Source organism: Cryptomeria japonica, chromosome 5 (genome assembly GCF_030272615.1).
Source record: "Cryptomeria japonica chromosome 5, Sugi_1.0, whole genome shotgun sequence".
Classification (NCBI taxonomy): Eukaryota; Viridiplantae; Streptophyta; class Pinopsida; order Cupressales; family Cupressaceae; genus Cryptomeria; species Cryptomeria japonica.
The window spans coordinates 798522140-798795168 of NC_081409.1; the positions used below are offsets into that span (position 1 = coordinate 798522140).

The 273029-nt window shown below is 37.9% G+C and overlaps 1 protein-coding gene across 5 annotated transcripts; it reads right to left on the bottom strand.

Annotated features, from left to right (window-relative positions):
* Positions 1-46579: 46579 nt before the first annotated feature.
* LOC131075585 (protein NUCLEOLAR COMPLEX ASSOCIATED 4) lies at positions 46580-237453 on the bottom strand. 5 transcript variants are annotated; one of them, XM_058012432.2, is made up of 16 exons: positions 236955-237452; positions 227353-227445; positions 226950-227023; positions 203457-203518; positions 203111-203159; positions 160029-160135; positions 148095-148186; positions 136026-136127; positions 113001-113059; positions 112663-112837; positions 79663-79836; positions 67449-67596; positions 54700-54757; positions 54476-54581; positions 47133-47309; positions 46580-46937 (listed from the first exon to the last, which is right to left on the bottom strand). In XM_058012432.2, the coding sequence occupies exons 1-15, from the start codon at positions 237321-237323 to the stop codon at positions 47157-47159; spliced, it is 1821 nt and encodes a 606-aa protein (XP_057868415.1). In that variant the 5' UTR covers positions 237324-237452; the 3' UTR covers positions 46580-46937; positions 47133-47156. The 5 variants fall into 5 exon arrangements, with proteins under 5 accessions (XP_057868415.1, XP_057868416.1, XP_057868414.1 ...); XM_058012433.2 differs by having other exon boundaries at positions 46580-47309; positions 67449-67593; XM_058012431.2 differs by having other exon boundaries at positions 46580-47309.
* Positions 237454-273029: the final 35576 nt, after the last annotated feature.

Here is a 273029-nt window from a genome sequence, read left to right on the forward strand (position 1 = left end):
ATTTTCTCTTCCCCTCTTTTCAATTCCATTATTGGATGGATTAAAACTCCTCCTAACACCTTCATACTCAGTATTTCAAATGATTCCTCTCTCTTCACAATACTCTCCACCTCTTGTAAACTTGTAAACTTGGACCAAACCAAGGTATATAGAATGATTCCCATTTCTCGTTTTCAATAATACCCTGTCAACATAAAAAACTCCATATTATAATATATTAATATTATATATAATTTCAAACATTTATTTACTTCAAAAATCTGAGGACCTAAATTTAAACTGAAACCCTAATCAGATAATCTCTTGAATTTGGGATTTCACCTCCTACAAAACAAATAACCATACTGAAAACTTCTCAACTAGAACTCATCCTAGGGTGTGAGAAAAACATGAATGTCAAAGAGGGAGGGGATGCATGATATAAACCTCGTTTACTAGTTCCTCAAATGCATATTCTATGTGGCCCGCAACATATCCCAATGCTCCTTGCTCCTCCATTAGTCGGGTGCCTGCGTTACGACCCGGCAGAGATATAAACAGGCATCCCCTATCAACCATCTCTCTTGCTCGGGCATTTAGAAACGCTTTTAAGTCTGTGTTAAACTGGTGTAGATACACAGCCCCCACTCCCTCCTCGCAATCACTTGAAACGTACACACGACGAGACTTTCTCTGTTGAACACTGTCTGGAACCTGCATTTACATCTTTATCATATCACTCCTTTACACCACAACATCATATTCATTTATGGAGAAATTATCAGTTTATGGCTCACCTGTGAAATCCAGTGGAGACTGTTAGAAGAATGACAGAAATGCAGGCTTTTTTGTGGAAAGAGACGTCTGAAATGTGATCCACACACAGCCCGTGCAAAATTAGATGTTGCAGCCACTGGATTGTTATCACAAACACCATTACCATCTCCATCGGTAAAGCTTTGTCGAGGCGGAGACAACGTCTGAAACAGCGAATTGAAATCATTTGACGGAAGGTCAGTGAAATAAACCTCAAATTCAGGCATCTCACGTTCCTCGAATGAGCATTGTAGAGCTCTGACAATGGTGTCTACTACCAGAAGTGTATTTCGCCCAGTCCCACACCCGAAATCTGCTATCCTAAATATGCTTCCCCCATTAAACTTGAATCTCATATTCTCGTAAATGCTGCGCTCCAGAATCGGTTTCAGTGCTTGAATTATATTTAACTGTACCAGCATTTTTTTCCAAATCCAGATTTAGTATAATAACGAGAGAATATAGTAGCAAGGCGCATATTTAAACCGCTCACTCACATTTTACGAGTTTAAAAGAGAAAAGACCGTTCAATCTTTAACCAGAAAAAGTTGCCACCAAAATTGAGACTCTTTTAAACTGAAAATTACTAATAAACAAAAGAAAAGTAAAAGAAATTGAAGGAGTGTTTTGTACCTGACATGAAGAATTGTTGGCATAACTGGAATCTCCATCTCCACCCTTAATGCCAATCAGATTTTCCAGATCCGGTTTAGAATGAGTTGGAGATTGAGATTTGGGCACCTCCATTAAAATGGCGTACTCAACTTCTGAGCTTTGTTCTATGCCCTATCAACTCTGAGACGTCCATATTTATGATCACCAGTTGGTGGTGTATAACAGCTATTTGCTAAGTTAGTACCGAATAATTCGGGTGACAATTATGTCCACAGAATTTTATTTTTTTTTTTTTTATTTTAATTTTTTTTTTCTTCTTCTTGGGGTGTCTCATTTTCATATTCTAACAATAAATGAATGATGTTTTTAATAGCATTCACAGGGCCAAACAGTTTATGGGACTTACTCATAACCAGTCAAAAAAAAAATTTCATTAGTCTTTTCTTCATATTCTAAAATATGAAGACTAGAGCATCAAATAATTCTTCTGGTTGCAACTATGTCCACACAAACGTCAATAGAATTCCACCCTTTTGTTTTTCTCTCTTCATATTCTAATCATGTAGTTGCTTTTTTATTGGTCTTCTCTTCATATTCTAAAATATGAAGTTGTCTTCACTTTATATTCTAATTAGTGAAGTTCAAATATTATCAAATATCATGCTGTTGCATTTGTAGTAAAATTAGATTAATTTCATATGAAATGTATCATAATTTCATATATTAGCGCTTGCACCAAAAGGAGGTGTAATGATTACATCAATAGTTTAATATACTTTGAATAGTATGTTGGAGGGTACAAAATACAAAATGTAAAATACAAATTCTATTGCTGATAATTATTTATAATGTAAATGAGTTGATTTTAAAATATAAAAAATCTACAAACTAATAATAAATATATTTGTTCTTAAAAATATAAAGGGCTTCTATCATTCAATGAACTTTTCCAATTCTATATTTTATATTTTGTTTTTGTTTTTTTGTTTTTCTCTAATTTTCTTGCAAGGACATTATTTTCCAAATTTGAGGTTGCATACTTGTACGGAAAATGTATCATGTATATTAAAACCATTGCATGTTCTCTCAAATTGTTTTGAATAGAATTTCAATTGCAAAAAGTCTACTAATTCTAAACATCAAAAAGATGTTTCGAGAGGAAGTAACCATACCAATTGCTAAAGCCCACAACACAAGGGATCTCTCATCTTAACATTGCAATGTTTCAACAGTTTTTTGGCCATAGATCTTGGCCTTGCTATAGCCTCAATTTATACATAAAAATTGAATATTCACATTGATATAACCTCATGGTGATTAGAACAAGGAAATGATAATTATTGTAGACTATACTTCCAAGTGTGGAAGGCATGCAACTACCAATTGTATGTGGGTCCTATTAATAGTATCATAGTTATGTCATTTAAGAAATAAATCTATCAAGTTAAGCTTATGCCACAACTAAAATTTACAACTATCATCATTTATATTATTTTTGTATTTTTTATGATTATAATTGATTAATTTATATTTATGCACTTCATTTGAGAATATGTTGAGCACATTAAGGCCTATATTTCCTATAATTAGAGGACACTAATATCTTGAATTTATTTAGATTTAAATTAATATTCCAGAGTAAAATTAAGGCATTCCCTTCTTTCCCATGTCAATTTTGCTTCTCCATTTTCAAGTTATCTCCTCTTCCAATATACAATCATTTGTATAGTGAGTGGTAAAAATATTATTTTCAATTCTAATCCAACCCTAGTATGTGCAGACAATTATGTTATATATAGTAGGTTATTTTTTCAATTGAATATATTTATTTTAAATTTCTAAAATTAGATTTGTTATTTTAAAAAAATTAATTACAAACACATAAAATTTAGGAAATTCATGGATTTTTATCTCAATTTGTAGTTTTCAAGGGAATATTCAAGAAATTCATATATTTTTATCTCAATTGCCCAACAATACCCTTCCATTTATATGTTTGTTGAAGAAAGATGTGCATTTCAACTAGGATGATAAGTGTCAAAAGGTTTTTTGATTCCATCAAAAGTTATTTGGCCAATGTGTTGCAAGGTGTGTGCCCTTTGTCTCCTTCTTTTGTGCGGTGCAATACTCAGGTTTGTGACATGGTTTAACCACCTCCTGTGGATTTTATAAGTCTAGTGGTTGTATCAAGCATTAGCAAGTCGATCTTTTGGTGCAACGACAACCGTACTTCTAACACAATCCCCATATCTTGATGTCAATTATGCAAGATAGACCATTTCTACTCTATATCTTAGCAACATCTAATGCGCCTTGTTGGCTCAATATGATGATGATGGAAAGGAAAGGGAAATCTATATTACATTAGTTGTCTTCTTTTGGATTGTGAAATGCAATACTCCATATTGAAAAATAGTGTCTTTATCTCATCTTTGCATTGCATAAGCTAAGAAATTTGCTCCATGAAGAAAATCGGGCGATTATTAAAATGGATCTCCTTAAACATCTATTTTCTAGAGCTGATATTTCTAGAAGGTTAGCAAAGTGGGTGTTGTTTTTTGATTTCAGTCTCAAATTTGTGACTTGGAAATCAATCAAGGGTCAAGTTGTCATCGATCTAGTGGTGGAAGCTCCTTCACCTAAATTGTTTCCTACTTTGTACTTATTTCTTGATGAGAATTTGTTTGTAATCAATCATGAACTTAAAAGGGAGATGTATTTTGATGGGTCAAAATGCCAAACTAGGTCTAGAGTAGGTGTAGTTCTAATCTTACCTAAAGGAAAACCATTTCCTCTCTCCTTTTGACTTGAATTTCATTATACAAATAAAATCACTGATTATGAAGCCCTCATTGTTGGCTTGTGTGTGTAATTGATTCTAATGTTGCACATATTTGTATTTATGGAAAATCTAAGATTATTATAAATCAAATCATAGAAGAATATCGAGCTAAGTTGTCTAAGTTGTCTCAGTATAGAGATTTAGCTTTTCATCTTCTTAATTATTTATATTCCTACAACATTGATATCATGTCTAGGAGATAAAATCACCATGCAAATGCAATGGCGAGTGCATACTCCCTTGTATGCCCTGGCTATAGTGCAAATGAATATCACTTTGTGGTACATGTTCTTTGCTCTCCTGTTTTTTATAATCAACTTGAACTCCATAGTCTTATGTGTGCTTGTATAGACTCGAGGGAATGGTTCTCTTATATCTATAACTATCTGACTTCTAGAAATCTTCCCACTAATGCTAGTAAGGATACTTGTGTTCAGAACCAATAAATTTCAGCAACATTCTTTACCATAGGTCCTACAATGGTCTTCTTCTTCAATGTTTGACTAAAACTAGGATACCCTTCACCCTTCAAGAAGCTCATTTAGGCTCTGGTTTAAAAATTCATTTATATAAGATATATACTATTGGAAAACAACGAAACAAGATTCCTTTTCATTTGTTAATAAATTTCCTCAATGATTTTTCAAACTAGAAATCACTAATAAACAAAAGAAAAGTAAAATAAATTAAAGGAGTGTTTTGTATATGACATGAACAATTGTTGGCATAACTGGAATCTCCATCGCCGCCCTTAATACCAAGTATATTTTCCAGATATAATTTAGGTTGAGTTGGAAATCGAGATTTGGGCACCTCCATTAAAATGCCATACTCCTCTTCTAAGCTTTGTTCTGTACAATTTCACCAGAATGAAAGGCTATTACAATCACTTTTTGGTGGTGACATCATCTCTTATGTCAGACAACCTCCATTAAGATGCCTTACTTGACATTTGTACAAGCTCACTGAAACGAAGGGTCATCTAGCTAGGCTACATATGCAATTTCAACTCATATAGGATTTCTTTTCTTTTCCTAAACAAAAAGTACATTGATTTCAATTCATACGGCTTACAATATATGTGTATTTGCTATGGGAGCACCGAACAATTTGAATTTCATTTTGAGCAATGGCTATTCTCAATATAAAACAACATCTAATCAAAAATCCAAATTTGCATAATACAATTATTTTTCAATGTACTTTTTGCCTTTTACAACATTAATAAGGCATATTAAGAGGATCAAACTAGTAGAAATCAAATAAAAATTTGTTGTGATTTGTAGATTTTGTGTTTCTGATAAGGTGTTGTATTGTATGGAGAATAGATTTTTATGTCTTCTCTTCATATTTTCATCATCAAATTGGTTTGTGTCTTCACTTAATACCCTAATCATAGAATTTCAAAATATTGCAAGTACATATGCATATTTCATTTGTAGTATAAGTAGATGTACCTTACAAGAAATGCATCATAATTTCATATATTATAAATGTATCTTGTATGGAATATGTCATAATTCCATATATTATAAATGTACTTTAATTTAATGTGGCATCGAGATTTCTTTAGTGTGCTATACATGTGATTCACTTAAGCCCAACACTATTATTTTTTATTTTTTATATATGCAAATTATTTTCTACTTAGTGTAGTATTCTTGATCCATCATCATCAATGATTATCCAAATTGTAGCTAACTACTTATTCCTTTAGACTCACGCAACTATAAATAAATAAGTTATAATTGTTGTAGATAATTTAAATAGATTGTTAGGATAACACAACTATAAATAGATAAGAAATGATGTTATAATTGTTGTAGATGTTCTAAATAGATTGCAAGGAATTAGGAAAATACAATTATAAAAAGATAAGAATTGATGTTATGATTGTTGTATATGTTTTAAATAGATTGCAAGGAATTGGGACAAAGTCTTATTAAGCTATAAAGAACTAGAAGAAAGATTTTGATACGGAATTAACGTCAGCTAAAATCTTATTATTGCAAATGAATCATCCTCACAAAATGCCTATTTTTTTATGCCTATTATTACTATGTTTTAATTTGGATTATAAAACATGATTCAACTAAGAGAATATAGACAACTGCCTTCTATATAAATAAATCATATATAAATGTTTATATCAATGTTTTGACAACAAATATAAGTTGTAGAGATTGTAAATAGCAATAATATGGCTATTCAGTAGTCTTTACTATATAAAAAATAAATTATAAAATAAAATTATTATCTAAGAAATAATCCCATTAAATAACTATAATATATATTGTAATCATCACTTAAAATTTAAGGATTGGTGGTGATATAGGTGAAATGGTTGAAGAAAGAAACACATTGTGACATAGATGATATGGAGAGGTTGATTGCATTTAGTTATGATACTATAAAAATGGATTGGTGATAAAGGTTTACAAATTTTATTAGTCTAATGGTTAGATCTAACACGTTTTATAAATGGGTATTGAACTAAGCAATTGCACTCAAGACATTGATCATTTATTCTTGAATATAAGAAACTAAGATGCTCTAATGCATGGATTTAACTAAACTCTAATGTTATTAAAGTGAATGAATTGCTTTTGAGTAGACTTTATTAATTTATTTTGTCAAAAAAAATATTTCAACCTATTGCATCAACATAGTAAATGTTGTGCTTTTTATTTCAAAAAGAAATAATTATGTAACAATATCTATTACTAAGATTTAAAGATTACTAGTTAGCTATACTACTAAAATTTAGTGTCATCATTTGTATATGAATATGTTATAGCTAATACAAAATATATATTCAAAAGCTTATTAATTGTTGTTTGCATCATTCCTTCCTTCTTACGCAATCAAGCCCAATCTTTATGGAAAATGAATATAGCTGGGTAATGATTTCCACTACCATAATTTGATTATTTTTACTATGAACTCTAGAATGAAAAAATCATTTCATTTTGTAAGAATGTAGGGAAGATAAAATATGGGACTCACCTTTTAATATGACTATTCAACATAGAATGCCTTTATTAAGTTTTTTATATGCAAGTTCATCTCATTTGTAGTTTCATGGTGATAAAATATGTGTAATATAATCTAGCACAATTTAGGTATTACATTGCTAGGAGATATATGATAATTTAATTTAGATCTAATTAAGTATGCATTTCTTGATTAGTAATTTTTTATAATTGTATTCAAACCAAAGTAATCCCTAATAGTACATTAAGCATCCCATGAGTACAAGTCTATATTTAAAAATTAGAACTTAAATTAATATAAATTAGACCTAAAAATATAGATACTTGAGTACGATCAATTCAAATTAAAGAGAGGGATAGGTGATTGCCTATTTATTTTATAGATGTTATGCTTAATTGATATTTTACGACTGGCATAAATTGGCTATCAAATATAGAAATATGAAGATGTATATACTATTGTGATAAATATATCTTTACCAATTTGTGATTATTGATACAACCATCCTTCATTTTAAGCCTCTATTCAAATCCTTTCATCGACACCCACAAATATGAGAAAATAACTTTTATTTACTTCAAATTTGAGTAAGCATGTTAAATGTTAAGCAACAACTTTAGGAGTGTCCTTAATAACCCATCAATATTTTTTTTAGTTGAATCTTCTCTATTTTATATTAAAACAATAAAATAATAGAACAGGAGCAAAGCATGGAGTTGTGTCACACTTTGGGCCAACTGAGGATAGTCTGATCGGACTACCCCCAGGCCGCGTGGTGCCTGTGTGGCACCGGAATGGTGTTGGGAGTCTGGTCAGACTCAGTCCGGCCGGACTCCCCTTCATTCAAATGCTTCTATTAAAATAAAAATAAATAAAAAATTTAATGTTATAACTAAGGTTAGTCTAGTCGGGCTAGCCTATATGTCATGTGATGTGGCACAAAAATGGTGAAAAACTCAGTATTTCTCAAACTTCTCACTTCAGCTCAATTTTTCTTCAAGCAGAATATTTTTTTACAAAAATCTAAAAATACCCTTTTGTAGAGCTCAAAGTCAAGAATCTAGACATATAATTTTTTTAGTATTTTGATTAATTTGAATATTTTTTATTAATTAAACCTTGTGAGTATCTTTTTAAATTTAAAAAAGAGGCTGATTAGAAATTAAAAAATATATTAAATGATATTAAAAAAAAAAATCGCTAGATGAGAGAATCTTCTCGAAAAGGGTTTTTTTTTTGGTTAATGATAAATTTAGTAGTCAAAAGGTGTCGCCAAATGAAAATTATTAAATTTAGCTATATTGGACTTCAAAAGATTAAAAAGAGAAAAATATACATCAAAATTTTAAAAAAAATTAACACTGCATATATGTGTTCTCTATTTGGAAAAAGAAAATTTAGAAAATAAAGTATGTTTTCATTTTTTTTTGAGACACCGACTAGAACCCCTAATTTTTCAGCATTTTTCAACAATGAAAAATCTATCTTTGAATTTATAAAAAAAAAATTATAATTTTTTTTTCGAAAAAATTTTAAAAATAACATACCTAAATTTAATTAATATTTCTACATTTGATCAGTTTACATCATTTCAAAATTCAATCTAGAAATGTCACTGTTATGTGGTCGAAGTTAAACAGTTTTAGTTGCATTGGTTGGTTCCTTTATAAAAGTGTTACACAGGTTTGTGCTTTTACCCAACAAAAATTATAGTTCATTAAAGATTAAAACCAATGAGAGATTCTAGGTCTTTTTTACTTATTCTACTTATAGAGGGTAACATGTTGATGCAAGAGCATCTAGGAGTATAAGAGCAGTCTTGCATCGACCAGAAATATGTATTTAATATGGTTAAGTTTGGTATTGGTTCAAATGCAATCTATCATATGTCTTCATGTACCTAGGAAAGTGTACCAGAGGACATAGGGGATTAAATTATTTAATATGTGTAGCCTATATTTAAAGTTCCAAATTGTAATTTTCAAGAAAGGACACATTTTCCTATTATTCTTAATGTAAAATCAAAGAAATCTCCATCTTGGAATGGAATTAGGAAAGGGGAAGTGTCATGCACTCATGTGTATGGAGTGGTTACATAGAAAATGGGAAAATATGCCTCTTTAGGCACCCACATTTTAAAATTGAAAATTCACCACCTTGGGCACCCTACTAGGGAAGTTGAAGTCATGTTTTGGCTATGTTGCATTTCTCATTTTCCACCTATTGGTCTCCATGAAGGGTGTGGGTTTCCAAGAGGTGTAAGAATGCAATAAAAGGGAGGATTAGGTTAGTCTTTAAGCATCTAGTGTTGAGTGGATCATCTAGAGTGGAGTTGATTATTCAAGAGTGAGTGACTTTTTGAAGTTCAAAAGAATTGTCCTTCATTCAGGAGTTGACTAGTACTTCTAGCTTGTCGGGTTGGTAAAGCCCATGAGGCAAAGCATAGTAATTCATGAATATTTGTGTTTCATTATATTGAAGTAAAAGAAAATCAATTATTTATAATCTTGCAATTTCTACACAATTTTATTTGTTATGCTATGCATGAAACTTGGGTGGAATAACCGTAATCTAGTATAAAAGAGAATATGTTTGGTGTGTGATAGGGGGTACCCTACATCATATGCATTGTTAATTGTGCATATTGACTATCAAATATGACAATGTTAAGATGTATATATTTTTGTGATAATTTATTTGAATCGGGTATGTGCAAGATCTTGGTGGGTCAAACAGACCCTTAAATGGCAATGAAAATCAGAAAAATAGAGTTAGGCAACTTAACGTAAAAAATTTGAATAAATTAGCAACATTATTTCAAAAATATGTAAGAATAGAATCTATAGAAAATTGAATGTAGTTTCTATGTTACTAGTTGTTTTTTGGAAAAAAAAAATCTATTTGGGTGTGCAGGATCACGGTGGGCCAAGTAGGCCCTTAAGTGGCAATGAAAATTAAAAAAATAGATTTACGCAACTTGAAGTAAAAATTTGAATAAGTTACCAACATTATTTCAAAAATATGTAAGATTAGAATCTATAGAAAATTGAATTTAGTTTCTAAACTACTAGTTTTTTTGTTTTTTTTTAAATGTATTTGACAAAAAATTGAAATTTCAATACAATAGTACTAAAATTTCAAGAAAAAGATAAGAAGGTTTATGTCTGACTGTGCCCTAACCACAATCAAATCATAATATTTTTTTTATAATATTTTAGATACAAGTAGAAGACTCATGTCCGGATGTGATACATTTTTTTGTATTTTTTTAAATAAATAATTAATTACGATTTTTTTACTACAACTTTTTAAAAATATAAAAAAAACTTGTATGTCTGACCACCATAACTTGGTCAAAAATTTATGAAATTCATTTTTTATTTTTTTAACCCTATAGTATACGAAATATAGAATGTGACACATGTTTTAGATTTGAAAAATGTGATACAATTTAAAAGTTATAGATATTTTTCAATCAACCTATCAATCAAGACTTTAGTTAGAATATCACCACTTTTTGGCCCCTCATGCTCCTACACATACCCATTTCAATGCAATGGTACTAAAATTTCAAGAAAAAGATAAGAAACAGGTGTCTATCTAACCACCTTAACCACAATCAAATCATAATATTTTAATAAGATTTTATATATAAGTAGAAGACTCATATCCGGATGTGACACATATTTTTTTGTATTTTTTAAATAAATAATTAATTGTGATTTTTTTACTACAGCTTTTTTTAAATATAAAAACTCATATGTCTGACCACCATAACTTGCTCAAAACTTTATGAAAATCATTTTTTTTAATCCTATAGTATACGAAGCATAGAATGTGATGCATGTTTTGAAGTCAAAAAAAGTGATACCATTTGAAAGTTATATATATATTTCAATCAACCTATTAATCAAGACTTTAGTTAGAATATCGTCATTTTTTGGCCCCTCATGATCCTGCATGTATACCCTTTCCTCACTTAGTGTTAGTAATGTACACATCAAAATTATTCCCTTTTATTTATTCTCCTAATTTATCCTAACATCATACATTAATCATTAATTTTACACCACTATAATTTGTTAATTTGTATTTATCAATTATTAACCCATGTTTTTTATATTAAAAGTAGCATAACAAGGGTGTTGTCCCTATAACATCCACAACTTGAAGGCATCCAAGAAAAATAGAAAAACTACAACAACCAATAATAGCTAGAGTCGGAATAGTTCAAAAGTAGTAAACATAACCAATTAGATAATAACGAAAGTCCAAAACATCAGCTAACTAAAATATAGTGTAATAACCTAATAAATTTATCTAAGGAGCCAAGCTCAAATAAACAAAAATAATAAAATAATAATTTTACTTCAAGTCTATAGCACTAATCATTTATAGACTTCGTAACACCCTATGTCGCTTGTAGTAGGACATTATTCCAACACTTTGTTAGGAACTTAAAAACATCCTTGTGAATGTTATCCTCACTCCCAGCATCACCAAGCACCTTGTCTTGTATTAAGAAAAGTGAAGTCATCAAACTATGCATAACCCTGAGGTTGAATTTGCATATGTTGCCCATCTTCATTTCCAACTCAAGGATTTTATCCTTCAGCCTACACAACTCCTCCCCGATTTCCTTTAGTTGTTTGTTTTCCCTCTAACATCACGTGCAACTCTCACCCGCGACATTCATATTCACATACTCCTCCATGGAAATCTCTTCCAATATTTCATCCCCAATTAGGTTCCCCTATTCAATCTAGCTATTATTAACTAACTTCTCTAGTTTCTCATCCAAATTCTCCCCACCACCACCAACATTTCCCTCATCCTCTTTTTCGTCATACTCTTCCTCATGTTCCCATTCCTCCTCTTTTGAGCCATAATCAACAAGCTTTAATCTTTACCCTTTCCAAAATCAAGAGAGTCTTATCTATTTGACATTCTTCTACCTTCATTCCTACTGCTCTCCCTTTCATCCTCTTCCTCCTTAACCGACTCTTCTAAAATAGTATTAATCTTCTTATGTCACATGTTCTTTCCTTTCTCCTTGCTTGTCGAGGGCTTTTGGGTTTTAGGCACATCAATTTCTTTAATTACCACTAAGGTGGAGGGAGTTCTAGGGGAAGCAATGAGAGAAGCCTCAAGTTATTGAATGTAGTGTTTGGTCCAAGTATGAGGTACACCAATTAACAAGGGGGAAGCACTAGAGGCAAGCGCTTCCATAACCACGATATTCCTAGGCAAACACAGAGCCAAATGGAATGAATAAAGTCTATAAATCAATCCCTAGTTCAAGGGCATAAGCTTTTTGTCTTAGATTTTAAGGTCTAGGACTTCTTTTCTCAAAGTGTTCCAAGGAGTGAAATAGATAGAAGGGGAAAGAGATGGTGTCATGGTCCCTAAATGATTCAGAAGCAATTGGGTTTGTCACCATCCTTCCAGATAGGTCAACCTACAACCCATGCATATGCACATACACACATAATTAGAAGGAGACAAATTATATACACACACATCAATATAGATGGATGTAGCAGTTTCAAGCCAGATACTGTATTTTTTTTGTCAATAACATTTGATTGTCCAGATGTGCATCTTGCATATGTATTTATTTCTGGTGACATATTGATGTATGTGTATGTATATATTTTGTATATGTATATGAGTGTGTATATATACATACATACATACATACATACATACATGCATACATACATACATGCATGCATACATGCATGCATGTATACATATGTATATATACATATAGTAACATCCTAAATTGTACTCCCTTACAATTTAGTCCACATTTTGGGCCCTCTCCTTAGTGTTCATCCCTAAATGCTTAATTAAGACCTGATCATGCTTGCATCATGCAAAAATAGCCTTATTTTCACTTCATACACCACATGACCCCTTAGTCCGGCCCTAAAATTTGACTATCTAGATGTGCATCTTACACATGTATCTATTTCTTGTGACATATAGATGTGTGTATATGTATATGTGTGTGTATATATGCACATGTATATATATGCATGCATACATACATACATTCATACATGCATGCATGCATGCATACATACATACATACATATTGTAGCATCCTAAATTGTACTCCCTTAACATTTAGTCGACATTTTGGGCCCCTTCCTTAGTGTCCATCCCTCAATTCTTAATTAACACCTGATTATGCATGCATCATGCAAAAATGGCCTTATTTTCACTTCATACACCAGATAACCCCTTAGTCTGGCCCTAAAATAGGGTAGGACCAGGGCATTGCCATTTCGTCCCCATTGGGACAAGGATGCCACACCTTGGTCCTCCTTGGTCCTCCTTATTTGGGCCCCATTTTGAGCCCCTCTTGCATTTTTAAATTTGAGCGGAAAATCCCTCTTTGTGTCCACCTATGTCAAAAAATTGGCATGTTTTTTGACGGGCAAGTATATAAGGAAACATCCCCCTCTCATTTAAGGATCAATAGAAAACAACAATGATAGAAGGGAGAGATTATAATCATCAAGCATTCAAGTGTTGAAGTATTCATCATCAAGCATTTCTACAAGTCTTCAAGATCGCATCCTTCATTCATCAATTTTTGAGCAATATTACATCAATCATATACAAGCATGTGTGTGTGATTAAGGATTTGTCACGTGCATGCCATTTCATACAACATATGTGATTGCATTCAAGAAGAAAAGCATCATCATCAATCATTGCAGATCTGAGCTATACCTTCCATTATTTATTTTAGTATTTGCAATATTTCAATCAAGGTTAATTCCTAAACCGGGGTTTGACTTAGGAAAGCCCCTATTCCCAACCTATTTCCCTTTCTTTATGTGTGCAGGAAACAAGTACTGACCTATGATATTCAAAATCAACATTATTTGTAGAGATGAATCAACCCCTTTTGGTGTTGAAAAGTTCAAAAGACTAGGGTGAATTTCACTCTAGTCTCGATATTTTTGGAGATTTTTTGGGGATCGGGTCCAAATCTGCATATATTTCTCAAATCTAGGTGCATGCCTCAATCCAATGGTTGTAGCTCACTGTTTTCATGTTTTTACCTTCATTTTCAGCACTTTACCCTAATTTTAGCAGTTCAACTCACAAAAGAGGGTAAAAAAATCCACCCCTTCCATCCAATTAATATTCAATACTTATCCTTGTTGGTTTGTCACAGAATTTATTGGATCTCACCTCTCTTTTGAATGTAATGGTCCTTACGCAAAAATATTAGCGGCTTTCATCCTTTTTGGGGTGGAAACCCTAATATTTTCACCATTACATTTTGGTGAACCCGGCTCCTTACACCTTTAATTTCCATTTATTTTCTCAAATTTCAGCATTTATGAAATTTAAAATTCAAATTTACATTCACAAGTTTAATTTCCAATTTAATTTTTAAAAATTTAGAGGTTAAATTCACAAAAACCCTAATGTTTAATGATAAAATTGAGCTTGTGATTTTCCTAATTTGGATTAATTGTTTCAAATCTGATTTAGAAACATTTCAAAATTCAAATTCAAATTCATAGATCTCATTTTAATCAAATTTTGTAAATATAGAGGTTTATATAATAAAAACGCTACTTTATTTTGATTAATTTGATTTGTGGAATGCTTCATTTCTCACATTAATTTTCAGATCTGATTTTAAAACTTAATAATGGCACTTAATAGATCTTATTTATTTGTTATTTTACATATGATTACCTTTCTTTTCACTTATATTTATCAAAATCATGTGTTGGATAATGGCTTCTTTCATTTCACATTACTTCTTTCCATTCATTGCACTTCGGCATATTGTATTTTTAGAGTTTCAAAATTCCTTCCTTTCAATCAATTTGATATCAAAGCTTTCATTTATAGTGCAAGTTGTTTTTGGTGATGTTTTTAGTAAATTGTGTTTCATTTAGAGATCACCTCAAACCTTTTGTAGATCCCAATTCTAGAGATGCTAATGGAAAACCTAATACTTGTAGCTCTCATAGGGTATCTAATGTGAATGAAGAAAGAGCTAATACTCCTACCAATGATATTTGATGTAGGAGCATCCACGGTCTATGAGAAATTTTGCATCAACCAAAAATATTTCCTTAGTTTTGTTCTTGTCCAGTTCTTGTAGTAGGTTTTTGTGTTTCTTTTAGTGCATTTTGACAACTAGTTCTTTTTCATAGCGAATCAGATTTTTGGTTTCCAGGCTTGTTCTTGTGCATTATTCCAGATTTATAGTTCATTTGGATTCTTTTCTGGTGAGTTATTCCTTCTGAAGTGTCTGTTTCTTGGTTTTGAAGCAATTTTGAGCTTATCATCTAAGTTGGAGATTTATTCTCGTGCAAAGAGATTTATTGGATTGTGGATCAATTTGGCACCACACATGATGTTCTTAGGTCCTTGGGTGACCTTCCTATGTGGTCTACACTTCTTGAATGTTCTTAGTGGATGAGATCTTTGCGTTTTGAGGCTAACCTATTTTACACGTTGCATTTTCCTTCCTTAGTAAATGTAATCTTTGTGGCTAACCCGGATGTGTTTCAGGTGGTATATATATATTGTTGTATGTGATCATTTGGGAAGTAGTGAAGGATATGGAAGTAATATGATGATCTGAGTCATAGATTGTAATCCGGTTAGCTCTTGGAGTTCTGGATGGATTGTAATCTGGCATATAGTCTGTAACTGGGCTTGATAGCCTACATGTAACCGGTTGATTATCGGATGTTCTGTGACGAATATACGATGATGCGGATATATGATTTTGAGATTATTCTATGTGTTGTTGCTTTTGTTGTGTTACTCTTGTTGCATGATCTAGTTTATTCTCTTTGAGGACCCACCAAACCATGGTTGTACCAAGTGGTATTAGAGTTGGTTGCGAACCTTGAGGCATTCCTTTGGGTGAACATATTGTCAAGTGGAGCCTGGTTGTGAGCATTTTTAATAGATTGCCGAGTGTGAGGTAATTGAAACTTGCAGTCAGATCACTGAGTTGAGGTAGTTGTACTAGAGCAAAGGAGGAGATGTTGCCAAGAAGGATGAATCCCTGGAGGGTAGAGCAGATGATGGAGGATTTCAAGAATGAGATGAGGAATGAGATCCAAAACTGGTTTGTGGAGGAATCTGGAATCTGAGGATGAGTATGAAGAGGCTAGAGAGGAACTGGAGGTTGAGGAAGCTGAAGGACCGGAAGATGAAAGAGAAAAAAGATTCCTTAGAGCAGTAGCACAAGTAAGGTTCATAAAGTTGAGGTTTCTAACTTTTTGGGATCCTTTAATCTCAAAGATCTGATTGATTGCATTAGAGAGTTGGAGGACTACTTCGAGTTTGAGGATGTTGAGGACCCACAAAGAGTCTGGTTGGCACAAATCAAGTTAAAAGGGAATGTTGCCTTATGGTGGAAAGAGTTGCAAAGAGATAGAGCGGAGAATGGTGAAATGAAGATCACCTAGTGGAGGCAGATGGTAGCAAGATTGAAGGCTAAGTTCATTCCGGGAGACTATGAGTTGGAGTTGTTCAAGAAGTTACAGAATCTGAAACAGAGGAACATGAGTGTGAAATAGTATACTGAGGAATTCTACAAAGTGATGATCAGGTATGGACATAGAGAGATGGATAGGGAGAAGGTGGCTAGGTACATAAATGGACTGGTATTTAATATTCAGGATGAGATTAGTATGCTAAATATTTCTACAGTTGAGGAGGCTTACCAATATGCTTTGAAGGTTGAGGTTAAAGTGAAAACAAAACAACAGAATAATCCGAGAGAAAAGGAGAGATATAAAGGGCAGATAACTGATAGTCTAGACAAGCAGAATGTTGAAGGAGAACCAAAATCTAAGTGGAGTAAAGAACCAAATCAAAAGACACAGAGGTGGTGGCAATAGCAGCAGAGAGTTCTTGGTCAAATGTTTCAAGTGTGGAGAAATCGGACATAGATCTTATGAGTGTAAACAAGGGATGGCAAGAAATTGTGTGGAAAATAAGGATGAGGAAGCTAGAGATACCGGTGAGAATATGTTAGAACAAGAGCAGCGAGAATCTCTTTTGTTCAGAAGAGTCTTGATGGAGCAGAGTAGTGAAGACATTGGATCTACTCAGAGGAAGAATCTTTTTCGAACTGCTTGTAAATTAGGTGGTAAGTGTTGTAATGTTATTGTGGATAGTGGAAGCACTGATAATTTGGTATCTGAGGAAATGGTATAAAATCTTGGCTTGAAGAGGCTTAAGCATCCTTGTCCTTACAAGGTGAGTTGGTTGCAGGATGACCAGAAGATAAAAGTAAAAGAGCAGTGTTTGGTGAGTTTTAATATTGGACCTTTTAGGGATGAAGTCTTGTGTGATATTTTGTCTATGAGTGCTTGTCATGTTTTGTTGGGTAGACCTTGGCAATTTGATAGAGGAGCTATCTATGATCATAGAAGAAACTTGATCACTATTGAGAAGGATGGGCAGAAGTTCACTTTGGCTTCTTTGAGGGAGAAAGAGAAGGAAGTGAGGAATCTGAGTCTTGAGAAGAGTTGCAGTGATGAGAAGAGGTTGCAGAGGCTACATCGGATGGTGACATGGATTTGCAGAGGGATCTAGTGGATAGATCTGATAGTAAGAAGGAACTAGATGGCAGTAAGGAAATAAAGAGAATCAGGAGTTAGAGAATCTGGCTGAGGGTCCAGAAGAGGTAAGGAAGAGATTTTCAAACAAAGAGGATGTTTGGATCAGAAATGAGCATGGGGTCTATATCTTGAATCCTTTTCGATGTTCATGAGCTACCTCTCATGGAACATCTCTTTCTACCTGGGGTGTTTGATGTAGGAGCATCCCTAGTCTATGAGCAATTTTTCATCAACCAAAAATATTTCCTTAGTTTTGTTCTTGTTTAATTCTTGTAGCAGTTTTATGTGTCTCTTTCAGTGTGTTCCAGTAGCTAGTTCTTTTTCATGGTGGATCAGATTTTTGGTTTCCAAGCTTGTTCTTGTGCATTATTCTAGTTTTCCAGTTCAATTGGATTCTTTTCTAGTGAGTTATTCCTTTCGGAGTGTCTATTTCTTGGTTTCGAAGCAGTTTTGAGCTTATCATCTAAGTTGGAGATTTTTTCTTGTGCAAAGTGATTTCTTGGATTGTAGATCAGTTTGGCACCACACATGATGTTCTTAGGTCCTTGGACGACCTTCCTATGTGGTCCGCACTTCTTGAATGTTCTTGGAAGATGAGATCTTCGCGTTTTGGGGCTGACATGTTTTACACATTTCATTTTCCTTATTTGGTAAATGTAATCTTTTGTGGCCGACCCAGATGTGTTCCGGGTGGTATATATATTGTTTTATGTGATCACTTGGGAAGTAGTGAAGGGTATGGAAGTAATATGAGGATCTGAGTCATAGATTGTAATCCGGTTAGCTCTTGGAGTTCTGGATGGATTGTAATCTAGCATATAGTCTGTAACTGGGCTTGATAGCATGCATTTATCTAGTTGATTACCGAATGTTCTATGATGAATATATGATGATGCGTGTAGACATAACAATATTTTCACATATTAAGTTTTATCAGCCCACTTTTCCCGCATACAATGCGGATATTTGATTTTGTGATTATTCTATGTGTTGTTGTTGCTTCAGTTGTGTTACTCTTGCTGAATGATCTAGTTTGTTCTCTTTGAGGACCCACTAGACCATGGTTGCACCAATCTCTCTAATGGAGAGAAAGCATTGAAGAGAAACATGGCCCCATCTTCTCATACACATACCCTAGTGCAAAGGGGGAAAGATAAAAATATTGGTGTTTCCATCTCTCTAGATCCTCCTTATTCTCCTAGAGCTTATCTTAATCATTGAAACATTGTAGAGAAGATGATGTCATGCATTTCATTCCTGATCTATCTACCCACATAACATTAAGTAAAGATGAGGCCTTAGATGATAAGGATCTTCCTTCCCAATCTACCAAAGATGATATGCATGATGAAAGAAAGGAAAATCCTCCTTCACAAGATATTCCTTCTTCATCTACTAATCCTTTCATTCCTTCTAAACATACTTACAATACAAACTTCAAAGAAATTTATTATATTTTTTCTCTACATTATCAATTAAAATATTCTTATAGGAGTGGCTTTAATATAATATCAAAACAAGGTTTTAGAGTACGAGGACTTGGAAAATTTGAATAAGGAATTAGAGTCCCTAGAAACCCTCCTACACAAATTAGTACAGAAGGCCTAGGAACTAATTTGCCTTCACCTTATACTACAGATTCATCTTGTCCTCCCATGGCCTCTTTGGTAAAGGCAATGGCTAATATAGCCTTGTATTTTGCCTTACTATTTTAGCCATCTGACATACTCTACAACTCTACACAATTTTCTTCACATCCTGTGATAACTGAGCCCAATAGTAATGCTCACTAATAATACCAATGGTCTTCTCTCGACCAAAATGTTTTGCCATCCCTCCATTGTGCTTCTCCTTGATCAATTTCTCTCACATGGAACTCTTGGGGATACACAATTGGCTTATCTTAAACAACATGTCATCCTGGATTATGAAATCCAACCATCTTGTCCTATCCAATGTAACAGGCTCCTTACAAGCTTTCCAAGACCTTGCAAAATCAGGATCCTTAGGATGCAATGTCTTGAGTTCATTGAAACCAACCACCTCAAGTTACATCTCGATTAGCAAAGTTTGCCTCCTACTTAAGGCACCCGCAACTCCATTAAACCTTCCACTCAATAAACCCTTAAGCACATTATCAGAGACAATGTCCTGAAACTCATTCAACAAGCTTGAAACTTTTACAAGCACTTCTTCACTATCTTCTCTATTCAATATAGGAATTAAAGTATAGCACTTACATTCATGTTTTGAAGCTTCCAGAAATTATTTTCTACCAACAAAACACATTCTAGCACTACTGCATACATTTTCTTCTACCTCCTTGAGGGGCTTCAACTTATGGAAAACTCCATCCTTCATTAGGGTAGAAGTATTAGCATGGCCATCATGCACAACACGCGTTATCAAACTGACATGGCCTTCCTAATAGCTTGTGACATGCATCCATGGGCATGATATCACAGAGTACCTCGTCACAGTAACTACCAATCAAAAATTTACAAAGACTGCTCATTGACCAGAATTTTGTGGTCATTTTGCAACCAGGCTATCTGATACGATTGTGGATGTCTTTCTCTCTTCAGCTTCAACTTTGTCACCATTTATTTGGACACCAGATTATCAGTGCTCCAACTGTCAATAATCATATCACAACACTTATTTTCACATTTGCATCTGGTGCAGAACAAACTCTTCCTGTGATCTGGTTCGTTTTCCTCATTCATCAGGGTTCTCTTGATAACTATGGCCTCTCCTCTTTCAGTATTATCAGAATGTTCAAACCAAGCTTCTTCATCTGCATTTGCCACCTGTGCATGGCCTTCATTTCTTCTTCTTGTCCTTCCTTTGCATTATGGACATTCAAAGGCTCTATGCCCTTCTTCCCCACACTGGAAACATGTTCCTCTAAAACCTCCTCTCCTGGAACCTTGTCCAGACCTTCCTCTTCCTCTTCCTCTCTATTCACCATTATTTTGATCATAGGAGCGATAAAAATTATCACCCTTTTGATTTTGGCTGGTACCTGCTTCATCATTTTTCTTTTGATCTTCAATTCGGCTTTCGAAAGATTTTCCACCACCTCTACTGCCTTGGGCTTTCCCTTTTTGCTTACCTTCAAATATTTTATTCAAATTTTCCTCTACCTTAAAAGCAAACTGATATGCTTCTTCAATATTGGTCATTGTGACCAGACTCAACTCCTCTTGAATACTCGGTCTTAACCCATTCAAATAACGGGCAACCTTCTCCTTGTTGGTCTCTGGATGGCCTATTATGATAATTATCTTGTAAACTTCTTCTGTATTCTCCTTCATAGACTTTCTACCTTGCTTCAACCCTTGCAATTTCTTCTGCATGTCCAACTTGTAGTCCATTGGAATGAATTGTTTCTTCAGTTTATCAACCATTTGGTCCCATCTGATGATCGTTCCCTTTCCTCTCTGATTTCTATCTAGTTGGACCTCTTTCCACCAAATATTTGCATGACTTTTCAACTTCGCTTTTGCAAAATTGACCTAATCTAGGTCCTCTATCTCCTCATACTCGAAACATTCCTCCAACTCATTAATCTAGTCAATCAGCTCTTTTGGGTTCAGATTTCCACAAAAATTAGAGACTTCAATTTTGAGTCTCTTCCCAATCTAGGAAATGGCCCTCAATAATCGAACATGATCTTGATCTATTTCTTCTTCGACTTCTTCTTCAGATGTATCTTCAACATCTTCTTCATCTTTACTTTCTCCTCTCCTTGAATTAAACCCTCATCTTGCAATGCATCAATCTGTCTTTGGAGGGCTCTCAAACCCTTGTTTACCAAAGCATTTCTAGCAGCACGCATCACTCTTGGAGGCATCTTGACCATGAACCCACAATCACAAGTCCTGGTGCGAACTACCTCACATTCGGTGATCTGTCCACACACTCAGGAACAACCAACTCTGATACCACTTGATGAGGGCAAAACCCGAGAAACATAAAAACATAGCAAATTGCAATTAAAAAACACAAAAGATTATATTATTATTTGCAAATCATGCAATAACATGTAAGAGGAAATAATCCTCACAGGGTGCAACACACAGCTTACAGAGTTTTCTGAAAACCCTTTACAATGCAAACTATCCAAACCAAAAACTAAACTCCCAAAAACTAAAACAAGTTTCCTCAAAAATGAGTCCTAAATAGCTTCTCTTTCATTTAGAGCCAAAATTATAATTTAGAATTATCATTTGGTGAACAAATGCCAAAACATGAAATTGGAAATTTGAAAATTCAGCCAAATTTGAAAACTAGAAACAACAGACATAACTTTTGATCTAAGAATCTAATTGACGCGTCGTTGAACCATCAAAAATCTCTTTGAACGAAGAATATGCTAAGAATCCACTCTAGCGATTCCTGCCATTTTCGGGCTCATTAGAAACCGTTTAATGCCTCAAATTTAACTTGGAAGAAATTCTTTCAATTTTTTGGGAAACTAAAACTTGAATAAATTTCAAACCGTTAATTCTTTTAACATGATTCTTTTGCCAATGTGCTTATTTTTCCATGCTCAAGCTTCCCGCAAAATTTGGGCTTCATCCACCTTTAAATAAAAACTTTCTATTTTGGGCAACCAGATAGAAAAAGTATTTTGTCAATTCTAAAAGTTGGAATCTCTTATTCGTCCAAATGGGTATCCATAAATGCAAAACCATTAAAAGAAAACTTAAACAAAAGGGAAATATATTTTGGGTGATGCAAGATTCCCCTTACACCACCAAATACTTCTGCATCAAGGATTATTGTTGATGTTACATACATGAGATGTAAGGAAGTATATCCACACTCTAATGGTGAAGATTGATCATACAAAGTTTGAAGAGCTAAAGGTAATTATATTACAACCTAGCACAAAACTTTACTTACCCGAGTATAGCCAAATAAGAGAGAAGTTGGATGTTTGGAAGTAATATATGGACTTCGCTACAAAAAATCAATAGGTCCATTTGATGTTTAGCCAATTGCATGACAAGTACGTCTACCTAGACAAACTATACAAGGTCACATAGGAGGCAATTCAAGTCATCACCAGACTATTGGCACAAGGGGATATTCCTTCAAACAAAGCTATCAAAAGAGGTCATGAAGCTCATCGAGGAAACATTTGATGGGAGAAGCCTAGACATGAATAAATCATCAACCCAACTATCAAACATGTCATAATGGTGATCACATAGAAAATTTACTTCACCAAATGAGAGGGCTCCACCACTACTACTATAATACACATGGCCTATCAAATGGTGGTCAAGGGAAAAGAATTCAACTTATGTGAAATTATATGAATGGTGCTACTAGAGATCGTAGCTTAAAAAAAGAGCACAGTTTTAACTTTTAGTATGATTACTTACTTGTCTAGCTTTATATTTTATGAACATGTTACCATCATATGCAAGAAAGGTATGGGACACTGGTAAACCGGTTGCAACCCAAGTGCAAGATCAATTAAGAATTTCCTAGATGCCAACTATTCCACACAGGTATTTTGGGGATTCTTTAATTCTTTTTCAATTATAAATACAAGACAAGTAGAAAATTTGAAATGTTATGATCCAAAAGTATCTCGATAGTATTGTGTTTCAAGAGGACAAAGACTACCCCATAATAGAGGCCAGAAAACCCTGAACCTCTTGGATACGTTCACTACCCTACGAGGTAAACAATGTAGAGGTAGAGTCCTATGTGACCAAATTCTTAAGTCTTCCTAAGGACCTTAAGGCAGAGAGACACCCTACAACCAAAGAATACAAGGACTTTGTTGACATAGAAAAGTTTGTAGATCATGTGGAAAAAAAAAGAGAAGCCACGTGAGAAATGGAGAATACCTCCTAAAGAAAAAAAAAGAACAAAGCAAAACCACAGCTAAATTTTTCGGAAAAATACACATTGAAGCTCCCTTTGTAGAAGACACCCAAGCAAGAAGTAGCCATCAAGAAAAAGGAGATTACCAACTACACCAATTAAGAAGGAATCATCCAAAGAAGCAAGTGAGGCCTTATTACGAATGAGTGTGGAGAAGAAAATGATAAGTAGGAAATAAAAAGCACAAAGAGAAGTAGAACCCCAAATAGATATTGAGGAAGAAGCATTATAGTAGACTCCCACACCAGAGGACATATCAGCCCCTGAAGTCACATCTTTTGTGAATGAAGACCATTTATATAGTGGCGTATTCTAGAAGGAGATTTTGGAGAACACACTACGGAAATATCTAGGTATGGCATTCACAAAAAAATAGGATACTGGAAGGGAACTAATAAGGCCTATGGTAGCCTTTATCATCACATTAGAGGATCTCATGAGCCAACTTCTTGACCCTTTGGCTTTTGTACTTAAGCTTTGAAGAGAGAAAACAATTAAAGAAGAGAAGTTGAAAGATTTGCCCATAACAAGAGCCCCTACCATCACACCTCTATAAAAGAAAAAGATAATGGAGATGTGGATAAAGGAACTCATGTTTAAAGAAAAAGTAGATAAAATAATGTTGGAGAAGCTGGAGATAACCCAAACAATAAAAGTGGGGATCATAGAAGCGATAATAAAAGCATACCAATAGTTGCATAAGGAAGAAGAAAAATATAAAACTTCTTAAGAGAAGTCCTCTCAACCTTCTCATTCTGATACACCTTCCTCCTCCGCGATATCTTCTATGTAGCCTATAAAGAACATTTTGGCTAGTCAAAAGAAAATTCAATTAGTGACTTCTTCACAACTATTCTAGCTAGTATTAGCGGGGACACAAGTGCATAGAATGAGAAAGTAATTCTATATGGATTAAAATATATTAGACATATAGTTTATTTTATGGATGTACAAATATTGCCACGCTTTATCTCTACTAAAATAATTACACTATTCTAGCATCATTTAGAGTACAATAGACATAATATATTCATCCAAATAATCATAATTCTTGAAGGAAAGGAATATGGAATTTAGTTGAATGGTTAGATAAACAAACAAAATCTCTCAAAAATGGGTGTGATAAAGTGCAAAAGAAAATTCAACTAGTGGCTTCTTCACAACTATTCTAGCTAGCATTAGCAGGGACACAAGTGCGTAGAAAGTGAAATTAATTCTAAATGGATTAAAATATATTAGACATGAAGCTTATTTTATGGATGTACAAACATTTCCACGCTTTATCTCTACTAAAATAGTTACACTATTCTAGCATCATTTAGAGTACTCTAGACATAATATATTCATCCAAATAATCATAATGCTTGAAGGCAAGGAATATAGAAGTTAGTTGAATGGTTAGATAAACAAACAAAATCTCTCGAGAATGGGTGTGATAAAGCGCACAAGGATGAGGAAGAACCAAACCCAAAATTAGAAATCGCCACGAGAGAAGGTGAGAAGTGTTGGAATTCAAGAACATTGAGAGGGGGGACGGGGGGGGGGGGGGGGGGGGCGGTGAATCAATGCTCTACTGGATTGATCAATTTTAACCTTATTAAAACATGCATACACCAACCGGTATACCAGTACATATAAAATTGAAAGAAGTAAAACAACCAATAAGCCAATCACATAAACGAGTACCATAACAAACAGAATTATATGTGGAAAACCTCAAAGAGGAAAAACCACGGTGGGATTTGTGACCCACAATATCAATCCACTGGACATATGAAGAGATATTACAAAATATAGGGGCCTGCACTTGCAAGAAGGCTTACAGTCTAGAGCACACTACTCATTCACAAAAGGAGCCTCACTAACTACATGCAAATCCAGACTATCCGGAGAAATGATTGAACTGCAAAGATAGAATCTTCTATGCTTGAATACAGTTCTGGTTAAGCTTTGTTCGTTCTGGTCTGAAACCCTAAACCCTTACCGGAATACCCCTTACATAAATATCCTGACACACATGATCTCTCTCATATATTTCGCATCTCCTTCATTATTTCCTTCCCAATTCACATTCACATGATATATCAAAATGATCTAATCAAATGACCTATATAACCTTTACAATTTATCATGCCTTATGTCGTCTTACAAAGATAATTACAATATCAATGTACATGTCGGCTAGATAACATAAATACATGAATATCAAAAACAATTGCCATTGTCGGATCCAAAAGATGTCGACCTCCAATACCGATAACCTAATTCTAAACCATGTCGGCCTGCATTGCCAGTAACCAAAGAAATCTATCCAACTTCTTGGTGTCGGTGAAGTGTCTGTGAAGTGTCTGTTGATACACAACTAACCCTAAATATGAAGCTGGAATAAATTACCATGTTGCCATCAATGACAACATAGTGAAACCAACCAATTGAGTGTCAATTGCCAACAATCTCCCCCTTTGGCATTGATGGCAACACTCATGTGAAAAATGGTCATGGTTTCAAACTGTCGGTTTCATCCTGAACCTGCTCTCCCTAAGCTGAATATCCATCAATACAAAATACTCCATACTTCCATAGTTTTCCATCTATACTCCCCCTAATGTATACAACTCCCTTCTTCTTTTTCACATCTATATCACTCCCCCTTTGACATCAATGCCATCAAAAATACCAAAAAGCCAAAAACCGGGATGAAGAATGAAAGAGTGTACAATGAATATGTCCCAAAATACTTTACCGGAGTTGAATGTATTTGAAAATATCTGGATAGGCCTTCTCCAATAGCTCAAGATAGGTATCCCAACCCGATTTGAAAGTGTCAGAAATAGATACAAGTCCATTTAACATATGGGCAAATGACTCTTTCCCATTAAGATTTGTCGATGTGGGCTTACCAACCAGATCTATACACTCCTTCTTATCTACACTAAGTGAATCCAACCGGGGGCTCACCAATCCTCTAAGACTTATGGCTCTTCTTATGACTTTGTCTTTTTCTTTCTCAATAGCAAAAACTTGGGCTTCCAAAACCAACATTTTACCTTCTATAGATATAGTTAATGAATTCAATCCATCAAAAGAATTTGCTATACCTGCAATCTCCTCCTAGATATCCTTAATCTTTTTATATGTCTCAGGTGTGAGTAAACCTGTGTTACAACATACTCTATAGATATTTGTACACTACCTCAATGTATTATCTGTCAATTTCAATTTTTCATTAATCTTCTTCCTTTCAAACTCAATCACTTGATCAAATGTAGCTCTTTTTGCCTGTGTGAACCTCTCCAACGCTTGTCGGCTTGATATCTGCTGCAAGGATTGGAAATCCTTTGAAATGTGCTATGTGATTGTCTTAATCTTGTCGGATGGGCTCGCATCTCTGTCAAACTTGCACTCCAGGACTAGTCTATGCAAAACAGTGATAGACTGATCAATAATCCTTTTATCCATAGATCCCTCCTTCAACATTTTTTGTGCAGCCATCATCATGAGTTCAGTAGAACTCATCTCGGTTATGCTTTTCTTTTCAACCTGTGAGATGTTAATTGACAACAATGATGGACTCACTACCAGTTCCCTGTCGGATTCCCCTTTCTTCTCTTCTGATGTTTTAACCTTTATAGCTTCCTCACTTGCAACGATGGCTTTGCCAATTGGTGCAGTTTCAATAACTGTCAGTTCCTCCCTAGGAACTGTAACCTCATCTTGTACATCTGTATCTGGAGGAATGTTGTCCTCGACATTAGTAACTTGTACATTATCAACCTTTACACTCTCTGTATTTGTTGGTATCTCAACATTTTTCTGTACATTTGTATCTACCGGAGGCTCAATTTCCACTATCTTAATGTTTTTCAAAATTGAGGGTGAAGTACCCATAATACCTTTACCCTTCCCTTCAACCGGGATGTTTGCAGTATTTGTCTTAGATTCCAGTGAAGTATAAAAAACCACCGTTCTCTTCAAAGAACTTAACCCATGCATTGTGGGTCTCCTTGATTATCGCATTTACCCTTCCTAACACGAGTGATTATTTGTTGAAATGTGGCGACTGATCAGCAAAGTACTGTACACTCAGCATGTATCCTTGTCGGGGTCTGGGGCCGGGCTGGGCCCCGGGTAGGGATTTGGGGGCGGCAGCCCTCGAGAAAAGCGGGGGTTCGAGGGCGGCAACCCCCGAGAAAAAAAATTTTGCCGTTTTTTTCGTGATGAAAACTAACATTGTAAGAAAACCCTAAAAAGGCCGACTTTGTTTGATGCCCTAAAAATGCATGTTATAAGCGGCTGGGATGCTTAAGGCATTGTAAGGTTGATGTACTATTTTTGCTGGATAATAAGAAAGATTGGACGGCTGTGTATGGTGGACGTAACCCATTCTGGGTGAACCACGTTAAATCTTTGTGTTATCTGTGTCCTGTTTTATTTCTTTATCTTTTGTATTTAAATCTGCATATAATTGTTAGTTTATATTTGCTTCGGATCTGCTTGAAACCCTAACAATTGGTATCAAAGTGAGGTTTTATGTAAATTGGCAAGACTTTCAGATTTGAGTGGGAGCAATGGAGGATTCCAAATTCAAGGTCGAAAAGTTTAACGCCAGAATTATCAGTTATGGAAAATGCAGATGGAGGATTACCTGTATCAAAAGGATTTGTGGCAGCCATTGGAAGGAAAGGCAAAGAAACCGACCACAATATCAGATGAAGAGTGGGACATTTTAGATAGAAAGGCACTGGGATCCATTCGATTGTGCCTTGCGTCATCTGTAGCATTCAATATAACAGAAGCAAAAATGACTATAGATTTGATGGCAACATTGGCTAAGTTGTATGAGAAACCCTCGGCTTCGAATGAGGTATTTCTTATGAAGCGTTTGTTTAATTTGAAAATGAGTGAGGGAGGATCTATAGCGGAGCACTTAAATGAATTTAATACAATTACCAGTCAATTATCTTCGGTAAAAATTACTTTTGCAGAAGAAGTTAGGGCTCTCTTGATTTTATGTTCTTTGCCAGAAAGCTAGAATAGCTTGGTTATGGCTGTAAGTAACTCTGTCTCTAGTAAAAATACTTTGGTATTTGATGATATTGTTGGTGTTATCCTAAGCGAGGAAATGCGAAGGAAAAGCACAGGTGAGACTTCAACATCATCGGGTAGTGTTTTGAATGTGGAGAACAGAGGAAGATCAAAGGAAAGAGGAAAAGGCCCTAGGAATGAGAAGTCACGAGGGAAGTCAAAGAAAGGACGCTCTCAATCTAGAAGAAAGAAAGATTGCTAGTACTGCGGAAAGCCTGGTCATCTAAAGAAAGACTATTGGTCTCGGAAAAACAAAGAAGGAGACAAAAATGAAAATGACAGTAAGGAAGCTAATATTGCAAGTAATACTTTACAAGATGCTTTAATCTTATGTTTGGATAATGTTAATGATTCCTAGGTAATAGATTCTGGGGCTTCATTTCATGCTATACCCCATAGAAAATATTTTCTAGATTATGTTCAAGGTGATTTTGGACAGGTATATTTGGGTGATGATGAGCCCTGTCAAATTGTTGGAAAAGGAAAGATAAAGATCAAGTTGCAGAATGGTAATGACTGGTTTCTACAGGAGGTAAGACATGTTCCTAATTTAAGAAGAAATTTAATTTTTGTAGGGCAACTAGGTAGTGAAGGTTGCATAGTTACCTTCTCAAACAGTATGTGGAAAGTCACTAAAGGATCATTAGTAGTAGCTAAAGGTGCGAAGGTAGGCACATTATATCTGTGTACTGGTAACACTTACTCTACCTTAGTTGCTACAGATAAAGTTACTGCAAGGACAACAACAATAAATGTTGCAAGAACAGATTCGATAATGTGGCACCATAGGCTTGGGCACATGAGTGAGAAAGGGATGAAAATCCTTCACTCCAAAAATCTATTGCCAGGACTAAAGAAGATTGATTTAGAGTTCTGTGAAAATTGTGTTTATGGTAAACAGAAAAGAGTCAGATTTCTCAAGGTTGGGAAAGAAAAGAAGAGTGAGAAGTTAGAGCTTGTACATTCAAATGTATGGGGACCGGCTCATGTATCATCTCTTGGTGGCTCTTGTTATTATGTTATTTTTATTGATGACTCAACTAGAAAAACATGGGTATATTTCCTAAAACAAAAATCAGATGTTTTTGAAACTTTTAAGAAATGGAAAGCTTTGGTTGAGAATGAGACAGGAAAAAAGTTGAAGTGTCTCAGATCGGATAATGGAGGTGAGTATTGCAACAAAGCATTTGAAGATTACTGTTCCTTAAATGGGATTCGAAAGTAGAAGACAGTTCCAGGAACTCCACAGGAAAATGGTGTGTCAGAGAGAATGAATAGGACCATCATGGAACGTGCGAGGAGCATGAGATTGCATGTTGGATTGCCCTTACATTTTTGGGCAGATGTTGTACATACTGTTGTCTATTTGATAAATAGAGGACCTTCAACCCCTTTGGATGGTGGTATTCCAAAGGAGGCATGGACTGGTAAAAAGGTAAATTATTCTTTTCTAAAAACTTTTGGTTGCGAAGCTTTTGTCCATGTTGATAAAGAAAATAGAACCAAGCTTGATGCTAAATCTCAGAAATGTACCTTCATTGGATATGGGATAGATGAATATGGCTATCAGTTATGGGATTTTGAAAATAAGAAAATAATTAGAAGTGGAGATGTTATATTCAATGAGAAGGTTATGTATAAAGAACAGATGCAGGAAAAGAAGCATGAACAAGACAAACAAGAATATGTGGTGTTGGATGAGATTCCTGAAAATGAAATGCCACAGGTACCTGATGCTCAGCAACAACAGATTGTCCCACAAACTCCTGCAAGTGTTAGAGGTTCTACGAGGACAAGTAGACCCCCTGAAAGATTTTCTCCTTCTTTGTATTCTATTTTATTAACGGATTCTGGTGAACCAGAAGATTATGAAGAAGCAATGCAGGTGGATGCCAAACAACAGTGGCAGCTAGGCATGAAAGAGGAGATGGACTCCTTGATGAAAAATAAGACTTGGGACTTAGTCCCTTTACCTGCAGAAAAAAGAGCCTTGCCTAACAAATGGGTTTATCGGCTGAAGGAGGAGGAAGGAGGTCAGAAAAGATATAAGGCCAGACTTGTGGTAAAAGGTTTTGCACAGAAAAAGGGTATAGATTATGATGAAATATTTTCTCCAGTTGTAAAAATGACTTCAATTAGAACTGTACTTAGTCTTGTGGCTGCAGATGATTTACATCTTGAACAATTAGATGTTAAAACAGCTTTTCTCCATGGAGATTTGGAGGAGGAAATTTACATGTTGCAACCACAGGGATATGAGGTCAAAGGTAAGGAGAACTTGGTGTGCAGGTTGAAGAAAAGTCTATATGGCCTAAAGCAAGCACCCCGACAATGGTATTTAAAATTTGATAGTTTCATGGTTGAACACGGTTATCATAAATATCATTCTGATCATTGTGTATATTTTAAGAGATTTGATAATAGCAGTTATATTATCCTGTTGCTTTATGTTGATGACATGTTTGTTGCTGGGTCTAACATGCAACATATAAATGATCTTAAATAGAAATTAGCCAGGTCATTTGCTATGAAGGATTTGGGTGCAGCTAAGCAAATTCTCGGTATGAGGATTACACGGGACAAGAAAAATAGAACCTTGAATTTGTCCCAAAGTGAGTATATAAAGAAGGTGTTGAAAAGATTTAACATGCAAGATGCAAAAGCAGTTAGTACACCTTTGGCTAGTCATTTCAAATTGACTAAGGAGATGTGCCCAAAGGCACAGGAAGAGGTTAATAAAATGTCTAACATCCCGTATTCATCAGCTATTGGCAGTCTAATGTACGCAATGGTATGCACAAGGCCAGATATTGCACATGTAGTGGGAGTTGTGAGCAGGTTTATGAGTAATCCGAGTATGGAACATTGGAATGCTGTGAAATGGATTCTTTGGTACTTGAAAGGAACTACTACGAATGCATTATGTTTCAAAGGATCTAATGCTGCTCTAAGTGGATTTGTTGACTCTGATTTGGCTGGTGATATTGATTCACGGAGGAGTACTACAGTGTATGTTTTTACTATAGGGGGAACTGCAGTCAGTTGGATTTCTAGGCTACAAAAGGTTGCTGCACTTTCAACCACTGAAGCTGAGTATGTTGCTGCTACAAAAGCCAACAAAGAGATGATTTGGTTGTAATATTTTCTGAAGGAATTGGATCAGACACAAGAGGATACCCCATTGTATACTGATAGTCAGAGTGCCATTCATCTTGTGAAGAACTCTACTTTTCATTCAAGGACAAAGCACATTCAGCTTAGGTACCACTTCATCCGGACTGTTTTGGAGGAGGGTCAGTTACGGCTTGAGAAGATTCACACAAGTGAGAATCCTACCGATATGTTCACAAAGGCAGTTCCACAGGAGAAGCTTATTTCTTCATCAGTTTTTGTTGGTCTTCTTGATTGATAATTGTGGAATTTATACCAGTCAAGTCCTAGTGTTTTATCCAGCGGATGTTGCATGTACAATGGTGTCGTGTAGTATCAGTCTCCAACTGGGAGATTGTTCGGTGTGGAGCCTGATCAGTCTCCAAGTGGGAGATTGTTGAAATGTGGCGACTGATCAACAAAGTACTATACACTCAACACGTATCCTCGCTGGGGTCCAGGGCCGGGCTGGGCCCCGGGTAGGGGTTCGGGGGCGGTAGCCCTTGAGAAAAAAAAATTTGTCATTTTTTTTCATGATGAAAACCAACATTGTAATAAAACCCTAAAAAGGCTGACTTTGTTTGTTGCCCTAAAAACGCATGTTATAAGTGGTTGGGATGCTTAAGGCATTGTAAGGTTGATGTACTATTTTTGCTGGATAATAAGAAAGATTGGACAGCTGTGTATGGTGGACGTAACCCATTCTGGGTGAACCACGTTAAATCTTTGTGTTATCTGTGTCCTTTTTTATTTCTTTATCTTTTGTATTTAAATCTGCATATAATTGTTAGTTCATATTTGCTTCAGATCTGCTTGAAACCCTAACAATTATTATATGCTTGTTGTTAAAGATTTTCCTATCTGCAACTTCAAGTTTCTTATCCATCTCCTTTGGAGCAATAGAAACACAAACATATAACAACTCTTGTATCTTTATATGCTTGTCCTCTTACATAACTGATAGTCTTCTAGCATCTAACATATCATACAACTATGCCAGTATTTGGTTTTCAATTTCTATCAAGGTTTTCTTATAAATATCCAAATATAACAAAACTACTTCCTCTACTTCTCTTTGTTCATCATCCTCTAAATGTCCATAATAAAACTACACATTCTTTAACATACCATCTTTAGTAATTTCAGCAACTAACTCTGCACAAGTCTTTGGTGGAATAATAGTTACATTACAAGATTCAAATGCTAGAACAATGTCATCCTTCTTCTAACTTCTTCCAATACCAAATGGGGTTGAAGGTGTTACTTTTGGTGCTTTCTTCTGTGCTGGTACCCTGATAGTAACTTTCCTAACTGGTTGCTTCTTAGCCTCTACCTTGGTTTCTTCAGTTCTCTTCCTTATTACCCTTTTGAATGCCAGGGATGTGTCATCTTCAGATGTAGACTCTGCTACAATAGGTTCAATGAATATTTCTGGTTCTTTTCTCTTCATGCCTTTCTCCGGGACAACATCAATCAATGCTTTGATGTTCGGTGAAACCTTTTCAACAAACTTACTTACCTTTCCTTCCTTCTTCTCTCTCTTCTTTCGGTTGAACTTAGTTTCAACCTCTTGTGACTTCTGCTTAGCAATGCCAAAGGTTTTTATAGTTTCATCTATCGGTGCATCATTTAACATTTGTGCATAAGCATCAAGAATCTATGCATCAACTTCATAACCCATTTCCCCAATCCAAATCTTTTGGGGCCTAACAAATTCCATCAAAGTTTCATCTTTCTTCACCATGAAGCATATGTCGGTTGAGTACTCCTCAACAATGTGCTTTGGAACCCTCATTCTAGAATTCATAGCTTTTTGAAATGCTTTAAAGTATTCCCACACTTTGTCATCTCTTTGACTACCCAATGTAGCAATAGACTATTTTAATTGCCTGCCTACCGGGATATTGAATGCCCATTTTTTCTTCCCAAAACTGGGAGTCTCATTGATGAAAAATAGCATTAAATAGACAATTAGGTTACCATACCATAAAGTTCCTTCCTTTTCTCCTTTAATCTTTCCTAGGTTAATTAATAATTCATCCAACATCCAACCACATAGATCCAACTTCTCATTCTCCCTCATCATTTTATGAGCTACATAAATGCAAGAGCTAGAAACAGAATTCAGCCGGTTTGATTGAGTTACCTTGTAATCGATGACCATGCTTCTGAATCTTATATCTGTGTCAGTGATAGTACAGATTCTCATTGATCGCCTGTCTGATGTTGTGCTTGTAATCTTATTGACTTAATCATTTGAAACTTTCTTCTCCAGACATTGTCCAACCTATGGTAAACTGATGATTGCCCTAATGGCCTCCTTCGTAATCATATATGGTCTATCCAACTAGATAAACTCTCCATGCACCCTGCTCAAAACATACCTTACAATTTCATCTTCGAATTCTGAAATATCCAAAATGTCAGTAAACCCTAAATCAACAATATGCTGGTATTCGGGCTTAATCTTTCCATAATATCCCATTAACTCATTCATGTACATGCTCTTGTTATTAGTTGTTCCCAAATCCTCAATATGACAGTGGATGTAAGCTCTTACATCTTCGACATACACAACTCCTTTCGGGACATGGGAAAAAGCTCCAAACGAATCGTCCAAGGTAGCAACATGCGGATATCACTTGAAAGCGGCCTGGGACGGTCCTTGACCTCAACAACAGTCGGATTTGCAACAAATATAGGTACAGATGATGATCTTGCTTCCATGATTGAAGATAAATACCTATGAATCGTTGTCGATGAGAAATCCAAAAGACCTCTTCCAATTGTTGGTTAAATTGTTCAAGATGATATCGATCGCACTAATTTGCCTTAGACTTCCTTTGAATCGCTCTAAATCATTCTGAATGCAAAGTGATCAGAAATGAAGTGAATTCAACCTTTTATCCTCCAAGAAACCCTAATCCGTCATTGATATAAATGACTTCCGGTGAAAGATACCGAATCTCGATCAAACATCTCCATGTTGGCTCCGATGTCTAGAACATCTTCTAGAACCTCTTCCCAAGGCATATATAGAATCTTCATGAATTTTGCCTACCCCTAAGGCATCTACCTTAGTTACTGGATGAGCTTCTTGTCGATGCAAGAGCAACCTCCTCTGTCGGATAAGTAACCACTACATTCATATCTGCAGATTGATCTTCTGACTTCCTGACCCATCTCTGGGTATGATCTTGCCGGATTTCATTAACCTTTTCTTTCCCTTTCTTATTCCATCCTTCATTACGAACCAGTGGATTTTTGCTTCAACAAAATTTAGCAATATGTCCAGCCTCATTACATGCATAACATATAACATTGTTCTTTTGAATTGCTTTGCTAAAACTAGTGTAATTGCTTGACCTACATTGATTAGCCATATGTTCAATTTTTTCACATGCATAACACTTAACATTCACTCTACAATATTTTGTCTTATGTCCATACTTATTACATTTAGAACATTGACCAGGAGCAGAACCAGGCTTCTGATTTTCTCTATTTCTACATTGCCTAGCCATGTGACCAAATTTATTACAAACAAAGCATCTACCATTAAATTTATAAGCATTAAACTGCCTTACTAGTGCCTTCTGGTTTTGATCTTCATTTGCAGTATCGAAACTTTGTCCTTGTTCAAGTCCAAGTCCACTAGAATCTCCATTCTGCCTTTGTCTCTTCAATAACTCATCTAGTTGTGCTTAACTAATCTTGAATTTTTCTTTATACTCACTTGCAATAGTCTAATCATCTCTCTGAATTATCATTTGTCTCTCAAACTCTTGTTCACTACTCTGGGATTGTACTAAATCGGTTCTCAACATATCATTCTCATAAACCAACCTACCACATTCTTCAAATTTGTTCTTCGAAGATACAGCAAGATTTTCTTCATTTTTGTTTCGGTCCTCAATCTCTTTAGACATCCTCATAGTTATAGCTTGCATTTCATTTCTGATGACCATGTTCTCCTGACTCGGCTTCTAACACTATTCCTTAAGTGCATCTTTCTCTTCATCATCCTTATTCTGCAAAAGTTCCTTCCTCCTAGCTTGAACAGATGACAACCTTTCCTGTAGGACAAGAATGAATTCTTGAGCAAAATTCAATTCAATTTGTAGCTGCAAATTCTTCATCCTTTCTGCATCATAATCTTCAAGTGCCACCTCAAGTTGCTTTTCCAAACTCATGTCCATGGATTCTAGATTCAGGATCTTCCTCAAGTTGTTAAACGTCCTTCGAGGCACAAGGCTCTGATACCAATTGTTGGAATCCAAGAACATTGAGAGGCAGGTGTGAATCAGTGTTCTACCGGATTGATCAATTTTAATTTTATTAAAGCATGCATACACCAACCGGTATACCAATACCTATAGAATTGAAAGAAGTAAAGCAACCAATAAGACAATCACGTAAATGAGTACCATAACACACAGAATTATACGTGGAAAACCTCAATGAGGAAAAACCACGGTGAGATTTGTGACCCACAATATCATTCCACTAGTCATATGAAGAGATATTACAAAATATATGGGCCTGCACTTGTAGGAAGGTTTACAGCCCAGAGCACAATGCTCATTCACAAAAGGAGCCTCACCGACTACATACAAATCCAGATTACAATCTGGAGAAATGATTGAACTACAAAGATAGCATCTTCTATGCCTAAATACAGTTTCGGTTAAGCTCTATCTGTTCCAGTCTGAAACCCTAAACCCTTACCGGAATACCCCTTACATAAATATCCTCACATACATGACCTCTCTCATATATTTCGCATCTCCTTCATTATTGCCTTCCCAATTCATATTCACATGATATATCAAAATGATCTAATCAACTGACCTATATACCCTTTACAATTTATCATGCCTTATGTCATCTTACAAAGATAATTACAATATCAAAATACATGTCGGCTAGATAACATAAATACATGAATATCAAAAACAATTGTTCATGCCGGATCCAAAAGATGTCGGCCTCCAATACCGATAACCTAATTCTAAACCATGTCGACATGCATCACTGGTAACCAAAGAAATCTATCCAACCTGTCGGTGTCGGTGAAGTCTCTGTGAAGTGCTTGCCGGTACACAACTAACCCAAAATATGAAGCTGGAATAAATTACCATGTTGCCATCAATGACAACATAGTGAAACCAACCAATTGAGTGTCAAATGCCAACAAGTAGGACTTAGAATTACATAAGGATTCTACAAAATATTAGTACAACAAACCTCTTAGGCTCCATGAAGAAAATATACCTATTGCAGATAGTCTGGAAATGACAAAAATTGGAGAGTACTAGGAGGAAATGGTTGTTGCATTCGTTATTGAATTACTCACGAAATATGAAGATCTATTTCCCCATAAATTCACTAAAATGAAAGGCATTAAGGAGGAATTAGGAGTAATGAAGATACAACTAAAAGAAGGCACATAACAACACTAGAAGACACCATATTGCCTCAACCCCAATATGAAGAAGATAGTTAAAATGGAATTAGCTAAAAATTTGGTAGTAGGGATCAAACCAGTTGAAGACTCAGAATGGATCAATACAATGGTAATGCAAAACAAAAAGATAAGGGAGATATGGATGTGAGGAATTCCAAGAATTAAACAAAGCTTGTATCCATAACCCAATCCCCACCCTATTCACAAAAGAAAATTTGGAATAAGTTGTCGAGAGGGAAATATATTCCTTCACTGATGGATTTTTCAGGTACCACAAAGAAGATCAACCAAAGACAAAATTTACAATAGAATGGGGCTCAAACATATACATTGGTATGCCCTTTAAACTTGAAAATGCATTTGCAAACTTTAATAGGATTATGGTAATAGCATTCAAAGAATTCATCCGTGATTTCTTAGAAGACTACTTAGATGAATGGGCAGTATATGGCCTCATCAAGAATCACATAAAAGCACTCTACACTATGCTAGAAAGAAGTAGAAGTATGTAAATATCACTCAACCTTAAGAAACGAATCTTTGTGATACCTTTCAAGATAGTGTTGGGGCACATCATCTGCAAAGAAGGGTTAATGGTGGATCCAATGAAATTTGCATTGATTATACACCTACCAACTAAAACTACACAAAAGTGGAAAAATTACAATAGGAGATTCATTAAAGCCTATGCCACTGTAGTAGCACCTTTAGAAGACCTACTTAGAAATAAAACCAACTAAGCAATCACTTGGACCGACCAATGTCAACAGTCTTTTAATGCACTATAAACAAAAAATAGCAAAAGCCCCTATACTCATCTTTCTGGATTGGTCAATATCATTTCATGCTAATGTAGATGCCTCAGGAATAGCAAGAGGTGCAATTCTCGTTCAACCTAGGAGAAATAAAAATCATACACTAGCATTTGCCAATGTGTTGGCAGTACATATAAATTTCCATTTTTATATCGCCTTATTGAGTTGTGTCCCTAACTGGTCCTTTGGTCGGGTTGTGTTTCTCGAATTTTCTGTGCAATTCAGTCTTCGCAGTCTTCTTTATTTATGTTCCATTGTGTTGAACTTGAACCTTTTTGGGTTCAAGGTTCAAAGTTCAACGGGTGTCATGTTAAAGTTTATTTCCCCGCGTGGCTTTATAAGTCTTTTTCAGTGTTTGTCGTTGTTTAGCATTGGTTGAACCTTGAACTTGAACCTTTTGGGTTCAAGGTTCAAAGTTCAATATTTGTCATGTATATGTTTTTGTGTTGTTGTTGTTCTTCAAGGTTCAAAGTTCAATGTTTGATTTCTTGGAAATCATATGACTTTTCATAAGGTGGCGGCACGGATTTTAAGGAATGGCTAACAGCGGCAGGAAAAGGGAATATTCTTTCTTAATGATTTAAAAGTTGTCATTTATAGAAAGTATGGCATGGGAATCCGTGTTTTCGGATATGAAGTGACTTGTTATTAAATGCATGATCATTTGCGAGCATTTCAGAGTAATGTTGCATGAGTGAAGAGTAATGATGATAGCTTATGGAAATCATGAATAAGATTTTCTTGGTTGTTTTAAATTGAGCGGTTGTCTTGTCGAGATTGTCATTTGTGAAACATAAGTTTTAAGGAAATTTTTTGGAGCGAAAGAAAAATAGACTGCAACAGGGGTTTTGCAGATGACAGAGGAAGGAAAGAAGCAAGCTAAGATTAAAGAGGAAAAACTTGACTTTGAAGTTGCACATTCCATTGGTGGCCAAGTTACTAGATCAAGATACAAGAAGAATTTTCAGCCACCTGTCGCTCATCTCATTCTTGATTTGGACGCTAAGGAAGTACAAGGCAATATGACAACCCCTATTTCTGATGCTAACAAGGTTGTAACCGATGTTGATGCTAATGTCCAGGATTCACAGGTGCTTGATGTTCTGTCCAATACATATAATGCTATGCTGCTAACTTCAGGAGGGCCTCCGCCCATGCAATCCAAAGATCTAACTGTGGCTCCTAAATGGTTGAGTGATTCAATTACCAAGACGAGTAATGTTGTGCCTATTTCTGTGTCAATGGAAGATGGCGTGAGTAAATGTCTAGGAAGAGCCACGAAGCCTAAGCGGCTAAAAGTGGAAACCATGATCGATTTTGATGAGGGCACAAAACATTGGACTACAGATATTGCTAGGCCTACATCCGATAAGGATGCTGCCACTGCCTCAGAGGCCGATTATACTATTGAGCAAGTTGATCTGGGGGTAGGAACTAGAGCGGTTGATGTGAAACATTTAGAAACCTCAACCAAGAGGATTATCTCTCGCAATTGGAAGGATGAAAAGGATAAAGCAGAGTTTAAATAGAGTTTAATGCAAATGGCTCAATACATCCATATTCTGCAGAATAGTCCGTTGCCATTGTCTCAAAATTTTGTTCCCTTTAATCTAAAATCCCCTGATAATCAGAAGTTCTTGGATGAAGTTCAAAGGAACAAGATGATCGCAGAGATTTTCTCTGAGTGGCTTACATCAATTGTGCATCAAGGAACTAATTATATATTGGATTTAGTTCAAATTTTCAAAGATGCCAATGATGTTACCAAGGAATTGGACGCTGACTTAATCGCATGGCAGAATGAAAAGACTAATGGGCAGTGATTTCAAGGCAAATGCACGATATTCAGCACTATGGCTTGATGAATTTTCTTGCCGAAAGACAAGCGCCAGGATTAGATGAAGATATAATGTTCATATGCAAAGAAATTATAGAGTGGTGTAACCAAATCATTGAGCAAGGTCATAGTGAGTCTGTCAGTCTGCGAGGTGAACTAACAACCCTGAGAACAACGATGCAAAAGGATTTGCGCTGTGTAGATGTTCAGTTGCTTAAAGAGGATGGCTAGACTCTGGAAGATACAGCAGAAATGGTTAATCTATTCAATGGTCGCATTAAACAGATTAAGGTGGAAATTTACAAAGATTGCTAAAGTGGAGTTGATGCTTACAGTATGTCTAGATCACTTGGACTCTAACAAAGATAAAGTGCGGCTGGTGAAAAGAAAGAAGGAACTCTAGAAGCAAAGGGTAATTCATATCAGCCTGCCACATGTAGCGGTAATCTAGGAATTCTCGAGGGTTCATCAAGAGTGGAGTGCAGTGAAAGTGGTTATGGTGTCCACCCAGAATAGCAATCTGGGCAATCCAACTAGAACATAATCGACCGCATGACTAGCATTGTTGGCAGTTGTATGCCAGCGTGTCTAACTTTCTTTTTATTTTTTCAGTTATGCAGTTAGGACAGTTTCTGATTAACTCATTTCAAGTTAGTTTTACCTTTGATTAAACTATTGGTCTGGGGGCCTATTTATAAGCTTTGTAATGACTTTATGCGGGTCCACTAAGTTTTTGAAAAACTGTCTCTTTAATTTTGGCCGAATACTTTATGTATGTGTTGGAAGTTGATGATCATTTATGAATGAAAACCAAATGACAGTTTATCTTTGGCTTCAAATCTGTGTGTTTGTTGTTTAAATTTTGGTTTCTGTGAGAATCTATTTCAAGAAAGAATTTGTCATAGCTTTCTATATGTGCAGAAAATATCAGTGAGATTCATCTTTTAAGGTTTTCATTTTGTTTTAGCGTACATGTGAAGTCTGCAGGCTTTACAAAAAGAATTATATATGAATCAATTCTTGTGTTCATTTGGTATTGGCTGGTGAATACAATTACCTTTTTGTACTTTCTGGTGAAAAGTATAATATTGGTTGTATGAAATTTGGAGTTGATTGAATATATATTAAAGGGAGTTGTACCTTAATTCAGAGGTTAATCAATACGATGATTTTCCCAACTGTATGGTGAAATTTGTCTTTCATTTCTTGGGCTAAAGAGTATAAAAGTTAAATAAATTGTGAGAGACAAATCTGTTTACCAACACAATAAAAAGCTATCCTAAGCAGAAAAGAATTATACGGTCACCAAAAGAGAAGCCCTTACCAATTCTATCATTACCTGTTGTCTACACCGTTCACATTTTATACTAATCATGAGCACTTAAAATATATACTAAATAAACTGGTGGTACAAGGAAGAATATGTAAATGGTTATTACTTTTTTCAAAGATTCAATTTCACCATAATGGTCAACCCAACAAGAAAAATCAAGGTTTGGACTACTTGTCATTATTCGAATGTTGGCAGAGTATAAGATTGTGAGGCACCATAGATGTCATTTGGATCATTTCTAGACCCATATATCCATTATATACCCCTTAAATAGCCTTAAAACACCCCTAATATGCCTAAATAAGTTATAAAAGTGTAAGATATTATATAATAAAAGGCAACTTCGAGGGAATAAGACAATCGAGTGTTATTATAAAAGGAAGTGATGGAAAGGCGTTATAAAAAGGCATAAAGAGGTTATTTAAAAGAGGGATATGTGGAAGATGAGAGTGTAGAATCATGTGCAGAATAATATGTATTAAATATATGAGAGAATATGTGTGTGAAAGTTATATGTGATATATGTATATATAGATGAAACATGATGAATGAATTATAAAATGTCTAAGCTATAAAAGTATATAAATATATAATGTTATAGATGGATATATATGAATGAATATAATTTATTATAAATTGGTTTATACCTATTACATATATAAATTCTCCATTTTTATTGCATCACACCAAAGTTTACTACCTATAATAGAATATTCAACCTTACAATTTGGTCAAGGTTCTTCTATTAACACATTTTAATAATTTGGTATCATGGTGTAATGGTTCAAAATTAGGGTTAGGGTTAAATTAAGATAGTAAAACCACTAAACGGCCTAATTAACCACTATTTGGAAGGAGAAGGAATCTAATAGATCTAGCCTTAGAAGATTGAGATTTTTGATCAAATTCCTCATCTCTTAAGTAAGGCCTTTCTCCTTCCTAAAATTGAATTGGTTTAATTGTTGAAGATCAGGGCAAAATAGGTGATATTTGAAGTATTGTGGCAGAAACAGTAAGCTACAAATGTCACATGGAGCCACTAACCTAAATCTAGGCAAAATAAGCTATCTAGAATCTTCTCTCAAAAGTTCGGCTTGATTTGTCAAGATCAAGTAGCATCAATTCGCCACAATCCTCTGTATTTTTTGTCGTCAAAAGTTAAACCTATTTATCATTGTGAACTTTGTCGATCCTCCTAAGCGTAGCTCTATACCTATCCTTGCATACAGAGAAAAAGGGGAAAATGTTGTGAATAAGGGTTTGCCTAAGGTCAGGCCCTGGTCTTGGAATTAACATGAATTTGAATTGATAAATGTAAATGAATTACTGTAGTAAAATGCTTTTCTTTTGAGGGAAAGGTTAAAAATAATTCAAAACCTAATTATATACCTCAATGAAGTTTTGTTTGACCTTCACAAAGAAATTAGGGTTTCATGTATGTTGTCTTCATAAAACATAGATCATGGATATCATTATCAATGCTCAAAACTTGACTTCACTTCTATTCCAATGCTTGATGAAAGACTGATTGCCTGCTCACTTGAATTTGCTAGTGTAGATCTTGATTTCAATTTGTTAGGTGGTCGATGAGGTTTAAAATGAGAGGGGTAGACCTCCTTTTATACTTGCTTGTCGAAAAACAAATTGAATTCTCGACACAAGTCGACACGAGATCTAGGTCCTTGCTAAAATTATGTGACCATTATGAGGCCCCAAATTGGGATCTTTTTGAGAGGCCTGTGGCATTGGGCACCATGGTCCTAATTTAGGACCAGGGTGCCCAGCACCATGGTCCAGAAATCAGGGCTCTAAGTTGGGAAGGAGATTATGAAGATGGTGAAAAAGCATGTTTGATAGGTTGTGTGAGCAGAATCAACACTTCAATCAGGCCTCAAAAGTCGAAGCACCAAAGTGAGGTCCAAGTGACGACAAAATTGTAAACAAGTACAATTTAGGACGCAACAAATTGTTCAATTTCAAATTGTGTTCCTAATTTATCCATCAGTTCATTTTTTACTAGTTTTAAAAATATAATAGTGATGTTCTAATTCATCATCTTTCACCAATGCTTTTATAATGGGTAGATACACAAAGATGAAGGTGGAAATGAAGAAAGTACATAAGTGCAAAACAATTTGATAGAAACAAATATCTTGTTAAGGTTGAACACCCAGATCTTATCAAATATTTTATCAATTTTCGAATATCTTATCTTGATAGACCAAATATCTAGTTTTCAATGGACAAAATATATAGTCCTCGAACATTTTTCAAATTTGAATTCCCCCCTTGTTGGCTTTGAAGTTGTGTTTAGGTTCCAAATCCAAGGCATGGACGTAAAACTACAAATGTGATGGAACCCATTATCAACTCCACTTTGATCAATACAGTTGAGAGCTTTATATTGCTAATTTTTTAATGAAACAAACAAGTATCATAGAAGGTATACTTCTCAAAAAAAACCGTTTAATATAGTTTATAATTTTACATGAATTTTGGTCAAGCTAAGGCTGATCATACACAAGGGGTGCCAATTTTATTCAATAATCATATAAAATAATTAATCAAGAAATTAAAAATAATCCAAAAATATCTATAATATCATATTTCCTTATGAAATATATATTTTGCATTTGTCAAATTGGAAGAAAAGTTATCTTTGATGTACTTGAACAAATTTCTTATTTAAATGTTAAAATAAATTACATATCTAAAAACTAGAAACACAATGCTACGTTTAATAAGTACAATCCAAGAGCAAGTAACTTCATCTTTCAAGCTAAGAGTTGTTATATAAATGTCATGTCCAATTATCATCAACGTACACTCACCTAATTAAACCTTGTATGCATTTCACATAATAGAAGTTTCTAAATAATTTGGTATAACTCTTATGTATACTCAATGCTTTAGTCAAATGAAAATATTTGTAAGGATATGGTGCAAAAGTATTCAAGGTATTAATCCAAATGAATTGAGAGAGCCTTATTCCATGACCATTCTTAAATTTCAATTTTTTTAGGTTTCTTTTCTCAACAAATATTGATCGCATTTCTTTATGTTGTTTGTGCAAGGTCTAACTAGAGTACCTACTAAAATTCTTAACATACATTGTATGACTTTGTTTTCTTTAAAATACAAGCAACACAAGATCCTAACATTGACATTTTATTCACAAAAAATATTTCATTACGAATAGGTCCACTCTTGGATGAAAATGTATGATCAGCCTCATGACAACCTTATATTCCCTATGTAGGTTCTACCTTGTGGAAACACATTTTAATGAAACTCAAGATGAAAGTAGTTGTTCTAAGGAAAAATTTAGTATAGCGAGAAAGTTTATAATTCTCGAGAATCAATTTGTCAAGCCAATTATGTAGGGATAACATGACTATACTAGGTTAATTGTATCTTGTCTTTAGATTAAGAGACTATTTTTAATGGTTTATTTTAAATTGCAAAATCTAATAAATGAACAAGGATGGATTTTAATTCCCCATCAACAAATGAACTAGTGTTGAGGTGTCAATCAATTACAAACAATTTTCTTTCATTTTGTACTTCAAATATTACTTTATTTTGTTCTTTTAGGTTTGAGGGATATTTATTGTATACAAATCAAACCCAAAAATATATAAGAAACCTTCATTTTCAATATTTATGAAAAGACAAGACTAATATTCTCAAAATTTTAGATATCCATTTAATCTTTAATCTTCCTAGGTGCTTGGTGTTTTTCTCAGTTTTCAAACCCTTTTGTTTAATTATCACATATGATACATGCAACCTAACAATGATGTAGGTGTTTGGTGTTTATCTCATACTGCTAAAGCCTTTTTGTTTAATTATCACATATGATACATGCAACCTAACGACGATGTAAGAAAAAACAATTCTGCACTAAGGTAGCAAATTTTGGTCTTTAGCTTCAATTCCCTTTTAAAGGAATGGATTAATAATGCATAAGTTATTTACCCAAAGAATGCCTCTTGGGACAACTCCACACTAATTACAAGACGCTGATATGTTACTAGAAAATAATAAAGGAATGGATTAATAATGCATAAGTTATTTACCCAAAGAATGCCTCTTGGGACAACTCCACACTAATTACAAGACGCTGATATGTTACTAGAAAATAATAAAGGAATGGATTAATAATGCATAAGTTATTTACCCAAAGAATGCCTCTTGGGACAACTCCACACTAATTACAAGACGCTGATATGTTACTAGAAAATAATAAAGGAATGCTTGCAAGGCATTCCATTATATCTATAGGGCCATAGGATTCACTAGGACAATCTGTACTATCAAAACAAACAAAGCAACCACCAATAAAAGCAAAGCCAGTTAGAGTTAACATATACTATATCGGAATCTCTCTAGAACACACAAATGCAAGACAAGGCTGTGCAAAAGGTTTGATTAAGACATTCTGTATGCCACCAAAAATATAAATATATTCTATCAGAATATATTACTCGTGCTTTTGTAGGTTATTTTAAATCTTGTAGATGTTGTAGCTAGGGATATTATTTTAGTGAATTATATCTCAATTTGAAGTAGCTTATCCACCTCACATTTTTCTAAGATTTTTCTTCCTTTAGGTCATTTACAAATGTAATAGAATTTGAGAAATGTATTAATCGTGTGCTGTCTAGTATCCCTCTTTACTTAAATGAAATAGTTAAAGTTACAATTCATACAATTAACTCCCCTTCTTCATTTTGCCAAACCATTTTTCTTCCCACTAAAACCGTGGGGGTTGTGTGTGTGAGAGACATTTCTTTTTACCATTAAAAGAGATCACAATGTACCTTCCCTCCGCACATTATTATATCGACCTTATAGCTAGTCTAAAAATTGAAGGATTTACTCTTGAAAGCAAGTATAGTTTCAATATTGTTCTCCCCCATTATTTCTGAACGACAGAACTTATTAGTAATGCTCATACAAGAGTTGTTAGCATGCTCAAGAAAGAATTGCCTTTAATAAATTAGCTCTCCAAATAGGGCATAACGATCAGATCACTAACTACAAATGATACGGCAAGCAAATATGGATTTATAAAATTCCATGCAAACAGAAATTAATTACACCTAATATATTTGTACCGAGATAATAGGAATTCTATTAGACTCCAAAAATATATATATAGTTTAAGCTTTATCTTAAGGAAAAAATGTTCATTTGATTCTAAAAAATTACTCCTTTGCATGAGTTTTCTTTCCATGTTAATTCATGGAGTGTTACATTAGATCTCTAGCACAAAACCTATGAAATTTTAAATTTTAAATAGCTTACTTCATACCAAAGAAAACTCATTTATGAGGATCGAGTGGGTAACAGCCACATGGATATGGCTTCCTTTTGTCAATCTAACTCCTTGTAGCTTATAACAGATACATGAAATTTGGAAGTACGACTTCCTTCGATAGATAAACTGCCTAGCTGATTCTCTTCCTTCAACACGTACAAGAAATTTTGTTGTCAATTATCATTGTCATTGGAGTTGATATGCTTTTGTCATTAAAGGACATTTGAAAATTTCTACCATAAAGCTCCGTTGGAGGATGTGTGCATCATTTCCATAGTAAAGATTTAATACAAGTAGAACTTGCAAGGACCATGAAATTGAGTATTAGGGTTACAACATACTTGAAACATTGTCATCAACCTTGATTATGAAGTTGACTTGTTTCTGTCACATGGGGTAAAGCTCCAGCCTGCAAAATCTAAATTTGGAGAACTGTCCTTTGTTGTTTTCTCAGGAAACAGAGTAGAAGGCATAGTCTTGTAAAATGCAAGCGGAACTTGTTTTATTCTTCTACCAACCTACAAGCAAAAAATAACTTTCTTGATGATTTTAAAAAAATAAGCTCCATCTCATTAAAGTTCACAAAAAACAGAGAATACCAATGGCACATTGTAGAACAAAATAAAACATTTCATGGAAAAGCTTGTGCCGAATAAAGAGTAAACCCTAAAACCATCAGATTAAAACTAAATATAAAACCCAAAAGGATATATACATAAAATTAGATCAAAATGGATTTCAAAACATAATTCTATCTGAATTGAAATGTATCTTCAAGTCCACATTGGAAGTGAGCAGATTAGTACAGTATTTGCACGAGAGGTCCCTTTAATTCAATTTATGTTATTCTAAAAGGAAGACTTAGACTGGGCCAAGACTTCACAAGGCATCAAGGAATCAAACTCAGGCTCAGCAAAAGTACTTGCTTAAGACTTGGCACTATAACTAAGCATGAAATATTCAAATAATTGTATTCTAAAAAACCCAGATTTTTCATTTTATGAGAAATTTATTAAAATAATATTAGCATATTTGCTTAATTATTGGTCAATAATGTAATCCTAGTTCAGTTTACTTAGTTTCTAATTTCGTCTTCGATTAACGATTGTTTCCTTAATAAACATCGTCTTTGTAATCTCTTTAAATAGAGCTTTCATTTCTAATGTGTTAATCATCCAATTACCATAATATGGTATCAGAGCGGTATTGATTTTTTGCAAATTTTTCAATTAAAAAAATATTTATTCAACATTTTTAGTGCTAAAATTGCAACCTTCACAATGCAATCTGTTTTCAAGAAAGGTTTTTTTGCTGCATCCCGTTTTCAAAATTCGTGGGTTTATTTTCGTGAAGGTTTTGCATTTTCGTAAGCTTATTTCAATAAGAATCATGGGTTTGTTTGCCAATCCTGTTTTTTCTCAAATCATACAACCTTTTTTCTCCCACGGCTCCATTTTTGGGCTTGTGCGATGGCTCGTCAAGCGCAACAACCTGTTTCTTTTTGCAACGCGATTCGTCTCCAATGCGCTACGATTCCTTTCCTGCCCGCGATGGATTTGTCCTGAGCCGCATCAGATTTCTTCTGTGTTTTTGGCATTGAGTTTCATTCAAATTTTCCTGTCACGGGTGTTTGCCACACGATTTCTCTGAGTTTTTTGGCCCTCCAAGGGCAAGCAACTAAGATTTCACGTGGTTTGCAAACAAGATTTTTTTTCAAAACTCAGTGTTGTTATTTTCTGTGTTCAGAATAACAACAAATCGCGTCTTGTCTGCCTGCATTTTGACTACCCGCATTGTCAAATCTCAGTCACAGGCTCGAGGGTTTTTGTTATCTCTGCAAACTGCCATTTTTTTCCTAGATTTTTGGTGCATTCCTAGTTCAATTGGAGTATCCTAATTTCTGTGTTCGGGTACATTATGTTCTCCTCGTGATTCATGATTACAAGGCTTTATTGTCTGATTTGTGCATCAAAATCCGTGCTAGGGTTTTGAGCCTGTCGATGCCTTGGGTTTTGTGCTAACTGTTTTGTAATCGGATTTAAAATCTAAAACTTTTGCCTCGTTTTTTGTGCCTTTGCAAAAGTTAACTTGCTTCAACCTCAATATTTGTGATGGTCGCTTTGACCAACATTATGTTGGAAAGCAGTCAAAAGTTCAACGGTTGCAACTACAACATGTGGCAATAGGAAAAGATCAAGACAAGTATGATGAGCGCAACTGTGAAGTTGTCATGCTCATCAAACTATCTGTCACTGACGATCAGCTGCCACAAGTTCTTTCCAAGAAGACAGCTGCAAAGATCTAGACCCACTTGAAGGATCTCCATGAAACGTCAAACAAGAGCAGAGTGTTCTTTCTCAAGAACATGCTCTTTTCAATCACAATAGACGAGAAGATGTCTCTCTAGGAGCATTTGAAAAAAATCAAGGACATTTGCAACCAGTTGGAGGCTATCGGTCAAAAAATGGAGGAAGAAGAACTAGTGGTAATCACTTTGAAAAGTCTACCTTGGTCCTATGAGCATTTCATTGAGACGCGCAATATCACATCCACCGTGTAATCTCAAGTTTCCTAACCTCTGCAACAAGCTTCTACAGCAAGATAGATGTAAGCAACATTTCAAGACCAGCACCAATACTTCCTCTTCTGAGCAATCTTTCACGGGAAAAGGCAAGTCTTTTCAACAAAAAGGTCAAGGCAAGCCTCTTGAGAATCCTAAGAAGAACATTCAATGTAGCTATTGTCAAAAGTATGGCCACATGAAGAAAGATTGCAAGAAACGATTGGCATCTAAGCAATCCAAATAGGGAGTGTCTTAGGAGAAGGCCCACGCTGCAACGCATTCTGAACAAAAGGAGTCTATCTTCTATGTGTTCATGGCCAAACGCCCATCTGATCATGTGAAATCATTTGCCTAGTACATCGACTATGGTGCCTCTCGGCATTTCATACATCGTCGGGATTGGTTTACAGAGTACACGCCTTTCATTGATTTAGTAATCTTTAGAGGAGGCAAAGAGTATATTGTTGTTGGAAAGGGCAACGTATAGATTCAATCTGGAGGGAGAAATTTAATATTTCTCAATGTATACATTGTACTTGGCATGGAGCTATATTTTTGTCAGTTAGTCAAATTATGCAACATTCTCCTACACTGGATATTGTATTCAATTCGCACAAATGTGGTATTCTTGATAGAGACTCGTACTACAATTGTTGTGGGTCTTGAGGATCATGGTCTTTATAAACTTGTTGACACTAGTGATTCTCAGGAGCATGCCATGGCAGCCAAAAGTTCTTCCATCAGCAATCTCTAGCATCCACGGTATAGGCACCTAAATGTGCACTATCTCTCTCAGCTAGTTCGGGAGGGTTTGGTAGTTGGCTAACCTAAGATTCATTATCAAAATCATGGAGTTTGTGAAGCTTGTCAAGCTGGAAAGTAGCATCGAACTTTGTTTTCAAATGGTGATTCTTAGAGAGCCTCCAAGGTATTGCAATTGGTTCATGCAAATGTCTGTGGACCAATGAACACTCCCTTTGTCACTGAATCCAAGCATATTCTATTATTTATCGATGATTTTATTAGAAGAATGTGGGTGTAATTTCTTACAAAACAAATCAGAGGTGTTAGTCTGTTTCAGAAGTTTAAGACCTTAGTGGAAAGAGTTTGATTGTCAAATAGTCACTCTTAGGTCGGACAATTGGGGGGGGGGAGGGGGGGATTTTGTTTTTCTAATTTCTCCTACTTTTGAGCAACTCGTGGCATTAAGCATCAGCTTACCACACCTTACACCCCTCAGCAAAAGAGTGTTGTTGAGCGGCGAAACCGCACAATCACCGAAATGGCCCGGTCTATGTTGGAGCATAGACATGTTCCACAGAAATTTTGGACTGAAGCAGTTTACAATACAATCTACCTTCTGAACCGGTCTCCTACACAGGTTGTTAAGAAGATGACTCCAGAAGAAGCATGGTCTCGACGAAAGCCTAAAATCAGCCACCTGAAAGTCTTTGACTCCACTGCTTATGTTTGGATTCCAGATGCCAAGCACACAAAACTGGATTCCAAGAGCTAGAAACTTGTGTTCACAGGCTACAATGATAACCACAAAGCTTATCGACTGATTGATGCAGACACTGATCATCTCATATTCAGTCGTGATGTTTTTATGAAGAATGAAGGCCTTTTCACCTCTCTTCTCTTGTTTTGAGTCCTGAGGATCAACCTCTGAAGGCTAAGGATTTAGGTGTTCATCTTCCCTTAGGTCCACCTGATGGGAGGGCTTCTGATGACTCTAAATCTAAAGTTGCAGAGTTCCTCAGGCATGATATTGGACCACCCAACTTTCCTAATGAGAATCTGGATCAGCATCCAGATGAATTTGTTCCAAGAACCCCAAGTGATGTTGATTCCCCTGAATTGGATGTTGGTACTTATACTCTCTGACCTAAGTGGTGGGCCAAGACCATTGGCGATCTTCATGATGATGAGCTTATTGAGGGTAGATCAACTAAAAGCAAATGCAAGTAGAAGAATACAGTTAACTTTGTGCTCATGGCTAACATTCACAGTGTTTATGAGCCTCGGACATATTCAAAGGCTAAAGGAATACTGGAGTGGGAACAAGCTATGGAAGTTGAACACCATAGTCTTTTGAAGAACAACACTCGGGTCCTGTCTGATCTTCCACCTGGGAAGAAACCCATTGGTTGCAAATGGGTGTAAAAAATCAAGTATAAGGCTGATGGAACCCTTGATAAGTAGAAGGCTCATTTGGTAGTCAAAGGGTTCTCACAGAAAGAGGGCATTGACTATGAGGAAACATTTGCTCCCACAAACAAAATGAGCACCATTTGGCTTGTCCTCGCTATTTCAGCCCAATTTCGATGAAAAGTCCATCAAATGGACATCAAGAGTGGATTCCTCAATGGCGATTTGGAGGAAGAGGTATAAATGATGCAACCTCCTCGTTTCAAGGTTGTTGGTAAAGAACACTAAGTATGTTGTCTAGTGAAAGCACTCTATGGTCTCAAAGAGGCTCCTCGGGCATGGTACGTGAAAATTGATAAGTACCTAGTTGATGATGATAGTCTGCTTTTAGTTAATCATGGTTTTCAAAGTAGTCCTAATTCCAATCTATATGTCAAATAGTGTGGTGATGATATTCTTTTTCTTGTTGTCTATGTTAATGACCTGATCATTACTAGGAGCTCGACACATTTGACTGAAGAAATCAAACGAAATTTGTGTCACTCCTTTTGACATATGACAGGTTTGGGACTTCTACATTATTGTCTCAGTGTAGAGGTTTGGTAGACAAATGGTAGCTTCTTTTCATCTCACTCAAAGTATGTCAGAAGTCTGCTAGATAAGTTCCAAATGAATGACTACAAACTTCAATCTACACCTATGGAGAAAAGGCTGAAACTATCAGCCAAATCGGATTCACCTATGGTGAATGAATCAACATTCAGGCAACTAGTGGGCAACCTCATCTATCTCACTGCCACTAGACTTGACCTCAGTTATGCTGTGAGCTACATCTACCGCTTCATGACAGCCCCTAAAGCTAAATATTGGGTTGCAGCGAAGCATGTGCTAAGATATGTGAAGGGCACTCCTAACTTTGGTATTTTGTACAACAGAAGCAAAGATCCCAAACTCATTGGTTTTACAAACTCAAATTGGACAAATTCTATTGATGACAAGAAGTCCACCTCTGGGTATGTTTTCAATTTTGGCACAAGTGCAGTCACATGGACCAGCAAGAAACAGCAAGCAATAGCTCTTTCCTCGACCAAAGAAGAATATCGGGGAACTATCAAGGCAGTTTGGCTTTGAAGGATGCTTTTTTACATGCAAATGTCTCAAGCAGGACCTTCTCCCTTGTTCTGTGACAATCAAGAGGTGTTGAAACTTACCAAAAATCCAGTCTTCCATGAACAAACCAAGCATGTTGAACTTCATTGTCACTTCATCTGCAAGCTTGTAGAAGATGGATGAGTTCAATTACAGTATGTTCCAACTGAGGATCAAACTGCAAACATCCTCACCAAGTCTCTGAGCTTAGACAAATTTGTAAAAATTAGGGGGCAATTTGGTGTAGTTGATAGATTGACCATTAAGGGAGAGTATTAGAATAATGTTAGCATATTTGCTTATTAATGGTCAATAATGTAATCTTAGTTTAGTTTAGTTTAGTTAGTTTATAATTTCACCTTCAGTTAACGATTGTTTCCTTAAGAAACATCGTCTTTGTAATCTCTTTAAATAGAACTTTCAATTCTAATGTTAATCATCCAATTGCCATAATAAATTTGTATGATTCAAGTTTGGTGTCACTGATGCATAGGAAATTGATCCAAAAATTACTTGAAAATGTGACAACAATAATATTCTTGCATGGCGAGAAATTTGAAAGTATCTTGCAAACTCCACAGTTTGAGAAGATGAAAAACGAGAAATTTGAAAGTATCTTGCAAACTCCACAGTTTGAGAAGATGAAAAACATTTGTTACAATAAATAAACTCAAAAAGTAAAGAGTTATAGGCATTTTTGTGTGTTTCAAATTATCCATGGCTATGGAACTCTCCATGTATCCACCAGCTCATAAACTTAGGAATCTTGTAAATAATTGACCAGTTCTTAAAAACACGTCAATCCAACTATTTTTTGAACACAAAAAATGTGGGCTCAAACTCAAACTATAGTCCAGTAACAATGTAGTCAAATCGTATTTACATACCTAAATATAGATGCATCTACAAATTTCTCTGAGAAGATTGGTATCACTAATAACAAAATCCCAATGTGAAAGGCTTCTACATATCAAAATTGAGGTGTTGAAGTAAGAAAGAAGCCTTAACATTAACAAATCTATGCTCCTGACTGGCAATCTACATTAAGGAGAAAGGAAAGGATATATGTAGCAACCTAAATGAGAGTTAGCCGTGTGATGGACTCAGTTGAACACAATTATTAATAACTCTAAAATATACATTATGTAGATACTTGAAATAACCACAGCAGGAGAGTAATGTATATTTCTCAAGTTGGTAACTGTTTAATATCTCACTAATACCATGGCATGAATATAATTATGAATTCAAATCTCAGATTGGATACCCACATTTCATGGTCACATAGTAAACATTGTGTAATAGGTGCATAAAAGAGATTAACTATCGTCAGGGAACAAACTCCTAACTTGCATCAAAAGTCAGGGAAGCATATTGTAAGAAGTGAGAATAACCATCTGAGGAAGCATACTGTATACTCAACCTTGCATCAAAAGCTGGGAGCAAACTGAAGGACCAGATATGATAAATCCTTGGTTGATATAGGATTCTACCTCTACATACTGACAACGGTAGATAAGGCTAAATGACATTTTTTTACATAATGGAGGGAATGTAGTGATGATCAGGAGGCTGAGCAGTAAAGGATGCTCGCTTTAAGAGATGGCATGCACTAGCCTGCCACATGATACAACTACGGCAGACCTTAATAATCAAACATTATGCCTAGCCACATGGTGTCTGAAAATATGAGTTTCAGAATTGATAGCATGTATATCGTTTAAAACTTTAAACATAATTATAGCATGTTTTAACATTAGCTACTGTTTTGTGCCAAATAGTTACAGCATGATAAGCAAAGGAAATTTAAATGTCACTGACCTCTTCTGAAAATATGGTACCATAAGAACCAGAGCTGAAGTCTTTGACAACAACTTCAGTAGTCTTGGCTCTAACTGTCAAATCATTTTCAAGCGATGTAACAAATCTGCAAAAGTCAAGAATATATCAAATGCAATGAAATTTGTCATCACAAAATATATCTCAGGTATGATCAAGCGTGATTTTCAGAATAAGTATATTAAATATGAGAACACAGTATTTACCTGGAGACAGCTGGGCAATAGTGGCGACGCAGTGTTTCTATCTCCCACAATGAGCTCACTGTAAAGAAACATGGATGCCAATTTGGACCATTAATTTTGATCTGAGAAAACACCTTTAGATATTACAAATTTATAATATCAAACAACAAATAGGAAAAACCATATTCTCGTCTTCACTCTATTTTTCATTTGATTATATATTACTCAAAAAGAGCAGGTTACAACATATAATATATGCCCAGGATGGGCAGCAAGATATTATCAACACTACAGTCCAACTCCATACAACATAAACAAAACAACAGGATCACAGCATCTGATCACATCAAATTACATTAGTGTATCCAAAAGGAACTTATCCAAACTAAACTAATTGTTGCAGCTTTCACTGTATCTACCCATCTCATACATTCCAATTGGAGTGATCTCTGATATATTGTCATTCGATCTTACAGCTTCCAGGCCAGCATCAGCTTCAAAGTTATTCTCTCTTTCTTTGAGTCCCATGTCTTCTGAGAGCATGTCAAACGTAAGTTTTTCTTATATCTTTATGGAATTCCATATTTGACCTCTGATATATTGTCAATCGATCTTACAACTTCCAGGCCAGCATCAGCTTCAAGGTTATTTTTTCTGAGTCCCATATCTTCTAAGAACATGTCAAACATGAAATTTTTATTATAACTTTATAGAATTTTATATAATATTTCACAAATTTGTCATCTTTCTCTCAGCATATGGCCAGAATTTCTGTTTAAATCTTGGACTTCTCTTGTCTTCACTTTCTGTTTAATCGACAGCGAAATTGTATTGATATAAAAATAAAATTTATAATATCAGCTCATGCCAGGCTCACTATAGACGCTTAGAGTAGAGAGAAAGATGAAGTCTTCACTTTTTGTTTAATAGAAAGCAAAATTATATTGATAGAGAAGAAGTTTTATAATATCAGCTCAGAACCAGGCTCATTATTGGTGCTTAGAGTGGAGAGAAATACAACATCTACGTTTTTTGTTTAATAGACAGCAAATTTATATTGATAGAAAAAAGGTTTTTATGATATCAGCTCACCACCAGGCCCATTATAGGTGCTTAGTGTGGAGACAAAGACAAGAAGACATACAACTTGAGCTGCTAGAGGAAAATACTTTTGGCGAACTCTTCTTCCAAGAAAACTTGCAAATATAGCCTCTAACTATCACCCCAATGTGTGGATTGCTTATGTTAGCTCTCTTTACAATGTAACCAACCAACCTGATGTCACAGTTCCCACTTTAGCACCAACTTCTACCATTTTCTCCACGGGTAATGTTAGGAGGGCTATTCTAAAGTTATGTACCAGCAAGGTAGCACATCATGAAAGTTTCCACACTGAATTTATTAAAAATAATATGGATCCCCTGGCCTTCCCTTTCACAAAGCTTTTCAATGAGGATGTTTGTTCAAGCTTTCCTCAGCCTTCATCCCAACATATGATTCACCCTATTCATAAATCTAGGGTCTCTCCAATCTTGACAAATAAAAGGCTTTCATGATTGGGCATGCATGTGCCAAACTTTATGCAAAATGTTAGACATGGAGTTTTCTAAATACCCGGAGAACAATAATCTTATGGGCAGGCTGGCTTCAAGGGTGATTATCAACCCATTAACCATATCTTTACACACTGGGCTATTATTGATGATGCTTGTCAAAGCACTTCCACAACCTTTTGTTGTCTCATTGACTTCGAGAAGCCTTTTGATTCAATTCTGAGACACCTACTTTTCCAAAGGATACATGATTTCAACAGTCCAAATTCCCTCCCTACTGCTGCTTGGAAGCTTTATGAGATAGTTATTGGGCACTTTTGTACATCTCACGGTTCTTCCAACCATAATTTTAAAACTCGTGGGACTCGCCAAGACTCGCGAGTCCATTGGCAGGTCGAGGTGACTCGCCAAGGACTCGTGAGCCGAGTCCTAGCGACTCCTTCCCAAGGACTCGCGAGTTTATTGAGTGGACTCACGCGAGTCTTTCACTCTGACTCGCGCCATTCACTGAACACGACCAACCACGATTTTATGTGTATTTTTTTTTACTTTTTTCACTCATTTTGGCATTGTTGCTTGCTGAAAATAGGTTTGTAGGGTTTGAAGGAGGAGAGGAAACAAGATTAAAAAAGCCTCATTCTCTTCATCAAAATATATACATGAAATATAACATTTAAGTTATATTTCATGTATATATTGGCAGGATGTTTGAGAGTGGTTTCAGATCTCTAGGAGTTATAATGCAAATTCTAGGTTTTAGAAGATTTTTAAATTTTCAGACAAGTGTCAAATTTCAGTAATCAATAGGCTCCTATTAGCATTCTCTCACACTCTCTATCTCACTCACTTTATTGCCCCGAATTTTAGACCTATCTATCTCCCTATCACTCTTCATCTATCCCCTCTCTCCCTCACCCTCAGACCCTAGTAAGTGGTGCTACCCTCAACCTAATTTTGGCGAGTTGGAGAACCCACATCAGACTCATAGAGCTAGACCCTCTAGCTCTATCTCTCCCTTGGTTTTCACTAGAGCTAGAAAGAGGAAGATGTAGTCTTCTCTTTAGTTTGTTCATTGTTGTTTTTCACATTTGGACATATCATTATATGTAATTTTGTAAACATTTATAAACTTATGCTGCTATTATACATTTTAAAGTTTGAAACTAGGAGTATGAATGATGAAATTTCAAATATTGAGTGTTTGTAGATCATATGACATGTGTAATGTTTCAATTATGGTTCTTATGTTCTCTAAATGCATTAATTTCTTTACGGGTTTTTTTTTTGCCAAGTCTTTCACGAGTCCGAGTCCAATTTTTTGGTTTGCTGAGTCCGTGGCGAGTGCAAGTTTGAAAACTTTGCTTCCAACTTTGTGATGAGTACCATTAGGGGTAAACAAGGATATCTCCTCTCTCTGACCATTTTTATCATTTACATTGATGTGTTGGAGGGGTTCCTTCAACAGCATACTCCCATGGATAATGTTTGCACTAAACATAAGTTGGTTATCACCATTCTAACTTTTACTAATGATGTTGCTCTCCTCTCTCATTTTGTTGAAGGGTAAGCACAACAACTTGATGTCGTTGCTCACTTTTCTTGACTTCACAAGCTTGTAGTCAGCCTTACTAAAACAAAGTTCATGATTTTCAACATCTCCAAATGTCTTATTTCCAAATTCAAATCCTTTCACATGGGGGCATCTTTGGAGATTGCATCTACTAATACTTAGGGGTCCAACTATTTGGTACCTTTGTTAGCATGAGGTCTAACTCACATTCACATTTTTACATGAGGTGTGCCTCTCCATGTCTTCAAGCATCAATGCTTCCAAACCCACCTCCAAGATATCCCTTCAAAAATGTATTTTTGATTCCATTATTACGCCTATAGCTTTGTATGGCTCTAAGGTTTAGGGACCTAGCTTGTGATCCATTGATTGTGCCTGTATTGAGAGGGTCCAAACTCTCATGCTACAACATTAATAAGTGGTAAATTGTTCCTCAAAGCATTGTCCAAGTTGAGTTTTCTATCCAATCGCTATATCTCAAGACTATCATTCGGCTTACTTTCTACATGCACAAAGTCAAATCCACAAGGGATTCCACTTCTAATCATTAAAGATGTCTCCACAAGGGATTGCCTCATTGGGCCCTATGCAATGACATTATTTTGCTACTCTATGACTAGCTTGCTCCTTTCTATTGGCATCTATATTCATAGCTTTTATGGATTCTTTCGGAGGCTCCTTATCAACTCCTTCCCTTGAAGCAAACCATCACTAGAGCTACTAGATGGGACATTCAAGTCACTTAGACCTCACCTCTTGTGCCACTCAATCCAAGGCTTGCTATTACAATGAGCATTTCTTATAGGTGAAAGACGGTGTATTATGTTGTCCTCACCATCTCTAACATCATCACTCATACGACTTGATGTTTCGCATTAGCCAACTGTGAGTGTGTTCCCACTAGCTACATGTTGAAACAAACCCCTCACCCTAACTAGATAACCCTCCAAGAGGTGGAGACCGACAAGCATTTCATCTTCAAATACCCAATTTACTATCAAATATGGTAAAGACATTACTAGCTCTATAGGGATTGAGGCACCAATATATCTACTTTCTTTAGATATCCAAACTAGTTATATTTATGCATTTACCTTCAAGAGGCCATCACCCTTCACCACAAATCCTTACATGCAGTCTCTACGGATCCTAAGGGGAATACATTACTCAACCTTCCTAGCATTGGACTCTCCCTGTTTTGTTTTGTTTTTTCTTCCACTTTGTGAGGCCTTCTATAGGTTTCTCTTCCAAGAATTTTCCTTTTATAGGTTACTGGTTTGGACCCAACATCTCTGGAAAAAACAAAACAAAGTTTGAAAAATTCTAAATCGGAAGCAAAGGACAGGGCAGAACAAACAGGTAATAGGAAAAGTTCAGATAGCAATGGTAATAGTAAAATACAAGCGATGGAAATGAAAATGTCATGCATATTAAATGTGAAAAAGCCTACCTACAAATGTGAAAGAGCTGATATACACAAGTCAAGACTAATATAGGGAAAACAAAGAGCCTACCTTCTCATGCTTTTCTACTTGTGTTACTCAATCTATTCACTTCTTCACAACGTTATCCTCTACTAGCCTGCTCCAGACTGATTTATGCAAAAAAAATTAAGGTTTTTTTTTGACATTTTGGGATCTTTTCCTATAATTCAACTAGATACAGCACAATTTTTTTAGGATGTCAAATCCAAATGTATTCAATGCAGCTCCATATTTTCCCTAATTTCAGTAAAGACAGGCACAGCATTTAAGCCATATTATACAGGCCATGCCGTACCCATATCTTTAAGGTATGTTGGTACACGTACCAAGGAAGAGGGTGGCATATCCTACAATTTTGTTGAGCAATGAAATTAGGCACCTTCAATGTTCAACAACTTCTGCCACTAGTGTCAACGGCAAGCTGCACCTACATGAATGTGATAAAGGTTGGATCCATTTACATGACTCAAATCTAATTTTAGAGAGCGTAAATTGATTAATTATGCTTAATTTTGATTTTCAACATGCCAGTTCAATAAACTACACAAATCAACCTTCCTGTCCATATTGAGACTATGCATGAAATGTGGAATCATCCTTTAACATCTTTACTTGATTTTAATTTGTTCTACCGGTATATATTCAGATTCAACATTTAGTAAATAATTACTGTTGTGACCATTTCACACATCACCCCATTAAAAATGGGGACCCCCTCTTTTTTGTTCGTTTTTGCTCGTCCTTCTCTCTGCTTTTTAGGGTTTTGGTTTAGTATGTCAGTTGTCTGGATTAGGGTCAAGCCTTAGGGTTCCCGTTTTAGTGTTTTCAGGCCAGAGTCCAGTCAATCTTGAGAGCTATTGAGCTTCCTCCCATAGGATGCAATTTGGAATTCGTCAGGTGGTCAAGAGGGTTGGTCTAGTTTCAGTCGGAATTTTGAATGCAAAGTCCAATTTTTGCCTAAGTGTTAAATGATGGATTATGGAATTTTGTCTGATTGAATGATTTTGACCAAATTTTGAAAATTTTAATAATTGATCCCGAGTATTGGAAAGGTCTTATTTTTGCTTTGTCAAGTGATTAAACCCTTGAAATCATGATATTTTGGCCTGTGGAAGCAAAATCGCTCCTGTCCCTCAGCCAGGGACCAGAGCGAAAATGATGTTTTATGCATCTTGATTGTTAATTTGTTTCATTTGTCTTGTGCAGGGTCGCGAGGAGATGCGTTTGAACGCAAATTGAAAGATTTGGAAGATTTTTGAAGCTTAAAATGGCGAATTTTTGGAGTTTGAGGACAAATCGCTCCTGTCCCTCACTAAAGGACCGGAGCTTAAAATCCAACATTGACTTGTCCTTGCAAGATTTCAACAATTTCGCGATATGAGGAGAACCAAGGAAGTACATCCTGTCAGTTGAATATAACTTGGAAATGTCATCATGAGGAAAATTAGACTTAGAAGTAAAATAGCTCCTGTCCCTCAACCAGGGACCAGGGCGAAATTTGATGATAGCTCCCGTCCCTCTCCCAGGGACCAGAGCGAATTTCCTTATAGGGCAAAATGTGGGCGAAGATCAAGTAAGTTTTAAGTTTGAGGCAGGTAAAGAAGGTGTAACGGACCCATTGAAGACAAATTGAAGATTGCAAGACACCGAAGCGAGGCCCATATTTGCCTAGGCGCTCCTGTCCCTCAGTCAGGGACCAGAGCGATTTCTTCCTTAGATCAAATTCTCACCAAGTTGAAACAAATTCCATGCCAAGGATGAATGAGAGGATGCATGACGAGTCTGTTGAAGATAATTTTAAGCAGTGGCAAAGTGTGATTGAGCCTAGAAAATGAAGTTCGCTCCTGTCCCTCAGTAAGGGACTAGGGCGAAATATTGGTTATGTTGTCTTCCTTCCAAATTTAAAATCATTCCAAGTCAAGGTGTGAGATGGCAATGATGTTTGAAACGCCTCGAAGAGAAAGTAAAGTATCAAAGACTGCAAAGGTGATGGAAATGCCCAAGTTCGCTCCTGTCCCTCTCCTAGGGACCAGAGTGAAATCTCTATAAAGGCTTAAGTTTTGAATGTTAATCACGTTTCAAATGTTCAAGAAGGACCAAAGGACATTGTTTTACACTGTGAAGGCAATTGCGAGTTGATAGAAACAAGGATGAGCCCAAGACACCAAGGATCGCTCCTGTCCTTCAGGCAAGGACCAGGGCGATATTCATTACATTGGCCATCTCTTTCAAAAACTACATCAAGCCAGGGTCGTTTAAGGTTGTACAAGGTCAAGGTGTTCTTAAGAAGATGAATTGCGAGGAAGTTAAACGTCAAAAAGTGATCAACTTGAGCAAGGAGACAAAATCGCTCCTGTCCTTCAGTCAAGGACCAGGGCGATATTCATAAAATCTATCATTCGTTCCAAAAGATCACGTCAAGCAAGGGTACACAAGATCGAATATGTCATTTAGAAGGTGATGAACGAGAAGTTAAGGTTAAGAGATGAAGAATTTTGGCTAGAACACAAAGTTCGCTCCTATCCCTCACCAAGGGACCAGGGCGATGTTGACCTTAAGATGCATTTATCCACAAAGTTGAATCGATCAAGCTCGAGGTACCCAACAAAGATGCCAGTTTCAACGTGGAGATGGTGGTTTTGAACGTAAAAGGCAAGAGAATCAAGGCTAAAATGCTAATTCGCTCCTGTCCCTCAGTCAGGGACCAGAGCGATATGGTTTGTATTTTTTACATCTCCCAAATTTTGGCGCTAATAACATTTTTAAATTTTATTAAATGCTAAAATCGATGAAATTTGAATATTCAATTAAAGTTAGCATTTAAAATTTGCGCATAGACATTTAATTAATTATTTTTTGCCTTTAAAAAATCGAATTAATTAAAAACGAAGGCATTTAATTAATTAATTATTATTTTAAATAAAAATTGGGGCGCTTGAATTTTAAATCTTATATTTTTTTACAAAGTCGGCCCTTGATTTTTATTTGAAATTTGTTTTAATTGCTATATTTTACAAAGTCGGCCTAGAGGTAAATGAGAGGGTGAGCGCCTATAAAGGGGAGGTAAATTATTTCATTTTCAAATCATCATTCAAACATCCTTTGCATGCGAAATATCAAGAAGACAAGGAAGTGCGAAATTATCATTAGAGAAGAGTGCGAATTTTATCAAGGATACAAGGTACTAACATCATCAAAAGGAGTGCGAGTTTGGTTCAAGTAGAGCGAACTTGCCATCAAGACATTGAAGACCCCCCCCCAAAGGTGGCGAAGTTGCTAAGGAGGACGTTCGCTTGAAGGGAATCACATTGAAATCTTCCAAACTCCGATTTTTGCCTAGACGAATTTCTTAATTTTGCATTTTAGAGTTAGCTCTCAAGTAAGGTATGGCGATGTAATCTCTTCTCTTGTTTTGAATTTTGATCGTCATAGCCTTAAATTTTGAATTTTGAAATTTTGAATTTCAGTAGCTCAATCGTTTTTAGGAAATGATAACTCAAAGACTTATCATGAAGTTTCCTAAATTTAATCTCTAATCTATAGTTATGCATTGCAAAATCTATTACTTATTATGAAATGTTGTGTAGGTGTTACAATGGCGACCCCGAAGGCGGGAGCATCCACCAGTCGTCTAGCTCTCATGAAGGAAGATCAAAAGAACGAAGAACTGGAGACCAAGATCGTGTCTAAGTGGAGCAGCATTGGAGATACCAACTTGGGCAACTTCAGCACGAAGAAGTTTCGGGAGGTCCCTTACATTGGCAAGCCATCACCTGTCACCAAGAGGATAATTGAAAGTGGCATCATTAAGGCGGCCGACTTCCCTCCAGCAGTCCAGTGCCATGAGTTGATGATCGAGTGTGCTCGCCATTATGATCCTCAGTCCAGAACGATCGTGTCCAAGGAGGGAAACACTTTAGCTTATCTTTCAGAGGAAGCTATAAGTGAGGCTTTCCATCTTCTAGAGCACAGAGATATGGTCTACAAAAGAATAGAAGGAGCCAGGTCCATGTACGAAGATGATCCAGATGCTTGCCTAAGCATCATCAACAAGAATTGGCTACTTAAGAGTCGTCCTCGCCTGAGCAAGATCCCGAACACACCACATAGGATCGATTTCCAGGAGGAGTACAGAGATTTGATAACGATGCTCAACCGAGTCACGGGAGCTCCTCAAGCCTTCTACTTTGAGAAGTGGATGTTCTACTTCATCCAGGTGATAGTTCAGGGAAAAGGAACAATTCATTGGGCTAGGATGATTAGCCATTGCTTGGACATACAGTTAAGGAGATTGAAGGCTACCAAGTCCTTCCACATGAGTTCATATGTCATATATGCCTTGATCAGGAGCTTTGAGTACGCAGGACTACCTCACAGAGGAGTGATTGGAAGAGGACCCGGCGAGGTCAGAGTTTGTGATTCCTACGCTCACTTGCATCATCCGCCAGGAAGCAACTACTAGTTAGTTAATGATACCTTCACGATGAACATCACAAGGACGTTGCAAGGCGGGATTCACAATAGATTATCTCAGGATGCACAAGAACTAGTAAAGAGGTACGGTGCTTGGTTTATCCAATTTCCGAAATTTACTTATATCAGAGTCCATGGATGTCCTTCACCTCCATACATGTTGCCGAGATATCCGACAGACAGAATAGTGTTACTTGAGGTAACAAGACAGTTGGCAGCTTATGCGAAGGCATTCAGACACAGACATGGAAATGGAGTTCCTGTACCTATCATATTGGGCAATTCAGTTGAAGTATGTCCTAATGCTTTAGCCATGGATGACGCAGAGAAGGAGTTAGCTTTGTATTCTTTTTCATTCTTTGCTTTGAGAGAAAGCTTTGATCCACATGGATATATAGAGGAGACAATCGGTAGGAAATTTAAGCATGAGTTTCAGATAGAAGATTTTATGATGAATCTCTTAGACGATCTTGAAGTGAAAAGAAAGATGCATTCTAGATTGCCTTTGGATTTCATCAGGAAATGCAAGATTTACAGAGTGGCCGACCAAGCTCAGGACAGTGGCAGACATCTCCAATCATCCTATGATCGAGAAAGCAAAACAGTGAGGTTAGATTGGAATGAGCCCGAGGTTGTGGATCTAGATGCTTTGATGGCTCCAGTCTTGTCTTGTACTCGCAGATGGGTTGATGTGCAGCATCAGAAGTTGAGAGAGCAAGGCATAGCTATGACTTTTACCTTGGAGGAAAGACTAGCTGAGGGTGGAGCCAGTGTAAGCGAAGGCAATCCTAATCCCAGAAATACAAGTGAAGGCAACCTTCGAAGTGCAAGTGAAGGCAATCTCCATCCAAGAGGCTCGAAGAGGAAAGAGAGACCTGAGAAGAGAGAATCTTCCAAGAAGAAGCAAGAGGCCAACCGAGATCGTTCATCCGGTACGTCTTCTCGACAAGAGAAGAGGACATTTGAGATAGAGGAGTCTATGGAGTCAATGGTACAGAATGATAAAGAAGGACAGGCACCAGGTGGATCTCTCCAGGACAATGAGTTGCATGAAGATAGGGAAGATAATGAAGTAACATCTCCTCCCAGAGAAGAAGAATTGCTTAAGGAAATACAGGTTAAAGAAACAAGATCTGCCATCCCAGATTGGTTGAAGGAAAGATTAACGAAGGTGATTGTGATCGAGGACGAGGACAATGTGATTGATTTGGAGAGCCTTGTTGGACATTCCCAGGAAGTGACAGAGAAGAGAAAAGCTACCAAGATGTCCAAGATGATTAGAGATGAGACTGGATCCAGAAAATTGCAGATAGCTACACCGGAAGTGGATAAGTATGAAGGTGAGATCCTTGCAAAAGAATATAATGTAGAGACATTTGAGCTAGGTCCATCCACAGCTGAACAGACAATGGATGATGCCACCGATTCATTCGAGGCATTGAAGGACAAGCTTAGGGAAGAAATGGAGAAAAATAGAAAGCTTGAGAGAGAGAGAGGTGCATGGAGAACATATTTCAGCCATCTCAATCAACCTTTGGGACGTCGGGATCCAGCAACATCACCCATACAGGCACTTCCCCTTCAATCAATTGGTGAGGCAGAGAGATTCAGGAGTTTGGTCCAGCTTATGAACACTTGGATTGACAAATCTCATACAGTTGTTGTAGAATTTGCAACAAGGATGATGAAGACCATTCATAGGGCTATTCAGGTTCTTGAGATCATCCACAACTTGATGATAACGGTAGCCGCTTTTGCTCATACCAAAGAGGTTATCATTCCTGTCTTGCAAGTAATCAGACAAACATCAAGAAAGGTCTTAGCGCAGGAAAAGATCATGGATGGAGGACCTCACAGTTTACTTCAGTGGTCAACCTTACTCCAGATGAAGGAAGTTCTCTTTGAGGACATCAGTACTAGATGTAGCCATGTTGAGGAGGTTATCCACCCGATCCAGGACAGAGTATTTGAGGTACTACGTACCATTCTTGGCAGGAGGATCGAAGTTGAGACAGATGTGGATTTGCAAGAATTGGAGGATAGAATTAAGGTCATCTTTTGCAAAGATGCTAATGTTATCACAGATGAGCAACAGGACCAGATGTTTGCTACCATGCTCCTGATTGAAAAGACTAAGGAACTTGAACCTGAATGGGACGCTGCTCTTCTCAAGGCATTTGATCAGGTCATCCACTTAGAAGAAAGAATGAGGAATCTTCCCGAGATTCCAATTGCTGAGATCGAAGGAATCATATCAAGATTCATTGCATATGCTAAAAAGGAGCATTGGAAAGGGAATAAGATTCTAGATGAGAGGTTATTATAGATGACATGGCACCTTAATTGTCATTGGTCTATGTCTCCTAGGTTTTTGTGCCAAATTTAATATTTGGCTATGCATTTAATATTGTTCAGTAAAAAGGAGGCTATTTGTAATAAACCCTAATTAGGGTTTAGGTGTCATAATCTTGGCCATTGATCTTCTTTCGATCTGGACCGTTCATTGTAATTGAGGATGCTATTTATACCCTCATTTCTTTTCATTTTAGAAGGAATCAGAGAGTTAGAAATTATTGATGTATTAGAGAATTAGAGAGATTAGAGTTTAGAAGCAATTTACTTTTGTAGCAAGATTGAGCTTTGAGAAAGGAATTCAAACAATTGTTGTACATGATGGCTTTGAGATCAATAAAATATTGAAGTTATGGTGTTTTGTTGCAATTCTCTTGGTTATCTTCATGGTTGTTCATTTTCTTGAATCATTCTCAATCAAAGTAGTGTGTTAATTCGAAGGACAAAGTGTTGGACTTGATCTTTGGTAGGATTCGCTTTCCAAACCACTAGCTTCTTGCTGATTGTAGGAACGCCTTGCGTGGTCGACTGGAGATATTTGAATCGCTTAAACCTTCAATCGTTGTTGTATCTTGGATATGTACCTTCTTGGTAGTGTCCTTGATCTTTGATGTATTGAAAAATCATTTGTTACCTTAGAAGATCGCATCAATTTCAATTGAGTTGTTAATTTATGGCAATATTGAAGTTGGTAGAATCTCACCAAGCCTTGTCCACATTAAGTCATTCTTAGGGTTAGATTAGATTAAACCTCTCGCAAACCCTACTCTTTTGGCATTTTTTGAAAGCTTGTTTAGTTTAGGAAAAATCTTCGGCGACGTAAGGCCCCTTGATGACACAGCAATCACAACGACCACTGGTGCTTATCCACACGTAGAGACCCTACTAAAAAGAACATTGGAGTCATCCTAACTGATCCTTCTTGCGATATCTTCAGCAGTTAGCGACTTTATTCAAGAGAGGATAAGATGCCTTTGGGTATTTTATTCTGTGTATGATTGTGTACAAAATACACGTCAACAATTACCTAGCAGCATATTTCTGTTACTTAGTTGAAGTTGGTTTACCAAAGATGGTCATGAAGTTGGATATTCGTGTTACACTAACCCAGTATAACAATTAAATGCAGTGAATTTTAACATTTCTTTTTGAAAAATACTAACATCATATACCATTAAAATGCATAGTTATTTATACCAGATTTGATCAATTTTTCATGATTCTTATATTCCTCTATCGACCAACATTATTTCTATATTATTAAAGATCTTTTAAGAACTGTATTTATTTACTATAATCATCAAGAACATCACAGTTCCCTGGAAATTGAGTCCTTACACAAGGCTTTAGACTTTGCTGTATCCTTCTCCTCAATCACAAACATATCTCTGCCAGGTTTATCTGTAGATTCACAAAAGTTGTCAATCTTTTCTTCTGGTCGCTTTGTGTCAATTCCTTCCACTTCACCCATTTCTCTGTGGTCCTGCTGGTGAAGAAATTGAAAAATTTACAATCAATTTAAAAGAGCAAATCAGCCATGATAATATAACGTTACATACATGAAAGATTATAACAAATAAATCAAATGGAAATATTAACATAGCACAGAGCTTTGACTAAGGCCATAGAATAGAGACATATATATAAGTGCCAAGTACCATGGCAAATCAACAGAGACAGGTAAAAATACAAAAAGCAGAAATAAAGATTATCCAGAAAGCATGCCTGCAACACTACAATTACACTATGTAAAGACATACTAGCTGATAGGTTGAAACAAAGGAGTCCATCACATGAGCTCATACTGGAGTATCCCCATTTCAAAAGCAGGCTTCCAAATAGATAGTGCTACACAGTGCCCCAGACCCTAAAACACAAATCATATGCTCCTAAGAAGTTATTAGTGCGAGAAGCAGCTCAGCAGCCTTGAAGATCACAGAATGCTTTGGTGGTAGTGTAAGGGTGCTCACAGCATACCCTTCTTCCATTTGACATTGGAAAAAGTGGCAACAGTAATGTGAATTATGTTATATTTTGAGAAAGAGGGGTACACGGTAGATAAAAACAAAACTAAGCTCTGATATGAAGGGGCAGCACTTCCATTTTATTTAAGCTACTAAAAAATTCAAAATATTGTTAATAAATATCTTGGGAAAGATGGTCCATCAAGGGTGTCAAAGTCATTGAAGCATGTTATAGATATCTTGACAGCATACATTATACAATAACAATGCATGTACTGAAAACCTCAACAAACCATTTAAGGAAATGCAATTGTCTAGAGCTTGTGAGTTTCCTTGAAAAGAACTCACCACTTGAATCATTGATTTTTCATAGGAGTGTATGTTGGACTCATTAATGATATAAATAAACTTGAACATAGAAATCACAATTACCTCACTTTACTATGTTGAATTTGTATGCATTATTCATTTTTCAGTTTCTCTAGAACATATTCTGCAGTATTATCATAAAAGTAAATTTGGGATTCCTTGTTTCTGAAAAGGGTTACCTCTCACCAATAAAGCAAAATACACTCACCATGATCAACAATAAAACTTCCTCTATATCCATTGTTGGATAACTGATGCATTTTCTGTAGTTTGCAAGGTCAAATTTTTTAAAATTAAAATTCTGGACTCACTGTACACATGCATTAGAAACAAAGAAACGGGACTCGGACTCGGCTCAGACTCGGCTCAGACTCGACAAGGCCGACTCGGACTTGGACTCGGGACTCGGCATCAGACTCGGCTGGACTCGGGAAAGTGAAAAACTCAAGAAATTTAGAGATTTTTAAAGATTTAAAACTTGTTTCAGACACCCTTTATTGAATACACCTTAAAGACACAATAACATCATCAAACTCGGCTCATTTGATTACATACACAAGTATACATCAATCACATAAGCATAAACGCAAATTGTAGCTGAAGAAAATAACAAACATAGATATATAAATATTGTCAAATGTATACAATATTACAAAACTCATGGAATAAAATACATGTCATCATATGATCATCATCAAATGTTTCATACAAATACCAAAGGTAAATACAACTGCAAGCCTATGGCTTAGAGAAGCCTGCACGGCAGCACCCTCCGGCCCTGGCCCCCTATGAAGGCATCTAAGGTAGGTCCTGGATGATTGGACAGCCATGGCCGCTCCCCGTGACACCATGCCATGCTCACCAACATCAGGAACATCCGTGTCACTATCTGCCTCTGAATCTCCTGTCTGTGCTCGTGCTCTCTGCTCCTCCTCTGCCATGGCTACAGTCTCAGCCTCTATATCTACCTGGTCGATCCAATCAATGTCAGACTCGGAGGTTAAATTTTCCCTACTTCTATTGACGCAATTTCCCCCCATATTTTTTGACGGGGGTTTGGGGGCAGCGCCCCCAAGGTGGGGTCAAGGGGCATCACCAAAAAAACTTATTATTTAATAAAGGCGTCGGGTGTTATTTTTCTATTGGCTGACATGTTGTAACCCTAATTTTTCTCATTCTCAGGTGGGGTCAAGGGTCAAAGGTCAAAAAAAATTATTATTTAATAAAGGCGTCGGGTGTTATTTTTCTATTGGCTGACATGTTGTAACCCTAATTTTTCTCATTCTTAGGCGGAGGTTGTAGTGAACAAAGACGAGACCATTCATTTTAAAAAAACTTTTTAAAATGTTTTTTTTTTGTCATTTTACTTAAGCTAGGCAGTAGCCGAGTTTGGGGCTCAGGACTCGCCGAGTTTGGCGAGTTTGAGCCAAACTCGCCAACTCGGCGAGTCTGGGCGAGTCCCGTTTCTATCAGGGAATAGGGGGGGCCTAGGCCCAGGGAAGGTGGGGTCCCTCGTCCCAGCCAAGAATAAGACAACTTGTCCCTCCCCCCCATGGCTCCCCATAGAATAGTAGGGGCAATCTACTCCCCCTACTATTTTAAGGGCTCTATGGGCAATGATTGCGAAGGCACCACAAACCCGGGCACCCCCACAATAGCTGCCGGGGCGAACGGTAACAGGATGCAAGCTCTTCACAAGCTAGATTGCCTAATGGCTCGCGCCATTGAGCTGAATGCTTAGAAAACTCAAGGTTTCAAGTCCAACTACAGTACCCACCATCAGGACAGAAAGCATACAAAGAATAGTCTAGTATTTAATGATCTTGAAATTGATGCATGACTTTCCTAATGCCTTATTTTTATTTATTAATTTTTCACTAATTGTAATGGGGGTTGTTTACTTCTTTATCTGGTAAGACTAATACATGCATAAATGAACATGGAACACAATGCATACCAGATTGAATAATAAAGGTATAGCTTTATTCATAGGAATTTGAGCACATAGAAGTAGATCAAGCAAAAGGATTAGACTGCCTTCCCAAAATATGAGAAGCTTATTTAAAATGCCTGACAGTTACCAAATAGAATATGATAACCACTTACAGCCAACTCCTAACAACTACCCGCAATCCAAAACGTAATTAATACACAATTATTAGGAGCATTAGGGCAGAAGAAATCCCTAAAGATGTTGATGGAGCTGTTTGTTCCCTTTTCCTTCTCTGTCTAGTACTAGGAATACGCTTCAAACCTAGAAATACTCTGTCCTTCTAACTCATGCCATATTGTTTAAATTTAGTTGTCCAGATTTGTGGCCTTGCAGCGGCCATTGAAGTTCCAACTAATGAATTCTATCCTTTAGCTGCCATGCTATAGTGGCAAATCCTGAATTTTCCACAACAAATTCCCTATGTTACCATGAGTTTCCAGGATGGGGGCAGCAGGGGATGGGGATACGCATTTCCAGGAGGGCGATTTTTTTGCCAATTTTGGGGATGGCTATATAAAATATAGGAAGAATTTAAAACATATAGGAATTTTTAAATATTAATATGAAAACATGGATAAAACTACCATTTGCTGGAATTGATACTGCTCTATAACAATCCTTGTATTCTGGATGGTTTGCCGAACCTTTAAAGCAGTTGCTCAACCCATTTCTCCTCCTATGGAATTACATAAGAATACTTGTAGCTTTCTGGTTTTTGAATGGTGCAGCTCATATATAGAAAACATACACCAATGTTTGCAACACCAGAGAAATTTGCATGGATCATACAAGCAGTTAAAATTCCCTTTTAAACATTCTACTTTTGGAACCATCTACTCTACTCTCTGAACAACATGCTATAAAATGATTCAAAGGTCGTATATCACTGTTGTACAAGTGTACACAACTGACTGCAAATGTGCAGTATCAACAAAGTCATCAGATCATGTGGTACTAGCAGAATTACCAAACCGCACTCAGAACATAAGGGTGTTTGGACTCTTCAAGTCGTACTTAAGCAGGCCTATGAATCAACAGATTGCAGCTGTCATGTGTTCATAACTTGTGTCTATTTAAGCAATAATACCTACTCTTGTAATTCAGACTGCTGTCTCACAATACTGCCATAATGTAGATAGCACCTGTCTGCATTACTCTCCAAGTCTCCTCCAACATACTCACTCTAACTTTCATTACCATACTATCCCCTTTCAGAACACAAACACTCAACAGCCTTTGCATCATACCCACCATCATATTGATCAACTTTTCAACCGTATCCATGTAGCAATAAGGAGTCATAGTCACTAGCTTTAACACTCCCATAAACTGCAACAGACCCACTAGATATATACTTTGAAGAGTCTAATCCATGGATTGCAGAAGCATTTATGGCTAAGGAAACTCCAGCAAATGAATCAGCAACCCCACTGTGCGTAACACCATATTCTGGAAATGTATGAAAAGCAAAAAACGAGGTAATGCTGATCATACAATAGGAGGAGAAAACATTGTATGTCATAGAAAAGGATCTACAACCCAAACAGGTAAATGCAGTAATGTAATCGGATATGGAGCATAAGTGGGTCATATGGCGGATGGCATACAACAAAGAGGCCTGAAACTGTGTGGTAAAATGCATGTACAGAAAAAATCACAGTAATGCCAGACCATACAATAACAGAAAGCATTGTATAGTTATATAGTTGGATCAGCTACAACCCAAACAGGTGGATGCAGTTATATAGTTGGATATGGAGCATGAGTGGGTCATATGGTGGATAGCTTATGACAAAGGGGCCTGAAACTGTGCGGTAATCTTTCCTTTGATTTCATTGTTCTGTGAAGCTGGAATTTGAAGCAATGAGGGGCTTGGCACTGAAAAATAAATGAATGATCTTGAATCAATTAATTACGAATATACAACATATGTAAAGGAATTACAAGACGGTGTTCTAAAAAGAACGAACCATTAAACTAAAGCTTCAACGTGAAGCTAAAACGCTAGAAGGAAAAATCAGCAAACCCTCAAAAGAGCAACAAACACGATTTTAGAAAAAAAAATTGCAGAAGAGTACTGAGCACTGTTTGCTCCAACTCCAAAACAAACTACAAGATACCATAGTTGCAAATGTTCACCCCAGCAACTCCAGGTGCGACCCAAAACAGACTGCAACAAAGCACGATTTTTGAGGAAAAAACCATCCAACTTTGAAAACTTCGCGAATCTCAAAATCACATGGAAACTTCAGGAATTATAGATGATTTTTGAGGAAAAAATCGAAAAAACCAACAAACAATTTTTGAGGAAAAAATCAAAAAAACCAACAAACAATTTTTCAAGAAAAAAATCGTCAAAACCGTCAAACAATTTTCAGGTAAAAATTATGAAAACCTATGTACAATTTTTCAGGAAAAAATCATGAAAACCTAGCAAAAAGGAAATTTGCTTATCACAAAGCATAGAAGGCCGACTCCTTCTCTTCAGAACGCTCTGCAACATGAGCCTGCTCCTGTTCCTGAGACCCTCCCAGTTTAGATTGCACAAATGCCAACAATTTCCTGCAATCTTTCTTCATATGGCCAAACTGATGACAACAGTTACACTGTACACTTTTCTTCTACGAAGACTGTTGAGATTGACCTTGTCCCTTTTGCTGGAAGGACTGAGCTTTACCCTTGTTCTTATCTGAAACTTCAGTCGTGAATTCCCTTTATTTGATTTTTTATTTTCACATTTCAAGGTCTGATTCTGATTTTGCATGTCTGATTTTCAATGCTGGACACCTGATTCTATTTTTGTGACTTCATTCCTATCTAAATACATGCATGGTCGGGCTTTTCAGAGGTCACTGGAAGTGATTTAGAACAGGTCGGACTTTTGTCCTTGCATTGATAGTTCAGGCTTTTGACCTTGCATTCACAGTGATACTTAAGAAGGTCAGGGTTTAAGGATGCACTTGCTATGATTAAAAGTGATCAGGGATTTTGGTAGGCATTGACAATGCTTGCAAGTGGCTTCAACTAGCTAGGCATAAGGTAGGTGGGATTTTGACCTTATACTGGAAGTGCGTGGTTTTGCTTGCTAAGCAGAAGTAATAACTCCCTTGTTGATCACCTTCATTCTTCACTACTTCATCAACTTTAGTCATTTGTTGGATCAGTCATTCAAATCATTCTCACCCTCTTTTATGAAAACAATCCTATCTTTATTGCTTCAAGCATTGATACAGCAGCACAATCATTTATCTTTGATCTTCACCTCATGGACGGACTTTCAAGGTCCAAGTGGAAGTAACAAGGGCAGGTCGGAGATCTTGGGTATCACTGACTGGAAGTGGTCGAGATCCTTATAGGGCACTGGCTGAGAGAGGTCGAGGTTTTCATAGGGCATTGACTGAGAAATGTCGGGCTTTTGGGAAGGCATTGACAATGACTTAGTCATGTTTTAAGCCTTCAAGTGGAAACAAAAACTTCCAAATGCCATCAAAATTCATTGACCATTGTTTGATCTCCCCTTTCTATCTTGTTTAACTCGTTGAATTCATGTTTTGCCAATCATCATAGACTTCATTAACTCACCTATCTTTGGGCAGTGATTTGAGCATGCACTAGCAGTCATCCAAGGAATTTCAAACTTTTGAGGTGTCACTAACTAGAAGTTGTTAGGGTTTTCACCCCTCACTGATAGTGTTTGTGGATCCTAGGGTGCACTGATAGGGGCTCAAAGACGTCAACTTCTCTTACTCAATCATCCCTATCTCTCAAAACATCAAGCATCAACTTCAACTAATCTTCATCTTGCCGAGTATAAGACTTCCTCACCTAGGTCGAACTTTTGGAGGGTCATTGACAGTAGGGTGAGGCGGGTTGGGGTTTTGGGGGCTCACTGACAGTGACTCAACTTGCTCAATTTAGTGAGTTGTGGCAATTGCCTCACTGACTATAAGGGTCCATCATCATCATCAAATCTTTTCCATGTTGTTTATGCCTTCATCTTGATTGACTTGCATCTAACATCCCAATTCTTGCGACTCAACACTTAGACCCATCACCGTGAAGGCGTAAGATGATGATGATCAAATGGAAAGATTATCACAAAATCGTTCATTTCCTAAGCCTTGTGAGTTAACTGGCCTCTATTCACCCTAAAGAGGGAGACATGACCTAATAACTTCCTAGCAACCTAAGATACTACACCTCCTCAAGTATAAGGTTAATAGCTAAAACTACTACTAGACAGCTAAACTAAGACAACAATCCTAGAAAGCGGAAAAAAGTGGGGGTCTCCATTTGCAATGGGGCGATGTGTGAAACGGTCACAACACTATTTATATTTGTTCTCCTTTTATTTTGCTTTAGCTATTGGCCTGCCTTTTAGCATTCTTGGCTTTCTTTGCTTGTCTTATTTGGGTGTGGTTGTCATCAAGCTTGCAAATTGAGTCATTGTGCATTTACCACTCCATAGTAATAATGTCAAGGTTCTTTTTTTCTAATTTATTTAAGAAACAAAAGTTTGTCCATGTTTTTTATTATAAAAAACTTCATTTATTACAAAAACTTCATGCATATCTTAAAAACTATCTATCTAAATGGTTAGCATCACTTATCAATACACAACATTAAAATGTTGAAAGACTGAATTGAAGTGCTTTTGCAAGATTCTTGATCACAACGCCACGTCTAAAAGACTTTGCATGGACACATTGCACACCAATTGCTGGCAGCATGAAGGTTAAATGCAATTGGTGTCTAAATGATATCAATGGTGTAATTTATCATTTCAAATGGCATTTGACAAAAGAACCAAGCAATAACACCAACCAATTTGCCCAAAGTGCCCTATAGATGTCACGTATCAGGCAAAAAAAACTCTTCATGAGATTGTTGAGAGTAAGGCCAAAAAGACAAGAATCAAGCTTGAAATAGGTTCTAGTTCTACAAAGGTTAGGACGAATCATTTGGGTGAGGAGGATGGTGAACAAGGGGGTTTCACGAAATCTGAGTTAGTACCTTCTTCTACAGCACGTGGACCAAACACAAGTGGAGGAAACATTAATGATTTCTTCCAACCTCATGCTACACCTAGACCATAGACGACTTTGGAGAATACAAGATGGAGGAAAAAGTCCATGAACAAGCAAAGAAGCCAATTGCAAATTTTTGGAACTCCTCTAGCTTCCCATTCCATGCTACCAAATCTCAATATTGGGAAGGTATGGTGGAAGTTACTGCAGCTGAAATTCCTAGGTTTCAAGCCCCATATTACGAGACATTGAGGGTTGGTATGCTTAAAGAAGCAATATAAGATGTTCAAGATGTTGTTAAAGAGCATCGATTAGAGTGAGCTACTAGTGGTTGTGCCATCATGTCAGAGGGATGGACAGATAGAAGGAACTGAACCCTCATTACCTTCCTTGTCTCTTGTGATATTGGCACTATATTTTTGAAATATGTGGATGCATCATATACAATCAAATCTACAACTGCATTGTTCGAGATGTATGACTTGGAAGTCATGGATGTATGGCCACAAAATGTGGTTCAATTTATCACTGACAATGTTGTTGCTTGTGTTGTTGTTGGGAGACTCCTGACAGACATATACCCCTTTATGTTTTTTACCCCATGTGCAGCACATTGTCTTCCTCTAACCCTTGAGGACAATGAAAAAATTGAGTGGGTTAAGGAGGTATAGTAGAAAGCATGCAAGGTTACCAAATTCATCGATAATCGCATGAGGATTTTGTCTATGATGCATTCTTTCATATGGGGCAAGGAGCTAGTTTGACCAAGAGTGACAAGATCTGAAACACAATTCCTTGCACTATAGACTCTATGTTAACAAAAAATGAATTTGGGAGAATTGTTTGTTTCAAGCAAGTGGATGGATTATGGCTTCACAAAACAAACAGAAGGCATAGAAGTGGCAGAGTACATGTATTCTACCAGTTTTTTGGATGCGGTTGAGCAAATTGTGGAATTTCCAAAGCCTCTAGTTAAAGTCCTAAGACTAATGCATGAAGGAAAATCCCCCATGGAATATTTGTATGAGGCCATGGATAGGACCAAGGAGGTCATGAGGAGTAGGATGGAAAATAACAGGGATATGTATATGTCGTTGTGGGCCATAATTGATGGGAGATGGGATGAACAAATGCACCCTCCTCTTCATGTTGTAGGATACTTTTTGTATCCATCGTTGTTCTACAAGACTCCATATAGAGATATTGATGTTGAGATTGCGCAAGGCTTCTTCAAGTGCATGGACAAAATGTTTCCAAGCCGAGATCAATTTAATGAAGCCATGACAGAGTTGCAAATGTACAAGCAAGGAAGGGGGTTTCTCTCTTCTAAGGGTGCCTTGGAAGGCAAAAAGACCTTCCAACCAAGTAGACTCTATAATCTTTTGATACTCTTTATTTTGTCAACATGGTCATTAAATTTGTTAAGATTTTAAGATATTCTTATGCTATTGTATCCATATAACGTGTTTTTCAACTCAATGGTGGGATTTTTTTGGTCACGAACGCAAAAATCTTAGGCGGATGGCGATACGCATTTTGACCCAACAATGCAAAAAAATTGATCTTTGCTTCTGTCAAACTACCTAATATTAAGAGTGCCTTACATTTGTAAGATCCACTATTGTTTGTGAAAAATAATTGAATCAATAATCGAATGATATTAAATTAATTAATAACGAATATACAAGCATATGTAAAGGAATTACAAGACGGTGTTCTACAAAGAACGAACCGTTAATCTGAAGCTAAAACACTTAAGGTGCTAAATAAAGCTAAAAGCTAAAATCTAAAAAGCAAACTATGTGTTCTTATAAAAGAAGCTAAAGTTTCACATAACGAACTAAAAAGCAAAAAGCTAAATAAGTCGACAGCTAAGATGACCAACTAAAAAGATAAATGATTAACCAAATGACCATTAATAGAACCACTAAAAAGGTAACTAAGTAAAAGAATTAATTATTATAATACCCTCCCTTAATGGTCATTGTATCAACAAAGTACCCAACAGAAGACATTGAAGGTCTTTTGATCACAAACACAAGAACACTTTGTTGTTGTGGTGACCCTCCCAAGATTTGCAAAGTGTTAATGACCAACATTAGTTGATTCTATCCGACTGATGTAACCCTCACACGCGAATTACTAAGCCTGAACCACGTTTTTGAGGAAAAATCAGCAAACCCTTTTGCAGAAGAGTACTGAGCACTGCTTGCTCCAGGAACTCCAAAAGAGGTTGCAAGATACCACTGTTGCAGATGTTCACCCCGGCAACTCCAAGTGCGACCCAAAATTGACTGCAACAAAGCACGATTTTTGAGGAAAAAACCGTCAAACTCTGAAAACAGGAATCCTCCAAGAAAAATCGTGAAAACCCTGGGTCCTATAGGACAAGAGGCCCTGCCCAAATCAATATGATCAAGGCAACGATATTCAAGTATCGTCAACATGCGTTGTTTCCACATGTTGTAGTTGCGGCCATTGAACTTCTGACTGTGTTCCAACATGATGATGGTCAAAGATGCCATCACAGAAACCAAAGTTGAACGAGGTCAACCTAGTGAAGGCACAAAATAGAAGAATCTAATTAAAAATCAAAATAGAAACAGCTACACAGGATCTGAAACCTTGGAGCGAAATTTGAGGCACAAATCCCATGCACAATTTTTGAGGTTTGTTGAAAAACCCAAAAAATAATATAAACCAGTAAAAAAAGAACAATTTTTTGTTAAAAAACATTAAAAAAAGGGAAAAAACCCTATCCGTTCCGCATGTTTGGAAATAAACCAGAAAATAGAAACCCTAGCCGTTGCGGAAAAATAGAACCCAGGTCGTGGGGAACAAAACCCACAAATTGCACAGCACAAAAACCCTTTAAAATTGCAAAATACAAAAAAATGCGTCATGTTTTTGTCATGAAAAGTGCAAAAAAAAAAAAAAAACCGTCGAAAATCAGTCATCGTGTATAGGAATAGGCGTCCAAAGAAGGCGTGAAAAAAATCTATGGAAACTGCCATTAAAACCTGCAGAGAAAGCATCACGCGCAAGAAAACGCGCCAAAAAAAGATGTGGAGGATGCAGTCAGTCCCCAAAAATCAGTGATGTGAAAAACAAAAAATCGCAAGAGCAAAAAAATCTCAGAACGTTCAGGTCGCAAGCAACAAAAAAAAACTAGAGCCATCGAACGAAAATATAGTTGCAACGCATGTAGACAATGCAGGAATCACAAGCACGCACTGCACAAAAACTCTAACATGGAGCCCGAAAAATCGCATTGCAGCCATAGAATGCACGAACAAAAAGAATCCCGCGCAAAACACACCTTCGCGCGTGAAAGGTTTGCAGGTTGGGTCTGCAAGACACCAAAATCATCACACGGATCAAAAAAAGCAAAATCCTAGCTCGCAACTCAGGAAAAACAAGCATTGTTTGCCCAAATCCATGCACACAAATTGCAAAAATACCAAAACCCTAGCTCACAAATTTCTCTCCAATTCAGATTATTTTCATAAAAAAAATCTTTTAAAAAATTTCTGGAAATAATATGCAGGTAAAGAGGCTACGAATTTTTTATTAAAAAATTCCCAAAACTTTGAAAAAGTCCATCAACCCGCTCTGATACCATGAAAAATAATTGAATCAATAATCGAATGATATTGAATTAATTAATAACGAATATACAAGCATATATAAAGGAATTACAAGATGGTGTTCTAAAAAGAATGAACCATTAATCTAAAGCTTCAACATGAAGCTAAAACACTTGAAGCGCTAAATAAAGATAAAAGCTAAAATCTAAAAAGAAAACTATGCATTCTTATAAAAGAAGCAATAGTTTCACTTAACGAACTAAAAAGCAAAGAGCTCAATAAGTTGACAACTAAGATGATGAACAAAAAGCTAAATGACTACTTAAATAGAACTAAAAGGTAACTAAGTAAAAGAAATAATTATTCTAATAGTTTGCACTAGAGGAAAAAATTTAAAACGATGAAACATCGACAAAATAATTTGTAACAGTCCCACTGGTTGACTGTCTTATTCTACTTACAACAAAATCACCATTGTGTACTCAATCAAGTCGAATAGAATTGCCTTTCTTTAGTGTTTACAGACAACAACAGAATTTAATATAGTTCTCATCTCACAGACACAATGGCACTAACATAGAAAACTTATAATAAAGTTACTAGAGAACATACCCAATGCACCAAACGATTAATTGAAGGATGCCTCCGAAGAAGATTATGAATCAATGCAATCACAAGAAGTGAACCTGATGGAGGTGTGTAAAGCGCTAATCTACTCAGCTTCTTTGCAAATGCTGCGGCTAAATATGCCGGTAGCAGTGGTGATTTTAAACATCTATCCAAAAGCTGTGAATATGTCAAGCCAAGCAACTGATAAGGTCACACAAATTAAAAATATTTAAATCTTTTACGAGTAAACAACATCTGCTGAATTGAAGCCAAGCAACTAATCAAGTCATACAAGTTAAAAATATTTAAATCTTTTACAAGTAAACAACACCTGCTGAATTGAAGCCAAGTACAAATTTTATTGAATATGAGAAATCATTTGAAAAAGAGCAATATCTCTGAAGATGAACCAAAAATCTGCATAGCATTTCTTTTGTAATAAGTTTCCTGAATCAACATATGATAAATGTTTTTAATTACCATTAATGCAGGTTAATTCAGAAAACCTATTACAAAATTCAGGTATATTCATTTATCTAGCATTGTGACATATCGCAAAGTGAGTGAATAAGCATAGTAGCCCGATTCTACTTGTTAGCTTTAATTTTCTTTAGCATAAAACCAAATTTAATTTCTACATGAAGCCAAATTTTATAAAAAATAAAAAAATCTCTTCATGAAGCCAAATTTTACCCTTATTTTTCAGATCTAGTTTTTTCAATGCCCTTCAAGTTAATAAAAACGTCGAGTTCAAAAGTGGATGTTGATACTTTTTTAAATATCTAAAACGAAAAAATGGAGCGACAAAGCAAGTTTCAAGATTATAACAATTTTAAAAGAATTCAAGTCATGTCCCACATGATCAACCCAACCAACATTAAGATAGTGGTGCTATAATGCATCACAAGCCATACATCAAGACATACATCAATCGATGAGATTCTAAAAACTCGGGAAAGTTGGTCAAAGTCGCACTTTGTATGATTTAAACACATTTTAACTGCGATTTGATAGAAAAAGGGGGTAAAAACACATTGATTATGATGTTTTCCAAAAACTACAATTTATTCAAAGGAAAAATCAATCTACTAACATTTCATGATTAATCCAATTTATTCAAAGGAAAAATCAATCTACTAACTAATAGAATATTGTAATGTTTCTTCAATGGTCATCTTAGTCGTCTTTAGTTTATTTATTTAGTTTCTATTTTCAGCTTTAGTTTATGATTGTTTCTTTTAGAAACATTGTCTCTTGTAAATTCTTTATATAGAGCTCTCACTCTATTGTTTCATAACATCGAATATTTTAACATGGTATTAGAGCCAATCTGAGCCTATCTCCCTCGTGGGAGGGCTCAGGATTATGGGAAGGCTTTTCCGGTTCTCTATTTTGGTACGGATTTGCAAAGGCGGGTTTTTGTGTTCAAACCCATGAAGGGTTTTGACCTGTCTTCTAGGCAAAGATCGAGTAGGATTTTTGCATGCAGAATTTTGTTGGCTCTTTTGGAGCTATAATTCAATTTTTTTGTGAGTTCATAGATCTGTGTTCGTGGGCAATTTGGGTGCTGCATTTGAAGATCATGGAGGTTTTCTTATGTTTTTTAGTGCACACATATTTTTGGTTTCTGTTCGCAACTATGGTGTTTCCGATCTGCAACCCACATTTGTATTTTGCATTCTGTGACCTAGGGTTTCAGATCCTATGTACCTGCAGTCTAGGGCTTCGTGGAGTCAGGCCTTGTTCGATGTCTTCATCTCCCTGCAAAAATGCGACTAGGGCATGCAATCTGCCACTTTGTTTGGTCGCCTGGAGATGTTTTAATGGGTTTTCACACTTATTTCCTTAAAAATATTCTGATGGGTTTATAATTTTTTTTCCCTTCAAAGAAAATTGGTGGGTTTTAATTTAAAAAAAATTAAAAACGATGCTTTGTAATCTTCAATTTCTAGGATTGGCAATTTTATCCTCAAAAACCGTGGCTTCTTGCAGCTGTTTAGGGTGTCATGCTCATCTGCAAAAGTTTGTGGACGATTTATCTCCAGGTTTTGACAAGGTCAGTGGCAGGCTCATGTCGCAAAACGTTCTAAGAAGAAGGTGGCAGCCTTCTCTATTTTTCTCTGGGTAGTTAGAACGATGACATGACCATTAAGGGAGGGTAATAGAATATTGTAATGTTTCTTCAATGGTCATCTTAGTCGTCTTTAGTTTATTTAGTTAGTTTCTATTTTCAGCTTTAGTTTACGATTGTTTCTTTTAGAAAGATCGTCTCTTGTAAATTCTTTATATAGAGCTCTCACTCTATTGTTTCATAACATCGAATATTTTAACACTAACATTTCATGATTAATCACTATTTTTTGTTGTTTTTTACTTCTTTGCAATCAGCAATAAGTCTGCGGGCATGGACTCTGGAGTATTTGACCATAAAGAAAGAAAGAAAGATTCTTTGAGCTATCTGAACAATTTCCAGCAAAAAACCTTTCTTTCTTTTTCTAAAATAAATTTTTCTTTGAAAACTGTATTATACCTGCAAAAAAAATTCTTCTCTCTTTGCTAGTGTCAAGGTTTAGTATCTTATTATTATATTTAATCCCTTATTCTTTCCGAATTCCTTATATTGAAGAAACAAGATCACCATAAACCAGAATAAAAGAAGACCATGCAGATTTTGAGCATGGTGGGGTTGAGAAATTGGCATCTGCAGAGCATGAAAGAACAACTGACGATGCTATGGGTAGAGAAAATGCAAAAGAAATTATATTTGGAAAGCCCTTTGGTCAATAGAAAGATTACAGAACCCACAAAAACAAGTAAACACCCTAGGTACCTTAATAGTAATGATGAATGGAAATTAAGTTTATCTTCAAAAGGCATCCTTCATAAACTTAGCCAAACTAGAGGTTCACCAAATCAAAAAGATTTATCTTTAGACCTATCTTCCTTCTACTTGCTTTCTTGTTTTTAGTCTTAGGTTGCCCTCACTTTTCTGTTTGATTTTTCCTTATTGACCCCATTATCCACCTTTTTACCATAGTTACCAAGAGACGTGGATTTACTGGTGCACGGGTACTAATAGGGGAATGGGAACATGGATGCCAATCAAATCTGACTGTGTGAGTAAATGAATAAGGACATTGCTATATCATATATAAATGAGATAACCAAAAATTGTCGGAATGGGGATGAGCACATGGTCCAATTTCCTATGATGGAATTTGCTAGCAAGCATGTAGATTTTTGTACTTATTAATTTTGTATATTTTATTATAAATTTTCAAAGAATCCTCGTTACTTGTAATCTTTTTAAACTGCTTGATATGTTTGCCCATTTTTTACTGACAATCACCTATTCTTGACCACTTTTGTCTTCTATGTTTTATGTGTTTGATTTTTCACTATCTAATGGTATATCTTAAAGAAAAGCTCTCTCTATTTTCCCTCTTAAGCAATGGCTTCTACCAGTTTGATGGCCTTATTAGTAAGGCTCAAAATGTTGTAAAAGAATATTTCTACATATTGGCTCCAAAATTACATCTTACACTTTAATATCTGGCCGAAAATTTAATCTAATCATTGAGCCTTTTACAAAAACAAACTTCTCCAAGTTCATCTCAAAAATCCACTGTGAACACCCCATGTGAATTAAATAAAACTTACGACTTCAGAGAATAATGGAACCTGTATGACTGTTTCTTATTATTGTCAAATCTATGTGAATGTTCTTTTTATTTTTAGGTTTTCTTATTTCAACTTCCAGTTAGAACTATTTTTTTATTATTTAAACTTTAATTTAATAATTTTTAGTTTTTAATTACACGATATGTTATTATTATTTAATATCTATTATAACTTTTTAATTTAAAATACAAAAAGATATCCTCAAAAATTAGCACTGTATTATTATAGTGTTAAAATCTTAGATATGGTTCTAATTTTTTATTTTTTTCCTTTTAATATTACAAATCAATATCAATATATTATTTAATACTTATTATTACTTTTAATTTAAAAAGTAATAATAAATCTCAAACTAAGACGTTTAAAAACTGAATATTCCAAAAGGAGCTAATAAAGATTTTAAATATTTTTAACATTCGGTAATTTTTCTTTACCATGTAAAAAATGAAAGGGGGCATCTAAACCCACAAATAAATACAGACAAGAGAGCCTTAACCCCAAAGGAAATCATAAGGTGAATAATTAACCAAACAACAGTTTATTTGTTCAAGTTGACAAAGTAGGTACTTTAACTATAATAACATATATCCATTGCAAGGGACAACGTATGGGTGCTAACTTGCCATCCCCTTCCATTCGATATACAAAAACTGATAATTATGTAACTGCTGTCATATATATATATATACATATATATATACATGGGTGCTAACTTGCAAGGGACAATATATGGATGCTAACTTGCCATCTCCTATCTATCTATCTATATATATATATATATATTTCTGAGTCTGCAATTATTATTAGATCAAATGCTTATTCTTCTCTTCGATGCTGTTTACTGATTGCTTCTTTCATATCCTCAGAATATATATATATATATATATTCAGATATTGTGGTATGAAGTAGAATGCATAGCAATATGATTTGGCTAATTTGTTATTGGACTGTCATTTGATAGGAAGTAGGAATGTATGCAGATATTCTATTCCATCTAATGTATAGTTAATAATGAAGTAGGACTGTATGCATAATTAATGATGATGAAGATTATTTGTAAGCTTATCGTTAATTTTAATTTCAGATTAACAATAAACTCAGAAAATAGATGTTTGTTGTTAGGGTTTTCAACTTAGTAAATGATAGAGAGCAACCAACCAACCATATGAAATGAGACAAGACAACATCACCCTGGGAAAACCTCCTAGGAGGAAAAACCCAGCAAGAAGAGATCCTCAGATCTGATTATGAATTATACAATATTCTGATTACAACACTTATCTCTGATTGCTGTCCAAACAGCAAGTTGCCAAGGTGATGGAGCATGATGCCCTAGCTGTAGATGACCAAGGAACAAATCAGCAGAAGATGACTTCAACAGGCTGAAGCAGAATTATAACCAAATGTCCTTGGAGTTTGCCAAAGAGCAGATTCGCCAAGTGTAGGAGAGTAGATCGCTAAAGTAGAAGAGCATATCGCATTTGCTGGTAATGTGTAAAATGAATGTCTTACTTCATCTTGAAGTTGTTATATATATATATATATATATATATATATGTCTTCCCCTTTTGGCGGTAGACATCTAGGTCGGCTTGCAACAAAATAATTTAATATTATTTTCTTAATTGCTTTTCCCACATTTGGTATTTGGGTCCAGCCCTATGCCTTAGGACGTTTCATTTTGGTTGTTGAGACACACAATGTGGTGTGAGAGAAGGCCCAGCCCTAAAGGGTACATGTTACCCTTTGAAGAGATAAAAGGGCCCAGCCCTTAAGGGCGGATTCCAATGTTGCCTTAGGTAATTGGAATCCGCTCTTCACCCTAATTAAAACCAACACTTATAGCCAATCCACCATCCCACTATAGAAGGGAGGAAGGACATATGAGAAGGGCAAGTAGCAAAAAGGTCCATTCAAGTAGTGGTAACCCCAAGTGCCGAATGGCAGGTGCCATTAACGAGCTCCTGGGCTTGATTCTTGTATGATCTCCCAAGTGCTTCATAGTGTGGATGGAATGTTGAAAAAAGCCTTAAGGGAATCCCACATGCACATTATGTAAACTACAATGATGATTAAGGTAATGTTAACCCTAGGAGGAAAGATTGATCTTAAATCTAACATGATTGAGGAGTCTAAATCAAGATCTAATTGGTAAAGTTATACCTCTAACCATCTTACATCTCGTATTTGAATGGAGTTTGTGATTCTAAGGCAAAAACTAGGGCATTTACAAAAAGGAGACATTCAACATAAATCAAGACTACACTCAGCATCATTCTCAAATTTGCATGATATGAACTCGTAACCTCAAAAATACATATAGAAATGAATCTAACACCTGTATATATGTGTTACTCACAATCACATGTCGGCCCAATACATAATTAACCATTTTCAGGTTGGTCACACAAAACCTTCTTCACCAAATGTGTAATAGCCCAAGTCCAATTAGCCCACATGCTGCACAAAACAAAGGAACACGCCACTTACTTCACAAGGTAGCTTAAACTGGTACCAAATGTTGTCCACGTGCAATCACCGGTGGACACACACTACAACTCCTCTACAAGTCAGCCACATCAAACATTTAATAGGTTTGGCCCAAAAATCTCATACACGGTTCCACACAAAGGAACACATCTTGCAAATCCTAAATGATTATCTATCTAGTCCCAAAGACATCTAGCCTTAATCTTTGGCAACACATGCATCAAACTGCTGCCGCATCACTCCAGAACATGAATAAGGTCGGCCAACCACGAAGTAGCCAAACTGACAAAACAAACATCATGTTCCGCTGCACCACAACTTCGAAAATTCTGGATATTGATAAAACATGTGTAGACATACTCTCCTCTCAAACTGCAGGACATAACTCCTAAGCATGAAGAAATGCGGATCACAACAAACCAAGCTCACTGTCTAGATAACTACTCAATCACCACTCTGGATCAGACTTCCGGAACACTTCCATCAGCATGAATAGATGCACCATGATAATATAGACATATCCCAACTGATTCCACAATCATATCAATCCATAGTACTGCCACAACTCAAAATGCTCTATCATGACAAGACAGTAACTGTAATATAATATCTTCAACATTCCAGATGCCGCAAAAGCAAGCAGCATGTCTGAAACTTAACTGATAACATGTCCAACAAACTCCATCAGTGCCCACTCCTTTGACATCAATGACAACATATGTCCAACACAAGACAGACGGAAAAAAACAATTTGGTAGCAGCAATGCTCGACACAAAGTGTTGTATAGACATTTGCAACCAAAGATAAGAGCAAAGGCAAATGCTCATAGAATAAAGGACAAGGTAATAATGAGGATATTTTAAAATATCAAAAAAAAAAAATAACATGATATTATTGTGGCAAAATGGGTCATATGAAGCAGCACTAAAAAAGAGGTTAGCTAAACAAAAATACATCCAAAGAGGGCCTATGCAAAAGGATCATGTTGCAAAGCATTCTAAGGAGAAAAAATTAGCCTTATATGTATTCACAGCCAAACGACTAGCAGATCAGTCTCATCATTTGCATGGTATGTAGACTCAAGAGCATTACATCTTTTCTCCCACTGAAAAAATTGGCTCACAGAACACACAACTTGCTCCGATTTAGTATCTTTGGTGGTGGTGAAGAGTACACAATTGTTGGTAGGCATTGGTAGCCAAGAATGCATCTAATATCAATACACTTTGGTATCAATGATATGGGCACCTTAACTTATCCTATCTCTCTCAATTGGCTCAGGAGAATTCAATAGATGGATTACCTGACATCCAATAGCAAATAGAAGGTGTTTGTGGAGCTTGCCAAGTAGGGAAGCAACACACAACTCCATTTGAGAATGTACAGGCTTGGAGAGCCAAGAGAATCCTATAGCTTGTTCAAACAAAACAATGAACACAACATCAGTCACTGGTGCCAATACTCGCATTTGTTTTTAGATGATTTTAGTAGGAAAATGTGGGTGTATTTTCTAAAATTAAAATCAGATGTACTTAATGAATTTCAAAAGTTTGAAGCATTAGTAGGAAAAGAGTTTGGATGTGACATAATCAGTCTGATCTAATAAGGGAAGCCAATTCTATCCAAAGAATTCAATAACATTTGTACTTGACATGTCATAAAACAACAATAAACAACACCCTACACTTCACGGGTGAATGGAGTAGTTAAGAGGCAAAACCATACATAATAGAAATGGCCCATTGCATGATGGAGAACTGCAATTTATTTACTAAACAGATCTATAACATAGGTGGTTGAGCAAAAGACCCCAAAGGAAGCATAATCTGGAAGGAAACTTGAAGTTAGTAATCTTAAGGTCTTTGCTTATATTGCATACACTTGGATAATAGATACAAAAAAGATCCGAGTCAGCTCCTAAGAATAAGAAATTAATTCTTACAAGGTACAATGAAAATCATAAGGTATACAAGATGATTGATGTTGGCATTGTCGCTTGACTTTCAATGGAGATGTGATTAATGAAGAAATTGAGCCTTCTCAACCTTTTTCAGAGATCAAGATTACTGAAGACCAGCCTATTATGGCTAAGGAATTAAGTGTCCAACTTTAGCTGGCTCCACCTAAAGGGGGAGGATTCTAAGCACAATTCTCCTAGGAAAGTAATAGCACTAGAACTTACTAGAACTTATGATGATAACCTAGATCAACATCCAAATAACATAGGACCATGTAGCCCAAGTCATGTTAACAACAATGATTTGGACAGAGACGCTCCTAAGAAGAGACCAAAGTGGTGGGAAAGCACCATTGGAGACGTTTGAGATAATGAAATGGTCAAGAGTAGATCATCAAGAGGAAAGAGCAAGCAACTCACAATAAACTTTGCTCTAATGGCTAATATTTAGGGAGTTTATGAGTCACACATGTTTGAGGCAAAAGGAAAACCTAGATGGAAAAGGCCATGGCCACAAAACATGAAAGTCTTTTGAAAAAATAATATTTGGGATCTCTTAGATCTTCCACCATAGAAAAAAACCCATTGGTTTAGTACAAGGAAGATGGTACTTTCAACAAGTACAAAGCTTAGTTGGTTGCAAAAGGATTCTCACAAAAAGAAGGCATTGATTACGAGAACTTTGCTACAACAACAAATTTGAGCACCGTCCAATTACTCCCAGCCATAGTAACTCGATGTGGTTGGCCAATCCATCAAATGGACGTAAAGAGTTCCTCCACAGAGATTTGGAGGAACGGGTGTATATTTCTCAGCCACAAAGTTTTCAAGTTGCAAGGAAGAAACATGTTATATGCAAACTAAAGAAATATTTTTATGGCCCAATGTAGGCACCCAAGGCATGGTACATCAAAATTAACAAGTATTTGGTTGAACAGATTCCAGCAAAGTCCTTTGAACCGAAATCTGAACGTCAAAAGCACTGGTAATGATATCATTTTGCTAGTCATTTATGTATATGACATTATTATAGGTAGTTAGGCACACAAAATTGAAAAAATCAATTTAGATATGAGAACAGTTTTTGACATGATTGATCTAGGGCTCTTAAATTACTACCTAGGCATATAAGTTTGGCAAATAGGTGGCAGCATTTTTGTTTCACAATCCAAATATGCAAAGAGTTGGCTCGACAAATTCAGAAGGTTAGATTGCAAAATCTCATCAACACCTATGGAAAAAAGGCTAAAACTTTCAGCCATAACTGACTCTCAGATAGTCAATGAGTTAGCTTACAAGCAACTAGTGGGAAGCTTGATTTATCTTACAACCACTAAACTTGACTTGAGCTATGTTGTGAGTTTGATTTTTAGATTCATGACAGCACCCACAATAGAACATTGGACTGCAAGGAAGAGGGTGTTGACATATGTGAAAGGCACACTTGACTTGGCCATTTTATACAACAGAAGAAAAATCCTAGCTTAGTTGAACTTACAGATTCAAACTGATAGGTTCATTAGATGATAAAAAAATCCACTTCTAGTTATGGTTTCAGCCTTGGCACAGGTCCAATCACATGGAGTAGCAAGAAACAGCATGCAGTAGCTCTAACCTAAACAAGAGCAAAATATTGAGGAGCAATCAAAGTAGCATTGAGGTAGTATGGCTTAGAAGAGTGTTTTCAAACATGAAGATGCCTTAAGAAAAGTCTTAACCCTGGTTCTGTGGCAATCAAGGTGTGCTAAAACTTGCCAAGAATCTAGTCTTCCATGAGCATACCAAAAATGTCGAACTTTATAGTCATTGCATTTGAGAACTCATACAAGATGGGTCATTTATGTTGCAGTATTGTCCTTCCAAAGATCAAATTACAGACATTCCTTCCAAGTCTTTGAGTCTTAATAAATTTGTAAAATTTGGGGACAAGCTTGGTGTAGTCAATAGATTGACCCTTAAGGGAGGGTACTAAAGTAATTTTTTATTTATAATGATCAATTAGACAGAGATTTGGGAGAATAACGAAACTTAACACACATCAAATATTTTGCTTCTATTCATTGATTGCTTCAATGAGATATTACAAATATATAGGAGTTACATCTCCTACTTTACAAGAGGAACTCGTATAACAAATTATCTATTTTAAATGATGAGTTGTTTTAACAACTCAACAAACAAACCTCAACAAATAATTAGTGTCACTATAAATAGCTACATGAGTTGTGTTAACAACTCACATTATGTGAACACTAACAATACATTTCCCACATTTTCCCCCTTAGTGTGAACATGGTAAGAACTCACACCCTACATCTGCAGTAAGCGCAACTCTTGTGGCTCATGATTTTGATACAAAACAAAAGGCACCTCCCATTAACCTTTCATGGTTTTCACACAAGGTTTACCACAAACCTCGACATGAACAGGAAACCCACTCATCTATTCACCTCATATGGTTTTTTGGATTACAACTAACCTTTTCAAGATCCATGAATTGTATTACACTAGTGCTTTTGTTCATTACAACATTTTACACTAGGGTGTTACATAAGGTAATAACCCACACATAGCAATAGTTGATGATTGTGCCACTCCATATCCAACAAAGGAAATTCTCACTATAACTAGAGATGGAATATTGATGTTATATCCCTCCCCCCCCCCCCCCCCATTATGTGAAATTTCCAATAATTAGAAACAAAGAAAATAGAAGCTCACATTACAATAGAATCTAAAATGCCACCAGAGCTGATAAGCAGCCCCGTCCTTGGTGACTGACCAGAGGATGCTTAGTGTCCTCCTTCCTCCATTGCTTCCTACCTCCAAGATTGAATTATTTAAAGCACATATTGTAATGTTCCTTGCTAATTCTGATATAGACTTCTAATTCTTTTCACTTAGATATTTCGACAAACACTTGGCTAACATTGTTTCAGTCTACTGATCTTAGTTTCAGATTGATATCAGGGACATCTAACGCTAATTCTCATGTAAGAACATTCACAATGTAATGGGCACCCCTTGTTCGGCACTAAATTTATGTCCTTTTTACTTAGTGTAATTTTGTCAAACAGTTGGCTTGCAAGCTGACTACTGGATTTTTTTGGTTCTTGATTTGCAATAGGATAAATTGGATAAATTGATATTTATTGTAAAGCTTTCAAAGTTTATTCAATATAAAAACAACCAGACATATCAAATACCAAAAACAAGAAGATTAATGCTGATGGTATTTATTTAATTCCAACCCCAAGCATACAAATCAGATCTGAAGAATATTACAGACCATATGATAATAAACAAATTCAAACCCGAACTCCACAAGTATAGAACCTGCTGAGAACACTGTTCACACACTATAGCTGCACTATTCACGGCACTGTTCATGTTACTGTTCATGGCACTGTTCACCGCACTGTTCACATTACTGTTCATGGCACTGTTCACGGCACTGTTCACACACTGCTCACAGCAACTCAAATATCTTCACTATCACCTTCAAACTGCTCCAAAATCTTCTTAAATCTGCCCTATGAAAATCTAATGAACCCAGTGTGTTTCCTAAATGAAAACACCATAAATTCCCCTGACTGTATCTCACAACAGCGAGAAGAATGTTGACCAAGAGGGATTTCGTCCTCCAAGCCCAACGAATCAGATTTCTCAAGAAATCCAACAACAAGATATTAAATCTTCTCCAAGCATACCCCAAAGAGAGCTCTCAACCTCAATTTATATCTTCTTCCTGGATGCAAACACTTCATTTCCTAAATGTGGGATAATACATTTTAGAATAAAATATTATTTCCCACAATGTACACATTAAAGGGAACTTTTAATATTTTAAACATTACTTTATATTCCCAACCTTATAATATAACGATAAAGTTAAATATTTAATTTAACTTTACACTTTATCGTTAAATATTAAAACATTGTTGATAATCCCTTTAAATCATTGTCGCCTTCAAATATTTTTTACTGATAATTATGCCAACCAGGGAAACACTAGAAATTTCAAGTCACTGCTTGGAGACTAACTTACTATAAATAGTAAGTGTCTAGAAACCCTGTCAAAGCAGCACCGATTGGCCTGAAACTGAAAACACCTAAGCCAAAACACCTCAGGATCCCACCAATGTCCTTGTTAGCCTTCAGGACCGTGTCAGAATAGGCTAACGACACCCCATATCATGTTGTGCTAAAAAAGGGGACATTACACACAAAATGGAAGTATAACAATATAGAAATGTTGAACAGCAACCCCAAATGTATTATGAAACAAATGAAGCTTATAATCAGACATATCTACTTGCTGACATTTTGTCAAATGAGTGACATACAACCTCAGAATTCAATTACATAAAGTGCGGCCCTATATGCTTTGATCCTTATTCATATAATAGCTCAATGAATCATTACAAAACTCAAAACATATGGTCTGATAATGATTACTAATTCTCAGATTTTCTGAAGACAGGTGGCACTCATATGACTCATGCAAACAACTGAGATTACAATGAAATAAAGATGCCTTAGGAACCTGATATGAATTCGCCCAAGTGAAGTGATGATGAAGCAAACAATATCCAAGATCAGGGATCCTCCAACATGCAATATCAAACCATGCCTAGTGCCATCCTTGCTGCTGCCAGTGGTAGGTCTGAGAACCCAATGTAATCTGCATACAAATGTCCAATTTCCACTCCAAACCGATCGGTCTCACTACTAGAAGAGGGTGCTGCAACAACAATATATCTCAAGGCAAAATCATAAAGTATTAGCCAAAATCGAGGCTTCCAAGTGGCACGGGTCTGTTCTGAACAGACTCTCAAATGCAGCCCAAACTATCACCAAAAGCTCTTCCAAAATACCACAAGAGGAATCGCCTTACCATCCCAATGAAATCACTGTCTTTCAATATGAGATTCGATACACATAGGGTGACGAATGAATCAAAAACAAGGGATGGGGAAAGTCTGCTACAGACTGATAGCCAGCTGCTACTCAATACGATTCATCTCCAAATTGCTCCAAACAGCATCACCCTCTTCCCTTAAGAAGATCAGTGACCTCAAACATGTGTAAACTTGCTTCCATTAAGACCTAAGGACAAAATCGTGGTAGCATGAATGTCTGAAGCAAACTCCTTGACTTAGATGTAAAAACTCCATAAGCTCTATGTGAAAAGCTGAGTGCTCCTCACTCACAAACAACCCTTTAGAGGATCTTTCACCTCCTCAGTTATGCGGATCGAAGGAAGGTATCGTTCCCTAAGACCAATTCTGCAGACAACCCCTGGTTTCCACAACTCAACTCAAGAGGAATTAACAATCAACTGATGCCCAACCGTCCATTTCCCTCTTCTATTTATTCTTTTCATAACCCATCATAAGATTCCTTCTAGAAGGGGGTAGGTACACTTTATTATTTCTCAAGTGACTTTTTAATTATTTTTATTTTATACTTTAGTCACACTATTAATTTAATAAAATATAAAGTCATCTCAGGTATGATTTTAAATAAATATAATGAGACAACTTATATAATATTAAATTAAATAATTTTCCCCTTATTTCTCCACAAATCTAACACAAACAATTCTAGGCTAAAATCAAGTGTTTACCCTCTAGGTGAACAGTTTAGAACATACAGATAGAATGCTTAACGAGAAACAATAATGCCATAGATACCAGATGATAAGATCAAGCAATTATAAGAGATACTATTTCCATTCATAATCATGTGTGTTTACAAGTTACCTTCCATGGTATATAAAGGTACCACCGGGATGCGAGGGACAACCGTCGCACCCATAACTACCATCCCTCGGTTACATTACTATAAAAGTAAAGTACTACTTATGTAACTATTGTTTTATTCCCATACAATATTACCGTCAACATCATCCCCCCCAAAAAACAAGGTCGTCTCCTAACAACTGAAAATAAAATGGGATGATTAACAACATAGAATTCAGGACTGAGAATGGGGTGGAGGAAGCGTCCCTAGTGAGGAGGGTCCCGATGCGCAGGGTGCGGCTGTCAAGCGAGCCCATAACTCATAGACCTCCTCAGTCCGCAGCTTGAGGTCCCGCTCTGCAACCATCTGGCACTCCATCACTGTTTTCACCATGATCGCTGCCTCCAAGACCTCCTTATCTTTCTCCTCTACCATCTCCAAGGCACTACCCAGGTGACTCTCCAACATAGCCCTGTCCTCGCGGGCTTCCTCCAATTGTGCCTCCAAGGCACCCTTCGTGGACCTCTCCTTGGCTAACACTGTGTCCAAGGTAGCGCATTCTGCATCCCATGAGGCCTTCTCCCAGGCCAATTGCTCTTTGTGCAACTCCTCCATCTGCTGAAGTCGAGCAGCCAACTCGTCTCATGCCAACAGTCTCCTAGCATCGGGTCTCGGTACTCTCAGCAATATATTGCGTCCTCCGCAACTCATAGTAGGTCTCTCGGAAAACCTGCTCTATCCTTCACAACAATGACTGTCTACTGGTCTCGCCAACCTGCTCGCGAGGCCCCAATTCTCCAACATTTGTAAGGTTTCCGTAGCCGGCCATCCACCAGACTCAAAACATTACGCAAAGTGTGTTGTGCACCTTCCCCTCATAACCCCGAGGAGCTGATCCAACTCTTCATCTGTCTGAGCATCTCCCTGAGACCTCGCAGAGGCTACCATCCGTTGGGCTTCCATAGCTATATCCGCAAGGAACTGCTCCAATTCCCTATCACCCTCCACTCCCAGAGATGCTAGGACACCGTACTCCTAGGCATCTCCGTGAGGACTCTACAGTGACTCGTCATGTGGGGGGCTCGGAATCAATTCCTCCTCCTGTCTGGGACTTAGCACCAACTCACGAATGGGTCAGTGGTCTCTCTGTACAATTCGTGTTGTCTCTGGTGAACTGTCTCCGACCAAGTCCACAATCTCGTGAGGGCTCGATTCACGCCATGGGGAGAGGACCACTACTCCAACTGGTGCTACTGGCGTCATTTTGTACCAACTCAGCCACGCACTCATATCCATCTGGGAAGGCGTACCACTCCCTCCAGGATGCTCTGCTCATATAGCCTCCCGACCAACCTTCCCGCCACTGCCTCCAGCCTCTACTATTGCCGTGGGACTCCTGTCGTCGACCACGTGAGGCTCTAGTAAGGCTATCAATGTCGCGACAGCCTGTGGGGGAACCATAATCACTGGTGTCTGGCCCTGCCCAAAACCAAGAACCGGCACTGCCAATACTACCGCTTTAGAAAGAGGCCAAGTGGTACTTGGTGAGACCGTCTGCTTGGGTAACTCACCCAAGGGTTGTGTGGTTGTGTTGACGTGTATTTTGTACACTGCCTAACACAGAATAAAATACCCAAGGGTACCTTATCCTCTCTTGAATAAAGCCTCTGATTGTTGAAGATGTCGCGAAAAAGGATCAACTAGGATGACTCCAAGGTTCTTTGATGTAGGGTCTCTACGTGTGGATAAGCACCAGTGGTCGTTGTGAATGTTGTTTCATCAAGGGGCCTTACGTATCCGAATTTGCAAGAACAGAATTTCCTAAAACTAACAAGTTCTCAAAAAGGTCAAAAGGTAGGGTTTGCAAGAGATAGATTCTAATCTAATCCTAAGAATGACTTCAATGTAGGCTAGACTTGGTAGGATTCGACCAATTTCAGTATTGCCAAGGAATTACAACTCTACTGAGATTGACGCGATCTTCTAAGGTGATAATTGATTTTCAAATCATCAAGAATCATAGACACTACCACGAAGGTACATATCAATGGTTCAATAATGATTGAAGGTTTAAGCAATCCAAATATTTCTAGTTGACCACACAAGGCGTCTTACAATCAACAAGAAGCTAGTGGTTTGGAACGTAAATCTCACCAAATATCAAGCTCAACACTTAGTCCTTCAAATTTAAATACTACTTCGACTGAGAATGATTCAAGAAAGTAAACAACCATGAAGATAGCCACAAGAATTGCAATAAAACACCATAACTTCAATATTTTATTGATCTCAAAGCCAAAATAGACAACAATTGCTTGGAATTCTTTCTTCAATGCTCAATCTTGCTACAAAATAACTTTCTTCTCTCTAATATCTAATATCTCCTCTAATCTCCTATTTTCTAATGACAAAATGAAAATGAATGAGGGTATATATAGCATCCTCTATTACAATGAACGGCCCAGATCAAAAGACGATCAATGGCTAAGATTATGACACCTAAACCCTAATTAGGGTTTATTACAAATAGTCCCCTTTTTATTGAACAATATTAAATGCATAGCCAAATATTTAATTGGCACAAAAATCTAGGAAACATAGACCAATGATAATTAAGGTGCCACATCATCTATAACAACCTTTCTTCTAGAACCTTATTTCCTTTCCAATGCTCTTTCTTAGCATATGCAATGAATCTAGACACAATTCCTTCAATCTCAGCAATAGGAATCTCGGGAAGATTCCTCATTCGTTCTTCCAAGTGGATGACCTGATCGAAGGCCTTGAGAAGTGTCGCATCCCATCCAGGTTCAAGTTCTTTGATTTTTTCAATCAAGAGCATGGTAGCAAACATTTGATCCCGTTGCTCATCTGTGATAACATTCTCATCTTTGCAAAAGATGACCTTGACTCTTTTTTCTAACTCTTGAAGGTCCACATCTGTCTCGACTTCGATCCTCCTGCCAAGAATAGTACATAACACTTCGAACACCTTGTCTTGAATCGGATGGATGACCTCTTCAACTTGATTGCATTTGGTGCTGATGTCTTCAAAAAGAACTTCCTTCATCTAGAGTAGAGTTGACCATTGGAGTAAATTAGGAACTCCTCCATCCATTGCCCTTTCTTGTGCTAGGATCTTCCTTGGTGTTTGCCTGATTACTTGTAGAACAGGAATGATAACATCTCTAGTATGGGCAAAGGCAGCTACTGTTATCATTAGATTGTGGATGAACTCAAGAACCTGTATAGCTCGGTGGATTGTCTGCATCATTCTTGTTGCAAATTCAATGGCAACTATGTGGGATTTGTCAATCCAAGAGCTCAAAAGCTGGACCAAGCTCTTGACTCTCTCTGCCTCACCAACTGATTCAAGGGGAAGTGCTTGCACAGGAGATATTGTTGGATCTTGTCCTCCCAAAGGCTGATTGAGATGGCTAAAGTAGCCTCTCCAAGCACCGACCTCTCTCTCAAGCTTTCTATTTTTTTCCATTTCTTCTTTAAGCTTATCTTTAAGTGCCTCAAATGAATCAGTTGCCTCCTCCAGTGTCTACTCGGCGGTGAGTGAACCAAGCTCAATTGTTTCTACATCATACTCTTCTGCAAGGATCTCACCTTCATACTTGTCCACTACCGGTGTAGCTATCTGCAACTTCCTGGACCCTGTCTCATCTCTGATCATTTTGGACATCTTAGTGGCCTTCCTTTTCTCTGTTACTTCCTGAGAATTTCCAACAAGGCTCTCTAAATCAATCACATTATCTTCATCCTCAATCACAGTCACCCTTGTCAGTCTCTCCTTCAACCAATCTGGAATGGCTGATCTCGTCTCCCTAACTTGTATCTCTTTAGGTAATGATTCTTCTTCTCGGAGAGGAGATGTCACTTCATCATTATTCTTGTCTTCCTGTAGCTCATTGACTTGGAGAGATTGACTTGATGAACGTTGAGGTGCCTGTCCTTCTTCGTGTTTATCGTTCTGTACCATTGATTCCATAGATTCCTCCATTTCAAGTGTCCTTTTCTCTTGTCTTACAACTTGACTTGTCCTTTTTTCACGTCGAGAAGATGTGCCGGATGAGCAATCTCGATTGGCCTCTTGCTTCTTCTTGGAGGATTCCCTTTTCTCAGGTCTTTCTTTCCTCTTCGCACCTCTAGGATGAGGATTGCCCTCACTTACGCTTCGAAGATTGCCTTCGCTTGTGCTTCTGGGATGAGGATTGCCTTCACTTACACTTGCTCCTCCTTCCCCTGGTCTTTCTTCCAAAGTAAAAGTCATAGATATGTTCTGTTCTCTCAATTTTTGATGTTGCACATCAACCCATCTGCGAGTACAAGACAAAACTGGAGCCATCAAAGCATCTAGATCCAAAACCTCAGGCTCGTTCCAATCTACCCTCACTGTCTTGTTTTCTCGATCATAATACGATTGGAGATGTCTGCCACTGTCCTGAGCTTGATCGGCCACTCTGTAGATTTTGCATCTCCTGATGAAATCTAAAGGCAATCTGGAATGTATCTTTCTTTTTACTTCAAAATCATCTGAGAGATTCATCCAAAAGTCCTCTACCTGAAATTCATGCTTGTACTTTCTACCAACTGTCTCTTCTATATATCCATAAGGATCAAAACTCTCTCTCAAGGCAAAGAATGAAAATGAATATAAGGCCAACTCCTTCTCTGCGTCATCCATGGCTAGAGCATTAGGACATACCTCAACTGAATTTCCTAGTATGATAGGCACAGGAATTCCATTTCCATGTCTGTGTCTGAATGCCTTCGCATAAGCCACCAACTGCCTAGTCACCTCAAGTAACACTATCCTGTCTGTCGGATATCTCGGCAACATATAGGGAGGTGAAGGACACCCATGAACTCTAATATATGTAAACTTCTGGAATTGGATGAACCAAGCACCATACCTCTTTACAAGCTCTTGTGCATCTTGAGATAGCCGATTGTGAATCTCGCCTTGCAATGTCCTGGTGATGTTCATCGTGAAGGTATCATTGACTAACTTGTAGTCACTTCCAGGTGGATGATGCAGATGGACGTAAGAGTCACAAACTCTGACTTCCCCAGGTCCTCTTTCGATCACTCCTCTGTGAGGTAGTCCTGCATATTCAAAACTCCTGATCAAGGCATATATGATGTATGAGCTCATGTGGAAAGACTTGGTAGCCTTCAATCTTCTTAACTGCACGTCCAAGCAATGGCTAATCATTCTAGCCCAATGAATTGTTCCTTTTCCTTGAACTATCACTTGGATGAAGTAGAACATCCACTTCTCAAAATAGAAGGCTTGAGGAGCCCCTATAACTCGGTTGAGTAAAGTTATCAAATCTCTGTACTCCTCCTGGAAGTCGATCCTATGTGGTGTGTTTGGAATCTTGCTCAGGCGAGGACGACTTTTGAGTAACCAATTCTTATTGATGATGCTTAGGCAAGTGTCTAGATCATCTTCGTACATGGATTTGGCTCCTTCTAGGCTTTTATAAATCATATCTCTGTGCTCCGGAAGATGGAGAGCCTCACTTATAGCCTCCTCTGAAAGGTAAGCTAAAGTGTTCCCTTCCTTGGACACGATTGATCTTGATTGTGGGTCATAATGGCGGGCACACTCGATCATCAACTCATGGCACTGGACTGCTGGAGGGAAGCCGGCCGCCTTGATGATGCCACTTTCAATTATTCTCTTTGCGACAGGTGATGGCTTTCCAATGTAAGGGACGTCTCGAAACTTCTTCACATTGAAGTTTCCCAAGTTGGTATCTCCAATGTTGCTCCACTTTGACACGATCTTGGTCTCCAACTCTTCATTCTTTTGATCTTCCTTCATGAGGGTTGGACGACTAGTGGATGCTCCTGCCTTTGGGGTCGCCATCATGACACCTACACAACATTTCATAATGAGCAATATACTTTGCAACGTAGAAATATAGACTAGATTTTAAGTTTTAAATTTGGAAACTTCATGATAAATCTTTGAATTATCATTTCCTAAATTTAACTAAGCCACTTGAAATTCAAAATTCAAAATTCAAAATTGAGACTAGGATAATCTCGCCATACCTCCACTTGAGAACTAAATCTAAGAAATAATGCAAAATTAGGCGAGTTCGCTAGGCAAAATGTGGATCGAAGTCTTCAAAATGCGCTTCCTCTAGCAACTTCACCACCTCTAGCCTTCAATAAAATTCGCTCCTCCTTAGACCAGATTTCGCACCTTGTTGTTCTTCTCCAAATCGCACTTGAGTGAATGGATGAATGATGGATTAAAATGCTTCAAAACACCACTACTATATAGGCGCTCATTACCTCATTCCTCATAGGCCGACTTGGTGAAAATAGGCCAATAATAAACAAAATTAAAGAAGAGGCCGACTTGATGAAAAACATTAAAATAATACCCCAAGCGCTCTATTTTTATTTTAAAATAATAATAATTAATTTCAAAAAGGCCTTAATAATAATAAAAAACGATTTTTTAAGGCTTAAATTAATTATTAAATATTAGCGCACCCTTATTAAATGCCAAATTAATAAAAAAATATATATATTTCAAATTTTAGCGAATTTTGCATTTAATTCGATTTGCTTAAAGTACGTGCTCAAGTATGGGAAAATAGTAGACATGAATAACATCGCTCTGGTCCCTTGGAGAGGGACAGGAGCGCCCTTGCATTTTAGACCTCACATTTCTAGTTTTTTACGTTCAAAATCCCATCCTTGACATTCAAAATGGCACTTTTGCTTGGAATTTTGAGCTCGATTCATGTGATCTCTGGAAGGAACTTGTTTTAAAACATTTTCGCCCTAGTCCCTTGGTGAGGGACAGGAGCAATCCCACCTTTTGTCCTTGGTCTTCGTTTTCCAAATTGCCAATTCATGATGTGAGGCAATCAATGATCTTCATTGTTCGTTCTATGCATGTTCAATTCACCTTCTCAAGACAAAATGAGCCCTTCTAAGGATTTTCGCCCTGGTCCTCCAGTGAAGGACAGGAGCGATTTTTGTATTTGAGCCTAAGATTATTGATTCTTGGGGTCAATTCTTTGTTCACCATCTTCTTAAAGACATTTCTGACTTTGCACAACCTTGACTTGACGTGGTCTTGGAAGGAAATGATTGCTTTTATGAATATCGCCTTGGTCCTTGAGTGAAGGACAGGAGCGCCTTTTAGTTTATTGCACAAATTCTTAATCGTATCAACCTTGAATCACCTTCTAGACGTAGAATATCACTCCCCACTTCATCTTGAGTCCTGGAAGCAAGAAATAGTATTTCACAATGCTAGGTAATTAAGTATTTTGAAAATTTCGCTCAAGTCCCTTGGTGAGGGACAGGAGCGCCCTAGCCATTTTTCATCAATTTGGTGGTCTTTATTACTTCATTCTTCCATGAAACCCTTTAAATAACATTCCAATCTTGCCTTGGTCTGGATTCGTCCAAATTTGGAGGGGGAGGCTAGATAATGTGCTTTTCGCCCTGGTCCCTTGGTGAGGGACAGGAGCGCTTTGGCAATTATGAGATTACTTATGCCTTGCTAACATTCAAAATCATCTTCAACGGATTGATTACGCCCTCCTTCACTCATTTCAAATGTGAAACTTGCCTTTCCTTTGCCAGGAACTTGTCTTGAGGGAAAATCGCTCTGGTCCCTTGGAGAGGGACAGGAATGCCCCTTTGAAAATCGCCATGGTCCCTTAGAGAGGGACAGGAGCGATTTTGGTCACTTAAGTTGATTTTCTTCATTGTGGCCCACTCAAGTTATATTCAACGGACAGAGCACACTCCCCTTGACCTCTTCAAATCGTAAAATCACTTAAATCTTGCAAGGGTAATGCAAATTTGGAATTCAAGCTCCGATCCTTCAGTGGAGGATAGGAGTGCTTTTTGCCCTTTAGGTCAAATTGTTACAATTTTTATTTCAAATTTCCTTTGCCGGGGAAGATATCATCTCTTACAAGCCACGAACAAGAGCTCATATCCTGAAAAGGTCCAAAAGGGTGTGTATAAGGAAAAATCACCCTGGTCCCTTGGTGAGGGACAGGAGCGAATTCACCTCACTAGACAAAAAGTTCAACTTTTTATTGCCTTTGATCAAGTCTGGACATTCCATTATGCTCATTTCATCCTTCATTGTATCATTAACGCTTCAATTTGGTCAACCAAAGCCAAAAATGACCAAAACAAATCATTTCGCCCTGGTCCTTCAGTGGAGGACAGGAGCGATTTTGTCACTTAATCCTTTAATTTCATCATTTTCGAGTCTTCAAAATCTTCAAAATCTTCAAGTCACGCACAATTATATCCCCTGGCGACCCTGCACAAAACAATAAAAGGAAGTTAGAGACAATTATGCACTTAAACAACATTTTCGCCTTGGTCCCTGGGAGAGGGACAAGGGCGATTTCACCTTTCCAAGCTAAAATATCCACAATTTAAATCTTCAGATTACTTCATCATGCAGGGTTAGGTCATCGCCAAGGCCCGGATCAGTTAACAAGCATCCAAAAAACTTGGTCAAATTCACCTAGACAAACTGTACAATTCCATCATCAAAATGCTAACACTTAGGCATAAGTTGAATTTGCCCTCAAAATCCTGACTGGACCTAAGCTGAGATCCAACTGACCTTCTTGACAAACTCATCCTATTTCAAAATTTGCAATCTTCGGGAGGATGCTTAATAATCTTTCAAAATTCGACTGGACTCGGCTTGAAAATACCCAAAAGAAACCTCTAAGACTTAACCCTAGTCCAGACAACTCACTCACCTCAAAACCCTAAAAAAAAAAGAGAGGACCAGGCAAAACCAAGCGAAAAAGAGGGGGTCCCCATTCTAATGGGGCGATGTGTGAAATGGTCACAACAGGTTGCTGCTGGCACAACTGAAAGAGGTGGAGGTGTGGTTGTCTGTGCTACCGCAGAAGATTTTGCCCCCGTCTCCTCCTCCGCCTGCTTTTCGCCTCTACCCACCATTCTGAAACTACCCCCGGTGGCCTGTGATGTATCACTGGAGTCTTCTTCCTCCTCACTCGGGTCACTAGACGTGGACTCCAACTCTGTCTCCGCCTCAGACACCACCACCTATCCCTTCCATTTCTTGCCTGATTGTGTATCTCCGCTCAATACCATCATATCCAAGTGAACCCAATAAAATATAGACGATTGCCCCGAGTGTACACGGCCTTGGGGTGCCAAGTGTTGTGCGTCCAGTGAGCCTCGAAGGCGTACCGCATCGAGGAAGAGTCCAATCGCATGGTAAATCATGTAGGTGGTCTTGTGTTGGAGGGTCATGAATTCCTCCATCCTATTTGCGTGTATTGATGCCCAGTCATATACCACGCCATTACGGATGCCATTCACCAGCACCACCTGCGCCATGGCAATATCTGAAGCCCTACTTGCTCCCATTAGGCGGCTCTTCAATACATCGACAAGGCACTGCCATATCCCCTCTCTCAGGAACGACTTCTTCAGACCTCTTCCTTTGCTTGCATGCTGGAGACTATCAAGTTCGGCTTGTGTGAGGTCGTCGCGACACATCAGCTTGAGAAGTTTATCTTTTAAATCTGGGGATATTTTTTGCCCCTTGTCCACTTTCTTTCCTTGCACCCCCAGAATACCAAAAACTCTTGTAAATTCTGTGGAAGCAAACGACACTATAAGTTGTTGGTGCTCGTAATCAAATACAGACTGTCGCCTGTGTGGGTCATAGGCACCAATCATGGCCCGCAACACCACCTCAAAGTCCTTAATGCAAAAAATGGGCATCTAGATGGCCCACTGTACCTGTGCAAGTCATAGTTGTGTTTTCATAGGGTCATCATGCGGGGTCTCGTTCCACCATTTCCTACAATTTGTTCCAGTCAAACCCTCGAAGGTAATGGTGTCCATCGTCACATCATTCTTTGCTGCCATCTACTGTTGCACTTTGGGTTGCACCTTCTTCCCTTTACTTTTGCTGTTGTCAGCCATGTCGCCCCTGACCTTCACACCCGAAGGCAAAATCTGAACAGCTTTCTTGTTCCCAGAAGTTGACGGCACTATAGCAAGTAACTGCCGCAACTGCTTTTGCCAATTCTTTCCACCGCTGGCGTCCATTAAATAATTATGCCTTTGTCTTTTGTGCCCCTTTTAATATTAAAAAATAGGGTTAGGGTAACCACTTTGCACGTGCCTATTTTCCCCCAACGTGGGACCCTTCAATAGCGATACGGACCGTACAGCTACCGCCTTTTAGATGTCGTCACCCCCGGTAACGTTATTATTTATGCTCTCCTTGCTAGCACTCGAGTGGAAGAGGATGGCATCCACATCTGACATAGAAGTGGTAGTGTCGTCTCGGGTGGGCTCGAGTTCCAATCCCAGTGCCTCCGAGAAACCAAAGTCGTATGTCTCCTTTTAATGAAACAACGTTGCCTTTTGAATTTAGGATTGCCGTGGATTACTGTGTTGCTTGCGATTGGGGGTTTCCAAAGTTGCGATGAGCGTAGATGTAATGTGCCTTCACTGCACGGGAGACACCGTGTTCCACCATTCTGGAGCATGTGTCCCACCACACGATGAACACGCAGGCTCTACCGAAGGGTGAGCACGCAACGTCACCGAACAGTGAGCACGCGGGCTCCACCGAGCGATGAGCACGTGGCGCCACCGAACAATGAGCACGCGGCGCCACCGAACGGTGAGCACGCGGCTTGCTCCACTGTACGGTGCACTTTTTCGGTTTTTTTCGTACGGTGTCGTACGACCGTACAATTACCTACTGTACAGTTTTGTTTTGTTTTTTAATATTTCTTCGAGAGGATTCAAGGTCAGACGATCGCCTCTATTCGTGATACAGTTTTAATTTCGACCCATTGATGCTACCTGCAACCTCCCGTCCATCCAATGTCCACAACTTCACTGCCCCATTCTCTGCCACCTCACGAACTTTATATGGTCCTAACCATCGTACCTTGAATTTCCCTGGTTTAATCTCATTATGCCCATTATATTTCAGTACCAGTTGTCCTGGAGCAAACCCCATTCGTTTCAAGTGCTTGTCATGCCACAGCTTCCTCCTTTGTTGGGCTGCCTCCGTAGCCCGCTCGGCCATCATTCTTTTCTCATCCAGCTTGTTTAAGACATACAGCCTCTCCCTCAAGCTCTCTCCCCCAATCTGTTCTCGATTGCAATGCGAAGGCTTGGCACCATGAATTACGCTGGCACAACAGCTTCCTACCTGTACATGAGTTGGAACAAAGTCTGACCGATGGTCACCTTGTAGGTTGTGCGGTAGGCCCACAAGACCGAAGGTAATTTTTCTTCCCAGTCTTCTCCCTCGACGCTGCAAGACTTGTAAATCACTCCCACAAGAATCTTATTGGTAGCCTCCGCCTGCCCATTGGCTCGCGAGTAATAGGGGTTGGCCAATGAATGAAAAATTTTAAATTCAATAGTGAGGAGTTTGCTAACGTGGTTCACAAAATGTCCACCCCTGTCGCTGGTCAACTGCATAGGGATACCATACCATGTAATGATTTGCTCATAAATGAATCTTGTTGTACTTATGACCGAGTTGTCAGGAAGGGCCCGCGCTTCAACCCACTTGATTAAATATTTGGTGGCTACCACAATATAGCGACATGTCCTGGCGCGGCTGGCCTTGAGAGGCTCAATAAAATCCAACCCCTAGCGCTCGAATAGTTCCTGAGCATGCTAAGGGTTGAGGGGCATGAAATCCCTCTTCAACAGCTTCCCCGCTCTCTAACACGTATCACAACCTACTACCCATTCTCTAGTATCATTATACAATGTGTGCCACCGCAGGCCCGCTAGCAGCACCTTTCTTGCCGTAGTGTCTAGCCCCATATGGCCTCCCGTGGGCCCCTCGTGTGCCTCCCCCAGAACGCTTGGCACCTCTTCCTCCATCACACACCGATGTAACACCTAGTCGAGTCCCATTTTATACAGCAATCCATTAATCAACTGAAACATGGGTTTACAACTAGGTACATTAACGCCTGGTGATCCACATAGAAAGTGAAGGGTGTCGCCAGCAAGTAGTATCAAGATTTCTGTACGGCATAGACCATTCCGAGGGCTTCCCTCTCGGTGGTACTGTAGTTCTTCTCGACTTTCGACATCAACCGACTAGCAAAATAGATGGGATGATCCAACCCATGTCCCCCTTCTTGCGCCAGTGTAGCCCCAATGGCATAGTTCGAGGCATCCATGTGTACGTGGAATTCTCAGTCCTAGTTTGGATAGGCCAGAATGGGTGTTGCCACCAGTCTCCTCTTGAGTTCATCGAATGCTTCCCCTTGTGCCAATTCCCATATGTACGATTCGCCCTTCCTTGTCAGTTTGTCCAGTGGGAATGAAAGTTGGGTAAAGTTCTTGATGAACTTCCGATAGTATCCAATGTGTCCCAAGAAGGACTTGACTCCTGTCACATCAATGGGCGACTCCATTTCTACAATTACCCATACCTTATCCGGGTCAGTTTTCAGTCTAGCTTTACAAACGATATGGCCCAGCAACTTTCCTTGTGGTACCATAAATCTACATTTTCATGGATTCAAGGCGAGCTTGGCCCTTCAGCATCTCTCCATGCACTCTCTTAGCGCCACCAAGTAAGCGTCTTCGCTACTAAAAAATCGACCAGTCATCCAAAAAGGCTTTAAAATTTCCCACAAACATCATATCGAAGATGTGGAGGACTATCCTCTCGAAGGTCGCGGGAGCATTGCACAACCCGAACGGCATCCGATTGTACGCATAGACTCCGTCGACCACAAAGGTGGTCTTCAACTTGTCCTCCTCAGCTATCGAAATCTAGTTGTATCCTGAAAAGCCATCCAGAAATGAGTACATTTCATGGCCAACCACCTCCTCCAGGATGCTACCTGTGAAAGGTATAGGAAACGGATCCTTGATGGTGACTGCGTTGAGGCACCGAAAATCCACGCAGATGCGGATCTGGTTGGCCTCCTCCAATGAGATCACAATCGGCGAGACCCACTCACTTGTCTCCACCCGAAATATGATGTCGGCCTCCAGCATCCGTTCAATCTCTTCATTCACTTTGGCAGCATAGTTCTTATTCATTTGGTACGGCCTCTTCCGTACCGGTTGGGCTCCCGAGACTAATGGTATTCGATGGATGCACATTTCTGGCGAGACCCCCTTCAAATCCTTGTAGGACCAAGCAAATACGTCCTTGTATTCCATGAAGATTTTGAATGTTGTTGCCTTTAGCACTGAGCTCCAGTCATCGCCTACCAGATATTTCTAGGGGTGGCAAAGTCTCCTAGGTTTGTCTCCTTCACGATGGGGTCTTCGTACCGCATTGGTCTATCCTTTGAAAATCCGTACGTCGGAACATCATTTACTTTGGCGTCTCCTTCCTTATACTCCGTGTATTCTGGCGGAAACTCCTCCTTCTCGCCTAGCTCGTCCTCAATTTGCAACATGTGAAAAGCAGGGTGAAACACTTCATAATCTTCCATTTGCCAATGGAAGAGTCCACTCAATGAGGAAATGTCATCTTCTGAGCATCCATCAAGTTCAAGCACTCCTTCATTGTTGGGTTCCCTCTCGTCTTTACCTTCATAGGAATCCCAGTCCCATCTGTTTGAGTCCTTTGAATCCGAGTCAGATGATGTGAGCTCCTCACCGACAACCTGGGTCCTTAGGTCAATGATGTACTTCTGCCCCCCTTTCTCCATGGAAAGAGTGTTCTTCTTCCAGTTGTGGTTCACCTTTGCTGTAACCAGCCACCCTCTCCCTAAGATGGCGTCATACCCCTTCTTCTTCAGTGGGATTACCACAAAATCCAATAGGAAGGCTTGTGTGCCGATGGTCAGCGGCTGGGCCATCAGGGTGTCGAGTGGCTTCATGCCGTGTTGGTTTGCTCCCACCAAGTTGAATGTGGGTGGCCATAGTGTTGGCTTCCCGAGCTTCTTCCACGTATCCTCTGGTAGCACATTCACCCCCGAACCTCCGTCCACGATGGTGTCTTTGAGGATAGCCCCGAGAATTCCCATATCTACTATCACAGGATGTCGACCACAATTTAAGGCCAACAACATTGGGTCAGCCGAGTGGCTGACCGGAACTTCCGCCTGTGTCGCACCCAAAGGTGCCTGTGTAGTGGTTTGTACGGAACTAAAAATGGCGGTTCTCAGCTGTGGCATTGTGTCTAGAAGGTCCTTCACTCTTATTGGCACCTCCATTTGAAGTACTTGCCCAATTATGTTATTTTCGGCTTCAGTACGAGATTATGTACTCACCACCTCTGCATTGTTCTATCATTTTGTCATCATCTCACGCTCAATGTTGGTTTTTGCCTCCCTCAATCTCTCCTCTGTACAGGGGTCGGGATAAGTGGCCTTTTTGGTCTGGGCACGGGTGATTGCCAGTACTTCTTTATCACCAGTCTTCTGAATGTTGAGGAGATTAACCCCTGGTTTGGGGCAATTTGTCTCATCGTGGTCTCTAGGACCACACCATCTTCACAAGTGTTGCGGTGCCTCCTCTTTCTGGCAATCCCGCGCAAAGTGTCCCCACTGGTTGCATGCCCACACTAAATCATCGGTTGTCCCTTGGCATCATACTGCATTCAACTCCAATTATTGCTATTATTATTGTTGCCTCTTCCTCCCCTTCGATTACCTCTATAATCGCCAGATGATGTCGTAGTGTTGGCTTGAGGCTGCAATGTGCCTGCTATCGCTGACGGCTGCTCTTGGGTGAAGAGCACTTGGTTCCCCCGTGTCTTCATGTTGTAGGGACATTCTTTGGTAGAGTGTCCCAACACTTGGCAAATATCGCAGAAGGCCTTTTTTGGACAGGAGCCTTTTGTGTGACCTTCCTCCTTACATTCTGCGAACCATACTTCCTCATTTTCGCTCGTGCTTCCCTTCATGCGATGCATATCCTTCTGAAGGGCTTGCACCTTTTTACTCAACCCCTTGTCGTTGCTACTTCCGTCAGAGGAGTCCTCATCTTTAGAGGATCTGTCTTTCTTTATCCTGGATGTCTTCCCTTCACTCTCCAGGTCCATTGCCCGGTTATAAGCATCGTCGTAGGATGTGGGGGGTACAATTTTCACTTTCCTTCTGAGTGACGATTTTAAGCCCTCCAAAAACCACCTTTTCTTCAACCCATCGTCAAGCTAGTTATCCATTCTTCCCAACAATTCCTTGAGACGTCGGCTATATGCTCGGATGGTCTCACTTTTCCCTTGCTTGGTGCTCAGGATTTTTGCTACGATTTCATTATCATCTCTGAGGAGTCGAAACTCCTTTTCGAAGGCTTTGTGCAATTCATCCCAAGTTGTCAGTTTGGTTTTATCGGCATCCAAGTACCAATCGATGGCTACTCCTTGTAGGGTGGCAAGGAATTGCACCACCCATTCCGCCCTATTGGCCACGCCATTGGCCGACCAAATTGTTTCACATGTACGGCAATGTCGTACGGGGTCTTCTTTCCCATCTCTGGTTAACTTCGGCATTTTTTGTCGATTCGCCATTACGTTCCTTGGCAGCGGCCCGATCTGCCCTCTGGAACTCAAATTTGACCCTCTAGGAACTCCTCCTCCAGACACTGGTCATCCCAAAGGTACTCCGCCGAGATTTGGTCCGTTGGTCCCCCCACCAAGTTGCTCTAACTACCAGGGTGTGATGAGCCTGCACCGAACAGATTGCTTCTACTACCGTGACCTTGTGTCCTCCTGACACCTTCAGTCGCACCGGTATCCTCCACCTCTCTGTTCTCTGTCTGTCTCGTCTACCCTCCTAGTCTCAGCACCTTTGTATGGCGTGCACGGCTCTACCGTACTCCCATCACCGATCTCCTCCAATGTTAGGGAAAGGTCCCCCAACCGTATCCTGGTGGTTTCTATTAGTACTGAAACTTGGCCCTTGCCAAAGCCATTGCTGCCATTTCCGCCGCTTCCTTCCTCGGCAATCCTCTTGAATCTTCTTCTTCGTTCTACTTGTTGCTCGAGAATTAATGCTTGTTAAGCGGATTCAGAGTCCCCTATGTATTCCTTCGTGTTTTTGTCCTTATTTAGCAGATTGGGCATTAATAAGAGATACTATTTCCATTCATAATCATGTGCCTTTACAAGTTACCTTCCATGGTATATAAAGGTACCGAGGGGTTGCGAGGGACAACTGTCGCACGCGTAACTACCACCCCTCGGTTACATTACTAACAAAGTAAAGTACTACCTAATTAACTATTGTTTTATTCCTGTACAATATTACCACCAACATCAAGGACATTACACATATTCCTCATCACGAGGACATGACAACTCTTCATCACTGACATATTCTTTCCAATTTGTTTCTTCAGCCAAGGAAGCACAATGATCTAGTTTATCATCTAGTGGATCTTGTCCCCTCTTCTTGCAATTCAAAATTACAAGTCCTATTTCATTACAATAGAAACATTTGATTTTTCCTTTTGAAGGAATATTCTTAGATTTGTACTTTCCTTTTCTTGCTTTGTTATGTACAAATAAGACCTCTTTAGATTCTGAGTCTTCATTATGATCAAGTAGAGTAGATATTACTCCTTCAAGACTAATGATTACCATGCTTAATGTGAACACCATTCTAGACATATTTTTAGGCAAACTATTCAGAAGTATTGCTTTGGCATCATCATCTTTTACTTTCTCATTAATCCCAGCTAGCTGATTTAGGAGACAGTGAAACTTACTTATATGATTTGCCAAGTTTTTTGCCAAGTTTTGGCAAGTTTTGAATCGCAGTCAAGATTTTAGGCTGCCAAGGCAAGTCTGAGTCCAAGTTTTCGAACTATGCATTAATCATTATTCTAACAGTTACATGAACAAAAACCACTTAAGCAGTAGATCTAGAGATGGGGAGAACCTTGCTAAAACAATAATAGATTTAGCCAGGAAAAAAAAAAAAAAAAAAGGAAAACCATATAGAGAAATTACAAGACTTATGACCTATGTCACCGCATTCGCCGAATTCCATGTATCAAATTCGAAATTTGGCGAATTTCAATAAAATATTAAAAATTTGTTCCAATGTTCATACAAAACAAAACTCGGGTTTTTTAAATTGAAATACATTCAGCCATTTAACAGATATTCTGTAGGAAAAGGTGCAAATCTCGGGTGTAGATAAAAGTGAGTCCCTTAACGTCATGCTGGAACCAAGGTATGCGTAAACCGTGAGAAGATACCATCAATTTGATGAACACCGACACAAAAAATGCCTTGGGTGAGAAGATGCCATCAATTTGATGAACACCACCACAAAAAATGCCTTCGGTGAGAAGATGCCATCAATTTGATGAATGCCGCTGCAAAAAATGCCTTTGGAGGGGAGCTTTCTGAAAACACAATGTATAGTTGAATACATATTAAATAATAGATATATTGTAAGCTCACCATGGATGCAATGCGAAACTCCATTGCAAGCTTTAAATATATTTATTATTTTATGTATAATATTTACCATATTTATTATTTATATATTAATAAATTAAAAAATTAAAATTTTGAACATATTTATATTGTAATATTTTTTTAAATTTATTATAATGCATTAAAAAAATCATATATTGTTTTATTTTTAATAATTTTAACAACATATAAAGAATAATTTTTAAATATAATATAATATTATTTTATTTTAAAAAATAATAAATTTGATCATTCTATTTCAAATATATTTAAAAAAAATAAATTATTTTGACAATTTAATGAATTTATTATTTATATATTTATAAAATTCAAATATATATAGGCGAATTTAATGTCGATTTTTTTTTCGAATTTTTTACCCTTGCCGAACTTTATCCAAATTTTATTGTTGCTGAATTCGAATTTGAATTAGAACCTAGTGACTTTAGCTTATGACAATAAAATGTTGCATAAGCCCTGCATTTTCAAACATTCAATCAATGTATATACATAGTAGGAGGATGCAGCATCAGCTTTCACTCTCAGTTTTTGTTCAGAACTCAAAATGAAAAAAAAAAATCTATTATTGTTGGCTTCAATTTGGGTTAGGTACTAATCTTTCATGATTAAGAGCTGAAACTATTGTTGGTTGTTGAAAAATTGGCACTCTCAATTTTATTTGCTCTATATATATCTATGCTATTAAAATGCCTTTAAATTTAAAAACAGCAGGTTTTTCTCCTTTTTATTTGCATTTGTTTACAATTTTTGAAAATCTAAATTTTTCCCTATTTAATCCCAATTTTTTGAAAAAAGCTTAATCTTTTTGTTTTCTATTTATTTCCCCAAAAGATTTTTGCTAGTATTGGTTTATTGAATGTTATCTTTATGTTAATTCTAATACCAAGATTGCTGATTATAGAATGTTTTACGTTTTGGTCATATTGTCTCAATCATAAGCAGTAATCAGAGATCTGTAATGCATCTCCTGACAGCTTATCTGAATTTATGGTATCACTTCAAAACATATTCAAACATTTGGGGAGAATAAAACACAATATCTTGAACTGTGAATCAAGAGAGAAGAACAATATCCACCATTATATCCGAAAACCCAAAGAAGTGAAATATCATCTTTGTTAACTAACTTACAAAAAAATATATAACTTGACAATCACTTCCATTTTCAAAGTTTTTAATTAACTAAGACAATTAAATATAAAGCAAATCATATACCTGAAAGGATTCTTACATATTATCAGGTAGATCCACCCCAAAGATGATATAAGGTGAGGCAAAGTATTTTGGATTAATGCAGTTTATCTTTTTGGATGATATGTGAAAACAAATTTGCATTGTCCCAATCATCACATAGATGAAAGTAAAATTGCAACTTAGAAAACAAACATTACCTCAAAAAAATGGGATCGATATTTTGCCAGTATTTTGGATAAATGCAGTTTATCTTTTTGGATGATTAGTAAAAACAAATTTGCATTGTCCCAATCATCACATAGATGAAAGTAAAATTGCAACTTAGCAAACAAACATTACCTCAAAAAAATGGGATCGATATTTTGGATTAATGCGGTTTACCTTTTTGGATGATTTGTGACAGCAAATTTGCATTGTCCCAACCATCACATAGATGAAAGTAAAATTGCAACTTAGCAAACAAACATTACCTCAAAAAAATGGGATCGATATTTTGCCATAAATATTGATGGTTCTAAGAGTGCATAAAGCTTGTTGTAAAAGTCAGGATACTCTAAGCCATGCTGTGTAATTAGTATGAAAAGACTATTTAGTGCCATCACACTGGTTACGCCCCCAATATCATATGACCGTGTAAGAAAGTCACTGCAGATGTTATTAAAAAAAACTGTTAGCAATGATAAAAGCTCTCTAAAATTACTTAATGAGACCATGACAATTTGAGACACAATAATCAATTATCAACCATTTAATATAAGGAACAGTATGCTTTCTAGGAGCACTAACATGCGCATTAAACATCTTTTACCTGAGCAGAATTGGAGTTGACAAGTATGGAACCACAGTTTTATGCAAGTTAGCCAGAACCTGCAAACATTTAACATGACAATAAGTTTTTTTAAGATAGATTTACAAATCAAAAGCATTATAAGTTTTCTAACATTCTTTTAAATCCAAGTAAAGCTTTCATTCACATATTCATAAAATGTATGATGTCAAATGGATAAGAGCTACTATTCAAGTGACAGCAAAAATTTTTTGGGACCAGTTATCCTACTAAGCATAGTTTGTATAAATAAAGCAAGGTTGGTAATTTACATACAAGGATAAGGAACCAAGAGAAATTTTACAATCATAGGATTATAACTGATAACGTGCAAGGTGTTCTAAGTTTTCTAACATTCTTCCAAATCAAAAATAATGTTACTCACATTAATATTACATGAGATATTTCATTGGAGAGGATCTACCACACAGGTGACAGCATAAAGTTGTGGGGACCAATTATCTTATTAGGCAGAAATTGTAAAAATAGTGTTAGGTTGGGTCATTTACATACAAATATAACGAACAAGGACAAATTTAACAATATTATAGATTTAGTAAGCTAACAGAAATGAACCCCTATTTTGTGTTTAAATAATCATAAATTTCATATTTTAAATCTGTCAATGGGGTAGTGCTCAAATGGCAAGGCCATAAGGTTCTCATGTTGGAGATCCATGTTCAAATCCCCAAAAGTGACATCTATGTGGCCTCTATGTTGACTTGAGTTGATTAAGTGGCTTATGTTGCTTCTACATTGAATATGTTGAATGAGAAGGAGGCCCCCTTGTAACTTCCAACATCTTACGGAAGAAAAAAATTATTAGCACCTTGAATAAAGGTAGTTTTTTTAGTTAAACATCAATTTGGTGTATGTTTTATAGTCTAAATTGACAAAATAATCTGCAATCTGAAAGGTAAAGGTTGTATGGTCACTTGATGAACACTTTGAAAAATCTTATATATATTTTCAAATAAATTTTCACTAGATTATTGTCAGTATCATATCATCATCCTATCCATGTACATTGCATTTGGTTCCATATTTTCTTTTGGTGGCAAATTATTTTTCATTATGAAGACATGATATTTAAATTTTTGAGGATGACAATCTATAAGGAAGGATCTGATTTGTTAGTATGAATAAGAAAAAGAAACGAGAGGAAAGGCTTACTCAATGGAAATTTAACAACCTCATTAATGATCTACAAGAGACTTCTAAATCCTTACTTATTTCATAAAAGTGTAAACATATATTATCATATCATCATTCTATTATATTCTATTACTCCACAATGACAAAACTAGAAACATCACCAAAGCTTGTTCCAAAGTTTGAGAAAGTAAACAAAACCAAGAGGATTAGTCATTAAATCAGCAGGCTGCCCCCAAGTAATGCAGAATGGAGAGAAATGTCTTCACAATCCACCAATTACTTAATATTGTAACAATGAATCTCAATTTGTTTAGTGTGAGGATGATACACTAGATTCGTTATCAACTTCAGAGCTCCCTAATTATCACAAAAAGGCAAAGTAGGAGTTTGACCAGAAAGTTGAAAATCTGCCAAAATTCCACATATCCAAATTGCTTCACGACTCGCACCCATAGCTGCTTCACATTCAGCTTTAGTGGAAATAAAGTTGGTTTGTTGAAGCTAACTTTGCCACAAAACCACTACTGAACTGATGTTTTAACAAGGACCCATCGTCATTCAATTTAGTAGACAATAACAATTTTTTCAAAAACAAGACCCTACTTTTCTTGAGATTTCATATTTATTTTTCAAATTATCCAAAATGTAAAAGTGCAATGAAAAAAAGATCACCATCTCTGATATTCAACTGAGAAACAAAGGAAGTAAGAGATCTCAGGAGCCCTAATGGTACATGATTGCTGATCTAGATATTATGCCTCCTCTAGGCACCTATGACTGTGACCAGACTGAATGCAGTAACAATGTGATTGGGTTTTGAACTTTTAGGATTAGGACAGTTATAGAATTACTTTTATTTGTTACATTTTCTCCGACCTCATGTCATATTTTTTGGTATTTTGTACTCTTGGTGATTAGTCCTGAACTTGGTTGGAGCAAGGGCTCTTCATAATGTAATCTGTTTTGTGCACTATCATTAATATAAAAAAATGTAAATGTGTGATGTCCCCATTTTACGCAAATTGTTTTGTGAGCTTTTGGCCAGTTTTCAAGTTGTCCCGTCAGCTTTTTGGTGTGCTGGGGTGACTGCAAACTTCTTGGAGTGTGCACATTCGGCATTTCTAGGTTACTGTGTGTGGCATTGAGCTCAATTGGCTTTATGGACCACTATGACTCTTTCAGAAGTGATCCCAAACTCCAAGGGTGTTCTCCAAACTTCTTGCAGAGCACGTCTATTTATAGCAAGTCACCCAATTGACTACATCCATAATCCCATGCAATTTAGTAGGCAATATTTTTAAAGAGCAAGACCCAACATTTCTTCATATTTCAAATTTGTTCTCGAAATTATCCCAAAATGTAAATGTGTAATGTCCCCATTTTATGCAGTATTGTTTTGTGAGCTTTTGGCCAGTTCCCAAGTTGTCTGGTAAGCTTCTTGGTGTGCTGGGGTGAACTCCAAACTTCTTGGAGGGTGCATGTTTGACATTTCTAGGTTTTTGTGTGGCATTGAGCTCAATTGCCTTTAATGGATCACTATGACAGTTTCAAAAGTGTTCCCAGACTCCAAGTGTGTTCTCCAAAATTCTTGGAGAGCACATCTATTTTTAGCAAGTCACCCAATTGGCTACAATCATCTTTCATCGTCTTCAATATCATCCTAGTGAGATCAGATTTTGATTCTGATTCAATTTCAATGCTTTCTACAACTTGGATGAGCTATTGAATAATTAATTGATATTTCATTAATGTTGTCTAATGTTGAGAAATAATAAAAGGACAACTTAATGTGATAGCTCATTGGAAAAGTAATGAAGTGTTTTAAAAGTTGGATGCCTAGTGAAGGGAGGTCTTTGCACATGAAATGTTACTATTATTTCAAAAAGGTTTTTTTGAGGGAAAAGGAATTGTTATAATTTAAAATTACAAATTCCCTCCCAAAAGCTACAAAAAGAGGTTAGAGCTCTCATTTTGCATATGCTGAAGAATTTTTATGTTGTTATGTTGTTGAATTGAACTTGTGCATTTTACCATGGTTCTTTGAGTATGAAAATCCTCATTGGATTAGTAGTTTCCGATTTGAAAGACAATCCCTAGCTTGTCATGTGCCAGCAATAACCCTTCATTATTATAACTTTATAATTATCACTTCATCATGTAATTATATATATTGACAGTTGCATGAATATATGTATCTTATTGATTTATTCAATTCCACATTTACACATTTAATTGATGAATAAATGTATTATATCAATATATTTAATTAATTATAGCTCTGTATAATTAACATTGTATCAGTATATTAAATTAATTATAGTCTGTGTGATGAATGTTTATATATTAATTAATTTAATTATAGTCTGTGTGATGACTGTTTATATATTAATTGGCATATCAATAAACAGTAAATTAATTGTTAATTATTATGAAAGTAAACTAATCCTGTCAGGTAATAAGAAAATACGACTTCAGAAAAGAAGTCATGACTTTTGGAGAAGTCACAACTCCCCTCCCTTACATCGCGTTGTTTCCCCACGTATACATAGGGTCACGGGCGGGTTAAGCCAATAACATGGAGAAGGGAAGAAGGAAAGTATCGCCCAGAAACCAGCCTCGGGCTATATCACATTTACGTCAGCACGTACTGTCAAAGGAAACCGGGAATATTAACGGGCAGCTTGAGTTTGATTACACCACGCACAAGTAAGACAGTGTTCTCTAACCAATGTACGGTCACATAAGACCACTGGCAGATATTAATATATAATACAGGCACAGCAACTATTGCCAACAATACTAGGTAGAGACGTAGAAGTTTATATCAGTAATGGCATGGTTCTGTAAGATATTTATATAATCTATTTGTAATCAATTTAATTCTGTCTGAATACACTGTTAATTGCGCTATACTGAAAATAATTAGACAATTTGATTACGAGAATTATACATGTAAATTAAGTCTGAATATCTTATAGAGTTGTTAGAATATTAAGTTTATCTCTATCTTGGGGAGAGCACTGGAGATAGTAACCAGTGGCCACGAGGGGCTGTCATGTGGTCAGAGACCCATGGAGTCAAGAGGCCTGTTACAATTTCCCTGCCAGTCTGCCCAAGGCAGAGGTGAAGTCTGAGTGTTTGAAGGTATTAAGGATTAAGGAGGGAGCATAGGGGAACTATCCAGCTAGCAAGGGGGTTAGGAGTAACCAACCCTTGGATTTGGTAGGCAAGCAGCCCTTTGCTTTCCCATTTAGTCCATGATAACTTCTCCTGTCTGCATGTTAGTGTTATTACATTAGACTGACTCATATTATGTATATGCTGTAGGTATTGTGTGTGCACATTCTTATGATTGCAGGGTTATCCACAATCAGGCTTTCAGCTACAGGTTAAGGTACGATCTAACTTATGTTAAGAGTTTCCTTTTATTGTAAATCATGCATGATAAATAAATAATGTTAGCTATTAATTAATATGAAGTTCGATTCTTAGATGTAATTAGGAATGTTCCCTTAAAATTAGGATTGGTTGGTACTATAACCATATTGAATAAAATTATTACTGATAATCAGGTACTGTACTCGTAAAGGGACATTACATAGCTAGTTGGAGTGCTTCAATTTAAGAATCACCACTCTTCTTCATCAGAGTTTCTGTATGAAGGTATTTTACATGTTCTAAGTTTGCAAATATTTCGGGGTTTGATTGTTTGTCATTTTGCAGAGATTGTTGTTTAGTTTGAGGTATTTTGGAGTTACCTATTTGCTGGTCACACAATACTGAGGGTTTAGTGTTTTCCCTAGCTGGTCGTACTTCTCTTGTTCACTAGGAAAAGGTGTTGAAAGGATCTGAAAATCACTTGAAACTGAGTATGCAGAGTTTTTATTAGTTGGGCGACCCCCTTTGAGGCATTTGAAAGCTCTTTGCAAGTTGCTTGAATTTTCTAAGGGGCTGTACCACTTGTATATCATGCTTGGAACATGACATAAGGATTTATTGGGCTGGAGCACCTAACTTAGTGGAGCTTTTTATCATTTCTGGTGGCAACTTGATCTTGACTAATATAGTGAGGCATCTTTCCATTGGATGACTGGAGTTTTGAGAGGTGCATTACTGAAAACACATTATCGGACTACTGGGTGGCCATTTTCCTGATATTTGGAGGTTGCTGGGAGAGGCTAGGTGTGCAAGGGGCAGATTTACACTCTTAGTTTCAGAGGTATTTTTATGAAGGACTCCACTGCTATTGATCTGCAACAGGGGTCATTTCAGACATGCAGCCTCTGTAGCAGTCACTTTCAGACCTGTAGCTGCCATCTCCTTGCCAATCGAGGGTGTTGAAATGTTGCTAGGTCAGTTTGATGTTATCTAGAAACCTAGGGAGGTGCTCTTGGTGAGTTTGGAAGGTGTCTGAAGGATATTTTCATTGCTGATTTGACCTGCAACATTGGACAGCAGACCTTTAACCTCATGTACAGTCGTTTCAGCCCTGTAGAAGTCTATTTCCAGTGTGTGCAGACCTGAACTAGTCTACCTCCATCCTTCATCTGAGACATTACCTAGTGGGTATCTCACTATCATGTTTATTTCTTGTATTGGCACCTCTGTGTTAATGATTTCCCATCAAAGCAATTGTAATAGCAATTATATGAAGGCTGATTTCTTATATCAGAACTTTATAACAGCTGTGTATCTCTGTTTGGCAAGTTAAAGTTGTTGATTCTCATTGTCAAAATTATAAAAAAAATCTAGGATGGTTATTACAAAAAGCAAACATAGCATTACAGACATTGAGAATTAAATCATCACACATAGATAACTTCAACAATAATAGAGCTTCACTATGACACTACTCAAAATCATCTAGGTTGTTGGCAAGCCTAGTTTTAATGCCTACGATAATCCGATCACAAATCCAATACTCAATAAACATCAATATCTTGTGACTCCATATATTATTTTTTTTCCCAATGAGTTTCCGTGCCCCTTACAGTAATATACTAGCCTGACAATTTTCAAATTTGATACCAAAAGTTACCCCATTTAAACTTTCAAACTTTTAAAAACAATTAATGCAGATTTGAAAGGTACAAGATTTTGCATGGAACTAAGAATAATTAGAATAGAAATAGCTATGCCTAAAACTTTGATTGGCAGGTCTCATAAATAGGGTTTTGAAATAACATAGTGCCATTTTTTCTTCTATGCAACCTGTGCAAACGAGCACAAAATGTCCAGTGATTTCCAAAATGTATTATCAGATGGACAACTACCAAACATGAGACTGCTAAAAAAAGGGACCGCAACTACAAATAATTCCCCTGTGCTCTTAAAAAGCAATTTTTCTGCCCACTATTGTATTTCCACCTGCCACGAATTTCAACTTTATGCAGTTGTACTTTCCCTCCCCTCCCTTTTTGCTGACTGGTTCTTTCACTGATCTTCAAAAAAATTAGAAACTGACCTGCATCTATATTTCTACCTACAATTATGTCTGCATTTTCCCAAATTATTTGTACATAAAAGGGGGACAACTTAAGACTTTTCGCTAGGAGTCACTTAAGTTGCCTAAAAAGACATGCCAACTTAAAATAACTTAAGTTCACTTAAGTTGCATAAAAAGACGTGCACACAACTTAAGATTAGAATTGTGAACAAGCCGAAAACTCCAATATTTACCCAACAATGCTCTAAGTCCTCTTCCTCTTGGGTAATCCAAGGAAAGGACAGCCAATGTGCTGCTAATCCTCATGATTTGAGTTGGGGATTATAGGCCTCCACACCTGAAGAATGCTTGCCCACCTCAAGCATTTTTAGTCTACGACACTTAAGGATCTCCTCTCCTTCCCATGTTGCATCCTCCAAAGGTAAGTTTTTCCACTTGATGACATATTTAGAAATTACTTTATTTCTCAACCTTTTCTCCCTCACTTGAAAAACTGTTTTTGAAATAAATATCAATTTGCCTTCTTCATCCATGGGAGGCAATTCCATTGATGGAGTCACATGTTGTCCAAGAGCCTATTTGAGGCATGACACATGGAATACATTGTGAATCTTGCTTGTAGGTGGTAACTCCAAGTCATATGCTACTTCACCGACTCTTTTGATCACCTTGACAAGCCCATAAAACCTCGGTTTAGGCTTTTCCGACCACTTACTTTCAATGAAGATCTATAAGGTTGAAGACACACAAATACAATGTCTCCCACCTCAGAAGACCTCACAACTCGATGGCGATCAGCATACTTCTTCTATTGTTCTTGTGCGATCTGAAAATTATCCATAAGTGCCTTAAGGATATCTTTGTTCTCTTTAGCCCACTCAAGAGCTTTTATCCCTCTAGATACAGTAAAAAAACAAATCCACAAATGTAGAAGCTTCATAACCATACAAAACTTGGAAAGGTGTCATACCTATCCTCATATGATATGTAGTGTTGTAACAAAATTCTGCCAAATATAACCACATTGCCCAGGCTTTTTCCTGCCCCAAGACATAGTTTCTCAAGTAACCTTCAAGCCATTAATTTACAATTTCAGTTTGACCATCCATTTGAGGGTGATAACTAGTGCTATGATAAAGTTTTTTCCCATCCAGCTTCATCAACACTTGCCAAAAGGTGCTGATAAATATGTGATCTCTACAAAGAAACAGAACTCGAACTCGACGAGGGACTCGGACTCGGGAGTCAAAACTCAGCTCAAACTTGGTTGGACTCTGCAAAATGAAAAACTCGAGAAATTTAGAGATTTTTAAAGATTTAAAACTTGTTTCATACACCCTTTATTAAATACACCTTAAAGGCACAATAACATAATCAAATAGAAGCTCATTTGATTACATACACAAGAATACATCAATCACATAAGCATAAACACAAATTGTAGCTGAAGGAAATAACAAACATAGATATATAAATATTGTCAAATGTATACAATATTACAAAACTCATGGAATAAAAAATCCATGTCATCATATGATCAAATGTTCCATACAAATATCAAAAGTAAAAACAACTACAAGCCTATGGCTCAAAGGAGCCTACATCCCCCGGCCCCCTATGAAGGCATCTAAGGTAGGTCCTCGATGATTCGGCAACCATAGCCTCTCCCCGTGACACCATGCCACCCTCACCAACATCAGGTATATGAATATCCGTGTCACTGTCTGCCTCTGAATTTGTTGTCTCTACTTGTGCTCTCTGCTCCTTCTCTGCCATGTCTACAACCTCAGCCTCTGTATCTACCTGGTCAACCCAATCAATGTCGTCGTCACTAAAGACAGGTTCTGTCTCAATGGTCCACTCGGCTTTAGGATCAACCTCCTCTAGAATGATAGGGGAGATGTCAATCTGTGCAATCCTTTTTTGTCTGAGGCGAAGGTTGTAGTGAACAAAGACAAGATCATTCATCTTCTCCACAGGTAATCTATTGCGCCTCTTGGAGTGTATGTGCTCAAACATACTCTAATTGCGCTCACAACCAAATGTGCTACATGGTTGGCTCAAAATACAAATGGCCAACTTCTAAATATTTGGTGTTTTTGGGCCAAAAAAGCTCCACCAATTATCTGAATTTGAAATGACAAAAATAAAAAAAATCAGTCTTACTCTCGACTTTCATTTAACAATATATAATATAATTAAAATTATGCCTTTGAATGTATTTTTGCCTGGCATCATAGTTGTCCTACTTTCTTTGCAGATAGGATGAGAGAAGTTTTCCCCTTGAGCATTAGAAAACAATTGTATCTCTCGCATAAGTTCGGTCTGAGTACAACTAGCAGGTGCCAGTATGTGAAGGATGGTTTCTTTGTAGAAGATGGAAGGCATGGGAAAGCATGAATGTTTAGCACAATCTTGGCAGCTAATATATTAAAACTAAATTGCAAGGTTCGCCCCCCTAGGCCCCTGGTCCTAGTGTAGTCCGATAATAGTCCAGGTCCTAGTCTGGTCCGACTGTGGGTCCGAGCGGGGTACGTGATTGGGGGAGCTGGTCTGGACCAGGTCGAACTCGAGCAGACCTAGTTTGAACCCGGGCGGACCCACGTCGAACTCAGGCATTCAGTGGCCCAAAAAACTTTTTTTTTTTGCAAAATTTAATATTTTTTTCAAATCCACCACTTAAAAAATTAAAATAAAACCCTAAAAGAGTTTAAAACATAAACTTGGCTTATATTTTAGTCACCTATATTTAGTTCCTTGTTTAATGGTCATTTAGTTTTTTAGTTAATTAGTTTTTAAGCTTTCTTTAGCATTTAGCTTTTTCTTTTTAGTTAATTAGCTTTTAAGATTTATTTAGCATTTAGCTTTTTGGTAGTTCACTTTAAACGACTTGTTCTTAATTTAGAACGTTGTCTTGTAATCTCTATATATACGCTTGTATATTGTTGAATACATTATCCGATTATTGAATCATTCATTCAATTTATTTTTCAGAAATCCCTCCATTTGCTGAAGGTGGGATGATACCCCACATTCCCAGCATCACCACGGCAGCATCAGATGTCAAAATTCGACCAATAAGGGTTGTAGACAGCAGAAATTCCACCTCTGAGAGCATTGGCAGGTCTGATTCATCAGTTCTGGGCTGTTGCAGCTAACTCCCAGCAGACACAGTGATAATTATTGCAGGCCGTACCACTTCCAGCTTAGCCGTACCATTATCCATGCTTGGAGGTCACAAAAATTATTACTAAGGGTTTTGATCCATACTTTTGGCTCAGAATTCATTGTCAGTAAAAGATAGAAGACTTCCAATTGTCTCTCCAGCCAAACAATCAATTGTGTGGACAGTATGAACATTTATTTGGGAAAAGTGTAGTAGTTTTAGGGCTTTGTACCTGGCACCTGACAAGAAATCCTATTTTGGGTGTGCAGAATCTTCATATAATTTGTTTTGATAGTTCTTTGCTAGCATAATTAAGCATATTGGAGCAGTTAGTACGTTGTGGAGATCCTCCTGGCAGCATTAATCTCACCCCAGTCAAATAAGGAGCTCATTCAGACAAGCTTTGGAGCCTTGGTAGGCCGACTTGGCTCCTGATGTTTCTAAATCTGATTTTTTAATGTTTGAACATTTGCTGTTAATAAGTCACACATTATTGAGTTTCAATTTTAGATGCTATTCTTTCTTGTTTTGCATCTATCTACCATCCTTGTATTCGAACTTCAAGCAAAAACTCTTAAAAAACAAAAAAACAAAAAACCATCAAAAAAACTCAAAATACAGACTGCTGGACAGAGAAGTCAGAAGCAGAAAAAACAAATCAGTTTCTGTGAAATTAGAGTTGGCATCTTTCACAAAACCCTTGTTCTGACACCTGACATAAAGAGTTTATAACAGTCAATTAATAGTACATACTACAAAAGTAGACATGTCGGCAGATTTCTATATATGTATGCAAAACTGCTCTTCATGGATGTTTGCAAAGATATTGGCAGGATTGCCTTATTTTCCCCTAGGGTTATTCAATCAGTCCCTCTTAATTAAACTTCCTCCCTACGGAAACTGTTAGGTTTGTATCTACCCTTTTATGGTGTTTGATGAGGACAAAGTCATTTGTTTTAGTCCCATCTATAATAGAAACTAGAGCCTTCGTTTCAATCGGTCCCTTTCTCTTTGTGCTATCAGCAGTTTTCTTAATAGCTTTGAACCTTCGACTATAAGGATTTTCTCATATTCCAGGCTTGTATATGGTCATTCATCAAGAATATTTCCCATTTGGTCTTATATCCATCTCAAGCTCTACTAGTTAAACACAACTAGGATAAGCATATACAGACCACTAATAATGTAATTAAGTAAAGAAATATTAAGAAAAAGCATGGTGCCCTTTAAAAGAAACAGAGGTCAAGTGGATAGGTTTACAGTTAAAAACAACTGTTACTGAAGGGCTATGGTATAAAGCCAAGGGTACCTAATGAAGGACTATATTAGGGTAATTACAAAGAGGAATATAGAAAAGACTTTACATATTTTTTTCAGAATTATGGTGTAGCTGGTCTCATTGAGATTGTGTAAAAAAAGGGATACCCTATCAGATATGTCTCTGTCAAAGTACTGGTTGTTCTGCTAGAGAGAGTTTAAGTAGAGGCTATATGATATCTATTTATGGTTCCTTGATGCACATTTTGCAGCAGAGCTTCAGCAAGCCTTCTCTTGTTCCTTTCTTCCATTAAAAATTAAAATATCTCCGAGGACCTCCTGTCTGTTCAACAGCTATTGTTAATTGTTTTTTAACAAACCGAGACACACCAAATGTTGTCTCGTGCAGTTCTACAGAATGACTTGATTTCCTTTCGCCACTAGATGTGATTGATCAGAAGGGAAACGCATTGGTAAAGACCAATGTCTGCATCTTATTCTTCCACATTTTGAGCCAGACCAGCAAGGGCATCATTAATATTAGCCATAGAAGCAAAGATCTTTCTCAGTGATCTCTCAGCATATGAAAAGATAAAATGTATTTTCAATTTCTCACAAAAAACAGGAAACCAAAGAATGTAGTCATTTTTCTTTTTTAAGAAGAAATGACAAGCATTTTTAATTTAAAGCTATGTTACCCCAAGTTTCCACGAAGGGGATGGCAGGAGATGTGGGGACGAGTTTTGGAGATGGCTTTTTTGGGGGCCATTTTTGGAAACAGCAAGGGGTGGCAAAGGGGACAGCTATATAAAAAACAAGGAAATTTTCAAATATATAGAGAAATTTCAAATATTCATATGATAACATTGATAAAGCACTCATCATATACATTATGGATCCTTAATACATAACATTTGTGTTAAATTGAGAGTTCACATGAGAGTCAAACAAATCAGTAAATGTCAACACTTAATTGCTTCCATAGTTCCTTGTCAATATGCATGTGAATTTGAAAAATAAAATACAAATTACAATAACATGCCCAAAGGCTGCAAGTTTCACTTTCAACTACAATAGAAAATACAAAAACAAAGGAAGCTTCACTTTATTTCCTCCATATTTAGGGCGAGTTGGGGTCTGGGGGCTGTTGGCATGTGAAGTCATTTTTCTTTATCCAACACTGATTAAACAGCTGATGACAAGTATCAGTTCATGTACCAAATAAAATAAAAACAATTGTTTTAAGGCTTTATCAAATTAAAGAGAGAACTTTCAGCTTCTTTAGTCTAAAAGATAGTAGTAAATAAATATTTAGTTTTTTATGCTTCTTTTTTATTTTCGCTATAATTCCAGAGTTCTATTATGGTGTTTCAGCTCAGCAACTTCAAGCAAATAAATACACACTAAATACCTGCACAAACTGCTCCCCAAGGAGTGCAACAGACACCAACATAAGAAAACACATTAACAACTACATACAGCCATTACTAAAAAGAAAAGAAAAATTAGAATATTAAATATCAGGTAACATAACTGCAGGGCCACTTCCATGATCAACTAGCTCTACTAATAAAAATCCCATCCAATCCACCGTACACATCAACACTATTTATATGTCTTTTCCTTTTTGATAAAGCCAAAACACCTACTGTTGGGTGTTGCTTGATTAAGGACTGCCTGGACTGGTATTAGCAGTTAGTAATAGGACAAACACAAGGAAGGTTGGGTCACGTCAATCTTAGATCTAACCAAGATCTAGTACCTACATTTGCTGCTCTTCTCTGAACACAGGCCATTTCAAAATATTAAAGCAAAGGTCAAGAAAATAACTTTTTATCTTAAAAAGAAAAGCAAACAATTTATTGGTGGGAGTCAACACCACCACCTGCTTAGCAGATTGCATGCATACACATTATTTTTTAATGGGGTTGGCCAGCCATCCTCAAGGCGGATGGGGAACATCACAAACATTCCCACTCATCCTGAGGATGGTTGACCATCCCCTTTTGTTTTTTGGGATGTCCCCAAGTTTTTGGGACATCCCTTGCATATTTTTAAATGTTGGGGATGGCTCGGAGATGTCCCCTAGGTATCCCCCCATCCCCGGAACATCAGGAAAATGGAGATGCTCCAAAAAATGTTAGGAATGCATCCCTGGGTTTCCCTGATTTAAAGCCATTCAAATTTCAGAGAGAGAGAGAGAGAGAGAGTCAACAAGAGTGAACACAATAAATTTTGAAATATGAATTACTCATTATTTTTGAGAATACTGATTATAGATAACTGTAATATAAATTTCTTCAATGATGTTAATAAAATAACTCTGCCAGAATGATAATGATCCCTGCATGCAATAAAACACAACTAAGTTAAATACATATTGTTAACACTTCCTTTCTTCTTAATTATCAAGTTCACAAGATTAATCTAGACACCAAGTGGTAACTACAGTTGACATCAACAATCTCCTTAACCTCTTCAAATACCTCTTTAGTTTGCAACGCTGTCAACAATCATGCTTGGCATTTCAGGACAGCAATCTCCTGTTTTTTGTTTTTGTTTTTTGTTTTTGTTTTTTGTTTTTGTTTTTTGTTGTGCGAAGCAAGATTAATTAGGCTGGCCCTGCATTGGTGAAGGTCATAAAGGGACCTTCTCCCCACTAACACATTCATTTATACAACATATTCAACTTTTAATCAACTTAGAAGCCACATATTCAACTCGAATCCACTTTGAAGCCACTATGGAAGTCCAAGAGTCACCACTTGGAATCACCCCTTTATATGTCACTATGGGGATTCAAAATTTGATTACCATTTGGAGAACCCTATCACCTTGCCATTTGAGCACAAGCCCATTGACAAACAATGTCCTACCTTAACAGCATTTCAATTAATCATTATGATTAGCAATATTTACTATAACCTTGACAGTCGTATTTATGCCATTATTAAAATTGATCACAGTAAAATAATGATGCTGTTGAACACCATACCAATCAAGAAAGATACATACCAGTTATCACAATTATCATAGTGTTGAGCGTTGATTTTAAATCAATAGAATTCCGTGGTTTCAATTGAAGCTACAGAAGTTTTCTTAAAAAAAATAAAGTCAACCATGCCCTTAAGAATTTCGATAGAACCCTTGGCATTTTCATCGACATCAGAATCCAAAAAATTATCGCTCAAACCAAAGCCATCAGGTATACATACTAATCCGAAATATCTAGTTTGACCGAAGTGGTACGTTTGTTGTATCGAAGAAACCCATCAGTGTTTCATTGACAAGTGACTTATCGAACAGACTTGGGCCTCGATGAGTTCCAAAAGTGGCTCATCGAAAGTTTTATTTTCATCGACAGATGGTATGTCGAGGAAACCGCAGGAAGATCTCATCGATAAGATTTTTCGAGGAAACGAGCGTATCGAAGAAACACAAAAGATGTCGACCAAAGATAGCTTTCTCACCGAAGAATAAGGAATCGATGAAACACGAGAGATTACCATCAATGACTTGTTATCGGCCGAACATAAAGATTCGAAGGATGTTATCGGAAAATATGTATAGTTTAGTAATGTTAATTGTTGATAGTTAGTTAGCCGACGGGTAGGTAGTTGGAGTCGCGACGGTTGTGTCGCACCCCTTCGGCTGTCATATATTGTACCACCTCCGGGTGTTGGAGGACATGTAATGTTGACGACAGATTATAATATGAACATCTTTTGACATTAATGGAAAGCTTATTCTGGTACTTCCTTTGTATTTGCATTGTGCATTGCTGTTCAATTTCTGTATTCTTCCTGTTTACCCAGTGAGGTAAACATTTGGCGCCGCTGCCGAAATTATTTCGGGAGGGATGGGAATATACTACATGGCACAGGGATAATGGGACAACCATTGCCCGAGGGGACGAGCAATAACCGTGACAAAGATCACCAAGAACTGTTCGAAGGAGAACGAGCACTCACAAAAGATTTCGCTTGCATCCTTCAGGCAGCCATCGAAACACACGTACGGAGGGAAGCCACCATTGAGGCTGTTCCAGAGGATGCTGTGTGGAGCGCGCTTGGTGTAAGCCCGGCGGTGAATCAGTTGATGAGCAATTTGCCTAACCTTCTGGCTCAAGCATTTTTGGCTCTTCAAAACCGCAGAGAAGACACCTACCGTGAGAACCGACGACAGCAAATCTTACGAGAATTTCATGAGTGCCAGGATGACGGACGTAGAGAAGACCGACGAAGGACAAATAATCCTTAAATTGTGAAGGGAGACAAATAAAGAACACTGTTAGAAGCAGAAGAATTATGTTGATTGTATACAAAAGAATGAATTAATAAAGACGTGTTGTGTTTTGGTTTATGTGAAATATGAGATTGTACGACAATTAATGCCCAATTTATTGAATAAAGATAGAAATAAGAAATTAGAAACCGACGAGTGGGAGGCTGCACAGAAGGCTTTGATTCTGGAACAACGTGTAGAACGTAGACGGAGGCTGAGGCAACTTGCCGAAGGACGACCTGCCGAAGGGTTGCCCGAAGGGAACCAAGGAGGTGTCACGGAAGGTGCAAAAGCTGAGGGGAATTTCTACGCGTCGCCAGACTACGGTAGAGCGAGAAGCCTCGAAGAGTTTCTGGAAGAAACTAGGTTACGGAGAGAACTAGTTGAAGAGACTCGAGATCGGTTCATAGACTTATCTCTCACGCCACAAAGGGAGGATCACCGAAGGGAGCCGGGCACGGGTGACAACGAAGGGGAAGCTAACCGCACGGTAGGTACAAGGCAGAACACCGTACCTTCGGTCACCACCACAAGAGACATCAGTGGCATCGGAGGGAGCAGCGCCGGAGGGCAGACATAGCCACAACCACCTCCAAGTGGACGACTTCCATCAATGGCGAGCAAACAGAAGTTGCCCAAATTCAACGGGGATAGCAAAGATGATCCCGCACGGCATTGCCGTACATGCGAAACCATTTGGACAGCCAACGGGGTGGCTGACCAGGATGAATGGATGAAGCAGTTCCCCGCCACACTAAGAGGAGTGGCTATTGACTGGTATTCAGACTTGGATAAAACCAAGGTAACTACGTGGGATGAATTGAAGAAAGCATTCGAGAAGGAATTTCGGCTTCTCCAAGATGATAATGAGATAGTCTCCGAAATCTATGGAACAAAGCAAGGAAAGGAGGAGACCGTACGGGTGTATGGCCGCCAGCTAAAGGAATTAGTCGGAAAGATGGAAAGCCAACCGGCTGATGGCTTAAAGAAGCGGTGGTTTGTCGAGGGTCTGAACCCTAAGCTACGACGAAAGATGAAAATTGTGCCTCCGACATCCTACGATGATGCATACAACCGGGCCATGGACTTGGAAAGTGAAAATAAGACAGCCAAAAAGAAGAAGAATAGATCTTCGTCATCCTCTGAAGATGATACGTCGGAAGAAGAGAGTAGCAGTGATGAGAAGCCGAAGAAGAAAGTCACGGCCCTTCAGAAGGATATGGAACGGATGTTAAAAGAGTTTAAGACAATGAAGGGGACCACAAGCAAGGATGATGAACTGTGCTGCACGGATTGTAAGGAGAGCGGCCACACAAAGGGTGCCTGTCCCAAGAAGGCATTCTGTGACATCTGCCAGATCATGGGACATTCTACGAAGGAATGCCCATACAATCTGAAGGCACGTAACCAGCAAGTGCTCTTTGCACATGAGCAGCCCTCCACATCGGATTCAAACAATAATGCATCTTCCAAAGGCTACCGAGGAAACCGACGAGGCGGACGGGGGAATAATAATAATTCCACCAGAAACAGGGTCCAATACGATGCGAAGGGACGCCCGACGATTCAATGTAGGGCTTGCAATCAATGGGGTCATTACGCACGAGAGTGTAATAACAATGACACCGCTCAAAAGCTATGTCGGTGGTGTGGCCCCGGTGACCATGAAGATGCCGATTGTCCGAAGTCTGGCGTAGGGGCCAATCTGATTGATATCGAAGGCAACACACGGGGTAAAGAAGCCATCCTTGCTCTTACCCGAGGGCAGGCAAAGGAAGCCCGATACCCCCATCCCCGCACGGAGAAGCAGAGAATGACGGAGGCAAGGGAGGAAATAGAAAGGGCCATGAAAGCCCAACGGGGAGAGACACACGAGTCATCTGGACCCTACTGCACAGACGCGGAGAGGAACATTGTACGGCAGATGCTCCAAATGGAGGTACCTGTGAAACTGGAAGACCTCCTACACACCATACCGCAATTGGGGACAGTGTTGTTGGGCACAAAGGTTGATAAACCCAAACCGAGAGACATGGACGCTCCCATACTAGGAAGCTCGGCAACAAATCCAGTTGTACTTACCGTCAACAATGGCCGACACCCAGCCGTGGTGGAGATGGGCATCCTGGGCACCATCCTGACGGATACTATAGCAGACGACGGTTTCGGAGTAAATGTCCTTCCGGAGGACACATGGAAAAAGCTAGGAAAGCCCACTCTGTGGCCACCTACGTTTAATCTGCTAGGTGCAGACCAGCACGGGATTAAACCCCTCGGCATGTTGATGGCAAGTCACCGTGGGTGCACAACCTTTTGTACTCGACTTCGTGGTCATTCCATTGAAACAGAAAGGGTATGACGCCATACTTGGAAGAGGATGGTTGGTGGCAGCGAAAGCAAACCACAACTGGAAACGAAATACACTCTCGATGGAGAGCGGAGGCAAGAAATTCACTATTGATCTCCGGACGCAGTTGGTGAGCGAGGAACTTGCCTCTTCCTCAGGATCTGAATCCGAGAGGGAAAATGACCCACGAGACGAAGGGAGAGAGGGGATGGACCCAGATGCCTAAGGCATATTAAAAATCGGAGGTTGCTGTTCGGAGGATGACACAGATTCACTAAATGGATTGTTCCATTGGCAGCAGCAGGAGTATGAGATGTTCTCACCCTCCTGTAACGTATTAAGCGTCGAAGGAGAGGAGCCAGATCAATATCCTCCAAAATATGGGGAGTGTAAGGAAGGAGAAGCTACAATGGACACCGTACCCGCACATCAATTTAGAAACAAGGAGGCCATGAAGTATCAAGAACCGACGGTGAAACCTTTGAATCTAGGTACGGAGACGGATAAGAAAATCATTCTGGTAGGAGATGACTGGAACCCAGTGCTGAAAAAGGCCGCATTCAAGATTTTCACCTAGTACAAAGATGTATTCGCATGGACTTATAAGGATTTGAAGGGAGTCCCACCGGAGTTATGTGTTCACCGTATTCTGTTGGTACTAGGCGCAGTACCAGTACGGCAGCGACCATACAGGATGAATAAAAACTATGCTGCAAAAGTACAAAAAGAGATTGAACGAATGCTGGAGGCCAAGATTATCTTTAGGGTGCAAAATAGCGAATGGGTATCCCCCATCGTAATATCTCTCAAAAAGGATGGTAACGAGATCCGGATTTGTGTCGACTTCCGGCGACTCAATGCAGTTACCATCAAAGATCCATTTCCCATACCGTTCACGGACTCTATTCTTGAAGAGGTGGCCGGCCATGAAATCTATTCATTTATGGATGGATTTTCTGGCTATAATCAGATATCAATAGCGGAGGAAGATACGCTGAAGACGACATTTGTGGTGGAGGACGGAGTATATGCTTACAACCGGATGCCCTTCGGTCTCTGCAATGCTCCGGCAACGTTCCAACAAATAATTCTCCACATTTTTGATAAGATGTCCGTGGGTAACTTCAAGGTGTTCCTGGATGATTGGTCCATCTACAGCGGGGAGGAGACGCATCTGAAGGCACTCGGAGAATGTATGGACAGGTGTCGGAGGGCACGACTCGCACTGAACCCTAAGAAATGCAGATTCATGGTACCTCAGGGTAGACTACTCGGACACATAGTGTGTAAAGCAGGACTTAAAACAGACCCGGATAAAGTTCGGGTGATTGTGGAGATGGAACCCCCACAGGATGTCTCAGGGGTAAAATCTTTTTTGGGACACATTGGATATTACCGAAGGTTTATAAAAAATTTCTCCCAGATATCTTACCCCCTGGATAACCTCACAAGAAAAGGGGAACCGTACGTATGGGGAATGGCGCAGTCGGAATCTTTCGAGGAATTGAAATCACGACTGTTGGCGGCACCAATATTGGCCTACCCAAACTGGGACAGAGAATTTCATGTGCACGTCGACGCCTCCAACTATGCAATAGGTGCAACCTTAGCACAAGTTGGGGATCATGGGTTGGATCACCCGGTCTACTTCGCCAGTAGACTACTCTCGAAAGCTGAGAGAAATTACAGTACAACTGAACGGGAAGCGCTCGGCATGGTTTACACAGTACAGAAGTTCCGACATTATTTGTTGGCGACACCCTTCACCTTCTATGTAGACCATCAAGCTTTGATGTACTTGGTGAATAAACCTATTATTCAAGGACGGGTGAGTCGGTAGCTGTTACTACTGCAAGAATTCACATTCAACATTATAGTACGGCCAAGGAAGAGCCATGTGATCGTTGACCAACTATCACGAATCAAGTCGGGAGAACGAGCGGAGAGTAATTTTCTTTTACCAAAAGGAGAGATTTCATTGACGCCAGTGCAGATGTAACACGTGAGGTAAAGCCTTTTGATGAAAGTGAAGAGGTCGATGAAGTCACAAATCTCCTTGACAATGATGGCAGTTTTATATGGAAGCATTTATATGAATGTATTTCATATCCTCCTAGATTATCCATATATTTCTGGTGTGGAAGCACTTCCTTTCACAACCTGTGTAATAAGATTACACACTTAAAAAAGGACATGGTGTTTGCAAATAAAACTCATATTGCTTGAGATTTCTATCAGGATTTATGAAATGAGTCTTGGAAATAAAGCATGAGAAATTGGTAGAACCTTGAGAGTTCAATGTTGTTTTGAGGAAAATACGGAAACAACTATGGCAGAGTGATGCCAGTTAAAAGAGCAATTAACATAGATCAATCAAGCCTAAAAGAAAAAGGGCTGCATGAAGAGGGCTCTAGGGGTATGAAGATAAATTTAAGGGGATAAAACACGGGGCATGCATACATGGAAAATAAATGGGATCTGCGACAGAGATCACATTCACGGAGACAAAGATAACAAGAAATTTACTCGGGTTAAGATGAGAGAATAAGGCAAATCAAAGGTTTGAAACAATATTATTAATTTATTTAGGATAAAGTTATAATTATTTTGAAAATAAAAATTTATTAATTTACAATTATAGGGTTATGAGTTGTGGATGCTCCAAGCATGATAGAATTCTTTGCTACTATGTAATGGATTTTCCTTGATTGATTAATAATGGATCAATTGTGTTAGTTTGGAGTACTTACAAGCTCATAAGCTATGTTACCAGGTTCGGCCCTCTTATACCCCGTGCCCAGACAAGGTCTGCCTAGGTTCGGGTTCGCACATTCATTCGGTGAAAGTTTTCATTAATAAAACATTAAAAAAATAGAAAGTTTATTATTCGATTAAATTTTTTTAATTAATTCATTGATTATTATAGATATTATATTATATTATACAACAATATTGTATATTAATATACATAATATTATTAATTTATTACTAAGTTACCGGGTTCGGTCCCCTAGACCCCTGGTACTGGTCCAATATGGTCCTGGTTCGGGGTTTGGATCCAGTTCGCCTGTGGTTCAGATAGGGTTCATGTTTCACAGGCCTGGTTCGAACCAGGGTGAACCCAAGAGGACCCAAGTCGAACCCAGGGGTGTGACAGCCCAAAAATGGATTTTTTTTTTGCAAAATTTATTTATTTTTGAATTCCACCATATAAAAAATTAAAATGACCCTATGTCTTAAGCCACACACCTATGCATCGTACAACTAAGAGAGAAGCACAAGTCTGTACGAAAGAACAAGTCAGAAAACACAATTCCCGTACAGGAGAATGCAACTTGATCAGAATTTTGACTTCTTTGGCCTTGTTCCTGACATCTTAAAAAAGCAAAAAATTGATGCGCTGCCCCGAGACCCTGCGAGGGGCGCGACCCCGCAAGGGGCTCTGCCCCTTGACCCCACTGGGGGCGCTGCCCCAAACCCCCGCAAGGGGCGCTGCCCCTTGACCCCGTTGGGGGCGTTGCCCCAAACCCCCATTAGAGAATCCATTTGATGATCAAACTTTAAATTGTTGAATGTTGAAACAATGATACTTGAATATTTTATCATTTTGATATTAAACTTGATGTATATGATGCTGTTATGGTATGATCATGATGCTATGATTACAAGTTTATGTTGGTTTTGTTGTTTATATGATGCTATGTGACATGCTAATCTTAATTCATGCTTATAGGCTGCATATATATATAATTTACATGTTTTTGTACTAACGAACCCAAACCCCTTTTCAAATTTTTGCCGTACCGGCGTACCGGGTTCTTCGAAACCCGAACCGGTAACTTAGATTTATTATATAGTATAATATAATATTAATATACAATATTATTGTATTATATATATAACCCAACCCACAAACCCAAAGGGCAAAAAAAAATTTGGCCAAACCCACGAACCGGGTTCCCGTGCCCAAACCTGAACCGGTAACTTAGCTCATAAGTCAATTCTTAGATGAATGCTAATGCATTACAAATGAAGACATGAAAAACACAAACATTGAACAATTGAAGGGGAGCCATCTGGGTGATCCAAACACCCATGGGGGTTCCAAACAGCTTAAAGAGTTGCCAAAGCTGACAGGATCAACCAGAATCAAATTTGTCGATATCAAACATCCCACAAGATAAATGTTTGGTTGCATACAACTAGATAAGCGCAAGCAGCATCAAGAACAAAGAGTTGGCATTTCTTTCAAACTCCGGAGCTTTGGGTACATCAAAACTTATTTGTTATTCTGTTGTAACTGAAAAACAAGTCATAACAATCCCTTTGGAATCTGTCAAAGAGGAGTTATGTATGAATGTTAGTGAAGTTGATAGATCTGAAAGTGGAAGATTTTTCTGTTTTGGGTGTTTGGATATCAATTCCATCTGTCAGATGTCAATGTTAGTGACTTAAGGAGATTTGATCACACTCTTCTGTAGTTTTCACCTGAACTAAGTTTCTTCAAGTCAAATCTTGAGTTATGTTTCATGCCATGTTTACTCTCTTTCACTACTAATAATCTAATGATGTTTTGTTCAACAAAACTTAGTGTTGACACTGTCATAAGCACATTTTACGTCTAAAACAGCAAGTGTGTCAGTCCAATGATTGGAGCCCTTTATCTTTATGTTGGTAAAGCAAGGAGTGGAATATCCACCCTGCTTAGGGATCATCAACAGAGAAATCCAGGTGTTGCATGTTACAGGTTTAATGCTGGCATCAAGGTTCATCGCACTTTCTGTAAGGTCATCTGCAACATGATTGAAATGATTTTCCATTCTTAATTCTATGATATAATATGTGAATTGAAATGGAAATAGGTATTAAATTTATCATTAATAACACTCAAGACATTTACCATGTTTCAATCATTTCCTGATGTCAGCATCCCCAGTCCCACTTTCTACTAATGAATCCCAGAAGTTTTCAAATACCCTCTTCCAATTCTTAGTACAACATTGCTTCTTCCTGCAACAATTCATTTCTCCTCTCTAACCAAACAAGAAATAGAGAAGTAGATGACATGACTTTTATCACAACTAAATAAATTTGTAAAGGCCATCCTTTGGAGTATTGAGATTGTTAAGTTTCCCAATATTAATTACAACTCATAGATACGTACATATTAAGAGGGCCTCCATTAATATTCACCCAGTTATTATGGGTTAAAAAGAAACAATACATTAAAATAATGTTCAAATTGAGATTTTGGGCTAGCCCCACAATTCTTGAGCATATTTCAGTGTCACTTTCAAATGCACAAAGTCACCTGTGATCATTCAAAATTAATAAACATCACCACTTCATTACCTTCTTGTACACCTCAACAGGGAGTGGAAGCTTAAGAAATGACATCCATGCTTTACTCATTTTTGACCTCATCCTTTTGGCAGATATTCTACTAGAAGATGCCTGTTCAACATACCCACATGATTAAGAAAATGAATCAGAAATGCAAACAAAGCAAGTGAGCAGGAACTAAAATTCATATGGCACTTCATCAAATATGAATCACTTTGCAGAAATGGTTATTCGTTCCTATAAGAACATGTTCCTTATATTAAACAATTCAATGCACACTGTCAATGCATTGATGATTACATTTCTTTGATGTTGGCTTCAAATTAGAAAAAAAAAATTGTAATTACAAGAGCCCAAAGCTATGTAACTTGGGGACATGTCCCCTAAAAAAATGAACCCATCCCCTATAGGCGACATTTCAGGGACACTAAGACAGGAAATTTCTAGCCCCATCCCGAAATTTTCAGAATTTCAGGAAACATTTTGGTGGCTTTGAAAAACTAACAGGTGACAGCTAGCAGTCCCCAAGACTGCCAATAGGCATCTGGATATCCCAAGGATTGCTAGCCATCCTCTAAAGCCCCAGCACTCAAACGTCTTCAGTTTTTTTCTAAGTTACCGGTTCGGGTTCGGATTCAGGTTCGGATTCGCGGATTCGGCAAAAAAAAAAAAAAAAATCTTGGGTACGGTTACGGGTTCACCCGTACATATATATATATATATATTTTAATTATACATATATACCCATATACTATATATATGGTCAATATATACACTTCATACAAAAATAAAATATACAATGTGACTTTCCATACATAAATCATAAATCATAAATCATAAATCCATGATTATTAATTGCCAATGCCAATAAATATTCATATATCACAAATGTAATCAGTAAACTAATAACTAAAGTCTAATATCATATTCATAATTTGCAAAAAAGATAATATTCAAGTTTCAAGTCTTTTTTAAAAAGTCATAAAGGGGCGAATTAGAGTTTTATTACAAAAAAACTATTTTAAAAAGTCATTTTTTATTGTTTTTTTGACCCGTGGGCCCCGTTTTTGGGAAACCACGGGCCTGGGTTCATCCGGGTCCTCTTGGGTTCACCCGGGTCCTCCTGAGTTCGACCTGGGTTCCACCTGGGAAGGACCCGGGAGGAACCCAAGGAGAAACCGGGGAGAACCAGGACATGGCAAGAACCAGAACCGGAACCCAAGCCAAAAGGGGAAGAACCGGTAACTTAGGAACTTTTTTTAATAAAATACACAAAACTAATTAAAAATAAAGGGATATGGGGTCTCACAAGGACTCACATCCCTTTACACAAGACCTAAACCTAAATATAGACAACATCTAAAATCAAAGAAAGGAACTCATTTTTTCCATTTCACAAATTGCGAGGAGGAAAAGAAAGAAAGAGCACATTTGTGAGGTGAGAACTGAAAGAAGCAAACAACAATGAGAAGAGGGCAAGGGAGCACCAAATTTACATCCTTTGAGGTAAGTTCACTATCTATCATTCATTTTAATGTATTCTTGTTATTGTTTTTGTCAAGTTTCAAACACTTAAAGAAGGTTTTTTTTGTTTGTTTTGTTTTATATTTGCCCTTGCAGCTGCCAATTGCATTTTCAACCAAAAAGAGAAAAACAATGAGCAGCAATGAGGGTAGTGAGGGTGACAAAATTCAGACTCAATGAAGCATTCATCATAGTAGAAATTATCTTTAAGGTTCTAGGAGTGAGTTTGTTGCAGGGGCAATTAGTTCAAATAACCCATATGAATGTCCTCCTTAACTCTTGAAAACGAATGCAAAGGGCCCATTTAATCCCAAAAAACTTCCTTTACAATTTAACCACCATAGACAATGAAAATAAAAAAAAGGGAGTAGAGTATGGTTGTGTCATTTGTGCAAAACGGACTCAGAAGCAGCTACACAAAGGTTTGTTCTCATCATTTGGGCATAACCAGGTGATACAAGAAATAAAGGAATGCCAATAGAATCTAAGAAAACTGGTGTGGCATTGCCTACCCAAACTATATCTGTTGAGAGTCAAATCGGAAAGAAAACAGACATTAGTGTTGCAAGGATGTTTAATATGTTATCACAAGAAGAGGCCGAGTTTGCTTTTGCCAAATTTATCTAAGCCAATACCATACCATTTCATATGGCACATTCTTCATACTTTACACAAATGTTCAAAGATGCATTGTTAGTCCATGATTTACCCCCTATCTAAAACATAAGCTACACACCTCTCTCCTTGACAAAGAGTATTCCAAGGTGAGCATAGTGATGGAGGAGACGAGAAAAGTCTGGATGAAGGTTAGTTGCTCTTATTATGGACAGGTGGATTGTTATTAGACATCAACCACTCATCAATGTCATTGTCACATGTTCACTTGGCTCTTATTTTCTTAAGAGCTATTGGCTGTTCAAGGAGGAAGGATGCAAACATCCAATTTCTGATTTTGAGGGATGAGATTGAAGAGGTTGGACCCTCTAATGTTGTACAATAAGTGACCAACTGCAATGTTCCCTTCTTGGACCTAGTTAGTAAGTGAGGCCGTTAGCCTATTTAAGTTCTCGTAAGCTATTTTGGTGCTGCTAAGAGGACTCCAATGTTCTTGGAGTGCTCAGTTTCGGGTTTTATTGGCATCCAGTCGTGGTTTTCAGCTCAGTTAGTATCCAAGATTGCAGCTAAGTGTTTTTGCCTTCTTGGGCTGCTGTTGGACTCTCTAATGTTGTACAATAAGTGACCAACTCTAATATTCCTTTCTTGGACCTCGTTAGTAAGTGAGGTCGTGTTGATGTGTGTTTTATGCACATAACATTTCAGAATAAAGTACCAAGGTAATTTACCCTCTCTTGAACAAAATCACCTCAGATGCTAAGAATGAGATCAACTAAAATGATTCCAAGGTTTCTACACGTCAGGTCTTGACGAGTGGGTAACTCAATGGTCGATGTGAATTGTTGTGTTCACTTGGGGACTTACGCAAATGTTTGGATTATCTTCTTCGACTATGAAGATGCGAAATAGGTGTACTGACAACTTAGGATTTATCAATGAAGCTCCAGACTTAATTCTTACTAAAAAAATGGGCAAAAGGAATAGGGTTCAAGAAATCTATTCTAAGCCTAAGAATGTAGGAAATGATGAACAAATTTAGTGGAATCAAACTAGGCAATGTCTCACAAACAGGTATTGACACAAGCTTAGTGCAATCGTCTAAGGTATACTTATGGATTTTCAAACTATTACCATCAAACGTTGACACCATCCAAGTTGATGCTTGTCAAGGGACACGTAATAGTTGAAGTTAAGCTTACTCAAATTTTCAGTTGACCACACAAGGCGCACTTACCAGCGGCAAGAAGCTAGTAGTATGGATTAAGCATTCCACACAAATATATTCAACAAATCTTTCACTCAATCTAACATACATGAAAATAAATTCTAATCTAACTTGGAGGAATTGAGAACCATAAATGTAAAGACAACACTTGAAGAGAAAAATCACCAACAATTGAACAATGATTATGATTCAAATAGTACAACATATACCAACAATTCTACAAAAACTCTCCCTTACAAATGAGAGACAAGGAGGCATATATAGAGTCTCTTACAAAATGGATGGCCAAGATTGATACAAGATCAACGGCCAAGATCATGCCAACAAAAGCCTAGAATTGCCCTAATTAGGGTTTACATCAAAAATGGTGCCACCTACATATGGCCCAATAAAAAGATACCTAGTCATCAAATAGAGAATCTTCTAGAAGATTCCTCCCTGCATCTCTCTCACTCCTAACATACTCCAAGAATCTAGCCAATACTGAATCTAACTCCTCCATGGAAATGCTAGGCAAGGTATCCTGTTGTAAATCAATCATGTCCAGTGAATCCGAACAAGCATCCAAAGTGTTCTCCCAATCTGGCATGAGCTTCTACGAACTATGAACATGAATCAACAAAGAGACCAAGTCGTCTATCTGACTCTTCTTCAAAGAGTCCAACTAGCAAAAATACATAAATTTCATCTTGTCTCTTAATTCAGCTAGTGTAAACCACTAGCATCACTAACATCAACACCCAATAACTCCTCAATTGAGGAAGGGATCTTCATCTGAATGTCCTGAATCAATCCTTCCATCTCCATACAACTCGACTGGGCATTCTCATAAGTTGATCTCTTCCCGGCCAATGAACAATACCAGCCATGGAAATCGTATCTGTCTCCACTGTGCACAATGTTCACGCTAACCAAGGTAAAATTAGGAATCTTCTTCAAAGCCTGGAGGCGTGGAATAGTCTTCTCCTGAATAGGCTGGAATTCTTCCCAAACTCCCTCCAAATACTGGATTCCAAATACAAGCCCTGTTGTCCTATCATATGCCTAGACAAACTGAGTAAGGAAATCATCTGCCTACTATCCTGTACTCTCAATCCACTTTTCCACCTCCGAGAGTGTATCTCTCCCTGCCTCATAGTGTGAATGTATTCCATGGTCAACCACAATAGGGGAAATAAGGGTGGGATTTTCACGCCTTATCCCTGCAATATACTCTCTGAGTCTAATATTCTCTTCTTTGTACCTTTCTTTCTCTGCAATCTCTCTGTCTAACCTTGCATCGATTGCCTTGAGGTTTTCACCAACCTCTTGAAGCTCTTGCTCTCTAGATGTATGACCAAGAGCAATTGAAGTGATTTGGAAATTCATAGGAGTAGCAATGTCTGTTGTCACACCTACAATAGGAACAACAACCTGCGCAATCCGCATTCCTGTCTCATCTCTAGCTATGTGCGACAAAATTTCCGCTCTCTTGGGTTCCTTCTCTTTAGCACTCCTAGCTAGGTAGTCATCAATATCATCAATAGGTTGTACCTCTATCATTTTGTTACTTTTCTCCATACTTCTCATCAGCCAATCAGGAATAGCGGCCATCTCCATACCATCATCGAGACACATTTCTTGATCAAGTCCTCTCAATGCCGAGATAACATCATCTTAATCAGAATTATTCCTAGTCAAATCATATATCTCATTTCCCAAACTAACTTCCAAAAGGACAGTAAGGGATCCAGGCTGATCATCATTCTCATTTGGAGGTGCAGATGTCGCTGTGGCATGTAACTCCTGAATATTCTATGGTAGTATCACTGTGTTGGAACATTGTTGGGTTTCCTTGTTCTACTTTGTTATTTCAATCACCTTAATTGATGAGACACTGAGAGGTGGTGAAGGAGTGATAGGTGGAGGAATGATAGTCCTCTGATCATCCTCGGAAGTAGACTCTTTCAACTTCATCCTTTCATAAGTGAAGGGAACACCCATATCAACTAACTTATTCATCTGTATATCTACCCATGCATGGGAGAAACTCAAGACCTCTCCTATCAATATATTCAGGTCAATCTCTTCTGACTCTAACCAATTAGGCAATAGGATTGCCTTCTTCATTTCACTCTCATACTGTGGATGCGTATGATCTCTGTTATCTAACACTTGATCAGGAATGAGGAAAAGTCTGCACTTCCTCATGAAATCCACTAACATTCTGGACCACATTCGTCTCTTCACTGCTTGCTCGTCCATCAAGTTGGCCCAATAATCTTCTATGTCTACTTTGTAGATGAACTTCTCTCCCCTGATCCTTCCAACTTTCTTATCTGGATAAAATCTTTCTCTTTTCTTGAAGGTTGCAAATCGATAGAATGCAAGCTCCTCACTCGCAGTGTTGGCGGCTAAGGCAAACTGGCAAAGCTCTGATGTCTTCCCAACTGAAATACGGAATGTCATGCCTGTCCTATGCTTCTCTCTCTAAATGGCATCAAACTCTAGAAGTTGTCTCACCACTTCCAGCAAGATTATTATGTCGGTTGGATACCTAGGAAGTCTATAGGGTTCGGATTAAAACCCATGAATCCTAAGATAAGTGAAAGTGGGAAACTGAATATACCATGATCCATACTTCTCTATTAGCTTTGTTGCCTCCTTGGGCAATCTTCTATGGATTCCGCCTTGCAACATACGCGTGATGTACATAGTGAATGCATCATTCACTCTCTTATAGTCTTCAATTTTGTACATGCTTAGCTAGGGATAGCACTCGTGACTCTTGAATTGTCCTTGCCCATTCCCAACTTCACCTTTGCATATCAATCCTCTGTATAAAACGAACCATGCAAGGAGGTATACCAGGTAGGCAGTCATGGCGAATGACTTGGACCGCTCTACATTCCTCAGCTGAAAGTCTAGATTATCACTTATAATCCTAGAACAATTTACCAATGTCCCTCTAAGACAATCCTGGATGAAATAAAACATTCACCCATCGAATATTGCACCCTGTAGCATCCCCATCACTCTGTTGAGCAGGAATATTAAGTCGCTATACTCCTCTTTGAAGTCTATGCACATGAGTGTCTTGGGAGCCTTGGAATGATGAGACCTAAGCTCAATCATCCACTCTTTGTTTATCATATTCTTGCAAGCACCCATCTTCTTCGTGTATCTTTCTGTATATTCATCCTTGGTCGCATCCTTCATATCTGTTCCACGTGGAATTCCAAACACCTCAGCAATAGCATCCTCAGGAAGGTAGGCAATAACAACGCCCTTAAGAGTCCTACGGCATCCCCATCACTCTGCTCAGCAGGAATATTAAGTCGCTATACTCCTCTTTGAAGTCTATGCACATGAGTGTCTTGGGAGCCTTGGAATGATGAGACCTAGGCTCAATCATCCACTCTTTGTTTATCATATTCTTGCAAGCACCCATCTTCTTTGTGTATCCTTTTGTATATTCATCCTTGGTCGCATCCTTCATATCTGTTCTGCGTGGAATTCTGAACACCTCAGCAATAGCATCCTCAGCAAGGTAGGCAATAACAACGCCCTTAGGAGTCTTGATCATTCACATGAGCGGATCATAACATCGTGCACACTCCAAGATAAGCTCACTGCATTGTATGGACTGTGGAAATCCAACGGCATGAAAAATACCACTCTTTATAATGTTCGCATTTGCTGGGGAAGGAACCTGATTTCCGACTCCGAACATCCGCTGTCGCATCTGGTTCATGTCCAAGAAATGCATGCTTGTATCTATGATCCCCTTCCATCTGGATGAAATCTTGAGTTCTGGATAGAATCCAATCTCCGGCACCTTCAGTAGTTCTTTCCTTTCCTTAAATCCGGATTTCGACATCGCACCTGTACGAAGCTTGAAGTTAGACTTAGGAAAATAAATAATATTCTTGATAAAATTCCTAACTTTCTAAAGATTTTAGCTAATTAGAGCATGAAGTAAGGAAAATAGTCCACACTCTTGGTAGATTTTGACAATTAGATTCAAAGTGTGACAATGTTAGGGCATGAAAACCCTCTAAATTCATTAATACCTCCTTATACTTAGAAATTGTGCAAACTAAAGTGCAAAGGAGTATACTGGATCAACAATGACTAAGGAAAGGTGTGAAAGGTTGTGTTTTCACACAAGGTATGTCTGAGGACACCTTCCACAGTCAACAATGGAGGTCACAAATCTGAAGACAACCTACAACTAAGAAATTAACTTCTCAAAAACATGTTGCAATCCTTCAAAAGTATGCACAAACTCGATAAAAATAAGTCTTGATGATGAAAATAATCAATCTTGGAAACATGAGTGTGGCTGGTAAAATATAAATTTCTAAGGACAAGCAGCCAATAACACAGTTGCAGACATTGAGACAGCCCTCTAATGGTCTGAAAATGATCTCGAAATGCTTCCAAAATGTCTCCAAATGCAAATCACTAAAGTTGCAGCTGGCTGGGCAATAAAAATTAAGTCTGAAAAAATGAATGTGTAGCCAACAATGGAGGTCAAAACCTGAAGCAAACTCAGATCTGAAGCAAATGACAGCAAGTAGGGGGGCAAAGGTGGCATCAAACATGCATGGAATCCACCAAAGCATGCTCCAAACAAAAATTGAACTTTTCCAGCCATGGCGCCATTTCCAAATCTGAAAAAAAATGTCTTCAATTCATACTTCAATCTCCCAACAATGGTCTGAAAATGGTCTGAGAACAGCAAGCAATAATGGTAGACAAAATTGCCAAAGCCTCAAACACCAAAAATCGCTAATTTCCACCAAAAATCACCAAACTTGGAAAATAGCCAAACCTGGGAAAAATCTGGAAATGATCTTCAATGGCAGCAATGGAAAGGATTGCCAAGCTGGAAAACAAACGGAGGAAAGAATCCTCAATCCAACACTTCGCCAAAATTCGCCAATAAGAGAGAAAAATCACCAAACTTGGAGACACCTGGCAAATTTAATAATAAAATATTGTTGGAGACTCCTCTCTTATACTTACTTTTGCCTCTCACTTTCACCACACAAGCAATGTGGGATAAAACACTTGCTTATATACTTGTTTAGTAAAAACCAACTTGCTTCTAGAAGGGTAAAAACATCAAATGCTTATTGCAAGTTATTTAATTTTGCTTTTAAAATTTAAATAATCGTCAATCATCATTTTAAAAACAATTAAATGGGGTTCACTTATTAAATATTTCAATTTTAAGTCAAAATTGAGCCTCTGGGGAAAATCGATATGGGTAGGGATTAAAACATCCCATTAAAAATCATTTAAAACATCAAAAATTCCCCACAAGGGAAAATCAATCGCAGTATGGATAAAAAATCCATGCAAAAAACTCATCAAAATGCATATAAAATAGGCCAAGGGAAAATCGATGGGGTATGGACAAGGAATCCACACTCCCAATTCACTTTATTTGCAAAAAAATACTCCGTGGTGGAATTTCGACCTCAGTCTGGATGAAAATCCGGACTTCAAACTCATCAAATTGCTCTCAGTGGAAAATCGACTTGGGTATGGATTGAGAGTCTGCACAAAAAAACGCATTAACTTGTCACAAAACAGCCTGGTGGAAAATCAATCAAGGCATGGAATCATCCTCAACTTCATCCGTAGTATAGTCCGCACTCCTGGTAGAAAAACGAAGGCAGTCTGGAAAAATCCTGACACTTAGCGAAATTTTAATGCTTCCAGGGGAAAAACGATCCAGGCATGGATAAACAGTGGTGGAAAATCATAGCCAGTATGGATTTTGGGGGAAACCCATGTGTAGTGTGGATTTTGTGTGGGGGAAAAGGGTGGGTAGTTTGGAATATGAGGGGAAAAGCACCTCTAGCATGGAATTTGACATTTTAACCCTTGGAATATGGATTTCCCTTAGGAATTTGACATTTTAACCACTCGAAATTGCTTAGAAACTTCAAAATTAGACTGGACTTAGGGTAATTTTCCCAAAAATTGAGTGAAACAATAGGAAATTTGTCAGGAAAAAGCGCGAAATCAACCTGAATAATACCTTAGGAACAAGAAAACAACTCCAAAAGGTCTGAAAACACCTTGGCACTTTAAAATCACTTGACACGTGTTTAAAAACATGTTAACGCTCAAAAGGTCAACACTTGAAACAAAATTTAGGATCATTAAAATATCAACGTTTGCAACTTGATCCTATAACCTCAAAAACCCTAAACGGCACTAGGCATGATCAAAACATCGAGACTCGAGCATGGGAAACACAAAATTGCCCACTAAGCAGCCAAAACCCTAACCTAACAACGCAAAAAGCAAGAAAAGAGGGGGTCCACGTTAGCAATGGGGCGATGTGTGAAAAGGTCACAACAGGCCGTTAGCCTATTCCTAAATTCACGTAAGCTATTTTGGTGCTGCTAAGGGGACTCCAATGTTCTTGGAGAGCTCAGTTTCGGGTTTTATTGGCATCCAGTGGTGGTTTTGAGCTCAGTTAGTATCCAAGATTGCAGCAACACTTTCTGAAGTGTTTTTGCCTTCTTGGGCTGCTCTTCGCACTTCTCGATTTAGCATCCAACTTCATCCATCAATTTCAGTCACTACATGGCATGATCAGGTTTGGTTTCCAGTGCCTTGGCGATGCTTTCTGCAATTTAGTCAGGAATATTTAAAATTTGCACTAGAAGTTCTAATGCTAACGTAATATTATTTACTTTAGTATATTATTTTTATAAAGTAACGTTATGTCCCTCGAGTAAATTTAAAATTGTCAAAAAAGACATTTGAGGAAAACGAGTTATTTTGGATTTAAAATTGTTCTTTTTCCCTCCAGCTCTATAACAGGAGATCTCGGGCTCTCATTTGGTTTAATGCAGAAGGGTATACATTACAGGATGCTATCAAATTGAATGCAGAGTTCTTCCAAGGATTGATCGAGGACAAAAACCCTCATTGAATCACTAGTTTTGGATCTAAGAGATGGTCACTAGCTGGTTGGAGTGATTTCACACAAGAATCACCTTTGTTTTCAGTTTTTGTAGTTTGGAGTTTCAAAAAAATTATGATTTTCAAGGTCTTTTGATTGCAGGTCTCTGGGATTTGTTTCTTCGTAAATGTGCAAAGATTTTGTTTCATTTTTTGAAGGTGTTTTCAGATATTCTTGCTGAGCCATATAGTGATGCTTGCAGTCAATAGCCTAGTTGGATGCACATCATTTTGGTAACTGATTCTATCGTTCGCTAAGACAGTGCGATCTAATTGGTAAAGGATTTCAAAGTTTTTATGGGCTTGAAACAGATTTCTAGGCAGGTCATACAAACTTACCTGGCTGTTGTAAATGTTATTGCAATTTCCAATTTAATAAACAAGTTATATGTTTGACGGTGTATTTCAAGTTTTGATATTATGACTATGACAATAATATTTTTCTTTCGTTTGCTGCAGGTATGAAGGATGAACATGTATCGATTTCAATGTCATCTCCTTTATTTTGAATGATGTATAAATAGTAAGATAGCCACGATCAAGTGGCACCTTGATCGGACATGTCTTTTAGACATGTCCGACCAAGATGTCACTTGGTCGTGACTCTTACAACCATCAACCGATCCATAATGATAACTAATCGGTGCTAGTGTAAATGATAACAGATCTATAAACATACCCGATAATGAATCGGTATCATTGTTAATGGTAACAGATCTATAAACATACCCGATAATAAATCGGTATCATTGTTAATGGTAACAGATCTATAAACATACCCGATAATGAATAGGTGTCAAAGCAAATGATAATGGATCAATATAAACACACCGATAATGAATCGGTTTAAAGTAAACAATAACAATAACTGTTAGCATTATATGCTATCGGGTTAATACCCCGATAGTATATTAATGCCGATTCATATATGAATCAACATTAATATACATTAATATGCTATTGGGTTACTAGCCTGATAGCATTTAGATTGACGCTTAACATAGTTAAGTAGGTCGTCAATCTAATCCATCATTATCCAATATCAATATCATAATTATGATCAATGTTATAGTCTGATAAACATAAAGCATGAATGAGTAAGCTAATAACAGAATAGAGGAGATTAATGATTTAGGAGTCTTATCTTGCAGAAGCTACTAATGCATTAACAGCTGTACCATTGCACACATGCTGGAAAAGATCTTTCTTTCAGTAGTCACTGCTTTTTATGGACTGATATACTACTGGTTGAGGGTGAATTAGAGTTTAATGCCCTTGGTTGGCTGTTGGACATTGAAATCTGGGAAAATTGGGTGCTCCAATGGGCCATACAGTCATGGGTATGGCAGATTATGAATAACAGGCAGCCAAATGCTCTTCCTAGACAAAGCTGATTGCTATTATTGATTTCTGAGCATGTTTAGTGTTACATATTTTCAAACTGTTGGCTCCAAAGGCTAAAGAATAAGTGAGTTGGGTGATGCTCAGGTTTCAGAGAATTTCTAATAAATAATATTGAATAATAATTCCTGCACTGAATTTTATCATTTGGTGTGGTACTGATAAATTGCTGATAGTAAATAATTGTTGAAATTTCAACCAAAAATTGTACTAGAAGGTTCTTGGGCAGTAAATGAAAGAATTGAAAATAGGAATTTGACTGAAAGCTCTACCCTACAGATCTTGAAAAGATAAAGAGTGCAAAATAACTGTAAATAACCATACTATCAGGTATAAGCACTCACTTTCTTAGAAGTATTCTGTGTTTGGTATGTGTTTGTTTGTTGTGTCTTCTGCTTTCCAAAGCCCCCACAGTTATCATTGTTACTTGGCAAACCTATAATGAAAAAATATAAACATAAGTAAGAAATACATTTAAAATCTCCCTGAACTAAATATAACTTTAAAAAAGAGGAAGCCATGACATGCCTATCTGATCCACATTGGATCATGTTGTAATGTATTTCTCTTCATTTGTGTTCTATAGCCATTGTAAAAGACACTAAGAAATAAAAATAATCCCATAATTTTGATTGATTTTCAAGTAATCCAGACTAAAGAATAAATTGTACAAGTGTACTAGACATGTGGTAAGCTAGCAAAAGTATCTTTCAAGAAGTAGGAAAGCCGGTTAAGCAATTCAAATATTTGTTTTATAATACAATGACTAGGAGACAACATCATTTTGAATTTTATTAAGCACGTGTGCACAGCATATTATTAGCACTATGTTATATTTCTTCGTCTTATCATTTAAGTTGTGTCCCGTCTACCTATGATAAATGAAGTATTAAGACATGGATTGTTAGGTTTATTGTATAATATCATTGCTCTTTTGTACATACTTATGTGGCATCAATATGTATCCATTCTATACAGTATGTTGCATTTTCAAATGTTCAGGATAAGGATTTCCTCAATCTTCTAGATTCACATGTGCGATTCACTTTCTGGGTGTGTGCGTGTGTGTGTGTGTCACTGTGTGACTGTATGTGTCTGTGTACCCCCATTAATCTTGTTCTTAAGTAGTTTTGCATGCAAAAGTTGCAGCTATGTTAGGGTGGTATTACAGCTGGTTTCATAACTATAGACAGAAAAAAGTAATTTATATTGCAAAGGCCATAATTTTCACCTGGAGTTTTAAATTGAAATAAAACATTTTTTTACTTAATGATAGACTCAAAGCCAATTCTAATAAGCCATTACTCATATATTTAATGCAACATCAGGGATATAGCAACTGCAAGTTTCTGTTATGGAAACATATGGAAAACATTGCAATTTTTGGCACCCTGTTTCCCACAAAAACTAATTGCAGTTCTAACATTCAACAGAGTTGTTTTTTGTTTTTTATATGAATTAATTAAGCTTGCAAATTGATTATAGTTTTCAGAAAACCTAATTTATCATATACAAAGGTCTCTAACATGTGCAGGATTAGGTGCCAACCTTAGTATGTGTCAAGGGAGGAAGTACTGGAAGCCCTTAAAAAGCTCAAAAGAGAGCTTAAAGAAGAAATGATGAAAACTTTCGAAAAAATATAGATGGATTCATCTCAAGCCTCTTAATCTCTACATTTTACTGATAAACACCAAAGGTTGCATTGAATGAATCTCCCTGTGGTGATGAGACCAAACCACAAGTAACAGTGAACAAACATCCATACACATATCAAGGACCACCAAAAGTCACATTGGATGGGGATCTTCATGATGATGAGGAAAAAATAATTATATCGGGCAAGGATGCACATAACGGAAAGGAATATGTGTCTGAAGTATCTATCAAGCCATAAGAACTTACAATTTTCATCTCACAATGACGTATTTAAAGGGATATTTAGGCTTGAAACTTATATATTGCTTATTCATGTAAATGGTGTTTTAGGTCATATGTTGAGGGCACTTCAAATATTATGATTGAGTGGGAGCCCTATTTGTACCCATGTGACAAAATCAAGATTCATCATCAAAATACAATCAATGGCTTTATTAGTTCAATAACGAATACCATTCTCAAATTTTCTATGCATTCTAGCAGATACAAATTTATCCTATCTCAAACAAAAAAAATAACCAAAGAAAAAAATTTGAGAGAGAGCTTCAAATTGATCCTCTAACTTTAAGGAAGAAGCTTCTCATGTGTGATAGCATGTTTCTAAACCTGAATCGAATATTTAAAGATATCTATGTACATAAGACAGTTTTGTTAAATGGTAGTGCTCGATTAACCACAGGCAAACCATTAGATCTGTTGCCTTCCCAACCATAGACGATAAACTCCTATCATAACCCCCAAGCACACTACATATGTTTCTACTAACTGATTGACTGTACAAGGAATTAGATTGCTCCTCATATATATATGACGGAGAGGCACCCTTTCACAAAGGATCGACCCTCAAAGCTATCTAATATGATTTTATATTTTATTTTCATCCAATACAATCGCCCTTCTTTATTAGTCGCCCAACCCCCAAATGTGCAAAGCCGAAGGCTAATTGCACATTTGGTGAAGTCGGCCCCTCAAGGATTCTCCCGCAACTATACATATGCCAACACTCCCTCTTAGCTAGGGAGAAATCCTTCTCGATATCAGAGTCACATAGTGACAACCACCATGGCTACTCCCAGAAAGTGGGAGCATCCATGTATGGAAATACAAATGAACACAACCACCATGGCTACTCCCAGAGGGTGGGTCCATCATGGCTACTCCCATGAGTGGAAATGCAAATGAACACAAGTGTCCATCACGGAATCCTCAACGTGATGTCGTCATCTCATCATGACATTCACCATGGCTACTCCCAGAGAGTGAATAAACACAAGTGTTAATTCATGGAGTCTCTCACATGACATCCACCATGGCTACTCCCAGAGGGTGGAACAAGGGCTTTCACCTCAAACTTCTTTCGCAAAGAAGAATGTACTAACAAGGGCTTTCACCTCAAACTTCTCTCGTAGAGAATAATGCACTAACAAGGGCTTTCACATCAAACTTCTCTCGCAGAGAAGAATGCATTAGCAAGGGCTTTCACCTCAAACTTCTCTCACAAAGAAGAATGCATTAAGCAAATCTTCATGATGATGTAGCTTCCTCTGAGAGAGATATCAACCTTCTGACCTCCTCGTCCAAGATTGCTTCTGATGAAGTGTCAGACTCCCTCTGAATTTGATATCAACCTTCTGACCTCCTCGTCCAAGGTTGCCTCTAATGGATTGTCAAACTTCCTCTGAATGTTGATTCCTCCTCTTCGAAGAAACATTTTCAGCCACCAACTCGGTCTCATGGCAGCAAGCGTCAACTCTTCTTTCTACCTTCACAGGCTTCACAGAATGATATATCTCTTAATGGCACACCAGCAATATGTCTATCTGATCAATATAGTCTCACGCCAAAGAAGAGAATTGCTGCTACAAGCTATTGTCCTTTAATGCGATAGGAAACAGGGCCACAAAGCATTCAGAAATCACTTTCCTCCAAGAGCCCATAACACACACAAGGAAACATGTGGATACCAGGAACCACTACTATGTTTCCAAATGTATTCCATGCTAAAGTGATATTAAGCTCCATTGATAATCGTATTTCTGCATACTAATCCTAATGAAAACTAAGACACAAATAAAATAATCGACTCAAAACATAAGACCCCCTTTAATAACGATACAAAAGATATTCTTAATTCATTTCTTCTGTAGATGCCTTATATGCTTGCACTTGTTAGGGGTGTTCTAAGATTGGTACGAGTCCCTTAGGCTCCCGATAGTGTGTGCCTACGGTATTTTCCCACTCGGAGGAACCCGACTGGATAAGAAATCGAGATATTCACTTTCACGATATTCTTCGTTGCTAATCCATGCCCGAACATGAATCTGATCTTTTCAATCAATATGCAATGGCTCCGTATAACACAATGCCCACAATACTGAGTGATGGCCATTGCTCTCTATCCTCTTCAATTGGGGCTCTATATACTCGTCCATGATGAACATGAATGATTTTGATTAGTTCAATGAGATCTCCACGTGAATAATAGTGATTTGCTTTCAGAATGGATGCTTGTCGGGCTTATCTGGTGTATTATGATAATTCCATGCTCTCGTCAAAGATCCAATACTGAAAAAGCATCTATCATATAAGGCCAATATTGCTCTCACTTCTGCGATTTAATCTTCTAATGGTATTTGGCGATACATAGCTGAATATAAGCCAAGATCGGAACCTTCGCTCCGATACCATGTTAAATGGCAATGCTCGATTAACCACAAGCAAACCATCAAATATGTTGCCTTCCCAACCATAGACGATAAACTCCTATCGTCACCCCCGAGCACACTCCATATGTTTCTAATCACTATTTGATTGTACAAGGATTTAGATTGCTCCTCATATATATATGAGGGAGAGGCACCCTTTCACAAAGGGTCGGCCCTCAAAGCTATCTAATATGATTTTATATTTTATTTTAATCAAATACAATCGCCCTTCTTTATTAGTCGGCCAACCCCCAAATGTGCAAAGTCAAAGGCTAATTGCACATTTGGTAAAGTCAGCCCCTCAAGGATTCTCCCGCAACCATACATACACCAACAAATTATAAGCTCATATGTTCTATAATGTGTTAAATCTAAGATTGTAAATGGTATGCCATCATGTTGTGGAGAACCTCAAATAAATGCATCATGCTCGAAGACTTGAGTAGTTAGATTCTTTGTATATAGCCAATCTTGCTTCGCAGGCATCTTGTGTGGGAAGCTACTCAATTTTTCATTTATATCACCCCTCTATATGTCCATCTATTTTTCCTCAATACATTTGAATGTGATGTTTTCACATATTTCAGATTTGCAGGTTTAAACAATTTTTTGTATGTGCATGAGCCCCCATTTATATCATTCTTGTGTGGCTGCACTTACTAAGGTTCCAAGTAAACTACAGATTGAATCATTCAGATGAATGCAATTCTTCTTCTCATGATCAAACTCATCCCAATGAATGTATGACACCTTTATTCATGACTGAACACATCCTTAGAGCAGACATAAGGAAATGAGTTCAGCCATGAACGAAACTATGAACAAAGCACTAACAACAGCCCACCCCAAATAAGATAATCTATGAACACCATTCACCCAGACTGGAAAATATAGTAATTGGTATGCTGTCTATTCCGTTGGTTACCGATTTTGAACTTTTTGTGCCCGGATTTCAGCTGACTTTAGTTAAAAGAGAGTCTGAGAGAAGAGTTGAAAGAAGATATAGAATTGCAATTCCATTGGCATATTAGAGGAGAAAACATCAGAGAATAGGGATACCCAAATGCAAGACAAGGGAGATATGTTTTCAGCTGTATGTACTATGTTATATCCTTGTGAACTTGTAACCTTGTATTTCTAGATGAATGTGAATTGAAGACAAAGCCCCATTTGCTGGAGTTTCCACAAAATGGATTTTCATTTCATTAAGCAAAACTTGTAATATTTACTCTTTTGTGTGTAGAATTTGTGTTTCTATTTATGGCTACATCAATTCTCATTTCTTCATGTAATTCACATTATATGTGTTGATTTGGGGAACCCCTTAGTTAGCTAAAACAAATTAGTGGTGTAAAAAAGGGATGCACACTACAGCATTAAACATGAAAAATAACATAGAAATAAATTGCTGAACCTAAAATTGTGCACATACAGCTCTGATCAGTTCAATAATTTTCTTCAATTCTGATATGTAATTCCAAAAATGAAATTGCATTGATAGCCATTTTGTTGAATCTTAGTCTTGAAACTATCAATTTCTGAAGTGCAGAAATACTCCAACCAATCTCAGATGTTCTATACTTGACAGCAAAATGTGACATTACTAAGAACAAGTTATACTGACTTAACTAAGTTGATATCTAAGCGCTGACTACTATTAGTTACACTTTTATTTCAAAAGTATAATGCATGGTGTCAATTTAAGAACATAATAAACTAACCAACTAGTCACCTGATTTATCAACACAGTTGTTTGTACCATAGTTTGAAATCTCGGGCTCAGCGAAAAATTCACACAACTTGGCAAAGTCAAAAAAAAACTTAAGTCATTAAATTGGCAAAAAAATCAGGACTACTTGCCAAAACTTGCAAAAAAATTTGATAGGCAAGTAAATAGCTTAATTACAAAGCTGCAAAAAAAAATGGCAACTACTCCATGAGTTTTTGATCTGTGATTTAACAACCTCATTTAGTTGACTAAACAAATCAAACTCCTAACACAACAACTTCTTAACTATTAACTCAACGGTTGGGGAATAATATAAATGTTTTGACAGTTTGAATTTTAATAGCTGTCAACAACTATTGGAAAAAAAAAAGCATAATCACAAACGAGCAGTATTTATTTAATTTTTGTTTCCATTCTCCCCTTTGATGCTCGTTATGGAAAGTCCCATCAATTCTCTTAATCTCTGAAATTTTTTTAGCTTATGGCTTAATGAAAATGTCTACCGTTTGATTGCTGCTGCAGTAAAACCTCAACTCAATGTCAACACTAGCAACTAAATCTCTAATAAAATGATGACAAATGTCTGCACATCTGGTTCGATATTCTTGGTCAATGAACTTGCAAGTGATTCTGCAGCTGAACTTGCACTGGATGGAGATTGCATCAGCAAGATTGAGCCAGCACCAAAAATAGAACAACTACTAGGACCAGTGGGGTGAGAATTATCTTCTTCAGAATATTCAAACTCTACTACTGCTGGTTGATTTTTCTTGCTGTCCACTTTCATAACAGACTCCCTCTTCATCAAAAACAACATTGCCACTCACCACCAATGTCTCATTCACAGAATTATTAAACTTGAAGCCTTTCATTGCTTCACTATAGCCCACAAATACACACTTCTAAATTTCAAGTATTCATTCTCCACCAATCTTACTAAGCTCGCACTCGCTAGGGCTATTCTCCCCTCAAATTAGTTCATTGAGGCTTACTTCACTTTATACCTCATGGACTTCGTCACTTTATTATGAAACAGAATTGAACAAAAGACATTTTATCAAGGACTTAAAATTTGACCCTCTTGAGAACTTAATACCCATGAGAAAACATTGAATAGACCAGCAGAAGTATAGATTGAGAAAACACTCCAAAGCAAAATGAATGTTGTTGTGTAAGAGGTACAGTTACTATGAAGCTGAATAAAGACTAAAGAAATTTGATTTAAATAACTAATAAGCAAAGAGCAAATTTCATTGAAGAAAGTGATCAACAAAAAGGAATGTTTTATACATCTGATGTTGCACAAGATTTCTTGAAAGATACAAGGATTTTAGATAGTGGCTGCAGTAACCTCATGACAGAAAATCAAAAGATGTTTTTCATAGTTTAATGGATCAGTTGAACGCAGCGTAAAGTTTGGAGAAAATAAAGAAATCCAAGAATGAACAACTGAATTGAGCATGGCAAAGCCATCTGCCTATGGGTCAGAACCTTCCCCCAGCGATGTAGTCTGACATCACCCTTACGCTCTTGGACATTTGGAAAGTGAGAAATACCAGAATTTTGCAGCAGTATAGCAGGGATATCAGTTAAGTTTGGGAGAAAATCAATATGAATGTAACTAAGTCTATCATGCATAAGATTTGTTTACCTCAAATTTTCACACCAGAATGGGAGCATTTATGTAAACAGCTCCCTTTGCAACCCAGGACTTCAACAATGCATGCCTTTAAACCTAAAAAGCAAAGTTGACTAGACCTTGGACAGCTGCTCCCTTTGGATGTGGTAGGTTGAACGCCAATGGTGCCTCAAGGGAAAATCTGGACCAGGCTAGTATGGAAGCATTGATAGATATTCAAATAAATCTATAGCCGCCTTCTCTGCTGAAAAATTGGGACATATAACTAATATAGTGGAGATCAAAGCTCTTTATAAAGGGATGCAAAAGGCAAAACTCTAAATTGAATCAGATTCAAAGCTAATCATTAGCTTGTTATTTGATCCTAAGGGATTCCATAGCAAAAAATTGGCGAATAGCAAGAGAGTTGGAGAAGATCCAATGCTTGCAAAACAAGTTCCAGGAGGTTCTATTCAGCCATTTTCCCAGAAAACGCAATAAAGTAGTGGATGTGCTAACCAATTGGGCTGTTGACAACTTGACAATTTCAACCTTACTTGTTATGGTTTGCTCCCTCAGTGGTGATAAACCAAGCTTCAAAATTCTAGAATCTGATTTGTCCCAATATATTATAATATGTATCCCTTTCTCTATATTGCCCAGGCTTGAACTAATAGCTTTTGGGCCAGTCATAGTTGAATATGTAAACTTTGATTTCTATCTAATTTGATGTTCTTTTTAAAAAAGAAAAATTCAAGAAATCCAAGTAGAATGCAAAGCTACAATTCTCTTAGAACTAAGCTAGGTGAAGTCAAGCTGTTCCATGATGTGTTATATGATTTTGTCTTATTTCATTTTCTTTAAAATGCTAGCCAGTTTTCAGAAAGTTAAAAAGTATACATTAAGTAGTTTCAATAAAAATAAATGTATAACCTCTGATTAGAATGGCAACAATATAGGAACCGTGTATGTGACTAAAAGCCACATGTTTCATTTGAAACTTGTTAGTGGTTTTCCACACGTGTTAAATCAAGGATACTTCATCAATTTGGCATTTCAGGTATAGTCATCTGCGTTTTCATGGACTGAAGGTGTTACACAAGAAACAAATGGCTACTGTGCTTCCATTCATTAAAACAAAGATGAAATGAAGAATGTATCCATGGCAAGCAACATGCAGAAGTTTTCAAAGCAGGAAATTGGAGAGCAAGAGAGTAGTTGAAATTAGTGCATGCAGATATTTGCAGTCCCATGCAGATATCGACAGTCCCTTGCAAATATCTTCTCCTGGTAAAAATCAGTATTTTCTAATTTTAATAGACAATTTCAATAGGATAACATGGATCTATCTACTGAAAATATAAAAGCTGATGCCCTTTTTTTTAATTTCAAGCAATTCAAATATCATGCTAAAAAGGAAAGTGAGTGTTAGCTGAAAGTGTTAAACACTGAGAAGGCGAGTTTATGTGTCATGAATTTCTCCAATCTTAAAGAAGTGGAGCAAGGAGGGAGATTACAATCAGCTACACACCTCAACAAAATGCTGTGCCTGAAAGAAAAAATAGAGCACATGTGTAGATGGTTCATGGTATGTTGAAAGCAAAGTTTCTTCCGAATTACTATTGGGATGTTGCACTATTTTGTGCTGTATATTTGTTATACAGATGTACAACAAAAGCGTAAAGGATAGCACCCCAAATCAAGCATAAGTGGTAGGAAGCCTACTGTGGTCATCCAAAAGCAATTGGTTGTGCTGCATATGCCCTTGTGCCCAGAGACAAGCACAAAATATGGATGAAAATATAGTTGCTCAATCTACCTACAGATATAGTTAAAGTCTTTAAATTCTTCTATTGCTACAAGTTACAACTACTGAGTCAAATTTTGTTTAAATGCTTAGTACCTTCTCAGCCATGTTTTGATCACTCAAATCTCCACCGTGAGACTACATTTAGTTTACAATAGCTGAACCCTTGTGCAGAAAAATTGCATATTTTTGGCATCTTTCATCATCAATGTTTCAAACCCTCTCCTTAACAACTGTAGCTTCACCACTTTAAGCTTGTTTTTACCTTGATAGGCCTTCAGACAGATATCCCAAGCTTTCTTTGACTTTGTTGCAGCAAGAATCCTTGGGAAAATTTAATCATGCAAAGCTGGCTGGACCAGAAAAAGTGCCTCTGATTCCCTCTGCTCGTTGTTCTTTAACTGCTTCTTCTCATCATGTAAGAGCATGTAACCCTTTTCATTGCCACCATTGTTCATAGCCATGTTGTGAATGGCTTCTACTATGACTAAAAGTATACCGTCTAATAGAAATGCTGCCAACACAAAAACATCTACAAAAACTATCAAACCTTCACTCTGATACCACTTGTTGGTTTAGGCAAACCCCTAAGCAACTAATTAGTAAATATCAAAAAGACCATACACACTACAACATCAAACATGAAAAACAACATAAGACATTAATTGCTTAACCTAAAATTCATGCACGTACATGTCTGCTAAACTCAATAGTTTTCTTCAATCCAGTTTTGTCGCTTTTGAAAATGAAATTACATTTATAGCCATTCTCTTGGCTTCTATTCTTGAAATTATCAATTTGTGAAGTGCATAATTACTCAAACAAACCTCAGATAGACTATACTAGATAGTGAAATGTGGCATTAGTAAGAATCAGTTTTATTGACTTAACTAATTCAATAACTCAGTGTTAACTGCTGTTAGTTACACTTAATAATTTTCTTGTCAAAATATCATGCATGCTGTCAACAACTAAAACTAACTCAGTTCAACTGACTATTCAACACAACTGTTAATAAACCTCATTTACTTAACTAAAGCAAACCGAACTGCTAACTCAACAACTGTTCTTCTATTAATTAAACAGCTAGACAATAGCACAACTCTTCTGATAGCTGGAATATTCATAGCTGTCCACAAATATTGCAATAATTCCTAATAACAAATCAGTATTATTTATTTAATTTGTCTTCAATAATTTTCTTGTCAAAATATCATGCATGCTGTCAACAACTAAAACTAACTTAATTCAACTGACTATTCAACACAACTGTTCATAAACCTCATTTAGTTAACTAAAGCAAACCAAACTGCTAACTCAACAACTGTTCTTCTATTAATTAAACAGCTAGACAATAGCACAACTCTTCTGATAGCTGGAATATTCATAACTGTCCACAAATATTGCAATAACAAATCAGCATTATTTATTTAATTTGTCTTCAATATGGCAACTCTATGGGGGGATGGGCACAGGCATTATGTTAAATCTGCAACTATTCAAATCAGTGACAAACAAAGATTATAACTATTTAGTTCAATAATTGTATAATTGGGCAATATACAAAGCACTGTTGAGAAATTAAACTTGAAATACTACTCAATTTCATCCAGAGAGAAATTTTTCAAAACTGATAACCTATTCAATGCCATCCATAAAACCCACATTAACAAATCTAACAATAATAAAGCCAATGAATTGGTATCAAACTCTTGCTTTTGTTGTTACATCTCTAAGAAGTTAGATTAATCAGATGCCTTCAATAAAAATAAGTACAATACTTTTGATTTATCATCATTCCCATTTCAAAAACTAGTGAGAGTATGTTCCAAACCTACTAGACCAGACTAACCAGATGACTTTAGAAAAACTAAGAATGGTTCTTTCGATTTTGTTACCATGTCTGTTTCAAACCTTGTGAAAGCATGTTTCAATCCTACTAGAGTATTAGTACAGATTCTAGAGTCTAGGCAAGAAATACAGACAATAAGAAAATTTGAAGACAGAAGCACACAGTATTCACTAGTTTTTCCTTATATATAAACAAATTTGAATAAACAGATATTAGTTTTTCCTTATTTAGTAAGGCTTGCATTTCTCCACATTACTGGAAGCTGTGGAAAGTATACCACTTTCTGGCATCAAATCCAATCATTCTTGTTTAGTTTCTGTTAACTCTAAAAAATAACAATTCAAACCACTCACTAAATCAGCTACGAATTGGCTGTTTACAGATAATTCACAAGACTTGGTCCTCAGCTTAGACATAAAAATCAACCCAAGCAATTTCAATAACAAATCAATCAGGCAATATACATATGCTTTAGCAGCTTTTCATAATAAAGTTTCCATTTTAACTGATCAAGAATAAATTAAGGAAAAATAAAGAATTCAAGTATCATGATAAAAACTGAAAAAGAACCCCCAGTAATTCTAGTGGTGGGGAGGAATTATAGGTGGCTAGATCGATTTTTTGAAAACTCTTGATAGTTCACTACTAACCATTACAACTGCTCCACATCTCGTCAAGTAATATCAATAATAAATCAATCCAGAAATTTAAATATGCTTCAGCAGATTTCCATAATGAAGTATCAATTTTAACTAATATATACTTCCTGCATGCCTTTCACTGATCAAAAATAAATGAAGGAAAAAAACAAGATTCTAGGTATCACTATGTAAAATTGTAAAAGAAATATAGTTAAGTAAGAAATGAATCTTAATGATCAAACATACAGAACCAAAGAAAAGAGCACCAACCATTAACACTACTCCACATCTCTTCCTCTGATTCTTCAATATCGTCTTCAGATGGAGGAGGAATACATGACAAGAATTTATACACATTCTGTATTACCATGGGAGAACTGCAGAATACGAATGAATGGTCACTTAAAAGGTTTATTATTTCATAATAAATCAACTGTCCATGAAGTAAGAGAAGAAAAGAGTATTTAAAAAAAGATCTTTAGAGAGAAATGGTTGTTTGCTAAAACAGAACTGAAAGAATGTTTCCTGCTTCTTTTAACATTCAGTTTATTCTTAAGGTGTGGAGAAGAAAATTGTAAGATAAATATTAAATACCATGCCATTCAGTAAATCCACAAAAAAAAAGACCAGAACTTTAACCCCACATGATCATGCCAAACCATGGAATTCTATTCCCATGTAATAGAAAATAGTCACCTTAACAAGGAAAGAAAAATACCAGACACATTAATTAGTAAGTGTGATATCTAAGGACACAACAGAAAGTAGAATTATGGAAGCTCCTATTTATGTTTTTGCAAGTTGCATATTGTTCAAAAAGTAAGTCAAAATAAATTACATTAATATATATGACCAAACTAAGTCAAGCAGAGTGGTTGGTGGATAGCTAAAATTAGTAAGTCTGTGTCCTAATGGGAGGACACTTGTCTAGTCAAAAGGACCAGCTCATTCGCAATCCAAATTAATAAACCTAAGCCCTAATGAGACAAAGGCTGTCTAATCAAAAGGACTACTTGGTTGGCAGCCCAAATAAATAGCATTATGGATCTAATGGGAGGAAAGGTGTCTAGATCAAGGAACACCAACCTACACACTTCTGGCTTTGGTGATCCAAAAGTTTACCTTTTAGCATTTGATTAATGTTTTAATTGGCGAGACTGGTTCAGCCATGCAAAACATTGCAAAATAACCATAATTTGCAAAAAGATATATACAGAAATAAACACAGCTGATAGTGATAAAGATATTTGATGATTCAATCTCAATTGTCATATCAATTCAAAATTACAGTCAATAATCTTCATATTGCTCTTCATCAAACAACAATGTTATCACTTAAGCCATTTACCACGAACAGCTACAGCACCACTCCCACTACTTGTGTCCTATGTAAGAACCTCCTCATCCTCTAAACAAACTGTAGCAAGCCATGCAATAAAAGAATTCAAGTTGGCACACTCAGGGGCTACATCCCATTTCCTCATTGATCCTCCTTGTACTCAACTTGCCTACCTGACAAGAGGCACAAGTCGGAATGCAGTTGCCTTTAACTGAGATAGAAAAAAAACATCTACTCAAGTTTCGCTCAGCTAAGGAACTCAATACCTATTGATATTGGAAACAAAGTCAAAACAACACTTGAATTATAAAATTAAAATACCATATATAGCTGCCATAGAAAAGTAAGAAAGATGTTTTCTAACTAAAATGAATATGTGCGTTAGAACTTTGATTGCAAGAGGTTATAGTTGAAGAATGTTTTGGACATGCAGGTACCACTATGTGTGAGCATCTTGCTTGCACTTGTCTCAAATGGCACAAAGACTGATTTTTTTAAGTTGTAAACTGCCAAATCCAGCCACAATAATGTTCTAAAATCTAGGTCTACAAAGAATCTAGAGATTGCAGCCTTGTACTTGTCTCAAATGGCAGAAAGACTATGACTTATTTAAGTTGTAAAACAGCCAGGCTCAGCCACAACAATGTCCTCTAATTGTAGGTCTGGAAATAATCTAGTGATTGCAGCCTTGTGCCCTTCTAAAAAATGTTTTGTGGGGTAATTCTCCTCAGCTACTTTTATAACCTTTATTTTTTCTATCATAGAGTCCATGACATCATGTTGCCTAAACACGGTTGATCCATATCTGGAAAAAAGATGATAAGCATGATAGGCTCAATGAAACTCTAAAGATAATTGACACAAGCCCGGCAATCATCATCCATGGCCAATGCTTTTGGGCCTATTGCTGAGTCAAAGAGCACATCAAAAATGAGCAATAGTGGTTTACTCACTTGAAAGGAAAAATGTAGTAGGTTACTAATCAGTTTGGTTTCATGAAATGACTATCCTTACAAGGGCTCCAAGTAACAATATAATCAAGATCATAGCACTCAATGGAAAGTGTGAAATTACAATGTTTTCTAAAAACCTGATTACCAAGCTAACGCTACTTAAATCAATTAAGACAAAACATTTAACATTTGTACAAAAAATCACAAAAAGCGGAATACGAGAGGGGAATATGGAAGCTGGGAATAATTTTGTATCTTCAAACTGTCGAATCTAATAAGATACACACATCAACCAATCTACCAGGTGATTAGGTGCGACCTCCATGTTGCATAGTGCAAACTTCAAAAGGCAGAGCCCATAGTATAGCACATCCAACAATAATTCCAAGTCTTCCAAACTACCACAAATGTGCACAAGTCTTTCCTCTCAGAAAGTAGGATACACACTTAAAGATTTTCAATATAGCAACTTGTTTGCAACCTATTGATTCAATCATTCAAGTAATCAAAACTTAGTATGTAAATTTTGGTAAGGAAACAAGAAAAAAAAAAAAAAAAAATCTAAAACTAAACTCAAAATATCCAATCCAAACGTCTCCAACCCTAACAAATTCTTGGCAAAACACATTTAAAGAGTTTCTAGGCAGTTGAGAAGCAGACCTGCAATTATACAAACTACCAGGTTTTACAATTAAATCAGTGAATTAAAAAACCTATGAATTAACTAATTATCTATTCATTATATTTATTAGCAATTCTGGCTTAAAAATCTACATCATGCACAATAATCTTAAGTCACTAACTGTAATTGGTTGCTGATTACCATGGCACTCAATGCATCTCACACCTTCCGGTCATCTCAAGATGATTGTGTGTGATGTGAAGTAAGTCTTAACAGCATAATATGGTGCAAATAAAAATCAACAAATTACTAAATAGATAATATAATGAAAATTTTATAGCAAACTTAAAGAAAAATCAGAAAAGTAAATATTTAAATTTCATATACTTCAACTCCAAATTCAAGGACCTAAAAATGGCTTGTGGCATATAATGATTTGTCATAAACATCTAAATCTTTTTATCCTTAGTGTAGATGTCTTTGATTCACCCAATTTGCATGCTAATTTTTTGCATCACCAAATTGAGTGAGTGGACAGCACACGATATCCAAAAAAACGTGTCCATATCTTGCCTGCACCAATAAACCTACATGCCTATAATTTTTAGTGTGATCTATTAAGACTTGAACAAAAAAATTTGCACCCACCATCTCTATGGACTCTATGACGATGTTGACGATTAATTTTGCATCCTTCACTTGCCCCTCACAATCAACTACCTTCAAAAACATTGCCCTTTAGTAATGTCCCCATCATTGTGACAGGCTATTGGAAGTCAAATTCTAGCCGCACTCATCCCCTAGGCTAGAATTAATACATTAATAAAGGGGATAAATAAATAATTACTTAGATACCCCAAAAAAAAAACTAAAGATAAAGTTCTGATTACTCATTAAGAATAAAGAGGGGACATTTAAGTTGTAACTTTATTATGTTTAGCCGGCAACTTCATGGGGTGATATTTAATAATCAATTAAATGTGAATGCCTAGCCTAAGTCACCCAAGGGGAGCCTTCTAGACACATCCGATGGCTTTTTGGGTAAAACGAAATGAACTTATAGGAGGTTCGATGCCAAGGAAAAATCATTCAGCATTCATCATATTTTATTTCTCTCTCAGTGAGCTTGGTATTGCTCCCAGGACGAAACCCCTGGCTGTGCGTGTTGGGACGGAAACCTCAACACAAGTGATGATTCAATTTTCAGTTTTTTCACAGAAGATCAATCAATGACAGAACCTTGATTGCCCAGTGAAATCGCAGCAGGTTAAGGCCCTGTTGATGGCAGGTTATGGTAAAAAGCTGGCAGTTTTTTTGTTAAGGATGCAAGGTCGATACTGCAGAAATCACACGTCTTATGTCTCTGAAACCCGATCTCCAAAGGGCGGATTAAATACAGAAGGGTCAGCAATAGAAATCACAGCAAGCAGGGAATAAGAACAGTGCCGATAATTTAAGCAGAAATCGAATCTGAGTGAAGATGGACAGCAAGAAAGGCATCTCTCGATTTGGCACTGTATGTGAGTTAATTCGGGTATGATAATAAAACCCCTTGTTCAATGAATGTGCCTCAATAATATGAGTGATTGTATTGAATTGGAGATGAATAGTTTCAATAAATGCTATTGAATTTATTTCTGTCTGCTCTAAGATTATTAGATATCTGAGTAAAAATTAAATGCATGTTTGAGCACATAAATTAAATTTTACAAGATCAACCTGTCTATAAGAGAAAACGAGAAAGAATATTTCAGTGGTATCAGAGCCAGGTTTCCTGCCAGCCTGTGTGGGAAAATTATTTGCCTGTCAGTTTCCTGGTGAATTTGGTGGTTGCATGTCAGAATAAAGAAATTCTATGCACAGATATAACACCAGAAGTAGGTCCGGGCATCAGGAGGAATCTGAAATCAGAACGGCTGAAGGTGAAATGGGTGAGAGAAGAGATGGATCACCACCTCGAGATTTAAACAATCAAATGAATGATTTTCTGACAAAATTTGTACAGCAGCAACAGCAGATGATGCAACAATTCCAGGATAGAATGATCACTGCTATGGGTCAGTTGAGGATGGATCGTTCAAGGTCCAGAAGATCAAGTAGTGTACATGGCCGATCCAATAGTAGACATGAAAACCAGGACAGAGCAGGGTTTAATGCTATTAGCACAGCAACTACACGATCAGATAGACCTCTACGTCCTACTTTCTTGCCTAGACAAAATGAAGAAGAGATAATCCCAGAGCAACCAGAGGAAGAAACTCATATAACAGTTGATGTGATGGCTGCATATGCTGATTACATGACACTTCCGGAATAGGTTAGAGCATTAATGAGCTTGAATCAGTTCATGGATCAGCAGAAAGAAAAGGCTAGATTTCGTATGAACAGGCAAGATGGAAGGCCTAGAGGACAGGGAAGACTGGGTGCTCAGCCCGCTGAATATAAGGATGCATTAATTAAAATTCCTTTACCAACTTTTAATGGCAGTGGACAGGTGAATGCCAGATCATGGGTACATAAACTTGACACCTTCCTGTCTCCCAAACCGATGGAAGAAGACAAGGCCATTCAATTTGCCACATTGCATTTAGAGGGAGTAGCGTATGACTAGTGGCATCATGGGCTAGTCTCTCAAGATCATGCACTGATTCATTCTTACGAAGAATTTGTTAACAAATTGATTGCCCGGTTTGACAGAAAAGATGTGGAGGTCTATTATAGGGAGCTTAAGCAGATTGGTCATGTAGAGGCACATATATCAATGAGTTTCAGAAATTTGCAGTCATGGTTCCTGATATGTCAGAGAGGCATGTTTCAATGTTATTTGTTGAAGGCCTGAGTGATAGATTGCGAGGGTTGGTGAAGGCGCATAAACCCAGCCTTTACACGATGCCATTGGCCTAGCACTAGATTTGGAGACCACACCTCCCTTCCAACTGCAGAAGTTCTTTAGTGATTCCTAGTCAAAGAAAAAAGATTTCAAACAACAAAAGAACTTTCCGCCAAAATCAGATCAGGAGTCTAGGAATGAACTTCGCAGGAAGAATTATGCTTTAACTGCAAGGAACCATGGGAGCCTGGCCATCGTTGCCTCGGTAAAGGCAAGGTGCATCTGATTGAGGTGATTTCTGAGGATGAAGAACAAGAAGAATAGGATCATAGCACTGATGAGAGTTCTAATTAGGGAAACCCGCCACAGATAGAGTGTTGTCGGGTAATTAAGCAATAAGACATTTAATGTAATTAGAGTTAATGACGGCAGTTAACCCATCGGTTGTCGACAGTTGACACCCGGTTGTCGACAGTTGACACCGGGTAACTAACCGGTCACCTTTATATATTAGCGAGTCCTTGGTCATGGGGACGGAGTTAGTATGGTCATTGTCATTGTACTGACATTATTATGAATCAATGAAGATCTGCGTTCCTTTATATTCTGTCATAATGTATTATGTCATGTCTATTATTTCTGCAATGCATTGAATTACACTTTATTGCCAAAACATTTGGCGCCATTGCCTAGACAGACTCGGGAAAAGGAGCGGATGGCATACGGACGCGATGGGCCTACCCACGAGCGAGATTAACGCTGAGGTGGACGACGCACGAACAGAGCTCTACAACGGAGAAGATACTACAACGAGGGAATTTTCAATCCTGCTTCAGGTGGCCATCGAAACCTACGTCCGAAGAGAGGCCACGGAGGCGGAAGTTCCAACAAGTGCCGTGTGGACCGCACTGGAAGTTAGCCCTACGGTGAATCAGTTGATGAACCACCTCCCCCAATTGCTCGCACAGGCTTCACTCGCACAGTGGGCTCGCCTTGAGGAAATTGCTTGCGAAGAACGACACCAACAGATCCTCCCACAGTATGAAGAAAACAACCGTCGTTGGGAAGCGCAACAGGATGGCATGCGACGGGACACTTGAACCTTGAGCCGTACAGGGCGGAATAAAGAACACTCATTGTAATAATTATGTCATATTGTTGACATAGACTTGTATCCCACAAGATGAATGAATAAAAGTGTTCTACTTTTTATATGTCGTTGTTATATATAAAGCCGTACGGGAATTAATGCCAATACATTGAATAAAGACAAAAATAAGCAAGAGTATATAGATGAACGTGCAGTAGCCCGACGTGCCTTGATCCTGGAACAGCAAGCGGAAAGGCGACGGAGGTATAAGCGAATGGAGGAGGAACGCTCCGAAGGGGACGGTGAGGCCGACAGCCACCCACGGAGTCGGGAGGAGTTACTTGCGGAAACCCGCCGCAAGATAGAGTGTACTAAAACTCAATTGAGGGACTTGAGGGACTTGTCACGCACACCAGAGGCTAGGAAAACTCCACGGAGTGGGGAGGAGGCAAGGGAGGGAGAAGACACCGGGGCTGCCAGGAGTGTCGGAGGGACACCAAGGCACGGCAGTCAAGCAACTCTTACAGGATCTAACCCATCCGGAGTAGGATAGCAGCCACCAGTAGTAAAAAGACAAGGCATGGCGCAAAAACAAAAGCTTCCAAAGTTCCATGGGGACGGGAAAGAAGACCCTGTCCGCCACTGTCGCACTTGTGAAACAATTTGGGGAGCGAATGGTGTTACCGATCCGAACGAGTGGGTAACACAGTTTCCGGCAACCCTAAGGGGCGTGGCCATCGACTGGTTCTCCGATACGGAGAAGGCTAAAATTAGCACATTGCATGACTTGAAGAAGGAATTTCAAGCGGAGTTTCGTCTCCTAAGAGACGATAATGAGATCGTAGCCGAAATTTACGGCACGAAACAGAGGAAGAACGAGACGGTTCGAACCTACAGTCGACGGCTCAAAGAGCTGCTAGGAAAAATGGAGAACCAGCCCGTAGACGGACTGAAAAAACGGTGGTTCGTGGAAGGTCTGAAGATGTCTCTTAGACGGAAAATGAAGATCGTACCTCCCTCTTCATATATCGACGCCTATAATAGGGTAATGGATTTAGAAAGTGAGCAGAAGACGTCCAAGAAAAAGAAAAATAAATCCTCGTCAGACGACGATTCCTCTTCTGACAAAAGCAGTAGCAGTGATGACGAGTCTAATCGCAAGGTACGGGCTCTCCAGAAAGATATGGAGCGAATGATGAGAGAGATGAAGGCGACCAAAGGAAGCACAAGCAGAGCCGATGAAGGGGATTTATGGTGCACGGACTGCCGCAGCGACGAACACACCAAGGGGTCTTGTCCGAAGAAAGCATTTTGTGATATTTGTCAGATTGTCGGACACCTTACCAAGGAGTGTCCGTACAATATGAGGACCCATAACCAACAAGTTCTCTTTACGGAACCGTCTGCGCCAGCCGGCACGTCCCAGCCTGCGATCAACAACGCGTCGTCTGGCAGCTATCCGAACAACAGGCGAGGAGGAAGAGGTAATAATAATAATACTAATAATAGAAGCCGAATCCAATACGACGCTAAAGGGCGGCCGATGATACAATGTCGGGCTTGCAACCAATGGGGACATTTTGCCAGGGACTGTATGGCGGAGGAAGTGCCACAAAAACTTTGCAAGTGGTGCGGTCTGGGGGACCATGACGATGGCAACTGTCCGAAATCTAGAGTGAATTTGTTGAATGTAGAAACAGAGGATGTGCTCGCCATAACAAGATCCAAGACGAAAGCGGCCACTTACCCAGATCCTCGTACGGAAAAACGAAAGGCACTAGAGGCACGAGCGGAACTGGTGAAGGAGATGTCGACGAACAAGGATGCACACGGGCTTGCAGGTACTTCTCGCTCTGAAGCAGAAACAAATATTATAAACCAACTGCTACATGTCAAGATACCCGTCAAAATGAAGGATCTCCTGGAAAGTATGCCACACTTGCGGACGGCACTTCTGCAATCCGTACTGATAACCCCAGTCGGCCGACCAACACATGGAAGGGACAACCTTGGTGAGACGGCGGCAGACCCATTAGCCCTGACGATCAACAATGGTAGACACCCAGCAATGGTGGAAATGGGTATACTGGGCACCATCTTGACTGACACCATTGTCGACGGCGGGTCGGGAGTAAATGTCTTACCAAAGGAAACATGGAAAAAATTGGGCAAACCTACTCTCTAGCCGTCCACCTTTAATTTATTGGGAGCAGACCAACACGGCATCAAGCCGCTTGGCACACTCATGGCGCAGCCAGTAACAATCGAAACACAGCCGTTCGTCTTGAACTTTGTGGTCATCCCATTGAAGAAGAAGGGATATGATGCCATCCTTGGCAGAGGCTGGCTGGTGGCGGCAAAAGCAAACCACAATTGGAAAAAGAACACCTTGTCCATGGAAAAGGCCGGCAAAAGATATATCATTGACCTCAAAACCCAACTGGTCAGTGAAGAGTTGGCATCAGAGTCAGAGTCCGACGGGGACGACGGTACGGACGAAGGGAAGGATGGCAGGGAACCAAATGACGAAGGCATCTTAGGAATTCAAGCCTGTTCTGAGGACGAGACAGATTCTTTGAGAGGGCTCTTCCATTGGCAAATGGAAGACTATGAATTATTGTATGGGTGCAATGTGCTGGAGATCGAAGAAGAACCTGACGAGAACGAGTTCCCGCCAGAATACGGACAATACAAGGAAGGGGATGCCCCTGTGGATGACGCACCAGCACACCAGTTCAACAAGAGTAAGCCCATAAGGTACGAGGAATCCGCACTTAAAATTACAAATCTTGGAGAAACTTCAGAACAGAAAAATATTCTGGTCGGCGACGACTGGAATCCGGTCTTGAAGACGGCGGCGTTCAAAATTTTCACAGAGTACAAGGATGTGTTCGCCTGGACGTATAAAGACCTCAAAGGGGTACCACAAGAACTTTGTGTACACCGGATCCCTCTGGTTCCCGGAGCCGTCCCTGTACGGAAGCGGCCATACAGGATGAACAAAAATTATGCCGCTAGGGTAAATGACGAAATTGATCGCATGCTCAAAGCAAGAATCATCTTCAAGGTCCAGACCAGTGAATGGGTATCACCCATTGTGATATCCTTGAAAAAGGAGGCCGATCAGATAAGAATCTGTGTAGACTTCAGGTGTTTGAATGCTGTCACAATTAAAGATCCATTTCCCATACCATTCACAGACACCATCCTCGAGGAAGTAGTGGGCCATGAAATTTATTCATTTATGGATGGATTCTCTTGATATAATCAAATTTCCATTGCAGAGGAGGACAAATTGAAGACCACCTTTGTCATAGAAGATGGTGTCTATGCATACAACCGGATGCCATTCGGGTTGTGCAACGCACCAGCTACCTTCCAACAGATAATCCTCCATATTTTCGACAAAATGTCCGTAGGAAACTTCAAAGCATTCTTGGACGACTGGTCCATTTACAGCATGGAAGAGGCACATCTCGCTGCACTTGGCAAATGCATGGAAAGATGCCGACGAGCCTGCCTCGCCCTAAATCCCAAGAAATGCAGATTTATGGTGCCTCAAGGCAAGTTACTAGGGCACATCGTCTGCAAGGCCGGATTGAAGACTGACCCTGACAAGGTACGGGTCATTGTGGAGATGGAGGCACCCGACGATGTCACTGGCGTCAAGTCATTTCTTGGACACATTGGGTATTATAGGCGGTTTATTAAGAACTTTGCCCAAGTATCATACCCACTTGATATGTAACACGAAGGGGGGTGCCGTACATCTGGGGGACAGCCCAAGAAGAGGCTTTCCAGGAGTTAAAGTCACGATTGGTAGGTGCGCCAATCCTGACATATCCAGACTGGGACAAAGAGTTCCATGTACATGTCGACGCATCCAACTTTTCCATAGGGGCCACACTGGCACAGGTTGGCAGCCACGGGCTAGACCACCCAGTGTATTTTGCAAGCCGACTCTTGTCAAAAGCAGAGAAGAATTACAGCACGACGGAGAGAGAAGCCCTCGGGATGGTATACTCTGTCCAGAAATTCCGACATTACCTATTGGCGACACCATTCACATTTTATGTGGATCACCAGGCATTGATGTACCTGGTGAACAAGCCAATCATCCAGGGGCAGATTAGCCGATGGCTGTTGCTGTTACAAGAATTTACATTCAACATCATTGTCAGACCTGGCAAGAGCCATGTCATCGCCGATCAGCTATCACGGATCAAGTCTGGAGAGTCGGCCGAAGGTGTTAACGAGGATTTTCCAGACACCCATCTCTTTCGCATTGCTGTCCTTCCTGCCTGGTACACAAGTGTGGGCGAATACCTGTCAACTTCAAAATTTCCTAAGGAAATGTTGTCAGGCAAAAGACGAAAACTTGTACTAAGAAGCAAAATGTTCCAACTTATAAATGGCCTTCTCTACAAGATGGGACCTGACCAGATCCTACGACGATGCATCTTGGAAGAGGAAATACCAGGAGTCCTGAGAGAAGCACATGAAGGGGTCATAGGAGGACACATGGGACCGGACACAATGGCAAGGAAAGTCTTACTAGCAAGCTTATGGTGGCCGATAGTGCATAATGACGCCAGAGAATGGGTGACAAGTTGTGATACATGTCAACGCGCTGGACGACCGTTAAAGAGGGATTTTATGCCACTCAACCCGTCGAATGCTCAAGAGTTGTTCGAAAGATGGGGGTTAGACTTCATTGGTCCGTTGAAACCAAGTCGGGCCCGACGATGTAGATACATTGTCGTGGCGACCGAATACTTGACCAAATGGGTCGAAGCGAGGGCCTTGGCAGACAACTCCGCCGTTAGTACGGCGAGATTCATTTATGAACAGATTATCACCCAGTACGGAATACCTATACAGTTGACAAGTGATAGAGGAGGGCACTTTGTAAACCACATTATCCGGCTGTTAACCGAATTCAAAATTTTCCATTCTCTATCAAGTCCATACTATCCTCGGGCAAACGGCCAGGCTAAGGCGACCAACAAAATCATGGTGTCAGTAATTTATAAGTCCTGCGGGGTTGAGAAGGAAGACTAGGAGGAGCGTCTACCGTCGATACTTTGGGCATACCGAACAACTTACAAGGTAACCACTGGGCAAACACCATTCCAATTAATGTACGGCCAAGAGGTTGTGGTGCCAGTGGAATTCATGGTGCCAAGTCTCAGAATTGCCATTGACAACAGGTTAGGCGACATGGAAAGCCTCCGGGAGAGACTATACGCCCTGAATAAGTTGGATGAAAGACGAACGATGGCACAGTGGGCGACGGAGACAGCTCAGCAACGACGGAAAGCCTGGCACGACAAACATTTAAGAAGGATGCAGTTCACCCCGAGGCAATTGGTATTGAAGTTTAATGGTCGAAATGAAATTAAGCCAGGCAAGTTCAGGGTAAAATGGCTAGGTCCCTTTAAGATTCGCGAAGTTGGCGCGAACGGAGCCATCAAGCTGTGGACGATGGACGGGATGGAGGTGCCTGATGCTGTAAATGGCTCCAAGTTGAAAATCTATCACCAATGGAGGCAAGAGACGAGGTCAGCCCAGGCGGACAAGTAAGTGCGGTCGTATGGAAATGATCGTACGGTAGGTCCGTACGACCCCATATGGTCCCATAGGAAAAAAAAGGGAAAATTAAAAAATTAAAAAATATAAAAATGTTGTCGTACGGAAATAACAGTACAGTAGGTTCGTACAGCCATACGGTACAGAAATTTTTTAAAATTTAAAAATCCGTATGGTCGTACGGAATTGAGTTTTAAAAAAAACTGTACGGTTGTACGGAAAAGGCCCTGCGGACGTACGGAATTGAGTATAAAGACAAAAGAAAAAAGGGACATACAGAAAAAAAATTAAAGTGTTTTTTTTTTTTTTTTTTGTCATTAAGTGTTTTATATGGCATGAATACTCAGGAAATTGCCAAGTTAGAAAATTGTCAGGTTATAAAGACGTCCATACGGACAAATCAGCTACTTGCCAGTTAGAAAATTGTCGGGTGATAGCTGTACAATCAAATCAGCCGTACCACATCAGCAAGGCAAATCCATACAAAATGAAAGACAATTAAGGCTCGAAACAGTTACAAATCGAACCCCAGACAAGGAATTTTTATTTTATTTTGATTAATGGCGATTGAACCTAGGGGATTGAAAAAGCTAGACTAGAGGAAGAAATTGCAAGAAAAAGAAGAACAAACCAAGAAGGATGCCAGAAAGAAACCTGTTGTAGCAATGGGCGACCAAGACAAGGGCAAAGCAATTGCACAGGATGCAAGAAAGGGAAGAGTTACGCAGGTCACCGCAGATACAATTCTATTCAAGGGTTTGGCTGGAACGGTGTGCAAGCAATGGTGGGAAAATGCCACGAGCCCGTCAGATATTGAGGTGAAAATTGAATTAGCAAGAGCTAGGGTCCATGATGCTATTCAAATGCCCATTTTTAATATTAAGGAATTCGAACCCTGCCTACGACAAATGATTAAAACATATGATCCTGAACTTCGCACATCGTCATTCAATTTCCAACACACTGACATCATTGTTTCATTTAACTCTGATGATTTTGAGAGAGTATTTGGCATTCCTGACAAGGGTAAAAACATTGACAAAAAGGTAACAAAGTTGTCCGAGGAAAGAAGAACCCAGCTATTAAAAGAAATGTGTAGGGACAACTTGACTACAGAAGAATGGAGTTGCATCCTAGATCTGAAGGAAAGAGGTCTAAAGAAGACATTTTTAAAATCTGGCATCTGGCAATGTTTACTTGACGTAGTACAGAGCAAGTTGATTGGCACCAGCAGAGCGTCGGACACGGCAGTACCTATGATCGCATTGATGGCAGGACTCAGAAAGGGCACAGTGTATGATTGGGCCAGTCTACTATCAGACAGAGCCCACGACTGTATGATGCTGAAACATAAAGTATTTTATATGTCGCATCACGCTATCGGATTATTTTTAGATTCCATGCGGGTACAGGTGCCACCACACCATAGAGGGTGGCAGCCGCGGGCCAGCTATATTTTATTGGTCAGAGCTGGATATTTTGACTACCGCCGAGGGACAGACTAGTAGGAAGAGGAGGAGACAGGTCCACATAGTGGTGTCGGCCAGTGACACGGATTCAGGACGACATGGCACTAGTGAGGAGGAAAGTGAGGGGTCGGATGATTCAAAGGAAGATAGCACCTTTAGGCTTTCACAGACCGAGCAGCCAGTACTGCCGCAGGAGACCCCCACCACTCAGACAGTATCGTTGGCAAGTGTACCGAGGGGGCATCGTGGAATGCCTGGAGGGGGAGCTGGCAGGACCGGCCAGGTGGTATTTAATCCAGCACTCCTGACCGTCGGAGGAGAGGGAGGACCATTGGCATCATCTGGACTCACAGTGGGTACCATCTCTACCATCCCCATATCTGGGTTTGGTCAGATGCATCCTCGGCCTCCACCAGTCCAGCCATCGCCAGTCACAGCCAAGATGACGACACCAGCGAGTGCACCAGTACTCATGCCCGTCATCCTGACGGAACCTAGGACAGAGGAGGCCCAGAGGACGGTCGAAGAGAGGTCATGTTAGAGAGTGTACTTGCCAACAGAACAAGTCAAAACACACATTTCCTGCAGGTCTTCTAGAGCCTTTGTCGATTCCTGAGCAGAAATGGGAAGGGATAGCAATGGATTTTATCACAGGGCTACCTTGTGTGCAGGGGAAAGATTGTATCTTTGTGGTAGTTGACCGGCTTACTAAATATGCACACTTCCTTGTTGTTCCTACCAAGTCCTCAACATTGCAGATTGCGGAATTATTTTTCAGGGAGATCTTCAGATTGCACGGATTGCCCAAAACGATTGTGAGTGATAGAGACAGCAGGTTTGTGAGTATGTTTTGGCAGGAATTATTCAGATTGGTAGGAACTGAATTAACACCCAACACCAGCTACCATCCTCAGACGGATGGGCAGATGGAAATAGTCAATAAGTGGATTGAAAGCTACTTGCGAAACTATGTTTCAGGGCAGCAGCGTGCTTGGGTAAGGTGGCTCTATCTTGGTGAGTATTGCTACAATACCACCTATCACATGTCCATTGGCATGACACCTTTCAGAGCTTTATATGGATATGAAGCTTTATCATTTATGGATTTAGCATTTGATGACAGTAAGGTCCCACGAGCTAAGGAGACTAGGCAGAGCTATCAGGACATTCTCGGGACATTCTCATGGCACTAAAAGATAATATACATCATGCACAGAACCAACAGAAGATGTAGGCACCAAGTTGAGCATACCTTTGAAGTGGGGGACTTAGTTTTTCTACGTTTGCAACCATACAGGCAGACTACGATGAAGATGAGTGGGGCAGAAAAATTGAAGCCACGTTTTTATGGGCCCTACAGGATTTTTGAAGAGAATCGGAGAGGTTGCATACGAATTGGAGTTACCAGAGGGCAATAAAATACACAATGTGTTTCATGTTTCCTATCTTAAAAAGGCTCTGGGTCAGCATACAGTTGCTTCTCCTGAGTTGCCACCTTTAGATGAAGAGGGGAAGTTGGTCTTGACTCCTGAAGGCATCGCAGATTGGAGAGAGAAGAAGTTAAGAAACAAAATGGTACGAAAGTATTTGATTAAGTGGAAGAATTTGCCTCTGGAGGACGCTACTTGGGAAGGAGAAAAGATATTGCAGCATCCTAGCTTAAAATTGTTGGAGGACCAGCAATTCCGGGAAGGGAGGACTATAATGTCCACATCATTGTGACAAGTTATTGGAAGTCAAATTCTAGCCGCTCTCATCCCCTAGGCTAGAACTGATCCATTAATAAAGGGGATAAATAAATAATTACTTAGATACCCAAAAAAAAACTGAAAATAAAGTTCTAATTACTCGTTACAAATAAAAGAGGGGGCATTTAAGTTATAACTTTATTATGTTTAGCCGGCAACTTCATGGGGTGATATTTAATAATCGATTAAATGTGAATGCCTAGCCTAAGTCGCCCAAGGGGATCCTTCTAGACACATTGATGGCTTTTTGGGAAAAATGAAATGAACTTATAGGAGGTTCGATGCCAAGGAAAAATCATTCAGCATTCATCATATTTTATTTCTCTCTCAGCGAGCTCTGTGTGTGTTGGGACGGAAACCTCAACACAAGTGGTGATTCAATTTTCAGTTTTTTCGCAGAAGATCAATCGATGACAGCGCCTCAATTGCCCAGTGGAATCGCAGCAGGTTAAGGCCCTGTTGATGGTGGGTTATGGTAAAAAGCCGGCGGTTTTTTTGTTAAGGATGCAAGGTCGATACTGTAGAAATCACACGTCTTATGTCTCTGAAACCTGATCTCCAAAGGGCGGATTAAATACAGAAGGGTCAGCAATAGAAATCACAGCAAACAGGGGATAAGAAAAGTGCTGATAATATTAAGGAGAAATCGAATCTGAGTGAAGATGGACAGCAAGAAAGGCATCTCTCAATTTGGCATTGTATGTGAGTTAATTCAGGTATGATAATAAACCCCCTTGTTTAATGAATGTGCCTCAATAATATGAGTGATTGTATTGAATTGGAGATGAGTAGTTTCAATAAATGCTATTGAATTTATTTCTGTCTGATCTGAGTAAAAATTAAATGCATGTTTGAGCACGTAAATAAAATTTTACAAGATCAACCTGTCTACAAGAGAAAACGAGAGAATATTTCAACTTTAGGACACACACTACAATGGCACTAACTAAGGCCTTGTTTTTACAATTTTTCCATCAATTACAAATGATGGACAAATTTAGCCCATGGTTCTATAATTAACTGCAGTGATATCTTTTAAAAAAACCATTTTCTTTGCCAACATGGTGATGAGTACCTTTTCATACCAAGGACCTAGATAACATCTAGGTGTCTGACAAATTGTCGTCACCATTTACTCCCAACATTGTGATATCATGAGGTTGGAGGGAACCCATTGGAATAAATGCAACATGCAATGTGCTCATCTATAATGTTCGTTGTCTTAGTTTGAAATGCCCTTTCTAATGGGCCTCTTTTGCCACAAGCAAAGGGGCTGCCATCTTCTTGGAAAGACGATGTCATAATTAGAGAATGTGTGGCAACCAATATTGGAGAAGTGAACAATGGCTATGAAGTTGACTTGGGGGATCCTTGCTAAGCTAATAGATGGGATATTGATTTTGCTCTCTCAATTGCACTTTCTGATACTTCTTGCCCTTTGATATACAAGAGAATTTGCTCCTTTGCTAACCCATGTTTGTTTAGCCCTAGACAAATTCTAATTCCTTGGTTGGTCGTTACACAAAAGTCAGCGTTTTCCTGAAGTATGTTAACTCTTATACTAGTTTTCGCAATTACTACAATCCAAAAATAATAATTGCCTAGGAAGTTGCTCGATCACCATGGCATGTAGATAAAGACATGATCCTTGGTCAAATTTGAATGTCCTTTCCATTATTGGGCCAACTAAACTGGAACTAGCAACCATGACAAACCATATGGATATTTGTAGCACCCACCATCTCTATGGACTCTATGACGACTTTGACAATTAATTTTGCATCCTTCACTTGCCCTCGAAATCAACTACCTTTAAAAACATTGCCCTTTAGGACACACTACAATGGCACTAACTAAGGCCTTGTTTTTACAATCTTTCCATTGATTACAAATGATGGACAAATTTAATCAGCCCATGGTTCTCTAATTCGCTGCAGTGATATCTTTTAAAAAAGCTATTTTCTTTGCCAATGTGGTGATGAGCATGTTTTCACACCAAGGACCTAGATAACCTGTAGGTGTCTGACAAATTGTCATCACCATTTACTACCAGCAATGTGATATCATGAGGTTGAAGGGAATCCATTGGAATAAATGCAACATGCAATGTGCTCATCTATAATGTTTGTTGTCTTATTTTGAATTGCCCTTTCTAATGGGCCTCTTTTGCCACAAGCAAATGGGCCGCCATCTTCTTGGAAAGACGATGTCATAAATAAAGAATGTGTGGCAACCACTATTGGAGAAGAGAACAATGGCTATAAAGTTTGCTTGGGGGATCCTTTCTAAGCTAATAGATGGGATTTTGATTTTGCTCTCTCAATTGCACTCTCTGATACTTCTTGCTCTTTGATATACAAGAGAATTTGCTCCTTTGCTAACCCATGTTAGTTTATCCCTAGACAAACTCTAAATCCTTGGTTAGTTGTTACACAAAAGTCAGCTTTTTCCTGAACTATGTTAACTCTTATACTAGTTTTGGCAATTACTACAATCCAAAGATAATCCCTGCCTGCAGGAAGTTGCTCGATCATCATGGCATGTGGATAAAGACGTGACCCTTGGTCAAATTTGAAAATCCTTTCCATTCTTGGGCCAACTAAACTAGAACTAGCAACCATGACAAAGCATATGGATATTTGTAGCTACATGTCCTAAACTAAAATAAATTTCAAGAAAATCAGAAAATTGAAAAGTGACTCTAGACTATGTAAACATTAAAAAAATCAAAATTAACAATGAAACAAGCCAATTCCTGATTTTTATAAGAGAAGCAAATGAAAACTTAATGATTATTGCTTCAATCAACAGCCTTTTAAAAAAGCAATATAGTTGCAAAACTAACAAACATTTCCAAATCTAAACCATAACTATGATAGTTTACTAATCTAAACAAAAACTTAAACTATCAACTAATGCAATATTTCCCAACATTCCCCACCCCCCACTATTACATCAATCCAAACAAGGTTGGAACATTGCACGAGTTGAAAACAACCCTTTGGGAGACTTTGATGAAGCACCTTCACCAATCCTCCTCACTCACCCAAGAAACATCATATTGGCCTCCTTAATGGATCTCCTTATTGTAAAACCTACAAACATTTGCACAACATGAGAGAAATAGAGTGTCCCCAACCCCTTTACACAACGGGACAACTTTCTTCTAAAAGTCCACATCTCTTCTAGGTGTGTCAGAATGCCTCCTCTAGTGTTAAACATAAGAGAACAACTCTCCTCTAAGAGTCTATATCTCTTGTGAGTGTGTCACATCCCTCCTCCAATGTTGTTGAAACAATTGCTCTACTGTACAAAACCTCAACCAAACATGAATACATTAAATGCACTCACAAAAATCCAACCCACCCTTGCTCCTTGAAGGGACACAAATAATGCCAAGCCCCCTCTTTTCTTCAAGGACACAAATCTGAAAGCTGCTTCTCATACAATAAAGAACCCTTGAGGAAGAAGCTAGCTTGGGATGATGGATGTCTTTCTGCCTCCATTTCCTCCAACCTCCAATTGGACCCCTTTAGATTTTAATCATCAAATACAACATCAATGCCTATGAATGCATCATTAGCAAATTCCCAAAAGCTCATACATAGGGATGTTGAATTCACCAATAATGCATCCATTATAACTAAAGAATTTAACGTATCTAGGATGATCATTCTCTTTGTTTTGTCGTATGGATAAACCTTGAGCACTAATTCCCCTTTTCACACCTCATAACCCTACTTCAACTCATAACTTTTAACAATATCTTATATCTCAACAGAAAAGATCTAATTTACTAAATAACCAAAATACCCTTTTCTTTGAAAGATCAAAACCTACCACTTACTGGTAGAGGAGAATTATCAAATCTTTGTTCGTTAATGGGCTCTCAAGGGTTAATCCTTCTCAAAACATAGATGGCAGTTCACAATGGAGACCTTCGGAAAAGGGTTGGATGAAGATAAATTTTGATGGTTTGGCCAAGTGTAACCCAGTGCTGTCGAGTGCAAGATGTATTGCAAGAGATGATAAAGGAAATCTCATTGCCAAAGGTCTACAAAATTTGGGAGAAGGTACAAAGGCTGCTCTCCTAGCAGTTCAATTGGCGGGACGGTTGGGTACCCCCAAAATTCACTTAGAAGGTGACTTGCAGATCATCATACATGCTATCCTTAAAGGCAAAGCTGAAAATTGGAAAATTGATAAGGATATCAAAGTAATAAAACTTCTACTTGCCACTTTTCAAAATTTCCAGGTGTCTCACATAAGGTGGGAAGGGAATCACGAAGCGAATGCTTGTGCTAACCAAGCTTTTGAAATCTTAAAAGGAAAGACAAGAGTCATTAGATTTGGCCACAATGGTCAAGTATTTGAAAAAAATTGAATTCAAAATCACCTCCATGCTAAGCAAGTTTTGGATGTGAAGTGATAATCGGGACTAGACTTATGGTCATTGATGGGACGGTGCATTTATTGCAAAATGGCATCCATTCTACTGGGAATTATTCCAAACACAACTATGATCCATGGTGAAGCGTGTGGCCCTACTAGCTTTAATGCAATTGATAATGTGGCGGCGATAGCCTTTGGAGATGTATGGTTTGGCAGACGATGAGGAGCTTCGATTAGCCGATGATCTACATGGTGGTACATGAGAAATCCTTCTGACTTTAAAAAACCGTGTCGAGGTGGATTTTCAGATTTTGGAAGAGTGGGATCTTAAATGCTAAGCTTTTGATCATTAATTGATCCTGGGTCACGATTTGTACGTAGGTTGGAGAGTCTCTCATAAGAAGGCAATTGTAGCCCATTCTTCATGTCGGGTTAGTCTACTGAAAGAAGCTGCAGCAAAGGTGCTTTTTCTACAAAACAATGGAGGCGAATTTCTCTTTAAGGGCCTCGAAGCCAATGGTGACATTTTGGGGGCCGATCTTAGATGAACGGCTATCAAACATTTTCTACTTTGAGGACAAGGACTTCTTAACATGGGTAAAGCTAGTGCTTAGTGAAGAATACTTGAATGCATCCTTCAAATACCATAGCAATATCGGTGTGGCCTCCATGTTCACAACATGGTGCTTTGAGCTAGAATCGAAGGAGATTGTACGCTAGGTGGTGGAGAATTGTGTCTGCGAAGATTGGCGGGGAGGACTTGAGAGCTTCCTAGAGATGGCGAGAGCGGGACAAGGTTTCGCTTGTCCAGGGGTAACATGGCTCCACGTGAACAAATTCGTCCCACCTTTGTGCCCATTTCTACTGTGGAATGCAGATAGCAACAAGGAAATTTGGCAGGCATCACCCAGGTGGGGATGACGGGGATTAAAAATTACTTGAAGGCATTGGAGGCCCGGAGCCTTAAACGAGAGTTGGAGAAATGGGGCCAGTATGACTAGCATACGCCATTTGTGGATACTCCATGCGGAAAGCGAGGTTGACCGAAGGGAGCAAAGAAGAGGAGAACTAGGTCCCTTTGGATTGGCTTCCCCCCAGAGCAACGTGGTGATGATGTACAACCAAGGCCAAAGAACGAGAGGGGGGAGCCTCCAAGTGACAAAGGCAAGGCGATCATGAAAGTCGAGTAATGGGCAATGTGTAGGCAATTCTATTTTTTGGAACAACAATTGGGATTTTGCTTTTTGCTATGTCTGTAAATGCTTTTGCAAAGGGGTAGGGTCGTGAAACTGTTTCGAGGGGTAGTATGTGGACATACTGTATAATTTTGTTGATATGGGTAATGAGCATTCTCTGTTGTTTCTCTATAAATATGTAATACTTTTTTGATATGAATTGAAAAACAACATTTACCGACCAAAAAAAAGAATTACCAAATCTTTATTCAATCCAAAGTTCCTTCATACACACCTTATAAATTTGGTTACCTTCTGCTGATGTATTTTTTATGACACCTCAAACGCAAAACAAATTACCAAGTATTCTATCCTCTCTAGTACAAGGAAACCTCAAATACTAAACTTTGTGATCAAATTAGGCTACCCAATGGTTTATAGTGCAAACAATGTGACTTCACATTGGATAGACTTAGTGATTGATGTGATTTGTTGTTATCACAAAGGGACTTACCCTTGTTGGAACTAGAATACTAAAATTAAGAAACTTCAAATAAAATACAAAAAGATGAAGGGTTGGAGAAATATAATCTAAAGCTAAGGGCAATGATGATAAGGATAGTGCTTAGATAGATGGATTCCAGCCTTGCTTTGCCATGAGGAAACAACTACACAAAATTGACACAATCTCCAAAGGTGACAAAGGATTTTCATATTGTAAACATTCATCCAAATACCCAATAATAACGCAATCCAAATGAACATCCACAACCGAACATGTCCTAAATTAGGTTCAGACTAAACACACATTGCAATTTGCAATCAACAAACTACAAATGGTATGAAATAGAATTCCATCAAACTTCTTCACATTTCTCCATCAAAATCAATGAATTTCAACTAAAATTTGGGAAGTAGAAACCATACAAAATATTAAAACAACACATAAAGATCCACCATATCTTCAATGAAAACCATGTGTTTATTCCTTCATAATCTTGGCAACAATCTCTAGTCTCCTCCTACTGCTAGCTCCTAGTCTATCAACTCTTATTCACCTTTACAAATGATAAGGCAAAGCCTTATATAGAGGTCTTGATTATAAATGAAGGGCCAAGATTGATTTAAAACCAATGGCAAAGATAATTCAAAGCAAACCCTAATTGGGGCAGTTACAACAACTACCACCTTACATTTAATGTCCTCAAATGGAAAAATTACATGTCTTGAATGTACGTACTTTGAGGGAAAAGGATCGATGAGAAAATAGTTGTTACATTGAATTTAGTGCCTTCAGAATGTATAGTTGCTAATGAGTCAAGTTCAATGAACCTGGACATGTCTTGGAATAACTTGATTGGTTGGAAGACTAATTGCCACCTCAGCATGCTTCTATTGTAACGTTTCCCCTTCATCACAAAGAAGTCCTTTCATCTTGAGTAATATCCACGCTCGAGGTGCCTGTTTAAGTCCATAGAGTGCTTTACCAAGTCTACATACTTGATGTTCTCTGCCGGCAACCTTGAAACCAGGAGGTTGTGTCATGTAGACTTCTTCCTGCAATTCACCGTTGAGGAAGGCACTCTTAACATCCATCTGATGGACTTTCCATCTAGACTGAGCTGCAATAGCGAGAATAAGACGAATGGTACTCATCTTGGCGATAGGAGCAAAGCTCTCCTCATAATCAATGCCCTCCCGTTGTGTGAATCCTCGAGCAACTAATCTAGCCTTGTATTTATCTCTGGCCTTGTATTTATCTAAGGTACCATCTGCATGATACTTGACCTTATAGACCCATTTGCAACTAATGGGTTTCTTCCTTGGAGGAAGATCAGAGAGAGCCCAGGTGTTGTTCTTCAGAAGGATTTGGTCTTCTGCATCCATTGCCTGTTCCCACTTTGGAATCCCTTTTGCTTCGGTATAAGTCTGAGGCTCATAAATACTATGAATGTTGGCAATGAGAACAAAGTTAACTGTATTTTGCTGCTGGCCCTTATTTCTGGAAGATCTATGCTCAATGAGCTCATTAGGACGAAGATCATTGATTGTCTAGGTGAAAGATTAGCATCATCCAAAGGAAATTCAGGTAGTGCATTATCAAATACAGAATCTGCATCATCCCTCCCATCAGGTGAACCAAAAGGAAGACGAACACCTAAATCAGAAGCCTTCAATGGCTGATCCTCAGATTCTGCTCAGACAAGGAAAGCTGAAATGGTCCTCGATCTTCATCAAAGACAACATCGCAACTAAAGATGAGACGATCAGTGTCTACATCAATCAGTCGATAGGCCTTATGGTTGTCACTGTAACCTGTAAACATGAGCTTCTGACTCTTGGAATCCAACTTAGAGCGCTTGGCATCTGGAATCCAAACATATGCAAGAGAGCCAAAAACTTTCAAATGGTTGATCCTGGGTTTGCAACCAGTCCAGGCTTCCTCAGGAGTCTTCCCTTTAACAGCATGAGTGGGAGACCTATTAAGGAGATAGACTCCAATAAACACTGCTTTTGCCCAGTACTTCTTAGGAACATTTTTGTGTTCCAACATAGACCTAGCCAATTCTGTAACGGTGCGGTTACGACATTCTACAACATCGTTTTGTTGAGGGGTGTATGGTGTGGTTAACTAACGTTTTATACCATGTGTATCACAGAAAGTGGAGAAAGCAGTAGAACAAAATTCCCCCCCATCATCAGACCTAAGAGTAATAATAGAACAACCAGACTCTTTTTCTACCAAGGCCTTAAATTTCTGAAATACAGGAAACACATCTAATTTTTGTCTAAGAAAGTACACCCACATCTTACAATTGTAATCATCAACAAAAAGTAAGAAATACCTGCACCCAGTAACAAAAGTAGTATTCATTGGACCACATACATCAGTGTGGACCAACTGCAGTACCTTAGGGGCTCACCATGAGTCACCATCCTTGAACGATGTCCTGTGTTGTTTCCCAGCCTGACAAGCTTCACAAACTCGTTGATTCTGAGTTTGAATTTCAGGTAGGCCATGTACTAAATCTTCCCGAACAAGATGAGCAAGATAATGAATGTTCAGGTGACCATATCGCTGATGCCATAGACTGGAGATAGAGGAGGATTTTGTTGCGAAGGCATGCTCAAGAGAATCACCAGTATACACAAGTCTATAAAGACCATGATCATCAATACCAACAGCAATTGTAGTGTGTGTCGCACGATCAACAATAGAACACTTATGTGCACTAAAGATGACATCAAGCTGAGGAGAATGTCCCATAATCTGACTCACAGAGAGAAGGTTCAGTTCCATGCCAGGAACGTAGTACACATTGAGGACTATGAGATTCCTCCCACCAAATTGTATCTGAACGTTGCCCTTGCCGACAACTGTATACTCCTCACCTCCTCCAAAAAATAACTGAATCAGTATAGGCAGAGAATTCTGTAAACCAATCAATATACCAAGCAGAAGATTTCACATGGTCTGCAGGTCTTTTAGCCATGAAGGCTAAACGGCAGACTCATTCTGCTGTGTGTGCTCAGCAATATTGGCTTTAGGTTGAGACCCTCCCTGCTTCTGCTGTTCGGAAGCTATCCGGTTGCGACAATCCTTAATCAGATGGCCATATTTGTGACAATAATTGCATTGAACCTTTTTCTTTTTCGAGCCTTCCTGTGACTAACTAGAGCCCTTCAACTGAGAGAATTGAGACGACTGAAATTTGCCTTTATCCTTGTGAAAGGATTTGGCTACAAAGGCTTGCTTAGAGGAGAATGAAGTGGCATCGCTACCAAATTGTTGTTTCCAGCGATCCTGTTGCAAAAGTTTGGTGCATAACTCTGGAAATTTCAGATCAACATTCGTAGACGTAATGTTGAGAGTCTTTATGAAGTGCTCGTAGGATTTTGGTAGACTTTTGAGGGTTATGGCTACCATATCCTCTTCCTCCATTTTCCAACCAATAGCATCGAGTTGATCTCAAATGTCCTTAAACTTCGTGAGATGCTCTTGTAGTAAGGACATGCGTTCATCCATCATGATGGAGAAAAACTGGTTCTTCAAGAAGAACGCTCGGCTTTTGTCGGATGTCTCATGCAACTCCTTTCAATGCTTCCAAATTTCTGAGGCTGATTGACCAAAAGGAATCTGAGGTAACTGGTCATCTGTGACAGAGAGCTTGAGAAGCATGACAACTTCCCTATTGCAGTCATCAAATTTGTCTTGATCGGCTCCAGCTACAGAAGGACGAGATTCTTTTCCCAAGAGAAGATCATCTAGGTGGCGATATTCGAAGATTGTCAGCATACGCTGCTTCCAGGTGTTATAATTTTTGTCACTGAATCGCTGACTACCTTCCAACATAAAGCTGGTCAATGATGCCATCTTGCACGTTTCCCAATGCATGGAAAACGAAAATCAAAGAAGAGGCGATAGCACGGAATACAAATCCCAATGCAGAAAACAGAGACAGATACAGGTACAGACTTCAAAAAACAAATGAAGTATTCAAGAATTTTTTCTGGCTGACACAAAAAAATCTGAAGTCAACCCAAAAATCCTTGCGAAAAACCCAGAAAGAATCTGAAATCAGAATTGAAATCTGCGGGCACGAAATTCAAGGCACAGAAAACGATGCACCCACAAAATTCTGAAAACAACTCAGTTGAGCTCTTGAAAAACCCACCAAGAATCTGCAATCAGAAAAAAAAATCGACTTGATCTAAAGGGTAAAAACCCTAGTCGAAAATGCAGATTTCCGTCCAAAAATGGCAAAAAAAATAGCAAGCAGGAAAAACTCGCGTCGCGCAGGCAAAAGACTCAGAAATCTCAAGTCGTTGGATGAAAGGTCGGAAAATTGCATGCAAATAAACACACAGGTTGCCACGAACAAAAGACGCGGGCAACGGAAGAAGTAACACTAGAAAGTCGTGGGTTTGCAGGTTCGAAAAATCCTAAACAGAAAAAAAAAAAAAAAAAATTGAAATCACCAGGCTCTGGTACCATATTACAGAAACGTAATTGGTAAAAAATAATTGTTGTATTAACAATGAGCAAATACGCTCAATAAAAGATTTACAAAATGTACAAAACAGCAAGTTTCTAAAAAGAAACTGCGAATAAGATCAAAAAGATCTTATTAGAAATATTTACATAATATACATAATTGAGCATTAAATAAATAATAAAGTATTATTCTAATATCTTCATACTCAACATTATCGAACCTTTTGATTGATTGTGATGGTTCATATTCCCAAACTGCATCACATTTGATCAAGTTTCTAACTTTGATTAACTCTTCTAAAACTATCCAGTTTCTTTGATCACATTTTACTTTCATATTTTCATGTTTTGGAAGCTTCCTTGTGTTCGCTATCGTTGACTTTGATTTTCTCATCCTTGTCATGTCTTCAACTTGTCTTTCCTTTGTTTGTTCACCATTATTGTGAAGTCTCCTTCATGCATTAAGCTAGTCCTCATCTTTAATTTTGGAACTCTTTGTCTTGAAAATCCTTGTTTTCCTTGGTGTAGCTCCCGACTTCATGTTGTGGAATTCTTTGTGTTCATCATCATTGTGATGTCTTCCTCACGTCTTCAACTTTGTCCTTAGTTCAGCAATCTTCCATATTGTTATCTTCTTTGATTTTCATACCATACTAACCTTTACTCTAAAAATTGTTTTTCCATACCATTTTGAGATTTTGGACTTTCCCATCCTAGCATCCCAACATGCCTTTCCTCCCCCTCACTCTTTTCCTATCATTTCAAGACTTTGGACATTCTCATCCCAACATGCCTTCCCTCCAACCCCACATTTCCCTACCATTTCAAGATTTCAAACTTTTTCATCCCAAAAATGTCTCTACTTCAACCCCCTGTAAGATCCCGTCCTTTCTGCACCATTTTTTTCAATTTGTATGCTTTGACATATTGTCAAACACTTGGCATGTATTCAATTCAAGACTGTTTCTGATTTTGCTTGTGTTTCAGAATTTAATAGTTTTGTGCAATGTTTACAATATTAAATAGCAATGCATTCAACAAACCACAGCATAACTTAAAACTGAGAATAATATCTTTCAGTAACCTCACTACTACTGAGTCTACAAAATTTGATTCATTGGTTTCAAACTATACTTTCTTAATCAGGAAATTACACAACTTTCAATTTGACGTACCCATTGACATTGCAACCCAAAAAATCTGAAATAGATTACCCAGCTGAGGTCCAAGACTCAAAGTGTTGTCCCAGGTTAGAGACGTCCAGCATTCACTACATTAGCATTCCAGTTTGCTGTCATAAATTAAATCAGACCTAGTGCAGCTCCAGTGATCATGTACGACACTCTAAGTTTGCTGATAATCAGGCTAGCACCCTTCTAAATTCATCTCAGACCTTTACAGCCACCATTCCATGCATTTCCAGACTGTACGGCCCAACTCCAGTTATTAATTGGCTCATTCAGATCCTTCCCTGACTTATACAACTTGCTAGGGTCTGGTACGACATTCTACAGCAGGTACGGCCCTCATAAGGAGAAGAAATCTGGTACGACAGCCCTAGATGCTCAGAGATTGATGAGTTTGAAACCCTATCTGCTATTAAAGCAGTCCCAATACTCAGCATTCAATCTCCAAACTTAAGCTTCAATTCAAACCCTTCCTGACAACTATAACAATGGCAAATGGAAGGAATAGATATCTCAAAATCTGATTTACCTTGAAAAGCACTTAGCAATCCTCCTGACTGTGTCTTTCAACAGTGAAAAGAATATTATTCATGAAGGATTTCGTCCTCACAAACCCTTGAAGATGAACTCTCCAAAATATACATAAACATCCAATCAACCCAACATACTGAAAATGAACTCTTAAGAATCTTTTATAACTTCCCTGGGAGAGCTCACACACTTTCCAGCCAATGTGGGATAAATAGATATACTTCTTTTTTTAATATTCAAAACTCCAAGTACATTAGTGAAAGGGGACTTTTAATTTTAAAATAACTTTTCCCTTTACTTAAGTTCCAACATTAATAAAGTTAAATATTTAATTTAACTTTATTGATAAATAAATTAATAATCACAAACAATTATTAAAAAATCCAATCAAAACAACAACTATCATCAACAAGATATTATTCATGAGTTCACTATCGATCCAAACCTAACCCAGTTGACTTACTATAAATAGTATCTCAAAAACACATCAAAACTCATCAAAATCACTTTGCAACTGAAACTGCCTAGGCCAAATATCCTCAAGATCCCTTAAATGTCCTAGTTAGCCTACGGGACTATGGAAAAAAAGGCTAACGACAACACCATACGTGTGCTAGAAAGGGGACACTACACCCCCTTTCCCTACCATTGTGAGAATTTGGACTTTCTCATCCCAACATACCTTTACTCATATCACTTATCAGTTCTCCCTCCTTGTATTCCCTTCCTCACCTCCACACGACTGCTTGCAGTAGTTTAATAAATAAATTAGGAAATCTAAATATGTATGAGAGAGTAAAATATATTATAATATTGCATACATTAAGCATACATATCAAACATGTTCTGCATACCACAATATTTACTAGATCCAAACATGGCTGTATTGTGAAATGCAGATCTCTTTTCTCAATTACTGATTTGTTTTAATCCTCCTTGATTATCTTATTCCTAATGATAATTCTAGCCTTCAAGAAAGGCGTAGGTTCAAATCCTTTGCAATGGTTACCCTTCTTCATAAAGACATGTCTTTATAAGTGTAAGAACTCTGGATGAATCTGATTATTCACTTATTCCCTCAAGTTTACTGTTAGATATTTTGCCAAATGTTTCAAATGTAAACAAGAATGCATATAACGTCTGAATTCATTGCTTTGGATGTTTATTTAATACTCTTAAAAACTCAGAATTAATAGATATTAAGAAACATAGACATTCCAACACAACATAGCCCTCAATGAACAATCTGAAGATTACTGGTTTCACCCAACCCAAAATCTTGGTAATAGTTTCTCCAAACAACTTGACAAATATTTGCAAGGAATCAAATTGCAGATAGAATAGAGAAATTAAATAATTGACCAGCAAGAAACTCAAAATATTCTAATCAGATTATCTTCTGTATTCAGAATACAAAGAAAGCATTGTGCACCTTAGGATTGTATCCTCCTAGTTTCCTCTAAATAATCTTCAACATTAAATTGTTTTAATCCTCCTTGATTGTCTTATTCCTAATGATAATTCTAGCCTTCAAAAAAGGCGTAGGTTCACATCCTTTGCAATGGTTACCCTTCTTCATAAAGACATGTCTTTATAAGTGTAAGAACTCTGGATGAATCTGATTATTTCACTTATTCCCTCGAGTTTACTGTTAGATATTTTGCCAAATGTTTCAAATGTAAACTAGAATGCATATAACGTCTGAATTCATTGCTTGAGATGTTTATTTAATGCTCTTAAAAACTCAGAATTAATAGATATTAAGAAACATAGACATTCCAACACAACATAGCCCTCAATGAACAATCTGAAGATTACTGGTTTCACCCAACCAAAAATCTTGGCAAAAGTTTCTCCAAACAACATGACAAATATTTGCAAGGAATCAAATTGCAGACAGAATAGAGAAATTAAATAATTGACCAGTAAGAAACTCAAAATATTCTAATCAGACTATCTTCTGTATTCAGAATACAAAGAAAACATCGTGCACCTTAGGATTGTATCCTCCTAGTTTCCTCTAAATAATCTTCAACATTAAATTGTTTTAATCCTCCTTGATTGTCTTATTCCTAATGATAATTCTAGCCTTCAAGAAAGGCGTAGGTTCACATCCTTTGCAATAGTTACCCTTCGTCATAAAGACATGACTTTATAAGTGTAAGAACTCTGGATGAATCTGATTATTTCACTTATTCCCTCAAGTTTACTGTTAGATATTTTGCCAAATGTTTCAAAAGTAAACTAGAATGCCTATAACGTCTGAATTCATTGCTTGAGATGTTTATTTAATGCTCTTAAAAACTCAGAATTAATAGATATTAAGAAACATAGACATTCCAACACAACATAGCCCTCAATGAACAATCTGAAGATTACTGGTTTCACCCAACCCAGAATCTTGGCAATAGTTTCTCCAGACAACTTGACAAATATTTGCAAGGAATCAAATTATAGATAGAATAGAGAAATTAAATAATTGACCAGCAAGAAACTCATAATATTCTAATCAGATTATCTTCTGTATTCAGAATACAAAGAAAACATTGTGCACCTTAGGATTGCATCCTCCTAGTTTCCTCTAAATAATCTTCAACATTAAATTGTTTTAATCCTCCTTGATTGTCTTATTCCTAATGATAATTCTAGCCTTCAAGAAAGGCGTAGGTTCACATCCTTTGCAATGGTTACCCTTCTTCATAAAGACATGTCTTTATAAGTGTAAGAACTCTGGATGAATCTGATTATTTCACTTATTCCCTCAAGTTTACTGTTAGATATTTTGCCAAATGTTTCAAATGTAAACTAGAATGCATATAATGTCTGAATTCATTGCTTGAGATGTTTATTTAATGCTCTTAAAAACTCAGAATTAATAGATATTAAGAAACATAGACATTCCAACACAACATAGCCCTCAATGAACAATCTGAAGATTACTGGTTTCACCCAACCAAAAATCTTGGCAATAATTTCTCCAAACAACTTGACAAATATTTGCAAGGAATCAAATTGCAGATAGAATAGAGACTCAAAATATTCAAAATATTCTAATCAGATTATCTTCTGTATTCAGAATACAAAGAAAACATTGTGCACCTTAGGATTGTATCCTCCTAGTTTCCTCTAAATATTCTTCAACATTAAATTGCACCAATACAGAGCCCCGGCAGGAAATGTTCACAGAAATGTGTCGAAACTTCCATGCGGTAGGGAAAACACCTTTGTCTTATACAGTCGCATCCAATATATTTCCCCACTGACTTAAGCACATACACATTCCACTTAATTTGCACTATATATGTTGCCCAGAAGCATTTGCCCATTCTTTACATTAATCTTTGCCATAGTAACATTTGCAAACTGTCGTGAAAGAAGATAATACAAATCTTTGATTGTGCTTAATTAAACTTCACTCGATATATTTGAGCGATAGATATGAGAAAGCATCTGCTTCAACCACAGATGCTTTCGAGTAAGTTTGGTTCATACCTTAGCAAGATTCCCCCGCATCCTACCTGTTGTGACCATTTCACACATCGCCCCATCAAGATGGGCACCCCGCTTTTTTGCTCAGGTCCTAGTCTCTTAGTCTAATATCTCCCTCTCACAAGTGAAATGAGACAAGTTTGTAGCTTCTAGATGTCATGGGAGTCAAGTGGATTATGAGTTCAACCGAAGAGTGTGAAAGACTGCTAGTCAGTGATACTTTAAGTGCTCGAGGTTTAAGGCAAAAGCTTCAAGTGCTCCTCATGAGGAGCGAAATTCACCTCGAATGCCCTTAATTGAGAGCGAAGTTGTTCCATGAGCCTTGTCTTGCATGTTTGAATGGAAGAGTGAGCAAAGGTGAGTGTGAATTCTGATTTGAAATTCACTTCATGTGCTTAACCTCAAGAGTGAACTTCATGTTCAAGCCCAAGGGAGCGAACTTCATTAATTGAGCTAGGGGAGCGAACTTCATGTCTTGAGGATGAAGAGCGAATTTCCCCTAGAAGCCTTGTTTGAGTATGTGTTTGAGTGTGAATTTGAGCGTTTGAATGAGGATAACTTAAAAAAACCTAAGGATTGGATCGATGAAACAATGAAAGTGAAAGAAGAGCAAGCTCAATTTTGGTTTGAAATTCACTTCATGTACAAGCCTAGGAGAGCGAACTTCATGTCTTGAGGTAGGAGAGCGAACTTCATGTCTTGAGGATGAAGAGCGAACTTCATATGCAAAGGTGGTGGAGCGAATTTTACTTCATGTATTCCTAAGTGAGAGCGAATTTCTTTCATACGCCCGAGAGATGATGTGAGAGTATTTACCTTGAGCCGATCTGATTTTGAGTTGAAAGCAAACTTCATGTTTAAGCCCACAGGAGCGAACTTCACCTTCAAGCATACAAGAGCGAACTTCATGAATTCAAAGAGGGGAGTGAACTTCACCTTCAAGCATACAAGAGAGAACTTCATGAATCAAAGGAGGGGAGTGAACTTCATGTTTAAGCCCACAGGAGCGAACTTCGTCTTCAAGCATACAAGAGCAAACTTCATGAATTCAAAGAGGGGAGCAAACTTCATCTTCAAGGGTAGAGGAGCGAACTTCGTGTACAAGCCTAGGAGAGCGAATTTCCTTGGTATTTCAATGCACTTTAAAGATTAATCAAACATTACTTTGGCATCCCTAAGCAAAATTCAAATTTGAATGGAAAGAGGTAAGTCGGCCAGCATGAAAAGGTAATTTGTTATTTTACTTTTATAAAAACAAGTCGGCCTTCATGGGAAAAGACATAACCTTTCACCTTCATCACATATAAGAAGGTATTAGAATCATTCATTGAAACATCAAATCAAAACAAATTCCTCTCTCTTGAACGAATTTCATCAGCAAGCAGCAATTTCATTAAGATCAGTGAATTTCATCATCAACAAGAAGCGAATTTCATCAGGAAGAAAGAATATCACCAGCAGATTTGTCCCAACGAACTACAAATTCATCTCTACAAGGGCGAATTTATTCACTCACACTCAGCAACAGCAGGTTCTTCAATCACATCAATTGATCACTAGCACACATATCAGGTTGAATCATCAAAAATCAGGGGTAAGTGCATCATATTGATTGATAAAAGATCAGGTACAGGTCTCATTGGAATCGAATATTGATCTTTTCGTAAATTAGACCTCCTTGTTTAATTGAGAAAATGTAAAAATCAGTCTTATTTAGCATTCACACTTCATATTCATTTAAATGCAAGATTGATTTAGATCAATATCATAGGTTGCCTACTAAGTGAATAGGCTTCATTATAATTTCAAATACCTTTCACCATCATCCTAGCTTACATATCTCTTATAGGTGAAAGATGGCGGCTCCTAAACCAAATAAAACCATGACCCGTCAAGCACTCATCAAGGAAGACTTGAGGAACGGTGCATTAGAAACCACGATCACGTCTCATTGGAGCAAAATAGGAAACACCAATATCGGGAAATTCGACACCAAGAGGTTCCGGAACTCGTTGTACACTAGTGAACCTACTGCTACAGCAAAGAAGATGATTGATAGTGGGATTATAAATGCAGCTGGCTTCCCTCCTGCAGTGCAATAGTACGAGTTAATTGTGGAGTGTGCCCAACATTATGATTCTCCCTCAAGAAGAATAGTGGCTAAGGATGGAACAGCACTTGCATATCTCTCGGAGACAGCAATCAATGAAGCATTTCATCTACCTGAGCCTACGGACATGGTCTACATAAGTGTGGAAGGAGCTAAGTCTTCTTATGACGATGATCCAGAAGCTTGTTCAAAGATCATCGATAAGTTTTGGTTAAAGAAGAGTAGAAGTGGTAAGAGCAGATGGCCTGACAGATTGCATATGGTGGATTTCAAAGATAAATTCAGAGACTTCATCACCCTACTCAATCGAGTGGTTGGTGCACCCGAGGCTTCGTATTTCGAAGACTGGATGTTCTACTTCATAGAGACGATCACTCATGGCAAGGATGCAGTTAAATGGGCGAGGCTCATCAGTAACAGTATCGATCTGCAGTTAAGAAGGCTGATGCACACTAGAACATTCTACATGAGCTCCTATGTCATATACTCTCTTGCAAGAAATTACGAGTATCCAAGACTAATGTAAAGGGGTATAGTCGGAAGAAGACCCGGAGAAATAAAAGTGCATGAATGTTATACGCAGCTTCATCATCTGCCTAAACAACATTATAGGAGAGTGAATGATGCATTCACTATGCACGTCACAAGGACGCTTCGAGGTGGACTTCAGCAAAGACTCTCTCCAAAAGCACAAGCATTGGTTCAACAACATGGTGCATGGTTCATACAATTTCCGAAGTTTACTTATGTCAGAGTGTAAGGATGTCCTTCTCCCCCCTACATGTTGCCACGCTACCCGACAGACAGAGTGGTGCTACTTGAGGTGGTGAGACAATTGGTGGCATATGTCAAGGCATATAGGCATAAGCATAGAACCAGCATTTCTTTTTCTATTACACTTGGAGACTCTATTGAAGTGTGGCATCCCTTTCAGGTAGTTGAGGATGTCGAGAAAGAGTTAGGACTCTATTCACTCAAGCCGTACACTCCCAAATATTACTTCAATCCATATGATAATGTAAAAGGAATTTTGGGAAAGAAGTATGGGCACCAGTGGCAGTTGGAGGACTGTTGGATGAACATTCAAGATGATGTGGAAATGAAGGAGAAGATGTATTCCAGACTACCTCTCGATTTCATCAGGAAATGTAAGTTGTTCAATGTTGCTGATCAAGTCCAAGATAGCAGCAAATCTCTTCAATCAGCTTATACCAAAGAAAACAAGGAGATCAACATCAATTGGGTTGACATGGAGGTCGTATATTTGAAGGAGTTGATGAAACAAGTCTTGGAATACACTAGCATATGGATAGACATACAGCATCAGAGATTAAAAGAACAAAACATAACAATGACATTCCACTTAGAAGCGAGGAAAGACAATGAAGATGAAGCAAGCGCGAGTAGGAGTGCTTCTCAACCATCTCACTCAAGAGGTACGAAGAGAAAAGAAGATCATGGAGAAAAGGAGCCCTCAAGAAAGAAACATAAATCAAGTTCCAGCCATCCTTCCTCCAGGGCCGAAAAAGAGTTTCACTAGGATGAAAGACACGAAGAACAGAGGGTAGAAAAGGAATTGAGTCAAGGAGCAAATGAATCAATGGAATCTACACTTCACAATGATAAAGGTAAAGATGAAGGAGACAATGATGAGACTACTTCACCACCTAGAGATGAGCAAGTGCATGAAGAAATACAGGTTCAATAAGGAAGATCCTCTATTCCTGAATGGCTTAAGGAAAGATTACCCCAAGAAGTGATAGTAACTGATTTGGAACCAACACACGACATAGTGAGCCTTCTGAGCCGTACTCGAGAGGTCACCGAGAAAAGGAAAGCTACAAAGACGTCTAAGGTGATTAGAGATTTGGGATCTAGAAAGTTGCAAATAGCTACTCCAAGGGTAAATAAGTATGAAGGAGAGATCACAGCAGATGAGTATGATATGGAGACTATTGATTTGGGTCCACTCACCTCCGAGCAAGCCATAGGTGATGCAAATGATTCATTGAAGGCAGTTAATGATATGTTAAGAGCCGAAGTAGAAAAGAATAGAAGGTTAGAAAAGGAGATAAGTGCGCGGAGGAACTACTTCCAACAATTCCAAGAACCATTGAGGCATCAGAGTCCAACAACCACACCACCAGATTTGCTTCCTCCGGAATCAGTTGATCATATAGTGAAGATGAGGAATTCAGCACAATTCATGTACACATGGATAGAAGACTCATATACCAAAGTTAGCAAGTTCATGAAGGGCATAACAAAGACACTCGACACGGTCATAAAAGTCCTTGCAAGAACTCATGCTCTCATAGAGGCCTTCAAAGCATTTGCTCATGCTAGAGATTTTATCATTCCAGTATTACAAGCAATAAGGAAAATACCCAAGGAAGTCTTATCAAAAGAGAAGATAAGAAGAGAAGGATCTATGCACAGCTTTCTACAATGGAGTAGTCTACTTCACACGAAGAAGATCATTTTTGAAGAGATTGGAAATGGGTGCAGACAAGTTCAAGATGATATGCATCATATTCATGATAAGATAGTAGAAGTAGCACACAGATCATTTTGGAGAGAAAGATTGATCCTGGGATGATTATAGAAGCAAGAGAGTTGGAGGAAAGGATAAGAGTTATCTTTCATGGGACTGATGGAATGATCACCAGAAGACAGTTGGATGATATGCTTGAACTCGTAGTATTAGCCAGCAAGACTCAATTGCTCGAACCTGAATGGGAGAATGCCATCGTCAAAGCCTTCGATGAAGTCATGCACATGGAGGAATAGTCGAAGTCTCTACCCGAAATTCCGATGACCCAGATAGAAGGCATAGTGACCAGATTCATTGACTATGCCAGAAGGGAAGGAGACAAAGGAAACAAGATTTTAGAAGATAGTTTGTTATGATCCTACTTGGCAATTCATTTTCTCATTGGGGGATGCTTCCTCGATTTTTGTGCCAGCACATGTTATTTTCTCATTGGGGGATGCTTCCTCGATTTTTGTGCCAGCACATGTTATTTTCTCATTGGTTGATTCCATGATGATGTTTATCTAGATAGGATTTCATTTGTGATAAACCCTGATTAAGGTTTAGGTGGCAAAATTCTAGCCCTTGATCTTCATTTGATCTCAGCCCTTCATTGTATTTGAGAGTGCTATATAAACTCCACTCATTTCATTTGTAAAGAGTTAGTTAGTCAAAGAAAGTTAGATATCAGCTAGAGAGATTAGATATTAGAGATAGAGTTCAAGAGTGATAAGAGAAGGACTTGAAAAATTGTTGTTACTTGGCTTTTGGATTAATAAAACATTGAAGTTGTGGTGTTTCTATTCAATCTTTAAAGCTTTTTGCATGATTTTTGATCCTCTTGAGTCAATCTTTGATATCAGTTTAAGTATTTAGATTGAATGATGGAATGTTGTACTTGATGTATTGTGAAACTCATAATCCATACCACTAGCCTCTTGCTGATTGTAAGTGCGCCTTGTGTGGTCAACTGGAACCATTGAAAGTGCTCAAGTTCAATTGTTGCTCAATTATGGATATGCATTCAAGTGATGGTGTCTATGCTTAGTAACGATTTGAAAATCTCCAAATGTCCTTAGAAGATTGCACTAGTTTTGGTCGAGTTGTTCCTGTATGGCGATGCTAAGACTAGTAGAGTTTCACTTATGTCGTCCCTTATCCATTCATTCCTAGGATAGCTTAGAACCTCTCAACCCTCATCTTTTGCCATTTTTTTTATAAACATCTCGTAGTAGTAGGAAAGAACTTCATTGCATATCATCCGCAGAATATTCATAAGTCTCTTCATGCAAAAAGGCCCCCTTGATGAAACAGCAATCACAATGACCACTCGTGCTTATCCACACGTCAAGACCTAACATTTATGAACCTTGGAGTTGTCTCAAGTGATCCTTAAGCCAATCTTCAGCATTTGGGAAGCTTTGTTCAAGAAAGGATAAGGTACTTTTGGGTATTTTATTCTGTGTTCGCATGTGTGTAAAAAACACATCAACACTACCGGAAACGCGTGCACACAAACTGGCCTCTACATTGTCTTCAATCTTAATTAATCAATGACGATTCAAGAGTCTTCTAAGGCACCACGCAAATATCCAAGAAATGCCCACATTCTTGTCTTGTTTATCTCTGCGGCCAACATATAAAGAGCAATCGACCCCAAGTCAATGAAGGCAGCAGCAATGAGTGCCAAATGCTTGATCCAAATCTAACAAATTCCAAGATATCCACTCAAGGAATGAAAAGCCCATTCCAAAAGCAACCCAATGAGAATCACCCTCATCCATTATTCGTATCAACAACTCAAACCCATACGTGGCTAATAGTTTCAAATATTCAACTTCCCATCAAGTCCACTATGGAAGCATACATAGCTCGATATCAATTAAAAAAGCATAATAAATAGGAAGCATTGAAATGAGGTCATAAATCGAATACATTCACCATTGTTTCCTTTTAGACAATATGGTATGCATCGCATCACCTTGGAACTGTTGCATGAACAAAGAGAAATGTCACAGTAAAGTGATTACATGAGGAAGTAAAATCCCAATCAGCCAAAAATAATAAAATGCCCTGATATTAATTTCCCAAACTGGCTTCAAAGATACCCACTGTAATGGGAAAGCGTAGCCTTCATAATTCCCTGCAAAAACTATTCACTGAATTCCACTATCTCTGATAAGCCCATCTGAAGAATATATGTGATTCTTCCCAGACCAATTAGGACAGATCTTGCACTGTCGAAATCGGTGTTCCAAAAAATGAATTTTACAAACCTCTCAATTTAAATAGAAAATTTTTAAAATCATCAATCTCCAAAAGCACTATAAATAATATTGATTTCAGTTCACATGGTAATTATTAGTCAAGTGACTTTAGTTAATTTTCTAAAGTCACTTAATTATTATTATATTACCTTTAATATTAAATAATTAACTTAATTCCTCTCGTTTGAATTATTTTAATTTTGAGGATTTAAATAATTTGACTTTCAAAATTGGGACATTACAATAAGTTAACAGCTGTATTAGACTGCAGGTTGCTTATAGTTGAATAAGTTCTGATTTGATTAACTTGCTTCATACAAGTTATTAATAGTATATCAGTTCTATTTAATTACTTACTGAGTTCAGATCTGAATTGCTTCTTTGCAGATCAAATACTTATTTTTTCTTGTCCCATGCCCTTTCTCCGACAGAAGACTCTCCTCTTATGTCCCTTAAGGGACATATAGGGGTATGACTCTTACCAAGGATCTCCTGTTCTTGAAAGCAGATGTATCTTCCAATTGACCACTGCCTTTAACAATACTCAATCAGCCTTAAAGAAATTATTATTTGAATGTTGCTTAATCCCTTAGCCTAGTCGGCCACTGCTGATATTCCTTTTTCTTCCTAGCTGGGTCGGCCTCTTAGAATAATCTGCCAATAATTATTTATTTTTGTAGGCTTACGCCCTCTTCCAATAACCATTATTATTATTATTTCTATTTCTAATATTAATCGGCCTTAGTTGCTAATGCCCAGGTTTGGCTGTTATTTAAGGCTGTGATTTGTCTTCTGACATAGTGTTATCAGCAAGGGGCATGACAGAAAAACACTTTTATTATCAAACCATCATATAAACACTTAGTGATAGACTAATAGGAGTCCTACATGCAATGGGTATGATTTATTTCAGGGTCTATTTCGCTCTCTATAGTTATCTTTAATACTACACCTCAAAGAATACCACCCTTGGTCTAGCAGAGCCTAAACTTGAAGAAGGCATTACCCACCCTATCAAATGGGTCCACCATTGTCCATACCTAGTCATAATTTAACGGTCTTTTGCCCTAAGATTGTCACCATTGGGAAGTGTACAACTTTGAGTGCCAACAGGCTAAAGGAAAGAAGTGAGCAAGATGGGGGACTTATAGGTTTGTAGGAACTCCTTGCAAAGATATATGCCAAAGGGTGACAAACTCTTGAAGATCAAGGGTCAAGCACCACTGGTCTAGATATTTGAAGAATGTCCCTAAAGAGTGAGTGATATCTACCCCAGCTATCATGGTAAAATAGGCATCTAAAAATGAAGTGTTCCTAAATCTCTATCTCCTAGATGGAGCAAAAGACAAGAAATCCAATCTTAGTTGAAATTATTATGATTAGTTCTTCAACCCATAGATAATGAGAACACACCCTCAATTAACCAAGGGCAAACAATGAAGATGACAAATGATACCACCCACCACTTATAAGAAATGTTCTAGGTATAAAGCAAGCTTGAAGTTGAGTGAAGAAAATCACCAATGAAAATTTACTATGGCTATAACCAACTTGTATAAAAGACAAACATCATCAATGTCAATATGTTGCCAAAAAAACTCCTCAAACTCATAAATGTAAATGCTGAAGTGGATCAATGGGAGAGGACATTACCCTGATGGTACTTTTCAAAGTCAGAAAGAAGGTTTGAATTTCAATTACCAAACCTATCATTTTGTGGTGTATAAAATAAAGGTTATTTTTTGTTAGTAATGAAAAATAAGCATCATTTTTGAAGGGGAAGTTTTAATTTACAAGGGAAACTTATCTCTTTTCAAGGAATTATTATAATGAGGACACGAATTATTGTACTTTTGAAGACATGAATATCTGAGTACAAAGAAATAAGGTGAATTTACGTGGCAAATTTAATGATATTTAGTATTTTGCCACTCACATAACGTTACACAACATTTATTAATGCTACTAGATCTATTACAAAAAATACAAGACACAAAATGATTACAAAGATATTTGATATTACCAAAAAAGTGGAAGTCTCATTTAATAAGAGTTACAAAAAATATGTCCATAGATAATAAGGTCAACAACTAAGAAAGCAAAGGAAAGTAACTTAGCTGAAAGAATAAAGAACATTCCTAAAGTCTATCCCAATGATTTAATTGACCATTATAAACTAGATATTACAATTTTACTTTTATACCCTCCCTTAATGGTCAGTCTACTAGCTACACCAAGTTTATCCCAAAATTTTACAAATTTGTCAAGACTCAAGGACTTAGAAAGAATGTTGTCTACAATTTTGTCCTCGATTGGACAATATTGCAACATCACCAATCCCTCTTCTACAGGTTGCTAGTTGAAATGACAATTAAGCCCCACATGTTTGGTATGCTCGTGGAAGACTAGATCCTTGGTAAGATTTAGCACCCCTTGATTTTCACATAACAAGGGTGAAGCACTGCTAGAGACATCTGCATGTCTAAAAGCATCCTGCAAAGCATACTACCTCACATGCTACTTTGATTGTTCACCAATACTCTACTTTTGTCAAGGAAAGAGCTATTGCCTACTACCTCTTACTGGTCCATGTGACAACAGCCGTGCCAAGAATAAAAACATATCCAAAAACGGATTTCTGTCATCAACTAAAACTACCCAATTTGAATTTGTGAACCAATTTGAATTTGTGAACCCAACCAGCCTAGGATCTTTGCTTCTATTGTACAAAATGTCAAAATCAAGTGTTCCTTCAACATATCTCAACATCCACTTCACTGCAACCCAATGTTCTAGCTTTGGTGCAGTCATGAAACAAGAAATGTAATTCACGACATGGCTCAAATCAAGTCTAGTGTTTGTAAGATAGATAAGGCTGCCCACTAGTTGGTTAAATTCTCACTCATTTATTACTTTTGAATCTGTTTTGACTAAAAGCTTTAGCCCTTTCTTGATAGGTGTAGATGAGATTTTGCAATCTATTATTTTGAACTTGTCAAGAAAAATCATAGCATATTTAGATTGAGAAATAAAAATACCACCACCTATTTTACAATTTGTTGCATCATAGAAGGCCTTAGTCTGTCATGTCAAAAGCCTTATGGAAATTAGATTTGATTTGTTCAACCAAATGCCCCTCAATACCTATAATGATGATATCATCTAAGTAAATGACCAATAGAATGATCTCATCGCCAATGCTTTTGACATACGAATTTGGATATGAAGGACTTCTCTAGAATCTCTATTGAACCAAATACCTATCAATTTTAATGAACCATGCCTTGGGTGCCCGCTTCAAGCAATAAAGAACTTTCGTCGGTCTGCATGCCTAATGCTCCTTTCCTGAAACCTAAATACTGAATCATGTACACTTCTTCCTCCATGTCACCATTGAGGAAGGCACTTTTTACGTCCATTTGATGCACTTTCCAGCCAAATTGTGTTGTCACGGCCACAACTAGAAAGATGGTGCTCATCTTTGTTAGAGAAGCAAAGGCCTCCTTATAGTCAATTCCTGCTCTTTGCGAAAATCCTTCTGCGACCAACCATACTTTGTACTTGTCAAGTGTACCATCAATGTTGTACTTGACTTTGTACACCCATTTGCAACCAATGGGTTTCTTCCCTAATGGAAGATCGGATAGAACCCATGTCTTATTTTTCGTAGGACTTTGATGTTTGGTTTCCATGGCATTTTCTAAAGTTGGAAAACCTTGCGAGTTTCCGAGTACTCATGAATCATAAGATAAGCAAGTATTTGCAAGTTTCACTCCCGAATTTCCAACAATGAGTTTTTTGGCAAGTACAATCCAGAATCAACGAATCTGCAATGAAAAATTGCGACACGGCCTCTGCACATGAAAACACAAGTAAAATGTACGAACAACTAGGGCTAAACATGCCTAAAACATGATTGTCAGTTTATAAAACCCTACATTTGCCCCTAAAGACCACAAAGCTTTGGTATGTTGTTTCCATGAAGCAAGATCCAATTTGAAATTGAGATGTTACATTGATTATAAATTCTTGAAACTCAAGAATAACTTGATGTGATGAAATCGTTGAACACCACAAAGCATTGACATAGTTAATTCATTTGATCTAATGAGACATTATCTATCAGTCATTGTCCCAATCCTAAATATTAAATATTTTCCATCCCAGCTCAGTCCCATGTTTTTGGTGCTAAGATTGATTTTATCTAAGCCTGATTTCCAACACAGAGTCTATCACATGCCCTTGAATATATAAGAGATGAATTTATGATCAAACGGTGAAGGCCCCAAAAAAGAGGAAAAGATGGCTTTTATGTAACGGGTAAGATATACAAAAGGTACCCGCATATGATATGACTTTCAAATAGGAAGGAAACCTCATGTCATACAACAAAAAAACCATATACAATAGAGTCATCTCAATTAAAGGATTGGTATGGCATTGGGTGAAACATATGTACACAAGAACAACAACACAAATCACAATTTTAAAACTAAACAAGGTCTAAATATTACACACTATCATAAATGACTTCTTTACTAAACATGTGCCTAATTAATTAACTTAATAATCACATGATGAAAGCTTGGGCTTACACCATATCCCAATGTCCTCCTCCTAAGCTCTTATTGAATACCAACACCAGAGATGCAGACACATCCAAATACATTCAAAAGGTGTACATAAAACATTTAATTTTCCTGCAAACAGTACCCAAAGGTTGCCAACAATTTATCATTATGTGCACAAATTCTGTATTCTTTAAAATCTCTGATGAGATAATGTTAATTCACATTATGAGGGGATGTACTCATGTTTTCACATCCAAAGCTCTATATAGTCAATGCTAAAATCACAGAGGCTCAAGTATAGGTAGCATTTACATTGCCCGCTTAATATTAATAGGCACCAAAAATAAATAATTTCCAAGCCTTAGGTTGCTTTGAAATCATACATCATACATAATAAAGTGCATCCAGCATGGTGTTTGATGACAAGAACTGTACTTGTCCAGAGATCAAAATAGGTTTACCTGCTCTTTGAAATATGTATCTCCTCATTGTCAGCCGAGATATCCTCATCTATTTGGCAGGAAAAATAAAGAGAACTTATTCAGAATATTGTTGTATGCCAACGATGTAATGAAAGCATAATCTTCTCAAAACTTAAATAATGTAGAGAGTATTTTAGCAACTTTGCAAAGATACAGCAAATTCCTTGGAAACGACAACTCAGAGAAGGTCATGACAAAGATAAACAACCACAAAAGAAATAAACTAATTTGTCGCTCGATCATTTACATTAATCAAATAGAATATGTGTTTCAAAGATTGTACATACTAGATATTTAGATGGGAAAGAATACAGACTCAATATACCTTCATACTTTCGACTAATGGAACTGCTAACAAGCTCTGCCAAACCAGAATATGAGACATAGCTGCACTAGAAAACACCAAAATATATTGTAATAAACCACATATAACACCGTTGATGCTTCTAATCACTTATAATCTTCCACTTTTTACTAGAGCATGAATTTTATACGGGCAAAGCTATACAGAACCTGTAGAATTTGCAAAGCTGGCAATTAAAATTAAAACTAATATAGATAATGTGAGAAGCCAAAAGACTTCCTTCTATAGAAGCAAGGTGATCCATAATCACAATAAAAAATAACAAATTTTGGCTCAAAAAAGTTAGCCTTTGAGATTCAATAAAGCTAAAAATAGGTATTTGAAACACCAAAATATGACCATCATATATTTGTTGATATACATTAAATGCTGATGAGCCAATTAAGCTTCACTTTACATTTGTCAATCATGGAAAGGAAGAAAATTAATGGAAAGGGACAACAATATGATTGTTATAAAGTGGGGCTCAATAACACAGCCAAAGATTTTGCAATGAGTATTTGATACATTTATTAAAGATAGGAGCACAACATGATCAGACTTTCACAACAGAAAAACTACTGTTTAAGCCTTAGATTGCCCAACATTGGCTCCCTTAGTGTCAAGTTTTTTGTCAATGATCCTCAAATTGCATCAATTTATTAAAATCGGTGAAGTTTCCCAATCAGTCTGTAAAAATCAGTCCTGTCCTAGCCTTTCAAACTAACAACTTCTGCAGCGTTAGATGATTCTCGAGAGCCTGATGAAGACTAAATGGTGATCCCTATTGACGTGGCTAAAATCGTATTTCTAGAACTCTATCCGGCCAACGCAAAATAGAATGTTCTTGCTGAGTATCCTATCCTCTCTTGAAATAAGGGATCCCTAATGCTGTTTTTTAATTGATCAACGGGTACGACCTCAAGGTTCCAACTGTCAGTTCATGACTGCAGGATAACTCAGTTGTTTCATGTGTTTTGCTGGAAACACCAAGGGGAATTATGTGGTTAGATAAAATCAGTTTTGGTTGCACGGGTTCCCTAAGACTCTATAGGGTTGACTTCATCAAATTTCTCTTTAACATGATGCTGTTTTGGACTTCAACTTTCTGATAAAAAAGGGAAAAAAGGATGGAGAAAGAGAGAGAAAGCAGCTAATTAATCTATCTAAGATAGCATATTCAAGAAAATAGACTGAAACCTTCAAAACACCAGATTCAACTTTACTAGCTAATAAAGCACAATTACATAAAACCTGATGCAATCTTCAAGGAGAGTTAGATTTCCATGCTATTAAACATAAATGTACAACTTTTACATCCATCCATTTGATATTTAACAACTAAACTAAGCATATAAGTGAGTTCAGAGTCTTCAGACTAACCATGCAGGAGGAGTGACAATCAGTCAATCCTTAATGGTATGAACTCCAAAATTTCTATCAAATACTATCTGAAAACAAAATACATGACATGAAAACTAAATAGTGAAGAAGGAGACCATGCACTCACATAAAGTTAAGACAGCTTTAACTTCCATTAAATCTATATAAAATTCCCCAGAGTTTCAAGAACAATCTTAGAACTTCTTACAAAAAGAGGGAAAAACAATCCATTATATAGATTTCCAAAATTGGATGAATGGCCCAAATTTTATCTTACAAGTGGCCTAGATTCATCCTCCAAGGCATGGCTGCCCATACCCTATTAATAAGGAACAAATATCTTCGTACCAACTACCAACTAACTAATAACTACCCAACATAAAGTTGTCCCCCAAAAAGTGCACTTGCACGGGGTTCAAAATCTGCAAAAGCACTTTAGTGGGAGAAGAAATAACTATTTTGGAAAAGTGTATTTGGGAATTTGGAAAGAAATAACTATTTCTAAAAAAGCACATTTGAGAATCCCAAAGTGGATTCTCTCTCCAAAAAGTCACTCTCTATATCTAAATAATCCACCCAGATATCCCAGTTCGCCGCACGCTCCACCCGAACATGCTCTAGAAACTTTATGCACACAGCCTTCACTAGATCGAAGGGAGGCATAGGCGGATATAGCATCCAGTAAGCAATGTCCTTGCAGTGATTATCCACTTCCTCTACCACTTGGTTCCAATCAGCTCCTTCGGTCCCATACTCTCGCATGGCTGCCTAAAATTTGTCGGCACGTGTTAAATCATTAAAAATTTACGCACCTCCTCCTTTCTTTATCTAGCCTTCCCAGAGAAGTTTTAATTCACTCGGATCCATACGTGGCCTCCAACCGCCAATTAGAACCCTCAAGAGTTTTGTTCAGCACTGCTCAATACGGAGTAGAGTTGCCTCGCTATTTTCCCAGTCATCATTAAGGTTGTTTAAGACATCATTCTTCATTGATACAGCTCGGAACCAATTTTCAAAAATACTGAAACGATAAGGCTCAAAGATTTGTTGCGCATTTGGAATTTTCGAGTGGGTCCAGAATAAAGCTCTCATGATCAGAAACAGCTTGCCAGTTATTACCGTTTCTTTCCAATGTCATCTTTTAGGGACTTGACCCTTTGGAAGATTTCGTCTGCATTCCGCCTATAATCAGCCAAGTGGCTAATCACCATGTCCCCCATTCTTGTGATCTCTTCTATCCACTCTCTGATTGCCTTTGCGATGTCTCGGGCACTCTCGAACTCAACTATAGTCTTCTGCGCTAAGGCTAATGGAGGAATGTGAGATTCAGCAGCATGTTGTAGTGGTTTTAGTAAATGATCAATGTACCCCTCAGCCTGGTCGACACAAGCTTGATACATGTCCCGTTCAGCAGTCATCTCATCCAGCTGTCAAAGTATGTTTTGAATAGAGTCCTTGAACTCTTCCCTCTCCTGTTCCTTGGTCCCCTTCCCTAGTGGGATAGATGTGATGCTATAATCAGCCAATGCGACCTATTCTGTTGGTTTGTCCTTGGGAAGAGCAGCAATATGAATCGTCTGATTCCTCTATTCGTCCTTGGTGATCCTGAAGTAAGTTGTTGGTTTCTTCTTTCCTTTGGCTTGTGATTCTCCTATCCGAGAGAATATGTCCTCCATGTTAATTGGCGGCTTGATAGCTGCTTTCCGCTGTGCCTAGGCTATCAACCAACCGTTAGGGATGGTTTGTCCTCATGTAACCACCAGCTCCCTACCCTGCCCCCTAGAAGTCTTAGCGGACTCCCTGCCTATCCGTGGCTGATAGAATATAGAAGGTGGATTAGGCGTTGTATCTAGTCCTTTTTACTCACAGTCAATTTTTCTCCCACCTCACTGAGCAATTGTTGTGTAGCTTCTAATAGTGATTGCTCCTCAGTTCTATTGGGTTCTTCAGTTCTGTCTTCCTCCTTTTCTCCCTCAACTGTGGTGTTATCTCTGGTATCGCCTTCCTCTTGTTGCACCTCATGTCTTCTTCCCTGCGTGGGCTCTTGTCTGACAATCCCCTCATCTGGCACAATTTCTCCATCTTCGACCTGATTTTCAGGCCTCTCCAAACTCATGATCCGTGTCTCTGTTTCTTGCTCACTTTGCTTTTGCAGATCATCCATCTTCTATGGCTTATTTGCCTCTAGCACAATTGGATCATTCTGTGAAGGTGGGCTAGGCAGACAATCAAGCTCAACTACCTCATCATCTGAGTTGGGGTCCTTAGATGAAGTGGTAGCCTCTGGCCTTCTTATTGGGATCTTTTCCCGCACATGGCCCTCGAGTGATTGACTGGGGTTCCTCTTGGTTCTCTTTGATGTTCGGGTTCCCCTGCTAGCCTTTGCTTTCTTTCTTTTCTTCTCAGGCTTTTCAACCTTTTCTTCCCTTGGCGCACTTGACGCTCCTTCATCCTCTGAAGAATGGGAATCAAGATTGCCCATCATATTATAGGTGAGCTGAGTCCCTTCATGAGTTAGTCTTTCTGTATGCTGGGATAGCCAGTTATCTGTATATCTCCTAGGACCTTCCATGATGGACTCCAAGTCTATGATCGAGTCCTAGGCCCACTTAATGGATGGTGGGAGGTCTTTAACTACCTCATAATCCTGGGTCTACAGGCAATCTCCATAATCCACTACATGATCCAAGACCCGGTGGTACTCAAAATCTCTCCTTTGTTGAACATTTAACCTTGAGTACTCTCATCGGTGGACCTCAAAGTCATATAGGCAATTAGCCCAGTAGTCCTCTATGGATACCTTACCCCTGTAATGCCTGCCATAGGCCTTCTTTCCTAGCCCAGCGAGGTCAAAGTATTTCCTACAAAGATGCTCTTGCAAGCAATATGTTGCTAATTCATCAAAGGATTCCTCGGCCTACACAGAGTTTTTGAAATACACATCATTCTTCCCTATGACCATTGGGAATGCGAACCCTGACTGCTTCTTTTCTCTAAGTATGTGCCCTGCTGGGTGCGCTTGTCTTGCAACTTCCAAAAGGACCATTTTGTCTGATGGGTAACGAGGAAGTCGGAATGGTACTCCCTTGAAGCTTGAAATTCTGATGTAGGAAAAGTGAGGGAACTGAATAAACCACGCTCCATACTTCCATATCAATGTGGTAGCCTACTTTGACAGCCTTATGTGTAATCCCCCCTACATCATCCTAACCATGCGCATTGTGAATGCATCATTCACGCGCTCATACTAGCCAATTGCATAGGCAATGTTGTTTTTCTCCCTTTGAGCTATGTTATAATAATGCAGTTGGGGGTAGCAGTCGTACACCTTCACCTGATTTGGCCCGTTCCCAATTTCACCCTTTCGGATCAACCCTGGCAGCTGCTGATGTCTAGCAAACATGTAGAACAAGTAGGAGGTCATGGTGAAGTATTTCTTCTCCTCGAGCTCAACTAGCTGCGTGTGAATGTTATCGCTAATGATCTAAAGCCCAATCAAACTTAGCCTTTCCATTGAAGACCTGCTCTACGAAATAAAACATCCACTCCTCAAATAGGTTAGAGTGGGGAAGCCCCATGACCCAGCTGAGCAGGGTGACCATGTCCCCATACTCATCATTGAACTCACTTCTATAGGTCTTTTTGTCGATCCTAGTGCTCGGGACTCTTCTTACTTTAAACCATTCTTCGTTCACTAGTATCTTGCACTTACTAGGATTCATATCAAAAGCGAGTTGGGCCTCATCTATGGTCATTGCGGTGGCGCCCTCAGGAAGCGGGATGTCAAATGCCTCTCCGATAGCCTCGGGAGTGAAATCAGCCATTACCATTCCTTTCACTACCACCATTCTAGTTTCCGGCTGATAATGCTTTGTGGCCTCAACCACAAGCTCATAATTCTATATTGTCGGTGGGAAACCAGCAGCCTATGCAATGTCGCTTTCTACCATCCGCTTGGGCTTGCCATACGCATTTGGAGCATACACTCTGAAGTTTTGGATGTCTATATGCTCGAGGTATGTATCCCCAACATTATCCAATTGCTCTAGACCCTTAACTCCTCGATCACCCCCTGATACTAATATTTCATTCTTTCAAGCTTGCGGGGAATGTTGGCTCTAGAAGTCTGTGATGTTCCCGGTGCATCAAGTGCCTTTGAAGACTTTGTCGCTTGATTAGGCATTTATCCTGCACTACAAGAAACGGATTACAAGACAGGTTTAAGGCAAAAAAGCGGGTCAGCAGTGCCAGAAGACGGCATTAGCATAAAAATTGTTAAACAGCAAGATAGTTAAAACTTGAAAGCGCATCCAAAATAGGCCATTTAAACGATTCAAATTCTGCATTTTTAATGCAAACTGGACACTGAAGATTAGTTGGCTTTGGGTAATTGATTCGAGCAAGTTTTCAAAAATGTTGCTCTCTATGTTGTTGAAGAGCAAAAAAATGCAAATGTTATTGGTTTGCGCGATTCAACATTTAAGTTTTCAATTTTGGTTTGCGCTGATTGTTTCAAAGATGATTCTGCGTTTGCAATTTCAGAAAGATGAGTTTATGCGTTTTGCAATTCGGACAAGAATTCCTAAATTTTGCCTATCTGAATTTCGGCTAGAAGGTCGATTTTAGCAAAAACTGACTATCTCCTGGGTGTTTAGTTTTCAAAAATCAATTTGAAATTTACTTTGTATTTTAACCCTAGGTTAAACAACATGATCATTTCGCACAATTTTAATCATTTGAAGGAGAAATTTAAAACATACCTGGCAATACCGGGAAGCTTGCTGATTGCAAATGTTGAATGAACTTGACGCCCAAAGGTTGCAATTTTGTAATTTCGGCTTGATAGAAGAAATGTGAGAATGCCTTTTATCGCAAAAACTCACAATCGAGTTGAAATCGCCGAACTTCTTTTCCGCATTTGAATGCCCTAACGGTTTGCGCAATCTTGTCTATATTGCAATTTGGGTCTTTTGGATTTGAAATGCGCGACTAGCTTGCTTTTGCGACTTTCTTTCTTCTTCGTTTTCGACCTATGAGGGCAAACGGCACGACTTGATGCCCTTTTGCGACTTTCTTTCTAATTGCGCGAACTTAGTCTCCTTTTGTCATCCTTGGCCTTATAAGCTTATCGTGTGAACTTTGGGTTTTCTTTTATTTTCGGCTTATGAAGCAACTTTGCGCGATTTTAGTCTTTTTCGTTTTCCGGCTCATACAGGCGAATTGCGCAACTTTAGTTATTTTCGGCCATTTTCGGCTTATTGGCACATTTTGAAAGTTTGCCATTTGAATTTGCATATCGGCTAATTGAGCCGAATTGTAAAACGCAATTTAAAACTTTCTTTCCTATTTTTGGCCTTTTGGGCTTATCGTGTGAACTTGATGTTTTTTTAATTTTCAGTCTAAATGAGTCTATATGCACGACTCTTACTTTTTTGGCTAAATGGGGTCATTTGGCGAACTTGCAACTATGGAGTCTAAGTTATTCTATTATTTGTGAGAAAATTAATTGAAAGCAACAAACTGAATTGAAAACACGAGAGTCTAAAAGTAATTCTAACTACATAGCTGCAGAAAACAAATGAGAAGTAGAAACCATGTAGCTTGTTGAAATAACACATTTCACCATATATTCAATGAAAAGAGTACTTCCATTTACAAGTCTTAGCAACAATTTCTTCTTCTCCTATTCTAAACTTCTTTTTACCTTTTCGGCTCATTGGGCGATTTTGCAAACTTAACCACTTTTTCAGCCTTTTGGAGTTATTTGTGCGAACTTAGACTTGCTTCCAAAATGACCAAAAGTGTCTATTTTAACTCTTGACCCTTTTTGCTTTGCTTTTTAAAACAGTGTGAGACACGCAATGGATTTCAAAGAATTGATTCATTAACAGAATGAGCAAGACGCTCATAAATAATACAAGAGTATTTACAAGAATAGCAAGTTTCTAATAAGAAACTGCTGAGAAGATCATAGACGATCTAACTAAAATAGAATATACACTATTGAGCATTAATACTAAAATTAACATTATTTTAATATTCTAATACCCTCCCTTAATGCTCAATCTATTAACTACACCTATAGACCCCCTGAATTTTACAAATTTATTAGGACCAAGGGGCTTGGTGAAGATGTCTGCTGGCTGCTCCGAGGTAGGAACATACAGCAACTGGATAGATCCGTCTTCAACCAGCTGTCGAATATAGTGACAATGAGTTTCCACATGCTTGGTTCTTTCATGGAAGACTGGATTCTTGGCGAGTTTGAGCACTCCCTGATTATCACAGAACAAGGGAGTTGGACCTGCCTGGGAGACATGCATATCCGCAAGCATTCGTCGAAGCCAAACCGCCTCACAAGATGCCTTAACTGCTCCCCGATACTCTGCTTTTGTCGAGGAGAGAGCCACTGCCTGCTGCTTCTTACTAGTCCATGTGACAGCACCAGATCCCAAACTAAATACATACCCTGTTGTGGATTTACGGTCATCAACCGAACCGGCCCAATCAGAATCTGTGTAACAACTGAGTGTAGGATCAGAACTCCGAGTGTACAAAAGTCCATAATCAGGAGTGCCACTCACATAACGCAGCACACGCTTCGCTGCTATCCAATGATCAGCCTTGGGAGCTGTCATTAAGCGTGAAATGTAGCTCACTGCAAAACTGATGTCAGGTCTAGTGGCAGTAAGATAGATGAGGCTGCCCACTAGTTGCTTGAACAAAGATTCATCCACAACTGGTGAAGATGACCAGGCTGAAAGTTTGAGCCTGGGTTCCATAGGAGTAGAGGCAGGTTTGCAATCCTGCATTTTGAACCTGTCCACAAGACTTCTGGCATACTTGGACTGAGAGAGAAAGTTACTGTTCTCAGTCTGCCAGACTTCAACTCCTAAGCAGTAATGGAGAAGTCCCAAATCTGTCATATCAAAGGTGCGGCACAAATCCTGTTTGATCCTAGTGATCAAATGTGCTGAACTGCCAGTAATGATTAAGTCATCTACATAGACAACCACAAACAGAACATCATTACTAGTATGCTTGATATACAGGTTTGCATCAGATGGACGTTTTCACACATCGCCCCATTGCAAATGGGGACCCCTGCTTCTTTGCTTTCTAGGGTTTGTTTTCTAGGTCTTTTAGGGTTTTGTTAGTAAGCTTTTGCATTTTGAGTGTTGCCAAGGGGATCACCTAGATAGCAAGTCTGGCTTGAGTGATGTCCTAATCCTGAAATTTGGCTAAGTCTGAAAGTCCTGAAATTTGACTAAGTCTAGAAACGGAAAAACCTCCAAAAACTAGATTTTGCAATATAACTCCTGGAGGTCTGAAACCACTCTCAAACATCCTGAAAGTATATATGGAATATAACTTAATTATACTTAAATGTTATATTCCATAAAAATTATCCTGATAGAGAGTTCAAAAAGTCAAATTTCGCTCCTGTCCTTCACTGAGGATCCAGAGCGAATTTCGCTCCTGACCCTCTCAGGAGATCCAAGGCGAATCGCTCCTGTCCCTCACCAAGGGTCCAGGGCGAAAAAGCTTATTGGAGTCATTCCTGACCTTGTTTGGTCAAATTAAGACATCAAAGGCATGGTGAAGGACGAAATGAACGTGATAAAGCATCCAGATTTGATTAAAGACAATGAAATGATGGAGTTTTGCCTAGAAGGGTAATTTCGCTCCTGTCCCTCACTGAAGGACCAGAGCGATTTTCTTTATATAAACATTTTTAGACCTTTCTTGGACTTGAACTCTTATTCATGGCGTGTAACAAGATGAAATCTTCCCTAGCCAAGACATTTCATGGTGAAAAGTGAAGCATTTTGGCCTAGAAGACAAAATTCGCTCCTATCCCTCACTGAAGGACCGGAGCTTGAATTTCAAATTTGCACTATTTTTGCAAGATCAAAATGATTTTATGATTTGAAGAGATCAAGGAAAACATGATTTGTGCGTTGAATATAATTTGAGTGGTCCATAAACAAGGAAATATACCAAGATGACAAAAGGCGCTCCTGTCCCTTGCTGAAGGTCCAGAGTGATTTTCCAAAAGTGCAATTTTTTTTGCAAGGACAAAACAAGTTTTGTGATTGAAACGAATGAAAGAAGGCATGTTTAGCCCGTTGAAGATAATTTGGAAGCCTAACAAAGGACGGATAAGCTTGGATTTGCAAAATCGCTCCTGACCCTCTCCAAGGGACCAGGGCGAAGTTAGTGGCATTCATTATTTTTTTACCATATTTGAGCGCTAATATCCTCCAAAATTGCATTAGATGCCAAATTGCTAACTTCGAAATATTTGAAAAAATTAAATCACATTAGCATTTAATAAATTAATTTTGAGCCTCAAAAAATCGAATTTTTATTATAAAGGCATTTAAAATTAATTTTTGTGAAATTAAAATTAAAAATGGAGCGCTTGAGGGCTTTTTTTTTTTATTTTATCAAGTCGGCCCCCCTTTTTTTTGGAAATTTATTTATTTTTAACCTCTTTTTGCCAAGTCGTCCTAGAGGGAGAAGAGGGGTGAGCACTTTATATATTGGAGGGGTTTGTTTCATATTTCAAATCATTCAATCATCCTTTCAAGTGCGAATTTGGAGAGCAAGAAGGAAGTGCGAAAGCTAGTCTATTTGGAGAGAATTTCTACTAAGTGTAGAGACAAAGGAGGGTGAAATTCATATTGAAGGCTATTGGAGAGGTGAATTTCTTGCTAGATTGGAGGATAATTTCCAGATTTTTTGAAAGCTCAAGGAGGCGTACTTCATCCAAAGGATGGCTATAAATCTTTCCCAACAAAATCCGGTCTTCTTCCTTCATTTTTCAAGGTTTTTTGTACTTAAGTACTCAAGGGAAGGTATGAAGAATTACTTTTTTGAAGATCTCATTCAAGACTTATTGTGATCCCATTGCAATTTTGTAAAATCTAAGTCTTGAAAATCCAATTTCATTCATGATTAATTTGAAAATGTATAGTTCTTGATTTATCATGACTTTTTTCAAATTAATATCTTAAGTTTTACCTTTGAAAGGTCTTAAATTTCATGCTTTGAGGTTTGATGCTCAAAAGACTAACTTTAATATTTTGTGTAGGCATCAAATGGAGATCCTGGAGTTGTAAAATCAAGCCAGATCAAGGACGGTCTCCTCCAAGAAGATCAAGCAAGGACAAGGGCGACCTCCTCCAATCTAGCATTGACAAGGACGGCCTTCTTCGGACTAACATCATCAAGGGCGGCCTCTTCCAATCCAGCATTCCAAGGCGAGGTACATCATCATCCTGCACATCAAAGACAAGAGAAGTCAAAGCAAGGGTTCGTTGAAGAAGCAGATAGTTCCAGAAGAATTAATTAAAGTTAACTTCTCAACATTACCAAATTGAGTATCAACCAAGTGTCAGACAAGGTGGCATCCTAGTCATCACTTCTCCAGTCAGTGTGGTCCACCTCAACATGTCCAGATTCAATGTACCTAATTCATGGGAGGTGGCACAAACTTCGATGTACCTACCCCGGCTATCCATTGGTCGAATTTTCCAGAGAGGACATGTGTCCAAGCAATACAATTTTATCATTGGTCGAGCATTAAATGTTATGTAATGGTTGTAACAAACCCTAATTAGGGTTTTCATTGTTGAATCTTGGCCATTGATCTCAAATTCATCTAAGCCATCGAATTGTATTGTGGGCACTATATAAGGCCCGACTCTTCATTTTGTAAAGGCAATAGGAAGCAGTTAGAAAGAGTTAGAAAGGAGAATAGAATCGAAGATAGAGAGTCAGTAGTTAGAATAGCGAATTAGTCTAGCAATTAGAGTAGAATAGGAGGACAAGGCAAGAAATTGTTGCCATTGATTGTAAACAAACTCCATTTTCATTGAAGTAATGGTGAAGTGTGTCGTTTCTTGCAATATGCATGGTTTCTTGTTGAATCTTCAATCCTAGATGGTAGATGATTAGATGAATGGAAGAAATGTGCTTGATTGATGGTGAAATTCGTATATCCATACTACTAGCAGTTTGTTGATTGCAGACTTGCCTTGCGTAGTCAACAAGAATCATTCAACTAAAGCTTAACTTCAATTGTTGCTTCTTCATTGATATGCATCAGCTTGATGGTGTCTATGCCTGCAGTGATGATTTGAACATCATAAAGCTTTCCTTCGAAGATCGCACTAACCTTGTGGAGATGGTCCTGGGATGTCAAAACAAGACTTAGTTAGAATTTCATCAAAGATCATTCATTGCTCTTACATTCTTAGTGTCAGAATTAGATCCTTTCCTCACCCTCATCTTTTTCCTTTTTTTTTTCAAATCGAAGCTAGTGAAATCCTGTGTTCCAGCAATATTCAAAGCAAATCAGACGTTCAATCATCAAGTGTAAGCCCCCTTGTGATTCCAACAAATCACATCATACCACTAGTGCTTATCCACACGTAGAGACCCTACATACAAGAACCTTGAAGTTTCTCCGATTGATCCTTTTCGCGATATCTTCAGCATTCGAAAACTTTACTCAAGAGAGGATAAGGTGCCCTTGGGTATTTTATACTGTGTTTGATAGTGTACAAAATACACGTCAACAATACCTTGCTATGGATTTACGGTCATCAACCGAACCGGCCCAGTCAGAATCTGTGTAACCACTGAGTGTAGGATCAGAACTCCGAGTGTACAAAAGTCCATAATGAGGAGTGCCACTTACATAACGCAACACACGCTTCGCTGCTATTCAATGATCAGCCTTGGGAGCTGTCATGAAGCGTGAAATGTAGCTCACTGCAAAACTGATGTCAAGTCTAGTGGCAGTAAGATAGATGAGGCTGCCCACTAGTTGCCTGAACAAAGATTCATCCACAACTGGTGAAGATGATTGAGCTGAAAGTTTGAGCCCGGGTTCCATGGGAGTAGAGGCAGGTTTGCAATCCTGTATTCTGAACCTGTCCACATGACTTCTGGCATACTTGGACTGAGAGAGAAAGTTACTGTTCTTAGTCTGCCAGACTTCAACTCCTAAGCAGTAATGGAGAAGTCCCAAATCTGTCATATCAAAGGTGCGGCACAAATCCTGTTTGATCCCAGTGATCAAATGTGCTGAACTGCCAGTAATGATTAAGTCATCTACATAGACAACCACAAACAGAACATCATTACTAGTATGCTTGATATACAAGTTTGCATCAGATGGACTCCGCTGAAAACCATGATCTGTCAGGTACTTATCAATTTTCATGTACCAAGCCCGAGGAGCTTGTTTCAAACCATAGAGTGCTTTGACTAGTCTACAGACCCTCTGTTCTTGACCAGCAACCTTGAATCCTGGAGGTTGCATCATGTAGACTTCTTCCTATAAGTCACCATTCAAAAAAGCACTCTTGACGTCCATCTGATGGACTTTCCAACTGAACTGGGCTGCCAAGGCAAGAACGAGCTGTATGGTACTCATTTTGGCTGTAGGAGCAAAAGTCTCCTCGTAGTCAATGCCTTCTTTCTGTGAGAACCCACGAGCAACAAGACGAGCCTTATACTTGTCTAAGGTTCCATCAGCTTTGTATTTTACTTTGTACACCCATTTGCAGCTAATGGGCTTCTTCCCTGAAGGAAGATCAGAAAGGGCCCAAGTGTGATTCTTCTGAAGACTCTGGAACTCAGCTTCCATAGCCTGTTCCCACTCAGGTATACCTTTAGCCTCTGAATATGTCTGAGGCTCAAAAACACTGTGTATGTTAGCCATGAGAGCAAAATTGACTGTATGCTACTGTTTGCTCTTATTACGGGAGGTTCTACCCTCAATGAGCTCAGTATCCCTGAGATCACCAATGGTCTTGGCCCACCATTTAGGCCGGAAAGTAGAAGTGCTAACATCTGGAGGAGCTGGAAGAGGCTCAGGATCAGGAACAGGAGTAGCAGGAGGAGGATTATTCTCCGGAGGGAACTCAGGTAGTGCATCATCGAAAATAGATTCTGCATCATCCCTCCCATCAGGCGAGTCTGATGGAAGAAGAACACTGTGAGGCTGATCCTCAAAACACTGCTCAGAAGAAGGGGACTGAAAGAATCCTCTGTCTTCATCAAATACAACATCACGACTGAAGATAAGATGTTCAATGTCTATATCTATCAGTTTGTAGGCCTTATGGTGATCACTGTATCCTGTCATCATGATTTTCTGACTTTTGGAATCCAACTTGGAGCGCTTAGCATCTGGGATCCAAACATAGGCAACAGAGCCAAAAACCTTCAGATGGCTGATCTTAGGCTTCCGACCAGACCAAACCTCTTCTGGAGTCTTCCCCTTAACAGCCTGAGTAGGTAAACGGTTAAGGAGGTAGACAGCAGTAAACACTGCTTCAGCCCAATACTTATTCGGAACACTCCTATGTTGTAACATTGAACGAGCCATCTCAACAACCGTACGATTGCGACGCTCAACAACACTGTTTTGCTGAGGAGTGTAGGGTGTAGTCAACTGGCGTTTGATGCCATGGGTATCACAGAAGTTGGAAAATTCCCCCCTATTATCTTTCCTAAGAGTAATGATGCTACATCCAGACTCTTTTTCAACTAAGGACTTAAACTTCTAAAAGATACTAAATACATCTGATTTGTGTTTAAGAAAGTACACCCACATCTTTCCACTAAAATCATCTACAATAAGCAAAAAGTATTTGCAACCAGTAACAGAAGATGTATTCATAGGACCACAAATATCAGCATGAAGTAATTGAAGTACCTTAGATGTGTGCCAAGACTTGCCATGTGTGAATGAAGTCCGATGCTATTTGCCAGCTTGACAGGCGCCACATACTCCAAGATGTTGAGTCTGAATATCAGGTAACCCTGAAACAAGTCCCTCCCAAGATAGCTGAGAGAGATACTGAATGTTGAGATGTCCATATCTCTGATGCCACAAAGTGCTAAGAGGAGAAACACGAGCCGCCAGAGCCACTTCAGGAGAATCACCAGTGTCAAGAAGCCTGTATAGGCCATGATCCTCTAGACCAACAGCAACAGTAAGACGAGTCTCCCGATCAATGATGGAACACTTGTGAGCACTGAACACCACATCTAGCTGAGGAGAATTCCTCATAATCTGACTGACAGAGAGCAAATTAAGTTCCATACCAGGAACATAGTACACATTCAGGAAGATGAGATTCCTGCCACCAGACTGTATCTAAACAGTGCCTCTACCAACAACTGTATACTCCTCACCTCCGCCAAATACAATGGAATCACTGAAAGATGAGAAGTCTGTAAACCAATCACGCCGATGAGAAAAGTGACGTGACGCACCAGAGTCGATGTACCAAGCAGAAGACCTGGCATGATCTGAAGACCTCTTAGCTATAAAGGCATAAAAGCAGACTCCTTCTGCTCGGAATGTTCAACAACATGCACCTTCTGGTGTGACCCTCCCTGATTCTTTTGTTCAGAAGCGAGCCTCTGACGGCAATCTTTCTTCATATGGCCATACTTGTGACAGTAATTGCACTGCACATTCTTCTTCTTAGCACCATCCTGTGTCTGAGAAGAGCCTTTCTGCTGAAAAGACTGAGAGGACTAAAATTTGCCTTTATCCTTGTGAAAGGATTGGGCTGTAAAGGCATTTTCCGAGGAGGTTGACGTAGTACCACTACCAAACTGTTGTTTCCAGCGATCCTGCTGTAGAAGTTTGGTGCACAATTCTAAAAACTTCAGGTCAACATTAGTTGAAGTAATATTGAGGGTCTCAATGAAGTGTTCATACGATTTCGGAAGACTTTTCAGAGTGATTACTACCATGTCTTCTTCCTCCATAGTCCGACCAATAGCTTCGAGCTGATCTCAAATGTCCTTAATCCTCGTGAGGTGTTCCTATAAGGACATGCGTTCGTCCATCATAATGGAGAACAGCTGATTCTTCAGAAAGAATGCTCGGCTCTTGTCGGATGTCTCATGCAATTCCTTCAGATGTTTCCAGATGTCGAAAGCTATCTTGCCGGAAGGAATCTGTGGTAACTGATCATCAGTCACGGAGAGTTTGAGAAGCATAACTGCCTCCCAATTGCGTTCATCAAACTTATCTTGATCTGCACCCAGTGTACCAGGACTGAGCTCTTTTCCCAAAACAAGCTGGTCAAGGCGCCTATATTCAAAAATGGTCAACATACGCTATTTCCAGATGTTGTAATTGTTGCCATTAAAGCGTTGACTGCCTTCTAACATCAGGTTGGTTAGAGAAGCCATTTGCACATTTCCCAATGCACTAAAAATGAAAAAAACGGAGAAGAGGCGCAGGCACAAAATTCAAAAATTTTGAATCCTACTGCAGAAACAGAGACAGATGCAGGTACAGACTTCAAAAGATGAAGTACGACTAGCACACATTTCAAGAAAAAATTTCCAACTGACCGAGAAAAATCCGAAGACAACCCAGAAATTCTTGCAAAAAACCTAGAAGGAATTTGCTGTCGAAATCTGGATCCGCTGGCTCGAAAATTGAGGCACGAAAATCGAGGCACCCAAAAAAATCGGACAACTACCCAGATTAGGGTTCGAAAAACCCACCAAGAATCTGCAAGAATAATTTATTTTCGATGGAAATTGAAGGTAAACACCTTAATCGAAAAAAAATCAGAGGGTCGTGGGAGCCATGAAATGCCCAAAAAAATTTGCAGTCAAAAGGAACTTGGTACGGGAGTCGCGCACACCAAAATAGACGTCCATACGGGTTTGAAAACCCACAATAGCAGTCTGCAGGTCATGACTCGTCTGCAAGGAGCGCACAGAAAACTGGCTGCAGGTCACGACGAGTCTGCAGGTCGTGCCGAGTCTACAAGTCGCGCACAGAGCCACAAACGGTGGCGCGACTAGTCTTCCAGGTCGCACACAGAGCCACGAACGTCGCCGAATAGAAGACAAACCGCCGTAAAATCGCGTCACCTGCACCCCGAATTGCTAGCAAATAGCACTGCGAAAGACCACGGGTCGCGAAAAAAAAAACGCGACTGTTCAAAAACACGAAGTAGTCACAAGAGCTAGGAAAAAAAAAATTAAAACCCTAGATGAGTTTTTAAGATTAACTGGAATAATTTTCGAAAATTTCCACTAATTGGAAATTAGAATTAAAAAATTTCCGAAAAAATTCTCCTAAAGCTTTGATACCATAAAACAGTGCGAGACACGCAATGGATTTCAAAGAATTGATTCATTAACAGAATGAGCAAGACGCTCATAAATAATACAAGAGTATTTACAAGAATAGCAAGTTTCTAATAAGAAACTGCTGAGAAGATCATAGATGATCTAACTAAAATAGAATATACACTATTGAGCATTAATACTAAAATTAACATTATTTTAATATTCTAATACTTTTGACATAGCTCTAGTTTGCGGCTAAATGAGCCCCTCTTTGCACAATTTTGAAGATGTTGAAGCTTTCGGCTAAATGACTCACTTTGCGCGACTTAGAGGTTTTTAAAGTGTCTCCCTTTTGTTCTCAAATTTCGGCTAATTGCGCTGATTTGTGCGAATTTTGGTTTGAAATTCAGGAGTCTAAGTCTTTTAAGTGATCTTCATTTTAAAACACCTCTTTTGCAATTTAACCACTCTGAGAGATTTCAACCTCATCTTATATTTTTTAAAATCTCGGCCTATTTTTTTTTAAAAGGTGAGATCTTTTGATTTGCCTTAGGCACTCAGATAGCCAACTTTCTCCTCAACTCAAAACTTGTTGTCAGCTTGGCAATCTAACTTAGTTGCAAAATTCTGCTTCTTTTCTTCAAGGTGTAAACCCTCTAGACTCCAGAACTCGGGCTAGCTCAACTTCAAGTCGGATCACCTTCTAACGCTCAAAACCTTTGCAGTTGCAACTTCTCTACTTCGCTACAAAACTTACTCAGGACCTCAATGAGGTAACAAGACGAGAAAGGGGGGGACCCTGTCGACGATGGGGAATGTGTGCAAGGCACAACAATGCCCTTCAAGAAAGAAAGAATAGCTCAGCAGCCACTTCTCCATTTTCATCACCATTCAAAGTAGATGGGAAGTCAGATACAAGCCCACTTTTTGAGTTGCATACCACCCTGTTTTAGATTAGTTTGCTTTAAAGCAATTATATTTTCACTTTCTTGTAGATGGGCATAGAAGAGCTTTAAAGTGATACTTTTGGGCATATTTAATTATTATTCTTACATCCCTAAAAGCTACCCATTGAAGGTATATAATTAAGTGCATTGGGCACAAGGTATAGTTAATGTTAGTTGACGTAAATCTTATGCTACAAAAGCTATTATTCAGATTAAGTAATTTGTAGCTGTAATTATAAGTCTTTAATTTTACGAAGTAAATCAATGAGAAGTAGCACAGAGTCCAAAATAGGTGTTGGTTCTATCAAGATCAAGCCATATGATATAAGGCACAACAGTGACAAATTTCTTTGGACTTCCGCTAGCAATCAATGCATTTCTTCCACTATTGGCCACCAAATGTCAACATCGTAGAGTCTAAGACTAAGGTCTTGCTTTGCACAACCACCACCAATCAGCATCTACAAACTTGTGCAACTTCTATTGGCGACTATTCCAAGGAGACAGATTTTATGTTTTTAGGTTTCTTTTATTGATTCTTTTTCATTGAGGTATCTTTCAACTTTTATATAAAATCTTATAGATGCATTTTTTTTAGATTTCTTTTTTTATATTTTGTTTTGATTAGTAACATGAGAATTTTTAGCCTAGCCCCAACTAGGTAAGTCCACAAATGGGGGACCTCATTCCTAACATGATTGCACTGCATTAATGCAAATAGTCAAAACTTAGGAGCTCAAAAGCCTAGTGAGGGCACAAAGCTCACAAGCTTACTAGCCCAACAAGGGTTTGGAGCACAAAGTCACTAGCATGAATTCCAACAGCTTCAACATGAAGGTTCAAACTCGCAAGCACAATGGATCAATGAGGGTACAATGCCCGCGATCATAATCGCCCAACAAAGGTATGAACCTTGGTGGCTTTTGGGACTCAAATTTACAATGACGTTTGTTGCTTGAGTCCCATTTATCTAATTTCCCTTGCTCTTTTTCACCAACAATTATAACCAATTTAACAATTATAACCAAAAATCTTAAATGGGACTATATGTTAAGATATCTCGATGTTTTCAGTCTACTCACCAAAACTATCACATTGCAAAACTATATAAGTTTTCTTTTGCATCCAAATCAAAAATGTCAAGAAGTTTGCAAGTTCACAAACCTCCCGAAACCCAACCAAGGAGTAAGTCAAAGTTTGCTAGTTTGCGATGTTGCAAAGTTCACAAGATCATGTACCGTTCACAAGATCGTGTACCCTTATGAAAGTGCGACAAAGGGTAGGAATTATGGCCACAAAGTTCACTTGTTGGCCAACTTTGCAAAACTGTGACTCTTATTTTCACTAAATTCGAAAATTCACAAACTTAAAAAGAATGCAACACAAGTTTGTGAGTTCTTCATTTCACCAAAAGTGCAAAGTAACAAAGAGAGAGAAGAAAGAAGGAAAGAGAGAAGGGAATGGCTCAAGTGTCAACAAGTTCACTAGTTCGCAAACTTGCCAAAATGTTGAAGTGGTTCATGTGCTCTCAAAAAAGGCGACAAAGCAAAAACAAAGGATGATGTAGGAATGTGAGGCCAAAGCCAAATTAAGTTGTTAATTGTTTTCACACACATGGCACAAAGTAGAGTGACATGCTTTTAATTCTCCTAGCTACCAGCATCGAATTCATCAACTGTCTCATATTTAAGGTGTCCATTATGAGCCTTCAGTTTTAGGTAGCTACAACGTTGCAATAAGATTTCATTGTGCCGCTATTAAAAGAGGGTTTTTGGTCATTGTGGTCATTCTTTTGTGTGGTATCCGGATGTTTGAAGGTTGCCACTGTGGTGCAAGGTAAGTAGAAATGTCAATCTAGTTTGCTTGGTGGCGTATAGAAAAATGAAAAACACGACCCTGCCCAAAAAAAAGGCCCAGCAAACTCGCAAATTCAGAAAAACCCTTGATGAAAACAAACGTGGGTAGGAAAAATTTTCCAAGGCAGACCCATGATGCAGGAAAAATATTCAGAAAAATTTTGGATGCAATCTTCACTAAAAATTTTAGAATTATAAAATTGTTCCAAAAAATTTTAATCCTGCTCTGATACCATGTGAAAATCAGAGATGATTCACTAGTAAAAAACTTAGTTTATTAACTGAGGGAAGAGATACATTTATAGGAATTACAAAATATCTTAGCTATTAAAGAAGTTACCTACTTCTAACTACCTGTTGCTGTAGACATTTAAGATGTCTAACAGTCAGTTACATTATTGACCATTAACACTAATAATATTGAATATTATTCTAACAATATCATGACATTCAAATTTGACTAATATTTGACTATTAATATAGTGCTTATTTTGTATGTTATTTGACTATAAATATGGGGGTGTATTTTGAAAATAATTACTGCTGCGAATATGTATATATTTCTGATTTTTATATGTTTTTGTATGGAAGAACCCAACTCCCAGAAAATTTTTGCCCAAACCTGGGAACTGAACCCTCAAACCTAAACCCAAGCCAAAACCGGCAACTTAGTTTTAATAATAGATGTTTACAAATATTTATTATTTTATTTATGTATTAAACTTTTATAAAAAAAAATTGATACTTGATATATTTAAATTTAATATTATTTTATTTTATTGTTTTACGATTTTTATTTGTCAATATTAGCATTTAATTAGCTAAAAGTTAATATTTTTAAATATTTCATTTAAATTTTAATTATTAGTATAAATTTTAACAAATTTAAATTAGAATTTTTAATTATTAACATTTTATATTTATTATAATTTATTTATAATATTATATTATTTTATTTTTATAACATCAAAAAGTCTTTCAATGGGGTTTGAGTTCCCAACATGTGGTCTCTTGTGAGAATATTGTGCTGCTACATCTCTAGAAGATGCATTTGCCCCTATCTTTGTATTTTGAATATGAGTTGCAGCAATTATCCTTGTCATTGAAGCATGAGAAGAGCTCATATTATATACTTTCCCGTCAGCCCTTTCTCGATCCCTCATGACATCATGACGTTCTACCTCATTTGGAAAAGGTTCAACACCTTTTCCAGGTATATGAAAGAAATAAGCCCTCAACCTTGCGTAAGTACCTTGCCATTGCATTGGACAAAGCTTACACTTGATTGTGGCTGTTCCACCTGTACCTTTTTGCCCCAAAACACAATCACAATACTTCCACAATGGGTACAAGGCTTGTTTCCCCCCACCTAACATTCTACACTAAAAAATAAAAAATATCAGAACAGTTTGATAAATCAAAACCACAGATTCAGGCTCAGCCTTTTCATTTTTATCATTTAAACTTTTTGCAGTCTAACTCTAAGCCAGGGAGCAAAAACAAATGTCCCATGTCCCTGCACAGGTAGACATGTATCATGTATGCAAATTTGCAAAAAGGATAGAGGAAATCTGCTAGATTTGGTTGCAACTGCCCTGGCAGACATGTATGCAAATTTACAATATGTGAAAGCATAGACAAGGCACCTGAACTAATTCAGACTTTCAGTTTGACAAGGCACAATGCAAATGAACTGTCTCAGAGTCTCAGTTTAAAACTTTGCAGTTTGCAAAACTATCAAAATGGATTTGTTGAAAAAAATGCGAATAAGGCATTCGACGAGACCACATTTTTTTGAGGAATCTGATTAAACTTTAACCAGATGCCTCAAAAAAATGAGGTCTCGTCGAATGCCATGATTGCTAATAGTAATTTTGAGCATCTGGTTAAAAACTTAAAACAGTGAAATCTGGTTTCTGATTTTTGATTGCTAACAGTTCACATTTTGGTTTCACTTTCTGATTTTTGATTGCTAATAGTTTACATGCCTTGTGAATGCTTGCACATTTAGCATACATGTCTACAAATGCAATTGCAACTGAAAGATATTTAAAAAAAAAATTGAAATCAAAACAAAACTGGAATATTTTTTGTTTGACACACCTGGACAGCAAATACTGGGCTCGATCTGCTTGTGAATGGTGTATCCTTTCTATACTGCCAGCATCTATGGCTGAGAACGTGCTTCTTTGGTTCGTGAAAAGTTTCGTTGGAGCGTGAAACAATGTTTTACGACGTTTTGAATCACTTTTTTAGCTGACTGAAGCAGACTTCACACGGGAGACACCAGGAGACATCATGGAGATATCAGGATACTTTGGGAGACGTCAGGTTTTTTAGGTGGAGATGCCGGCGACATCAGGAAACTTCAGCCACCGGTCTCCTGCAAACCCTTGAGTTTCCGGAAACAGTACCAGTACCAGAGATGCATCTTAGGGTGCGGTCCCATGAGGGAGCTTAAGCTTCTATTTTCATAGAGCAGGAGGTCCAATGAAACAAAACAAAAATTATGCTACCGGTTTATTTAGAATCTTTTCCTAAAAAATAGCAGCCCCTACTTTTTAGGACTGCATATTTCAGCAGGTGAAATTGGGGTGGGGCTAAAAATTGCCCCACCAGCTTAGGGATGATATCTGCCACTTGTCACATATCTAACTTTAGATTGCTGCTAAAAAATAATTTTGGAGGGAAAAATAAGTTTATTTAATTGTTTTTATCATTGCAGAAAAATAGAAAACAAAGCTATGTATTCATGAGACCACCAGCTTCCTTAAATTTAGGAGCTTAAATTTTTAAGCTGAATAACACTACAAAATTCAGGGGACCCAGACCTTTAAAATATTCTTAAAAAATCTCAATAGTTGCAGCTCTATTTTTTAGGAAGCCCCCCTCCCTGGGACCCCAGCCTTAGAGACAGTTGGAGACGCATCTCCTGGTTTCATTGGTTTTATCCATTCAAATGTTGTGCCAAGAAGACTTCCTCATTTGATGTGTGTCCTTAAAATCACTAGGATGAACCTATTGGTAACAAAGGTGCACATGACCCCAAAAAAGCAGTGGGTACACTCAGGAATGCCTGGTGTCTCTGTTCAATTTTCTCTCCTAATCTTGAATCTTTGTATAATCAAGATTCAAAACACTTTTACCTTGCTTTTTCTGCCAGGGCAGTTGAGATGAAGTAGCGGACAATTTTGAAAATTGAAGTTAAGCCCAAATACATATGATTGTTTCTGAAAATGAGCATATTCTCAATTTACAACATTTAACCATAGTTTGGTTCATTGCTATTAAAGTGTTATATAGATAATGGAAAGGTTTGTATTCAGCAGCAACCTCTCACTAAGAATGGCACAGCTTCAAGCCTGGTCTCTATTTAAAGACCTGAGGAGAGGCAGTATATCATAGAGATTCATTTCATTGATGTTAAAATGAAGAAATTTCCCTTGCAGCACTGGGTTATTATGAAATCCAGAAATCAACTAACCAATAAAGTAATGAATCCACCAAAATTTCCTAGTGTTAACTAGAACTGTTACGTTCAGGAAAATTACTTACACAAATTGAGGGCTATAAAGGGTTCAAGGACTCTTATTTATCAATCATAAAGATACATAATACAAATTGTTACTCATTAACCTTTGATAATTAAAGATGATTGACACTTACATTGATAAAAATCAAACATTTGCTTAGTAAATACATGGCAGATTTTACGAAAGAAAATCTTCCCTGTCCCTTCCCAAGTTAAAGCTTCATTACCCTGATGATGAGTACAGTATGAGATTCAAAATGTTTTCTGATAAAATGTATATGGAGATTACTCCAGAATACACTACAAAGATTCAAGACTGCATAAAGGACCTGAGAACTCAAAAGACAGTAGCTTCTGTTCAATTGCTATGTCTGTACAGGTTGATATTAGACCTCTTGCTTCAGGTATAGAAAGGACAGTTCACATATAAAAGACGGAATTTGGCATTACATATCTGTCATGCAATCAAAATTAAGGGTCTGGCCCAAACAAAATCAAATTAGTAAAGTACATTTATCCAATGGAAAACCTAATACTAGGTCATTAATTTAAGTTTACTCACGCATGCTGAAATTCAAAACCAAGAATTTGGTAGCAAACATTAGTTATATCACAATCACAATCTTACCAAATATCTTTGTATTTGAAATACTTAGGAAGAAGTATGGTTAGGATCACATCATCAAATGCTTTTGAATGCACCTGTAAGAAATGGGATATAAGAAAACAAACCAAAGATTTGGACTAAGTATATTTGAACAAATCATGCAGTTTGATTATATGAGTCTTTAAATTCATTGAAATTGAAAAGTAAATAATGCAAATTATTGATGCATTAAGATAGAATAAGAATAAGCCACAAATCCAAGTCCTTAAAAAATGAACCATTTATCCCACCTAAAATCACTGAAACTATTGTAATATAGCCATTTTGACAAATATAATTTGATTATATTTTTTTGTTTAAATGGATAAAAATTTATGCCAATTCTATGAACCTCAGAGAAATCCTAGAAGTCAAATATGCTTACCAAAGAAGAAATTAACCTCAAGTAAATCCTGGTCTGGAATCTACCTTGTTTCTGCTGTCGCGCAAATTCCATAAGAGCATCCATTGCAGCAACCTAAAAATAGAGGGAAAAAATTCAGGGTCTTTACAATCTTATGTTAGCCTTGAACAATGACAAATGTGGCCAAATTGATCATGAATTCAGAAGTTAAAATAAAATAAAATAAGTGAATCTTTCTTTTCTTATGGTTAGCTTCGCAAAAGTGATGCAAGTTTAATTTTCTCCAGCTCCAAACAACTCAATTTCAAAGAATGACACTCAGAAGCATAAACCAGTATTATCAAATAAATAGAGATAATTAATTAGAGCCAAATGTGAAACTATAAGCAGAAAGAGCCTCAGACATATAAAGTCCATCCATTGCCACAAAATTATAGGCATGAAGCTGTTCTAATCTAAAATATATAGGAAACTGCTCCAATAGAATTGAACTACTTCTTGGTGTGTGTTTTATTACCCACCGAACACAAAATAAAATGCCCAAAGACACTCTATCCTCTCTTGAACAAAATCACCGTGTATGCTAAGATTGCAAGAAGATCATATGGCAATTCCAAGGTTTCTTTTGTCAGGTCTTGATGTGTGGATAAGCTCAATGGGCATTGTGATATGCTGGTAGTACACAAAGGGACTTATGCTTGGCTCATTCAATTCACAATGAAGGTCTAGACAATGAAGCTCTATCATTTGGGTCTCGAATCATGGACTTCAAGAAAACTGAAAAAGAGATAAAGGTTTAGAAGTTCCGATCTACTCCTAAGAATTCAAGAGAGATGGTATTGACTAGGTGAAACCAATAACCACGTTTTGTTTCGCCACGCTGGGACAACTACACGAAGTGGGTGAAATCTTCAAGGGGTGTGCTTATGATTTTCACGTCATGAATAACTACCATCAAATTGAACAACATTCATCCAGACAAAAGTTAAGCATCCACAAAGTAAGCTCAAACTAACTTTATAGAATGAACAAAAATCATTTGTTCATGAAAAGTATGAACGGAAGATTCACCATAAATCAATACCAATCAGATCTTGCATTCGTCTAACATACATGAAATAAAATCTAAACTATGATGAGGGATAAGAACCATGTAAACTCCAAAATAATAGAAGTAATCACCATCAATTTGAACAATGCATTACTTATTACTTTGGTAGTCAAAAACAACAATTTGCTTATCTTAACATGTTTTGCAACATGCTCCCATGATTTACAAATGACCCTGAGCTCAATTTATAGGCTCTTCAATTACAATTCAATAGCCAGGATTGATTTCGAATCAACGGTAGAGATTACAAAATAAAACCCTAATTAGGGTTTTTTACAACTAACTATCCCTCGACCAATGAGAAAATCACATTTGGGGACACTTGTCCTTCTGCTAAATATAAACCAATAATAAAATAAAAAGTTGTTGCATTGTGATGTATGCCTTCTAGAAGCCTTTGTGGATAAGTCAAGTTCATTGAACCTAGACATGTTGACCTAGAACAATCTGGAAGTTGACGAGGCGCCACCTCAGCATGTTGGATGTCCTCCTTGGTCACTTTGTTCTTTTTCCATGTACTTGCCTTGGAATATTTTTCCTTGCCAACAACTCTGTCCTTTGCGCTTGCTTCTTCCTACTTTGATCTCAGATTCCTTTCGAGATTTTGATTTCTTCTTCTCCCCTGCATTTGAATCTTTGAGGTCTAGAAGTCTCCCCTTGGATCAAATGTTTGTACTTGAAGTTATTAAATTTTCTTTCTTGATTGCTCTGAAATTCCTCCTGCTTGAATTGGACTAGTGTTATTCCTCTAAATTCTCCAATTTGTGTCCAGAAATTTTCTATGTATATAAATTTGCTTCGAATACTCCTCTAGTCTCCATCTGATTCTGATTGGGAGCTTGTCTTCAATTCCTCAGGAGATGAAATCCTTCAAGAAGTTGCCCCGATTGCTTCAATAGGTTTGGGATTATAGGTGAAATCCCCCAAGAAGTCTGAAAAAAAAAAATTCCTATATTTTCACCAAGTCTAAGGACTTTTCTTTCTTGATACCTTGAAATTCTTCCAAGTGCCTTGAATTTGGAGAAGAATTCCTCTGTGCCTTCGTCACAATGGAGGAAAATGGAATTTTCCTTGTGAAGTATTTCCCATACTTAGCCAAATTTTGGCTATTCAATTTCATTTTGTAACACCTTCATGCAGACCTTTCAACACTTGGCCAAGATTTTGGCCATCTCTATGCTCGAACGAACTTTGCCTGTGGATTTGCCTTCAATTCTGAATTTGGGTTGTGCTAAGTAGGACAAACTCCATCCTTGGACAAGGATTTTATTCATTTCCTCTATACTTTTCCTCTTTCCTTTCCAACATAGTCAAAATTTGACTCTTTTGTTGTGGAAAACTCCACACTTAACAAAAAAAATTTCTCTGTTACCCCGAGTTTCCGGGACGGGGACAGTAGTGGAAAGCAATTTTTTTTGCCAAATTTGGGGACAGGGGAGGGAGACAGCAAAGGGGACGGCTATATAAAATATAGGTAAAATTTAAAATATATGGGAAAATTCTAAATGTTCATAAGAAAACATGGATAAAGCATGCATATATACATTATATTCATATGAAAACATGGATATAGCATGTAAATCTTGAACATACAACATTGTTAATACTCAATATGCATTCATAGTTCAGGATTTCAATTCATTCAAGTTGTCAATATGCATAGCATAATAGATATTAAAGAAATAACATACAAAATGCCCAAAGGCTACAATGCTGCCATATAGTTTCAATGTCAATTACAATATGAAAATCAAAATAGTACTAAGTAAATACAGAAAAAGCAAAGTATAATGCTGCCCCTAATCTGCATCCACTGAAGGAACCAAACAATAGCTACCAGTGCCCTAGCAGATGAAGCCAACCACTACCCATAGCAAACAGCGGACAAAGGTAGACTAAATGCAACCAAAAAAAAAACCACGAATTCGAACCCCAATAACCAGTCAAAGACGGCGAGAATACTGATGCAATCTTAACCTTTATCACTCCCATAAAATAAATTCAAATAAATTGGTACTCTTGACTATTAAGTATTAACTATTCAGTATTATATTTAGCTATTTAAATTTAAATTATTTAATATGATAGTTCAAAGCATTAAAAAATTAAAAATTAAAAAGGGAACAACATTAATCTAATTATTAATATTGTTCCTTTTTTTTATTTTTTATTTTTTAATACTTCAAACCATTTAGGACAAATATTTAAAATTGTTTTAAAAAACAATTTTAAATTTTTAAGGCATTCAGTCATGTTTTAACTTTTAATTATTTCGGAACAAAAAAAAATTAAAAATATGACATATTGTATGTATTAAATTAGTCCCTATCATGGGGGACATCCAACCGTCCCCGGGACGGATTGGGGACTTCCCAGCTGTCCCCGAGACGTACGGACGTCCCCCACGACTGGGAAAAACCCCCCCGTTTCCGGGATATCCCCCACAAATACCCATATATTTGAAGACAGGGGGGGGCGTCGCCTAGCCATCCCTAAGTCCCTGAAACACCCCCGGAACCAAGACGGGGGATTTCAGGCCAGGGACGCGTCTCCGAGTTTCATAGTTTTTTTGTTTCCTCTTGGCGAATTCCAACACTTGGGTCGGACTTTCGAAATCCCTTTCCTCACTTGGGTAGGACTTTGGAAATAATTTTCCTTTCTTGAACTTGAGAAAGAATGAGAATGAAAATGACAAGTTGAAATTGATATAAGTTTGAGAAGTTCGATCCTTTTAGCATCTTTATTTTTGGTAAATTCATCGAACCTAGTCATCTTCTCATCTTCCTCGAAATGGCAACTTAATCCCTTCAAAAAACTTCAAAAGAAAGTTTCTATTTTTGCTTCTTGGCGCCACTTCACACCTTGTCTTCATCTTGTCCATGTTTTGGCAAGGAATCTTTTTAAATTCTTCATGTATTTAGGAAATTTTCTCTGTGTTGGACGAATTTTTCAATTTCCTCTGTGTTGGGCGAATTTTGAAAAATATTTTGTGTTGGGCAAATTTCCTTGACTTCCAAACCTGGTCGATTCTTTTCATGGCAGAGTTTTCCATGTGTTAGGACATTCTTTTCATGACCTTAGCGAAGCTCATGTGGGGTCATGCTATTTCCAACTTCAAGATGGCAAACTTCATGTGACCTTAGGCCATTCCTTCTCTTTCATGGGTGGAGTTTAAGTGTTTCCATGCCATTTCTAACCCTTTGGTGGTCTTCATGTGCCTTCATGCAAGGTGGACTTTGCACTTGATCATGCCAATTTCTTCTAAGTGTCAAGGCGGACTTGCTACTTTGTCATCCCATCTATACTTCAAACTTGGGCGGACTTCACCATTCACAAGCCATCTTGCTAATTTCTCTTAGCAGACTTGGTTCCTTGGCCAGCCATGTCTTGGCGAACTTCATAATAGATTGGACATTTCCAACTTGTGGCATGGCGGACTTGACACTTGGTCAAGCCAATTGTATGATTTGTCTAGACGGACTTTGCCATTGCATAAGACATTGTCTTGCTTTGTCTTGGCGCTTAGGCAAGACATTTCCTTGGCACTTAACCAGATTTTCAAATTTTATTTTCTTTCAAGGTATCAATACTTAACCAATTTTCTGAATTTTTCTCCCCAAGGTATCAATACTTGGTCAATTTTCTGAATTTTTCTCCCCAAGGTATCAATACTTAGCCAATTTTCTGATTTTTTCTCCTTGGCGGACTTTGAGTATTTCATGCCTTTCTTGGGCGGCCTTGGCCATCTTCTCTTGGGCAGACTTTGCTATGCCTTGGACATTTCCCTTGCTTGAGGAAGGTGGACTTCATGATGGCTTGGACGTTGGAAACTTCTACCTTGAGCATGGAGTTCATGATTGGACGTTGGAAACTCCTACCTTGAGCGGAGTTCATGATGACTTGCACATTGGAAACTTCTACCTTGAGCGGACTTCATGATGACTTGCACATTGGAAACTTCTACCTTGAGCGGACTTCAAGATGGCTTGGACGTTGGAAACTTCTACCTTGAGCAGACTTCATGATGGCTTGGACATTGGAAACTTCTACCTTGAGCGGACTTGCTCATAGGTCGGACATTTTCTTGGACATGGCCAACTCCATTGATGGCAAACTTTGAACCGGCCTGGGACATGGTCCTCTCTATTGTCATGAACACTTGGATGAATCTTCTCGCTCAACAATTCATGTTTGTCTGGAACATCTGGAACAACATCCTGTCTGGAGATTTTCCCTTGCTTTTTACACTTGGAGACACAAATTTTTTATTTCGAAGATAGGAACCTTGTTGCCATGACCTGAACAACCCAATCCTAAGTAAACTTTCAAAAAAGCTGAAAAAAGCAAAAAGCAAAAAGCAAAAAAAGCAGGTGAAAAAGCTGCTTCTCGGATTGGTCCCAAAAAGCAAAAAAACAAAAAAAGCAGAATCCCACAAAAATAGGAAGGTGTCAAAATTGACCCTAAGCAATTGCAATTTTCATCCTTTGGGCCTTCTGAGCACTTTGATGGTGTCTAAAAGATTTCCTTAATTGACTTGGATGACCATCTTAAAACTCTAACTCCTCATTGCAAAAAGATTGGTGATTAGCAATTGTGATGCCAAAGCAAAACCTTAAAAGGCAAAATCAGGGGGTCCCTATTTGCAATGGGGCGATGTGTGAAAAAGGTCACAACACTGCTTGATGTTGCAAACAATCATGTTTCAATACTTTCAAGAAATTACTGGTAAGATGGCTCCTACACCAACAATCACACTTATATTTAAGGTTTTACTAACACCTTTCTTCATGGCCAAGGTTTTATAGCCTCTCTTATTTATTATAAATCAGGAAAACTAGGATAATGTTTCAAGGATGATTGTGCTTCATGGACTTACATGTAATGAACCAAGAGTTTAGTTACTCAAAACATTACAAAAGATAAATCTCAAAAAGGATAATACATAGCATTAACGTTGAAGCAAATTTTCAACAAATGTGCTAAAGGAAATGGTAGCTCCCAAAAAAAAAGTTGACCATTTTAAGAAGATATCTAGAAATAATAGTCATAAAGATATCCACATTACGATATATTTTTATGCTATTACTCAAGCAAGTATTGTTTATGTATAATATTTGGATGCCGCAAGCAATTTTTATCTAGCCTTGTGTCTTCAAGCACTTTCCATGAAAAATCTAAAATGAATGTGAGCCTATAATTTTGCCATCTATTTTAAATTTGGAGTTTGTCACGTGATTGAAGTGTTTTCCAGAGAGGTGACCAGATTACATGAATTAAACAAGAATGTAGTTTTTCATGATGTTTACATGATGCCTACACATGGTAGTATTGGTATCATTTTCAAAGATGTGAAGATTTCTATGATGGTAGAGTATGTCAGGAGTACTTTGATTGCTAACATTTTGAATGTAATTGTGAAGGATGACAAGCATGTGCTAGTGAATGGCCTAAAGGAATACATCATTCTCTATATGAATAAGTTGTTTGCATATTTGACATCAAAAGTTTGGTAGTATGGAAGTTTTTGTTGCAGGGTTCTAATTGATGTTACTCTACTTAAATCTTGTTGTTTCGTACCGGTCCATAAAGCTAAAATTGACAAATCTCAAGTTAAGGTTAAGTTTCGGCCTATCAGTGTGCTATGTGTATTTTAAAGTTTGGGGATAGAAGTAGTTGTTCCCCAAATATGTACTTGCTGCTACAAAGAATACAATGATTGTTATAGAAGCCCCATCAGTAGGAAAAAACAGATGTACATCATTTGGGGAAGTTTCAAGAATTTCAGGTATGACTTGTCACATGAATGCCAAGTTGTGAAAGGAAGAATGTTGGACAAAAATTCAATTGGTAAGTTTACAGAATCTTGTTGGGAAGATGTGATTCATATTTGGGATTTAAATGAATATATTAAACATTTGCATGAATACTCTTATTGGTTTCATGGCATTGTCACAAAGATATCTGAGCTACTAGGTTCACACAGTACTTTATGGCAAGAATTGCAGCATCTTACACGTCCAGGAACAAGACTTTATGTGCGATATAATATAAACTTGAAGCTTCATGGTATAAATTGCTTGAGGACAAGCAATATTGAGGAGGGAGGACTTGTCGTGTCCCCTTTTTCTAAAAATTGCTTCTTTCTAAAAATAGCAGTTTCTATTTTTAATAAGGCCAATTGTCCAAAAATAGGAAGACATGCCCTGGGTATAAAACATGAAATATTGTACTTGAAGGTAAAATATTCAAATCAGATTAATGGTGAATATTGTCATGTACCCTTTCTAAAAATAGCATTTACTATTTTTAGTAAGTCTGACTATCTAAATATAGGAAGTCGGGACTATTTGATTAATTGGGAAAGTTTATCTTCCAATTTGATTGAGAAAAATTTGATTTGGCAACAAATATTAAGTAATTTTGAAATAAAATAAAATGCCAAAAAGGGTGTGGATTTTAGTGGGGCTCAAATAGGCAATTTTGTGTCTTCTTGGAATCTAGTCAAAAAGATGGAATTAATTGGCAATTCCTATTCGGGTGGAAGAAGTGGAGGTGCAAATTTAGAAAAGAGGTTTCAAATCTTTAATGGAAATATTCCCTCTTCCTTGGCATGGGTTTTGGCGCCCAAGACATATTTTGAATGTGGGTTTCATTTATCAAGTTTTTGGCTTGCTTTTCCATTCATTCTATCTTATCATTTCAACAAGGTTTTGTTCTTCTTCTTCAGAGGCTGAGAAACCATTGAAGGAGTGATCTTTCAAGCTGATAAACCAGGGGGATAGAGGCTTGCAGGCAGAGTGTTTACAAGTCTCCAGTGGCAATCGAATCCAGGTGTTACAGTTGTGCTTCAAAGAGACTTTTATGTGGGTTGTTTTGGCAAGGGTTGTACTTGTAATAGTTAGTGTGTTGTAGTTTCTTAGTTCATTTTCAGATTTGTATTGCTGGTAATAACAGCATATATTGTTGTTCTTGACCGTTGTTAGACATTTATTTTCATGCATCTCGCTATTGTGGGAAAGTCTAAGGAGTTTGGAGAGTATTTTGGATTTTATAGTGGATTTGTGAAGCTTTGAGCTCCATTTTTGGAGTCTATTTTGTAATGCTTCATGGCAGATTTTTAGACTGTCATAAACATATTTTTGCATGCTGTTATAATGCCAAAATTTCTGCAGAATCTTCTTCTTATGTTTTGAGTGTTTATAAGTTCATTGGTGCAATTTTCGGCATACCCGATTTCACCGTTTGGTTGCAAATCATAAATCTGAGTTGGGTTATTAGAATTCTGTAAATCTGATATAAAATTGCAGTAAGGGTTATTACATCTTTGTAAACAAACCAAACACTATTTTCAAAACCATCTTCTCAACCTTCTCATGGAATCTCACCTTTCATTCAACCATCTTAAGTTTATTTAAAGGTTGTTTATATAGCATTTGTGTTGAACATTTAGTGGATAAGGATAAATAGGCTGCTTATGTGAGACCAAAAGTCCCCATGCATTAACAATCAACTTCATCTTAGAATGCCCTGGCTCTTTACAAACAAGAGATACATCTTCATTTCTGTTATGGCGGTGGCTTCTTAAACGAATGTCACCTCTGTCTCATGTGATTGGCTTACATGGATTACATTTAGATATGTCACTCAACAAGCATAGGCTCTCTGTATATCTATAAATAAGCCCACGTCTAATATAATTATATAACTACATTTGCATTATTCTACAAGAGCCTAAGAATAACGAAGCACTTATACCTAGTAGGTCCTCAATGCAAGGAAAAAATGCAATTTCAGAAAGGATTAAATAATATTAAGAAGTTTAAAAATCAAGAGGCATCTAAAGAGTTAAAATTCTTGGAGAAAACAATCTATTTAAGAGAGACCAAGCAAGGAGGAGGTATCTTTGAGAAGACATTTTGTTATTTGATTTCTACTCCTTATGAAGCATGGAACTTTGGTTCAATTAACCTAAGGACAAAACCCTTCAAGCTATGCAATTGGAGGACCAAAATCCAAATTTCCTTAAACTGATTTCACATGGATATCGCCATTGTGAAAATTTGATTTAATTCAGTTTAAATTAAAATGTCCTTTCAACGAGAAGCAGGTCATGTTAATCTAAGGGCAAATATCAGGCAGATTTGGAGAGTTTCAAAGGCATTTCATTAAGAAATGCACTGCTACAAATTTAGAAATAAATTAGCAGCCAGTGCAGTAAATAAGTTCAGTATTCTATTTATATCTAAATTACATAATAAACAATTAAACTGCAATTTCTCGTTCAATTTCACATTTATGTTTAATTCTGCCAACTATTTACTATGAGCTTGAATTTGTTACTTTTTTGGTAAATTAAACATAATATTACGTTTATTCAAACTGATGAAAAAAGTCCAAAGTAAATTTTCCTCTCGAAAACAGCAACTAAGAGAAGGCTCAGAAAATGAGAAATTCACAAAATCTGTAAAAAAGCTTCTATGTTTTTTTTAAACTGAAGAATAGGATAAAATACCCGCAAAGCAGGATTTGGTACTGAAGAAGCCACAATTTTTCTGAGAAGCCGTAAAAGCTCCCTATATTTACTCCATAGCCACTTCCTGTATATATCTTCGGCCTTTTCTCCATCATCTATTTCTCCTTCTTGGCTTCTCTTCCGCTTTTTCTTCAGCCTCTCTGAGGCTTCCTTCACAGCAGAGGTCGCGAGTTCAGTTCTCAGCAATGGTAGAAAGAAGGACTGAAGAGTTATCAGGGCTTCCAAACCCTGATCAGAAATTGCTCTGTTTCCAAGGCACGAGGAAAGCAGGGAAATGAGAAAAGGGGCATTGTTTACATGAGCTCTAGATGTGAGAAGCTCGTCCCCTAATTTCTTTATTCTTTCCATATTTGAGGTTTCGGATAGACAATCGCGCTGGTTTAGTTGGAAGGAAACTCCATCCCGGAAAAAAACCTCTCACAGCTTAAACCCCAAAGTATATATCCGTTGCGTTTTAGGGGTTTCAGGATGTGATTCATGGAAGCTAACTTCTATTTTTAGTTTTTTTTTTTTAATTTTATGTTAATTTAATTGATTTACAATTTCAACTATATTTTAAAAAGTTGTTTTTTTTTCATCATTAAAAATTGTAACTTTTGATTTGAAAATAATATGAATTAAAAATACAACTCCTAACCAAAATATTATATTATGATCTTATTATATTGTAATGTTTATTGTAATGTTATTTTTACTATTTGAAGTTATTAAGATTGTTAATTAAGACAATAATAAAATAGCACCAAATTAACAGCTTTTCATTCTCAACTTAAAAATTAAAAATAATAAAATCAATTTAACTTATAACCATGACATTATATATAAACTCAATCAACATAATACTTTAATTAATTTTTAATATTTTTAAAATTATCAAATTAAATTATTTTCAAATCAATACATTAACTATAATAAATATTATTAAAAAAAATTAAATTTATATCTTTATCATTAAGACACTAGATTTCTTAGCCAACCAATACTATTATCATATTAACCAAAATAAATAAATTATTTACTATCAAATAACAAAATTGTCTTACTACAATTTGAAGAAATTCTAGTAAATCCACATTGTTTATTTAACCTATCTCACAAATATTTCAACATTTTTTTTTTTAACCTATCTCGCAAATATTTCAACGTTGTTTATTTAACCTATCTCCCAAATATTTAGACATTGTTTATTTAACCTATCTCCCAAATATTTTATTTTTTACCTCGAAGTCATGCTTTATTTGAAATAATTGGGTTGCTTTCTAGCATTGATGGTGCTACATTTTTGCAACTTTTCATTTATTGAAAATTTTGGAGGTGACGTCTACAACGGTATTCATTAACCTTTTTTTAATCTTTTTTGTTTGTTAATAGTTTTTTCTCCAACCACGCGAGACACTAACCAATGACAATTAAATGCATTTTATAGACATAGATGACTAAGATAGATTTAATTGTCTTGTATGACTAAAAATGCTTATCAAATGTAGATAATACCTTAGATATAAGAAATTAATTATAAATAATCATATAAATTTAATTATTAACAAATTTTCATCACTAATAATAGAAAATAATTAAATTAATTACATAAGTGTTCCTTATTTCTTATAAACTATCATGTTGAATTCAAGGTCAAATATGATAATATTTTATTTTTTCAATATGCCTTTGCATGTTCTTTGAATTATAAACAATAATGTATTGAATAAATATCTAAATTGATATAAAAAAATTAAGCAAAGGCTATAGTGTTGAACACAAAAATCACTTGTATTTGATAAAGATTTTATTTTCCTTAACCATTTTACACGCCATTAAAAAAATAAAAAGCAATGCAATTTATTAATTTATCTAATTCAACTTATATCTATAGATAATAATATTACAAATAATAAACCCATTCATGGGTTCCCTAGGGTTAATCCTTTGAATGCTCCTCCGGATGGGGAGACGGTGAAATGGTCAAAACCGGAGAAGGGGTGGGTGAAAATAAATTTTGATGGGGTGTCAAAAGGTAATCCAGGGACTTCAGGTGCGGGATGTTTGGTCTGTGATGATGAAGGGAAGATCCTCTTTACAGGTGCAAGAAGGCTACAAGATGGCACTAATAATGAGGCAGAGGCTCAAGCAGTCTTACTAGCAACTGAACTGGCAGTAAATATAAAGGTGACGAAGGTACATCTGGAGGGTGACTCCCAAATTGTAGTCAAGGCTTTGATCAAAGGCAATACACCATGTTGGAAATTGAATAAATATATACACAATATAAATGAAAAGTTGAAATCTCTCCAAAATTATTGCATCTCGCATGTGAAAAGAGGAGGAAATGTCATTGCGGATGGTCTATCAAATGAAGTGTGTGAGCTCATGCTAGGGGAAGTGAGGTGGCGCGACTGCAAAAAAGATATAGTGAGATGGAGTTAAGGCTTCTTGCCAAGTTGGTACGTCAACAAATTCAAATTTCATGTCAGAAGATCAGCATTTCATCTAAGTAAGGTCGTGTAAATGAGCATTTATTATGGAATGCTTTCTGAAATGGCAGCGGTGGTGGAGTGTGTTGTCTTGAATACTAATTTAGGTATTCTCGCGCATTTAATGAGAAGAGTATGTAAGTTGGTGAAGATAACTTTTGACAGATTTCATCAGAATTCTTTGCAAATTCTTCAACGAGTACCAAAATGGAAGCCAAATTTACTCTGCAGTCTTCCAAGCTAATACCAGATTTACGGGGACCCGTCCCCCTGAAGAAGCTTGAGAAGATGTTTCTTGCAAAAGACTTGTTATTTTTTAAGGCAATTTAGCTGGTCTTGGGTGAAGAGGTGGCGGTTATCGGCCACAGATACATATGCAAAGCGAATATTTACTCTCTTATCATGGCGTGAGGAGTGGAGTTGGGCTAAACCTGTGCGGATGTGAGAAAAGTTCTGAAGAAATCATTCCACAAGAGTATTTGTTAAACATGGAGCCCTTGCTAGAATGGGTTGTGTCGGGTTGGGGTTTCAATCTCTCTGAAGGCATCCCAGAGGATAATGGGGAGTTGCGGGCGAGGCACTCTCGAATTCAATTCCTTCGCAACTGTGAGGAAGCTTGAGTTCATTTTAGAGATGACGCGAAGCAAGGATGGGAAGGGATGATGATCTTTGTCCAGATTATAGATATCGAAGATGTAATTCGACAGAAGAGTGGGGAGGTGAGATTGGCAGAGGAGATAAGATGTAGGAGGTCGATTATGAGAAAACTATCAGCGGAATTGGCAAGGCAAGGTGTAGTGGGTGGTGCGGCAAGTGGGAGTGGTGGTGAGACAGAAAGACCGATTTCACGAGGGTTAGTGGTCGAAGATGCAGAATGAAGAACTGGAGATTCACATGCCTCGGCGGGAAGATGAGGATTTCACTGGATCAAGGTACCTCTAGGCACATCTTTTTGTTTTATAAGTTTTTTGGTTGATAAACTTAAATTTAGATTTTTTGTTAAACGATAAACTCTTCGGTCGGCTTTGATTGGCATGATGTATTTTGAATTTCTGTTTTAGATGATGTGGGGGTGGGGTAGGGTTTGAGCAGTATACATTTTGGGAAACCATGGTTTTAGATAGTAGGATTGGATGGTGGTTGGTGGTTGGGGGTGGTTTGGGGGAGTGGTTTCTTTTTGGAAAGTTTGATGCAAATGTACTTTTTAGTTTAAATAAATAAAATATAACTATTATCGATCAAAAAAAATTACAAATAATAATATGTAAATAATAAATAATATATTGTTATACATTTTATATAATATATAATATAAAAGTAAATATCATAAATAATATTTAAATATCATAGATATTATTATCTAGTATATAGTTTATATATTATTAGAAATAATATAATTAAATCTCCATAATATAAATTTATAGAAATTACTATTTTTATTTTTTTTAAATAAAAGGCGTAAAACCTAAACCTTTTTATTGATATTTAATACTAATAAGTACAAAGAATAAGGAGCAAAACAAAAGTGAGACGGAACCCATAATTGTCTCATCAATGCCTGATAAGAGGACCAAAGTCCAAAACTAACAAATCCTCTAAGCTATAAGAGAAGGGTATATGATGAGGAGCCCATTTACAAAATATTTTTTGATACAAAATTATATATGCCCAAAACTACCAACAGACTCTAACTAGCAGACAGGCATAGATAATGAGATACCCATTAATTTGCATAAACACATGATATCGACCATACAACAAACTAGAGATGATCATATTTGAGATAGAGCACAAGGGACCAAAAGGCCAGTTAGAAAAACTTCTACCACGTAGCAGCTTGAGATTAGAATGACAAATTAAATGGGAAGTGAAAAGTCATATTCCATATCCTCCAAGCATCCTCCCACCCGATCTTGTTAAGGAAGCCACCAGTGATGAAAGATCCATTGAACCCTGCATCTCAATCAATTTTCTTGTGAACAATGCCTTGGAAACCATGACGGGGTCAATGTGGGGGCAGTGATCAAGAGGGTTGCAGGAGGCTAAACAAAGGAACCAAAGCAAGCTGAAGCAAAAAACTAGATAGCACCATCGACAGGTGACGAATGAAGAGTCGAGAGAGCCATAAAAACAACAAGTTGAGGGAGCAAAGGCACAAAAATCTTGTCTACGCATAGGAGAGAGCATCGTCAATATCCTCCAAAGCAGATGAACCAAATGAAAATCCAATAGGGGAGGAGGGATGGATAAAGAAATAAGGTGACACTGGTAGCTACATAGCAAAGAACACACATGTTACACAAAATCAAGACTGCAAAAATCTGCCTTGAACCAGTGATGACAGCAAGGAAGCAAGAGAAAATGGGGAATTAAGCATGTGGGGGTGTCACTGAATGTAATGGCATCTTCAGAATTCCTATAGCAGTACTCCAAATGAGACTATTCTCACAAGCTGGGAGAGAATTCAATAAAGGAGTGGCAAGGGCGGGATGAGACCAAGAAAACATGTTTTCAACATGTGGCAAAACTCACATATTACAAAAATCCAGAAGTATAGGATGAAACCAAGCAAGGAGCGAAAGTTGGGAGTTGAGAACCAAGTAGTCATTCATTACAGGGCACCAGTACAAGCATCTTTATTTTGGAAGGAAGTCTTATTCGCCGTAGTTAATCTTATTCGTGATAACATAGTTAGAAAGTGTATTTGCCATCGCGTTGGCCTCTTTATAGCAATGAGAGATTTCAAACTGCCCAAGATTTGTGAGCAACTGGAGGGTTTGTTGAAAAAGGTAATTCAAGTGCCAAGATGGAATTTTAGACTTTAGACTTGGACAAATCACTAATGGCTACCAACGAGTCTCCCTTGATAAATAAATTCTTAACACCACATTTAATTGTGAAGGAGAGATCCATGATAAGGGCAAAAACAATTGCTTCGTTATTGGAAGTGTGTGGCAAAAGTTTACAAGAGGTTCTTATTACACCTCCGTCATGCAGTTTGAGGGTCGCCCCTACCTCCGAGATCCATGGGTTTCCCTTTGAGGTGTCATCAAAGTTTAGCTTAATTTAGTCAGGTTGAGGAGGAACCTATTAAACACTTGTCCGGTCAACTTTTGAGGTGGAAGTATAGGAGCCTTGAGGTCACAAAGGAGGTTTAAGGAAATGCCATCTTTTAAAAATAATGTAATCCCAAGAGGAGAACACTTTGTTGGTGAATGGAGTTTTGTTTAGGAAGCTCATTGCTACTTCAGAAATAAACTGCTCAATGTTGAGGACCTACCTCATATTTGACTTCTTACCTTTGAAGACTTGGGAATTCCTTTCAAGCCATATTTTGCAAATGACAATCGATGGAGAGATTTTCCAAAGACATGAATAGGTGGAGGAATGGGAAAGGGTGGGCCAACTTTGAAAATATTAAATAAATTTACCATGAAGAGGTGTGATCCAATCCAATTTAAACTGGAGTCAATTGAAGGAACACAATGGACCACTTAGAGGGGGGGCGAATCACTGGTAATAAAAAACATTAACTTTTCTAAGTGATCTAAGCTTTAATAACATAAACCATTAAACTATGAGCAAAAATATTAAACTAATTAGGACACACACACACAAAAGGTAAACCCATAACACAAGATATACGAGGAAAACCCACGGTGGGAAAAAACCTTGGTGAGAAATGTTGTTAAAGTCTACTGCTCCAATCCAGCCTCATAAGTAAAATTGATTACAATGTTTAGGGCATCAACCCAAGGAGCACAAACCTCTAAATTTTATAGGCACCAACCCCTAGCTTTATGGGCACCAACCCCTAGCTCTAAGCACCCACTCAGAGACTTTACAATGAAGATGTAAACAAAAACAATTATGCACCTTGTTACAAATGAGGTCTTGTAACACCTTACTAATTATCTTCTGCTCACAAGCTTGATCCTCTGCACTCTGATCTCTGCTATTGTTCTCTGCCTTTTGCACTTGTCTTCTTTTTGTTTCTACAAACAACTCTAGGTTTTCTACTTTGATCACCCCTCCTTTACTGCCTCTTTGTCTTTGCTCTGCACTATCAGATTTATGATCTTTGTTACTCTCAATTCCTCTCTGGTCTAAACACTTTTCTATCTTTGCTTTCAACCTTGCTACTCTTCCACCTTGTTGCACTCTCTATTCTTTCTTTTTGTTCACTATCTCTGGCCTCTTCTTGTTGGCCTTGTCATCAATCTTTGTCACCCCTCATCTCGAGCTATCTTCTCTTCCTCACATCTAGCATACAAAGTTTCCCTCTAAAAATGGATTTCAAATCAGATCTTCTCGGCCTCTGAGAGATCATGTCTCGCAGGCAATGTCAATTCTCTATACATCCTTTTAGCCCCAATATTAAATGCATCTTCCCTATCTTCTAAACATTATTTGTATCTAATTACTAAATTTAGTAATCTTCAACTCCCCATAAGATCAGATCTCTTCTCCGTAGATCATCTCAAGTCGCACAACAATCTGTAATGGGGCCTCCATTAAATGCAACTTCATCTCCTCTCAACCTACTCGAATTGGATAGAAATCTACCTCATTAATATACTCCATCTTTGCAATCAATGTCTTTTATAAGTCTGATTTGGCTTTCATCCATTCTAAATGCTCCATGTCTCCAATTTGGTTCTCCATGTCATCGGGTCAACCTAAGTCCATCGTCCAAATGGACCACATGTATCCTCAAAGAGTTCTCATTGGACGTTCAAGTCACTTGGTCAAACTTGGTTAAGTGCCACATGGATTTCACAAGCTTCATCAATGTGTTCAACAGATTGCATAATGTGTGTGTTATATGCATTCTTTGCATTGCATGTATACCTGCGGGGTGGCGGGAGCCACTATCTTCTTTCCCTTAATTTCTCTGCATCATCATTTTCAAGCTCATTTAACTAGTGCGGGATGGTGAGATGCTTCAAACATCCTACTTCTTGATGCCTCACGGACTCTTTTTCATCTACCCTTCCCATCTACGGGATAGCGGGGAGCACCTCCTACCTTTGTTCTTCTTACCCCGCAATGTCATTACACATTCATCTTGAATGGTGCAGGATAGTGGGAATTTCCTCACTTGTTTGTTTAACTTGTCCCACGATGCTTCCAGACTTTGGTCTTTTACATTGCGGGATAGCGGGAGGCCTCTATCTACTATGATTTTTGTTCCCCGTAAGCTCTTTGGTTTTCCTTCTTACCCGATGCGAGATAGAGTGGAGCTCTACTTTCCCCTGTTATTATTAGCCCGCAGCACCATCTCTTCTTTGTTTTCCTCTGTGTGGGATAGCGGATGACCATCTCTTGCCTTTGTCCTTGTTAGCCCACACAATCATATCGCTCTAGTATTCTATGGTGTGAGGTAGTGGGGTGTTTTGCCCAGACTTAATCTCCACCATGGTGAAAAAAGACCTTTTTTATCACAAAGACTTTCATAGTCTGCAAGAGACATTTTCAAACATGGCAAAGTGCCATGTTACACCAAACTCCAAACGAGTGTCGTCAGGACACACTATAGATCACACTGAAATAGACACTTTGTCGGCAAGACAGCGAGCCAGTTATACCAAAGAGAATACATTTTGGTGTAGCACTGAGAGTCTTCACAAGACAAACAAAGTCATACCGATAGATCAACTTACACCAAAAATAATCCTTGTCGCCAAGACAATTTTGTTATCATACCAAAACAGAGGTATTTCAGTGTAGCGATAGAGAGTGGCCAAAGGGAGTCGAGGTCTTGGCAAAAAACCTTTTTGCCACCACACAACACAAGGGTCCCACATGGCCACATCATCCGCACACTAGGACCAATGAATATCTTCCACGCAGACATTCATTTGCTGATGTGATAGTAAATGTGTCATATCATAGCCTTTAGTCAACCATCATGGGCCCCATTTTGGTATAACTCATACAGTCTGACAAAAGGCAAATGGGCTCTTGTCAAAACTCCATCTCACACCGAAACAAGGTAGTATCATTGAGACAGAAACATCTTCAAAACAGACGACCGAGATCATCGCGTGATTAAGCGATTAAAACAAGGAGCTAGTTAAGGCTAACTTTGCTACCCCACCTTCCTACTTGGCACTTGGGTCCTCCAATAATATGACCACCAATGTGGACCATTCAACTGTTGCCACCAAGACTTCAAGAGACACGTGGATGAAGTGGGGACCACACGAACACATCATTTACATGGACCAATAAATGCAAGCCAGTTGGACTTCTTCAAACACCTAGAGGAGGTGGGCCCGACAATCTAAGGATACTCACACACTAAATGAAGAGCAATTTTCTTTAGTTGGATGGTCTAGATTAACGCGAAATTTCACGAATAGATGATCCTGCAAAAAGACGCTAACCTCATAGTTGTGCATGAAGGCATGTTTTCTAGAACCCATTTCGGCCAAACCAGATGTCCATTGCACCGAAAAGGGACTTTGTCAGTATAACAATGAAGCCCGATAAGACAAGAAGATGGTCTTGTCAAACATCATGATTACACCGAAATGCATCGTTTTGCCAAAACACAATTACTGTCACATTGAAGGAGGATATCGGTATAACTCCAAAGAGTTGATAAGAGATAAAATAGTTCTTGCCAATAGACCCTCTCACACCGAAATGTAGATATGTCATTGAGACAGAAGGAGGGTCTTTTCAAATCTACCAATCACATGGAATTTCAACATTCTCAATCTGCAACTCACATAGATGGAATCTGATGGATCCAAACACACATGAGGACAATGTAGAATATGATTCCAACTATAAAACACATGAATTCAACCCATTTGTACATCTGCAACCTTCAGCTGCATTCTATGATGCTCTATGTGGCACATATCATCTTTGCATCTTTGTCCTCTAACTGTTGGCATTAATCAACTCTACATGTCTACTGCATCTTCATCCAGTGGGTGTCTTGTATGTCTCTTTGCATTTGCATTTAATCAGCCCTACATACACACATGTTGACATCAATGACAACTTCAATGCCAACAAAGTCTAGATCTTTTAAGCAAAATCACATTGTAAGAAAATATGGTATGAGGATTCAAATGTTGTTTCACACATCACACGCTTGAATAAAGGAGTGATACCCAAGCCATCTAGTCTCATACTAGTTAGAACTCTATCCCTGATGCCCAGCCAAGCAAAAGCCCCTACCTTAGGAAGACACTCAAGAACTCAACAAAGATGTGTAAGCTAGTCAAGAGAGGAAGAATGCATACATTACAGGGATTTATAACTCTCTTTAATTGAGTATATTCATAATTTTGATTTGGTTCATATGATGGAATCTTCACAATTTGAAAACACAATATGTCTCTTCTGCAATTCCTTGTCTGATGATTCTTTTAACTCTTATGGTAGTGGAGGAAGTCAAATGACCTCCAAGTGAACTTGGCAAGAAGGGAAGCATTTTCTAAGGTAAAATAGTCCTTCAATTTATCTCCCCATGCTACTTCTAGAAAAAATTCTCAAGATCTCCAAATGCCTAATCTATGTAAGAGAGGGTGACCATTCCAAGCATCTTCCTAGAAGTTGTCATTTTTGCCATTGTTGATGACCCGTGATAGGTGTGGGAGAATGACCTTTTTGCATGGGGAAATGAAATTCCAAAAGGTTGAACCTTTAGGTAGATCCTTCAAAGTAATGATTATCTCTTTCTCCATTGAGTCTAAGTATTAGTGTATAAGGAGTTTACACCATTTTAGTTATTAGTGGGTGTAAATCTTCAATAAGCTTTTACCTCCTAGAGCAATATTCTACATTTTTAACTAATGGATTCCCGAACCACTGAAATATATGGGAGAGAAGATCTTGTCCCAAGCAAGTAGAGGAATCCTATTCTTACCTAAGATATTATTGTCCCGCAGAAAGTTACGAATAATATTTTTGATTTTAAACATGGAGGAGTTTAACATTTGTTAGACTAACATCAAATAAGTGAGGATGGCACTTAGGACAACATGAATCGTTGTTATTTTTTCTAGGAAAAGCAAGTCATTTACTCTTCCATGAAGACATTTTGTTTGTTATCGATGTAGATATGTTGTTCCAAAAGGTATTCATCACTTTACCTCCAAACAACAGAATACGAAGATACTTACAAGGAAGTGTTTCTGTAGCGTCCTAAAATTGCGACACTTGCAATTTCGACTGCATTTCGGTCTTCACGATGGCGACGCAACACGCAACCTGAATGGAGACCCCAAAACTTGCTCACGACACTGAAAACTGCATTTTTCAAGCACCATTGGCCTGAACCTCCTTGCACCCCGCTGTCCCGGAGGTGGGACCAGAGCGCCCAGCACCCTGGTCCCTCAGGACCAGGGCGCCCAGTGCCCTGGTCCTCCAGGACCATGGCGCCCAACGCCCTGGTCCCTGGGTCCTATTTTGGGCCCGGTTTCCTAAGTGATATCGGGTCTTTTTTATTGCAATTTGGAAATATACTTCCCTGGTCGGCCTAAGGTCGGGAAAATCAGTCTATCAGCCCTAATTGACAAGTATATAAACTACATTTTTCTCTCTCACTTGGGGGGAGGAGAGATACATGAAGGAAAAAGCGTGGAAACTATACTCAAGCATTCAAGCATTCAAGCAATTGATCATTCCAAGTCTCCATTCAAGGCTAAGTGTTGCATTCAAGACAAGGATTCAACCATTGAAGAGGAGATCACTTATTACATGCTACATACTACAACATACAACATCTAAACCTTTGCACATAAGGATACAAACATCCTTAGAACAAGGTATTAGTACTTGTTTTACATTACAGTCATTTACATTTACAGCACTTGCTCATTTCTTGGTTAATTCCAAAACCGGGGTTTGACCTAAAGGCAAACCCCTAATCCCTAACCCCCCAATCGTCTTCGCTTTTCTGTGTGTAGGTTGCAGGTACGCGGCTGAGATTGAAGATCTGGAATCCTTGTGCAGAGACGAACAAATCCCCCTTCGTTTCGCGGATTTTTCGGAGGACCGTGGCGCCGGGCGCCATCGTCTCGACAACTTTTTCTCAAATTTACAGGACAGCGCCGTATCGACATTCTACTGCTAATTCCAGGTCCGCAGCTTCATCCTATAACCTAAACTCAGTTTATAAGCGAATCTTTATGACTTTCTATGCATTCTTAGCTTAATTTCCTTAATCAACATTCTTTACAAAAGAGGGTAGCTTTGCTTTCCAAACCCTTGAAATTCATTTAGCATCCAATCTTACATTGTGTGGGATTGGATCTTATGAGTTTCAACCCCTCTTTTGAATGTAAAGTCTTCCCCCTAAGTGAAAACCCATCGAATCCTAGCGAACCTCCCTTCTCTCTCCTCGGAGTTAGAAGAGGGGAGACCAACTAGGGTTCGACCGCGATTTACTCTTCCATGAAGACATTTTGTTTGTTATTGATGTAGATATGTTGTTCCAAAAGGTATTCATCACTTTACCTCCAAAGAACAGAATACCAAGATACTTACAAGGAAGTGTTTCATATAGAAAACCTCAAAAAAAATTGTAGTCTTTTATGAACCAAATCAGGCACATTCAAAATAAATAGCTTTGATTTCTCTTAATTAATTAACTATCTTTAAGCATTTAAATAGGATGTCAATATATTTCTTATAGTATTAGTCTCCTCCATAGTGGCTTTTCCTATGAGAAGCTTCTCATTCGGAAAAAGGCAGTGGGTAATAGGAAAGGTACTGCTACAATTTTGATCCCCTTCTGGAGGTTCCTTTCTATTGCTACATTGATAGATCTAATAAGTCCTTCTGCTTTTCTATATCCTTGTGTAGATGAATGAAAACCATAGAACGATTCATTTAGGAGAACAAAGAATCTAGCTTCCAAAATACATGAGAAAATCCATTTGCACCAAAAGTGAGAAAAAACAAATTTCCTTAGCACCTACAGTAAAAACCCCCAATTAACCTTGTTGTATGCTTTTTGCATATCAACTTTCAGTATCATTGTTGAAATCCTTTCCTGATAGATAAAATGAAGGACTTCATGAGGCACAATTTCCCCTTCCAAAGTCTCTCTACCTCGGACAAAACTCCCTTGTTCCCTGAAGATGACATGAGGTATCATCTTTGCTAATATCAGTGAGATGGCCTTGGAAAAGATATTGTAAATGGTGTTACATAATGAAACATGACAAAAGTCTACAAAAGTGGAAGGGGAACCTATCTTAGGTATGATGGCTATATCCGTGTTCTTAAATTCCCTTAAAACATTTTTGTTTCTTCTAGCTTCTTCCATAGCCAAAAACTCATTTGTGCCCACTAAGTCCCAACATCTTTGGAAGAATATAGTAATGTACCCATCTGGACCTAGAGCACTATCTGAAGTCACTGAGAAAACCACCTACTTGATCTCTTCTCTAGAGAATTTTTCCATGAGGAATTTATTGTGTTCTCCAGTAATGAGGCTTGGGATATCATTCAATATATTGGGAGAAGGATTGTGTAGTTGCGTGTGAGAAGATTCTTAAAAAATCTAATTGCTTCCTTTGAAATCTCTTTGTGGTTTTGAAACTGGCCTCTTGAAGTGGAAAATATGTTGTTAATTTTGTTGGCTTGTCTTCATACATTAGTAGAAGCATAAAAACTAATATTTTTGTCTGCATTTACTAACCAAAGTTCCCTGTACTTTTTCTCTTAGCATGATTCTTCTAGAGACAATAACTCCTCCAGTTTCAATTTCAACTTCTCCATTTCAAAAGAATCCCCATCCATTCCTTTAAGAATGATCAATTTGTTTAGCCTCATGAGCTCCCTCTGAACTCTATCCTTTTCTACAAATATGTTTTTGAAGTGATGCATCCTTTGATCTTATCCTTTAGGAATTTGAGTTTCGTGTTTAGTTGAAACATTCTAGATCCCTAAAAAAATGGGCATTATTTTACCAAAACTCCATCATAGACACAAAGGACTTTTCTCAAAACCACATGCATTCAAATTTTAAAAAAGCTTTTCTCCTTGGCCTCTTCATAACTATAGCCAAATAGATAGCATCTAGTCAGCAACATATGAACCAATTCCAAATCCCGTTGTACAGACAAACTGGATAGCGATCAAAAACAATGAGCAAAAGAATTAAGGATGAGAAGTCCAAGTTTGATGAGAGTCAATTATCTAATAAAAGGTATCTATCCAATCTTTTAGCAATTTGTTAGAAACCTTGTCTTTTGTTAGTCCAAGTAAATTTATCATTCTCCAAGACACAGTCAATAAATTGATTAGAATTGATAAACTCTTTGAAATTTAATATAACCCTTTGTGGGGGGGGATGATTCCTCCCATTTTCTCATTTTCATCAAGTAAAGCATCAAGTCTCCACCTAATATCATCAATTCATCCTCAAGGTGTGGAAAGAGAGACGAAAGCTGATCCCGGAGAGCTTTCTTTTTCATTGCACATATGGGTCCATGGACATCAAAAATTCAAAAGCTCTACCTTGTAAACTTCTAAACAAAAGACACCAAAATCCAATGATTTGTGGAGGATACTAGATCTACTACAACACTTCCTAGTTTCCATAAGATGGAGAGGCTATAGGAGTTGAGAAAATACAACACCACAGGAGCCTGAAGATCTTCTGCAAGCCGAATAACCTGTTACAAGGAGAAGCAATGAAGCAAAATCTGAAGAACATACAAAACACAGAGAATATGCTCAAAAAGAGAGAGCTCAATATTCACAAAAATATGTAATGTGATTCTTACAATGAAAAGAAAGAACTCAACCTTTAATAGGTCAAGAAACCCTAAAAAGGGAAAACCTAGGTTTGCACATAATAATTAATTAAAACAATTAATTATATGCACCTAAAGTTAGCTTAAGTGTAATAGAGATAAAGGGAACTTAAATAATTAAACAAAGAATGTTTAATTAATCAAGTAAATACCCGAATACTCTAACACCCCCCCTTAAGCTAGACTTAGGGAGAAGCTAAAACCTAGAACAACTACTGAAAGCAATAAAGATGGGTCCCGGCAACAAGGCCTTATCAGGTACCCAAATACAATGAAATCTCTATGAACTGGAGAAATAGAGAAAACCACATGGGAACAAAACTCTACTCCAAAAAGAGATGGAAAAGAATATCACTGAAGCATGAAGACCCTGCAAACTTTGTCGAAGAATAACTGCTGATCTGAAGAACATCCACTGAACTAGAACATGACCAGGTAGAGAAGACTGTAATCTGCATGAGTGCCCTCAAATGACACTACTCGAATCAGGAGGTAAACAAGGCAAAACAACTGAAATCGAAGATACAGATGGCATGAGAAACCAAAGCCTAAAGAGTTGATCAATCGAACCACGGAAGCATTAGAACCAACAGGATAAACCTCCCCATAATGCGGAAGTGGGAGAGGGACGGGAACACTGAAAAGGACAGCCAAAAACAACTGCATGACGAAGAACCAAGAACATCACAGGTGCTGAGACACATTATCATGAGGCGAATGTCATGGAAGGAACACTCACTTGACAAAGGAAGATGGCAAACAAAGGCAAACATCAACCCCCTCATGGCACTTGATTAATAGTGCATGTACAACAAGACACAAGATATGCAAGATTCCAAGTAAATAATGCATGATGGCACTTTATCTCAGTGCATTTGCATAATTACAAGCTACAATGATAAGAGGACTGGAAATAGAAACGAGAACCAAAACAGAGACACCCTACTCAGAAAAGAGATCCTAGGACCTGAAACAACCACGATATCCACCAGAGTGCTTAAAAGCAAACAACTGAATAAAATATGCATGGACCAGAATATGGAAAAAAAACTCATATTTCTGGAAAGTACACAGAACACGCTTTCCGAAAATATAAAGTTTTCGAAAAACGGAGGTCGGATGCTCATTCTACGTCTCTCGGAGTGCAAAAAAGAGACCTTAATTTGACTATAAAAAAACACAGTCAAACAACAAAATTGGAATAAATTACCAACACCATGAGGTCGGCCTCGAAACCAGCTTTCTGATGCCTATTCGTTCTCAAAAAAATGACTCCGTTTGCCCATTCTAGGGCCCTGGAAGTGCAAAAAAGAAGTCCGACTTTGACTGGTAAAAAACACAGTCAAACAGCAGATCTAGGAAAAAAATCTACCACCACGAGGTCCGGCTCGGAATCACCTTTCCAACGCCTATTCGTTCGCCAAAATCTGACTCTGGAGGCACGATCTAGGCCCAAAAAACCAACCCCCTCTCAAAAAGACTAGAGAGGAGGGGCTGGTGGTGCTCTGGGCGGAGGTGGCGCTCGGGCCGAGCGGAGGTGGCGCTCAGGCTGGGCGGAGGTGTTGCAAAAGCGGAGCGGCGCTCGAGCTGGGCAGAGGTGGCGCGGCCCGGTGGAAGCGGCGCTGCTCGGGCGGTGGTGGCTTGCCGGTGGGGCGGGAGCGGCGATCGGAGCGCCGGGAGCGGCGCCGGAGAGACACGCCGACGGGAGAGCACGGAGTCGGAGCCGGAGGAAAGTCGCCGGAGCCGAAGCGGGGCGGGAGCCGGAGGAAATGCAGCGGCCGGCGGGGACTGGAGACGGAGCCGGCGGCGGCCGGAGAAACAGCAGCGGCGGCCGGAGGCCGGAGACCGGACTGACAGGTCTGATAGGCCTGTCAGTCCGGTACCCTGCGGTACCCCCAAACCCCAAAAAAAACTTTCCCAAAAAAAAAAATTTTCTTAAAAAGAAACAAATCTCCCTTTTTTTTTTTTCACCTTTTTTTTTTCAAAAGAAAATTTCGGCCTGCATGCCGTAAAAAGGCAAATTTTTATTTTTTTTTAAAAAAATTTCTCGATCTGCGTGCCAGGGCCGTACGGCCTAGATCTGAGAAAAAAATTGCTCCCAGAGGCTCAGGAACCAAAATAGGTCAAATTTATATGACCATAGGGGTTTTTGGGCCTTTTGAGCACGATGGTGAGGTCCGTTTAGGCCCAAAGTACTCAGAAAAAAAGCTCAAACCCTAGGTACAGAAAAAAAATTCCTGAAACCCCAGATCTGCTTCCAAAGCCAAAAATCTCAAAACAAGAACAGGTAGCTGCAGATCTACGCTCTGATACCATATAGGAGTTGAGAAAATACAACACCACAGGAGCCTAAAGATCTTCTGCAAGCCGAATAACCTATTACAAGGAGAAGCAATGAAGCAAAATCTGAAGAACATACAAAACACAGAGAATATGCTCAAAAAGAGAGAGCTCAATATTCACAAAAATATGTAATGTGATTCTTACAATGAAAAGAAAGAACTCAACCTTTAATAGGTCAAGAAACCCTAAAAAGGGAAAACCTAGGTTTGCACATAATAATTAATTAAAACAATTAATTATATGCACCTAAAGTTAGCTTAAGTGTAATAGAGATAAAGGGAACTTAAATAATTAAACAAAGAATGTTTAATTAATCAAGTAAATACCCGAATACTCTAACAGAGGCCCCCTTAGCTGGAATGGATATATTTTTCCATTTATTCCAAGCCTAAAAAACTTTCTCTGTCATACCTACTAAAAACTTAGTCTCTTGCAAAATAACTTTACTAGATGCTAAGTTATCTAATTGATGATTTATTCAGTGTCTTTTGTTAGGGGCATTCAGGACCCTAACATTCCAAGTCATGATTCTCATCTTCACCTTGGGGAGCTTCCCGATCCCCTCATCACGATATTTTTCACAAGCACCTTTTGACTCTTGGTAGTTGTCTTTAATTGACTGTTCTCCTTTCCACTTTCTCCTAACAATGGATCTCTAGTCTTAGAGGTTGGAACTAACTATGATCGTGTGGAGCCCTTTTCCAAAATTCTTGAGAATTTTCTATGATAAGGTTTTAAACATTGTGTGAGTGCCAATTGTATACCAGTTGCAATCACTTGTATTATTTTAGAGCTACCAAAAGGCCTACCCCTTTTTCGCTTTGGCATGGTTAATATGTCTCATTTTATTTATGATTGTGATATACGAAGTAGGACATCAATCCCATCATCTTCATCCATTATTGTATTAGCTATTTCTTCAATCAAGCCATCTTGAGCCTTCTCGTAGCAATTCTTGACAAAAAAAAAAACCTCCATTTCCTGTAGCTGTATTTTTCTCATTTGGAATCAATGGCTCATCAAATATCATTTGCTAGTTTGCTTTCTCAATATCTATTTGTATTGAAGCCTCCTTATCATAAAATGTTACCTTATTTACATCATACGATACAATACTCACTTCAATGTTTCCAAGAAGATTTGCCCTATCCTTGTCTACCTAGTCCAATAATTCATTAACCTCGTCATCAAATTAGTGGTCTACAAAAAAGCCCTCTGAACTATGTAGATTATGGTGACCCGTGGTGTCAAAAAGATCTTTGTCTGTTTCTAGGGATTTCACACACCCATCTTCATCCACAATCCCTTTTTTTCTAGAGCCTGAGTTTCATTGGGGGTCTTTTGGGGCAAAATGTGTGTTCTCAACAAAATCAATGTCAAAGAAAACATTACCGACCTTGTCAAAATCATGAAGCTCCTTTATTTTTCCATGTTTGAAATCTACATTTGAAGCTACAAAATGGAGTGGGACTCCATTTTTTTTTGTCTAAGGCTTGACCATTTTCATTCATGGCTAAGTGATTGGATTCAGATAATGGATTGATATCTTTCACCAAGTTCTGAGTCAGATCTTTTTTGTTGGGGAGAATTTAACTTAACAAATAGTGCATCATTAACTAATATTGGGTCATTAGTTTGAGAGCCTTTTTCTACTAGCACATTTTGTTTCCAAGTGTCATTCCATGATTTGAGCTTGTTAGATCTAGGTAAATGGTTAAGATCATTAAATGTGACACAAATTTTAATTAGTAGTTGGCCACTAATGAAAAGTAGTCGAGTTGCCTTTGGAAAGTGCCCAAAAGACTCCCAATCTTGAATAAAATGCTAAGGTCTGAGAATTCTAAAGGAAGGTCAGGTAGTTCTGGCCAAATAAGGGAGGAGGGTAGAGGTTGGTGGGATGAAGACAATGGTTTCCAAGGTTGGATAGAGAGCATACAATCTTGGCACCAATACACAAAAGTGGATATGATATTTTATTTTGTAGTTGTGTTGTAAAAAGAACTACAAAAGAGATAGCTGAGAGAAAATGAAAATAGATGAAGTGATGTAGGAGCATCCCTATTTCGTAGCAATCTTGCATCAACAAAAAATATTTGCTTTCTGTTTTGCAGTTTCAACATTTCATTCTGCATTATTTGGCATTGGCTCATCGGATCTCGAGGAGTTGATTTTTTGCTTAAGGACTTGATCATCTACCTTATTCCGAAACTATGGAGCATTTGATCACTTTTCGACAAGTTATCACTACCGGTTTTCAAGACAGTTTTCTAGTACCAGTTGCCCGAGCTTATTTGCACTTGTAATCTAGCATAATCTATCGGATCCCTTTCGTAGCTTGCGGAGCCCCGAGCGTTGATTTCAATGTGTGTGGCCAACCTTCCTGATGCAGCCATAACCGATAAAATCCTCAAGGAGAATCAACCAGCTTATGCACCAAGAGAAACACAACGAAAACAACAAGAAAACACAAGAAGATTACATAAACAAATCATATTAATGCTTTATAACTTATGACAATCGTCATATAATCATCAGAGAACATTCGACAATTAACTAGTTACATGCAGGCTATCAACCAAATACAATCCAATCCGGGACTCTAAGAATCAACCAGATCACAAATTGTGAATCTATCCTTATTCTCAATTATACTTCCTCTGCCCCTACAAATGATTACATAATAATATATTTATACCCACCGAAACATATCCGGGTTGGCCTCATATGATTACATTTACCAATGCAGGAAATGAAACGTGTAATTAGGTCGGCCCTAAGAATTAAATAAATCTTTCCAGAAAACAACAGCCAAGCAATGCGGTTCAGCAAGAAGGTCGGCCACATGTGAAAGAAAATTGAACAAGACCCAAGATAGATCCATACGCCAAGAATCACATCGGTAATGAAGAAAAATTAATTGATAAGCACAAGAACTATCTAGAAACCCAGAAACAGTCAACTGGAAGCGATAATTGAATGGAAAAAAACCCAAATGAACTGAAAATATGGAATTAAGCACACGAACCAGTTTGGAAAACAAAAATAAGATTTGCCACGAAGAACAAGCAACTACCAATACCAACCGGTAAGAACACAAAAAACTGCACAAAGAACTAAACAAGGACAAAACTAAAAGGAAATATTTTTGGATGATGCAAGATTGCTCATGACCGGGGATGCTCCTACATCAGACAACCTAGGAATAAAAAGATGTTCCATGAGAGGTAGCTCATGAACATCTAAAAGGATTCAGAATAAAGACCCCATGCTCATTTCTGATCCAAACATCTTCTTTGTCTGCCAACCTCTGCTTTAACTCTTTTGGTGCCTCAACCGACTTCTCTAACCTCTGACTCTCTTTGTTTCTCTTTCTTTTCTTCAGATATGCGCAGTGTCTCTGTTTACTGTTCTCTTTCTTCTGCAATTCCAACTTGTTTGTGCCATAAGAAGTCATCTAGTTTGTCACCATAATCTCTCTATCATTCGGCTCCATTTGTCCACCAGAATCAACTGTTACATCCTTCTGCAAACTTATGTCACCTTCTGGTATAACCTCTGCAATTGGTTTTATTAGATCTTTCTTCAAACCCTCTGGTATAACCTCTACAACTAGTTATATCAAACCTTTTGATATAACCTCTACCACTTATTTCTTAGTACTGTAACTTTTCTCAGGACTCAGATTCTTCACCTTCTTCTTCAAAGAAATTAATATAAACTTCTACCCATCCTTCTCAATAGTGACTAGGTTTCTTCTACAGTCATAAATAGCTCATGTATCATACTACCAAGGTTTTCCCAACAAGACATGGCAAGCACTCATATATACAACATCATACAAAACCTCATCTCTGAAAGGCCTAATATTGAAATTCACCAAACACTGCTCTGTTATCTCTATATTCTGATCATCTTGCAACCAAATCACCTCATAAGGACAAGTATGCTTAAGCCTCTTCAATTCAAGCTTCACAACCATCTCCTCAGATACCAAATTGTCAGTACTTCCACTATCTACAAAACCTTGCAACACTTACCACCTGATTTACACACAGTCTGGAAAAGACTCTTCCTCTAAGTAGATCTGATATCCTTTCTTCTGAACATAAGGGGTTCTCCTTGCTCTAGTGCATAGTTAGATCTGGTACCATCACCTTCTAGTTCCTCATTCGCTACACAACTTCTTGCCATTCCCTACTTACATTCATAGAATCTATGTCTGGTTTCTCCACACTTGAAACATTTGCCAGGAAACTCTTTATCGATATCGATGCTACCTTTCCTCGGTGTCTTTTGCTCTAGTTCTTTACTCCACTTAGGTTTTGACTCATCTTTTTCAACTGGTTTCTTCATACTGTCACTCATCTCGAATTTCTCCTTCCCCCTATTCGGTTGTCTTCTTCTCATCTTCTCATGAGCCTTCAAAGCATACTGGTAAGCTTCTTCAACTAGGGAAACCTTCAACATACTCATCTCATCTTGAATGTTAAAAGCAAGCCCATTGATGCACCTCACCATCTTTTCTCTATCCATCTCTCTATGTCTAGATCTAATCACCACCTTGTAGAATTCCTTAGTATATTCCCTCATAATCACGTTTCTCTATTTCAGATTCTGCAACTTTTTGAATGACTCCAATTCATAGTCTCTCGGTATGAACTTGGCCTTCAATCTTGCAACCATCTGTCTCCACCGGGTGATCTTTAATTCACCATTCTCTAATTTGTCTTTCTGCAATTCTTTCCACCATAAGATCACATGCCCTTTCAACTTAGTTTGTGCCAACCAGACTCTCTGTGGGTCCTTGACATCCTCAAATTCAAAGTAATCCTCCAACTCTCTGATCCAATTGATCAGATCCTTCGGGTTTAGTGTTCCAAAAAAGTTGGAAACCTCAACTTTATGAACTTTACTCACTTGCGCCACTGCTCTCAGGAATCTCTCCTCTCTTTCATCTTCCGGCCCTTCAGCTTCCTCAAGCTCTTCACTAGCTTCCTCATATTCATCCTCAGAATCAAGGTTCCTCCACAAACCAGCCAAAGCGTTTCGGATTTCATTCCTTACTTAATTATTAAAGTCTTCCATCATCTACTCTACCCTCTAGGGGTTTGTCCTCCTAGGCAGGATCTCCTCTTCCACTTCAGTGAACTACCCCAACTCGGTGATCTGACTGCCAGTTTCAATTGCCTCCCCTCGGCGATCTATTGAGAACACATGCAACCTGTCTCTAATCGACAATCTGTCCACCCAAAGGAATGCCTTAATGTTCACAAACAATTCTTCCACTAGCCAGTCCATAACCAGCTCTGATACCACTTGATGTAGCCATAACCGGTAAAACCCTTAAGGAGAATCAATTGGCTTATGCAACAAGAGAAACACAACAAAAACAACAAGAAAACACAAGAAGATTATATAAACGGATCTTATTAATGCCTTATAACTTCTAACAAGCATCATATAATCATCAGAGAACATCTAACATTTAACCAGTTACATGAAGGCTATTAGCCAGATACAATCCAATCCGGGACTCTAAGAATCAACCAAATCACAAAATGCAAATCTCAGTCCTTATTCTCAATTCTACTTCCTGTGCCCCTACAAATGATTAGATAATAACATATTTATGTTGGTCCCAACTGGTGTTGAGAGGGGAGGGGTGAATCAATACTATACCGGTTCTATTAGATTTAACCTTAATCAAAGTTTCTACTCAAACTTAACACTTATCAGTATAAGCAACATCAATAAGAAACATGCACAAATAAAATCAATCGCACATGAACACCAATATTTATCACGTGGAAACCCAAATGGGAGAAAACCATGGTGTGAGTAGAAACTCACAAAATATGCACTCTTCTGGAGTACGCCCAGTGAGGAGCCATCCCTATAAGGAGATTACAAACACATTGTTAGGTGCCACTCGGTTAAGGGATTTTCTTCAAGGCCTGTTAGAACCTTTACCCTGTTAGAGGAAACCTTGTTAAAGGACTTAGGATCATCAATTAAGATGTCACCCAATTAAGGGATTTTACAAAGGGACTTGTTAAATTCCACCCAGTTAAGGGATTTTACTATTGTAGTTATTAGAAAACAACAAAGAGAATGATATGCTAATAGCTACTCTTAGCTTAGTCAGATCCAATTGAAGCTCTTTGTTTTGACCATCGGTTACACTTGCTCTACACTCTACTGGTGCTCTGCATTCTTTCTCTACTCTTCACACTATCCGAGCTCTACACACTCTCTTCATCACTCTGCTATTCACTTATCAGTTCTGCACTCTTCTCACCTTGTTGGATCGCCTCTCTTCTAGATTGCACTTAGCAATTTTATGATCAAACTTTTTGGTTTTCGTCAAAAACCTTTATACCATGTTTTGCCAACACATAACTGTTGTTTCCTAAATGAGTCCAAACCTAAAACTTGGTAAATTTGAAATTCAAATCTTCCCGCACTTTCTTTGCATGCTCTGCATCATTCTCACCAACAACTCATCCTGATCTGCCATCATAACTCATAATTTTAGCAACTTTTGGGTCGTGTTCTAACTTTTTAATGCGAACCGGAAAATCTGCACAAATCTCGCCTTAACTGGTTGTTAACTATTGTAGACTTTACTAGCAGTTTGTTTGATGATATCTCACCCTGACTGACTCACCTTTGGTCATCACATCAAACTTACCAATGACTGCTCTGAGATTCTCAGTGGATAGCATCCTTCAACCTGTATCACCAGTGTAACTCTTCATCTTTTACCACCGGTCACTGATCATCAAGCAGACTAATCACCTATCTTTCCAAAGTGTTTCTGTCATACATAAGACTACAAAACTACAATCTGAGTCACCTCCTATGACCGCATCATCATTTCAACTACCAGTTGAATAAACTAATCTCAACACCTATTATATGCTTGATTGACCAATCAGCTGCTCTGTTTATCCTTCAACCAATTAGTCTTCGACCAACACACTGCTTAAGTGTGTCAATAATACACATTAGGGAAGCACTGAATCCTCCATACTATTTGTATCCATGAGTAAACCATTGAGGGTTACCACACCTCCTTGCCTATGAGCTTGGCCTTATTCACTGGTAAGTGTGTCATCAATGACAATACTAACTAATGAACCGATTGTGCCAACACCATTAGTTATGCCAACAATCTCCCCCTTTGGCATTGATGGCAACACTTGAAACTTCTCTTTTAGTAACCCGTCAATTCTACTTTTGTTGTACTAATCAGCTACTCTTTTTTATCTTGAGTAATGATCTTACTCCCCCTTTCACTGGCTTCCATTCATGTCACATCTGACTTCATCTTCCTCCATGTTACATCTGACTTCACTCCCCCTTTGACAACAATGCCAAAGGTGTAGTCGAGAAATCCTATTTCACATACTGCAATGATTGCTCCCCCTAATAGGAGTAGTCCATAATCATCAATCCAAATACATAGAATTTTCAGAAAAATCATACCGGATTGATGTTGTTCCGATCTTCACTCACCTTAGAGCATCCAAGGGAATTGCCCCTATCTTACCTCTGAGATACTCAAAAGTATCCTTAGGTAGTGGCTTGGTGAATATATCTGCAACCCGTTCCTTGGTTGGCACATATTCCAATCTAACTTCTTTGTTCTGCACCTCTTCCCTAAGAATGATATTTTATTGCAATATGCTTGGTTTTAGAGTGCATTACCGGGTTTTTTGATATGTTGATGGCACTTGTATTATCATAGTGTATCACCATAGGTTCAATCACCTTTTCTTTGATACCTTCTAGGATTTTCTTAATCCATAATACTTATGTACAGTTGATTGTGACAGCCACATACTCCACCTTAGTTGTGGATTGAGGGATACAATTATGTTTCTTGCTTGTCCATGACACAATCCCATCTCCAAGAAAGAATGCACCTCCACTAGTGCTCTTTCTGTCATCAATGTTCCTTACCCAATCTGGATCGGTGAAGACACTTAAGTTGAAATCTCCCTTATGTGGATACCAGATACCATACTCATCAGTCCCCCTAAGGTATCTGAATATCCTCTTAACCTCCACCATATGAGTCTCTATTGGATTTGCAACAAATCTAGCAACCAAGCCAACTGCTTGTGCTATATGTAGTCTATTGTGCACTGCATACTACAACTTACCAATCATGGATTGGTATAGTGTCTCATTCACTTCATTAGCCTCATCATCTTTGGAGATCTTGCAACCTGTAACCATTAGAGTTCCAACAGGTTTGGAATCTTCCATTCCAAAGGTCTTCAATATTTCCCTTACGTATTTGGTCTGGCTAATGAATATACCATTCTTTAGGAGATATACTTGTAGACCAATGAAGAATTTTGTTTCACTGATCATGGACATTTCAAACTCTTTCTTCATTTCTTCTGCAAAACCTTTGCTTATTTCATCATCTCCTCCAAAGATGATGTCATTTACAAAAATATCTGCAATCAAATGTTTTCCTTCTCCAGTCTTCAAATACAAGTTATTGTTGTTACTGGTTCTCATGAACCCTATACTTATTAGGTATGAGTGTAGTCTCTCATACCAATCTCTTGGTGCTTGTTTTAGCCCATACAGAGACTTCTTTAGCTTACATACCATATCTCTTCCATCTTCTAAAGAAAACCCTTTTGGTTGCTCAATGTACACTTCTTCCTCTAGAACATCATTCAAGAATGTCGATTTGACATCCATTTGGTAGACCTTGAACTTCTTGTAAGCAACATAAGCAAGCAAGATTCTGACCCCTTCTAGTCTAGCCACCGGTGCAAAGGTCTCCCCATAATCCAAGCCTTCTTCCTGTGCATACCCTTTGCAGACTAACCTTGCTTTGTTTCTTACTACTTGACCAGTTTCATCCATTTTGTTTCTAAACACCCACTTGGTGCCTATCACATTTTCTTCTCCGATCTGAGCATAAGGGTCCAAGTTTCATTTTTCTCAATCTGCTTCAGTTCTTTCTCCGTAGCTTTGATCCAGTCTTCATCTTTTAGAGCCTCCTTTATTGTTTTGGGCTCAATTTTAGAGAGCAGACATGTACTCTCCCTTGATTTTCTTCTAGTCAATACTCCTGCATTTTTGTCACCAATAATATTGTCAGCAGAATGATTGTTTTTTACATACCTTGGTGGTGCTGGTTCATTTCTTGGAGCTTCTTCTACCGTTTGTGCAGGTTCTACTTCACATGCTTCCTCATTTGCGGCTACACTAGGATTCTCTATAGTACGTTTGACCGGTACAATGTAATTGAATCCTTGATAGTCCTCCGGTTCACTCTTGTTGTCTTGTTCATTTTTCTCAAAGAACTCATCTACTCTGATACTTGCACTCTCCACAATCTTACCGGTCCTTTTGTATAAACACCGGTATGATTTACTCTTTGTGGAGTAGCCTAAGAAGATTCCTTCATCACTCTTAGGATTGAAATTTCTAAAGTACACATCCCTCTTGATGGAGCACCTGCTTCCAAATACCTTGAAGTAACTCACATTGGGTAAGTATCCACACCATAATTCATAGGGAGTCTTATTTGTCCCCTTCTTCACCTATATCTAGTTCAAGGTATACACAACAGTACTCACTGCTTCTCTCCAGAAGACATGTGGAATATCCTTTTGAATCATTGGAGTCCTCGCATAATCAATTATAGTTTTGTTTCTTCTTTCAGCAACCCCATTCTGCTGAGGTGCTTTGGGTGCAGACATCTGCCTCATAATCCCTTGTTCTTCACAATAACTTATGAACTCTTGAGAGGTGAAATCTCCTCCTCTATCTGATCTCAAACATTTCAGACTCTTACCAGTTCCTCTCTCCACTCGAGCCTTGAAGACCTTAAACATGTGAAAGGCTTCAAATTTTTCTTTCAAGAATACAACCGACGTCATTCTTTAGAAATCATCTATAAACAACATGAAGTATCAGTCCTTATAGAAACTCTTTGTCCTCATAGGACCACACAAATCTGTATGCACTAAGTCCAACACATTCTCAGATGAATAATATTTTCTACTGAAACTAGATCGGGTCAAATTTCCTAATTGACATTCTTTACACATAGCATTCTCAAGTTTCATAGTGTCAGGCATACCTCTGACAGACTTCATTTTACTAACCTTTGCTATTCTATCAAAATTAACATGACACAATATTTTGTGCCACAACCAACTGTCTTCTACCTTTGCCATTAGGCAACTTCCTACAGTGGTGTCTAGGTATAATAGATTACCTCTAGTTAATTTACCGGTAGCAATCAGACCTGTTGATTTATCACTTATTTTGAACATTCCTTCATTAAACTCTAACTGGTAACCCTTATTGTTAAGTTGTGCAATACTTAACAGACTATACTTTAGCCCTTCTACCCAGTAAATATCTTCACAATTGGTTTTATCATTTAGGGCTATAGACCCCTTATCTTTTACTACATAGGGAGCGTCATTTCCGAATCTCACCAATCCTCCATTACAGTCCTCCATGCTGAGGAATTTGTTCCTGTCACCAGTCATGTGGTGAGTGCAACCATTGTCATTTACCCAGTCTTCACACCGGTTTGAACTGGAAATCAGTGCCATATCACTTTCCTCTGTGCTATCTTCCTTTACCACTACAAATGCAATCCCTTCTCCATCAGATCCTTCTGATTCTTCATCGGTAACTCCTTCTGCAATATAGAACTCCTTCTTGCTCTTCTCTTTGTATCTTCTAAAGTTACCCATCCTATAATTGTCAGGACATCTGGATGCAATATGACCTATTTTATTACAATAGAAACACTTCAGGGGTAGTTTACCTTTGTACTTTCCTTTCCTCCTGGAAACCTTCTTTCGATTAGAGCTTCAAACTCATCTTGTTCATGTTCTTCAGATAATAATTTGTCATGTTTATGACAATGACCGGTTCTTGTAGTAGAACTACTTGAAGTTTCTTTTCTTCTCATTGTTGGTGCAATTGTCATGGAAGATTTAAAGGCAACATCAATCTTTGGCATACTGTTATCATAGTTCCTCAATTCAAAGGTAGTCAACTTACCGATCAGGGAGTCAAGTGTAACATTAATTGTTCCCAAAAATATGAGTCCCTGAATTGCAGAAACCCTTATGGCATGTTGTGGTAGTAGGGTTCTCAAGATTTTGCTGACCACATCATCTTCCTCAAGTTTTCCTTCCAGTATTTCTGATGGAATTTACCACATCCTTTATTATTTTGTTGTACTATTCTATATTCTCTCCTTCTTGCATCCTCATCTCATCAAATTTGCCTCTGCAATTGTCCACCTTAGCCTTTTGTACATGAGGATCTCCTTCATAAATAGTCTTCATCTTATTCCACATCTCATAGGTTATTTTCAGATCTTGAATCTCAGCATATTCATTATCAGATAGAGTACTAGCAATCACCTCCATAGTTGTGATGTTATCTTGCTTCTCTTTGATCTTACCGATAGTGAGAACCCCTGTAGGTTCATTGTACTCTATGCTTACATGATTCCAGTATTGATCTCCTAGGGTTCTTAGGTAAAGCCTCATTCTACCACACCATAATGTGTAATTCTCCTTAGAGAACTTGGGGCCTTCCTTTTGTTTCATCTTGGATCTTTCCTTAAGTTGTTAAGCTCTTTTGAATCTAAGGACCAAGGCTCTGAGGCCAATTGTTGGTCCCAACCGGTGCTGAGAGGGGAGGGGTGAATCATCACTATACTGGTTCTACTAGATTTAACCTTAATCAAAGTTTCTACTCAAACTTAACACTTATCATTATAAGCAACATTAATAAGAAACATGCACACATAAAATAAATCACACATGAATACCAATATTTATCACGTGGAAACCCAAATGGGAGAAAACCACGGTGTGAGTAGAAACTCACAAAATCTGTACTCTTCTGGAGTACACCCGGTGAAGAGCCATCCCTATTAGGAGATTACAAAGACACTGTTAGGTGCCACCCGGTTAAGGGATTTTCTTCAAGGCCTGTTAGAACCTTTACCCTGTTAGAGGCAACCTTGTTAAAGGACTTAGGATAATCAATTAAGATGTCACCTGGTTAAGGTATTTTACAAAGGGACTTGTTAAAGTCCACCTGGTTAAGGGATTTTACTATTGTAGTTATTAGAAAATAACATAGAGAATGATCTACTATAATAGCTACTCTTAGCTTAATTAGATCCACTTCAAGCTCTTTGTTTTGACCACCTATTACACCTGCTCTACACTCTACTGTTGCTCTGCATTATTTCTCTACTCTTCACACTATTTGAGCTCTACACACTCTCTTCATCATTCTTCTATTCACTTATTAGTTCTACACTCTTCTCACCTTGCTGGATTGCCTCTCTCCAAGATTGCACTTAGCGATTTTACGATCAAACTTTTTGGTTTTCGCCAAAAACCTTTATACCATGTTTTGCCAACACATAATTGTTGTTTCCTAAATGAGTTCAAACCTAAAACTTGGTAAATTTGAAATTCAAATCTTCCCACACTTTCTTTGTGCACTCTCCATCATTCTCACCAGCAACTCATAATTTTATCAACTTCTAGGTCGTGCTATGACTTTTTAATGTGAACCAGAAAATCCAGACAAATCTCGCCTTAACTAGTTGTTAACTATTGTAGACTTCACTAGTAGTTTGTTTGATGATATCTCACCTTGACTAACTCACCTTTGGTCATCGCATCCAACTTACCAGTCATTGCTCCGAGATTCTCAGTGGATAGCATCCTTCAACTTGTATCACCGATTTACCGCTGTAACTCTTCATCTTTTACCACCGCTCACTGATCATCAAGTAGACTAATCACCTATCTGTCCAGAGTGTTTCGGTTGTACATAAAACTACTAAACTATAATCTAAGTCACCTCCTGTGACCGCATCATCATTTCAATTGCCAGTTTAAGAAACTAATCTCAACACCTATCGGATGCTTGACTGATTGGTCAACTGCTTTGTTTATCCTTCCACTAATTAAATGTCTCGACCAACACATTGCTTAAGTGTGTCAATAATGCATATTAGGGAAGCACTGAATCCTCCATACTATTTGCAGCCATGAGTAAACCATTGAGGTTTACCACACCTCCTTACCTATGAGCTTGGCCTTATTCAATGACAATACTAACTAATGAATCGATCGTGCCAACACCATCAGTTATGCCAACAATTTATACTCATTAGAACATATTTGGGTCGACCTCATAAGATTACATTTACCAATTTAGGAAATGAAACATGTAATTAGGTTAGCCCCAAGAATTAAATAAATCTTTTCATAAAATAACAATCAAGCGATGCGGTTCAACAAGAAGGTTGGCCACACGCCAAAGAACATTGGACAAGACCTAGGATAGATCCATACGCCAAGAATCACACCGGTAATGAAGGAAAACCAACTGATAAGCACAAGAACTATCTGAAAACCCATAAATAGTCAACTGGAAGCGATAACTGACCGAAAAAGAACCTAAATGAACTGAAAATCTGGAATTAAGCACACGAACCAAGCTGGAAACCAAAAATAAGATTTGCCATGAAGAACAAACAACTACTAGTACCAACCAGTAAGAACAAAAAAAACTACACAAAGAACTAAACAAGGACAAAACTGAAAGGAAATATTTTTGGATGATGAAAGACTGCTCATCGACAAGGGATGCTCCTGCATCACTTCCCCTTGATTCGCACTCCGTCCTTTGGATTTTCCAAATGAATTTCTTTAGCGGAGGCCGACCTTATTTTTTTACATGTTAGGTCTTGTTTTTTGGCATTTGATCCCCTTTTGGACTGACCAGATCCCCTTGGATCGTATAAATCATTATAATTGATCATTAGAATGTAGATCATTTAAGATATAGAACATAGAAGATAGATCTGAGGATTTGAGGTCCCGGTTGTGACTTGTTATGTAATTAAGCATGTTTTAGCAGGCCAGTGAGCGGGTTTCTGTAACTCAGTTGTTACTAGTTGATTGTAATGAGTTTTCATGATATAATTCATTCAGTTTTGCATTGCCTCCATCATATACTTATATTTTTGTTGTGTTTACTCATGCTGACCAGTCCAGATTGATCTCTTTAAGGTCCCTCCTAACAGGCGATTGCACCAAGTGGTATCAGAGCGAGATTTCTTTCCAGAGATTATGTTGTCTTCAGGAATTTTTTTGTAGGGTGGTGGACTATGGATCTGACCTATAGCTACAAATGATTGGTGTGAAGATGGCACAAAGAGGAAATAGGAATGGTGGAGTGCATGGGAATGCAAACCCTGTTGTGATGGAAATGTTGCAAGGAATTGCAACCCGATTAGAAGTCGTTGAGACAACCTAGAGAAGAGGCTGACATATTGAAGATGTGAGTGAAGATGAAGGAGAAGAAGCCTCGACAGAACAAGTAAACCAACCAACAATTGATCCAGATGAAGAAAGGTTTTTGAGGGTTTTGAGTAGGGCGAATACTAAACCTTATTTTATCCCACTGGAATATGATGGAAAGTTGGATTCAGATGAATTGATGGATTGGATCTCAAAGATGGAGAAATATTTCTATTTTGAGAACACCACAGAAGAAAGAAAGGTGAAACATACCTATACCCGGTTGAAAGGTCATGCATCTCTTTGGTGGGAGCATTTGCAGGTTGATAGACAAAGAATAGGTAAAGAGAAGATCAAAACATGGGATCAGATGGTTGCTAAGTTGAAATCAAAATTTATGTCAGTAGATTATCAAGTGAATCTGTTCTGAAAGTTGCAAAATTTGAGGGAGAAGGAATCTACTGTGAAGGAGTACACCAAAGCATTTTACAAGTTGAGTATTAGATTCATACATGTTGATGATGAAGTTGAACAAGTTCCAAGATATTTGAATGGATTGCAAATGTCTTTACAAGACGAACTCAGTTTAATCAAATTACAAAGTGTTGAAGAAGCTTGCTAGTATGCCCTGAAAGCATAAGAGAAGTTGAACAAAAGACATGAGCAGAGACAGCGAGGTAGAGGCGGAGGGTTTTCCAGAGGAAGATTTCAAGGAGGAAGAGGATATACCAGAGGTAGAGGAACCTGTACGGATCATAACAAGGATAAGGAAGTGAGAAAATAAGGTAATTCATACTGGAAATATGATAGAAATTTCTACTAGTGGAGAGAACCAGATGGCTACCGGAATGAGAATTTTGGAAAAGATGACATAAGATAAAACAAGAGAGTGTTTAGAGGAACTTGCTATAAGTGTGGAGGAGAAGGACATCGTGCTTTTGAGTGTAAGAAGATAGAGAATACCAAAAGAACAAAAGTGGTGGAAGAAAACCCCACCAAATCAGCTAATAAACCGAATGATGGAGAACTGTTGATGATGAGGAGAGCTGATAGGGAGGATAGTGCTGGGTTGTTGTTAAGCGGCTAGTATGTTTGCTTGGAAAAAGTTCCTTACTATTTTCAAAGGTGTAAACCCCAAGGTCAGAGTGCAAATAGCTCAAAGGCAGTCTAACAACTCACCATGCTCCACCTCCCCATGTCAAACCCTCCTTGGTTACTCAAGGGCTTCAATCCCATAATCACTCTGGCTTGGTAAACTAACTCCTTATTCACCCTCTTGGCATTCCTTCCTCTATCCCTGACCTACTCCCTGATTGCACAAGGTTTCCTTTTATTGGTTTACACATTGATATCAAGTTTTGCTCCCAATGGTGTCTTTTGTCTTCTACGTTTTGAGATGTAGAAGTCCTCCACAAGTTCTAAAACTAATTTTTTGGAGTCTACCACACAAAAAGTTTTAAATTAATGTGAGGAAAACTTTTTTCAACTAGTATTGATGACTTTTGTGTTTTACATCCACCATTTGTATACCCGATTTGACAAAAACTCAATTTTGAGGCCTAAAAAGGCTACAAGGAATTAGCCGTCCTTTTGGGGTTTTGTGCTCACCCTGCTCAAGTGATGGACTTCCAGACTAAAAGAATCACATATATGGATACCCTTTTGGGAGTTCTTAAAGATTTTATGAGTTTTGGGGTCCCTTAATCCTTCTCCATGACTGTCCCAAAAATGGGTGCAAAAAGAGGGTTTGCAAGGGTTTTGGTGGCAAATAATGACTAACAATTTGGAGACCTTCAAAATGAACCAGAAAAACTTGGTAGTACCATGTTACTTGCTAAATAGGCCATGAAAAAACAGGTTTCACACCTTCCAAAGGTTAGGAAATAAAATTTACAAAAATTGCTCATAAGGCATATGCAACGTTGACAACTTTTCCCATTACTGTTGTCTACAAGCACATCTTTAGTATGAAAGCAATTACATTTCCAAACATGAGAACATGTCCATTATAAAAGACATACCAATATCACATTAGCCCTACACAAAAACCATTAGGGAATTACAAACAAAGGTTTGTTCACTGTCAAGTCATTCATGACTGCACTTTTCTCTTTTCACTGTTTTTTCCACTTTGGACCTGCACTTTACAATGTCAAAACTCTTATTTGAAGGTCTGTTTGTGCTTTCTTAGCAATGCTATACCTTCTTCATGCTTTATTTCCTTCATACCTACCACTTGGAGAGGAGAATTTCATGTGCAATTTCAACAAACATGTAAAAATCAGTCATAGTTGACTGTGGCAGCAAATTTGCATTCCCAATCTTGCCTCAAAGATCATTGATTGATCTTGGAAACTCCAAACTCATGGATGACATAAAGAACACTCCTTGTTCTTGTTTGCAAGCAATTATAAGGAGGTACAACAACCTTACAAGCTCCAATACATGATGGAGAGTAGGCTAATGAAAGAAAATAGACTCTAAAACAATGACTCACTGTTTTTTACAATATTTTCCAAGCTAAACATGAAAACATTCTCCTCTTGGCTTAGAAAGCCTCCTTGCCTTGGCATGAAAACTTATTCATCAAGGAAAGTCTGTTCAACTTTTAAATGCACTTGCTATAGTAGAGCAAAGCATTAATTTCCTTCAAGACCCTAGCCAAATGGCACACTTGCCTAGGGCTTAATGGCCACAAAAACTCCTTACACCTGCATTCTTGAAAACAAAACATGTATTTACATAGTCTACAAGTTGACCAGATGGTTCTTTGGAAGCCATGAGCATTTTAGGACTCCAAGAAGCCAAGTTGGTCAAGCATCCTTGCCAATTCCTAGACAAGGCAGTGAAACTGTCAAATCAAACTAATTTTGCCACAAACTCAAAACTTGATAAAATCGAATGCCACCAAAGGGAAAAGTTTAAGGAAACATGTTAGAAATATAAAATGGAAGAACAATATGGCCAAGTACAGTTAGTGTACGAACTGCTGTTCACATGGAGCCAAAAACTAGAGAAAACAAAAAAAACTAGTGTAAATTTGCAAAAATGCTTCTTCACTTCGAATGATCAACCCTTACAATAGTTAAAATAGGAGATTAAATACCTCTCCAAGTTGGTTAACCTCCTGTACAGATAGGTACATGTCCAAGGGCACTTAATTTTGACATTTTGATGCCTAAATGACAACTTTTGGTGCCTAGAAAATGCAAGATTGACCACCAAAACTAACCATCACCTCAAAACACTTCTCATACCTAAAACCCAAACAAGAAACATGTCTAAAACCTTTTCAAAACAAAAACCACAAAAAAAACTCATTTTTCCATCATTTTTCCAGGCAACACCAAACTGGCAACTTTGAGCAAAAAGATGAAAACAAGAAACCAAAACCCCATAATGAGTTCAAAACTCATCAAAACAACCTAGAACAACTTCAAAAACATCCTAAACAACTTTCCAACTTAAAACAACAAATATCAACCCTGAGATGAAAATGAAGCTGAGAATGAAGCTAGGTGCTCCTGCACCAAGAGCTTTGTGTCATATCGAAGGAGATGAAGAGCCCTTGCAGAAGAAGAATTTGTTCAAGACTAGATGTAAGATATCCGGTAAGTGCTGTAAATTTTTTATTGATAGTGGTAGTTCGGATAATCTTGTTTCAGAAGAGATGGTGAATAAGTTGAATTTGGAAAGATTGAAACACTCTAAGCGTTATCAAATAGCATGGATTCAGGATGATCATAAGTTGTTCGTAAGTGAACATTGTTTGGTAAAATTGAAAATTGGGAATCATCATGATGAAGTCTTGTGTGATATTACGCCTATGGATATTTTTCACCTTTTGTTGGGTAGACCTTGGAAATTTGATAGATAGGCAATACATGATGGGAGGAAGAATACATACACTATTGTGGCCAATGGGATGAATCAAACCTTGTTGCCCTTGGAGGAGCCTTTGAAGAGTGAAGTCTGAACGAATGCTAGAATCTATTTGGTAGATGGAAGGAAATTCCTAGATGGAATGAGACATGAGAATGTATGTTTTTCCTTTGTTCCTAAGAAGATTGAGAATCCAGAGCATGAAGAAGAAGAACCAGAAGAGATAAAAGAGTTGCTAACAGAGTATGAACACATCATATCAGATAATGTGCCTGATGGATTACAACCTATGAGAAGTATCAGTCATTGCATGGAACTGGTTCCTAGAGATAGTTTGCCAAATAAAACTACACACCAGATGACACTAGCAGAGAATGAAGAGCTGAATAGACAAGTGCAGGAGTTGTTGAAGAAAGTTTTGATCAGAGAAATTATGATTCCTTGTGTAGTACCAACAGTATTAGCACCTAAGAAGAATGGAGAATGGAGGATGTGTACCAATTCCAAAGCAATAAACAAGGTCACAGTGAAATACCAGCTTCCTTTGCCTAAGATGGATGACATAATAGACTGTTTGAGTGGAGCCAAATACTGTACAAAGATAGACTTGAACAATGGATATCATTAGATCAAGATCAGAGAAGGAGATGAGTGGAAGACAACATTCAAGACAAATGAAGGACTGTATGAGTGGTTGGTGATGCCTTTTGGGTTAACTAATGGACCAAGTACTTTCATGAGGCTGATGAATGAGGTGTTGAAGAAATTCTTGATAAAAGCAATTGTTGAATGGCCTACACCAGAAATAATTGGAGAGGTAAGATCATTTCGTGGATTGGCTAGTTTCTACCGAAAGTTCATCATAAATTTCAGTTTAGTTTGTGACCCTATGACTGAGACAATGAGGGGAGATAGGAAGGAGTTCAAGTGGACCACCAGAGAAAACAAAACTTTTGAACTCTTGAAGCAAAAAGAGACTGAGCAGCCCATGTTAGCTTTACCGGATTTCAACAAAGTATTTCAAGTGGATTGTGATGCAAGTGGAACTGCAATTGGAGCCATATTGAGTCAACAAGGGAGAGTAGTAGCTTATTTTAGTGATAAGTTGAATGATGCTTGGAGGAGATATTCAATGTATGATCAAGAATTTTATGCCATAGTTCAAGCCTTGAAGAAGTGGAGACATTACTTGTTGCATAAGGATTTTGTGTTGTATATACAGATCATCAA

Excerpts from the sequence above, each read along its gene's own strand:
- LOC131075585 (XM_058012432.2), bottom strand. The coding sequence starts at position 237,323 with ATGGAAAGAATAAAGAAATTAGGGGACGAGCTTCTCACATCTAGAGCT. Across the intron at positions 203,160-203,456 it reads CATTAGTCGAAAGTATGAAG|ATGAGGATATCTCGGCTGAC; the intron begins GTATATTGAGTC and ends CCTGCCAAATAG. Across the intron at positions 79,837-112,662 it reads ATCGATCCCATTTTTTTGAG|CTTTTGGATAGATGTTTAAA; the intron begins GTAATGTTTGTT and ends ACATATTCACAG.